Raw genomic sequence first — 209,832 nt, forward strand, 5'->3', positions numbered from 1 at the left:
CCCTGCTTTCTGTAGCAATTAATTAGAGAGAAAACTGATATAAGATGGCTAAACGGAGGCATTTGACAACATGGAAAATTTATAAAATATATAAGGTTGAAAATAAATATTAAATATGTCAGGAGGCAAAGGGCACTTATATATGTGTGTGTGTGTGTGTGTGTGTGTGTGTGTGTTTGTGTGTGTGGTGCAAATGTATGAAAGAAACAAAGCTGGTGATAACTATAATTGAGTTTTTCCAGTTAAAAGTAGAATCCAAACTGTTGTTATGCTTATAGAATTATGTGAAAACTGTTATTTCATTGGAGATATAAGAACCAGCTGTATATATAAGCACAAATGCAATAATTTTGGAAGTGTAATCAAAAACATAGTAGAACAAAAGTAGGAAATGTTTGGATCAGTTTGAAATTGTTAAGCTTACAGGCTTTCAAAGTACACAAAAGAAATAGACAGTGGTGTTAGCTAGGCATTAACCTGTGATGCAGCATATAAGAAATGAACTTGGTATAAATGATACGGATGTAGCTTTTATGAAATTATATCATGAAAAGCTTGAATCTATTGGGCCAGTCCAAAAGTGTTGGTCGGAATTTATTTTGTAAGCAGTGAACTATGTAATTTGTATGTTTTAATGTTTGTTTTATAATGACTGAATGCTGCATTGTGGAAATGGAATTCCGTTCATGCAACAGGACATCCACCAGGATGCCTTCAGAATCTGTTCTGGGGAATCCCCAACACTCTGAAGCAGATTTTGAGGGAACACAGGCAGCTGTAGAAGGGAGGCGAGGATGGTGAAGTCCTATTATATGAGCAGAGGTTCACTCTGCTTTCGCATGGACAGCATGGTCTAGATGACCCTTGTGGTCCCTTCCAATTATACAATTCTATCATTATATTATTCTAACCCTATATAGTCTATTATCATGCTCTGTTATGTATTTACAGAATTAAAATAATGTATTTCTTTAAATAAAATAAAGGCTATAACCCACAGACTCCACAATCACTCAAAATCTTAGCTCAACACAAAGGAAAGTTGATTCACCACCGTATCAAAGTCGCTCGTTTGCATCCATCCCTTTCAGAATCCAAAACGGCACTCTCTGTATAAGCATATATTTTCTGCTTCAGTTACAGCAACTGGGTCTGCATCCCTTGATTCCAGAAATCAGCCTCCTCAAGCGAGCTATCTCAGTGGTCTTATGGCTACCCATGTGACAGTGCTGGGGCTGCAGGGTCCTTTGAGATGTAGAATTACAAATTGAGACTGTTGACCCAAGACCATTAAACAATGAGATGGAGAAGAGAAAGGAAATAATGTTTTATCACATGATACTGTGGAGAATTTGGGGGTATCCAATAGCTTTTGAAGAGCCATTCTGATGCTTCAGGTTCTCTACTTAAAAGATGGGCACCCACTCCCTCCAATATTCCACTATGTGAAAGTGTCTCAGCCATGTCATTTGATCCGACTATATTGCCTAATCCCAAATGTCTCCCTGGCAAATATTCCCACAGCCAGACCCTGATTCTCCTCTGTTTGAGATGAAGTAGGAAGCCCCATCATGAATATTTGTATATCATGAAGACCACTCTCTAGAGACATTGTTCTAGCATGAACCATAGATAATTTTAAAATACTTAGTTCGTAAGCTTAGCCTCAACACAAAGGAAAGGGAGCTGTGTCAGCAGTGCCTCCCCCACCTGAAAAATCACTTTACTACAATAGCCACATTAGAAATTCCTACGTTTTACACGACCCAAATACTTGACGTGTCCAGAGGGAGGGTGAGGTGAGGAGGAAGGGCCAAAAATTGCACGTCTTTGTATGGCAGTGTGAGAAGGATGGAATGCTTCTCCCACATTTGACAACAGTGGCGGCATGTCACCACACACATATACACCATACACTCCATAGTCTGCAAGTGATTTTTGTGCACCCACCCAAGCCTATGCCCTCAGCCAAACTCAGTTTCACCAATCCCTAGGTATGCTTCTGTGTATCTGCTATATTGAACCCACTCCTTTGCAACCATCCCTTTCAAGATCCAAAACTCTCCTCTCTTTGTAACCATGTTTCTTTGTCCCAGTTCCAAAATCCAGTCCACATCCCTTGATTCCAGAAATCAGCCTCTTCCAATAAGCAATCTCAATATGAACAGAGGAGTTTCGGGGACCCTGGAAACAGATACAGTTATCAAAGATGCTTCAGGATACAGTTGATCTGAAATTGTTGAGCTCCTCTCAGATGAAGGAGAAAAGTGGGAATGTTTTACTGAATGATACTGTGGATAGTTTGGGTCATCCAATGGATTTTGAAGACCCGAGTTAATGTTATAGGTTCTCTACCTAGAAGATAAGCAAGCACACTCAAAATATTTCTATATGTGAAAGTGTATCTTTCTCTGATTCAACCATTATGCCCAGCAGACAACAATTCTCCAGCAATTGTTCCTTCACAAACCACCCTCCCACCTTTGTATGGGATGAAGCAGGAAGCCCACCAGGAAAATTTATATTCTGTGACTATCTGTGGCTGCAGCCAGTCTTCCAGCATGAATCATGGAGAATTGAGAAGAATAAGAAAATCTCCAAGAGTGAAAATGAACAAGAGGAGGACACGGGGCTGCAGAACCCCATTACCATCTTCAAAACAGGACGACTTCTGCAAGAACCATTTCTTGCTGGTGTGGAACAACCTTGTAGAGAACAAACAAAGAAAGGATGCAAATCAAAAGCTGGGCACATCCCCAGAATCAGAAAAATGATGTCTGCTGTGCTATTTTGAGCTGAAGCCTGGGAAATGAAAACTCAGCCTGTCATGTGGGTTTTTCCCCCTCCGTTCACCTCTCTGCCTGAGATTCACACACTACTTTAAAAATGAGTGGGGCCACGGATGCCATGTTGCTGATTGCAGGGTTGGGTTTCATCTTTCACTTGATCATAGGCTGCACCCAGTCACCCACAGTATCTACAGCAGGATGTCACCAATCTAAAAAGCTGAAGCATGCAAAGAACAATGTACAGGGCGAGCTGATTGCATGAGGTTTTAACAGCTTTGGTACAAGCCATTACTTGTGCTGCTAGGCTTAGTGTAGAGACCAGACTCTGGCAAGCGGTGAATGGTGGCGAAGCCTGTTCCACCCCTATTCCAATCTGTACTATTACAAAGTATGCTTGGCATGTTATGGACCCAATGGGTGCTGCATAGGGAGGAAGAGAACTGTCCTTTCCCAACCATTATACTATATCTAAGCAAGGTCGAGGGAAATTACTGTCTGGTGAGACCCGTTGACATCAGTGGTCCCCAAGCAGACTTTGTGAGTGGCAAGGATGACAGTGCTGTGATCTGTGGTGGCAGCTGCTTTTGAGGGTCCAGAATGGTGTAGCATTCTGGGAAAGAAAAGACTTTAGCAAAGAAGCAGTAAGGAGCTGGTGAGCTTTGTGTGCTTGCTCTCAAAACAGGTGCCTGAGCCTCGCTACCCGCAAAAAGGGATGCGAGCTAAAATGGCCCTCCACTTTCGCGGTTTGCAAATTGGGCTGCAAAACTGGCTGGAGGGGAGAGCAATTTTTCTAAGTTCTACTACTTGCCAGTCACTTGCCAGGTTGATCTGGCACACCCCTTCTGTCGCTGAAAGCTCAGAAGCTGCAACACCTATAGTTTCAGGTAGGCTACAGTTTCAGGTCATGAGATTCTCAGTGGATGCTGCCCTGTTGTTAATAGCTAATGGCCAGCAAAGGCATATTTGGGAGCCAAACACTATTGCACAATGCCATGTATAGAATTGCCAAGTTAAAAATACCAGTTCAGTGAGTGGAACTTAACATGAGCAGGTGGGTGGAGCAGAGGCTGGGTTCTGGCAAGTTAGAAATGAAGGCCGCCCCTGCTGCTTGCTTCTTTTTTAAAGGCAAGGAGGGGCCTGGTGGGTCAAGGGGCAATCTGAAAAATCAGGCAAGGTACTGTATGTGGTGAATGTGGAGGCGGGGAATTTAATTCCCCTCAGTTTATTTAATAAAATACCTAGGTTATTTATCAGAATGCCAGATACTAAGCCAGAGGCAAAAATAATAAACAGAAGATTGGTTGTCAAGCCTTAATAGTGAATTAAAGTAAGAGCCAAGGGATGAAGCTGAAACAACTGTTTTTTGACACCTACTTACAAAATGGCTGGATGTTCTCCACTTTAGAGAAAGGGATGGGGGTGGAGGAAGAAAACTGGACAACCTCTGAAGAATTTTTAAAATAGAAAATACATTTTTAAAAGACTAAAAGATGAAATAATAAAATAGTGGAAAATAAAAATGTAAAGCTTCACAAAATTGCAGAATTGTTATCTCTTATCACTAAGTACATCACAAAAAATGTCAGTGGCGATTGTGACACCTGCACAGTCACATGCCACAAAGGAATCATAGTAAGAATGGTTGCAGAATCTAGGGGAGAATCACATTCTCCCAGGCATAAAATACTGCAATTTGTTGTGGGGAAATACGATATCTCTGCAGAAGTAATGCAACCTTTAGGACTACTGGAAAGAATAATTCTGCTCCCTAAGCGGAACCATACGGCAGATGGCAGTGCCTTGGACTGGCCTTAGGGGAGAGCCTGTTGCATTCCTGACGGTGTAGAAGTAATATCTAAAGCTTTATTTTGACCCCTGTGGTTAATGTTGGATTAGGGGATCAGCTGAACCTGCACTTGATTTTAGGTCAGCAGGGCGAAGAAACTAAACAACAGATAAGTGGGCACAAGAACAATCGCCACAGCTGTTGTTGCCATGTTGCTCTACTGTCACCCACCCTGACTGCCTCCAAAACCCGTGGGGAATGGCTAAAGAGGAAGGACATATATGTGCATTGCAGTCTCTAAAGCCGCTTCCAGACTTCCACTATTTTGCAGGTGGGATTCAATTACATAGTAGCAAAGCCAGGTGGATTTAATTTGCAATTAAAGTTGATTTCAGGCTCTTGTACAACCCCTGCATTAGACTTTTTGCAGTAAGGAAAGTGATGGGGAAATGGACTGGAAAGTGTGGGATAGCAATTGCTTGGTGCAACATCAAACAAACTAGAACGAACACTCCATAACCAAGGCATCTGGTAGTGTCCACAGCAGCATGTGGGTGGCCATCTGTCACAAATGCTTTAGCTAAGATTCCTGCATTGCAGGGGGTTGGACTAGATGACCCTTGGGGTCCCTTCCAACCAATTCTATGATTCTATGGTGTGAAATGATGTGCTGAAACAGATCAACACCCTCAATTCTTACTGCATTAGTGCTACACAAAGCAGATCAAACATGCACACTAAGTGAAAATTAGGATGCTTTTACCAAAAACAAAGAAGCAAACAAGCCAGCATTTTTTTAAAAAAAAACAAAACAAGCTCCAACATTTTTTGTACAAAAGAACTTGGCAATTGGCCCACCAGGAAAATAAAGCAACCAGGCATTTCCTTCCAGGCTATTTGGCAAACTTGAAGAAGATGTAAGCATTGTGCACAATGCATGAGAAATGCAAACATGTTGTGCTAAAAACTGTATGTAGGGAAAGTTAACCAAAACATCAGTGCAAAACATATTGACTTGAATATGAATGCTGAATTGAAACCAGTAGCATTTACTACTGAATCAGAGAGCTGAGCTGTAGCACTACAAATGCAATTAAATTACTCAATTCATGTCAATTCCTCCTTTTTTCTTTTGTAATAGACAGAATCTAGACAATGTGATGCCTTGGAGAATACCAAGGTGGATTTACAGGAATATACTTAAAAATACACATTTGAGAACTCTTTCCCTATTTGCATAAAACTTGCCACAGAGAACTCCCTAGAATTCACTATAAATAAGCTAAAGGGGCTTTCCACACCTCATTCAGCTTTTACAGTTTCTAGCTTAATTTGTCTACTTGCAACTGCTGTAGTGTGTAGAATATGAATGGGCAGATCATGGACAACTAGTTGATTTCTGGTGGATAACTTAGGGTTCACTGGTTGCTGGGATACTTGCAAAGAATGCTGAATCGGTTAGATTTTGATCTGATCCTTCGCCACACTTCTTATGTTATTTAAGTGTTTTCTAAGTGTGCAATTAGGAACATATAAACAAAGATTGGTGTTATGTCTCAATTGAGAAGAGATGCTTTACAACAAATACAGCTATGCACAAATGGCCTCTTTAAATTCTCCCGAGTAGTGGGTGGTTGATGGGGGTGCGGGGAGGAAACAACATTTCACTGAATTTCCAGGGAAAGGAGAAATTATCCAACAGCAGTAAGTAGCACCATGTCAGCAACTATATTGGCTTGACAACTATATTGGCTTGACCATTTTGTATTCCCCACAATATTCTGGGCATAATGTCATTCTGGAACTGTGAGAGAAATATGGTGGCCAGCACACACACACACACACACACACACACACACACAAAATGGTGGAGAATATGGGGGGGGGGAATATGGGGTGGGTCCTGCCAAACATCTTCCTTTGTCTGGGGGTGGGGTAAGAAAAACTAACATCAGAAATTTTCTCAGAAAAATGTATTCTGAGAAATGTTGACACAGCTACTGGGATTCTAGTTTTTTAAAGGTAGACCCAGCAAGACTGAAGTCTGCCCGCTCCTGCTGCAGAGAAAACAAATAATAACCTATAGTTATGCTTTTCAAAAAGAGAGTCAGTTACATTTCTCAAGTTGTCTTTCTCACTCCAACAAATTGCTCTCACTGCAAATAAATATTGAGGATGGGGCATATTGATTGCTTCATCCGTACAACACCCCAAGCAAGATGTCACAATAGTGATGCAAGGATATTACATCACACCTCTGAAAGATCAGATGTACAATTTAGAGAAAGGAGTACACAGCCTTTTTTTAAAAAAAAAGGGAAGCAATATGTTCATAAAATAATACAGCATTGCTAGGGTGGTTGAGGGAAACTTACTGGTATTTGCTTCTTTTAATAAGAAGGTTAAATGTGCATTCTCACTTTTGAGGGATGCACTGAAGGAGCACTCACCCTCCAATAACAATGTAAAGTATTTTAAAATGCATTTTTAAAATGATAGTTGCTGTTTTATTCATGTACATTGCTTTGTGCAATCCCCTACATCCCTTGGGAAAGCAATATCAGTGGTACCTCGGATTAAGAACTTAATTCGTTCTGGAGGTCTGTTGTTAACCTGAAACTGTTCTTAACCTGAATCACTACTTTAGCTAATGGGGCCTCCTGCTGCCGCCGCACCGCTGCTGCGCGATTTCTGTTCTCATCCTGAAGCAAAGATCTTAACCCGAGGTACTATTTCAGGGTTAGCAGAGTCTGTAACTTGAAGCGTCTGTAACCCAAGGTACCAGTGTAAATGTGTTTTGTTGTTTTAAAAAAAATCATCTTATGTGTTCATTGGAGTCCTGTGTGCATGACTGTGTGTGCACTTCCTTTTTGCAGCGGAAAACCAGCCACCTTTCTGAGTACTTTTGTGAGTGAAGCTCACAAAATGATTGTGCCCCATCATTTTTTACTTTTTACTATTTTTTATGCCTTTCTGCTTTGGCAAAAATGTGAATAAATAAATGAATATACTTACTTTTGAAAGCCACAACATGGCTGTGGGTGTTCATAGGGCAGACAGAACTGTGTCAGTGTAATGGGCAAAGTTTGGCTATTGTCTAAGAATCACTTGCCACTGATGACGTCTCAGGCATGGGCTCAGACAAAGTAGGGGGACCCGCTGGATCAAGTTAAACAATAGAAATACTTAACTAGCTGACCAATCATGTTGGTTCTGCCCCCCCCCCCGCAAAAAGTCCTGCCCCCTCTAACAAAAATTCTGGCTACACCCACTATCTCAGGTGCAATACAATCAGTGTCCATCATGATAATGCATGGAGCTGCATTCCATGTTGCAATTGCATTACAGCAGCTAAGCTTAGGGATGGATCTCATGTTCCAAGGTACCAAATATCCTGCTTTAAATCCTGAGAATATGCAATCTCCCTTGACGCAAAATGACTGCAGCCTGCCAGGTAAATCAGTCACCTCTCTATCTGCAGACTTAGGAGTGGCTTAAAATGTTCTGCATGCTATGGCGTAACATATCAAAGCAGCCATTCAGACGAAAAGTGAAAATCAGCCACCAGAAGTGACCAAACCCTGCCCCCCAAGGCCATTTGCTCATATTTTTACATAGGTAACATCCTGTGGCCGTAGTGGTTGGTGTGATAGTGAGATGGCACTCACCTGACCCTCCTGAACCAGTTGAGCCACTGCTGCCAGGCAGCAGGGAGATTAGTGTGCTACAAATGTACAACCAGAGCTAATCCAGTGGATTGCAGCTATTTCCAAACACCAGCACTGGGAGTGCACTGGAGACAAAGTAAATGGTTGTGTGTACACAGCCAAAGGCTTCAATAACTAAATATAACAGGGGAAACATGATATAAGACAAAGGTAGCAGCAAACGTAGGTTTAGCAAAAATGGGTTGTAGAGGTTTTCTAGATGCACTGCAGTGGAAAGATATGTGGCAATGATGCCCTCTGCTCCATCTTTATTTGGATCGAGATCAATCTATGGGAAAGGAAGTTGGTCTCCGCTGAAGGCTGTCCTTCAGGTCAGTTCACCACCTTGCAGTCCTTTAAGCTTCTTGGAAGCCAGCCTGTTTGCAGCTCAAAGCAAGACCCCCTCCCCACAAGGGGATGAACACAGCCTCCTCACCACTTAAAGGAGCTCATCCATACAGCTGTTTAATATGGCTAGGAAGCTTCCTTTACCTCCATTAATTCTCTAAGATGTTCTTCTCCAAATGACTGCCTTTCCACATTTTCCACTCCCTCAACCTGGATTTTATTTTACTCCATTTCAGAGTATTCCTGGTATGGGAATATCTGGATTGAGGGAACAGAACGTGTGGGAAGGCAGAGGAGAACGTCATATGGACAACAGATAATTAATGGAGGTAAGGAAAGCTTACTAGCTACATTAAATAAGAATACAGTTGCGCACATGAATTCTTTGAGGGTGAGAACTAGCACATGTTCTTTGATTCATTCCCACCACGCTAAATCCTAACCTTTTTTTTTTCCCATGTAAGCTGCTTGGGGAGCCTTAAACAACTGAGTTGCAACTGTTCTCTGCTGTCCGCACCATTTTGGAGGCACAGTTGTACTCTGCCATCACCCCTGCATGTTGGCCAATTTCTTTAAGATGAGCATCACAAACACCAGGGTCAGCCAAATACGTTTTGCTGCCTGAGGCAGAGCAGCAAATGGTATCCATTGTCCCCAAGGTGAGGTCAAATTATGTTGGCAGCTGAGGCAGAAAACCATGCAAGCACTTTCCCCCACCCTTGGCATAAATAATAGTGGTAATAAATGTACTAACAAGAAGCTGCCCTTCTAAGATACACTAAATCAGTTGCCTGAATAACTCTGCTTAGCCAGAACCATGGCTGGGGGCAGGGAAGGAAGGTGTGAGAGGCAAATTAGCAGAGGAAAGTAGTAGATGGGGGCACTGCTGCCAGCTGCAATTTGTCCCCCTGTTGCTGTTTTGCAAAGAAGAATCAATTGACAGAGTTTCAAGACACCAGGTGGCGACAGAATGTGTAGCTACACCCTTAAGGTGCAACCCTGAATGTACTTGCTAGGACCTGAGTCACCTGTCTAAGTAAATACGTTTTAGGATCCATCTGTCACTAAGTTGAAAGCAACAGGAAAAAGTATGAGGAATTACTTTTTTTATATAACTAGGGTAGAAGACTTTTGCTTTTAATCATCAGCTGGGAGTAAAACTTCCTGACCTCAGTTTTCAATAAAACAAGCATAGGCATAGATATGTTAGCTTTGCCCTTCTGAGACAGCTGGGAAGTTCAGATCAGACTTTTGTAGAGACAGCTACTTTTAGATGAGTGATCACCTGTGTGATCTCTTTGTGAAAATTTGTGGATTTACACAAATACAGACTGATGAGGAACGGTGATAAAGAAGACAGTAGATGGAGGATTCAGAGTCTTGAGAAGTTCCAGGCACACTAGCCTGCCTCAGTCAATAGAAATATCCATGGGATCAGCGCTGTCCCTAGACATTTTGCTGTCTGAAGCAGAGCCCCAATTGGCACCCCTCCCCCTGCCGCCCCAAATCAAGGGCAAAGGATCCAAGACTGGGCAAGATATTTTGGCACCGGGGGTGGGGATCCCACAAGCACACCCCCTTCCTTGGCGGTAAAAATACAATAAACTAAATAAGTAACAATTTGCCATCTTTTGATAATACTCAGAATCTGACTGCTCCACTCTCTCTAATGGAAGGGGGAGCCAGGAAGGGAGCCATGTGGTACAGTTCTTGCTAGTATGTACTACCTGCAGACTTCAGGGGAAGGGCTTGCAAATTTAATAAACAAGTAAATAACAAGCAGCCCACAGAAAATTAGAATGCCAAGCAGAGAATTCCAACATAACCATCCTTAATAGCAGTTTATACAAGCCATATACAACTTATCCCCCATCCCTCCACCCTGCACTTGGATGCAGTTCCAGGAATTACTTGAGAAAAAACTGCATGCAACTTCCACATCACCAGATAGCTCAAATTCCAGACAGTAGAATTTATTAATGAAGTGGAGGGTCCCACTCTGCTTGGGGAAATGTCATTTTATTTTCCTCCCCATCAAAATATTTATTTAACTGGAATGGGGTGTTGAGATAAATTGATCTCTGTAAACATTTTGTGATCCTGTGCCCAAAGTGGAAAATTATAAATAATATTACAAAACTACCTTTCTTTTTAAGAGTCATCTGGGGTATTTCCGACCCTAGTCTTCATAATATGATGATGATATGTGTGGGCTAGGTTTTCATGTTGATATATTAAGAAGTTTCATTATGATATTGTTAATGATGTTTTAGTCATGCTTATAACAGGGAAGGATGAACAGAATGTGGACTCTGAGAACTTCATGAAGAGATGTCATGAGGCAGATTTCCTAATGGACATGGCTGTCATTTAAAGCCAGTGTCATTTAAACACAGAGAGCCAGTGTGGTGTCAGAGAGCCAGTGTGGTGTCAGAGAGCCAGTGTGGTGTAGTGGTTAAGAGCGGTAGGTTCGTAATCTGGGGAACCGGGTTCGCGTCTCCGCTCTTCCACATGCAGCTGCTGGGTGACCTTGGGCTAGTCACACTTCTCTGAAGTCTCTCAGCCTCACTCACCTCACAGTGTGTTTGTTGTGGGGGAGGAAGGGAAAGGAGATTGTTAGCCGCTTTGAGACTCCTTAGGGTAGCGATAAAGCGGGATAGCAAATCCAAACTCCTCCTCCTCCTCCTCCTCCTCCTCCTCCTCTTCTTCTTCTTCTTCTTCTTCTTCTAAATTCCAAGATAGGGTTCAGAGTACAGTAGTCAACAGTCAAGAAAGCATTATTTCTTCTTGTTGATGTAATAGATGGAGTTTTACACCTATACTATAGAGCAAAGGTTTTCTTGCTTTGGTCCAGTGACAACTGGTTGAACTGCCTAGTTTGGGGAAGTTTTATTATAACCATCTGGCAGTGGGGGGAAAAAACTGTTCCTTCTCAGTCATGGATGCCCCTAGCTCTCTCCCCAGACCCCGACTTGATCTTAGCCAAAGGACAAAAAGTTGTGTTTATATACCGGTATGTCTGTACACAAAATGCTATGGCTGGAGGCAGATGCTGAAATGTCTGTCTATTTTTTTCCTTTTCGGTACAGACCGACTTTGTCACCAACGACTCATAGCCAATGCAGTATGTGTGGGACCACACAGCAGCATACCCTTAACGAGGGAGCAGGGATCCTTGTTCATTGCCAGGCTCTGTGTGTGTTGCTTAGTGCAGGCACACAGGAATGGAATGGAATCTGAAACTTCTTTTTTGCAGCACAAATAGCTGGAATTTATCCTGTAGACAAAAAAAGCAAAGAAAAGAAAAAGTAGAGATCATTTTTCTAATCCAGATCATCAGTGAGGACTATGCTTGCAGAATAGGCCACTGTATTTGATACCTGAATGTTGAGAAGAAAGACCATTTTAACACTTGGGCTGTGTACACATTACCATCTTAAAATGCAGCTATAGATCAGTATAGATCTTAGTATAGATCAAAGCTGGTCCGGGGCAAAGAGCATCAAAATGCAGTATTTCATAAGAAATGACAGGATAGATGTGAATTGTGCCTAGCGTCATATGTTCACTGCTTCCCATACCAGCAGTGGGGGTACACTGAACATAAATGGGAATGTGCGTAAACAGCCTTGTGCTAATTCAAACCATGTTAGATAGTTAGGAGTTGCGTTGCTCACTGTTTGATTAGTTGCTGATATGAATGATACATCTGTGATTACCTTCCTCCACAAAGCGGGGTTTGATTGTGAAATTTCTTGCAACTTGTAGGTGTAGGGGCCTCTGGCAATAATGAATCATAGTTCTTTCTGCTATATTCTTCAGATACTCCATACATTCTTCAGATACTCCATACATTGTTTTTATTGTAGGGTGAATAACTTGGTTCTTTCTACAATTGGGGTTACATTTATTAGGATCTCCATCTAATTGCTCAATTTTACAAAACAAAAAGGCCCACAGGACTGAACACTCCTCAGCATTTTGGGGTTCATCTCTGTGCAGCATTTAGACTCTGACAGAAGAGAAAAGATAATCCCATTGGGGGGGGGAAATCTCTAGTTTTGCCACATCCCTAATTATTGTAAATCATCATAATTATACACATAAACAGGTTGATTTACATTAATTGTGCATTCTACTTAAGAGGCAGTCAGCATCCTCCTGACAGATTGCTAAAGCCGGCCACTTCAATTGCTTGAGATCTGTCACCCTTAGTTAAGCTGGCTATTATTCTTCCAACATCCACATACCAAAAAAATTTGATAATTCTCTGTGATTCATCAAAGAAAAACATAGCTGTTATATTGGAAGCCCAGAAACCCCCAGTGCCATTTTAAAAAAATCTACAAGAATTTCCTTTTCTGATTGCCAAGTTCTGCGCCAGGAAAGCCAGGAAGTTGTCCATCCTTAGTCAACAATGAACAAACTCTTGTTTCCCTAACCTCCTCTCCCTTCCTTCCAAATAGCCATTCAATGGGCTTTTCAGGGTTGCTGCAGTCTATAATTTGCCATCTTGGCCTGATACTGTGGCTTTGGGTGCCCTGGTTTTGCCAAGTCATCATCTGGAGGGAACACTTGGTCTATTTTGCAACAACCTTATTTTTTTCCTCCTCCTTACTGTTCTCCTAAGTGTTGCTAGCTTTTGCTTCAGAATATTCCATGCTGAGTTGGAGCCAACCCTGGATAAAGCCAGGGATGACTGTGTTTAGTGTGTGGCCTGGCTCTTCAGTTTCAAAATACATGATCCAGAAAACCTAAGGAACGAGAATCCAGTGCTCTGGTTTCCCAATGTTTGGCAAAGAATACAGGCTCTGCCTTTTTTCACTGAATATGTAGAACTTGATGCCTTTGTGCAAACCAAGCAATGTCGGCCAAAAAAGTGGAATGGTAGGTAACCATCGTTTAAATTCAGCTGACTGGCCTGCACTGGTGAACACAGATATTTGGCTCATGGATTCTTCAAATATTTAATGGCCACAGAGACTGGAAGATTTTATGCAATCCAAGCATAAGCTATTAAAGATGGATTTATGAGTGTGATATCACCTTCTGAAATTCTTTTGACACAGCACTTGCTAATGGAGTATTTTTATTTGTTTGTATTTGTGTTCATATTACTTTGGGTTTTCTTTATTATTATTCCATGCTTTTGTTACTTGTTAATTACTAAGTTTTCCAGAGAAGCTTCATGAGTAAAGTTTTGTCATCATCACAGTAATTTCAATCTAGACCAGACTTTGACCAGCTGCCATCCCCCATCTCAGTTTTTAGCTCTGAAGTTATCATTGAGAACTGCTATCAAATTTAAGACTTGAGTCCTAATTATTATTTATATCCTTCTCAACCTGACCTGGAATACATATTATTGTTGCACCAAGAAATATGCAGGGGGGTGAGGCTTCACATGACAAATTATTCCCATTCTGGCCATAATATAGAGAACTGCTTATTGCACAAATCTCTCCCCATAAGCATCTCCATGCTTTTGGTCATCAGCAGTCAATGAACTGGGGCAGGGGCAGAAAGACTAATAATGTGGTCCATGTGGTAAATATTTAAATGTGTTATGGCAGGATTCCTTGCCAAAGGGAGATGAGTTTAACAGTTTGGCAATTTTTATTTATGCTTCATCCCTGCATATCTCCTTAAGAACTGTGAGAGTGACTTGGGAGACAGTATCCCCAAGTATCTTAGGCTATGCACACACTCCTATTTGTTGTTGTTGTTTAGTCGCTTAGTCGTGTCTGACTCTTCGTGACCCCATGGACCAGAGCATACCAGGCACTCCTGTCTTCCACTGCCTCCCGCAGTTTGGTCAAACTCATGTTCGTAGCTTCAAGAACACTGTCCAACCATCTGTCGTCCCCTTCTCCTTGTGCCCTCAATCTTTCCCAACATCAGGGTCTCTTCCAGGGAGTATGGGAGCCTCTGTCCTTCCAGTGAGCACTCAGGGCTCATTTCCTTAAGAATGGATAGGTAAAATCAGCCCTGAGTGCTCCCTGGAAGGACAGATCGTGAAGCTGAGGCTCCAATACTCCTATTGATATTAAATGTTGTTTTTGTTGTTGTTAGTACCACGTCCATCTGACTGGGTTGCCCCAGCCACTCTGGACAGCTTCCAACAAATGTACTCCCACTGCTGGCTTGGGAAATGGTGTATATACACACTAGCTAGTCCATTTCTATCCTGCATCTATCCTGTTGTTTCTAATGAAACACTGTGTTTTGATGTGTTTCCCCCACAAACCAGCTTTGATTTGAATTGAGAAAAAGAATGACCTAGGTGTGTTTTAAGCAGGTAATGAGTCAACAAGCTGAGTTTCCAATGAAATGCTTTCCTTTGTGACCATTAAATTCTCTGGAATTGCCATGCTTAGCCAACATAGAAGGGCATTGTTGACAGTGGCAGGGTGGGTGGGTGGGTGGGTGTATCAAACTATCTGAATAAGTCTTTGATTGCATGTTGTTTTTGTTTAGTCGTTTAGTCGTGTCCGACTCTTCGTGACCCCATGGACCAGAGCATGCCAGGCACTCCTGTCTTCCACTGCCTCCCGCAGTTTGCTCAGACTCATGTTTGTAGCTTCAAGAACACCGTCCAACCATCTCGTCCTCTGTCGTCCCCTTCTCCTTGTGCCCTCCATCTTTCCCAACATCAGGGTCTTTGATTTTGATTTGATTTTGATTTGATTGCATAGCAAATGTTATTAGGTCCAGAAGATGCTGCCAGTTGGCTTTATTCAGTACAAAGGTGGTTAGTTCTGTCCTAGAAACCTCCTCTCTCTCTCCTACAGCTATTCATATGTTTAGTGCTCTAGTATTCAAGGTCTGTTCAGTCTTCTAAACTTGTCCTCTTCATTTTCAAGAAATACTTTGTCTAAGGAAGCAGGCTAATGCATGTGAAAGCTAGTGCCACAGTAAAGCAATTCATTACATTGCATATGAAAGGTAGTGCCACAGGACAACTATTTGTTTCTTAGAAGTGATTGTCCTCTAAGGCAGGCAAATCCTTTTGCTGCTACAATGGTTGCTGTTCTGGAATTTGCCCCATAATTAGTGGGCCCTTCCTTAGTGGTAGAAATGAACAATGGGAGAGAAATAAAGAGCAATGTGTCAATGATCTGTGCTGAGGACTGGTGCTATTTAACATTTATAAATGATCTGGAGCTGGGGAAGCAGTCAAGTTTGCAGATGGTGAAAATCCAAGTAGACTGTGATCTACTTCAAAAGGATCTCTCCAATTTGGATAATGGGCAACAAAATGGCAAATAATGGCAGGTTTCATTATAATGTAGTGTATGCACATGGGGGAGCAACTTAAAATACAGTATAGGCTGATGGGATCAGAACAGGATGTGACTTCTCAGGAAAAAGACCTTGGGACATAGTCAATGAAAGCATCAACTCATTGGGCAGCAATTGTTAAACAGGCAAATTTTGTGTTAGAGATGCTTAGGGAAAGGGTTGAGAATAAAATGCTTAGTATCATAATGCCATTACAGAAAACTATAATATAATACCATAAGATTCTTTTCTGCTTTTGTTTCAAGAGATAGGTAACATGACTATATCTCTGGAAATTTAGAATCTTGTGTGCAGTACTGCACTGTGCAGAGATGGTTACCCTAACTAAAAAACAATTGTATTAGTGCTGAAAGGGTGCTTCATAAAATCTGCTGTAAGCAACCATGTATAAGCAATGGAAAGCAGTGTCCCAAACATAAATGCAAATAAGTCATGTTTATTTCATCACACTTGCTTCTGAATGAACTAGCTTCGAATGAACTATGCCATGCTTCTTAGACTGTGTATTACTCTGTATCCAGTGGAATCCCACTACTGGTTTGCAAGCAATGCACACATGACATTAGCCACACTCCATGTCTATCCTGTGTTCATCTTGTTTCTTATGAAATACTGACTATGTGCACACTAGCAGCTTCAAGCACAGCAAGGTAATTTCCATCTGCTGTGTTGCAAGTTACACATTTGCACATTGCTGTACATACCAGAGGAGCAGAGGTGGCGCTGCCCGGTATGCCTTACCTGTTTAGTTTCCCTGCACCTGCAAGCAAAAAAACACTACCACCCACTCTACAAACTCCTGTTCATCTGTGCACGCACAATGACTGTCTCAAATGTTCACACTTCAGCTTAACTGCAGTGATTATGGATTATGTTTTCAAATTGGAGGGAATCTGGTTTGAAGGGAAACACATCAAACAGCATTTGTTGATGAACTACAGGATATGGGCTATGGGTAGCATCACATATACATGACTTCAACACTAGCAGCAAGGGCTAGTGCAATGTGTATACATCCACTGTATTTTGATGCATTCCCCTCCAAACCAGCTTCAATCTGAATTGAGAAAATCAAAGACTTGTGCTTTAAGCTAGTAATGAGTACATAGCCATAGTAAGGTTACCAGTTTTTTTCCAATGAATCTGGGGACACTCTAAATAAATAAATAAATACTACACATTCGGGATGTTGATGCTGCAGTGATGGCAGTGGCAGAGGGGCGGCTGCCACCTTGACCTCAACCGCCACATTTCCCCTTCCTCCGAGGTTTCTATCTCCTTTCTCCATGAGCCGGGGCAGCCCCTGAGTTGTTGGTTCTTTGGCGGTGCACTGTGGATCAGGCATGGAAGGCTTGAGGAGGGCCAAGAGCGGCAGCGGTGAGGCTCGGGCAGCGCAATGCCTCCCTTCCCATCGGAGCAGCCCCAATCCCATTCCTACTTGTGTGCAAGCAGGAGGGGGTGGGGATCCCTCAGCTGGGAAGGGAGGCTTCCCATTGCCTGAGAGATCCCTGCCCCGCTCCTGCTTGCATGCAAGTAGGAGATGGGAGGCTGCTCCATAAGCAGCATGAAGCCTCCTTTCACAGCTGAGAGATCCCTGCCCCACTCCTGCTTGCATGCAAGTAGGAGTTGGGAGGCTGCTCCGATAGGCAGCATGAAGCCTCCCTTCACAGCTGAGTTGCTGGGGTCAGGGAAGGTGGAGGTAGCCCGGAAGCTGCATCTTAGAGCCCCCGCACCACCATCATATGGGGACTTCTGAGCAGCTCCTGAAGCCAGCCAGAGCCAACTGCTCTGATTTGCTGAGACTGCCCTGCTGCGTTTCCCAGGGACATTAGATGAAATCCGGGGACATTCCACAGATGGAATTTGTCTGTAGACTTATTCACAAATCCGGGGACTGTCCCCGGGAACATCTGGTAACCCACTTATTTGGACACCACATATAACCAGTGCTGGATTACCCAATAGGCAGACCCAGTTTGTGCGTAGGGAACCAGCAAAGCAGGGGTGCAAAATTGTGTGTGTGTGGGTGCACCTGTACAAGGAAATCAGATCCTGTCATATGCTGCAATAAATTTATGGGATTTTAAAACTTTCATTTCATTTCATTTTAGTTTAGATTTTATTTTGTATTACATATGGGGGGCACCGTAATATTTTCACAGTGGCGTAGCGTGGGGGGTGCAGGGGGTGCCAGCCGCACCGGGCGCAACATTTTGGGGGGCGCACTCGCAGCTCTCTGCCCCTACCTGGTTCACACACTCTCTCTCACAGTGCTGGCTGTGCGAATCCGAGCTGCCAGGTCGCCGCCCACTGTGCGGAGAGAGAGCGAGGGAGGGACTATCTGGGGGAGGGACAGTGCAGCAAGCTTCGGGCCACGCAGGGCTCTTCTGACGGCGCCGAGCCCTTCGCGGAGGCTGCGTCGCCCGTACTTCAGAAAGCGGTGCGTGAAGTTTCCCCGCAGCAGCCAGCCGGCCCCGGAGCACGTGCAGAGCGCCGATTCCACCTGGGCGATCCCGGCCGGCAGTCCAGTCAGCGACAGCGCCGACACCGCGCTCCTTCCTCCCCACGAGCGCCCCGTCGAGGGAGGCTGGTCCTCCGAGCCAGGCACGGCCGAGCGCGCCTGCCCGCCTCCTCCCGGCCATCGGGGGAGGGACCCAGGACGGGGAGCCACCCCGGGCGGAGGCGGAGTCGCGCAGGGGAAAGGCTGCCCGCCATCTCCGCGGCCCTCTGCACATGCTTGAGGGCGCCGCGGCCTCACTCCTCCAACGAAAACCAGATCCAGGGAAGGAAGCCCCGCGCAGCTGAGAAAGAGGCTCCGCGAGCATGTGCAGAGCTTTCAAACTGCTAGGTTGGCAGGAGCAGGGACCGACCAACGGGAGCTCACCCTGTCGCGGGGATTCGAACCACTGACCCTCTGATCGGCAAGTCCTAGGCCCTGTGGTTTAAGCCACAGCACCACCTGTGTCCCAGCAAGGAAATAGTGAGCAAATAAAGGATTCTGCTCCCCCCCCCCATGCCTCTGCTCCCGACATCACCACCACTCCACGAAATGCAGCTTTCCTGATCTGGAGGGGTCTGTTGGGTGCCTGAGTCATATTTGCTGTCTGAAATAAAGCTTGTCTTCTGGTTCTTATAGCCTGCATTTTGCAAGGCCATTTGTGTTCATTCTTAATCAGATGCACAGGGACATAAACATGAAACAGTTTATTATTCTACCCAAATATCAGTAAGACGGGCCAAAAATAAGTTATAAATGGTGTCAAATGAGAACAATAATCAAACAAATCTCAAGGTGGCATGAATGCAACCAGTGGCGTAGCGTGGGGGGTGCAGGGGGGCCGGCCGCAACATCTGGGGGTTAGGGTTAGGGGGCGCAAATCCACGGGTTAGGGGGCGCAAATCCACGGGTTAGGGGGCGCAAATCCACGGGTTAGGGGGCGCAAATCCACGGGTTAGGGGGCGCAAATCCACGGGTTAGGGGGCGCAAATTACTTGCCTTGCCCCGGGTGCTGACAACCCACGCTACGCCACTGTATTTTCAGTGCTTAGGGCCCCTAAAGGTCATAATCTGGCCCTACATATCTCTGAGAACAAGATCCCCTTCTCTGCATAGATTCTGCTTTTTGTTTCCCTAAACCAGCAAATTGGCTACATTGCTGATATAGATGCCAGAGGCTATCACAATATTTTCTGTTGTTTTTGCTTTTTGTAGTTGCAAACATTTAGCCATTGCACCACTACCAATTTACAGCCTCTTTTTTTCTCACAGCCTTGAAAAGAGGCAAAACAGCAGCTGCAGAATGCAATGGGAGTATTGCAAGATAGCATGGCAATGCGGAGCCTTTATCAGCTCCATTGAGAGATCTGGGATTCCACAGGGACGTAATCCTCTTCGTGGGAACCCCGTCTTTGGAACCAACAGCGGGCGGCGGGGCTATTGCAGCCAGAGCCGTCCTCAAGGCCCTTCCTTCCTTGGAAACGGATGTTGCGCCTTGCCATTCTGCAGGACGGCGCTTCCTCCATTCATATGGCAAAGCGATGCGCAACAATGCCTGGCGGCATTCCTCTCCCTGCCAAGCGCGCACTGCGTGATCCCTAGGAATAGAATATGCCCCTGGCTTGTCAGGAGGAAGCCGGAGCGTAAGGAGCAAGAGGTCATGAAATGACAATAGAGAAAGGGGGGGGGGGGGTTGCAGATCTGAAAGCCTCTGCTGCAAAGAACATTCTGGTAGGGGGGAAAGAAAGTTTGCAGGGGTGGAGTGGCAAGGAGGTCTCTCCTCCCCTATCATGGCAGCTGCCTCGCGTGGCCTGGAGGGAGGCATCAGTCAGCCTAGCAGACCAGACCTCCTCCTTCCACCTTCCCGAGGAGGAGGAGGATCCGGGCCCCGGCTCCGCCTCTCCGCAGCTCTCGCCGCCGCACATTCATTCGCCTCTCTGCAGCCGGGAGCCTGGAGGAGCCTAGCCAGGGGGAGGGGAGGCTGCTTTGCTGGGCTCGGTGCTGCCGCTGGGTGATCCAGCCTGCTCCCGGGCTGCGAGCGCGAGAGAGCCCTCCCCTCCCTCCCTCCGAGCTCCCTGCCTTGCAGCAGCCAGATTCCCCCACCGGCACTTCGGATCCTCTCCGCTCCTCCGTTCCTCCCATCCCCGGATCCGGACACATGGAACTGCTGTGCGTGGAGGGGGTGATCCGGGCCAAGCGGGATCCGCAGCTGCTAAGGGACCGCCGGGTCCTGCAGAACCTCCTGAGTCAGGAAGAGCGCTACAGCCCCCGGGTCTCCTATTTCCAGTGCGTGCAGAAGGAGATCCAGCCCTACATGCGGAAGATGTTGGCTTTTTGGATGTTGGAGGTCTGTGCCGGGATCCCGTCGCCCCCCCTCCCCCTCATGCCCTGCGTCGTCCCTTCCGCTGGCGGGATCAGATCCCGGCTCGCACGACACCCTTTCCCTTACTTCCCATTAAGGCCGGGTTTACTCTGGAGTAAGGCTCTCTGGATTGCCCTGGGCGAGGACGTCTAGGATCACAGCCCGATCCTGGGCGTGCTTACTCTGGAGTAAATCTCGTGCAGTTCAATGGAACTGGCGCCCCTAGGTGAAGTGCGCGTTGGATTGAGGCCTTGCGATCGGCTGGATCCGGCGGGAGAGCCAGGGTGGGGGATTCAACCTCTTCTGAAAACCGGGTGGGGGGACGTTTTGGAGCAGTAGGTGAGGGGTTCGAAGACGTATTATAACCGGAACCGATGCGTCTTAAAACAGGCGGGTGCGTGGGCCAGCTTGCCTGGATTGGAGAGAGACCGGTGGGTCGTGATGAGCGTGGATGGGAATGACTGAAGCAGAGCTCCAAGAGGCCTGTGTGTCCCCCTCCGGTTCTGTCTTTCGGTGCAGGGGCAGTTCAAAAGCACCCTGGCATGCACCTTTCCTCCGCAGTGTGCAACGTGACCTCTAGGGGTCGCCAGTCGCTCGCCCGGTTCGTGCGCAAGATCATGGGGTTGATTAATCTCCCCGCAGTTAAAATCTACAAATTGACAAAACGAGGGCCAGGATGAAGAGGCAGCGGCAAGGGAGGCAGCGAGTATAGGGTGACACAAATACTAAGATCATCTCCACCTTTGGGGGGGGTGCTATTTTAAACGTATTACATCAAAAGTAAAAGTCGGGTAAAGGTTTGCTCCGCATGTCAGGCAAATAAATGTTGTGGGTTAGTATCAGAAATGGAACTGGGGTAGGTTCGCTGCCTTTATTCAGGTTGCACGGCTTTGCAGCAGGTAGAAGTTCAACAGGCAAAGCTTTCCCAGACTTGGAAATGGAGAGAGCAGCACTTGTTGAAGAGCCTGTGAGAAACAGGGCTGTTATGCTTGCCTTGCAATTGGTTTCTTTAAGAGACAAAGTGCTGGAGGATGCATATTTCCCCTCCCCTCCTCCCTGCAAACGATTGCTTTTGAAAAGTATTCAGAATAAATTGTCATTTGTCCTGTGTGTCAGGAAGTTAATAAATTCAGGCTTGTAAAAAGTAGCTTTCCCAATTGCCTGTGGCAGGTAAGAGTGGCCTCCATAGAAAGTAATTGATTCCCCAAAGCACATTTTTAGGCAGTCCTTGTAGGCAGGTAGACTAATAAAGAGTTTTTGGTTTTTGAAGTGTGAAATTTTGTTGGTTTATTTGTAGGGCTGGGCTATTTTTTTTTAATTTCATAGGTATTTAAAACGGATGACTGAGGTTAATATCAAAATCTTAGAAAGTTCCTCCTTTATTGCACCCATTTTACAGAAGTGTAAATTGCTTCAGTGTCACTTAAAGAAAAATGATGAAGCAAAAATGGCAGCAAATCCATACAAAAAGTGCCTCATAGGATATAGGAAAACTGCCAGCAAAGAAAAATGGGCTTCTGCAAAAGGAGAAACCTCAGTGTTTCATTTACTAAGCTGACTTAATTCAGTGTGGGCAGCGCCTTGGTAACAGTCTAGCCAGTGGTCGGAATAAGGGACTGGAAGTCAGAAGTTTTTTTGGTTTGCATTTGAGGAGAAAGGTCTTAGTTAATACAGTCCTGTCTTCATCTGATGGCTTCCTTTGGGCAAGCACCAGTCAAATCAATGGCACAAGTCTTAAGAGGTTGAAGGTTGGGCTCATATTGTTTTGCAGCCAGAGGAATTTGGGATAAGATGGGTCTGAATGATTGGGCTCTTACTCATTGTGTGTGAGATGCTATCATCATTTTCAAACCCCAATTCCTCACTCTTATATTCAAAATCTGAAACATTTGGACTTCTGTACTCCGTACATGAAACTTGAATCTGAGGGTGCTCAATGCCTCTGCTAAGTAAATGCTCCAGGAATTGTTCTGTTGTTGTTTTTATTAATGTTGTTAGTTCCCTTGACTTTGTTTGGTGGAAAGGTGAGGTTATGATTAATAAAAAGAGAGGCTTACTATGTTGGTTTGTTAATATGCCTATTTTGCAGAGCAGTAAATTGCCTCACTGTCTCTTCAAGAAAAATAAAGAGGTAAAATATAAATCAATAAATCAGAGTGCTGCAACAGCATGGTTTAAGTAGTTAATATAATAAAATCACCATATGACATGGATATTTTCTGTTAGAAAATGCTATGAATCCTTCTCTAAAGAACTGAAAATTACAGTACCTGTGTGTCTTGATTGTGTCAACTTTTATGTGTTTTTACAGGTTCTTATGGAGAAGGGAACTATTCCCATTTTACAGAAAAGATAGTATGGCTCAGTGAAGTCACTAAGTTTGTCTTGCTTTATCTTTGCACTTGGATAGCAACTATTTTTGAAACCTTCATACACAGTGGATGACTGTTTTATTTATAAACCCTCTCTTTTGTTGTTTTTGTCAGGTTTGTGAGGAACAGAAGTGCGAAGAAGAGGTTTTCCCCTTGGCCATGAATTACGTGGACCGTTACCTGTCCTGTGTCCCCACCCGCAAAAACCACTTGCAGCTTCTTGGGGCTGTGTGTATGCTCCTGGCCTCCAAGCTGCGAGAAACCATGCCTTTAACAGTGGAGAAACTCTGCATTTACACAGACAATTCCATTACCCCGCGTGAAGTTTTGGTAAGCTGTTTCTTCCTCTTCATTTACAAGATTCCTTCTCCCTGTTTCCACAGGCCTACTTTCGCTGCCACTGAATCATGGATTGGCACTCTAGTTGCTGTTTTCCATGCATCCTATATGTTTCCTTTCTCCTGCCTACACCCAAGTAGACATGATGCTTTTCCATGCCTGTGGGAACCACCATTTTTCTATTCTTGATTATGTCCCCATCGTAATAACTCAGCTGTTGATTATTTTGTATGCACAGTTCACCTGAGATTTCACTCATCCCATTTAACCAGGTTTGTTTCCAATGCACAATTTATATTTGAAAGAAGCCTGTGCCCCTCTCATATTCCCTTGCAATGAGCAAGGAATCGTGCAGGATGCAGTGTTTGAGGAGGACACACTAGCTAACCAATTCTATTTGGGACAGAACACGCTACTCTGAATCCAGTAACTGTTTGCACTGTCCCTTTGATGTTGGCTGCCCTGGAATGTTTGGGACAAACACTGAATTTTGCAGAGGTAGCAAAATCTGATTTACTGAACTGAACGGTCATTGTTGAAGTGCAGACATTATAGCAGTATTGCCATTCCCAGTAGCAGGTCTAGTTGTGAATCAGTAGCATGATGAACAGGCGTAAATGTATCCTATGGATAATGGTACTTCTTCAGTAGAGCTTCCATAAGTATGGGCAGGATGCTCTGTTCTCAAGGTATGGCCATATTCTCTGGTGCTGATCTGATGGCAAATGGTTTCTCTACCAACAGGTAGGTCATCAGTTGTTAGACTAAGGCTACAGTTCTGTACCCACTTACCTGGATGTAAGCACCATTCAACTCAATGGGTCATACTTCTGAGAAGACATGCATGGGATTCTGCTGTGGGCGCTAATCTAAATTTTTAGCCAATGATGGGTGCACTGGTTAATAACCTGACAGTTCTTTCAAACTGCGGACTTCATGTTAATGCAATGCATGTTTTGAAAATGTTAAAAAAGGAGTCCAAAGATTCTCTGCTGCTGAGTTTTCATTGGGTCTTCTGACTGAATCTTTTGGATTGAATGTGGCGTGGACTTCTAGAGACCAAAAGCTTCTATTGGGAGGCACATTAAATTCAAGCATGAGTTGCATTGTTACTTACAGTGCTATCTTATGCATGTTTGCTAAGAGGTAAGTCCTGCTGTATACAGAAGGCCTTCCTAATAATTGCATTTAGGATTGAGAGCGTAATTAGGGGTGAAAGATTGGCTGGTGGGTCAGGGCAGTGAAGAGCTCTTACTATTTAGAACAAATCCCCTTGGGAAAGGGAAGTTGTGTCTTCTCTTTGAGGGACTAATGCAGGACTGTACTTCTTTAACAGACTGCAATCCGTTGACATCAGCAGGATGGATTGATTTAAGTCAGGGACGTTTAAACCACCAGAGCAAAGGGACTAAACAACTGATTTAAACCAATTTTTCCAACTTCCTAATTCATATATTTCCTGAACATATAAACATTCTACTTGGTTGCTTTTAAGCATTAAAACATAACCAGTTTGCCACTAAATAGGGCTTCTATACATAATACAGCATCTCTAGTCTTGCTTTTATAATCTTTAGGACAGCATTTTTCTGTTTAGCTTCATAAACATGTAAACAAAATCATTCACATAATACAAAATCTCTGGTTTCCCATTTTCCACTGCAGAATTTATTTTAGGTATGATTTCTGTTTTGCTGTCCTTATGCACATGTAAGGAACCTAAGCAATATTGTTTACTTGAAGACTACGTAACCAGGATTTTGCTTAAGCAAGGGCTGGAAATTATGCTTGAAAGGCTGGGGGTAAATATTCACAATTTGCATAATAATAAATGTAATGCATGGCCCATTGGGTCATGTTTAAACTTTTGATTTCCAAAGTACAGTGTTTTGTTCTTGGGTCATTCTTAATAGAGACGTAGGTTAATAATATTCTTGATAAAGTGTGGTGGATTTACTTTTAAAAGATGATGAGTGTAGCCTTTTAATGTGTTTGTTTGTATTCCATTCAGATACCATTTTATATTGTGTGTGTGTGTGTGTGTTTTAGATGATACTTAATGTAACTGAAATCCAGGCAGAACAATCCTAAGCCTAAATTGGAAATGTGGGGGGCCACCACATCCAAAGCTCTGCTGCTTCTGCTGACCAGGGCAAAAGGAGGAGGCTGTCTTTCATTTTTTGCTGCACCATCTCTAGACTCGCACAATTGAGGGCCCCATGCCAGGCCCCTTTCATGAGAATGGAATTGCTTGGGATCCGGCCTTATCCCACCCCTGTAACGCTCAGTTTCAGGACCCTACCCTGGCTCCCGCTAGCAGAGTAGCATTCAGTCTGCCATGTTTTGTGCAACAGTGGCAGCTACATCTCAACCCACAGGTTGTGGGGCTAGGCTTATGCAGTTAATTTTTTGCAATCTGATTTTAAAATCTGGCTTTATATATACAGCCACTTTTTGACTGCAGTGCATGTCACTCAGTGTGCCAGATGTTCTTTCAGAAAGGTTGCCTATAGAGGCGAACATTGGTAATCGCCACCTGGTTGGAATTTTCTGAAAGGAGGCTGAGATGATCTGTGAATGACCCTGTCTGACAAATTAGAATGTGTGGGTAGAGAAGAACAGAGATATGATGTCAGAGCAGTTAGGATTTTTCTTAATGCAGATGCAAGCAGGGGAATCCCCATGGCTTCCATGGGCCTTCCTTTTTGGTACAGGCTAGGTGGTTACAGGTTTGCTTGTACAGAAAGCATTTCTGGGTTTTAATAGGCCGGGGCTAGTCAATGTAGTGCCCTCCAGATGTTTTGCCCCAGCCAGAAGGCTGATGAACAGGGATGATGGGTGTTGTAGTACAGAACATCTGGAGGGCACCATGTTGGCTACCACTGTACTACCTGTTCATGGGGGTGGGGAGGTTCTGCCCCGTTAGTGTTCAAAAGTTTCTCTAGCAAGGTATCTAGGTCTGCTGTGAATTTAAATTTCATACTTGTCTGTACCTTTGCTCCTAATCTTGTAGGATGGGCCATTAAAGCAGTTCCTGTTCACTCACGAATGCCTCTAATTCATCTTGATATCTGACTGGTTAATAATAACAATAACAGCAGCAATAATAATAATATGCCACCCATCTGGCTGGGTTGCCCCAGCTACTCCGGGCTGTTAATACTCCTTTGAACCTGTAAAGATGGGGGATGTTGTGGAAGCAACAGATAGCCGAGTACAACCATTGCTGCTAAGACAAAGATTCTGCTCATTGGGTACTATAGAGCAAGAAAATAGTTGTAAGAAGAATGAGAAGGTTCCTCTTGACTCAGCTTCCTCCCACTTCAGTTAGGAGTCCAGACTAGGCAATGTTCTTAGGCCAAGCTTTCAATGTTTTGAGACTGGCCACCTTTGCCCATTGGAAAAGTATGTATTGTGGCCATATTTCTGGTTGTGAGCTACAGCTGCCTGTCTCCAGGAGTAAGAAGAAAAGGTGGGTTTCTCTATTTAAAGGCATCACATATGCTAGGAAGTGGATCTTTAACACAAGATGAACCCAGAGTCGCTGCGCATTGCCTAGTGCAGAAACAAAATAGAAAATTTCTGTTATTAGAAGCCAGTGGGTGAACAACCAGCAGACCAGGTTGCGATGGGAATTTGTCCCTTGATCCCAGACCTGCACTTGAAACCCTCTCTGGTCTTCAGCAAGGGACTCTCAGGTGACTGAGGGTCAGTGGCTCCCTTGGGTGGCATCTGCCCCTGGGACTGAGAGTGTTAATGCTTCACTTACACAACCGCAGAGATCTGCTACTTCCCTCCTGTGTGCTAATAATGTCCCGTGCTTCTCTACTTTCACAACGGGGCAGTGAGAGTGATCCAGGGATAGGAAGGAGAAAGCGTCTTCATCAAGGTTTGGACAATGGCTACATCCTGGTGCCTTATCAGGATGTAGCATCAAGCCTGCTCCTCAGCCGCTCCTGGAAGGAAAGCCGCCTCACTTTCCCAGTAGGTCAATTTCCTCTTGCAGAAGAGGAGGATGCCTGCTTGACAGCAGCTCAGCATTCAAGATCATGATGAAGTTATTCTTAGCAGAAGGAAATGATGCAACAAGGAATTTATCCACTTGAAGGAAGCTGGGTTTCCGTCCACGGGTATTATCTAAGTTGCCTTGCACTTCATTCATTCAGCCAATTTGCTGCGTGCACATTTAGCTGCAGAGATGGCCAGAGGAGCATTTCATGTCAACAGGTCACAAGGTCTTTGGCTTGATGGGATCTGCTTTCAAAGTTCATTCAATAACCATCTGGTCCGCCTAGCACTGCTCCATAGATATCAGAGACTGTTTCTTCCCAAAGATCATCACCATGGGGAGCAACAAAACTTGCCCAGTGTTTTAGAAATCTGTTGGGCATTGATTGGCTCTTTATGAACTTCCCTGGGCATGAAGTGGTAGAATGAACTGTTCCACTTCAGGTTACAAAGACTGTGTGCATGTCACATTTTTAACGCTCCCCAATATAAAACATTCCCTACAAATAGGGAACAAAGCCTAACAATAAGTGAGGGATAACTTAGGATCTTTCTCTCTGATACACTAGTATTTTTATTTATAAAGGCACCACATATATTCGAGCAGAATATTTGTGGTGAATATTTACATTAGAGAGCATTTTAAAAATGGCATCCCTCCGCCTGCAGCCTGATGGTCCAGCTGCTACTTCAGGATTCTATTGCTTCTTTCATCTGCCTGCAAAAACCAGGCAGCTTCTGTTTCTTAAGGCTACCCAGTACGCACACTTCTTTTTCAACTTGGTAATGTGGTTGTGGGTGCTGACTGTACCCTAAGCTATGAAGTGTCCTGCTTGAAGTTGTTTCAGTTTTCACCAAGGATTATAGCACCTTTAGCTTTCCTTTCTTGCAGAAGAGGCAACAGTGCACATTCAACTGAAGTTTCCTATTTGCACAATGGACTCCTTTCCTCCCTGTTTCACTATCTCTTGCTGAGTGGGTTGGGTGGCAAACTGCATCTGGGGTAGTTGTCCTTTTCTGCAGTTTTTTCTGCTAGTTTGATGTGTGGATATTATGTTTTTGATGTGAAGAGGGAATCTGTTCCATAAAGTAACGCATGGTGTAAAATTGCACTGTCAGAGTGCCTTTGGGACATCTTCAGAATCAGGATTTTAAACCCAAAGAATTTAAGAGGCGTCTCTGTGACGTAGCACTGTCCATATATCTGTGGCTCACGGTAGCTTCTGCTATCCCAGTCCTGGTCACCATGTCTTCCAAGTGGCTGATCATGCAGCTGTAGCATCGTAAGAAAACATGGTGGCTGGAGCTGGCCTAGTGGCTGCCACTGCAAGCTTTTGGAGAAAGGTGGGAGAGAGCAGTGGGTGGTGAAGGCAGGCAAGAACCAGAGAGCCAGTTGGAGATGCTTTAGAGGCCTGATGCAGCTCATCAGCTGCCTATTGAGAAATGTCTATAGAGGAAGTTGTGGTATTGAAAGTAAACTAAGGGTTCCATGGAAAAAATGTAGAAAAAAATCTTGATGAGAAAGCAAGGGCAGGCATGCGCAAAGTATATTCCAGAACGTTGTGTGTTTAGCGCTGTCCAAGATTCAGAAAGGGTCACGTGCAAATTCCACATAAGTTGTCCAGGTCTGTATTTTTCCCCTCTCCAGGGATTTTGATACAGAGGAAATGCAAAACTGCTCTTGAATCGCTCTGGGATTGATCCAGAGTAAATTAGTTGCCCTTGGGTCCCAGTAAAATCAACACGAGTTGTTAGTCATGGCTTAAAACTTTGTTCCCATTGAAGCAAATGGGATCTAACTGCAATGTACTCTGTTTGGATCCAGCTTTCTTGAGTTTGGAATGCAGTTTGGGCTTCAGGCACAAAATCTGCTGATTGGGCAAATTGGGAGGGGAGACACGTGCATGCAGAATGCCACAATTTCTCCCTTAAATAGTTTTTGTGTCAGATCTCTGCATAGCTTTTAAACTTAAGGAATTTAGCAGTTTGCGGTGTTGGAGCGGGGGCACCTCCTCAGGGAGAAACTGGGGTAAAGTGGGTGTTTGGGGTGGGGGCTTTCTGTTCACAGCTATGCAAGCATTCAGGTCCCCTGTCGCTTTCTGAAGAACTGCAGTGGTAGTTATGTAACATCACTGCTGTCCGGCATGCTCAGTTTTCTGTTCTGTGTTGGTGGTTGTTTTCTTTTAAGTGACCCAAACTGAGCCGGTGAAGTGTCAGGGGAAAGTTCAGGAAAAGGATGTTTGCTGTTTCGAGCAAAGCGCTGCAGCTCCTCTGTTCCCTTTCCATTTGCCAAGCTTGCTTCTTCCTACAACTAAAGCAGTTTGGAAACTGCCATGAACTGGCATTGCTACAAGTGGAAGGAGGCGATAAAAATGGGATACAATTTTAAGCAAAAGAGGAAGGCAGCTTCCTTGCTGCTGACCCAAAAAGCACCTGAACGTCTGAAGTGTTGGGTCTTAATAATAATTAAAATAATAATTGTAAAATACATATGCACACCTTGCATCATGGAGTTTCTGTAGGCATCATTGACTGGTGAATGTTAGCCTAGAATGCAGTTTGCTCTTCACAGGGCTAGTGCACCAGTCCACTTTGATGTGTCTAATTGACTGTATTCTGTGCTTAGATGGCAAATCATTGGTGGGTTTGGATGTTGTATAGCTCTGCTTTCCACTTAAACCTGTAAATTCATTCCTTAGGAGAGTAGAGGGGAAGAGTGGTCAACATATACCACGAGCAATAGCAGAAGGCATACTTGCCTGCAGTTCCAACTAAAGGACGGAAGAGGGCAGAGAGCAATTGGCCACATTCTCATGTCACACTCACTATAGTTCTGTATGACATGTTTGGAACAGAGTGAGCCTCATGTTTGGCCATTCTCCTGTCCTGCCAAGTGGCCAGGGGGAGTTCAGAAATGTTTGCCTCCACTCTTACTTAACTCCTGTTTGTTGTGTCATCCAGACAAGCAAACTGAGGTTTATACTAACTGCAGTTACTTTCAAACAAGCCAGCTACAAACCACGGTGGCTGAAGCTGGCTTGTTTAAACTAACCATAGTTCTGGGTCAGGACAACATGGCATTCTGTGGTTAATCAAGAGCAGAAGTTATGAAAGGAGTAGTGTACAAGCTGCAGTTCTTGGCTAATACATCAAGCCACTGTGTGATCTCTGTCTTGCAGCAGGTTTCAATATCTTCCTAGCTTTATGAATGCTAGCAGATTCCACATTATCTCTACAGGACTATCCCAACAAAGCAGGTCCCTTGCATCCCCGACCATTGGCTGTTGTAACCTTTTGTTGATATGTCTTACGAAATACATCATGTTTCTTTTGAACCACCGTTGTTTTGTAGTTTGAAGTTGGTCAAAAAGGCTCATTCTGTTTTAACACTCTCTTGTGTTTTCATTCAGGACTGGGAGTTTTTAGTCCTTGAGAAGTTAAAGTGGGACCTAGTGTCAGTGATAGCCAATGACTTCTTGGATCATATTCTCCAGCGGCTCTCACTTCCCCAGCAGAAGGTGGACTTGGTGAAGAAGCATGCACAGACGTTCATTGCATTGTGTGCTACAGGTATGTCCTGCAAAAGGTGACCTTCCCTGGAATGGTGGAGCATAGTTAAATTACAGGCTAAAATGAAACAGAACTTGATTTTTATCCCTAGCTATACTAAACAAATTATCAGTGGCCTCTTAGGATCTCATTTTTTAGAGAGACCCAGCTTTTTCCCATTGATACTAGAACCCTTGACCTCTTTGGTTTCTCATGACTGAAAGGCAAGGATGATGAATATTAGGCAAACTATTGTTTCTAAGGTTTCCTTGTTGAAATTTGTCACAAAATTTGTCACATATTAAAGACACATCCACCCCAGCACTCTGCTCTCAGAAGCATCTAGCATTTGGCTACTAAAATAATTGGCTCTCCCTTGATAGTCTTTTGGGCTGGGACAGTTTGTACAACAACATTGCAGAGTGCTGTCTTTGTTTGATTTAAATGAGAATGCAATGTGTAAGCCCACCAAATAGAATGGTAAAATCCATTTGTCCATCTGAAGTTAACACCTCAACACGGTGGGGGTGGGAGCTCCTCTCAACTCACTTTCTTCCTTCACATGAGAAATGCCTGAAGAGGACTTCAGTGTTCCTCCTGTCCATTGGCCACTCCTGGAAAACCTGCTCATAATATTCTATTGGCAAACTATTTCTGTAAGCTAATGGATTGCGTGCTTTTAAGATGCTGTAGCTGGATGGTGGGAAGTCCTAGGACCTCTCAGGGACAATAGGAAAGGCCTTAATGGTAATGTGTTTGTTTGTGGGGTGCTGTTATGACACCTTTGCTGGAAGCTGTAGTGAGCAAAGAATTTGTGTCATCCTTTCTCCTGACACCCTCTCTTCTTCCGCCTTGAATTTGTAGATTACACATTTGCTATGTATCCCCCATCCATGATTGCTACTGGAAGCATTGGAGCGGCAGTCCATGGCCTCTCTACCTCATCCGATGATTTTTCTGGCGAGGAGCTTACAGAACTGCTTGCTAGCATTACTGGCACAGAGGTGGTGAGTATGTGCTCAGTGGGGAACAGGGCTCTGGTTCTGGGGAGTTGGGATCCTACTTGCATTTTGCTGTTTGACTCAAGACAAGCTTACTCTGGCTTCATCTGCTCAAGTCCAGAGATCTTGCTTTCACTTATGAAGTGGCATTTGGCATCTCTCTGCAGAAACTATTGCATGTGCCTCACCTGCCGACCTCTTTGTTTTAGAGGCACACGACAGCCATGCAGTATTATGATGACAATTATTTCAATCCAACCTTTATGTTAATTAGATGTCCAAGGCAGCTAATAAGGCCAGGAAAACCTGCAGCAATAAAGCATATCACATCAATGAATACATTGTAAAAGTAGTAGCATTAAGTCCAGGAAGTGCCTGAGCTGCAGCCACCTTTTTAAGTGTACAAAGCACATGAGGAGACGTATGTTTGGAGAGAACCTCTGCTCCATTCATCTTGGTGGAGTAGCTGCTCTTTTGGGAAGAAAGGCTTCAGGACTGAAAGTTACTGTCTTATTTTATAACCTAAGTGCACACCTGTGAGGCAGGAAGGGTGCATTATAACAGAGAGAAATAAATGGGGAATGGGACAGACATACTGTACGCAAGATCAAGCAAGAGGGTCTGTGTCAAGGTAAGGCAATTTGGGGGCATATTTCCTTAATATATTCCGTGCCAGTGACTTAGTGTAATCCTATACAGAAGCTGGCCCTTCTGAGTTTATTGGCCTTGCTCTGCAGTAAGTGTGTCTTCGAACTGTACCTTTAACCAGCCCCCAGGGCCCCTTGCCATATAAAAATCATTTAATCTGAGAAGGGTGTTTTATTAGCAAAATTTATAATCCATCTGATTGTAAATAGAACCCCCTTGCAGTTTACCAAAAACAAAAACGTGGAAATTGTCGTTAAAATACAATGTTAAAACAGGTATTTAAGTATTTCGAATCGTAATTAAAGTTACTCTAAAACAAATTAAAATATATGTCAACAAAATTGGTTTCAGCAAATAGTCTATTTCTTTCCCACAGAAATTCACAGCTGTACATGTGGAGGACTCTTATTATTACATGCAGGCCCCAGAAGGGCATGGTCAGTGGGAAGAGGGCTAGCAGATGCAGTCCTCCTTTCATTCATTCACTCACTTAGTGCATGGAAGGGGGGTGAGAGATGCCTGACAAGCCCCTGTTGTACCATGTATTGTGGCATTTCCAGCCTGGGCCCCCTTTGTTTCTCTTACCCTGTGGGTCTGCTGATAGCGCCATCATATTGTAGGTTCAGAGAGGGTAGAGTCATAAGTATCTGCAGTACACTACCATCCTTTGAAATGATCCTTTGGACAAGGACAGTTCTTGTGGTTCGGTTTATCGTCCTGTTCATGCTGCCCCAAAATATTGTGCAAGGTGTCCTTCTGGAGTTCTGCAGCCTCTCCTTTCTGCGTTGGTCCCCCTTGGATGGATAGAGCATGAAAAGCTGCAGTGGAAGGAGAAATCTGGGCAGCCCAGGTGTGGCATGAGGGCAGTTCCATAACCTGTGTTATCCCATTAGACAGAGTGGGGAAACATTTTCAGCCAGAGGGCTGTGTTCCCTTTATGGACATCCTTTCAGGGGCCACATACAAGCTCTGGCCCTGGCCAGAGGCAAAATGGGTGGGGAACCAAATGTAAATTTCACTTTTGTACTGCAAGCTATATTCTACAAATGTTTGTAGCCCTCTTTATCCACTATGAGGACATGGGTGGCACTGTGGGTTAATCCACAGAGCCTAGGACTTGCCGATCAGAAGGTCGGCGGTTCGAATCCCCACGACGGGGTGAGCTCCCGTATCTCGGTCCCTGCTCCTGCCAACCTAGCAGTTCGAAAGTACATCAAAGTGCAAGTAGATAAATAGGTACCGCTCGGGCGGGAAGGTAAACGGTGTTTCCGTGTGCTGCTCTGGTTCGCCAGAAGCAGCTTAGTCATGCTGGCCACATGACCTGGAAGCTGTACACCGGCTCCCTCGGCCTATAGAGCGAGATGAGCGCCGCAACCCCAGAGTCGGTCACAACTGGACCTAAAGGTCAGGGGTCCCTTTACCTTTATCCTCCATACAGACAAGCAGGAGGCATTATTAGAGGATGCATTCCTGCAAATGCTCAAGATACAAAGCTGGCCCAGCTAGGGGTGTGGCCTGAGGAGACTCCTAAGGACCTGGCAGAGAGGTCTGCAGGGCTGCACTTCTTCCCCACCCCACCCCTGCTGCAAGAGCAGCCATCCCAGCTTGTGACGTCAAGGACAATGGACCTTTTTTCAGCAGCTTGGAGACTAATTACTTAATTTGGCACAAGATTCTGCACGGAACAGCTTATTTCATCATGTCCGGGTATCCATTGAGAAGAGCCCATTCTTTCTTAAACTCCCGTCTGATGCGGAAGGGCTTGCATCCTCCAAGAAACGGAAGACACCGTTGGCTTTCTTCGCCTACTCAATGCAAAGACTGCATGGTTGGCAGGCTTTCCTCTCTATCCTTCGCTTCCCTCCTGATTCCCAAGCTAGTGTTCGCTTCTTGGTCCAGAGCCAGCGCAGCAAGTGGCTGTGTCTCTTCCCTGGCCGGTGGGGGTTGACATGAATTTGGCTGTTTCTCTAAAGCCCAACCACGTTTCCCAAATGTGCCGTGCCAGCTCCTGGCCCGCTGCTGAATGGGTGATGGCTGCATGATGCAGGTGGCTCTCCCACTGATGGCTTGCATGAGGTCCCAGATCAGTTGCTCCTCTTTGTCCCGGGTACACAGGAGGCCTTTGAAAAACAGCCATTCACCTCAGCGGACAGGTGTTAGGGATTGGGCTGGCCGATGGGGCAGGGATAGAACCAGCTTAGCATCTGTTCATGTGGCGCGGTGTCAGAATCCTGTCAGGGGCAAGCATGGAGGCCAAAGAGGTTCATTTCAAGCAGAATTCCAGGGTGCTCCCTGGGTGCCAGAGGGGCATCAGAGAGGAGGGGGAAGCTGGGCTTTTTGTGTCTCCCACTACCTGGCAAAAGCTGAAAGGCAGAGCGAAGGCTCTGGGATTGGACCTCTCCCGCAGATCCAGCCATCGCTGCTTGACAGTCATGGAGCAGACACTTATCTCTTGCTGGGTTTTCTTTGGCCTCTTGCCCTAGTCTCTGAATTGCCCGCAGCCAGCTGCTTGCAAGCTGCTGCTGTGAAGGAGGCGGAGTTTGAATGCTGGTCCTCTGAGCACAGTTGATCGAAGACAGCAGAGAACAGGTGGGAGGTGGGGAGAGGATTACAAAAGTGACCCAGATTAGAAGCACTAAAAGTAGCCAAGGCTTGGTGCCACAAAGAAGCTTGGGCCTAGCTTACGTTGGAACGCTGAGCTTATCTTGCGGGCTGGGAGGGTCTTTCCCTTGCCCGGTTCCTTTTGGCTGCTCTTCAGCTCTTTGTGTCTTTTTGAAGTTAATTAGAAGACAAGCTCGGGGTGAAGATGCCTCTTTGTGGTGTCCCCTGCCATCTCATCTGCCACGCCTAACAGGCTTTTGCTGAAGGTTCAATGGGTAGGGGCTTCAAACTGTGGCTCTGTTCTCACTTGGTTGGCCCTCTTGAGGTGAAAATGCTACTTCATATTAAAGGAGCATACATCACTAAATTATATATCTGGGTAGGCTTTCTGGTATTTATATTAGGCCTGCCTCATTTTAATAGATGCTTCCATGATGTTTTGCCTACAAAGGTACCAGTCCAATTAAGATGATGTGCTTGGAGCCTACCAAGAAGTTTGGTTAATATCAGTCAAAGGGTTCATGGTTTGGTTTTTTTGGTTACCTCTTGAGCTGTTGGTTACTATGCAGGTTCCAGTGACCCAGATAGTACCTATTTTTTTCTCTGCCAGTTCATCTTCTGTAGTAAACATGCATCCTCAAGGCTAGATAACATATTCAGTCGTAATCAACCTTTGATTTCTGCTGCATTCCAGTTTTGCTTGATTTTTACTTGGGGTCAGGAGAACATGCTCTGTATCTACTTCAGAACATGAGTTTAGGCTGCTAGTCTGGGACTTTGTACATACTGCGATATTCTGTCCGTAGTTATTCAATCTTCCTGTTTTGGGTATCTGTCTGTTGCAAGCCACATCAGCTGGCACAACTTTTAAAATCCTGAGACTTGAGTTTTCGTTCTCATGTTTCTAGTCCTCACTGTCAAAGAAAGTTAAGTGTGAGACTGGGGTAGTGGAGACTGGCTCACAAACAAAAAGGATGTAGAATAGTATTTGTGTGATCTGAACCTACCTTATACCTCCTATTTCTTCCCCACACCTGCATTCTTTCCTTTCCTATCAATATTGTCAGTTTCATCCATTTAATTAATTGCTTCTCAGGGTTAGCTGAGGATAAACACATTTAGATACAAATTGCTTTTCACTGGTGTTACATCACATTAGCCAGCATGTTACTGCCCACCCTCCATCCCTGAGTTGCCCCATGTCTTGTGCTGGCATCTCTCTTGCCTACAACTCACTGGACACTTCCAGAAGCTCAGAAACATGCTTTGAAGGGTCAGTTTGAATCTTTATGGCTGGCAATAGGCCATGCTGTTCCTGTAGACATACAGCACTGGTTCATCATAGCCACATTGCAAGATCACAAGTTCTTTAGAAGGGTGCCTTCCATTGGTTCATCAGTGCTAACCCAATGGCACTCCAGATGTTTCTGGCCTTCAGCTCTTTCACATGGCCAGTGGTTAGGGATTATGGGGGTTGTATTTCAGCATTATCTGGAGCACCAAAGATATTAGCTGCCTTATTCTCCACTGAGCAGTAGCACCTCTCCAGGGTACAAGACCGCCCTGAAGAAACTGGAAATTCAACTTGGGGTTTTCTTCATGCAGCACATGCATTCTACCACTCTTAATAGTCCCTCGGTTTCTGAACAGTGCTGGAATCCCCTCTGCAAAACAGACTTGCAAGGTTCAATTCACAAAAAAGCAGCTTTTGGTTCCCATGCATAAACCCATACACGTGCTTCTGAATTCCTTTAATCAATCCTCCTCCTTTCATAGCGTTGCTTCCCGTTCCTTCCCCTGCACCCACAAACTGGCCAATCAATTTAGAATGGCCTTTGCTGAGCCCTGGCTTCTGTTGGGTGGAGGTTTTAGAGGCCACGGTTACTGGAACTGTCTTGGGGAAGGAGTGTTGGGTGTTGCTATTTTTACTTGCCACATCCTCTGTCAATTTCTAAGAACTAAATGTGGATTCTTTGTAAGATTATGTATGTGGCAGGATCCTGCAAATGGACCCAGCCTCGGGGAGCCGGCTGGGGATCCAATCAGAACCCCGTCGCTCTGCAGTACAAAATGTCAGTTTTCTTGTAAGCTGGGCCTTTAGAGGAGGAGGTGCAGCAGCAGCAGCGATGGGGTTCATTGGGGCTCACCACCGTGACTCATTGCAAAACGAGAGGGGTTTCCTCATCTCAAATCGTTGCTGCATGCGGCTCCTCCCAAGCGTAAGGTCAAGATTTCCCCTTGCATTCATGCAGTTGCCTTGGCAGTAGCATTCTCAGTCACATGCAGGCTAGTGCATTCAAAGTGGGGTGGGGTTCAGGGTACTGCTGAACACTTTCTAGTGCTATGACATAAAAGCAATTAGCCTTCAAAGAAAGTTCTAGAACAGTGCAGACCCCATGTTTCAAAAGCCATGCCATGGACACCCTACATTTGAAAATTTTGATATCTCTGTGGTAGTTTTTGTTCATTGGGGGGGGGGGCAGGGGACACATGTCTTCTGACCTACTTAAGAGCACTGCCCCCCCCCCACGGGATATCCTGGACAATTGACAAGTACATTCCACAGACCAACCAATTGAGAAGCACTGTTCATGGTCTTATATTCTAAGACAGGCTTATAGATTATAATGGAAGCTTTGCAGGGTTGGGGAGTGGGTGAATGGGGGGGGGGCTGAATATATTGCATGTGTGGAGTAGCTAGGGTTGAAACCCTACATCTTTCAGATACTTAATATAGCAATCAGTGGTTTGGGGAGGGAAATTTTTTGCAATGCCTTACTTGTCCATGGAAATGTTTCCATTTTCTAAATTCCTTAGTAACAAGGATGGGTGCCAGTTGCAAATAAGTAAGAGGCAAGCTTGGCAGTTTTGAAGTTATTAGCTTTGCATAATAAATACAAGTAAAATAAACACACTTAAATTAGATCACTCTCTAGGATAGGGTTGGGGAATTGGATCTGGCTGGTGGGCCAGATCTTTATCTCCATGCCAAGGCCCCCCCCCATGAGTGAAGTTTGACAGGTGGGTGGGATCACCCACTTGTCAATCAACTGATGTCACAGTGACACCTGGTGATTCCCTTTTTGCTTGCGCAGTTTGAAACCAAACCACAAAGGTAAAAAAGTGGACAGCATTTCCCTGTCACTGACTATCAGCTGATTATTGTTTCTTGGGAAGCACTGAATGCAGAGCTTGCAAATCCCCTTGCACAGGACTTCCCAAGTGCCAGCAATCAGCTGATTAACACAGCTTTGCAAACCCTGAGCAGAAAAAGCAATGATAAGGACTAGGGCAAATTCTGACTTCACATAAAAGTTTGTAAGGTGTGAAGTGTTAGTGACTGACCAGGAATGAGATTTTGGTCTGTTAGGTTGAATAAAATGTTAACCCAGTGTACAGCAGTTCTAAAAAGGGCAAAATCTGTATTAGGGAGCACTAGAAAAAACGGACTAACAATCAAACTGCCAAGATCATAAAAGTGTTACACAAACACATGTTGTCACCGCACTTGGACTGCAGTTTGCAGTTCTGGTGGCCACATCACAAAAAGGATATCATAGAGCTGGAGAATGTTAAGAAAAGGGCAACTCGCTAGTGAGGAAAAATTACAACATTTGAGGTCTTTTATGTTTAAGAACAAAGGCAAGTAAGGAGGAGCAGAGTGTAGAGAAACGAAACAGAGAAGTCTCCCCCCTCCTTTCATAATACCAGAACTAGAGGTCATTCAATGAAGCTGAACACGGGAAGGTTCAGGGCAGACAAAGGAAAGTATTTCTTCACACATAAACTGTGAAATTCGCCCCTACAGGATATAGAAATGGCTAGCAGCTTGGGTGATTTTGTACCGCCTCCATTCTCAGAGGTGGCATGTCTCTGAGTACCAGCTATGGTGTTGCTCTCCTGTCCTGCTTGCAGGCTTTCCAAAAGCACCATGTTGGCTACTGTGAGATCTAGATGAGCCTTTGGTCTGATCTAACGGGCATCGTAGTCCTGAGAACTGCAGACTGTGAGACTATTGCCATTGAATTTTTTAATGAGTATTTTCAAAAGGCTCCAAGGGAAAGACTCACAGAAGCCGCATTCAGACTCAGTATTTGCTAGATGTGTGGAGGCACAACTGTAGGGTAATTTAGCCTGCTGGAATTCATATTTGAAACACTTAATTTTTTTCAAGTAGAGGCAAAGTCTCCGCCGTCAGGTACTGGTCACCTATATAGAATGCTTGAGCCTGGTCTCAGGCTTAGGATACAGAACAAGGATAAGGTATTTCTAACCCTACTTCATAAGACCTTCCTGTTCATACATATCTAAGAATAATAGAATAATCAGAACTCTACTAGGATGCTCGTTGCCCCGCAAACCCCTTTGCATGATATTGAAGAAGAAATTTACTGTGAATGTGCTCCACTGGAGCAGAAAAGCCTATCCTCCGAACCAACCAAAGCATAGATGTTTGAAGGAGCTCTGTTATTGCTGCAGTGAAAATTTAAGTGGAAATGAACAGCACCCCCTTCTTCTCTCTTCTTTCCCAGGACTGCCTGAAAGCTTGTCAGGAGCAGATTGAGGTGGCCTTAGCAGAGAACCTGAAACAGACCTCACAGCCTCGGCAAGAGTACAGCCCCTCCAAGGACGCCGTTTACCCTGACAGCCAGGATGTCAGCCTGACCAGCACACCTACGGATGTCACAGACATCAACCTGTGACCAGCCCCTCCCTCCAATCACCCAGCTCCCAGCAAGTAGAACTTAACGCAGGAAAAGAAGCCTCCCGGAACATTCTGCCTATGCCATGTGATCACTGAAGAATAAGGGGAGTGGGAGAAAATGACCCCATGAGCATAACCTTTGTAATGAGACCGTGTGGGATTTGGGTCTTGGAGGAATGGCGTGGGAGGGACTCCAAAAGGGAATAGGGCCCCTTGCAGTTGGACTGTTTCTGCCTTGCTAGCCTGGTTTTTCCTATGATCAGGGGACCTTCCTGTGGTGTTTTGAGCCACGCTTGAACTCGGGAAAGATAGGAGAGCTTAGCGTCAGTTCAAAAGTTCTTCAGTTTGGGTTTGCTTCGTTGGAGGACGCGCTGCTGATCACTGCTGTTTTGTCCCAATCTTTGCTGCATGCCTGTTGCATGTGTGTCAAGAGAGAAAACGCACTTTTGTTATATAGACCGCCTTCACCTTAACATGAAGTTGAAACATGCACCTGAGACATCCTTGGCCGAAGCCGCTCTGCTCACCCAGCCATGTGTGGGCACCTGGTAGAGAGAGACCAGGCTATATTTAAAGTCCAGCACCGGAATCTCTTTACCAGTCCCAAGGAAGTCTTAGTTCTCCTTTGATTATTAATAGTATCACAATCCATTAACCCTTCAGAGTCTTTTAGCCTGTACAGGAGAAATAAGTGGGTTTTGGCTCGCTTTTTGTAGGTGCTTGTAAAGTGTTGCTTTCCATATAAAATATTGGGGGTTGGGGAGAATCCCCTCTTCACTAGAAACCCAAGGGGGAAATTTCTACTTGATGCACCAGTTGCCTTCTCTTACTCCTGTGAGGCCCGAGTTACTTTATTTATTGTGAGGATCAAACCTTACAAAGCCACAAAGCACGATCAGAAGCTCAGTAGGGTATGTTGTCCTGATTCATCCCTTTTGCCATATAACAGAGTGCCTTAATGTCCTTCCTCGTCCTCCTTCATACCTCTCTGGGCTGCTTACTTTGATAGAGTCAAGGTCATTCCCGATCAGAGTACACCCAACAAGTGCTGCTATACTTGTATGTACAAATCCCTCCTGTCTTCACTGCCAAAAAAGAAACAAAAAAGGGCAGGAGAGCTACATGCAAGGGATGGGTGATGGAGGAGAAGGAAGTCCAGCTATACAAATCTATTCTGAGCAAATAAAAAGGGGGTTAAGAGTGATCTCTTTCCCCTAAAGAGTTTACAATATAATGAGCTGCGACTGCACTGGACTAGAGAGTTGTATTGTTCTTGTGTGTTTTGTTCAGGAAAAAGGTGTGTATGTGTTTTTCCTAAATGCTGCTTTTATGAGAGACTTTAGAAACCTTTGGTGTGGGGGAACTGTAGCAATAGGAGCAAACTTTGTCTTTTGAATTCTAGTGGCATTTCATTATTCAACCCTCCAGCTGGAAAAAGAAACATGAACTGATGCTACCTAAAACACCACTGGAGACCTGTCACCTTGGCCAACAGGAAAAAGCCTCTCTCTTACTATGTTTTTGCCTTTCCTTTTCCCTCATTGTGCTTACGCCGATTAGTCAAAATTAATGTGCTATCAGCATTTCTGATAAGTAAGTCTATTGGAACAAGTTTGAAGACGAGAGGAATGTATTTTATAGATACATCCATCCAACTATATATTAGAGCTTTGAATAAAGTTTGTCAATATGATAGTCACTGTCACTCGAAACCCTCCTGTTAAGGAAATTATACCTTACTGATATTTTACCATACTGCAATAAAGCATTTTTTAAAATTGGCACTCTCTTGTCGTCTTTCCTGGGTGATGGAAATAAGACTGAAAAGAACCAAATGCATCTAAAATACAGCTTGCTTGACTTGTTCCTCTAAGAAATCGGCCTGTTGAGAATAAAAGACAAGAACGCTTTCTTGATTTCTGCCTTGCTAACGTAATCCACTTTTAACAATTCGATTCTGACAAGCTGATTTCAAAACACGGGAGGCCTCTTGGCTGTAGCAACTTTGGCTAGCTGTTCTAGATAGCTGGCTAGCTGTTCTATATAGGTTTATAGCAACCGGTATTCTTGTAAGACCTTTGTGTTATGCCTGTCTCTCTTCATGAGTCTTTCCCCCTCCTACCCTATTTACTTCATGATTTTTGCAAGGACACAGCTGCTTCTTCCTACAAGCAATACAAAAGAAGTGACCCAAGACACTGATGCAGTCAGCTTGCTGGCCATCCTTCTGCTCTACCCCAAGCCACTCGCTGCCGTGGCATACAGAAGAGCTTTCTCCTTAGCTTGACATCTTTCTCCAGTCCGAGACCCATCCTTGCAGGTTTGTCTTGGGCACTAGGCATGGGAGATCTCCAGCCGTACCAGCACTAGGCAGCTTCAGCAGGCTCATTTACCAGCTCTGCATGGAGTTAACAGCTTTCGCCTGTGACCGCTTCGGCTAAGTGATGCCAAGTAGATAGATGGGAGACGTGCAAATTGTTCTGTAATCTGCGCTCGGGGAAGAGGCTGTCCTAGGGGACATCTTCCCAGTGCAAACAAACTTACTGCACAGAGGAGCCACTCAACCAAATCTCCCCTGGAGCTAAAAGCTGTTCAAAACCAATTACTCTTCTCTACCCAGCTGCTGCTGGAACAGCACTGAGCGCGTCTGCTTTGTGAACATGGGCATCAACGCTCAGACATTTAATGTGGCCCTAGGGCTGCAAAGCACAGGAGGCCAGCAATAGGAGAGGGTTGCCCTCTGATATCCTCTCCTTGTTAACCAAGATTAGAAACGTGGCTGCAAGACCCCAAGCATCTAGATAGAGCAAGGATGGGCAGCCAGAGGGCAGCACAGAGCCTTCCTTCACTCCCCCAGTGGCCTGACAAGTCCCCAGAGAGCTGTGCCCACTTTCCCCCACTGCCTAGCTATCAAGCTGGGAAAAGATTGCCGTTCCCATGCTGCTAATAGGGGGAAGCCAGGGAAAATATACCGTGGAAAGAAGCCACTGTGGGAACAGGCTTGTTAAAGCACCACAAGTGATTGTTCACAGCTGTTTCTAGTTCTCAGGGGACGCCTCAAATTCAGCAGCACAAAAACCTAAATATTGCTGCAACTTGAATTTACCAGACCATTTTGGTAACGAGGGAGGAGGGAAGTGGTGGGTGGGGCGGGCACACACAAGTTGTAAAAGACTAGAGCCACTCTCTTTAGTCACCAAATGTGGTTGGTGTATTTAAGAAGCCTTTGATCACTTAACAAGGTGCCCTTGATTAACTGGGAAGTAATTGCATTTAATAGTGCAGGAAGAAAACACCATCTTTTGAAGAGGCACTTCTCTCCCACAGAAGAAGGAATAGGCAAGAGCTTGGAGCCACAAGCCTCCAGTGGAGATCCTTCACCTTGAACAGTTGCGTGACAGGCAAAAATGCAACATGCAAAACTCCTTGCACCTGGAGATGTGGTTGGAGAGCCATGTATGCTCTATATGTATTCTATACTGGAACATCCAGGGCTCTTTACACATATGTTCTGCCACAGCAATATGTGTATTGAGCATATTACACCAATCCTGGCCAGACCACTGGATGCCAATTAATTTCTGGGCCCAATTCAAGTGCTGGTTTTGACATACAGCGCCTTAAAACAGCTCAGGATTGCAATACCTCAAGGGCTGCCTCTCCCCACATGAACCAACCTGGGACTCTTGTGATCATCATCTGGGGCCCTTCATGTTTCCCCTCCATGAAAGATCCAGAAGGTGGCAGTACAAAAACAGGCCTTGTCTGTGGTGGCTCCCCATTTGTGGAATGCTGTCCCCATGGAGGTTCATCGGGTGTCTTCATTACATATTTTTAGGTGCCAGATCAAAACCTTCCTCTATAAACAGGCCTTTGTCTGATTAGCATTCCATGACCTTTTAAATGTGTTTGTGAGAGGAGGATTATTGGCCTGCTTTTGTTTTCTTATGTATTTTGTGTTCTCATTGTGTACTTTTCTGTTGTGAACTGCCCTGTGCTGTTCGGATGAAGGACAATATACGAATTTAATTAACAACTTTTCTGAAAAAAGGTTGCTGGTTACTCAGATATTTATTCTTGGCATTACGTGTAATTTCAAACTTATGCACCTCATTTGGGTTTATATACCAGCAGTATGGGCATTAACCAAGCTCTAGCATGCCTTTATTTTTAGACCTGTACTATGAATAGCCTAGCCTTAGAAACCCAGAAAGCCAAAAATCTAACCTTCAAATGTATAAATACCCAGCTGACAGATTTAGCTATGAACATCTACCTAGAGGGGACAGGGAAAGAGACAAGAATATGGGGTGCTCAGCTGCAGTAACCGGATGACATACATGATGGGGGCTGCTTATATGGGAAAACAATAGGAAGAGCATCAAATTAACCGAGGATGGGGTAGCAGGGACTCGGTGCATCTCAATTGGCAATGGCTAACTTGTTCCAGGGGTCCAAAGTCTTCTAGCTATGTGGGGGTTGAGCAACCCAACCCTAATGCCCGAGGTGACTTCATATCATCACATGCCTGGAGCATCTCTCTATTCCAGTGCTGGAGACCGCCCAGCTCAGAGGCAGCATACAAGCCTCAGGCAAGTTGTGCTGAGCTGGGTGTAAGATGGTTTCCCAAAGACTTGTTCAGAGAAACAGCTTAGGCCTAGCTCAAGGTTGGGGAGCCTATGGCTCTCTAGATGTAGCTGGACTACAACTCTCACCATACACGGCAATTTGCAACGCTGGCTGGAGCAAATGGGATGTGGGGATTCCAACAACATCTGGAGGGCCAGAGGCTTCCCACCCCAATGCAGTTTTCCCCAACTGACAACTAGGAAAGGCAAGTGGACGGCCAGTTTGGGAGTTTATGGCTCTCAGGCACAATGTGTGGTGCTTGGGCTGTGTCACCCTCAAAAGCAAAGCAGGCCACATTCATCACAGAAGTGCAACGGTCAACCCAACAGCCCCTGCGAGACCAGCACCAACATGCCAGACGCCACCTGTGAGCCAAACGGGCCAGAAAGGCTGGATACAGCTCACGGGCCACCAAGACTGGTCCCCCCTGCTGTAAAAGGGTAAGATTCTTGACTACCAATATTTCCATTGGAGGCCAGATCCTACAGAGCAATTACAACCCCCTGCAGTTGGTAGATGCTCTTTCCTCCCTACTAATCTGCAGCTCAACGGTATATCTCCCTGCTGTTGATCAGCAACTTGCATCCACCAGGACCTCAAACGGGGCAAGTAGTCACTGCAGCCCTTTAACAGCAGCTCTGTCGCAAAAAGGGGGACCCATTTCTCATGAGAGGGATGCTGGTTTCTAATCACCATGAATGCATGTCGAGTCAAAAGGGGGCAGAGGGCTTACAAATACTTTCAACCCTGCATAAATAAGGCTACTGTGGATCAAAGCAGTGAGGGTACAAACCCTATTTGTTCGACAGCGTGCTGTAGCTTCAAGTTCAAACCAGCAGCTGCCTTTGACTCAGAAGTTCTGCTGTGATCACAATCTGTGGAGTCCCCCTTCCCATCCTCCGTTCACTCCATTGCCACTGGCTGCATCCCCTCCACATCCCGGCACTTGGAGTTCACTAGCTCCCTGCGGATCTCTGGAGAGATCTGGGGGTGGCTGTGAAACTTGAGCAGCTCTAAGAGGGCTTCTTTCTGCTCTGAGGACAGGTCCTCTTTGTATCGCTGGGCAAAGGTCAGAAGGCACTGGTGCCAGAGGACAGGCAGGGTGCGTCGGTCCGTCCGGAAGGCGAGGAAGTGAAAGACCAGGGCATCCACCACGCGGAAAGGCAAGGCGTACTTCTTGTCAATGAGCAGGCGGAGAAAGATGCTATTGGCGCCACTGTACTCCATCTCAGCAATCTTTAGCATAGCAGCCCTGTGGGGGTGGAGGAGGGGAAGAAAAGGAGGAGGAGCAAATGAGGCTTTGTTGCAGGTCCACATCAATGGATGACCTCCATTCGTGAAAGCCAAGGGAAGAGAAAAAGTGACACAAGGAAATTGCCACAGTTTAGTTAAGTACTCTCTGGCAAGTTCCTTTGATAGTCACACTGCCCAGCTACAAGCGTGGCTTCAGAATACAATCTGTAATGGGGAAGCCCATGCAGGCTTAGGAAGACTTTCCCCAAGACAGCAAAGGTGTTTCTGACCCCCCCCCCCGTGGGGGGGGGGGGAGAGAGAGAGATGCATGGGAGAAAAGGCAGGAAAGTCTATCCAGTCCTACCATTCCAGAGTGGCTGGAGAAACACAGCCAGATGGGCGGGGTATAAATAATAAAATTATTTATTATTGTTATCATTAGTGCAATTTCCCTTCCACCTCGGAATTAGCCTAACTCTTCTTACCCGGAGTGAAGGACAGGGATGGAACACTTGGTGAGGATGCTGCCCACAATGATGGCTTCTCGCAGTGTGCATGTTCCTGACTCACATATGGGGAGGAGGATCCCTGGGGAGATGACGGGGGGAGGGGGAGAAAGGAGCATCATATAGTTATCTCTTATACAGACACAGAAAGTATTTCATCAAAGGCTAAAACTATTTTTTAAGGGGGGGGGGGGACCATTCAGTTCTTTCGCATCTAGAACCTTTCACATCTAAGAATATGCAACAAACACATACCACACTAACAACACCTCTGCACAATTCAGTATTATTTATCAATAAAATCAAGTTTAAGAATAATTCATCAAACTCAGAAGCAGCTTCCCCTTGAGGCTTTCCTCCTAGCCTGTCTTACTTCTGGGACTGGAGCCTGCCAGAGAGAAAACTGCCAACTTTTTTTTGGGGGGGGGGACAGGACTGAGCAGCAGGAATGAGCAATTTTCTTTCTTTCCACTTTGTGTCAGGTTGGTAATGATTTCACTCATAATTCCATTCTGTATTTGGGGTTTTGTTGTTGAAAAACAAACCCTCACAAAACAAACCATCACAAAACATGTGATAAATGCCTATTTATCAAGTGCATATTTTGATAATTTTCAACTACCGTGAATTGTGTTCCAGAGGCAGCAAAGCTTCCAAATGCCAGTTGCTGGAAACCGCAGGAGGGGAGAGAGCTCTTGTGTTCAGATTCTGCTTGGGGGTTTCTCTCAGGCCTCTGGGTAGCCACTGTGAGAACAGGATGCTGGACCAGATGGGTCGTCGGCCTGATCCAGGAGGCTCTGGTGTTATTATAGTGCAATATATGAACCCCTGGATAAACCTCATTTCCATGTATTTGTCCTCCAAGGTCAACTTTCCACTCACCTTTGAACCAGGCTCCAGGTTTGAACAAGGCCTTCTTCAATGCCATGTAAAGATGGAAGTTGAGGCGCTTATATTCAGCAATGTCATCTCTGACTCGCGGGAGAAGCACCAGATTGTAGAACCTCTGGGCCATCCTCTCTTTGAGGTTAGAGGAAAAGATCCTAGGGGAAAAAACAAAGGCATTTGGGGAGAGAGGGTGGAAATGGAGAAAAAGAGAAGCAACCTGAGTTAGGATAGTTGGAGAACTGGTCAACTTCCCTCCTTGTGCTTGCACTATGCAATACATGTATAACTGCAGCATTCCACATTGCCCCCGCCCCCCGCCCCATCTTGACTTTATACTTCAAGCTTTTGAGGCTGCGGAATCATTTTTATTTATCTACACATTTCTATGCTGCCTTTTCAACCTAACCCTTCAGAGTTTTGGTTCCTCTTTACCAAACGAAGTGGCAAATTACAACAGTATAAAATAAAAATACAATCCGAAACAAGGACAGCAGCACACACAAAAAGCCAGATCCTTAAATTATTTTGTTCTCATAAAAAAGAAAAGAGATGTCCATGCAAGATATATCAGAGTCAGGCAACTAGTCATGCACCACCAACACCAATTCCTAATGGTTTATGTGTAAGAGGAGATTCGTTTTAGGAATGGCCTGTGTCTTTCGCCAGAGCTGCACACTGCACTGTGTATCACCAAAGAGGAAGAGGAACCAAAGTTCTCTCTCCAAGAGAACACGGAACAAGCATCAGATGCATTTACACTTGTGGCTTCCTCCCAGGGCCCACTGTGCTGTATCTCAAGAGCTCTGGGTCCTAATGCTCTGTTTCAGGTCCTCCTGGCTGAAAGACATGGTGCTAGAAAGGTCTCTCCCCCCTACCATTTTAAATACTTTATTGAAATTCATAGGTAGCATACACAATATACCAAGATGAAAACAATCGTGTACTAATAATCTTATATATGTTTACAAAAATCAAATTTAAATTAAATTTATGCAATCTCTTTTTTCCTATCTTTTTGCTAACATAGAATAGACTTCCTATCATTTCCCGATGCACATAACCTTTCTGGTGATGAATGTACTTATCATTATTACCTTACTCTTTCTGTACTTTCTAATACTTTCTTACAACAATTCGTACCTTTTTGCTAATTTCTTAACAGTTCGTTTAAACAAGGGTCTTTGAAACGCTGCCATAGATAGAAAGGTCATTTTTTAATCAGACATTGCATATTCTCTTTGTTCCTGCTTGGATACGCTTTGTCAAATAACAGGTTTCTTTTTACAAGAGGAGCCTCATGAACTGCAATACTGGGCAGGAGTAGTTGAGTAGATGGGAGGAGGAGTGCTGGTGGTGAGATCAAAGCAACCTGACTGCCTACACACTGGGGAGTGGGGCAGGGGGCAGAATCTGATCTCATGCCCAGGAATATGATGGGGGGGTTCCACTTCTGAAAAGCAGCAAACTTAAGCGCAGGGTGATGTGTATGTGCATGCATTAAAAAGTGCAGTGTAGTGCTACGATCCCCAAATGAAAGAAAAGGAGCTATTGGAAATATAAACACGAACTGCTCTGTAATCACTCCACACATCCACACAATCCATTGATATTGCAGAAATAAGTATCAGTATTATTGAAACAAGGACTTTCATTTCTGTATGTCATTGAACATAAGGACTCATCTGCTGCATAGTGCTGTATTTTGGCTATTCGACCTACTGAAGGATGATCAGAGCAAAAAGCAAGAATCAAAGGAATTGTGGCAGCTCATGGGATGGGGCAAGATGAAACCTTCAAGACAACACATTATTCCCTGCAGTGTCACAGATGGAGTCCTACCTTGTTGCCTGGTACATGGCAGCTGCTGTCCACGTTTCAGGCTCTGTGATATACAGGATCTGCTCCCAGTTGGACAAGGCTGGGATGATCTTGAATGCCTTAGGCAGTTTCCCACTCCTATATTTTGACAGCACCTGAAAAAGAAATGGGGGGTGGGGGGAAAGAGAGATGAATTTAACACGGACAAGCAGACAAGGCTACTTTATTCCAGGGTTTATACCCATTGTTTAAGAGATCTTCAGTGAATGTATTTTAAGAAGCATTCAGATAGGATATTCTTAATTTTCCACATACTAGCAAAATATGTACCAGTCTATCAGCATGGAAACAAATTCTAGTTAATATTCATATGTATAATGCATCATCTTAACCTATAGTGCCAGTATGGAAACACAGCCATTAGCTGTTCCCCACCCACACCACTCATGCTATGGGTGTGTGAATCAGAGCAAGCAAAGAGTTGCCCAAAACTAAGATTTCTAAACGCTGCAGCAGCTGGACTAAGTCCAACCTGATGTGTGCAGAAGCACACACACCTATTTGCACAGAAGTAGCATTATTCTTACTTCTTTGACACCCTTGTAGACTTCCAGGACACGGGGATTAAGCTGTGGCATGGGCCGACCAGATATTTCAGACATCACAGTTTCCACCTCTGTCTGCTTCTCAGTGATCTTCTCCATGATAATGTCTGCCAAGGTGCGCCTAATGGGTATCCAGAGGAAACAATATGGATCAGGGAACTTAGAAAGCTCATTGGCAAATCAAAGCAGCAGAGGCAACAATAAGATTGATTCCCAGCCTAGTATTTAACAGGGGAGATGAAGTTTCCACATGTGATATCCCTTGCTCACATGGCTACCCACCTTTGCTAAGTGAACTGTCTGCCATACTGGTACTGTTCAGTGAAAATGGCTGCTGTGCAATACAAATAAGACTGAAGGTGGCAACAGGCATCTGCTGAGGAACAAGATCTTGGGGTTCTAGCTCAATGAAGATATTGACAACAAGAATAGGCAGCTCTCAAAAGTTTTAAAGGTTAAATTAAAATTTCAGTTCACAAAAATAACGTGATGCCAAAAGAGAGGTGTCAGTCCAAATCTATTTTGCATGAAGAAATTCTAACGTGGGTAAGTCATATGAGGGCCAGAGGTTCCTGCTCTGCATTCCAATCTTGGAGAACGGAAACTTGGTCATTACTGGGAATGCCAAACAGAATGGGCTGAAAATTGGGCTTCCTGCTACCCCTGCAGTATCAAAGACGGCATGCCTAAAATAATAACTAAAGCACCATCTGCTGGTTAAAACAAAAACAAGAACAGAATTGAAAAGTATACTTGGGTGCTAGCTTGCTTTACTTATTTGCTGAGAATCTGATGAAATCATGCCAGTTCCATAAGCAAAGCAGTGCCAGAATTCTTAGATGAGATATTCTGTTAAGGGTCAGTTCACACATAAAAGTATCACTGTAATAGTTAATGGCTTCTACTCAATTGTTCCCTTCTCTGCATACATTAGCAAAAATGTGCAGATAGTCCGATATAGAAAAACACAAGGTCCCTAGTGACCTGGGGGCCTAAAAAAATCAAATATTTTTCCTGTACACAGCTTGACAACAAGTTTTAATTCCCCTACATAAGACTGCAGTTGTTGCTGGGATGTCAGTGGCTTCAGAAAACAGCACCAAGATCTGCTGTGTGTACAGAGACTACCAACTTATGTGGGACTCTATCAGAGGTGGGCAACCTTTGCCCCTCCAGATATTGCTGAACTACAACTCCCATCATCCCTTGCCATTGGCCATGCTTTTTGGGGCTGATGGAAACTGCAGTACAGCAACTTCTGGAGAGTCAAGGTTTATCCACTCATGGACTATCTGCATGTACCACAGGCACATAAAACACCACAAATGATCATAAGGAAGGAAAACAGCCACTGTGAAACTCTCTCATATTCTCTTTCTTCACTCTGAACCCTCTCAAGTATAACCAATACAAAATAGGCACTTGCACCCAGGGCTCACTGAAGTGATGAAACTCAGGGTGGGGGTGGAGGTAAAACCATACAGCAGAAATAACTTAGTCACCTAGAAGCCTAACAATTTCAAATAGTTTTACAGTCCTGTACACAGTTCAACAAGCCTTAATCCCCTTCCAGAAAGGAAATAGCTCACAATTAATTTTACATTGGATAACTGTCATAGAAGAAGTAGAACATTACACATTCTTAAAAAACTACATAAATGAGAATGGACAAGGGCATAAGGGAAAGAGTATACATACATCTTCCCTATGAGATGGCTGTCCAACAACATAGCCTAATTCAAGCTCAATTCACTCACAGAGACAAAAACATTAACAGCTTTAGTTCGCATATGCTCACCCAGGCACTTTTACAAGTCCCACACAATGTTCATTCTGTGCTCGTAGGTACTTCTGTACTGAAAGTTTGGTTCCTTACACTATGGAACTCCCTACCCATTGACATTAAGCAAGTACTTTCTCTGTATAGTGTTGTAGGTAAAGGTAAAGGGACCCCTGACCATTAGGTCCAGTCGTGACCAACTTGGTTGCGGCGCTCATCTTGGTTTATTGGCCGAGAGAGCCGACATACACCTTCTGGGTCATGTGGCCAGCATAACTAAACCACTTCTGGTGAACCAGGGCAGCACACGGAGATGCCATTTACCTTCCCGCCGGAGCGGTACCTATTTATCTACTTGCACTTTGATGTGCTTTCAAACTGCTAGGTTGGCAGGAGCAGGGACCGAGCAACGGGAGCTCACCCCATCGCGGGGCTTCGAACCGCCGACCTTCTAATCGGCAAGACCTAGACTCTGTGGTTTAACCCACAGTGCCACCCGTGTCCCTCGTATAGTGTTTTAGCACCTGCTAAAAACATTTATGTTTAGGGAAGCCTATCCAGTCATGTAAAATCATAGCTGTCAACCGTCCCTTATTTGGCGGGAAAGTCCCTTATCCCAGCACCGTGTCCCGCTGCTGTCCCTTATTGATGATGTCCCTTAAATTTCCCGGGTTTCAAAGGAAGCAGCTCCTCTCCCTCCCTCCCTGCCGGCCAGGGTGGAGGGAGGCTCCAACTGTGTTGCTTGGCTGCGTTGCTCACCCAATAAGGAGTCTAAGAATGACTGGGGGATGGAGCTTGCATGCCTTGTGCCGATCAAATCAGCCACGTTGCCTGGGGACTCGCCTTTGCTCAGCGCTTCCCAGCGGAGAGGTGGTGGTGGTTTTCCTTGCTGCATCCCTTTTGCCGGGTTGCTGCGCTGTGAGAACCACCGCTTGAGGCTTTGTTTGGCTGCTGGCTGGGCTTTCTGCCTTTGGCTTGGAGGGGCTCAGAAGTTGAACATACATGTGCTCTGAAAATCCCTTATTTTGGCTGCTGATCCCTTATTTTCGAGGCTGCTGATCCCTTATTTTCAAATCTGTAAGCTGACAGCTATGTGTAAAGTTGACATGTATAATGTGTGTGTGTGTGTGTGTGTGTGTGTGTGTGTGTGTGTGTATAAAACTGCTGATTTGATTTATATTTTTGTTTGTCAACTTGCTTTTCATGTCTAACTTTTTACCACTAAGCAATCTATAAATACTGCAACATAAAAAATAAAGTCTAAGCAACTGCCAGGATTTGAGCACTCCAGTGTTTACCTCAGTGGTGGATTCTTGTTCATGAACATCTCAATGGCTTTTTCATCCTCTGGATTCACGGTTACCTCATCACAATACTCTCCCTTCCCCATGGCTGCAGCTTGCTCCAGTGTTGGCCACTCATCATCATCTGTATCTGAATCTCTGTCCTTTGAGGCAGGTCCTGGAAAGAGTAGAACAAATACAGGTTTGGATATTTAATCAGAATAAATAAATCCTGGCTCAGTGGTAGAGTGTCTGCCCTGGTTTGATATTTGGCATCACTAGATAAGGCTGGGAATGTCCCCTGTCAGAAACCCCAGACAGCCACTGCCAGTTGCTGTCGAAAACACTGAGCAAGATGGAACAATGGTCTGACTTAGCATAATGCAGCTTCCTATGCAGCTATTTCTTTCAGGTCTCGGAAACTTAACAAAAAAGAGTTATAACTATAACACATAGAACCTGCAACAAAGCACTGAAGTGTGAAATGCTCCTTCTTCAAATATCTAAAGGGCTGTCACACAGAAAATGGAGCAAGTTTGTTTTCTCCTGCTCTGGAGGGTAAACCTCAAACCAATGGATTCAAGTTACATGGATTCAAGAAAGGAGATTCCAACTAAACATCAGGAAGATCTTTCCGTTGGTAAGACCTCCGATAGCGGAATGGACTCCCTTGGAAAATGGTAGACTCTCTTTTTAAAGCAGAGGCTGGATGGCCATCTGTCAGGTATGCTTTAGTTGAAATTCCTGCAATGCAGGGGGTTGAACTAGATGACCCTCAGGGCCCCTTCCAACACTACTCCAAAAATTCTATGTTTCCCATTCTCTCGTCACTTTTTTCTGTTCCTCCCCCAACCAAGTGGGTTAGCATTCTCTGACCATTAAGCACTGCCTATTGGGTTTGTCCACAGGCCTCCCAGAGCTTTATAAGCTACAACTCCCACCAGCCCCACTTACGATAAATTAATAAATAATAATAATAATAATTTATTATTTGTATCCTGCCCATCTGGCTAGCTTTCCCCAGCCACTCTGGGCGGCTTCCAACAAAATATTAAAAATACAATTAAACACCAGATATTAAAAACTTCCCTAAATAGGGCTGCCTTCAGATGTCTTCTAAAAGTCAGATACAGTGGACGCTCGGGTTACAAATGTGATCCGTGTGGGATTCACGTTTGCAACCCGCAGCAGCGCATGTGCGCACGTGTGGGTTGCGATTTGGTGCTTTTGCGCATGTGCAAAGCGCGATTTAGCGCTTCTGTGCATGTGTGACTGCCGAAACCCAGAAGTAACCCGTTCTGGCACTTCCGGGTTTCGGCAGTCCGTAACCCGAAAAAAACGCCATCTGAAGTGTCTGTAACCTGAGGTATGACTGTAGTTGTTTATTTCCTTGACATCTGCTGCGAGGAAGTTCCACGGGGCCACTACGGAGAAAACCCTTTGCCTGGTTCCCTGCAACCTCGCTTCTCGCAGTGAGGGAACCAGCAGAGGACCCTGGGAGCTGGACATCAGTGTCCCGGTTGAACGATGGGGGTGGAGACGCTCCTTCAGGGATAGCATTAGCAAGAGCAGATGTTGCAGCCCAGCGACACCTGGAGGGAACCAAGCGGGGCTGGCGCTCAGAGAGGGGTCCTTCCCAGCCCCACCTGACGGTGCAGGGGGTTGGAGTCAAGCAAAGCAAGTGACACCCCACCCCCCACCCTGAGCTGCGGCCGAGCCTCCTCGCTGGCGAAGAGGAGACCCCGGCGAGCCCACGGGACGCTCACCCAGGACGGTGGTCTTCGCCTTCTCGGGCTCGCCTCCGCCCGCGGCGCCGTGCTCGGCCTCCAGCTCCTCTTGCTGGATCCGAGCCTGTTCCAGGATCCTCCGGGAGAGCCTCTCGTCCACGTACTCGTCTTCGCCCTCGCCGCCGCCATGCTTCCCCGCTTTGCCCCGGCGCTTCACCCTCGTCACGGGCTTCACGGAGTCGCCCTGGAGGATCTGCTCGGCCAGCGGAACGGACGCCGCCTTCGCCGCCCCGCCGGAGCCCCTCGAGCGCTTCACTTTCGGCATGGTGCCCCCCGCAGCTGAAGAGCCGGCACACGTGTGAGGAGGGGCAGTTGCAAAGCGCATGCGCGCTCGTGGAGAACCCTTCCGACTACAGAGCTATGAATGCAGAGAGACGCGTCGTTGCCTGGATAGACGATTTCCGGGCTCCTGTTGAAATCTACAGCAGAGATTATTGTGGCTATTGAGGCATAGTAAGCCTCACTGTTTATGGCGAAAGCTGACGGGCAAATAAATTGTGTTAGTCTCCTTTGGTGGTGAGAGAGGTTGGGGTTGGAACACAAGCGAATAGTAAAGAGAACTCGCACAAGCGACGCTGACACAAAAACCCACAAATACATTAAGTAGAATACGTGGAAGCATTGCCACCCGACCCCTACCTCACTCACCATGCCCCCCACTTCTTCCCCCCTTTTCTTCCTAAGGTAACACTAATGTCTCAACAAATGAAACTGATCTGTAGAAAATGTAACTTGAAAAAAGAGACATTGCACATACTTTTGCAAACCAAGAAATCTTTAATATAAAAATGTGTTTTTTTTAAAAAAAAATACAAATAAATAAATAGTGTTAGTCTTTAAGTGAGTCTTTGTGAGTTTGCCTGAGTGTGGGCCACCCTCTTGGTTTCTGCTCAGAGAAGCCATTTTAAAATGCCCCTCGGGGCCGGAAGTGACAGCTGCCCATAGCAATCAATGGAGGAATCCCAAAATCTCACGCTGGCGGCGCTGCGGTGTCTGCTATGGGGCAAATGGCCGCGGTAAAGTCGGGCGTGCTTTCCCTTGCCGAGGGAGTGCTTATTTCGTGTGAAGAAGCATCCCCCCCACCCTCAAAGGAAAACCCCCCTATGAATAGCTCTGCTTCCGTGACGATGCAGATCCGTGTTTCAAGCCGAGGCGGAGAAAAAACATGCCCCCCAACAGCTCTGTGGTGTTGACGTTGGGGGCTTGACAACAACCCTGCGGTGTAGGAATACTCTCAGTGTAGGTGGGGTGTGAAGCTGGAGCGCATGGCAGCAACACAACCCTGCAGTATCATCGCAGGTTAGAGCTGGCGCTGAGACTGGTTTGGCTTTGCAGACCAAAATCCCGCTCAATTCATACTACGGCTTATAGCTGTAGCGCTTATTTATTATATTTTTTAATTTTTAAAAAATCCCGCCTTTCTTCCACCGTGGGGGGTTTCCTTCTGCTCCCATTTCATCCAGGTACTGATCCAAACCCGGATCTCCATCGGGCAGGATGGCTTCATAGATGCCCATTGCTCCTCTCTGGACGATGCTTCTGCATTACTTGCTTGGAGCACCAGGTGGCTGGTTCTGGATGGGGCCTTTCTCAGCTCGGTTGCATCACTTCCTTTTGGCTTTCTTCTGTGAGAGCGTGGAAGGCGAGGCTGCTTCTTCGTCCCTGTTCCGGCAAGGAGGCTCCTGGGCAGACGCCCCGAAGACCATTCTTTGCACGCGTTTAAAAGGGCAGGAGGGAAGCGCCTTGGAGCCGCGATCGATCTTTTTTCTTTTCTTTTGCAAGGACTACCCCAGTCTCTCTTGGAGGCCGTCGGAAGCATGGGAGTCACCTGGTACGGCATTTTGACTCGGGTATTGATTCATTTGCAAAATGCTGCCGCAGAGTTTGTAGCAGGTTGGTGGTGCTTGGGAGACGATCAGTAGCCGAAAAGACTTCGAAAAGGAGTTGGGGAAGGATAGGTTTTAGAACTGTAACGTGTGAACACGCGAACGGCGGGTTTTGTAGTAGAATTGGGTTACCGGCGCTTTAAAGACAAGGCGAGTCAAGATGCTCGTGAAGCAGCAGCAGCAGCGGGAGGCAGGGTTGTTCAAATAGATGCAACTGCCGTTGAGACCGCTTCAGCAGCGGGGAGGGTGTAAGTAGGTGACCTGGCTGTGTGAACGAATTGCGTGTCCCCGCAAACGGGGAGTTGTTGCAATAACTGAGGCAGTTGCCTGATTATGAGAAAGGAGGAGATCGGTTTGTGTCATTCAGGCTGAGAAGATGAAGGACGCAAAGTGTCAGGATCCTTGGGTGGATGCATTTGACATTAGAGGCTGGATGTAGGCAAGTATGCGCTTGCTGGTACCACCACATCTTCACCGCACCCCTGCCCTGGATTCAATAATAATAATTAATACCCTGTCCATCTGACTAGGTTGCCCCATTAGTAACACATCCTCTAAACCTAGGTGGAAACTCAAGGCAGGAGATAAAAAGGGAGAAGACAATGGACAATGAGGTCTAACAAAGGGTCATCTGGGATCTGGTCAATTATTGCTGTTGACTTACCTTTAGATATATAAATTACAGATTTTTAGTATTTTATTGCAAGTCCACCTTTCTTCCAAGGTGGCAAGTGCTGTTTGTTAAAGTGATAAACACAGTTCTCTTTCCCCATTTTATCCCCATGGGAATCCAGAGAGTCCACTATTACAGGCATAGCAGTCCAAGCCTCCTTGAAGTTCTGGGGAAGGGCTGAGCTGGATCCCAAAACAGCTCCACTGCCATCACATGACAGAATTGAGCCTGACTGCTGTGCTAGCTCCAGGCTGCCACAGCAAGTTGCCCCCTTCTTTCCCCCACCAGCTTGAGGGGGACAGGCACTGGTTGTGGTTTGGATTGCACCCTAATTAATATAAAATAGTTAGCCTTTCCACACTAGTTTACAGGAGAATGATGTAAAAATATACACAACAATAAAAAATATTTTTATACTACAATTAAAATATGCATATTGAAGCAGCTAGTGCCACAACTGGGGGCTGCTGGGTTGTTGTTGATTCATTGCAGGGCCTTCTCAGTCGCAGCTCCTCACCTGTGAAATGCCCTCCCTCATTATTGACTTTTAGGAGGAATTTGAAAAGATTCCTCTTTACTGAGCCAATGGATGGCTGAAAGATACTGTTCCTGGAAATCCTGAAATCGTTAGCTGAGATAATGCTATTGTTTTTAAACTATTTTTAGAATGCTTATAAACTAGAACGTTTTTGACTTTTTAAAAATAATTTTTATGACAGTGTTTTCATAATACTGTTGCTGCACTGGGCTTCTTTTCATGTAAGGGCAGGACCACTGGAGAGTTACATTGCCAGATGTGGCTTTAGAGACCGATAAGGGAGAGACATGTTTTATCGCAGGTGGTAGATTTGCTGCTAAAGGGGCACCATGGTGTTTCTTCTCTCTGCGTTCCTCCCAGTGGTACATAAAGAAAAAACAAACCAATTGCAACACATCAGTCTCAAGAACTAGTAAATATAAACAACAAGAGCATCCTTATGCTATCTATGATGAAAGGCTCTTTCAAATAAAACAGTTTTACCTTTTGATCAACAGAGGTGTCAAGAAAATATTTCTTCCTCAGCCTAGGCATATGCCCATGAGAAGGTCTTGTCTACGCTTCAAAGTTAGGGCTCTCAGATAGGACCTTAGGTGATAATTTTAATAAATGGGCAGGTTCAAAACAAAGAAAAAACACTGTACCTTTTTTCTCTTCTAACAACCTGGACCAGCCGTACAACATTTTTAAAATGGTAAAAATCGTGTCTATGCTAAATGTATGTTTCTTCACTAGTACACCATTATGTGTGTGTGTGTGTGTGTGTGTGTATGTGTGTGTGTGTGTGTGTATGTCTACCAGCCTTGACAACCAACTGAATAAATTATTATCAATGTGTTTAGTTTTGCGCCTCATTGCCAGTGATACCCAGTGCATGGCACATTCAAGGTGTGTAGGAAAACATCTGAAACAAGCAGATTTTGTCTGGTCTACCTCACTCTCAGTCTCATTCAAATGCTTTATACAGCCTTGCAAATAACATCATAAAAATTATCAGGCTATAAATGTTTACTCACACACTTGTAGTACCTCAGTTACTTGCGGCATATCAACACAGCCAGTGGGAGAACAGCAACTCTCTTCTAGTTTCCAGTCTGTCTTCCTAGTTGTAACTATTGCAAGTAACTATTAATAAGTCTATATTTGTAGTTACAGAATGCTCTTGGTTATAAAGCAGATTCCACACAGTATGAGAATTTTTGTGGCTTGAGTTAACACTCAACATTCTTCCATGTCAGTTTAGCCTATATACATAACTTCCCATTTATTAATTATTTGAGTTTTTGAAAGTGGCTTTAAATAAATTATGTGATATTCTACAAAAACCAGGTATGTCTCCCATGCTATTGAAACTTAGATGGTAAGCTTCTCGGGACAGACAATTTTTTGTGTTTATTTACTTGTTGATCACTGCCAATGAAACATCCCAAATAATAATAATTTATCATTTGTACCCCACCCATCTGGCTGGGTTTCCCCAGCCACTCTGGACGGCTTCCATAGAAACCAAAAATACACTAAAATATCACACATTAAAAACTTCCTGAAGCAGTTAGCAATTAAAAATAGATATACAGTGGTACCTCGGGTTAAGAACTTAATTCGTTCTTGAAGTCTGTTCTTATCCTGAAACTGTTCTTAACCTGAAGCACCACTTTAGCTAATGGGGCCTCCTGCTGCCGCTGCGCCACCGCTGCACAATTTCTGTTCCCATCCTGAAGCAAAGTTCTTAACCTGAAGCACTATTTCTGGGTTAGCAGAGTCTGTAACCTGAAGTGTTTGTAATCTTAAGCATATGTAACCCGAGGTACCACTGTAATAACAACTTAAATTTGTTTTTACTACAATCTACTTTGCAAAGGGGTCATATGCACTGGTAGTGCTATGTTAATATTGACAATAAAGATGTTACAAACATGGGCTTCCTTGGGTAGCATATAAAGAACTAAAGTACATAGTGGCTGTGATTTTGATGAATGAGGTTTGTTGTTGTTGAAATCCTTTCTCCTGTATTAGTGTTTCCCAGATGCCAGTGACGGAGGGGAAGAGTGTCCAGCAAACAGTTGAAATTTTAACAAGAAAGCTTGAGCTGCTTGGAGCAGAGAAACAGGGAACCTTTTGTGTAGACTGCGAAACGTACCACACTGCACCCTCCACAATGGGCAATCAAGGTAAGCATTTAATTTCCTACAATTTAAATCTACAGCAGGTCAAACTGCTCCTGTTCATTCTCTTTATTTACCAAAAAGGATTTGAGCCCTTAACATGTGTGTACCCATTTTAGTGTTTATGCAAGCAGCAACAACCCACCCTCAAAAATCTCCATATTTCCCCCCACCCCCAAGGATGGAAAAGCTTAATTAATTCTCCTCTCACATACCGTGTAGCTGGTACAGTGGCCTTAACTGCATTTTCCTAAATAAATACATAAATCCAACACATCCAGAGGCTGGCTAACAGTCCTGGACTATACTGCAGGGGTGTCATACATTACTCTTCCCTCCCCACCCACCCTGCAAAAAGAAAAAAAAGTATGGCAGCACAGGAGTACTTTGCAGGGCTGTAACTCATGCTTTCTCAAACACAGTATCTAGCCCCTGTAATATCGATATACGAATGATTGATTTTATTTGTATTTGCAGGGTATTTTTAAAAAATATATACACATACTCAGAAAAATACCAGTTTTGGCATTAAACTGAACCTGAGTCAGAAAGAACATGAACTCCTGTCTTTGCTGCTAACTTTTGCAACCATCTCTTCTCTACTAAGGAATCTTGAGAACATCACTTCCATATGAACCACTTTCTTCTCCATTGTAGGAATTTAGAGAGAAAAATTTAAAGTGGCCAAGGAAGTCCTAAAAAAGGCTTCAGAATGAACCAGGAAGTTCCTTCACTGGACAATGAAGGAAGGACTTCCTGGGTCATTTTGAAATCGTTTGGGGGTCTTCTCTTCAAGTTGTATGAATCTAAATTTCTCTCTAGCACTCAGTGATTACAGTGGGTTGATATCTCACAAAGCAATGGTTTTGAATGACACCCATACATTTTGCTTTATAATATTTGTTCTAAAAGGGATCAAGACTTACTTAAAAAACTAAAACCTCAGAGTGTACCCACCCTCCACTGGCTTTGGGCTGGTATAGATGTACCTCTTTGCACACACACACCCTTTTCAGCATCCTTGCTTGTTCCATTGACTGCAGTGGAAACAAAGTTCAGTGGACCTTTGCATCATTAGTCAGGATCCAACCCGCTAGCATCAAGCACTTTTAGCATAATCAGATAAACCCTGCAAATAAGTCTTTGAAAGAAACTTTTACACAAAAACTTGTTGACAAATGAACATTTCAGCAATGTTTGTGTCTTCCAAATGACATTTGATTGATTCAAGGTCCCATTAATCTAAGCAAAACATATTTTACAAGCTATGTGATGCTTGTTAGACCTGAATTAAATTCATCTGGAAGATAATTAGCAGAGCTGAGGTTTTACAGAGCCAGATTTCCTGAAGGAACTTGGAAACGTTCAGTGTATTCCTCATCACCCTGGAATATGGCTCAGGGAGTTTGCCGTTCTGGATTGCCAGCAAATGTTCTTTGCCACTTTCTCATAAGTTAATTATTTTTCCCTCTAGATGTCAGCAGTGTGCTTGGGCGACCATCCTTTTGCCTCAGGTTCATAAACATGGCTGGATCTATGGTTGCTAGCATGGAGATACATATATTTCTGCAGTTCCTCAGTAGGGCTTGAATCAATGCCCTACTGCTGGCTTTCACTAAGAACATTAAAACCGTGGAGGAAAAACAGCAAAACACCACTAGAGCTGTACTGTAAGCATATCTGGGAGTAAGCCCTATTAAACCCAGTGACAGTGAGCATCTGAATTAAAAATAGATCGGATTAGGCTGTCTGTATAACTACTAGTTTAATCTGGAGAGAAACCCTGCAGTGATTTTTTAAAGAGGTATTTCTAAAGCCTCATTTAGATTAGTTATAAAGATGCATCTTATTTGGAATCCTAAAACAGTTGCAGCACAGGGGACTGTTGCATCAGTTGCTAACACGTCATTGTACTTGCCTTAAAAAAACAATAACAACCCAGACCAACTTACATTACAGACATTAAAATCAGATATAAAAAAACAGAACAGAATGAAGTCTAAAATCACATCCATTCCAAACATATATAAAAGACAGGTCTAATACAACCCACACCACTCAAAACTGGAAAGAAATAGGCCGCAAATATACCCCAAATCCTGCAAATTAGGGACCAAAAGCATCGTTTTTGCCTGGTACAATTCCCACTGGTACAGTAGGACCGACGTTTGCTATTACCGAATTAATCCATTGATCAAATCAGCTTAATCCCTTCATTTTAAGGGGGATTGGCAAACTTTCTCTGGAGTGTAACAGAGATGCAGATCTTGGTGCTAATGTCTACTTGGGCATGGCTACAATGCAGGGCTGGCTAGCCTATGGTCTGGATCCAGCCTAGCAAGACGCAGGAAGTGGCTTGCCAGCCCCTACAACTTTGCCTTTGTCTCCCGATCTCAGTGCTGAGTTGGGGAGACAAAACATTCTATGTGTTAGAGGTGACGTTGAGGGCAGCATTTCCCCCACCCCTAACACTGGAGTGGGAGGGGAAGGAGTGGAAGCACTGTACGTATTTTGTTCCTTACTGAAGTACCTCTGAGTTCTAAAAGGCAGCATTTTCCGCAGCCTTCCCTGACCTATCAGAGGTGGACAGGGAAGAGCGGCCTCTCCTGGTGCAGGACTTCTTCCTGTCCTCCTGCCCTAGGCCTAGGGCTGCCATACGTCTGGATCTTCCCTGGGTGTGTCCAAAAAAAGTACAACTTTCAGGGTGTCCTGGTTTTTACTTTTTGAAATGTGGCAACCCTATCCTGTCCCCAACCCTCTGGAGCTGACTTTGAAGGTGCATGGGGAGCCAGAGATTATAGAAGAGGAGACGGAAGAGGAAGCTCTATTGTGTGTGCAGAAGTCCATTGTGCCAATAGAGCTGCAACACTGGATACAATCCCAGGTCTGGTGTTCATTGTGCTCTGCATAGTACTGTGCCACAATAGATTCATTAGGCTTCTGAAGATTTTTGCTATGACTGTTGTAGTTCAAATTATAGTCGAACCCCTCTTTTCTCTATCATGCAAAATAATGTTGTTGAGCGTACTTTTGTAAGGAGGTTAAGCGGATGTGTATCTGAAGTATATACTCTAGAAAGAACAAATGCTCATTTATCTCAAGGTCATGGTTCTTTAAGTAAAATAACATTGATTGCGTTTTGCTAGCCTGGAAAAGCCATTCAGCGACCCGCGCGACGTAGAGATTCTGTAACAGCCCCAGTGGTTGTCAAGCAGCAAAGAGACAAAGGAAAATGTAACAGATGCTTCATTTTAAAGCATCTTAAGAGGGAAGGAATAACAACATTGAAGTGAAAGTAATGCTGCTCTTGTTTCAGGGCAGGCTGCCAAGCTGATGTATGTGATGCACAATTCCGAATATCCCCTCAGCTGCTTCGCTCTCTTTGAAAATGGCCCTTGCCTCATAGCGGATGCCAACTTTGACGTGCTTATGGTGAAGCTGAAAGGCTTCTTTCAGAATGCCAAAGGGAACAAGATAGAGAGCCGTGGAACCCGGTACCAGTACTGCGATTTCTTGGTGAAGATTGGCACTGTTACCATGGGGCCCAGCGCCCGTGGTATATCTGTGGAGGTAAGGATGCTCCTCAAGCGGGGGGGAAGTCAGCATATGAGGTAATATATTACATGGCTCCAGCTCAGGACAGGTATAGCAAACACTTTACTGAATCAGGAAACATAAGATATGTATATAGTATATAGGAGGTGAGACGGTCTTTGTGGGCCTTTGAGGTGGTGTGGACTGCATGCTAACTGGGGCTCTTTGGAGCTGGAGTCAAACAACATCTGGAGTGCCATAGGTTCCCCAGGCCTTCCATAGGACATAACAGTACCTGGTTTCTCCCCTCAGAGCCTAAAGCTGGGCACCAGGGTGGTCCAGGGTTCATGAAACCTACACAAACCCTTGCAATATCCCTGTCCAGACCCCCACCCCACTGTGGTTAATTGGTAGTAAAGTGGTACCTCGGGTTACATACGCAGCAGGTTACAGACTCCGCTAACCCAGAAATAGTGCTTCAGGTTAAGAACTTTGCTTCAGGATGAGAACAGACATCGTGATCCGGCGGCACAGTGGCAGCAGAAGGCCCCATTAGCTAAAGTGGTGCTTCAGGTTAAGTACAGTTTCAGGTTAAGAATTAAGTACTTAACCCAAGGTACCACTGTATCTCAAAAAGGGAGTTGCTATGTTGTACTCATTTTTTCTCCACACATGCTGAGAAGCCTGTCTTTCCCTTCATGATCTTTTATCTCTGTGCAAAGCCGTGACTATTTCTACCTGAGGGTCCACAAGTTGGTTGATTTGCTTGGCACACAGGCTTTAAAAGAAGTGATCCCGTTACAACGAGCTTACTAAGCACCATTTGTAGCACATTAGCTGTGTAACTGTTCTCCATAGAGTGTTTTATAGGCATTGTATAACATGAGCTTTTTAGGGGGCGAATATATGCCTAGTTCATGAAAAATGAAAACTGGATGGATGGATGGATGGGCAATTCTTGGCGGAGCAGATTCAGATAGCTGACAGCTCGAGGTCACTGAGCTGTTTCAGTTGAGGGAAAGCCTGGTGTCAGTGGGGTGACATCCTTGGGCAGTTGTCAGTGCCCCAGCAGAGTCCACTGCTGCTTTTCCTCAAGACGTTTTAAAAAGCTAATGCATACCAGTGCTATCGTGGAGTTTATGGCAGTGCCCCAGAAGTTGAGTAGCCTTGGAGCAGTGTAATGGTGTGTGTGTGTGTGTGTGTTGGTGGCTGTTTTTACACTGCTAATTTTTGCCATTTCTATCTCTGATGCCATTAGGGGCTATCACTGAGGCAAATGGAGCAAGGTGCCATCAATATGCCGGTGACACTCAGCTCTCGTTGTCCATAGCCTAGTTGTCCATTAAAAGCAAGAGGCAGTGAAGATCCTGGACCAGTGTCTGGATGCAATGGTGGCTGAATGAGACTGAATCCTGGCAAGAAAGAGGCTCTGTGGGCGAGTGGTTTTTGTGTCTGAGAAACTGGTCCATTGCCTGCTATAGATGGGGTTGCGCTCCCTCTGAAGGAGCAGGTATGTAACCTTGTCCTTGGTGGCAAAGAGGGCAGACAGCTGCAACCATTCCTGCACTGAGTCATCTTGGTAACTTCAAGGCTACACTACTTGAATACACTCTACATGGGGCTTCCCTTGTGCTTGGTCCAGAAACTGCCATTAACGCAGAATGCTACAACAGAATTGTTGACAGGAGAGTCTCTTGGCATATTACACCTGTGCTCAAAGTGTAAACCATTTGTTAGAATGGAGGTTATGTTACTAATTGAACTTTGGCTCAGCAATCCAGACAGTTAGGTCTTTCATTTCAACAATTTAAAAAAAGTATTATCAAAGACCTAATCCTGTTTACAGATGAAACGTTTTCCTGTGAACAGGATGTGCTATCTTTGGTTCTGAACTAACCAAAATGCATTTGAGAGGGTGTGATTCACAAATTAAATTTGAGTTGTTTATGCCGATTTATGGGCATGGTTTTGATTTTTAAACAAGGCTAGTCCAATGCCTTTGGAGAACTGACTGCGTAGTGGTTAGCAAGCTCTGAACATAGACATACATACACAAACCTACACAAAGCTTTTCTTTTGGATTTGTAGCGTTAAACCTTTGTTGTGCAATGAATGCCAATTAAAACAAATGACAAGGTGGCCTTGTTGGTCTCAGCCAAAGACATAATCCAATGATCAGAACCAAAGGCATACGCTTGAAAAGCTGAGACTTTCATATTGCTACGGTACCTAGTACTTATTTGCTGTGTCACTTTGTCAATTACCTAGGCATTGTAGCTATGCTGTATAAATACTTCCACCTCTGGGTTCAGTAATTGTCTCTAATCAGCTGAGAGCTGTGTCTCCATCTGCTGAGGATGAACAGTAAAATCCTAGAGGGAGGTAACTTGACTGGCAATTCCTCAGCTTTGGAACCATTTCTCCCCACCCCCGAGAGGTTTGCCAAAGCCTGGATTTGATCAGAATCCAGAATTAATACAACATTTGTGACATGAGCAAACGTTTTGTGACTTTGGCTAATTTTAGTCTTACGCTTATTTTTAATTTAAATTTTTTTTTGCTATGAGTCAGAAAGAAGGGGGTTGCTTTATAATATTCATACTTCCAGTATTCTGGACTCCACCCCAAAAAGGCACTGAATTTGCCCTTGCTTTTGGCATTTGTTCTAATCTTGCGGTGATAAGCCCATGCAAGCTTAAGGGTTGTAGCCAGTGCTGCATGACCAGAGTTCTGTTTGCACAGTAGGAGTTCCCCTTCCTCACACTATGCGATTCCAAAATCTATTCTGGAGCGCCCTGCTACCATATGGAGCAGATTTTGAGGGTACACGGGTGGGGGCTGCAACAGAGAGGAAATTTCCACAGTACAAATGGAAATCTGCTGCTTGAACGAAACAGCAGTGTTTTGATACAACCCTAAATAGAGCTAGAACCTGAGAGTGTCTGCTTGAAAGTTCCCAAGCGCCTCAGGATTTTCACGATCTCCATTAACCCCTAGCAATCTTTCTTGCAAAGAACGGGTGAGCCTCTCCACTGCTACTAAACATGATGCTTTTTGAGAGGTTGGGATGGAATCGTAACTGCCCGCTGGAGAGTTCTTGTTGGCTGCTGGCTGCTTCAGAGCTTTTGTTTCTGTTGCCAGGTGGAATACTGTCCCTGTGTGGTAGCCAACGACTGCTGGAACCTGTTAATGGAGTTCATGCAAAGCTTCATGGGAAGTCACGCTCCCGGAATCCCTTCTGTGTTTGGCAATAAGCACGACAGCATCTACAGCTCGGCTGAGACAATGGTCCAGTACATGGAACTCTTCAACAAGATTCGCAAGCAGCAGCAGGGGCCTGTCGCAGGAATCAGATGAGGAAAGCTTCGTAAGGCCTTATTTCACGGAAGCAATCATTTTGCTGAATAGTCGGTTGAAATTGCAGTTCCATCCCCGTAGTCCAGATCGCAATTGTTTCCCATTAAATCAATGCAGTCTGTCTCCCTAAGAGAGGTAGAATTAATTCTGTCTCATCTCAAACCTCCAAGGATATGCCTCTCTTATAATAATGGCATACTTTGCCTTAGACTGCTATCTCAGAGATCTGCCTCCCGCTCTTGAAGCAAGATTCCTGCCCCTGAGTGGTAACTAGAGGAAAACAATCATCTTGAAGGAGCACAGGTTGAAATAGCATAGAAATAGGAGAATGGGCTTTGGGGGTCCTTAATTTCCTTGACTGGCTACGAGTGAACATGACATTTCTATGAGAGTGAAAATATGTTAATATGGCTTTTATTAAAGGAACTTTAATTTTGCATATTAATTTTGTAGATGTTATCTATTTTATAGATTTTATCCTATAATTTGTGGGAGATTTATATTTTGGGTTGAAACGTAATATCTCGTTGAAGCAAGCAAGATAAATTATCTGTTGGCTTATCTGTGTTTAAGTTATTGGCATCTTACTATCTTCAAAAAGCATTTGAGAGGAATAAAATGTTTGGGCTTTAGGTTCATTTCACTGAAGTCTTAGGGCTTAATTCCTCTGCCTTCTTGACTAATGTTTTCTGCTGGAACAGATAAAAGCCCTGACAGTGCAAAACTTGTACAGAGCAAGATTTCAGTCAAAATCACTAAGGCATCATTATCTTTTGAAGACGATATCAAAAAAATGCACAACATTTTCACCTTATTGTATTTGCTTGTGTTTTAAAACTTGTTATGTTTTGTTACTTCTACAGTTTGTTGTGTTTACTGCATTTAAAGCTTCTCAAATTAAAAACAAACAAACACAAAACTAATCTAGGACCCTCTCTTCTTTATTAACGGAGTCCAAATCTTGATAAAGAATTTGGACTGGCTGTGTAAACCTCCCCCCCCCCCAGCCTTACAATTGCCTCCCCCTTCACCCTGACCTATTTGTGTATGAGCCTGGTATTGTGCTATTCTGTGCAGTAGCAACAGGCTGTAGGCTTCAGCCCCAGGATCCTTGTAATAGTGTGCAGGTAAGGAAACTCTGTACCTGTGCTCCAGTAATGGAAATTTGTGCCACCATTGTGCTGAGATAACAATACATTTGGTACTGTTGGGCTGGTGCTGTTGAAACCACTACACAGTGTATGACGATTGTGCATGGCACTTGAGGGGGGAGCAGAAGGCAGAGGTAGGAATTATTTGTGGCAAATAAGTGGTTATCATAAGGACTATGGGAGCATTTCTGCCCATTAACATTGACATGCTTGCCCTGAAATGTGTTGAAGGGGAAGTGGAGTATTTTTTTGGGGGGGATATTTTGCTTTAATCTTTGTAGGGTGCATAGAGCCAGTCAGAGTACCAACCACTCTTGGTGATCCAAAACACATTTTGATGAAAAAGGGATGTGCCTTGTGTGAGTGCAGGCAGTTTTGGTTCACAGATCACACTAAGCCCAAACATGGCTTAGTGCAAATATGTACGTAGGCTCCCAGAGAGGAGGCGACAGCCACTTTGCCTTAGTTTAGTGTGGCATGGAAGTAAAAAATACTTGAGGAGAAGCAAAGTCTGGCTTAGTGTGTTTTCTGTACCTGGGGCCATGGTTTAGCTCTCTGCCCAACTAGCTACAATCTGTAAACCTAGAACAAACCTTGGATAGAGCTCTTGATTAGTGAGGAGAATCCTTTACTACAAGCTTGAGTTCAGATGATGCAGTAAGTCAAACCTTGGTCTAACTCGGTGCAGCTTGAGAGTAAAAGAGACGGGAGGAGAAAAGCAGCTATGAGGTCCTAATAATAATAATAATTTATTATTTATACCCCTCCCACTCTGGGAGGCTCCCAACAGAATATTAAAAACACAATAAAGCATCAAACATTAAAAACTTCCCTAAATAAGCCATACATTCCCTGATAAGCCATATTTTGGTTTACTATGACATGCAAATCAGGCTGCTGTGTGCATAATGTGGCATATGGCACAAAGGGGGGCGGGGAGAGAGAGGGAGGGAGGGAGGGAGGGAGGGAGGGAGGGAGAGAGAGAGAGAAGTCCAGAATGTGATTTGCCATAGTGATTCCTTGTTTTTCAATACAGCACTGGAAAAATCAAACACTTCTCTTTCCTTCGCCCCAACTTAACTGAGTGAAGAGTGCATGGTAGCAACTGCTTTTCATTTCTGCCCATATATGGATTCTGCTGCAAGTTCAAAATGTAAACTCTGAAAATGTAGTGCCTTTACTGCATGTGAGGCAGAATGTTTAATTTACAGGATTGGAAGGGGACTTTTTTGGAGAGTCAGAGAGGGAAATTCTGTATTCCTGCTCTGAACAAAATGCAAATAGTACTTTTTGGATCCAGGTGCATTGAAATGTATGTTAACCTTTCTCACAACTTACGTGCAGATTGATCATTTAAAAGAAAGCTATTGGTAATCAGAATTTGCATTTGGGCAAAGTTGTAAAAACTATATAAAACATCTATTCTGAAAAAAGAAAGCTATAGGTTTGACTGGAGAATATTTACTTTGACTTGCAGCACTAATTATATTTGATCCATTGACTTCCGGCTGCTAGGAAACATTAGAACTATACAAATAATAAGGAAATACAATGATCACTGTTATTCACTGCCTACAAAGAAATTCTGCCAAAGCTATTAATTACATATGATTTTTATTGGTAGGCAATCATTTCTTAAGCCTGCATATCTAAACATTAAGGCACTTAGAAAAGCTTCTTGGTATTTTCAATCCTATCCATTGGCTATGAGCCCAGAAAGATCTGACAAGTTGATTCATAACATGTGCGGAAAATGGTTTGTACTGCAAGTAAATTTAACATATTAATAACCAAATTGAACCTGATCTATGAACTATACTTCATTTGACTTTAATAAGTTTTGATTCCCGTGCTTACTGATTAACTGCAGTGGGTAAGTGCTCAAGGCTCAGACCTTTGGCTTGTTGATGTTGTGCCTTTTAAAGGAGTTAACATAAGCCTCTGTTCTAAAATGTGTTTGCGTGGGGAGGAGAAACATTAGCTTCTGTGAGATGGGCTTGGGCGATGTATATTGCCCAGGACCAGTATGAGGAGCAGACTGCGATGTTGGTTTCACTCAGTGGTATATCTCTGCTAGCAGCGCAACTTCATCCAGGGGGTGCCGCTAGCAGAGGGACTCAGAAGAGCGGTGGTTTCACCAGCGATATACCACTGAGTGAAAAAGACATTGCAGTCTGCCCTCATATGGGGCAGAGGGAGAGACAAGCTGCATTTAACGGAGCCCCCAGTCCGGCGCTGGCTTGCCAAAGCCGGCAGTGGGGTGGGGGCTCTGTGAAACCGTCCCCCCCATCAGAGCAACCACGACGCTTCATCATATTGCTCAGCTGGGGGGGGGCTTTTTCTACACAACAGCTGCGCGAAGCCTGATGCTACTGTGGTGTTGCATCGCTCAGATGGGTGGAAGAAGCCTCCCCCCACCCCATCTGAGCAATCTGATGCTGTTGAGGCATCAGGGCTTGCTCAGCTGGGGGGTGAGTAGCGGCCTGGACCAGCTGCATTGGCCCTAGCCTGCGAGGCACTGGGGTGAAAGGGCCTCAGCTCTGGTGGCGAAAGGTGCGGCACTTTCACCCTGCGTCTACCTGGCTGGGGCCAACGCAGCTTGTTTCAACATTGTGGTATATCACCAAACCGCAATGTGGCTGGTGCTACATCACGATGTTCAACATCTAACACCGCCCAGCAGTACTATAAGAGTTATGAATAAGCCGGAATGTGTAGGGTTGGGACCTTACTTGGCAAAAATCAAGCTTTCTCACCAAGCTGGTTTTTGTAAATAAACACCAAGGGACACATTCAACTACATCAGAGTTTGGAAGTGTCTGAAGAAAGCAGATTTATATACCCACCTGTATTTATTTAAAAGCATTTCTAAACCACTTCATGTTTTAAAAATCTCGTTAAGTGTACACTGTGAGGGGACCTGATAGCAAATCTTCAAATACCTGAAGGGCTGTCACATAGGAGAGGGTGAAGGTGTGGTCTCTGCTATGCTAGAACACAGCACAATATCTAATGGGGCTTCAGCTAGAGGAGGATGGCTTACCTAAGTGCTTTTCTACTCTTAAGATTCTGCTTCTACCCAGACTTCCAGCCATATTTAAATGAATGCTTAAATAAATAAATAAATAAATAAATAAATAAATAAATAAGCAAGCAAGCTTTTTATAAGAAATATAGCAAACTCGCAGACCATCCAAGTGCCCCTATCTTCCAGGGACAGTCTTGGATTTGATCCTGGAATGTTCTGTTTTTCCTTAGGATGTCCCTGTTCTGAGAAATGTTGGAAGGTATGGTAGGAGGTCCCTATTTTCACTGGAAAAATGTTGGAGGATATGGAGTTATCCGATACCTGAGCCATTTGAAGGCAGTCCTGCATAGGGAAGGTTTTTTTAAAAGTTTAATGTTTTATTATGTTTTTATATATATTGGAAGCCACCCAGAGTGGCAGGGTATAAATAAAATTATTGTTGTTGTTATTGTTATTATTATTATTATAGAATAGGCCATTGCTATTTTCATTGGAGAAACGTTGGAGGGTATGAAATTGCCAGATGATCTTTGTGAGGCTGTATAATCAGCACAGGAAGAGTGAAACTGTATTTTATTCAAGCCCTTGACCTGAGCTGGTAACCAAGTTTACAGCTAGCATTATTTTGGTAGATTTCAGGCAAGGGTTACTAATTAATGTGCATATCCAAGCAGCTAATGTCCCAATACTTTCCCCTTGAGAAGTATAATGAGATGTGTGGAACTGGCCTCCATTTTTCAGATATAGCACCGACTAGCCTTGCTCAGTTGAAAAATCTGTTACTGTCAGGTACACTGAAGGAAGCCATCAGTGTAGAGATATTCTGGTAAAACTTCTCACGTACTTCAAGGCCCTAGGAAAAGCCATTTAACTGCCACTAAAACTGTCACAACTCATAAATTACACCCTCTCAGCCCTTCCCCTTGGATAAAACATTATGCAAATAAGTCTGGGAGTTTCTTAAGTTCGTTTGTTTTGCCTGTGACCACATACAGTAGTAAAATTTGCTTTATTTAAACTATTGATAACATTCTCCCAAATGGTATAAATGCAAAATTATGTCACTAAATTGTATTTTAAAAATACAAAAGTAAGCAGTGTTACTTTAAAATCAGCCTTTACAGTTTTTCAGCAGCATGTCTAATGAAAACACGCAAATAAAAAGACACTTGAGAGGGTTTTTAAAAGCCTTTTTGAATGTTCTGCATATAACTGGATTTTCTTGCCTTCATCCTTTGATGGCACTGCATCAAACTAAGCGCTGGTGGGTTCTGCAAGCATTCCTTTACCACAAGGGAAGATGCTACTATTGAATAAGTCTGACATCCAAGGCAGAAGAGGGGGATATTTGAAAGCAATTGGCACATATAGCATTCTAGAAATGGAAGAAAACATGGGACAGCTACTCTCAACTGTTCACTGCAAAAGCAGGCTGCAGGTCTCCCCCCCCCATTCAGTCCTCAGTTGGGGGGGGGGTTCTAATTTAGAGATCTACACTTAGTCTTGCCACGTTTTTATTTCAAAAATACCAGACCCTGGGTTAGAACTTTGATATATGGGAGGAAGAGAGCCGGACTGTTCCCAAAGTGGAGCTACCACAAAGCATGCCATGGCATGATGGAAGCTGGCAGGTCAGTGGTAGAAACTGACCAATTGTGGAATCTAAGCTGGTCTGGTGAGGGTCTAAATCAAAACCCTTTGTTGGGCCAGAACAGCAAAGCAATGGTGTTTGTGTGTGTATGAGAGAGTGTTTAATGTAACAAGTGAAATAGCCTACTGCAGGCACCTATAATTAGCCAGATCATAGTAGGGGAAAACTACCCCAGATCAGATCACTTCTGTGCATCCTTTTGCATATCGTGTATTGCACACTATATGAATCTTTGTGTGAACAAACCCTTAGATGAGCTATCGGCTTTGGGTGCGAGGAGAGAGTTCGGCTGCCTTACAGAAATAGAGGCAGATGTTAGAATCAGCTTTTGTAATGTAATTAAAATTAATACACACACAACCCCTCCCCCCAAAAAAACCTTCCCCGATACTTTTAAAAAAATGAACGGGCTAGAAAGGCTGTCTGCTTTTCATCTCCTGTTATAGAAACAGAAACTAAATCATGCCGCCTCGTGTACAATGGTGACTGAATTAAAAAAAAATCCCTTAAATTTCCACAAAGGACAAATCTCCGGCAGTCGGTTCTCCCCCCCCCTGCCCCGCCTTCCTGTCCATAATTTTGGTCGTTGCCGTGGCAGCCGAGAATAAGGGGCGGAGCCAGGCCTGAAGAAGGCGGCGAAACTCCGCCCTTCGCCTCCAGTCTACAAGTACCCATTGAGAAGGGGGACGAGGCCCCAGGAATGCGTCCACCTTGCCGGACCAGTCATTCTTAGATCTTTGGGAGTGAGGGCGGAATCCCCCGCCCTAGAAATGTTAAGAGTTGCAGATGATCGCCGTCCTTCTTGCCATTGCCGATTAAGGACTGAGCTAGCTTTCCCACTCTTAACGGCCAATACAAATCGTTAGGGTTTTTCACAAAGACCGCAGAGGTTCTTCTTCCACCTCCTTTCGCTCCGTTGTCCCTTTGAGAAGCAGGCGACTTCTTTGCTCCCTCTCAGCCTTTGGAGTTTAGTCAGAGTGACATGCTTTCTTCCCTCAAGTGTTTTTTTGGGGGGGGAACCAGCTTATTCGCTTGTTGTTATCTTATATTAAACATTTCCACTACTGCTCCAGAGCAAAAAGGGTTTGTATCCGGCATTTTTTTAAAAAAAGTTTTAAAAATACATAGAGTGTTTAAAAAGCAAAACATGTAAACAGCAGGCCAAGTGAATGCCCAGTAAACACAAGTCAGAGAGTGCACCCTAAAACTTTGCAGGTTACAGGGTGCATTTCTTGCTGGGCAACTTGAGAACAACAGCAACTGCCTGGAAATTGGAACATACGTGCGCACACACACCCCTTTGGGGCAGGGGCGGGCCTTTAAAAGTTACGTTTCTTATGGCTCATAAACTGTTACCAAGGATCTGGAAAATGCTCAGTAAAATCCACAGTGTGCTTACAAACATGCTCAAAATCAAAAAGGTACTCATCAATCCTACCATTCCTGGTTATGGAACATTTATCTGATTCTTATTAGTTTGTGATTCCATGCACGTATTATATGCTTTCCGTTAATGAATTTTGATATAGTGTTATAAAAATATTGTCAGTATATTATTAGCCGTGTTGCTTGTCGTTCAAAATCAAAGAGGTGACTGACAATGCCCTGGGGTAGTCAGTCACCTCTTTGAGTCACCTCTTCATTGTCACCTCTTCATTGGCCATTCCCTGGGCCATTGGCCCAGGGAATGGCCAATGAAGGTCATGCTGTAGTCTTTTGCTGCAGGCCCTGTCTGAAAACAAGCTTGCATCCAATGTAGCGCTAAGTAACTGTCCTGCCTGGGAAAAGAATTTATGCTTGTGTGATAAGACTTCTCCTCGCTTGAGTACTCTGTATGCTCCCCAGATATAATAATAATAATAATAATAATAATAATAATAATAATAATAATAATAATAATAATAAGTTTTATTTATATCCCGCCCTCCCCAGCCGAAGCCGGGCTCAGGGCGGCTAACAACATTAAAACAGTACAACATTATAACACATTATAAAAATGAATTAAAATCAAAATTGATGGCAACCATAAACTAAAGTTTTGTAAAGATTGCCAAAGGAGGGAGTCAGGCTGCGCCCTGACCAAAGGCCAGGTGGAACAGCTCTGTCTTGCAGGCCCTGCGGAAAGATGTCAAGTCCTGGAGGGCCCTTGTCTCTTGTGACAGAGCGTTCCACCAGGTTGGAGCCGCAGCCGAAAAAGCCCTGGCTCTAGTTGAGGCCATCCTAACCTCTCTGTGGCTTGGGACCTTCAAGGTGTTTTTATTTGAGGACCGTAGGTTCCTCTGTGGGGCATACCAAGAGAGGCGCTCCAAAGAACCTAAAGAACCCCCAGAACTGTTTTAGGGGGACCAGTCAGGGTAGGGGAGAAAGTCCTGTTGCACAACTGTAGGTCCTTGCACTGACAGCTGTACTGGATACATTACATTTTAATACTCTGCTAATATGGCAGAAGAATGCCATGTGGGTGGAATTCCAACCACCTGTTACCTTAATTTTCCATAAGCACCAATGCATATGCAAAATGTACACCATTTTGGGTCATGAATCTGTGGCTGGAGTCCCCGCATCCTTGTTACTTCACATGGTTCTTGTGAGTTTTGGGTTCACTGGAGATACCACCACTTTATCATGAGGGACTTTGGTCCTGTGCATGCAAAGAGTAAAGTTTATCCATTTGATGACGGGCAATCATGCCTATCTTTTCTTGCTTTGAGGCTTCAGACAATGTAGGGCATATTGACACATTCCATGTGTCATATCTCGATCCTGAGCTGTTTGTTTTAAATGGCAGAATAATGCTTTGGTGTTATGAAGTGTCTCCTCCAAATGAAAACCAGTTCCTTTAATTTCTGATCTATTCTGTCAAATTATTCACCTCTGTGTAAAACTGTGGCACTTTGATAGCATGAGAAGCAGTTGTGTTCCCCAGCTGTATCACCTCACTCTGAGTTTTCTGCTTAAGGTGACCCCCCACACACACACATCTTTTGTCTTTTGTATCTGCTGAGGCAATTCATGCCGCACACACATACACACACACACCACACAAAAGTTTATGTAAAACAGCTGCTTTCTCCTGTTTCCTGGTTAGCTTATTTTTAGAAACCAGCATTCTTAAGACTAAATAAACATGCTGTTTAATAAGCGTTATTTTTAATAAGAAGTTAAACCAAGCACTTTTATCTTGATGAAAAAGCAATCCCCGGGGGGCTGATCCTGAACATGCCCATAATTTGCGGTGGGGTGGATTTGATCTCTGTTTCCTGTTGACACCCCTCTCCCACTTTGCCAGCAAAGGTTCAGTTTACTGCCAGTGTTTGCCATTGAAGTGCTTTATTAAACTAATCACGTTTTAACAAATCTTCCATTCCTACTTCAGTACTTCTCCAAGAGGATTCTCTCGGCCTCCTGGGAGCAGGATCACAGATTTCATCACTACCTGCCATTGTGTTAAAAAGTTGAAACTGCTCTAAAACTGTGATATTTTAAAAATGTTCTCTGCATATCTGAGAAAACATTTTTAAAGAGGAGCAAAGACTTAAATGGGACACAGGTGGTGCTGTGGTCTAAACCACAGAGCCTAGGCATGCCGTTCAGAAGGTTGGCGGTTCGAATCCCTAGCAGTTCGAAAGCGCATCAAAGTGTGAGTAGATAAATAGGTACTGCGCTGGCGGGAAGGTAAATGGCGTTTCTGTTTGCTGCTCTGGTTCACCAGAAGTGGCTTAGTCATGCTGGCCACATGACCCGGAAGCTGTCTGCGGACAAACGCCGGCTCCCTCGGCCTATAGAGCGAGATGAGCGCCGCAACCCCAGAGCCGTCCACGACTGGACGTAACGGTCAGGGGTCTCTTTACCTTTACCCTTTAAAGACTGAAATAACAGATTTGAAACTGCCCTCTGGCTAACACAGTTTTTTTTGTGGAACACACCTAGGAATTCAAATTTTTTACTTCCATGCCCTTGGATTTATTTTATCAGCCAACTGAAAGTACCAGAGTGAGCAGAAAGTTTATGATTTTTATTCAGGGTGATCTGTGCCCTGAACACCTCAATTCATTAGCCTGTCAATAGTCCTTTCTTCTGCAATCGATCCACAAGTGGGTGTGCAAACCCTCCTTGCATGAATTTCAGCCAAAAAGGAATGCACACCTAGATGCTATCAAACACTGGCAAAATTTATTTTGGGGTCAAGAAAAGCCCCAAGGAATTTAGACAAGCAAAGCAATAGTATAGTAACTCAGATGTTACAGAACAAATAAGATATGTCTGGGATATTAAACCTTAATCATTGCTGTAGCTAACCAATTAACATAAAATAAAATGAAAATCAGACAGTACACAGAGAAAAAAGCAAGATGTTTCATAGCCTTGATTATTGCTATTGCAGCTGTAGTGCTCAGCTGGCAACCTTCATCGCAGATGGTGGACTATGACAGGAATCTTCACTTCAGTGCCTTGTTTGTGGATGGCGGCATCTCTTATAATCCCTAACTAAGATCTTCTCACAGGGCCATTAGGCAGCTTCTTTTCAGGTTTCAGATAGATCTCTCCCAACACAACACTCCCCCCCAAGTTGGCCTAGCCCCACCCCCTTGCCCCTCTAGTTCACATGGCAACCAGCAATCAGAAGTATAATCAGCCTACCATTCACCCTGGGTTAACTTTCAGTTGGCCAATCTTCACACAAGGTTCATTACACTACTTCTCATACCCCTTGGAGAGGGAGTGGAAAGTAAAAGTATGATCTAGTTGAATTAAAGGATCCCGCTGAATTTGCATTATTTTTGTACACACACGACTGTTCAAATCACAGTTCACATTCTTCCCCATAACAACCATGGATCTAGCAGTTTGCTGTGGTGCAAAAACATGGACCTGGAGCTCATCAGAATGGTTTCTCAATAGAAATGGTCCAAATCCAAATTATGAGTCACATCCGTATTCACAAAATGTGCTGCCAAAATCACAGACCCATGACTTCATGTCTCCATCAGAGTGCTAAACCAAGGATCCTAGACCCCCATGGTTTCTCCCTGAAGGCTTCCCAAATCAACCATCACTATACATGGATCTAGTCCTTATGTTACCATCACAAAACAAGAATGTAGATCCAGGGCAATTCCTCTTTCTTTCTTATTTTAAAATTGTTACACCACAAAAGTGTACCATCTATTCATAGCTCAAGCCCATCCACACAGATTTCACTGTAAAAATTACAGCTCCATCACAGTGTCGTCCGGGCAGCCCTGGACCACCTCCATACACACTGCCCAGGCTTGTGCCCCAGGGAGGTTTGACTTCATCCCAGAGGCACACTCTCAAGACAGAAGGATGACAACAATACAACAAGCACAGTGATACAATCACATGTATCTGAGACATGGCTCTCCCATAAATGATCGGAGCTCATATCTATGTGCACAGACTGAAGACTAAATTTCAGGATCAAGAAGTAAATCAGGACCAGATGACAAAACTGTAGGAAGAAACATCAAAATCAATAATCAAACATACAGGAACAAACCAGAGCTCAGGAAGACCTTGTTGCTCAACAAGATTCAATTGCAACAGAAGGTTATAACTCACTCCTTCCCTGGATGATCCAATGGGAAGCATGGGTGGATGAAGTAAGTCCAGTGCTAGAAGGTTTTTAATTAAGAAGGTTGCAATAATTGCAACATGCAGTTTAGTGATCCACCACATGGGTCAAAGGAACAAGAGCATTCAGGCAACAACACCAGCTGCAGAAGATCAGCCTAGACTGAACAGGATATAGCTCTTCACTTTGTTCTGACATTGAACTAATCTCCTTCCTACTCCCTTTACTTCCATTTACCTTGTGTGTTCTTTTAGTTTCTAGTCCTGATAACAGCTCTACCTCTTTTTAAAATTGATGTCAGCCACTTTGGGTGACAATAACAGTCTAAAAAGTTGCATAAAACAACAAATATATCAATACGGGACACCTGCATACAAGTCTTGCAGCATCTGATATGCTGATGCCATCATCAAGTAAACAGCCTGCTTTTCCACAATGGGGAGTGGTGCAGCAGGTAAGTTCAGGTGCACTGGTCAGAACTCTGCTCAGTGCTGTTGCTATAGGCAGCCATCCCACAAACAAGCTGGTCCCCACTAAGTATGCAAGGTGCCCATTGAGAGCAGCTTGCCTAAAGTTTCCCCAAACCTGGAGTAGGGACTAATAACCTATGAATCTGGTTCATACTTTTGCATCACACCACAAGTTTATAATGCACTTCATATACATGAATGTGATTTGTGATTTGATGGCAGATAGGGCAGAATTCTATTGGGGGAGGAATAAGGATCAATACGGGTCTGTGCCTTTGACCTTTGTTATCTACAACAATGCTAGATCTACAAAAAGTAAAGGAATCTGTCTTAGTTCATTACAATAATTCCAAAATCCAGTCAGGTAATACCTGGTTGGGACTGGCCCAAATATCAGAATTACCAGGCTGGATATTAAGGAAATCTAGAGCTGTGGTTTTTATTTTGGAGTCCATGGAAATGGATGCAAGCAGTGATTTGATAGTGGCTTTGGGAGCATTCCATGTTTTATGCTATTGTGGCCATGAAGTGCTGAATCCCTTATTTTTTGCAGTATAGTTTGTGGATGAATGCAAGCTGTGATTTAACAACAAATTTGGCATTTGGGGAACCTCTGCATGTTAACTTTAATAATGAAGATCCATGCTTTTATGTCACAGTAGCATCACAAAGCACTGGATTTCTATACTGCAGTCAACTGATATAGATGTGAGCTGTAATCTGGTAGTAGATTTGCGGGGAGGGCTTTCACACAAAAATGCTAAGGTCTGATCGATATAAATCTTGCATTTCTCCCCCCTGAAAGTGCACATTACCACATGCTTTTCCCCCCAGAAAGAAAGATTCATTGAAAGAGGATTTTTCTGAATAAATTTGCCGACACCTCTGCTGCAAAGTTATTCTGTACGATACGTTAATTTCTCCCATTATACATACAAGCATACAAGGAGATTCAAAACGGCCGCAACGGAGCCTGCTTTTCTTTCCCTGCAGTCTCTGCCTGCCTCAGATTATTCACCTGCTGCCATGTCATTAGTTCCTTCCTGACGATAAAACGAGGCAAAAAAAAAAAAAAAGAAGCCACATAATATCTGTTTAAATTATATATACTTTAAAAAGCGGCAAGTTTCACATTTTGACGCCGTGTGGGTTCCTTAGCCCAGTTTCTATTGCGGCGCTTGGAGCAACCCGCGAAGCAAAAGGCGCTCCAGCCGGACCTGCGACTGGAGAGGGGAACGGGGCGCAGGATTCGGCCGCTGCTCCGCGCGGCGCCCGCCAGGCAGTGACCCTGCGGGGCCGCGCGCACGCTGCGCGTGTGTATATACACGTGTGTTTGCACATTGGGCCATGTGAACGTGCCAGCTGCTGCCCCTTCCCTTGTCTCGGGAGGCCGTCGCGGAGCAGCGACATTCGGGAGGCTTCTCTTCCCCGTCCCTTGCGAGCCCTCAGCTCCCCGGCCAGGCCCTCCGCGACGCTCCGGAGAGACAGGCGGGCGACCGACGAAATGGGGTCCTGCGTCTTTAAGAGCCCCTTTGTCTCTGAAACATCCTTATTTACCCTCCTGTGATTCAACCAAACTTAACCCCCCCCCTCTTCCTCCCCCCGCGATTCACAAAGCCCACGGATGTCACAGCTCCGGGGGCGGAGCTAACGTATTCCCCGGACCCTCCTTCCCAGACTCCGCTTCTGGTTTTTATAGGATTTGGTTAGCTTCCGCAAGTGCCGTAAACTAGCAGTTCGGGGGAACAAGAGACGGCAAACGCGTCTGCTTTAGCTGCCACGCCGTTAGGGACGAACCGTTCCGAAGAATCTTCGGATTCTCGGGAAAACTAAAAACAACAACAACCACCCCACACAATCTGACGCGTCACTAGCGTAAATCAGTGAGAGGGTTCCCGCTCTTTCGTGTTACGTAGATGACGCCGAGAAGAAAAGGAACCGTCCAAGAAAACTCTCGGGAGCCCCCTTGCGCAGGTAGCGTAAACGTGCTCGCTGAATGGCGACTCGTCGTAGGGCGGCCGAAGCAGGGGGTGGGAAGGAAATGGTGTCTGACGGGCGGTTCAGCCAACGGCAGCGCGGGGCGGGGCGAGCTCGGCGGCCAATGGCGGCCGGGGGGGCGTGTCAGGTACCGGTTGGGGTGTCTCGCGCTTGGTGACAGCTCGCGCGTGCTGATGATGGCGGTAAATAAAGGGGCCGGAGGGGGGGAGGGGGCTTTACCCCCTTGGGGGCTCAAACCCTAAATGTGGGGGAAGTGAAAGACCCACAGCTGGGGTGGAGAGGGGTGCTTCATGTGCGGCCCAGGGAGGCTGAGGGTAGAGGGGGGGCTTGACCCCCGATTTGGGGTGGGAGGTTTGAGGGGGCTCCACCCCTTTGGGGCTCAAATTCCATATTGGGGGTGGGGGTTGTGCTGCTTCAAGCCCCTCCTTCCTGTTTGGAGGGAATTTCGCCTCCTTGCCTGGCCAGGCCGACGAGGGGAAGAGGTCTTGACCCCTAAGCAGGAGAGGGGCTGGAGGAGGAATTCCCCCCCGCCAGATGGGAGGTTGCGCGCACCGAAGGGGAGGCGGGCATGGACCTCCTCTTGGGGAAAGAGGTCCAGGGAGCTTGCCCTGCGTGAGGGCAGAAAAGGGCACCAACCTCACCAACTGGGGGGGGGGGGAGCGGCTATGACAGGATTTGCCGCCTGTGGCTGAACAGGCAAAGGCAGCAGCCAACTAACTGGTTTTTTAAATGCTCAAGGCAGACTACCTCGGTTGGAGAGACACAGGGTTCTTGTACAATCTGAGCGCCAGGGGTATATCAAGCCCTTGTTGGACAGGGGGAACCTGAAGGCTCAGGCAGAGAAACAAAAGCGAAAAGAAACCCGAGGGCTGGGAGGACCGAGTCAGGAACAATTTAGAAATTAAAGTTGTAGGGACCCTTAAAGGAGGCATTGGAAGGGGAGAGAGGAAATTAAGGGCTGGTGTGTATGGTATAGCTGCTGAGATCTAAGACAAGAAGCTCCCCATCTTAATGCTTGTGAAATGAATAGGGCCCTTAATGGCTAGAAAGCAGCAGCAGCAAGAGAGTTAGAAGTTTGAGGATGCCAGACTTGGAACAAGGATTGTAGTGAGGAATATTACATTGTTGTGGGTGCTAGCACAGGCAGCGTGGAAGAGAGCTAAAATAACGATGGGCAAGCAGGGTGGTGCACGTTGGTATTGCTAAGCTGTGTGCAGTTCTTTGTTTGCTGGAAGATGCTTAGGTGGTTCACTTGAAGTGTGATGTTTCTAACTTCTTTTTTCAGAGCATTGTGCTCTGACTCGCACTGATCTATTATCACTTAATCCCACAGCGTTTCCTTCCCTCTGCTCCAAGTTAAGAACATTAGTATGAAATCGGTTTGAGAGAAAGCATTGTACTAAAGTACTTTTGAACACATTTCTGTTGTTGGTTTGATTATATGTGTAGCAGTGCTGAGAAAGTTGTTCCAAGGATGGAACCATATGATGGAACTTGGGTGTCCCTGGAGTTAATGCAAATGAGAACACTTAGCCTTACAGGATGCTTCCAGCTTTCGTAATAACTCATTTGCAAACGCTGTTTGTCACACAGCAACTATGCTATTGAAGTCAGTGCTGTTATGCTGCCCTTGTATGAAAAAAGAAAGGGATTCTGAAGATAATGATTTTCGTGTAGTGCTGTTCTCTCCCCTTTTACAAATAAATTGTATATATTACCACATTAAAGTTAAAGGAAGGTTTTACATGCTTTAAAAAGCATTTTTATTGAACGCATCAGAACATGTGGAAGAATGTTAAAAGTCTGTTTTATGTTACATTAACTAGTTTTTTTGCCAGATGAGCATGATCTTGTAGGGGGAAAGCAACTAGTGAGGAGCTGTGTGTTTCATGCATACTTAAAGCTTGCAGTGTTAAGCTGTTTCAGAATGTGTTGGTTCTTTGATCTTTGAGAGAAGGAAGTAAGACTTTTTGTTTACTTCATCAAAGTTTTCCATTTTTCTACCCCCCCCTTGTTAGTGGAAAAGGGGTGGAGCTAAGCATTAACTTTAAACTAGGTGGTTTGTTAAATGATGTCAAAAAAATAAGAGACGTCAAATCAGGCATCTTTAGTTCCTTTCAATGTTCCTAAGCCTTTTGAGAAGCCTTGTGTTTTTCTTTGGTTGTGTTAAGCCCAATTTTATTGTGAAGAAACAAGTTTTATCCCTCCCCCAATAAAGCAAGTTTTAATTTCATGCTAAAATACTAGAAAATTTAAACACACACACCAAATTAGTAATATTTGTCAACAAAATTTTTAATTCCTGTTTGAAATCTATTTTCTCCAGTTTATTTAGAACTGAAACATTTGTAGGATATAGGCAGGAAAATGTTTTATTTCTAAATAAAGTGCAGAATATGAATGCACCATGTTTTTAATTATACATGTTTCTTCCTTGCCCCTTTACTAATCTGTAAAAAAATAAATAAATCAGGATTTCATGTTATGTTCGTATCTATTCAAAATATATAGAAAAATAAGAGATATCAAACATCATGATTTTACATGGTTCATTTTTAGATAGTCTTTTAAAAGGCGATAACAGCAAATACATTTTAATATAATTTCAACTTAATCAAATTTAAGTTTAGTTCTATCCCTTACCTCATATCAACTCATTTAAAATCTAAAACTTTTCTTATATAAATCTCCATACCACCTTATACAGATATAAAGGAGTCAAATTAAAACATAGAATATGGACTAAAAAAAAAAAGTTTTGTAAATTTACAAAAAAAATAAATCTCCAACTGTTTATCATTGGATAAACTTCTGTGACATAAAAAAACCACCCCATTGAAGAGCAGATAAGAGGTTGGCTGATAGAGGAAGTTAAGCACTCAAGGAAAAGAAGTGAAAACAGAAGAATCTGGGTTTTAGTGTTATCAGGGATATGTAAGAAGGAATTGGCAGGAAGTAATATCTGGCAGCACAGAGCCCCCCCCCCAATAATTTGACAGTCCTATTAATTTTAAAATAACTTAAATAAAATAACTGTCTGACTATATATCACCCAAACATTTGTTGAGCAGTTGTACCCCATAATATTTTAGAAGAAAAACCTAATATAGCCTAACAAACAGAAGGAACTGGATGCTGTTGATGGGAAGAAGCAAGCAGAGCTGCATTTGCAATGTACTCCTGAGTTTCCCCAAGGGTGTTCTGTCATCTTTTGATAGCTGGTATTATTGTTAGAAAACTGAAGAAAATGCTTCAACATCTGCACATGTGCTCTTGTTGGGAAGGGATGTGGAGAAGACTGAATTTAGATTAAACCAATAAGACTAAATGTTTCTTTCATGCTTTTTGGCTTCTATTTTAAATACGGTATATTAAAACCTTCAGAAAACAGCCTGCTATCTAGAACTGAATTAATATTGCCAGTTTTAGGTGCCCATGTGACTAGGCCTCTAGGATTATTTAAGCCCTACCTTCATGATTAAAAGCTGGTTCAGTGTATTTCCTTGCTTCCTGAATAACCAGGTTAGGGCACTGGGAAATTTCTATAAAAGCATGGACTAACAGCACCAAAAGCCCATGATAGACAAGATGTGGAAGATCTCTCCACTTCTTCTCCTTAAACAGTCATAGAGAGATTTTAATTCTTCCCAAAAATGCCATTTTCATGGATTTAATTATATCCCCAACCAAAAAGTGCTGTTTGCCCACTGGGGAGAACATGCAGGTGTGTTTTTCCCAGTGGGGCAGTAGCAGCTTTGTGTGTGTGACAATTTGAGTTTGCGAAAACAGTATGAGGGGTTAAAACCTCCTTCAATGCTGTGGCCCTTATCAAATGCTGCCAGCACCCCCCCTCCAGTTGCTTTTAATCAAAAAGGCAATGGCAGGGGATGTGAGTACAGATATCACATCTCATCTACTTTAGTCCTGCAAGCACATGTACATGTATTGTGTTGCCTTCTGTCTATATAAAAATTGACATTATCAAAGGATCATATCATTAAATTTTAGACATAGTTCTTATATTTTAGATATTAAGGCAAAATTTGCTAACCTGGTATCTTCAAGATGTTTTGGACTACAACATTTATTAGCTTCAGCCAGCAAAGCTGTGCTGACTAGGGTTGATGGGAGTTGTAGTCCAAGACATTTGAGCGTACCCAGGTTGGGGAAGAATCTGTTGAGGAGCCCAGCTGTTGAAAGCCTCTTGCAAGAAAACCAGCATCTTGAACTGCACTGTGAAAACAACAGGCAGGCATTGTTCTTCACATTGTTCCAGTTACAGATAGGTAGCCGTGTTGGTCTGCCATAGTCAAAACAAAAAAAATTCCTTCCAGTAGCACCTTTAGTTGGTCTTTAAGGTGCTACTGGAAGGAATTTTTTTTGTCTTCACATTGTTATAAGCAGTACCTACATGAGGACACTCTGCGGGCTCTTGGGTACCCCATAAGAGAAAAGGAGCAGTTTTCCCCCCTTATAACAACATGTTGATGCAGCAGGTGTCTAATGACTCTTCCACATCAAGACGAAGGCTGTCATATTCCATTCCAGCTGTAACTTCTAAATAGCCTTTCATAATAATGATTCATCATACACTTAATTAAATCACTTCAATAACCTTGTGTGGTTATATGTTAATAGTTACTAGCTATAAAATGGAGACAAAGCATTTCAGTTTTGTGCCCATGAGTGTGATTGGTGAAAAGTCTTCAAGGCTGCCACAGGAACCTAAAGATTTAGCAGCACCCAAAAAAAACCCACACATGAGTTACTAAGGGAGGACAAAGACTATCAATAATGGTTGTGCCCTGGGACTTCTTGAATGGGGTAGGGGCCTTGCCAATCAGTAGTTAGATTTCTTACTTGGATTTCACTTCTATCTGTCCATCTTTTCCCAGTCCTCACTAGCAATCAGATGCTATATAAGAATCATGATTGCAACATCATTTTAAGCCCAAGTCTTGGGCAACCTCGGATGGTTTGAAAGCTCAGAGTACATAACCACAAAATAATAATAAATAACAATGATAGGGAACCAGGACTGGCACACTCACTGAGCAAGCAAGTAGATGCCCTTTCCATTCCTCAACCTGACTGTTGTTCCTCCACATAGTAAATCCATGTTGTTAACCACCACTTAATACAGTGGTACCTCGGTTTACAAACTTAATCCATTCCGGAAGTCCGTTCTTAAACAGAAACCATTCTTAAACCGAGGCACACTTTTCCTAATAAGGCCTCCCGCCGCTGGTGCCCTTCCACCGTTCAGCTTCCGTTCTTAGGCCAAGGTAAAGTTCACAAACCGGGACACTACTTCTGGTTTTGTGAAGTTCGCAAACCAAATAGTTCGTAAACAGAGCTGTTCTTAAACCAAGGTACCACTGCATAGGATGGATTTGCAGTACACATTTAATGAAGGAGCTACCTGTGCAGTATTACAATTCCAACCTCTAAATACGAAGCTGCAGTGGAGGAGAGATGAAGAATTCTCAACCTCCCCCTTTCTATTTTCTGGTGGTACACTCCATTTCACTTTAGCTTAACTGTAAATATAGACTGTCTGTTGCCTATCAGTCTACAAGCTTCCATAGCTACTGGCTGAACCGCTGTGATGTTACAGTAGCCTGGAGGAGAACTGGATAGGCATGGAGAGTAGTGGAGACGGAAAGGTTGAAAGGAAGTACCAGGTCCTAAATATAATGGATTTGGGGACAAAGGGGGGGGCAGTGAAAACAGCAGAAAGCAGAAGGCATAAAAAAGAAATGTTGGAAGCAGGGGGACTAAGAGAACGATGATGAGAGCAGGCAATATGCTTAGGGAAGTGGGGACTGAGGAAATTTTACTAAAAGGTCAGTGGGTGGAATCCTCCCTACCCCCACCCCATTGTGGATTCAGTTGCTATGATAACACAATATTCTGGTGGAAGCTATTTCACATGGAGAAAGGCACAGAAAGAATTATGTTCTTTGGATGGAAATGGATATTTGGAAAGGCAAAGAGGACTGTGGAGACACCCATATTTCTTAGTAGCTAGCTGTGGATGAATTAGCCCCAAATTTAGAAGAGTTCCAAAAATCTCAATTATAGCATTAACTTCTCTAACCTTCGTTTGCCTGGGAAATGAGTGTATGTGAGTTTTCGATGTGCTGTACTAGAGGCAAATCTGAAGAGTTCCAGGTGAGGAAGTAGAATTGAGATGGTTCAATATATAATTTTGCGGCAAGAGTGAAGCTGGACGCAGTGAGAGTAAAACGGACTGTGTACTGCACATGCACATGCAATTCTTTTAAAGCAGCTGACACAGGAGGAAAACAAATTTCACTAATCACTGACCAAGCGCCAACTTGACAATGCAGGTTCTTGGGAAGAGTACTGTTGTAGGCTGTGTATATACATATCCAGACGGTAAGCAGAAGCTGATGCCTGACCAAAAAGAGAGAAAAAAAGCATAGAGGCCTGGAGGAGGCAGAGCCCCAGCAGCCCATTCTCAGTGAAAGCATTCCTTCCAATGTTTCGTGGGCTTCAACTAATACTACTTGTGAAATGTTTAGCAAATACGTAGTAAATGATCATGTACTACACTGTTAGGTTGTCTGTTGCCCAGGTTTCTGGAGGTTGATAAACATACTTTTGACAGGTGGCCTAACTTTTTTGAAGCGTTAGCTGGATGTTTTTAATAATTGGTAGAAGGAATTGTCTTATGCTTTATGCGACCTAGTGTCCCGTTAGCAAGGCTTGCTGGGGCTTGGCTTGAATGGCATTTGCAACTGATGTAGCTGCTTTGAGGGTCCTGCTTTGAGAAAAATGGGATCTATTTACATACCAAATCCTTCATTTGATCATTTGAAATTTCTTTAGCATTTCCTTCTTGACCCTACCAGGGTTTTACTGCTTTTTCTTTTTAATTAGGTGTTCACTGAACACCTCTTCATACAATAATCTAGGCACATTGTCAGCTCTTCTAAAGGTTGTGCATGCACACTCAAGTACTAGAGAAAGTATGAAACCCAGAATGTGCTGAAAGTCAAACCTTGTTTTGGTAGTTAGAGACAAGTTTCTGACCAAGAATTTGGGGCGAAGCAGGGGGGACCACACAAGCCTTTCAGGCTGCTACAATATACCTAGGTGGTTATGTGAACAAAGATCCTTAACCATTTAAGAATGGTTTAAAATAAATAAATTGGCTGGGATAGCCTAAATGGGCCTTTTTTTTTGCTTGATTTTAAAATGTAGACGCAGATAATAGTTTTCAAAATATCTTTAACTATGTACCGTAAGGACTTCTGTGATAAGATCATAATTCTCTTAGAAGTGGTTGATCTTATTCAGCAAACAAGGTGGAATGGTATTATTGCTGCTGCAGCTGAATCAGAGGTTGAGCTGCCAATAGATAAACTCCAAGTTGCATCTAGTTCTCAGCCTGCAGCCATACTGTGCATACCCAATATGCTTCTGCCTGCATTGCAAACAAACAAGAGTAGCAATCAGAAGTTACTTAAGTGTATGCAGTTACTATGATTGTTTCTGCCAAAGAATGCAGAAGACTAGGAACATTACAGATGGAAACATGCTCTAAAACTGTGCCATTATCTTGAAATATTTGCCTTCATTGATCATTGCAGTGGTGTATCTGTTGTTTCACATAATTTCAGCTAAAATTGTACTGTTCAGTGACAGCTTTTGCTACTTGCTGAATTAATCTAAGTCTCTATTTTAATAATTCATACCGATTGTATGGTTTTGCATTTAGGAATGTTCCCCTCCCCCCCACTTCCTATAGTATCACATTTAATGGTTTCATTGTATAAGTATCCTGTGGACAATGTAATTAGGTTTTTATGGAATCAGATTTTGCTGCTTCCTTTCACTTTTGCAGACTCTTTGGGCAGGAAAAGCTTTGACTGCTAGAGAATTGTGCATCGCAGTTTAAATTAAGTCTAGCCTCCTCTATTCTTTCTGAAATATGATCATGAAGTCTTAAGATAACTGTTGTAATTTTTGCTTTGTGAATGGGTAAAAACTTTACATGTTTGTTCTGTGTTCTCTGGTAGCTAGTATTTCAAACCACACAGAATGTTCTAAAGTCTTGGATAGATAATAACTGCTCTCATAATCTGACATGCCTGCTTATTTAGTGAACAACAGTATAAAGGTTCTAAATTTTAACTCAATTTATAAATATTACATATGGGATTAACATATCTGAAACTTTCGATTGCATGAATTTTGTTTCCAAAAAGTGTATTTGAAGACCACTACTTTTGTACAAACTACCTTCTTTTTGAGAGTCAATCAATGTAGTCCCTTACTGTTGAAAGAGGTATACAGTACTAAAACTATATTTCATTGCCAAGCTTAGAGAATTTTAGTAAAGAGGTCTAACCTGTTTTAGCAGGTTTTGTCACACTTTCTGATGGAAAAGGAAGAAAAAAGTAGACAACGCATATCAATTTGCAGCTGAGCTGTTGGCACACAACAAAATTAACAGTTCAGGACTCCAAACCCTTGTCCTTGATTAGCAGGCTGTTAATGTGCTTTTCTCCCTTACTCCCAGTCCCACCCCATGGTCTTATAGTTGCATGGTGAGGTGCTAAAATAAACTTTAAAAAAAATACTGTTATGAAACTGTCGCAAAATGCTATATACAAAACATGCTTGAAATTGGTAGCTTTTAAAAATAGGATTAAAAAGGTTAGGGTTAACTGAGAAAGTTGAATTCTACTTCAGTGTTTATTATATCTATATGTTCTGAATGATACTTCTACCCAACTTTTAAAGATCAAAAACTGTGCTTTTAGATAGCCCCTGGCAAGCTGAAAAAAAAAAAAATATTGGTTCTTTGTAGTCTGATACAGAACTCCATTGTTTAATCTCACACCTGGCAATGTTAGCATTGCTATGAAGGCTGAACAGTTTCATTGTTGTGGTTTAATCACTTTGGGTTGTATTCAATACTAGTCCTACTTGGAGTTGACCAATTGAAATTAAGGAACCTAAGTCATGCCCATTAACCTCAGTGAGTCTGTTGTGGGGTATGGATACTTTTCTGATGAGATAACATATCATTACCTCTTCAACCCCAGATAGGCCAAATTTAGCAGGTGTTTAAGGCTGCCCTTACACTATGACATCAGGTGATGCTGTGCTTTGAAGTCCCAGAACATTCAGTTTTGCTGTTTGCAGAGGGCTTTCAAGACAGTTCATGTGCACCTGTTTGAGCCTCTGAAGGCGCAAATAAGAGTATGGTGGTAGTGGTGGCAGCGCTGCCTGAAAGCCTTTTGCAAAAGCAACTGTTTTTGTGTACTCCCTATCTACTGTTCGGGGCAGGGGCAGCCAGCTGCCTTTTGGGAGTATCAGCTGCCCACAGGAGAAAGTCCTATGCACAGCCTATCTTTCCAAAAGACAGCTTCTTCCAAAAGGGGTTGCTTTCTTTGGCTGTGCATGCCTTTTCCCCAAGAGGGAACAGGCACGCACAGCCAAAATGAGCCCTTTACAAGTTGCTCCATGCTGCTCCTTTCAGTTTCTGATTTTGAAAGTTGAAAGGAGCTTCTTCAAAGAGCACCACTGGGAGGAGGAAGAAGTGGTTTCCCTTCTTGAGGAAGGCAGGCTCCTACTGCCCCACAGCTGAAGGGCAGGTGGGAATGCCCTTGCTGCAGCAAATGAACGACGGAGCCCATTTTAAGCCCAGGTAGCTAGAAGCAGCTTTGGCCAGCTATAACTGTTCCTAGGCCAGAGGACATTGACCACAGTAGTGTAGGTATTGGTGCCTTGAAGACTGGATTGCTGCAATGCACTCAATGTGGGGCATCATTTGCGCTTGACCTGGAAAGTCCAGTTATTGCAGAATGCTCTGGCATAGTTGCAGACAGCAATTCAAGACCCTGTCTGTATAAAACAATTTTCCAGGCGGCCCAGCCTGGAGTTAGAATAACAAAAAAAAGACACCAACTTTCTCCTCCTTTAAAACCTGCTGCTGTGCTCAGCAGAGTTTCATACACCTTGCCACTCCGTTCTGCCTCACTCCTCCATGACCAGAAATACATTTGCTCTATAAATCTAATTAAAGGATTTTAATGCTGATAGCATTTCTGTATTCAGGCAAAGGTGTGCAATTTCCCAAAAAACACCAAAGGTGTGCAATTTCCCAAAAGGTGTGCAATTTCCCAAAAAACTGGTTGCTTGACCAGTTTCATGTATGTTTTTTCTTTTCTTTTAGAGAACTGCATCTTTATATAGTAAATTCCTATGCAATAAAGTTGATATGTATTCTAAATCTGAAGTTGCTTCTGTTGCTTAATAAAAAGTTGGGTTCTTCACAGATCACCCATTTTTGCTAAAAGAAGTTTCTTTTCATTGTATCTGATTTCCATGTTGAGTGTTTTCTGCTTATTGCATCAGTTTTTCAGTACTGCTTATCTCTCTTGGTTGCCAACCATTTTAGTACCTCTGCTTTTGTAATTTTAAAAGCCATCTGATAAGTGGAAAATAATCAGGTGGTAGAGATAAGGTAACAGCAAAAGCTTTTCCTATTTAAGTTTTGTGCGCTAGGCTGCTGCTAAGGCACAGGGTCAGTTAAAAAAGGTGGCAACTCTACTGTCCATGCCCAGATCTGCTTAGGGGCAGCAGTGTATGTATCTTCATAGTATTTTCTGTAGTGTCCTGGTTTGCAAACTTTACCTCGGTCTAAGAACTGAATTTGAACGGTGGAAGAGCACCAGTGGCAGAACGCCTCATTAGGGAAAGCGCACCTCGGTTTAAGAATGGTTTTGGTTTAAGAACGGACATCTGGAACAGATTAAGTTCGTAAACCGAGGTACCACTGTAAATCATTTTTAGCTTACCAAACATGTGGTCTTTTTCTATGCTAGGGGAAGAGGAAAACTTTGCAAGGAACTTGGAAGGGGATATTTTAAAGGTCTAACAGCCTATATTTGCATGTTTTACTTTGCTGCATATTTTGTGATTTTAGATCTCTGCTGGTGTTCTCTCATCAAAGAGTACTTGCCCGAAACTTGGACCTTGGCATCTAGGAATTCTCCTCACATACCTGCTTTTTGCTTGAACCAAGACCTCAGACCTTGTTAGAATGCCCTTAAGGCCAGCACAACTGTGGGGATGAGCCCTTGCCCTCTTCCCAAGCTTACCAGAGGGGAAACTTGCCATGGTAGGTGCATGTGTGGAGCCATGTATAGCGCTGAAGGGCTAGGTAACAGCCTGTTACTTTTAGGTAGGTGTCCATAACTTTTATGTTGAAAAGTAGCAATGGCAGAATCTATGCAAGTATTTCAAAACTAAACTCTCCCCTTTTGGCAGAGGTGCTTGTCGTTCTCATTATAACTATTTTCATATTCAATAATAAAATTGAAATATATGAATATTAACAGCTGCATTCATGTTAACATAATCAATTTTGTTAAGTAGTTTGTCTGTGAATATCTCAGACAGTGCTTCTCCCAGTATGTCACCCTGCCCTCTCCCACATTTCAGGTTCAGTTGAAGAGTTCCCTTTTTGTTAAGCACATACCGTATGTGAATACTGAAGCAGAGCTTTCCCTTAGGCTTTTATTAATGAGCTTCATTAATCATCTTAGGAAGTGTGTAACTTCTGTATTGACATACATTTTAAAATCAGGATTACGTAATACTATGTGTTCTCTCTAGACGATGCTGTTCAGTTGAAGTTATATGTGGATATCCTGTAGAGCATGGGTAGGCAAACTAAGGGCTGGATCTGGCCCAATCTCCTCCTAAATCTGGGCTGTGAATCAGCGTGTTTTTACATGAGTAGAATGTGTCCTTTTATTTAAAATGCACCTCAGGGTTATTTGTGGGGCCTGCCTGGTGTTTTTACATGAGTAGAATGTGTCCTTTTATTTAAAATGCATCTCTGGGTTATTTGTGGGGCATAGGAATTCGTTCATTATTATTTTTTTCAAAATATAGTTCGCCCCCCCACAAGGTCTGAAGGACAGTGAACCGGCCCCCTGCTGAAAGTTTGCTGACCCTTGCTGTAGAGTAAATCATCTTGTCTCTTCTACACTACAAAGAAACATATTGTTGTATTGTTTTGCGACTCATGGATATAGTTGTAGTCTACTCTGTATATTGTTTAATATACTGTTCACCACATTTACAAACCTTTGGGCTGAAAAGGAGTATATAAATAAATTGTAATTGTTTGACATGGCTAGAGATATGCAGTAAATGGGAAAAGTTGTTCCCAATCTTATATTGCTTGCATTACTAAACAGTGTATGTGCTAATGTAGCATTCTCTTTTTAAAAAAGAGGGAACCCATATTCCTGTTCTAATCTCCCTCTTTTATGCCTACTCAGAGGAAGTGCCAACAACCATTTATGAAGCAGTAATTTAAGATTGCTACCCAATCTTTATGGTTTTGCCAGGTTTTGAGGATAACTTTAATACTCCATTGCTTCCCCAGAGTTCTGATCAGGTACCTGGCAAAACTCTCTTTCCCTCATTGCCTGGAAACATATACAAATGATTTACCAAGTGGTTATATGTAGCAGGCTACCACTGTGTAATGGTCACCTGTATTATCACCATCATTATCATCATTGTTCCATAAATGTATATTCCCTTTTGGTATGGAAGATATAGGAGTTAAGTATTAAGGGTAGACACTTCATTTGTTAAATTGAAGTAAGGGCCAAACTAGATGTTATGTGGGGTGAGGAATTCAACATTGTAAGGTGAGTTTTTCCCTGGCTTAATCCTGTGCAATTTTCCCAGTTAAAATGATCTCCTCTCAATACTTCTGGTTTTGAGACTGGTGCCATAACAGGGCTAAAGTAAGAGCTGTTGTTATTATTATTAGTGCTTTTAATGGTAAGCAGCATTTGAGAACTTTTGTGAGTTGTAAATCTCTTGTAAGTTACTATATATACTTGCTTATGGCAATGTAAGAAAAGTCTTCAGATTGGTATAGTTTTTAGAACAGCTTATTCTATGGCAATTGTTTTCATATTCGACAGATCTTTCCCATATTGTCGTCTTTGCTGTGGAAATTTTCAATACAGCCAAGGTTCCAGGGGCATGTTATAGGACAGCCTTTTTAAATATATGGAACCCCAGATGTTGTTGGACTACAATTACCATCATCCTTTGTCAATGACTTGGGATGATGGGGCTGTAGTCCAACAACATCTTGGGGACCCAAGTTGAATAATTTTTTCTAGTGTCAAAGTTCAATGCAGGGCACTTTTGTGACCCTTGTTGTCTCCACCATTGTACTTCCTAGACTGAATGTCTGCCTTAGGAGGTGGGCTCAGTGATAGAGCACATGTTTTTCATGCAGACGTTCTGAGGTTAGATCCCCAGCATCCCCAGGCAGGGCTAGGAATGTCCCCAATCAGAAACCTTGGAGTCACAGGAGTTGGTGTAAACAATACAGTCAAACCTCAGCTCCCGAACGCCTCTGTTTTGGAACGTTTCGGCTCCGAAACGCTGAGAACCTGGAAGTAAATGCTCTGGGTTTCGAACGTTTTTCAGAAGCTGAATGTCTGACACAGCTTCCGATCGAGTGCAGAAAGCTCCTGCAACCAATCAGAAGCCACGGTTTGGTTGTCGAACATTTCGGACGCCAGTTGTTTGACAGCCAAGGTTCTATTGTACTGAGTAAAATGAACCAATAATCTGACTATATAAAACAGCTTCCTATGTTCCTTAGAATACAACCAGCACTCTGTTGCACATTGCAATAGGCATGTTTTCTTTCAGGGATGTTTATAATCCATTGATGATCTTCTCAGTCCCTAATAAGCTTCTAAAACAAACAAGGACTCCCCAGAATCCTGTTCTGTGGGGATAAACGGTATTCGGATAATGATGTGAGGACCTGAGAAATTCATCATTTTCATAAAAAGTGACACACAGCCTTAATCAGTAAAAGTTGTTAGGTATTGAACAGCTGATCATGGAAAATAAAACAAAATGTTACCATGGCAGATCAGTCTGGTTACTACTGTGCATGAAAGAGGGGATGGACATACGTAGTAAGACTCCCTGCATTTGTATTATTTCTATCCATTCTGTGAAAGCTCAGATCAAGAAATGTGGGCCACAGCTGTGTGCCTGCTTATATGACTGCCATCGGATAGCAGCTGAGCAATTTTAACAAATAGTGAATATGGCTATTTTTCCTTGTTCTGTATGCTTTTCTGTGAAGTGCTGCACTGCATTCATAATCTCCGAGTTCATTTCAGTGGGTGGCGTTAGACCCAATTGAGAAATGCTGTCCTACAGCTGAATTTACTCTCTCTCACACAGAGAGACAAGTCTTGCTATAAAAAGAAAACCACACAAGATACGTTTGAATGTGTTTTTATTATTATTGATTTTAAAAAGTCAGAGGGTGGAAAGCTTTCCTATGGAACCTCTTGAGCATTCAGATGACTTAAGAAGTGACGTGTGATCAGAAATGTTAAATGAATAATTTGAGAAAGGAATCTGGTTTGCATTTCTGTTTCACTAGTGCTTTGTTCCCCAGGCTTCTTCAAAAGATCAGCAGCTGTGACCCCAAATAGTCTTTATTCCAGTTCCAAAATAATCTCAAAACAGTCCTTCATTTAAAAAAAGGAACTAGATTAAAGCATTCCGTCTTGGCATAAATGTGGTATGAATGGGTTTGACACTTGCTCTGGTACTATGTGTATTTAAATAAGGGGTGGATTTTAAAGCAACAGAGTTAAGACATTGGCGTTATGGTTCTAGAGACTAATCAAGTTGTACACTGAACATGCACTGTCATAAGGCAATTTATACAGAATTTGTAGATAACATACGGACATTTCTGTCTGATTGTGGAACAGCAATTTGAAAGTATTTATTCATTCATATGTTGCCTTTCTACAAGCTGGTCATTTTTTTAAATAGGTCAATAAAGCCAGATGAATTCTGGCACTTTACATATTTAGCAAGTGAGATTTGAAATGGAACAACCAGATTTTTAGCATTATTTGATGGTGCACTTTAGAGCTTGTTCTGTTTCCATTCATTGAAGTTAACTGTTCTACCACCAAGTGTGTTATCCTATTTAATACAATCTGAAGCATAAAAATGATCAGGACAGAGCTTTTAGTATCTTTTTTAATTTCTTCAGGTTCTTGCATGCTTAATGAGGAAATTATTCTCTGGGACAATTGCTCACTTTATATAACAGTTTCCCCCCAATTAATTATTACAAAGAAAGATGAGAAATGTGAAGAAAATTGCTTCACTCCAAACTGGTTTCGGAACTATTAAAAGGAGAGGGTCTGTCCCATACTAGAAGTTATCCATCCATCCAACAGGGTCAAAGTTTCTGGGATAGAAGCTGTATATGTGTGTGCGCGAGCATGTGCATGCGCTTTCCTCTTCTGACGGGGAGGAAATCGCATGAACATGCTCGCGCGCACACACATTATCTTGCTAGCTTATAACCTGTCCCAGGTGCTAATTACATTACATATTTCATCACTGTCCCATTTTAACTGGGAAATTATATAGCAGCTTGGTACTCTTTTCATTGTTCCTCTCACTTTGCAGCAGTATATGCATGGCTTCTCTCAGAGGTCTTGCACTACTGGCTTCCTGACAACCTTCCACTTTATATTGAAGTCCTTGAAATTCCATGCTTTCCAACTGTTAACGACACTACTTGAATTCAGAATTCATTGCCTGTGAAGGTTTGACATGGCCTGTCTACTTCTATTTTAAAAAACTAGACCTGGATACATTCTATGTACTGAGCCTTGACAGATCTGTATTTTTCCATGGACTTTTCTTTTGAACTATGGCACATAATTGTGCTTAGCTGTAAACTAGAAAGGCTTACTAATTGATTTACAATAAAGGATCATTATATGGCACAATTCCACTAGATCAGAAGTGTACACAAATATTTATTTATTTATTTATTTATTTATTTATTTTAAAAACTGGCATACCACCAACATTAAGGAAAAATATAGTGCTGAATAGCATGAAATCAGCAATAAAATTACATTCATAAAACATGTACAAAATATATCACAAACAATTAGATCAGATTAATACATCACTATAGCTGGATCACCCCCTCAGAGAAAGACTGGGTGAACAGTTGAGTTTTAAGCAGGCACCTAAATGCCAGGGGGCGTAAATGCACCGGGGAGGCACCTAAATGCACCAGGGATGCGGGTGGCGCTGTGGGTTAAACCACAGAGCCTAGGACTTGCCGATCAGAAGGTCGGCGGTTCAAATCCCCACGACAGGGTGAGCTCCCTTTGCTCAGTCCCTGCTGCTGCCAACCTAGCAGTTCGAAAGCACCTCAAAGTACAAGTAGATAAATAGGTACCACTCTGGTGGGAAGGTAAGGGCAGCTTCTGCCAAATGAAAGATTCTGGTCTTAGTGGACATAAGACAAATTTCTGGAGCATAAAGCACTACTAAAAACCTCTCTCTTGAGGATTGAAGTGTCTAGGCAGGGGTATAACGAGGACAGGCGTTCCTGGGGGTAACTGGTCCCAAGTTCAGGACTTTATTTGCCAGCGGCAAGATCTTAAACGTGCCCCAGTAGCATATTGGAAGTCAGTACAGCTCTTTCAACACAGGTTTTATGTGGTGTTAATAGGGCACACCCTTCAACCGCCTTCTTGCAGCATTCTACACTAGATGCAGTTTCTGAACAACCCTTAATGTTATCCATGCCTAGGTTACCATAACTAAACTATCCCAATATTTCACCAGCTGAAGCTAGCAGAAAGCAGTCCTAGCCACTTGGGCCCCCAGTGAGAAGCATGGATCGAGGAGCACCTGCAAGCTATGTATCTTCCCCTCAAAGGAAGTGCAGCCCATCCAGAACGGGCAACAGGCAACTAACTGATCTGTTTCCCAGACTTGGGAACTACTCATCCACAGAGCTTCTACTGTATCTTACTAGGATTCAAGCTCAGTTTATTGGCCCTCGTCCAGTCCACAACTGCATACTGGGCCAGTTTCTGCACAGCCTCACCTAATTAAGAGGCTATGGAGAAATAGAGTTTCATTGGCGTATTGTTGACAATGTGCTCCAAATCCTTTAATGATCTCTTCCAACAGCTTCATGTAGATGTTAAATAGCACTGCAGATAAAATCATACCCTGCAAAATAGTGCTGTCCTCAAGAACTGAACCTGGAAATAGAAGTGGAATCACTGTAATACGGTGCCCCCAATACCTATCCCACATAGATGGTTCAGGAGGGCACCATGGTCAGTGGTATCAAAAGCACAGAGAGATGAAAGAGATAAAGCAAAGTCACACTCCTGTTGTCTTATTCAGCTCTGGGAAGATCTCGCATGGACTCTAGAGGCATCACGAGATCTCGGATGGCACCATGAGATCTCACAAAGGCCTCTAGAGGCCAGTTAGCAATGCAGAGAGCTTAACAGCACTTTCCACACCAGATGAGCTTTTAAACTCTCTGCCTTGTGTGATTGCGTACAGGTCGGTGGCCAAGCATGTAAAGCCAGCATAGTGTAGTGTGGTGATGGTGAACATTTGAGAGACCGAGTGTCCAAACAGCAACCCAAAACCGCTTTTTGATCACCAAGTGCCAATGTGGCAATTTAACTGGAATACAGTGGTACCTCGGGTTAAGTACTTAATTCATTCCGGAGGTCCGTTCTTAAGCTGAAACTGTTCTTAACCTGAAGCACCACTTTAGCTAATGAGGCCTCATATGTGCCAGCCAATCAACACTTTGCAATCTAGGCCTAATGAGCGGAGTCTGTGACCTGAAGCGTATGTAACCTGAGGTACCACTGTATTGAGGTTTCAGTTTAGAAAAAACAATCGCTACAACGCTAGGATATGCCTTGCAGGTTTCCCGATGGCTTGTAAGATGGTGTGCAAATGTTGTGGAATTTTCTAAATGCATTTTTTCAATTTGGAAAATATTTCAGCTGTCCAAGGTCTCTTTCAAAAACCTGCAGTTTTCTCTGCAAGGTTTTGCTATCGCAAAACATCCTTTCTGCCGTTTCCCCTACATCTTGTGGTTGTCTGTTCAGTAATTTTATCCTTATTTGGGAAATCATGAAAAAGGGAATTACTCCCAGACAACATAGCCGTTTTGATAAAGAGAGTTGCAAAAACTTAAAATACTGGGAATGGTATTTCCTCTGTTTCCCTTTGAGAAACTCTTTTGTTTCAGTTTCACCAAGCTGGGCAATGCTTTTGTGGTTGGTGTCAAAGTGCCGTCTGACACTTGATGTGTGACACACAACACTTTCATTGCACAGAAGACAGAACGCTTTCCTATTGCATTCAACGATCTTCCACTCTCTGTTCTTTCTTTTTTTCTTTCTTTTTTGCTGTATTCCTTTTTAGGTGTTCCTGACTTGGAGTCTACAAAAATTTTGAACATAGAATATAAAGCATGCTGCATGAGAAAATCATAAGAAAGATTACAATTCTGAGCAAAATAATAAAGCACCCAATACAAATCTATCTATCCCTGTGTTTGCGTCACGATGGCGAGCCTTGATTCCTGGCTTTCTAGTAAAGAACTCTGTGCTGGGGCAACTGCACATGTGCCCACAGAGAGGGTTCTGAGTGCCTCCTCTGGCACATATGCCATAGGTTCGCCACCACTGGTGTAGTGTTTAGAGTGATGGACTAGGACCTGGGAGACCAGGGTTGACTGTTATTTTAAGCGTAGTGAACTGCCTATACAGTATTTAAGTTCTGTTTGTTTTTCATTGAAACTTATCCCCCTCACCACAAACCCTTCTGCTTCTTCCTAACAAAAAAACCTAAGCTTTGTGTGTGTGTGTAAGAAACTTACTTCTGAGTGTATACACTTACCATTTTACTGTAAGTTAACTATTCAGAGGGCATGCCTAAGTCTCTTTGCAAAGTTTTCACATTTTCATTTACCATGGAGGGGGGCTGGTTGTGTGTTTAACATCCATTCGCATTTATCGTGCGGTAGCATTCATAGAAAGTACCATAACTTCTAGACAAGGGAGCATCAGATCTCAGATGAATCAAGCATAGGAACACTGTATCCTGGTGGCTAGAAAGGAAGGAAGGGCAAAGGGGGAAATCTATAGTCAGTCTTTAGAACTAGTACATTGACACCAAGGATTAGAAAACTATAGTAGGCGGGAAATGTGCACTAAATGGGAGAGGTAAATAGTAGCTCTCTAGGCCTCCAGAAATTTCTAAGGCCTTGCATCTAAACCATGGGTAGGCGTAAGACCCAGGGACCGGATCTAGCCCAATCGCATTCTCAATTTGGGTCGCGGACGGTCCAGGAATCAGTGTGTTTTTACATGAGAAGAATGTGTGCTTTGATTTAAAATGCATCTCTGGGTTATTTGTGGGGCATAGGAATTCGTTCATTTCTTCCTCTTCTTCAACTTATAGTCTGGCCCCCCACAAGGTCTGAGGGACAGTGGACTGGGCCCCTGCTGAAAAAGTTTGCTGACCCTGATCTAAACAATGCATTCATCAATCAAGTTCTGACCTCACTCATTAGTTAAAAACACTGAGAGGTGGTAGTAGCCAGACTGACTTATCTCAAAGAAATCACTTAGAAGGTGCTTGCAGATTTTGCCTCATAATTTCCCATCTCTGAGGACTAGAGACTGGCTTTCTTTTTTTTATTTATTTAAGTACATAATCTGGGCCCGCCTTGCAGGCCATTCTAATCCATTCATGCCTGTGAGAGTCTGAAAGGCATTTTTGCTGTGTGCAGTGTGCACAGCAGACACCACATTGTTTTTCCTCCTGCATAGAGCTCTTTCTCTGTGTCAATCTAATTGACAGGTATACTTACCAGCAATTCTAATGCTAACTGAGTAATCGGTGTTGCCCATTTCTCCATGCTTTAGAAGAGCTGTTGGACTGCATGTACATTTCATTGACTGAACTTCCTATATGGTTGTCTTAAATTGCAAAATTGCCCTGGGGAGGAGGGATTGTGACGTCATATGTGCCAGCCAATCAACACTTTGCAATCTAGCTTGTACTACAACCTGGCAGAGCCAGTTTTCCCTGAGTTTGATCCTTGAGGGAGTAGTAGGTATGTTTTTGAGAATGTGTGGCATGTTCTTCCAGAATGGCTCAGCTCTCCTAGTAATGCAAAATTTTATGCAATCTTGATTAGTTTTTCCTAAATGGATCACAGCAGAAAATGTTCAGTTCAGGAAAGCACAGTGGAAGAATAATTTATTTGAGATAAGTTTACTCACTGACACCCGGGTTGTATCAGTCAGTGAAAACATAACATTTTTTTAAACTTAATTTATAAGTAATGCAAGAAAATTGAATGTTTTCTTCTTTGTTTGAATCCTTATCTAATCCTCATGGCTATTGGTATTAAAAGCAATAGATAATGTATACATTCATATTTTATCAGTGAATTAAAAGCAATAGATAATGTATACATTCATATTTTATCAGTGAATATATTTCTTTAAAAGATAAAAATGGCTTTCATTGAGAAATGATTTGTTCCTATTTCTTAATGTAATAACTTAACTGTAACGTTTCTTTTTACAAAAAGCTTTGCCAACCAATCAAACACTTACTAATTTTGAGTGTCCAGTGAGGACTTGTTATTGGTGCCGCCACTAGGAGCTGCTCGGTTGGCAGTGGCCTGTGCCAGGGCCTTTTCAGTGATGGTTCCCCATTTTTGGAATTCCCTCCATAGTGAGGTGCACCTGTCTCCTTCATATTGACTTTCAGGATAACTTTAAAAACATTATTATTATAATATTTATTTATATCTCAACTTTTTCTCAGTCCGAGACTCAGGGTGGCTTACACAGATAAAATAGAAAAAGCTAAAAACCTAGAAAAGAAAATAATTGAAATGTAATTAAACACTTAATAGGATTAAGATAGTATAAAAAGATCCATTAAAAATGCAGATATTAAAAAATCACAGTACCAGCCCTTTCCTCAAAAACAGTCAGTTCTAAATGGCCTATTGGAACAGAAAGGTCTTCACCTGCCAGTAGAGGACAGACAGTAGGGATGGAGTCAGTGGCGAAGCTGCATGCTCTGGCACCGTGGACGGAGAGCAGGCAGGGGCGTGGCTGGCGTGTGTCCTGGGGGCGTGTTGCACCTCCCTCGGGGGTTGGCGTGTGTCCTGGGGGCGGGGGGCGCCGCCCACGGGGGTGTGGCGCCTGGTGCAGTGGGGGTGCGCGACGTATGTCCGGGGACGACCGTGATGGTACCCCCCTCTCCGATGGTGCCAGGGGTGGTGTGCTCCCCCGTTCCTCCGCCAGTGGATGGAGCCAGTCTAACTTCTCTAGGAAGGGAGTTCCAAAGTCTGGGAGCAACTACCAAGACCTGCATCCCCATTCCTGTTTACCTAGGCACTGAATGGATGAAATACACTGTTTCTGGCAACCCTGAGATCACCTTTTCATATTTATTTTCAAAAACATTTTAAACTTTCTTTTTATTATTGAGCTCTTTCAGGAGGAAGGACAGGATATAAACAGAAATAATAATATGATGGTGATGATAATAATTGAGTTCAGAGAAGCTTGCTTCGACTCACCTGCACTGTGCTGTTAACACATTATCGGGTTGACAGTAGCAGCTTGTGTGGTGTGGAGCAGCAGAGCCGCATTCTGACATTGGCGTTGCTGCAGTTTACCTGGACAGGGCAGGGCACAGTGCCAGTGAGCTTAGGACTGCATGGGTGCACTGGCAAGGCCTGCACAGCCCTGACCTCACCACTACTCTGTCGCTCCCAGCCCCTTTTTCCAGCCTGAACTCCTCAGAACTCAGTTCCAACACATTTCAGGTGGGCTCCATTGCCATTATAAGAGAACAAGAGAGGTGAGTTCTGGCACCTCTTTTTCTAGGAAAATAGCACTGCTGAGGAGTGTTTAGCTTCTTTATAGTAGCCTAGAGTGTTTGCCAGCATTGTATTCTAAATACACTTATGTGCATAATAAGTCCTTTTTAATTTCAGTGGAATTTCAGTCCAAAGCATGTGTTCCTAAATTTGCAGCCTGTGCTGTGAACTGACAGTGTAAGCAGCATAGTAAGGAAAAAGTGAGATCCATAGATGTTTGTGGATATATTGATCCTCTCTCATTTATTATTTTGTAGTATTATTCTGAGTATTTTCCTTTGAAATGTAGCCAAATTCTTTGAAATTTAAAATGTTGGGGAAACTGGTGCCATAAAGAAGTTTATGCTCTCTGTTTTACATAATGCTGAAATATGAAGAGATCTTCTAAAATACTGTTTGTAAAATGCCAAAAAAAACTACCACTCTTAATAGACAACATTACACATTTTCTAAATAACAGAAATTATTTAGGTTTAAAGGTTTTATAGGTTTAAAGGTTTTTCTGTCCATTTTATCTGAAGATGCCCAATCCTTACTAGTTTCACATTTGCACCGAACTCTTTAAAATGTGAGCATCCTAGTCCCCTGCTGAGGAGTACTGACATGGGCTTAAAGGTATCAACACAAATACAATTAACTATTTTTAAGAACAATAAAGCTATTCAGAATGTAACTCTAAAGGAACAATAATAAAAAGCAAGGACATTTAGGAATACACACACACTGTATGTATATGTATATATTGCACTTGCCTGTAAAAGTGGAACATTAAAACTACTGATTTAAACTCTGCATTTGAAAAGCCATCTGCTAAATGCACGTTGAAGGCATATCTGTTCAGGGGGGGAAATGTAGACAAGACATTAGGGAACTTATCACAAGTTTAATACAGTAATGTTAAGACTATTCCCCCAAATTCATCTTCTTCATCTTCTTTGGGTTTATTTTATTTACCTTCGGCATTTGTATGCCGCCCATTCAACAATTTTTCTTTGGAATTCAATGGAATTCAATCTTGTCTAACTCTGTACACAGATAATCCAGTCAGGTAAAATAAACATGGTGTCCTAAATAATTAAAACATTTGGGTGTTGACACAGAAAGCAAATGTAGGATGTTGGACTTAAACCTGTATTTGAATCTGTAAATCTCAGTTGGTGACTTTGGGTCAACATCTTTCTTGGAGAAATCTATCACGTAGGATTATTTATGAGGCTAACATAGGATTATCTCCCATATACACTGCCCTGAGCAATTGGAGGAAGGGTGAGACATAAATATGTTAATGATATAGTATCCTTGGTATGGCGGTACTACAGCGTGGAAGATAAGGGAGTCCATTTTGTTCTGCCTTGCTATCCTTTCTGTCATGCTATGTTAACTTAGCCACTTCTCTCTAATCAAACCACATGGATTCTACAGAACTGGCACACTGCTTCTCTGGCAGGATGCTGATTCTGATTGGCACCCATGTGATGTGCCCCTTCCCACGTGGCTGGGTTACTTAATTATTTTTTTCAAAGGTTCTGGCTTTAAGCCATTACAAAAAAATTATTCATATTGATAAAACCATGTAAGATAGATTTGGTACTATATATAATCTTACGGAAATACACATGCAAAAATAATTTCTGGAAGAGCAACCATCTTGGTCTTTTTCAAGAAAAACAGCAAAGAGTATTATGACACCTTAAAGTTGATTTCTTTTATGGCATAGTATTTCACGGACTACAGCCAACAATTCTAGTAGAGCCTAAATGAGTGCAAAATGATTCTTCAACCACAGCACTAAAGGCACAATTAGCATTGCTAAGTGACAGTACAATTAGAGATTAGATGCATGCAAAATGAGCACAGTGACCCTTAACAACAGTGGTGACTGGCAATAATAGAATTATCTTTGCATCCACTATTAAATTAACTTCTGTAATAGAACAAGAAACCATTATGTCTGTTCAGCCCCAAATGAAGGAAGTTAAACTTTTTCATAAATTGCAATTCAGCTGATTTATGCTGGAGTTTCCTTTTGAAGTTTATTTGTTCTTCTCATACTGCTGAATTTTTCCTTTTATGGTGCCAGATTTGTATACATTTATTCATTTGTGTAGAGATGGGCCTGCTTGACCTATGTATATGCAAAAGGGCATTGCTGGAAGGTGATAGCATATATCACACTGTAAGATGAGCTGTGAGTGAGCCCATGACGTTGTGGCTGACATTATTAGGTTCTGTAATAGTGCTGCCAAAGTAGATAGGGGGGCAGCGTTGGCATCAGCTGGTCGCTTTGTTTGTGTCTCTGTTATATGTCCTATTGTACCTAGTGACTAGCTGTTTTAAGTTGTGGTGGATGGGGATACTGCCTGTAAGCAAGACATCAGAAAGGACAATATTCAGAAACCAGTAGGAGTACATTTCAACTTCTGAGGGCATACGCTCTGTTGACCTTAAAACTGTTGAACAAAGGAGTTTCAGAGGAGATACTACTGTGAAACTTCTGAATTATAACTTACAAAGAAGTTTAGTTCTATCCCCTGTGATCTGAATTCAGATAACAGTTTTTTAAATCCTACTAGCGGAGTTAATTTACCAATTGCACAAATGCTCACTGTATTTATTTTTCATATACATTTAAGCAATTGTGAAATTATCACAGGCTACATTATTTTCTATTTCACTTCCCTCTGTTTAAATGTCTTCCTTTTCTTTTCATTTTACTTTATGTGCACAGGTGTATATATACCTGCCAACTTACGATAGCACTTCATGAGTCAGATGAAGTGGACTGCGGTCCACAAAAACGTATGCTGCAGTAAGCTTGTTAGACTAAGGTGCCACAAGGTTCTGCTTTCAAAACAGAAAATATATCAGAAGTACATAGACTGGAGCAGATACTTAAAACTGACTGCAGTACAGTTAAGCACATGTGATTCCATATTAAGCTTTGGCTAAAGGCAGTGAAACCCACCACTCATGGAAATATCTTTTTCATTGCTATTTACAAGCAGGAGGTCAATTTTCTATGATATTGATCAAGACTTTGGGGCTTTCAACAACTCTGACAGAGGGTAAGTGTTACTCCTAGCTGTGCAGGACCCACCCCCAGAGAAGTGTCTCATGTGTGGCTAGGGGAAAGGGCCCCTTGGTTATTACAAATTGTGTCCTCTACTATGTGGCTGCCAAGATATGGGATAGAAAAACAAAACAGCTTACTAGGAACCATCAAATGGTGGTTAAGTCTGATGGAATTTATGCATGGCTTTACTGATGATGGTGTAGTGATAGCTTGGACAGTATGGTGGCATAGTGTCATACAGCTAGGGTGTTTTTGTGTGTAATTCTGACAGGCTTTCTAGATAACTCCCATGAACTTTAGCCAGTATGCCTGAAAGCCAGGGATGATGGGAGTTGTACTCCAGCAACATCTGCAGGACCACATTGTTGGCATGGTGTTAAGTAAATTGCCAACTGCAGTTGGAGCTGTTATAGAATCATGACGATCAGATCAATAAAGATTTTTGTTTTTTAATTTGAGTTTTATACTTTACATTTTTGGCCCCCAATTGAGTGATGTTATGATGATCTGGTTTTCTATTAGAGGATTTCTTCAAGTCCTTGGCAAAACTCTTGTTTCCTTCGGTGTGGTTTGCATATATTACTCTTGTCTTAATTTTTACAGTTTCCAATATCTGAATGAAACACTCTGGCTTCATTCCCATCCAGGCAACATTATGCAGCCATTATAATTGCAGCTGGCTGCTTTTCTTGGCTCTGGAAACACTTTCAAGGGGAAAATGCTAAAAACAAAACACACAAAATTGGCAGTGGTTTGTGTGTATGTTGTTATCAACAAGCATGCTGGTTGGAACATAGTTTCAAACCTATACGGTATAAATCTGAGTATATACTGGTATATAGAAGCCGTCTTGGGAAACGTAATGGTTATAGAGCTGGATCAGCGTTGTTCTGCAAAATAGTGTGAGCTAATTACAGATAGTGAACCGTGAAGAATGAGTACTAATTTATTTTTCTCAACCAAACGATGTGAGAATTTTAAAAAAAGAAAGACCATGCTGTCTGACGATTCAGGAGGTTTCTAGAGGCTTCTAACTTGTAAGAAGAGGACAGTGTTCCTATTCCTCATGTGACATGTCAAGCTTGTGACTTCGTTTGGACACACTCTATTAAAGGGGCAGAGAAAACAGATCATGCCAACTAACTGCCTCACGTCTGTGTGTTCGTGGCTGGTCTTGTTTAAGGCATCAGGAGAGGTCAGATGTGGTGATGGGGACTTTTGATGAGGAGACAGCTACAGGACTCACTCAATTTATTCCATCTGTTGAACAAGTCTGTTCAGATAGATTGCTCCCCTGCTCCCATTTCCTTATGTTTTGGGGTGAGAGAATGGGATTTCAAGCTGTAATGTGCCTGGTCATCATTATAATAATGCAAGCCTATATGGTGCAGCATCTGGAATATTAGCCTTGGACCCATGGGTGTAGCCAAGATTTATGTTGGGGGGGGGGCAGAACCTCAGTTAAGTATTTTTATTTATTTACTTGATTTAGGGGGCACAGCCCCCCCCCCTGGTTTCCCTTGGCTGCACCCATGCTTGGACCTTGCCTCAGATCCCTCCTGTGCTACTAGCCTTCCTATGTTTTACTGGGGAGTTCTTAATTTGCTATAAGCAAATTAGACACTCTCAGTCTAACCTACCTAACATGGCTGTTGAGAAGCTAAAGAGATTCACTCTGAGCTCCTTGGAAAAAGGACACAATATAAAGTAATAAGCTGAGATATCTTGTATCGTTGCAGAAAAAGTAAAACTGAGTGGGGAAGGATACACATCTGTTTTTAATTCACCTCTCTTATCAATTAATAGTTCTTTTTGATGCTCTTCCCTCCAATCAATAATACTAAACCTTTCTGTTAACAGTTCACAGATTTTGTATTTGCACTGTTTACAGGTTAACTACAGTACTTTACCACATGCTCTTGGGATTCTTAATGAGTTAAACAACAGTGCATACAGGGGATGTCTGTTGTTTTAGATCCATCCCTGTGAAATACTTTTTTTTAAAAAAACTGGTTCCTGGTCTGTGTGAGGATTAAAAAATACTAGTGATTTACATGCATAGTCAAATAATGGTGTAGTTTCATACCACTGTTGACACTATGATGGTTACAACTCTGTGCATATGAACCTTTTGGAAAGTGATTTTAATAAAAACTGCCTCAAACCTCCATGTACAGTAAATCATGTGGCTCATACCACATGTTTATTGATGCCTTACAGTTACTGTAGTTTATACAATATTTCTTGTGAATGATTTTTCTTTTAGAACTAGATTTTTTGTGGTTAATCTCAATATTGTTTGTACTATGTTGCTTAAAAGCCAGGCTTACTCTGCTGTAGGTTTTGGGATTGTTTGTATAGTGCCATCAATATATCTGAAACGTGACATAGCAAAATAAGTGAAACAAAACAGGTCCCTGTTGTGAGGAGCTTGCAATCCAGATGTTAACAGTGGGGAATAGAAGAAGGTGTGTGTTGGGAGAGGGGGATGACTTCAAGGTAGTTGTAAGGTATGTGTTTGCATGTGCCTAGATTTTGTTTCAGCTTGGAATGATAACTAAAGAGTTAAGTTAATGGACTGAATTTAGTTGGTTGACTTATTCCTAGTTCTCTAGTTCACAGCAAGTTCTTACCACATTTATCTTAGGTCTGCTTATCTTCACCTCTTGCATGTCTCAGGTTTCTGTTGAATAAATTTCCACTCATGACGAAATAAGACACTTCTCCTTGTCTTAGATAATCTTAGTGGGGAGTTCCTTATTGTACTCCCTTCTGCCTCTTCCACCCCACCCCCTTTCTTGCCCCCAAATCCCATGTGACTCCTTTGTTGTTTGCTAAAATTCACAGAAAGTTCTCCAGATTGGCACCCCTGGCCAACCCCATCTCAGCATACCTATTGAAATCTCCTTAGTGGGAGGCCAAAGACATGCAAATAGAGAGATCCCCATGGGGCTAGATGTCAGAGGATAAATTGGATTGCTTCTAAGGACAAAAGGATCCTCCAGGAAAAGCTAGCCTGCCCTGGTTGTGAGCACAGAACAGTGTGAGGAATGATTTACTGTGTACCCACAGATGTTTTTGGTGTGTGAGGAATCTTTTTATCAGCAAGTAGTCGGACACGACTAAACGACTAAACAACAACAACACTGTAGTATCATAAGCATCACTGTAAGGTTGTGTCTTGTGTAGGGATGATGAAACTATGCATTCTGTCCATATTGTTAATGTGCTGCATTCAGACTTTTGCTGCATCCAGACAAGTTAGTTTTCCCTTGTAAATTGCCCTCCTTAAACTCAATATTTGTTCCTCTTGTTAACTAGGTTTTTTGTCTCTGTTTGGAGTAGGGGGAGGCACTTAATCCATATTATATTTGCATTGTACATGCACAGATAGATATGTTCTAAAATCCTGTGTGAATCAGAGTTGAATGGATGGTAGAATTTCCCTACAAAAAGCTGTTTTCTCGGCCAGCCAAATCAAAGTGAACCAATATGTGTGTATTTTTAGCTGGCCTTTCCTTTTTAGATTTTGCTTTGCAAATATGTAGGTAGTTGATTAGTAGTAATAGACTGAATCAACTGTATATGAGTAGCAGACTTCTATAAAGCTAAAGCTCTGAAACAAAGGAAATCCAGAGTGCCTTTTTCCTTTTGACATTTCTTCATCAATGGCTGTGCTATAATTGTGCCATCTAGTTAGTTTTTTGTCCATCATTAAAAATATATTCTCTGCAGTAGGTCTTCCACTAGAGGAATGATTCATGTTCTAAAGCTGCACAGCCTATTTCTTGTTTATATATGTTTCACAGGAATACTGTACTTTCTCTTTAGGGCTATAACACTGCATTGCCTGTTTCTGATGAAGATCTAAGTTATAACTAAATTCCTGAAGAACAGTTGAAGTTCCTATTGACTGCAATGGGGATGTTCCAGCCTCTGATCGTTGAGTTGCGGGAATATTTAAATATGAATCGGTGAGTATTGTATTCTGTTTTAAACTTGTTTTTATGTCTGGCCTGTATTTTTTCTCTTTCGCATGCGTGCATGTACGCATGCTGTAATTCAGCAAATTGAGCAAACAAGAGTGCTTGTTGTATCAGCACCTGCGGAGGAAAGAAACCCATGTGCTTATGACCTGGAGCTAATACAGTGGTACCTCTGGATACGAACGGGATCCGTTCTGGAGCCCCGTTCGCATCCTGAAGTAAACATAACACACGACTGCGCGTGTGCACGGGTTGTGTTTTGCCGCTTCCGCGTGACGTCATTTTGAGCGTCTGCGCATGCGCGAGTGGCGAAACCCAGAAGTAACACGCTGCGTTACTTACAGGTCACCGCGGAGTGTAACCCGAAAATACTTAACCTGAAGCTACTTCAACCCGAGGTATGACTGTATACCCTCTGTGTATGTGGGGCTCCTTTTATTGTGGCCATTTTCTTGTATTCCTGCTATTACTGAAGAGTATTAAAGGAATAATGAACCCCATGGTTTTAGACAAGTCTGCAAAGTGAATTGCATAAGGTACCACTTTCTATTGTGAGCACACGTGCTGAACCCCTCTTTTCCTTGGCCTTTGTCCCACCCCCAGCCGGCCGTCCATTGTCCTCCTAGGCTGGGGGCGGGACGATGGCCACCCTGACCCAGGTGGGAGGCACCAGACCAGGTAAACCTGCTCGGTGTCGCAAACCCTGCCCACCTGTTGGGAAGGGAGGGCAGAAATTGTTTTGTAGGAGGATTTTGCTTAACACCTTTGTTTAATAGGATAAAAAGTTTAAAATCTGCTAGCAAGTATCTAAGTAAACTTTTTGCTATTGCCATTTTAAAAGAAGAAACTAAGATTATCAGCACTTTTCCATTAATGCTGCAGGTACAAGCATAGTTTAATGACAGTGTAACTTTGTTTTATGTAAGAACTCAGTAGCTTCCATTTATACTGTAAGTTAAAAGGCCAACTTTCTGCTTACAAATAGCCCTGACAAAGTTGCTAGACTTTTAAAAGAAATGTTACAAATTAATGCAATACAATACAAGCTTTATCATTTATTTATAAATTCTGCCATAAGTGTACATTGTACATTTATTCTGTGTGTCCTAAAAATGTTGGCAAGACCGTTTTTTTCATTTATTTTATTTATTGGTGTCATGTTTGTCAATGTGAATAGGTATACCAACTCCCCCCCCCCCATAAAAGTGTGTATTTTCCATTATGTTTATTTTGAATTTTTTTGTGTCGCCAAGTATTCTTGGAGCAATTTACAGAATAGAAATAAAACGGATGTAATGGAAACATTAACAAACTGAAGTAGAAGTCAGCAGCTAAAAACTGGCAGCAATAAAGTCATCACTGTTTCACAGTTAGAAACCTGGGACAACTAAAAGATCTCTACCTGGTGCTGAAAAGATAACAAAGTAGGCACAAGGTGAGGATTTCATTAATTGGGCAGCAGAACGAGAAAACCTGCAGCTACGGCTGCCTCATTTGTGATGGCTTCATGTAGATCCATAGTGGGGAACCTCTGCTAATTAAGTCACGGGGCCATATTCCTCAAACCACACCCACTTGTGACATCAGGTGTCGGAAAGGAGAAAAAATGGCTGTAAAGGAATAATTGAGAGCTTTAACATTTGCTTTCAACTTTTCCTTGGCCAGCAGAGCCCACCCCGTCCCGCCTCAGCTGCATCCTGCAGTTCACAATCAGAGCTCCCAAGCATAGTTGATCTCTGCCGAAATGGAGCATTGCAGGCGTGCTGACCAGCTGATTGGCACTGACTGCAACACCTACGGGGACCTGCTTCAGGGATCTTACTTTGCAATTTGCTCGAGTTCAAGTAAGTCTGCAAAGGAACTTTTTTTTCTGCAAAGGGAAGCAATGTACCTGACATCATGGATCCCGCCCACCTATCAAACTGGTCTGCAAGGGTGAGGGATTTCAGGAGCCAGTCCACTGGCCATATCTGTTTCTCCATCCCCAGGGAGGAAGTTAAGAAGCATGGAGGATAGGATGGAACCTTGCGGGATGGCAACAAAACAAAACATATTATTTATTATTTGTTTATTGCATTTATATCCCGCCTTTTTCTCTGAGGAGCTCAAGGTTGCATACAGGGTTCTCCCTCTTCTCATTTAATTCCCATAACAACCCACTGAGGTAGGTTAGGCTGAGAGGCAGGGACTGGCCCAGTTTCACCCAGTGAGCTTCATGTCCAAGTGGGGATTTGAGGCCTGGTCATCATCCGACACCGCAGTGTCATTGGACTGAGCAGAAACCTCTCAGCACCACATTCTTGAATCAGCTAACCAGCTTGCAGCACAACCACTGCAACATGGTACCTGCAAGCACTAATCTAGAGAAGTCCATCCAAGGTCATATTTTGGTTTGTAAGCATGCTTTAAACTTCATTTCCGTGGTTCAGACATCACAGAAAACTGGCTTATGAAGAGAGGGAAGGGGAAGTGTTCATGCACAAGGCTCATTCTCAGTCTGATATAACAGGGGCATATTGGACTGGAACCATGATGTGTGAATCTGGCTTTGGCGTTATTTATAATACTTAGCCCCAAGTCAGATATGTTTTCCCTAGTTTTGTTTTTTAAATATAAAGGTTGCATTTAATTCGGTAATAGATAGAATGCCATGTTTTGGTTTTAAGAGCATTAAATGTAGGTTTAAATATATTTGTTGGTATTATATTCAGTTTTTAAAAAGGTTTTTTAATTTTTAAAAAGAAAAGCATTACTATGTATGAAACATTTGAAAAATCAGATTTAAAATTCTATTTTTAATTAACTCTTGATGTTTATTAACTCTGCCTCAAAGAGAATTCCTGGGCCAATGTTGTTGCATAAGGATGGGTAGGATGCCTCTGCAATTGTCTGTGGCTCACAAGAGGTCTGGTTATACTTGTAAGCCTATTCATTCTGGAGACTTTCAAGGCTAAGTGAGCTTACTATGTAATGTTAATTACAGTTTCTGGAAGAAGTGTTCTATTCTGTTTTCTTCCTATCACGAATGATAGTGGTTCCCTACCGGTTGATGTAGATTCCTGAGAAATTTCAAAACAATGGGAAACAAAAATAAATTTTAAATATTAGTTCAGAATTAAGTTGAAACAAATATGTAGATGTGGACATATTGGCCATGTTTGCATGTAACACTAAGCTAGACCACGGTTTAGCATGAAAGTGCTGCCTCCCAGGGAGGTGACAGCTGCTTTGTTGCTCTACTAGGCCAAGGTTTTTCTTACCTGGGATCATGGTTAAACACTCTGTTTTTTAACCAGAATCTGTAGCAAATGTTTGGTTTTTGCTACAGCTCAGGATTGCTGCAGCTCTATATAATTCATAACTTAGTTTGTTCTTGAAGAGCTAAGCCTTGAAAAATAGCATGATAAAAAGTCTAGTAAAACAGCATAATATGATTTAGTAATATTATTTCTAGTGAATAAATGTTTTCTGTGCAGTAATGTGCCTTTCCTGGGATAGAATTCAGGTTGCGTACAAATGAGACCTTATTTGTTTAACCTTATTTGTATGTAGTGCTAAACTATGGTTTAGCAATATGTGAACAAGTCTTGGGCCTGTGAGCTGACCTGTACATGACTGCTGCCATGAGGAAATTTGGAAGTGCAGCCACACTGGATGAAGAGAGGAGAAAAGGGAGAAGAACACAAGCCCAAGACTTTACTGTGGCTTACCCTTGTAATGCTAAACCATACTTAAGCTTAAGTCAGGCCATTGTGTGTTTAGAGATTGTGCAGTCCAATTTTAATTTTATTTATACAACATACGGCCAAGGAGTAAACCCTACACAAATCTGGAGTCCCTAAGATGGTTGGATGGCGCCTTGTACGTCTCCTTCCAGCAACTCCTGCAGCCAAGCTGGTGCCAAATGTATGGCTCTGCTTTCCTTTGGACCACATCAGCAAGGCCAAGGGGTGGTGATCTTGTTGTCTGGCAGCCCAGGACCTCCATACACACTGCCCAGGCTTTTGGGGTGGTTTTTAAAAAGAATATATGACTGTATTTTTTAATGTGTGCAGTTACTTAAGTAATTTTCTGTCTCCTTTGCAAGGTTAAAGCAGTGGAGCTTTATGTGAGACATGGATAGATGCAAACATGTTGGGCGGCTACGACTTGCCCAGGACCATTCTATTCTGAACCCCCAGAAGTGGCACTGCATGGACTGCAACACCACGGAATCTGTTTGGGCCTGCCTGAAATGCTCCCATGTGGCTTGTGGAAGATATATTGAGGACCATGCACTTAAGCATTTCGAAGAGACCAGGCATCCTTTGGCCATGGAAGTTAACGACCTGTACGTGTTTTGTTACCTTTGCGAAGACTATGTGTTGAACGATAATCCCGAGGGTGACCTGAAATTGCTTAGAAGTTCTCTATCTGCAATTAAAAGCCAGAAGCATGATCCGTCTGCTAAAAGTGGTAGGACGCTACGGTCAATGGCTTTGGGGGAGGATGTTTGCAGTCATCAGAGGGCCCCTCAGGGAAAGCCTCAGATGCTTACAGCTCTCTGGTACAGACGGCAGTCATTGCTAGCAAAAGCACTACGGACCTGGTTTGATAAGAGTTCTAGAGGCCAGCGAAAACTAGAACAAAAGAAACAATTAGAAGAGCTGGAGAGGAAGAAGGAAGTGGCCAGGCAGAGGCGTCAAGAAATGAAGCGGAGATTGCTGGAGGAATTGGCAAACACGCCTCCAAGAAAAAGTGCCCGGCTTTTGTCGCACATCCGCAGAGAGAATCTCATTCCTCGGAAATTCAGAGATATGGAAGCAAGTTCCCCTACCTCAAGACGAGTGCAGAATAGCAAATTCAAACAATTCTATTCCATCCGGCGTAAGCCTCAAATGACTCCTGGTGTGACTGGACTAAAGAATCTAGGAAACACATGCTATATGAACTCAATCCTTCAAGTTTTAAGTCACCTCCAAAAGTTTAGAGAATGTTTCTTGACGCTGGATCTTTGTGAAACTGAAGAACTCTTAGCTAAGACCGTGAATGGAAAGTCTAGAATGTCTGGAAAGCTGGTCAATGGGCCTGCTCCAACCGATTCAGGGAGGAATGATCAACTGGGTTCATATGGCAGGCAGAGCCTGCCAGCTGGCTTAAATGGCGGGTCCTCAATAAGCAAAAGTTTAGAACTTACACAGCCCAAGGAGCCAAGTTCAAAGCACATCTCTCTCTGTCACGAACTGCACACGCTCTTCAGAGTCATGTGGTCTGGGAAGTGGGCCTCGGTCTCTCCTTTTGCCATGCTGCACTCTGTGTGGAGTTTGATTCCAGCGTTTCGAGGTTATGACCAGCAAGATGCTCAGGAATTTCTTTGTGAATTGTTGGACAAAGTGCAGCAGGAGTTGGAATCTGAAGGAACAAAACGCAGGATCCTCATCCCTTTTTCACAGAGGAAGCTCACCAAGCAGGTCCTGAAGGTGGTGAACACCATCTTTCATGGGCAGCTGCTCAGTCAGGTATGCATGTTAGCCAAATTTATATTTATCAAAGCTAGAGACACTTTTTGGTGACAGTATTTATGAATAACCAAATATTAATGCTTGTATCTGGCAAAAGGAGAATTTTTAATATACCGTAAGTGAAATTTGTCATTTTCAGCATATTTTTCTAATGGAACAAAATTATAGTAGTAGTAGTAGTAGTAGTAGTAGTAGTAGTAGTAGTAGGTGGGGGGATTAATTTCCCTTTTCAGCAACTCATGCTGCTAACAGAACAATGTTAGAGTCTTTGCTATAGTTTATACTTACTATTCCAAATATGGCTGGGGAGAGATAGGGTTTGTTTATATAATGGGTGTGGGGTTTTGTTGTTGTTTTTTTTGCAAAGCATGACTGTGGCACTATTTTTTCTGTCCTCCTAGTTAGGTGCTTTTGGCTGCTTCCACTTAGGTTTTGCAAACTACATTGTTAACCCATCAGAATCTTTTGGGAGAATGAGGCAGAGTTTTCTCCTCCACTCACACTTTTGTTTTCATTTTTGCAAAATATCATAATATTATGTTCCTCATTCAGAAGCTCCCAGCTATATAATACTCTAAGTCAGGCATCCCCAACCTTCGGCCCTCCAGATGTTTTGGACTACAATTCCCATCATCCCTGACCACTGGTCCTGTTAGCTGAGGATCATGGGAGTTGTAGGCCAAAACATCTGGAGGGCCACAGGTTGGGGATGCCTGGTCTAAGTAGACATTATAGGTAGTTCTCATGTAACACCATGCTGTGGTGGCTTGACATTACATGAGTGAATCTTGGACATTCAAGATTCCTTTCCTCACAAGCTCTGACCCCATCCCACTTTCTGGATCATCTCATTACATCCAGATTAACAAACTTTGCTTTCATTACAACTGGAAGTCAGGGAGGAAATCAGTGCATATAATGCTATTGGTTTTAGGTATAAATTGGAGCTATGTTGCAGTATGCATCTTTTCACAGGTTTGGTCTAGCAAACTGGGTAAAATACATCATTTCTTCTTGGTGAAGCAATTAACAAAAACAAACCTGTTACCCACTAAACAGCAATATTGGTAACATATAACATAAAATCCTCTTGAGCATACCAGTAAACTGAAGAAATATATTCTGCAACTCATTATAGCGATGAAGAAAAGTAAATAGATATGGGCATTTATCAATAAATCAAGTTAGAGGAATTACTTAAAGGAGTTGAATTTTAGCCATAGATTTCAGTAGGACTGATTTCATTCTTACACTAGAGAGTTGTACAAAGGCAGTATAATCAAACAATAGAAATTATTCTGAAGGTGCCTCTCTGTCCGTATCTGGGAATTTTCAAGCACAACCTCTCTCTTACAGATTGTTACAGACTTACTTAGAGCACAGAATAAACCATATTTTCTTGGCTGCTAAGCCTCACTCACTGGCCTCACAGTGTCTTATGAGACGGTATCTGTATAAATGTATGTCTTAATAAATAAACCTTTTCTTGCTAGGTCACCTGTATAACATGTAACTATAAATCTAATACTGTGGAACCTTTCTGGGATCTTTCCCTGGAATTTCCTGAACGGTATCACTCCATCAACAAAGGGATTGTGCCTGTTAATCAGACGGAGTGCATGCTGACTGAAATGTTGGCCAAATTCACAGAAACAGAAGCTTTGGAAGGAAGGATTTATGCATGTGACCAGTGCAACAGTAAGTGAAAGACGGTTGTGTTACTTACAGATTTAATTTTCCATTGTGCCTGGTGACACTATAACAGGTGCTTCCACAATTCTTGACCTTCCATTCAACAGTTCCGAATACTGTAAAAAGTTGTTAATAATAAATAATGCTTTATAGTGCCATCAGCAATATTGATGTTGAACATCACAGAATGTAAAAGGGCTTAACTGCACTTAAAACTATACTGAAATGTTACTGAAAGTAATGGGAAGAAGTCCTATATTATTATTATTATTATTATTATTATTATTATTATTATTATTATTTGCCAGATTGCTAAAACAAAAAAGTTCTCCTAATCGAATAGGATAGAGACACGGGAATAGGAAGAACCTGTTCTTTTTAGGGTCTTTTATGTTCTGAAAAACAGAAAGGAAAGCTCATTGAGGAAAAGCAGTAATGTCTCCAGAAGAATAACAACTACAGTGATTCCATTATCCAATGCTAATGTTATTCATGTTTATGGTGAAAATGCAGGCAGGCTGGAACTGTGTTGTTTGCTTTTTAAAAGAAACTGATAACAATAAAGCAGGGTTCAACAATTGAAATTAATTATAGAAATTAGGTAAGTCTGCATACCCAATTGATCTGATGAACTTACAGAGCCATTCCATTCTTTCTGTATTGGAGAGAACTGTTCCCTCCCACCCTTCTTGGTGACAGCTTCTGGCACAGGTGACAGGCTTCTGTCTGGTTTAAGGAAGTATCAATTGCAGATTAAAAGTTGCTTGGATTGGTTTTGGCAGAAATTGGGTTGGTTTTTTGTTTTGTTTCAGGATGCTATTAAAAATGGGAATAGAATTTGACAGACTTAGGTAAAGAGTTCTTCACTACAGGAAACGCCATACTTCACTGTCGTAGCCTTCCTCAAGTGTTTAGCTACACACATTTTCATGTGTTCTTTTTTGTGTATTCGTGAAGACAAAGAATGGCCTGTTTTTAACATTGACATGGAGGATTTCTTGCATTTGAAGCTTTGCTTTGAATTTGTCAGTACGATAGTACCTTGGAAACACATTAATACACCCATGCTTGCATATTATCTTCAATTTTATTTGTGGATTGCTGTCCTAGGATTGGGGTACATAACTATAATTTTTTGCCAAGCACACCAAATTCAAGATATGTTATCATTCCTCCTTTGTTTCCTTTTTGATAATTATTCAAAGTTGCCATGACGTCTCAAAAATAGTGTGTATTGAGGTTGCAGAGATAAAACCTTGGGATACTATTTGAGATAATTAATAAGGGAACTATGACTTTTATAATAGGATATAAATCATAAATAATCAAGGAGAAACTATAGATGTCAGCCATAATGTATAGCAGGAAATTTGTTTTTATTCAGACTTTCTATATCAAAATAGGTTCAGGTGAGTATTTGTCATTTATTTTTAAATAGGTTTTCTAGGGATTGGTATTACAGTAGAGTGGGCAGCTGTGGAAAATACTTTGATGACATATGTTTATTCTTGAGATATAAACAAAAGAGTCTTCTGGCATCTTAAAAGACTTAAGTGTAGTTTTGGAAGTAATACTTCCAGTCCTCCAAACCATTGTTTCTATGATTAGTCCTGCGTTTGCACATACTCCTCCTCTTACACACTCATCTGAATGAGTAATTTCCTGCTTTAATCAAACCATGGTTTGCTGTTTGCATCTGAAACGACAATGTGCAAAGTGTATTTACATAGTTGTGTTTTTAGAAGCTTTGAATTACTCTGAAATGTTAAAGCGTAGAAATTACTAACCGTTAACCTACTAATCTTCTCAGAAATTGTTCTGGTGCTATGTAATGTGTGTGTATGTTTTAGTAGAGTTTACTTTAAAAAACTAGTTTGAGAAAATGTCTTCATCATTCCTAACCTGGTGGCTCCATCAGTCTCTCTCCTCTGCAGACGTTGTCATTAAGCAAGGGAATTTATCCTATAGAACTTCATGGGACTTGGATCTAAGTAAAAGTGCTTACCATTGTGCTGAAAATAATTTTCATATAAGCAGCATGAAACCATAAGCAGATGATTGAAAAATGACTTGCAAGAGGAAATAAAGCATGTTTCAAATTTCCAGCAAATTCATGTGGTTCAAACTTCACATACTGATAGAGTTGCTGAGAGAGACCTGAGGAGAAGTTCCCATAGCATTCACACTTTGCAGCTTTATTGTTAGTTTCCGGCTGCTGAAAGTGGCAAGGTAGAAGACTTGCTGTTGGTAATTTTTTCTTTCAGAGACAGGAAGCTGTAACTTGCCCTCTTTTGTCCTTTCTTAATTATTACGTAGGCAAACGGCGGAAATCTTCTCCCAAACCTCTTATTCTAAGTGAAGCTAAAAAGCAGTTAATGATCTACAGACTACCTCAGGTCCTCCGGCTGCACCTTAAACGATTCAGGTGAATTGGAGGTGGGCGGGGGAATAAAGGATCGCCTTTGTATCTGAAGCAATGGTGTGGATATAATTTTTATATTATTACTGGATGTTTTATTAAATGGAACCCTTACATACCTTTTACTTTTGAAGAGAAATGCAAGAATGTTTCATGTCCCTTTTTGATTCTCTGTCAGAACAGAGCACAGATGAAGCACCCATTTGTAAAAAAGATCCGATGCACACAGTAAGAGGCTCCTTGTTTGTTTTAGAACCATTCTAGCACAATATTATCCACTGTATTGCAATGTGCATTTGTGCCTCTGAATTCACTTCCCTGCTTCTTTCCAAGCGCTATGCTTGAACTCCTGTTGATTGTTCTTCCGATATTGTAAATGGATTCAAGTTATTGCAAGTTGGAATTCTTCCAAGTATTGTAGTCATGAATCTGCAGGGCAGTGAAGAGATTTGTCTTTCAAAGTGGCATTAAAGGCAGCTGATGTCCTCCCGGGAGGGTAGATGTGGGAGGAATTGACTCAGCCTTTTGACTACCATAGGAGCACCAGTGGAGTAAGTTTGAATAGACAGATCTGTGGAAAGAAGTGACAACACAACTGCTGCAGTTCGTGGGTTTGCAGACACAATATGTTATAATGAAAGCATAATCAAAGACGCTTGTGTGTTGTAACTGTAGAACTTCCTCTAACATATCTGATGCTGACATCTGTTAAACAGGTGAAATTGTAACCAAATGAGTAAGTTTATCCTTTCCACCTAAAAATGAGAATTCTGAATCCAATATTAGCTTGTTTTAAATGTCATCACTATTTACTGTTAGTGGGTATCCCATAGCAGGTTGTGATTGTAAATAATTGTACAATTCTGCTGAAATTTATGTTAAAGAGGATCTCTATTTTGGCCACCTCCAGGGCTGAGATTTTTCACAAAGTGTGTTTTGTTCGTTGTATCCATTTTTTGCAGATATTTAAAACCTCAGAACAAGATTCTTTAATTAGACTGATCAGTATAACATGCCTGTCTTTTAGCAGGAAAACCCCTTTTGTAATATTTATGCCTAAGAATGGGAGTTCTTTTATTGGGCCAACTTACATCCACTAAATAGTACTGACTTACCCATCTTACATTTCTAAGAAAGCAAGAAGGCAGAAAATATTCTTCCCAATTTGGAGATGTATTTTTATTTCTAATTGGTAATGTAATTATTTTTGAGTTTACTAAAATGTAATTGCTAATGACCTAGGAAGCTACTTTGAATCACTACTAAGCCTTTACTAAATAATGGTTTATTGATCATCAGTTTCAGAAAAGAATAAAAGTAGTTTGAAAATAAAAGCAGAACAGTTTTCAAAATGTATTGCATGGAATAATATTGTTGAAGAAATATGTTTTACAAAAGCATGTAGAAAGGCCTGTATTTCATATTGTTAAACAGACTATATTAAGTGCAGTAAATTAGGACCATTCAGCTGAAATTTTTCATCAAGTACACTATCCAGAATATCATAATTCTTTGAAATCTTGTTATAGCTTTGCTACAGCTGTCAGCGCCCCTGCCATTTTTTTAAAAAGCCCTTTTGATTGCATGCCTTTGTATTGCAGGTGGTCTGGGCGTAATCACCGTGAGAAGATTGGGGTCCATGTCCTCTTTGACCAGGTATTAAACATGGAACCTTACTGCTGCAGGGACACTCTCTCTTCTCTTGACAAAGAGACCTTTGTCTATGACCTCTCGGCTGTGGTGATGCATCACGGGAAAGGGTTTGGCTCAGGACATTACACGGCATATTGCTACAACACAGAGGGAGGTGCGTGTGCCTTGTTATAGGGAGAATTTTTTTAACTGATTGCATTTTGTAGAATTACCACTTCTTAAAAATGTATTTGTTTCCTGCAATATTATAGCTGTTTCCACAGTATACAGCTCGTAGTATATCTGCTGGTAACACTAGGAATTAAACTGCTTTTCTTCTTGCTTGTAGTCATTCAGAATAGATTATATTGCTTGCTCTTGCTCTAAAAAAGAAAAGTCATATTCTATTTTTCTTTTACTTAATATCCACATTGAATTAAACTATTTTGCTTGCTCAGTGAATTGCTATTTCTCTTGCTCCAAACTATAAGCAGACTTGTTCAGATGATAAATTCACACTGAATGGAGAACATCCACACTTCCTTATTGTCTTGCATCTCCCTTCAAAATGTTAATACAGCATATTTCCCCAGCCATCTGGAGAAAAGCAGAATTACAGTTATCTTTTCTTGAATTTTATCCAGGATAACACTATAAAATGGGGAAGCTTAGATAACATAGCAGTATATTTGGCTGAGACCCAGAAAGCCCCTTCTAGGAGCAGCCATATGTTTGGGATTGCTTGTTGGAATTGTTGACTTGTATTCCTTGAACAGCAGCAGAACCATAGTATGTCAAAAACTGCTTCGGAAAGTCCCCTTGAGTTTCAAAAATGGCTTGCTTTTGAGCACATGGGGCTGCTGTTCAATACAAATGTCCCTTTGGGCACATTACATTGTGGTTCTCTCTGTAGCTTCTGTAGAAGTGCTACAGAAGCTCAAGGGGTCATCTGTCTATGAACCAGTTTTTTTAAAAAATTATTTGTCAGAATAAATCCCTGCCATTAATAAATTGTTTTTCCTCTCCTTTTTAGGGTTTTGGGTCCACTGCAATGACTCCAAACTGAATGTATGTAGTGTGGAGGAGGTATGCAAAACCCAGGCCTACATTCTTTTTTATACTCAAAGAACCGTGCAGGGCAAAGCAAGTATCTCAGAAACACAACTTCAAGCTCAGGTGCCGTCCAAACACAATGATAAAGATAGAAGACTGACACTCCCCTGAAAGGAAACATCAACTGGCTTATTTTTATTTTATTTTTTTAAAAGCCTTTTGGAGTTCACTCATCTTGGCGGGAACAAATACTGCTGCAGGAATTATTTGGATCCACAGTCTGGAAAAGTGGGCCTCCTACTATGTGCAACTGTTCTATGAGATTGTAGCAGAACATCTATTTTTTTTAAGGACAGATGTATTTGTAAAACCCTTCGTCCTCTAAACAAAACAAAGAGTAACAGCCTCCAATGTCTAGGACTATTTATCTTCTTTCAAAGAGAAATCATTATGGCATGGAAAAGTAGGTGCATTCAAATTTCTGTGTACAACCAGGATATAAAGCCATCAAACTGACCATAAATATAACAATTCCTCCAGAAAAAGAATGAATCAACACAGCTGACTTAATCCTTGATCTCTTGATGTGGTGAACTGCTGTTGTTGCACCTCTTGGTGTAAATAACGTAGCCAGTTATTATTATACAGTGTATAATATAGTCACCATCCATCTTTCTAACCCAGCGTAATTTGGGTAGATGGTGTTGTACTGTACTAAAACACATGCTAAGATCTTTTACACTAGGAAAATGTGTTCATCAACCCTTGTTTATTATTTTTGTAATGGGCATTTAATCTTTTGTCCCCTGAAGTAATTCCAGTTTCTTGGAATGAACAAAAGCTGAAATTATACAGAACGCTGAATATGTCACATATTTTGAGTATGTACTAAAAATTAGAGAAACTATTTCCCCCCCCTCTATTTTCCACATCTTCTAATAAGACAAAAACTTAGACTGAATTTACAGTCTACATTTTCCTCTGTAATGATTGCAGTTGTTCTGGGTTGGCCTTGGCTTTTGGGGCTTTCCTTATGTATTGGCTATAACATGATGATCACCATATGAATTGGTCACGCGACTCCACCCAGTTTCACAGTTGAGGATTAGATTTCCAGTACTAATTACTCGTTTTCTTTTTCTTCTGCTGCTATTCGAACATATCAACTCTTGCCCTAAGTGCATAGCAACTTTTCAGATGCAAAGAAGAACGGACAGGGAAGTAGCAGCCATCACACAGATAAAGCAAGAAGAGGCCCTAATAGTGTCCTGAATTTTGTCATATGCCTCCCTTTCGTAGTGTTTTTTGGGGCAATAGGAAGGGTATCCATCCTCATTCTCTTCTCTAACCCCCAGAAAACTAGCTCCAAACTGTGAGTGTTTGTCATCACAGTATGCTTAGTCACATGCACATGACCAACAAGATATAACAATTCATTAGTGTGCTATCCTATGTTGAGTTACCATTAAGAGCTCTTGCCACTGTTTCATCTCTGTAGAAAGGACATACTTGGAAAGCACAGGACTCTGTGTGGCTAAACAAACAACTTGTTGCTTTGGAACTTGGAAATACGATAGCATAAAAACCCCACAATTGTGTATTAACAAAGATATAGATAACTTTTCTTGGGTTTGTAACTAGGCTTTCGGGGCTCTTTTTTGCCATCAGTTGTATCAAGAAATCATACCCCTAACTGCTCATTAGAAATAGGCCAGTTAAATTGTGACAGAAATCAGTGCAGCCTCATTGTAAATCAGGTGAAGTTTGACTCTGATATGGATGGTGAGCTTCACAAAATTTGAGAAATCTAATCCTGCAATTGTAATGATTAAATATCAGTGTTTATCTGCTGCAGGGTTCCTCTGTTAGAGCAGAAAGTCCATTGATAGCCTCCTGATATTAGTAAATGGCAAGTTTACTAAAATGACAGAAATCTAAGCGTTTACCCCTTCTTGCATTGGAAGTAGGGAGAAAGTAGCAGGGGTTTGTTACACACAGCCATGATTTGGGACTGTGCAGCACACACTGATTCCAGTAGACATTGGTCTGCTGTTTGGACTGGTAGTAAAAAGTTCAGGTGTACTGGATCAGCATGTCTGATACTCCAGAAAGTTCTACCGGCAAGCATCCTTAGTAAGAAATTCAGTTAATGAAGCTCAGCTTGTACTCGTTGTCTTGAGAGCAGACACAACAGTGTTTTTAAATATAGAAAGCTGAATCCCTACAAATCATGATGCAGCACTGCAGTAGCAGATGGGGCTGCATTGCTATTCTGGCTTCCAAAGACTGCATTGCTGCCATTTACCACGGGGAGGCAGCAAAACAACAGGGCATGGCAACAGGGCTCCTGTGCACAGTGCTGAGCTCCCCACTGCCTTGCCGCTTCCCCTCCCAGTATGTGGCATCACTGCTGTATTTGGCATCACTGCTGTATTTGGGAGCCAGGAAAGCAATGCAACCCCACCTGCAACACCCACTACTGAATGCAGCTCTGAAACCAGATTTCTCAGTAGTATGGCTGCCAACTGACCACAGCCTAACTGATCATTACTGGCAAATTGATGTGCAGACAATAGATGTGGAGCTTTTCACAGCATGAAGATAAACACTATCACCTACTGTTGCCTCCACATCAAGCTGCTGTTAAAGGTATAGCTAGAGTTTGATGGCGGAGCTGGCAAGCCTACTGTTAATACTCATCTTTTGACTGGGTATTTCAAACATCTTTTAAGTTTTTGAGTAGGTGCAGCTGATGCCTAAATTAGATGCATAGTGTAGTTGGGAGGGTTGTATGGGTACCATGAATGCTTTGTGTTTCCTAAGCAGATTTGGACAGTACTTGCCTCTCATGTGATTAATGGGGTGGCACGAGATGTGGAAATGAGTGCAATTGAAAGTTACCTGGATAGGGAAAGAAGGAACTGTGCTTTTGAATTGTGCTTGCTGTTTCCAACACTGTGAGGTTTCTGTAATAATTAGCTTTTATTTGGAAGCGATAGCGTATAGCATTTTTTATGCTGTTTCTTTTATATCTGTCCACCGCTAGCAGTGCTCTTGCTATGCTGTACACTGTTTTAAAGTGTCCTGGTTGACAGAAAATGTGATAACAATTGGCATTCTTGATAGTTCCATATCTTACCATTACAAAGAAGCCTAACAGAATAACCAATCAGTTAACCTTCCCGTGTTAATTTTCCTAGCATTCAGCTCCTTTGTTGCATATGTGTTAAACCCTGAAAAACATTTAGCACTGAAAGGTGCTTCACTTCTCCCAAGAGCCACCGTGTACTTGTAGGATATGACCAAAAGCACATCCACATTTGCTAACCCATGGAAATCATTCAATTTACTTTAACATTTATGCTCCTAAACATGCCCGTTAGGAAGCAAGCCCATTTAACTCAGTGAGCAGTGAGACTTATTTCTGAGTAAACATGTTTAGGATCCGGCTATAAGAGTATACATACAGGAATAAGTTGGGTATAACAAGTGTTCCCGTTATCAACAGAGCAAAACTAGTTGTGTGTCTATAGCTAAAACTAGCTACAAAAAAAAATTAAGAATAATGGAGCAATTCAGTACATCAAGTTTTGAAAATTAGTCTTTATTAGGCTAGCTAAGGGTTTTATTAGCTTGATGTAAGATTTCTGGGTCTTAGAAGTCTGTGGAAGGGCAAGCAGGCAGTGATCTGAACTAAAACGCTTTGAAATAGGAACTAATGGTCTTCATCAAATTTGGACCACTTGAATTACTGCCCACTTCCTCTCACTGAAGGCAGATTTAGACATTGCCCTTGACAAAAATGGTGTCCCCAGGTCAAATATTCCCCCTATCACTACATTTCGGCACACAACCTATGGTGTGACAGCACAGTTTCCTTGGCCCAGCAATGGGGGGACGGGGACGTACAATGATGTCATGAGGATGGGTGTGCCTAAATGTTACTGAGGGGTATGGGAGAATACTCCACAAGGGATTGCTATTTTCAGTGACAGGTCCATATTAAGTATAAGAATGGGTTCCCCCTTGTATCTCTGCAACCCCAAAATAAAGGCAGAGGAGGACAGAGGCCGATTTATTCACTTGTTCCTTCATATTTTAAATATAAAATTTCAACCAACTAACTTGTTCTTTAAATTTGTGCAGAAAGGGGAAATATTAATGGAATCCTTTTATATCAGAAGTTTCCTACAGGCACTGGGGAAATAGTCCTAACATTACAAAGCGAACAAGTTGAAGAGCATCCTAGCAAACGACTCACTATTATACTGCAAAGTTGAACTGTGCAGATGCTTATTTTTATTTGCTTTTGAACTATAGAGGTGATATCCAGTGGCAAGTCATCCTTGGAGCAGTGGGTCTTCTCCAGGTATGACAAGCATTAGATATTGCCCTAGGTGTGTGCGTGCACTTCAGGGAAACTATAACATGCCTATCAGTTAAACCTTACAAAAAAATTGGTGTTAAATGTGTCCTATGGACTCACAAGGAGAACTTTAAAAACATACATGTTGTCTCTTTCTGATTGTAAAGATCCATTTTACTAATATGCTTTGTGTGCCAGGTATGTGTGATAGGAGAAAATGAGTTTTGAATGTCAGCAAATTATCCCCAACACAAACTGCAGCCACATTTAAACAGTATTGCTGACTGAAAATTTGTATGAATGGGGTGAAAGTTGTGGGATTAGTTTTGCCTACCGATAAAGCTTTGTGAACAATTTTTTTAAGATAAAAAATTGGTGCCTTGTATCTAATTACATTTTGCATGGGACACAAGTTTAATTTTCTCCCCCTCCCAAATTTGTGTCTTTACAATACTTTAGTAGTATTGGCTTTTTTACATTTCATATCTGTATGTGAATGGGAAAAATGGTTCCTACCAGCAACTTGATGTATTTTACTGTATGTGTCTAAAGACTGTATTTCTAATAATGCAAATGATTTGCTCAAAAGTAGATCATAATTTTGGTTTTTGTGTTAAATCTTTGTCAGTAAAAAGTTTTTTCAAATTAGGATTATTCCTCTTGAAGCAAGTACGTCATAATTTTGGTGTGAAAGGTTAAGAATGCCTGGAGCAATCTGTTGACAAAGCAGTTTGGAAAAGGCTATGAAATTGCTGACTGGTGCCTTGCAAAGACATCCGTTCTCTTCTACCATGGTACTGCTTCTTTCCATTTCCAGTTCCTGGGAGGACAAACAGTCCTATCTTTATACAGATAGTATATGATACGTATGAGTGCTTGAAGCTAAACATCTATATGTAAAGGTGCTTAATAGAATCCAGTGAACATTGTTTCATGATATCATGCCTAGCATCTAGTTTAACTAGCAATATCCGTTATCCTTAAATACAGCACCTCAAGTAAGATAAAGGCATATGGTCACTGCTGCATTGTCAAGCACATCTTCAATCAGTCTAAGTCTGACAAGACTACTTGCAGTGCAGAATGCATTGGAACTATGTAGGTGTAAGCATAACCGTGGCCTCCAAATTCAGTTCAGGTCATGTGGATGTCAGAAAAGGAGAAATGCTAAACATAGCAATGATGATACTGTACATTGGATTGCAGAAAAATTATGCTTTCTTTTCATAGAAAATATTGGCTGTATGCAAGTAGCATCAACTGAAATTAAAATCAAACTAGGATTGCCATGTTTTAAGTGCACTGATATAGAGTGGAAGTAGCCTCACCTTCCCATTTCACACACACACACACACACACACACACACACACACACACACTCTCCTTGTATCCATCCTCCCACTGCCTATATAGTTAGGTGTCCTGTTCGCTACTGCACAAAACAGGTGTGAAAGCCTCAGCTTTCAATGTACAATTCTCATCTTTATGGTTGCAACCAAGCACCTTTGTGTGTCTTTCAGCTTCTATTTTCTTTTGACTTCATTCAGTCCAAAATAACTAATACTCCAAACCATGTCTATGAAACAAGACTTAGGGAAAAAATTGTGCTTAGAACTAAACACAGAGCTTGTTAGCTGTTCAAGGAAAGCACCATCTTGTAATCAAACTTGCAAAACTTAACATGAAAAGGCTTTTAGATCCCATTGACAGTTTCTGATATCATAGATGTGTGATGTAATGTATGGTGTATCATGTCCACTGGGGGAAAGGGACTTGGCAGCCTTAGCAGCAGAGGGCATGTGAGCTGGAGATCAGCATTGTGCAGGCACACAGCACTGAGCTAGTAGCCTCCACCACCCACTGGTAAGGGCATCTGGTCCCATTTCCCATCAGTCAGTACTGTCAGCCTCTTATTTAACCACCAGTGGCAGAGATGGTCCTGACCAGAAGCATGGTTGACTATAGCATATTTGGCAAAGAAATTTTATGTTACCGCATCGCATAATTTTAGGCGTTTTTGCTTGGTCCAGCTTTCAAAGGCAAAAGTAGATTACTATAACTAAATCTTGAATTAAAAGAAACTCTGCTACGCTTTAGTTCACTTATAACAAGTGCAGTGCACAATGGGCACTGGTTGCACCTCAAAATGTAAACTGAATCACATGTACAAGTTCCACTGAAGATGAGTGTGTAAGTCTAGCCAGAAAACGAGAACAAATTTCTGCCACTACTTTTAAAAATGGTCACCACAAAACGTTTTTAAAACAAGTGTTCTGAAAATTCTTAGATTAGATTTCAGAATTTTAACATGCACAAAATCAGATCTCTGAAATAGCACCTTACAGTAGTATAATCTCTACTTCACAAAGGTTCTTTACATAGGTACTTAAATTTGCCGCAGCTCCCCAAAGCCATACACTTCTGATTACATTATTTTAGCAGTAATTTAAGGTATAGTAAAAAAAGTCTATACAGTTTTGTCTTAATGCAGATTTATGGCTACTAGTATTTTGCAGGGGAGCTTTAAGGCAATGCTGACTGCAGTTATACTTGTAGCTACTGATTGTTTGGTGTTGATCACGTAGCTGCACTCAGGCAATGGTTAAGACTGCCTCAGCTCCAAAGGGGTTGGAGGTAGGTAGTGATGGAGGACAGATCGATATATGAGCAACTGATTTTACCCACTCACTGCATAAATGTTACTGAAACACAGCTACTCATCTTTTACATTTTGTATTGAACTGGGTTTAATAGTTTATAAATAAAAAGGATCAAGAGGTGTGTTATAAACAGGTACAAACCTGTAAGTTGGAATTTTTGCTAAATATACTGAATAATATGTTCTTTCTACTCAAGAATATGTGTCATAGGACTTGGGCAGACACCATCCCCACAGGGCCAATGGTTTCATTCCCCCTTGGTGGCAACTGAAGTCTCATTATCTCCATTTGGGAAGGAGGAATGGGTGGCTCTAATGAACAAACACAAATCTATTGTTAAAGGGAACTTTAAAGAGACACATTGTAATGATGATGACGTTCTTCTAAAAGACCAACAGCGTTCCAGCCCATATGATTAAAAAAAAAAATAACAAGTCGTTTCCCGTAACCTCAGAGGCATTATAGAGCAGTCCAAGACACCAAGATGCTATGCAACACCAAACAGTTCCTTTTCCACATACAATAGACCATCATAATAACAATACCACGCAACTCTTTATGCTGGCTGAAAATTGTTCATAAGTAAAGGGTCACCTAGGCCTTTAAAAAATGTATTTTCCCTTTGAATAGTTAACATGTCCTACTTAAAAACACAGGACTGGGGCTTGTTACTTCTTTAAGTGTGAAATATGAATCATGTTTTTATGATTTTTGTAAATCTTTACTCTTTTTACCTTGTTTTTGTAAGCTGAAATTTCCTATTAAAATGAAAAAGTCCAATGCATTGGCATGTCTTTATTTCACACTTCAGAATCTGTTAAACTCTTGGTACATAAGTTGATTCCATCTGCAAAAGAACTTATATTTTCTGGCAAAAATAGAACAGAAGGTACTACATTAATTGGACTCAATAGTGCTCCCAAGCAAGTGAAGTGAACATGATAAAAAGAAATGTACAGGTAAATTGTTGCCTCGGTGTTTTCTCTAGTCCTTCACTCACGATGCTGATGCCTCCAATTGCTTCAATAGAAGCTGCATTGCAGATAACATCCCATGTAAATCAACGCAGTGATGAATCAATTCATTTGGTCATAAAGCAAGAGGGAAACTCAGACTTCACGCAGATCTACTTCATTCATCTCTGTAAGGGAAAGTTGGAGGTCTAAGATGATAGGCTACTACACAAGTGAACAACATAGCTTTTCCAATAAGTGGACAGGGCCCCATAAACTATTAATACCTTGTGCAACACAGCTGTCATTTCAAACTAGCTTTGTGGCAGAGGGAACATAAAACAAATCTGAAGAGTGATACCGGTCTAAAGCATACTGAAAATAGATAGGCCTATCAAATCAAGGGACTTAAGTTCATTTATTTCAATAGGTCTATTCTCACTGTGATTATTACCCTCTGTATCCAAAGGCAACATAAACACCCAAATTTGCTTTAACAATTCCATATCAAATCACAACATGCTAAGTTTGAACTGGAACTGTATGGGTAAAAAAAATGAAAACTCTGTGCACTTGGTCTTTCAAGAAATCACACCTTGCAGGGAAATTTGGCAGATACAGCTCAAGTCCACTTATTTTAAGGAAAGATGCAACATAGTTTGATGTACATTGTAATAAAAAAGTTGATACAGAAGTTATCCAAATACTAACAATAATTTACAAACACAAAACCTCAGGAAGTATTTAATATATTTCCCCTCAAACTCAGGCAGGTGAAACATAAAATAAAACAAAGCTTAGAGAAATATAAACAGAGTTTTCATAGTTCAACCTAAGGTGCAACAAGTTTTCAGAATAGTTTGGGAACTGCTAATTTATGTAACAGAAGTCTAAACATATTCAACAGTTTCAGCCATCCAGCTCTTGGCTACAAAATTATCTGATAGAAATTTCTTTCAATTTATTCTCCTTGCTTGAAAATGACTGACTATAAAGGTAACTAAAAATATCACGCTTTGAATTGTTTAAAGCAAATTACACAGGGAACCCTATGTCATATTAACTCTATCGAAATACAAACATTTGTGGAAATGTCCATGAAGTTTGGAATGCTTAAAATAATAGCAATCACAAGTTTCAAGACTATGAAAGTTCTAGATCAGGCATAGGCAAACTCCAGCCCTCCAGATGTTTGGGACTACAATTCCCATCATCCCTGACCACTGGTCCTGTTACCTAGGGATGATGGGAATTGTAGCCCCAAACATCTGGAGGGCCAGAGTTTGCCTATGCCTGTTCTAGATCTTTTCTGGGGGTAATATTACATTCTAGAGTGGGGGACCTCCACCCTGTGTGTTGAGCTTGGCCCACCAGTACATTTTGTGCACGCCCCACCCACACGCCCTACCCTTGATGACAATTGGGTAAAGGTGGCTTTCCCAAAGCCACTTTGTGAAGCTCCCAAAGGGCTTGACAAACTGCTGGTTGTCCAGAGCCTTTGAAGCAATGCACAAAGTGGGGACCCAATTTGAAGAAGGAGAGCTCTCCCTACACATCAGCCAATGCAAAGGGAGAGCAATCCTGCTGAGTATGGGCCTGTCAGACAACTCCTTACGGGAAGCTCTTGGGTATGCCCAACCTCAACAAGAAGCAAGATCACCCCCTCCCCCATCAGGAGAGGAGCTGATTCTGCTGATCACTGGGCCTAAGAGAGCAATCAGGCACTCTGAAGCAGTTTCTGCCACCTTTTTAAATATCACCCCAGGGTGCTGCAAGAGTGCTCAGCTCTTGCTCTCGCACTCAGTCCCCACAATCCCATCCGAGTACAGGAGAGTAGGGACTGACTTAAAAGAGGAGGAGAAAATCCCTGTAAAGAGCGCTCAGCCACCCCCACCCCCAATCATGCTCAGATGGGATCACAGGGAGTGCAAGTGATTTTGATGTGGGAGAGGCAACCCACCTGACAATCATGTGGCATGGCCTGCCTGTCCACCTGTCAAAGCTGGTCCATAGGGTGGAGCCAAAAAGGCTCCTCAACCCTGTTCTAGAACAGGAATGTGATTTTTGGATAAAGAAGTTGACATGACAGTTTCCTGTAGCTCTTTCCATTTTGATGTTTTTCAACTTTCAGTAGCAAGTTCTCACTCCAACTTTAGATTAGGACAGACATAGGTAAACTCAGCCCTCCGGATGTTTTGGGACTACAACTCCCATGATCCCTAGCTAGCAGGACCAGTGTTCAGGGATGATGGGAATTGTAGTCCCAAAACATCTGGAGGGCCGAGTTTGCCTATGCCTGTATTAGGAAAATATTTTCCTTTCATCCAGAATGAAAGGGTGACCCTCATGAGGCCTGAGTTTGCACAGAAAAGCAGGGTCCTATTTATTCAACCCTTCACTTAACTATTGATCTGATTGCGATGAGACAAATTAAAGAGGATATATACAATCTGCACGATTTCCACAATCCTGGCTACTCACCGTTTCTGCTATGCAGGAGGCTGTGGTGCCATCAAATCGATGTCTGTTAAGTTTCTAGCTACCCAAACTCCCACTGCAAAGAGACCCAGGTTAACTATGAGGTTCCTGAAACAAATACAGAGTAGGGTTAAGAGTGTGAAAACTGGTAGCTAATATCAAAATTTATGCACAATTCTGGTGGATTTCTGGCCTAGAGACGCTAATACCAGATATGAATATATGTGACATTCTTACTGCAATCATTTCACTGAACTCGGTGGGACTGACATCTGACAAAACATCAACAGAACTGCACTTTATTTAGCAGCATGAAGGGCCAGCCATGTTACTAACAGAACGTCCTATTCAAAACTGCCTGCCTTAACCAAAGTGCAGTAGAAGTGCTTCCTCACTACACAAGTTTCTCTGGAGGTGAGGATGCATTTAGCTAGTGTAATCCAGAACTCAGGGTTGAGTTTTCCTATGGGTACTACATACTAATATTTCTCAAGCTAAATTGCTTCAATTATGCTCAGAATGGATTCAAAACTCGCAGAGCCAGAGGACATAAAAAGTGCTGTCTGAGAAAAATTGCAAATGCAATTTCTGGAAAAATGAGGATAAGCAGAAGGGCAAGGGATCCTGGGAGTAGATTTAGTATGGGCAGAGAACCTAAAGAGATGTTTTGGCTTTTTGTTTAATGCTCGTTTGTTCCTTAGTTCCTGTTTATTGGGGGAAGCCTTTTCAACACTGAAAATGCTATGTTTTTTAAGGGTGCGAAGGGGGTGATGTTATTCCACTTTATTTTGCAAAAAAAAAAAATTGTTGTTTTAAAAAAATTAAAAGCCCTGAAAAGACGAAGCTGTGAAACAGAAAACGAAATGTGTTGAGGCGAGTCGGAACCCTTCAGACACACCTAATCTGTTTTTTACTTGGCCAGCTACAGGACCCCTCACGAGGCCCTTTTAAAACCGTGAACGTCAAGCCGCGCATTAACTTTGGAGTGACCTGTACATCCGTACAGTACGCGAGGCCCCCCGTGCTTCACGGCAGGCCAAGCGAGACACCGCACAGCCCGGGGCGGCTCTCCCTGCTCCGGCTGCCTCCTCCCTCCCCGACCCACCGCCCTGGAAGGAGTCTAAAGCTCCTTCGTATCAATACTCCTCCCACCTGCGAAAGTCACTGCGGTCTGTGGCGAAGCGGTAGGCGCCCCGGATCCAGCCCCGCAGCCCCTCGGGCGTCACCGCGCTGGAACTGCTTCCGCCGCCCGCTGCTTGCCCACCCGGCGCCATCGTCGCTGCTTCGGAACCTCCTCAGCGACGCACGAGGGCTCTTCTCCAGCCCAGGAACATCCAACCTCGGCTGGCGCTGACGTAATGCATCACTTCCTGCGCGACCGCTTGCGACTCTGACCATAGAGCCGTGATAGGACTGCGTCTCCTTTAAGCCCCGGCTAGGCAGGACGTCATAGCCAAGAATGATGGGAGTTGTAGTCCGGAAACGTCTCGAGAGGAACAGCTTTGGGAAAGCGGCTCAGTGGCAACCGAACTGCCGAGAGAAGCGCCGGACTCCGGAAACCGAGAAGACAAACTCACTGAATTATCAAATTAACGGGCAGCCCTGTGTCAGTTTGTCGTAGCAAAAGAAAGAAGTGGCTTGTGACGGCACCCATCATAAAGTCCCTTGGACTTCAGTCCACTTCCACCTTCTGATGAAGCGGAGCGTGTTCCAACGAAATCTCTTGGGAATCATAGACTCGTAGAGTTGGGAACCCTAGGGTCATCTAGTCCAACCCCATGTAATGTAGGAATCTCAAGATTGCAGTACCAAATCCAATTTGAAACCATAGCAGGCACTGCTTAGCTTTGCAAATGTGCTAGCAGTTTTACTACCGCGCTAGGACTAGGAGAGCATTATAAAGTTGTTCACCTTTATTAGACAAACTAAGACAACCATGGCAGAAACCAAATTAGTGAGCATGGATAAGCAAGCAATCCCCTGCATTGAAATTCTGTTACAAGGTAGACACAGGGTTGGCATGGGTTTTGAGTCTCCCCAAACTTCCATTTGTGTACTAAACTCTATTTTAGTGCAAGGGTCCAACGAGTTTTAGAAATGGGTTGCACCCCAGCCCCATATAATTATCCCAATCCCCCTGAGTGTATGGAAATGTAGGCAAGGCAAGGCCCATCATGGACACGTGAAACAAAATGGTGTCCTTCAGCACCATGATGGACTCTCCTATTAGTCAAGGATTGTGGCCGATTCATGCCTTATATTCCTTTTTTAAAAATCTCAAAGCAATCTCACAATAAACACCCGGAGAGTTGTACAGATACACACACAGATTGTGGAAACACATGAAGTCACACACATAACATGCGCTCCTGCTGGCATCCAGCTTTGCATCTGTGTCTGTCTGTGTCACGTTACATCTTCCTGATCCTCCCTGCTTAAAGCGACAGCAGGGGCTAAGCCAGAAAATGACTGTAATAGTGGAAAACTGTCTGTTAAGTAGTTTCTGTTAGAATTCCTAATCCATGATTGCAGTCATGGGATTTTTGTCTATCACATGACGGTCTATGTTTTGACTCCACAGAGTGAGAAGTGACGGAGACAGGATGTTTGTGTTACTGTGTTCCGTGAAGTGGGACTATTGTCCTTTGTCCTTTCACTTTTTTGCTGTCTGATGCTAGAGAGAGAGGGAGCCATGTTGCAGTGCTCCGCGTGTGTTTATATGTAAATAAAGTAGATTAGCCAAAATGCTGAATTGCTGGGGTCTGTTACGCAAACTGTGAACGATCTGCGGATCCCTAAGTGTGCTGGTGTCTGCTGGCATCGGTCGCTGTGATGTTTGGGCAGAAGAAAGCTTTTGAAGCTCCCGAACGAACGACCAGGAGGGAGAGAACATGCCAGTCAGGCATGTGTTTCTGCCAGGGTCCTACTCGAGTGTAGGACGAGCTCCTGACAATTTCATGGCCAGAACTGCTTGGAGGAAGGAGGGAACAAAGTGTACCCTGTAAACTTATCCCATCTCTTCACAGTCCTTCTAGGCAGCAGAGGGCAGGGACAGGGGCCTCAGGCTCCCCCTTCCCATCAGGAACAGGGGGTATTTAAACCAGCCTTTGCCAGCCCAGGGCCCTCCAGATGCAGCCCTCAGAGCACCGTCCATGCTGCCTGGGGCTGAAGGAGTAGCAGTGCAAACCACCTGGAGGACCCAAGTTGGTGAAGGCTGTTTAAAGTATTTCACATAGCACAAGCTTCTGGTAGACACAGAAAGTCCTTGTTGCCCGTGACACCCTTTTGTGCAGTGTGTTCTCACAGCGTCCCTGCTGAGCGCTGTATTGGAAGTGCTAAAGTGGACAGCGATGGTTTGTGACTCCATGCAGAGAGCAAAGCTGTTTTGTAATTGTTTAAAAACTAAGTTTCCACACAAAAATCAAGACCTGCTAGTGTAGACTATGCTGGGGTTGCCATATTTCAAAAAGTAAAGACCAGGACACCTTGAAAGTTGTTGAAGGGTTCTAAAGAATTAGGAAACTGGGCAATTAGAAGGTTAACACTGAGACTACGACAACTGTAATATGCTGCCTGGCGAAACCTATTAGCCAAACAGGCGGTTTCGGGCTGCTGAATGGGAGGGGTGGGGAGAGCCGCGCTCCTCTGCCGGCAGCCTCGGCTTCCCCCTGCAGCCCCAGGAATCTTTGGAGCAGCGGGAGGGATGTGCGCCCATGCCCCACGCTCCTGGGCTGCTGAATGGGGGTGGGGGGGTGCTACAGCCTGCCCTTCCCCTCAAGGTTTGGAGCAGCGGGCAGGCTGTTCGCTGAGAGAGGGGAGGAAGAGGACGGAGAGGAGGGGGACCAAGAAGCTGGGTGAAAGGAGAGGAGGTACCATAGGTTGCCATGAGTGGAGAGTCATGGTAGAGGGCAAAGGAGAGGGAGGAGCGAAGGGGAGAAATTGCAGGCGTCACCTGAGGAGTTTGGGTGAAAGGGATGGAGAGGAGGAGGCTGGAAAAGGGGACTATGCTGCTTGGGGAGGGGGAGAAAAAAGTGGGGAGAAGGAAAGCCTCCCAAGCCTGCCGCTGAGAGGCTCTGCTCAGCTGTTTCTTGACTGTAATTCAAGTAAAGGGAATGTTTGCGAGCAGCGGGCAGGCTGTTCGCTGAGAGAGTGGAGGAAGAGTACTGAGAGGAAAAATGTGGCATTAGCAATGCTTCGGATGGAAACGAAGATGGTATTTTACATGAAGATAGCGAAGAAAGTGATGTCTGATTGTGAGCAACTGAGCTTCATAAATTCTGACTCTAGCAGTGATGAGTTCTTGGGGCTCACAGAAGACTAGAAGAGTACTCAAACCTTAAAGTCTCTCTTCATTTCATAATGACAGTGATGATGGTTCTTAATGCCATTGTTGACTGCTGTTCACTTTACATGGCTGTAATATGATTCTGATATACCGGTTGTTTATTCAATACAGTAGTTTATACAACATTTGATTCACAATATTTTTTTTATTGTTTTCCTCCTCTAAAAACTAGGTGCGTCCTTTGGTTGGGTGCGTCCTATAGAACGAAAAATACGGTATACTTTATGTCTGGAAACTTTCAAATACGCACAGGTCTTGCTGATGTGTCCTGTAAACCTCACCCACATGGGACAACAAGTGCCATGACCCTAGAACAGAATTCCTCATCTTCAGGACAGTGTGGTGGGTGTCTAAATGAGGAATTTAGGGTCAGGGCATGGTGTTTTGTGCTAAAGGATCAAGTCTGCTTATCGAACAGAAGCAGCAAGACAAGGAACTGGGTGAGGAGTTATCACAGGAATAGACAAAGATCTGAGGTGCTTCTCAGAAACAGACACTCCTGGGGTGATAATGGTTGATGGAGGGACCCTGGGTGGGAGGCAGGGAAATATTGGCCTCTTTGGGTGAGAGGCTGGGAGGAGAATGGAAAGAGCTGGCAGGGGCTGTGGGTGGCATGGGTTAAGAACTACATTTAAGAGAGGACTCCATAGTCTACTTATTCTATTTGAATTTTTGTTGGTTTTTTTTAATTTACATTAATTTTCTATATGTTATTGTATTATGAAAAACGTTAATAAAAGTGTTTTTAAAAAGAAATAAACACTCCTGATTGGATGGAGATAGGGAAAGGCGAGCAAGGGTTATTTCAGATAGATAAAAGTGGTAGGGAGACAGGATAAGATCTGGAATGGGGGAGAAGCAGAAGACAAGCAAGAAACACTTGGTCTTTGTATGTGTTCTTTATTCCTTTGTGTTATTTCTTATTCTATAAATTGTGTTGTAGTTGTAGCTTTAAAAACCTTTCAAATTATTTGAACATGCCTACTTTTTCAATACTTGATTCAGATGGTGGAAAGACCAATGCATTCCAGGTTTGCATTCTTAATCGGAGTAGTAGGATCCCTGTTGAGGAGTGTTGGGGTCACAGTATAAAATATCTCATAAACATAAAATAAAATTCGCACAAAAGCATGGTAATAATAGAAGTTTACATTAGTATAAGTACAGTGGCTGGAAATAGCCAAAAGGAGAACTTAAGAGGATGCACAAAAACAAACAGGGCAGAAAAATAACAGCGCAAGAGTCAAACATCAGGCTGGAATTTAAGTAAAACGAGTGATGTCGAAATTAGGGCACTAGATTTCGATTTCTAAGGCGACTAGAAAATTCCATGTTACGTCAAATCATCAGAGCAAATTTAACCAATCACTGACCACAACGTGGCATTGGGTGGGTGGGGCTAAATAAACAGCATATAAAACGAGCTGCATTCGCTAACTTTCTTTCTGCTTCGAGAGACCTGAACAGTCAACAGCTGAGAGATTTGAAGAGTACTCTGCTTTAAAATAGCCATAAAAATACTGAAGATGAATTCAATCAAAATGTTTTCTGTCAATACAAGAGGTTTAAATGGTTCTGAGAAACGAAAAAGAATTTTCGAGAATCTATGTAAAGAAAAGGCTGATGTAATCATGCTTCAGGAAACGCACATTGGAAAGTACGATGAAGATTTATTATGTGATATAAGATTGGGCAAATGTATTGCTTCAGCTAGCACTTCAGACTCAGCAGGAACAGCAATGTATATAAATGAAAATAAAATTGAAATACAGAAGATATATGAAGAAACAGAGGAAAAGTATAAAGGCAGAGTCATGATGATTCAAGTCTGGGTAAACAAAAAAGTGCTAAACATAGCTAATATATATGCTCCAAACAATAATAGAACTGAATTTTTCAGTTACTTATACAGAATCATGACAAGTTTTGACAAGAGAGCGAAATGGATTATTGGAGGAGATATGAATTTTGTAATGTCAGAAGCTAAAGATAGATCAACGGATCCCAAAAACAACAGATCAACCTTATGCAAAGCAATGGAAAATTTGATTCATAATTTTGACCTGGTAGATGTGTGGAGATTTCATCATGTTGATACACGAGAATATACGTTCTACTCTCATCGGCATAAAACTTCATCCAGGATAGATTTTTTTTTTGTCTCCGAACCCTTATCAAGATATGTAAAAAAGGCAGAAATAATACGAACTATTGGCATTGGCATGGATATCAACAAAGCTAAATATGCAGATCATAATCCAATTGTACTGGAATTAGAAATGAATACTGGTACATTGTGTCAAACCAATTTATTTTGTGATCTATAAAAATATACACTGCATTTTTTTTCAAAATCAGTCAATTTTTTTTTCAGTTATACAGTTAATCAAATAATTCTGCAATAAATTCTGCAATAGATCCTTCTGTATTCTTTATGCATGTGTTCATCTTAAATAAATATTGTATTATTATCTCTTAAAATGTCTTTGCTGTTCTTTTCAAAGAAAGCCACTTCCGCAATAAAGAAAAAGAGGTTGGGTTGCGGGCATCATGCCCCTTCCCCACTTTCGCGGGGGCTGAGAAAAGGGAGGGGAAGGAGGTTTGGAGAAGAAAAGGGGGGGATGAGGTTTGGAGAGAAAAGGGGGGAAAGGAGGTTTGGAGAAAAAAGGGGGGAAAGGAGGTTTGGTGAGAAAAGGGAGGGAGAAGCCGATGCTGCTGGCAGAGGAGCGCGGCTCTCCCCACCGCCCCATTCAGCAGCCCCAAACCACCTGTTTCCTGTAGCCAAGCCTGTTTGGCTAATATGTTTCACCAGTCAGTAGTAGCACAAGGGTGGAGGCCGAAGACTACTTCCCTTCCCTTGGTGAAGCACAGTATATGTGATTTAGCTTGACAATTACATTATTGGAAAGAGTTTTATCTAAGTGAGTTCAGTGCTGATCTTAGGTAGTTGCAATTCTTTGGAAATTATGTCCTGCTGCTTCCCATGTGTCCCAGGCCCTTTTCAAACATATTTCAGCTTAGTTTTGTATAGAATATACTGTTTTTCCAGTCTTCCAACAAGGTGAACTATACACTCATGTTTGGCAGCTAACCCTTGCAAGTAACCCATTTTTAAGGCAGGGAGAGGGAGATGGGGTTGGGTGGAGGCAAGCACACACTTTTAGGCATAAGTCGTCCTTCCCCCTCCCTGATTTTATGTGTGGGAATGAGCATAAGTGTGTGCAAAATGGGGTTCCTTATGATCAGCTACCTACCAAACATCTTTTTTACCTTTCCAGGCTAGAAAGTGTCAGGGAAGGCAAGTGGGGAAGTAACACATGAGTTAATACCTTCCTTTCTTACACCTGCCCCCTAAGGATGCCATAAACACACACCTGCCTTTTTTTACTTGTCAACACTGAAAGGCTAGGTAGAAGCAGGTATACTTTTCTGTGTGTTCCTAGGCCTAAAATGACTCGTGGGGAGATGGAAGAGGCCAAGCAATAGAACTCATTTTTTGTCTTCCTCTGCCCAGGAGTGAACTGGCATATGGGCAACCAGTTGCCATACTCTATTAATATTTTCTTGGTTATTCTCATTTTCAGAAATTGGAATAAAAAATGTATAAATACCCATCTGCAGTTAAGAGATTAAGTAGAAGGGAGAAAACAGCAAATGTATGCTTTTGCATCTCACATTTTTTATTTCTGCTGCTAGTAATAACCCACATACCACAAGGATATTTTTAAAAAATTATTACGTGGTAATTTTAAGTGCAATAAGGACCAAAACTATACATCCATGCCCTTTCAATGAATGTATCTGGATTCAGTTCAACGTATTGGGTGGAAATGCACTGTTTAAACAAGGAGAGGCGAAAGCTCCTTTGGTTTTTGAACTGCTGCAAAGTAAAGTCAAACAGCTATCGGTCCATGAAGATTCTATAAAGTGGAAATACAAAATAAATAAATAAATAAATTACACCTATCAGACTGCAGTTTACACCCCTTTGCACAGCTAACATTTTAGATTTCAGAGATCCTACCTTTCAAAATTCCCGATCGTGTGGAGAGGGTACAAAGTGTAGTTGTTAATTGAAAAGAGAATCAATTTTGCACAGCAATTGTCTTATTCCATTCCCCCAACACCCACTGGAAGAGGATGTAAGAAAACCGCCTGTTTCCTGTAGCCAAGCCTGCTTGGCTAATAGGTTTCGCCAGTCAGCATATTACAGTTGTCGTAGTCTCAATGTTAACCTTCTAATTGCCCAGCTTTCTAATTCTTTAGAACCTTTCAACAACTTTCAAGGTGTCCTGGTCTTTACTTTTTGAAATATGGCAACCCCAGCATAGTCTTCAGTAGCAAGTCTTGATTTTTGTGCGGAAACTAGTTTTTAAACAATTACAAAACAGCTTTGCTCTCTGCATGGAGTCACAAACCATCGCTGTCCACTTTAGCACTTTCAATACAGCGCTCAGCAGGGACGCTGTGAGAACACACTGCACAAAAGTGTGTCACAGGCAACAAGGACTTTCTGTGTCTACCAGAAGCTTGTGCTATGTGAAATACTTTAAACAGCCATCACCAACTTGGGTCCTCCAGGTGCTTTGCACTGCTACTCCTTCAGCCCCAGGCAGCATGGACGGTGCTCTGAGGGCTGCATCTGGGTGGTTTAAATACCCCCTGTGGATAATTGTTCCTGATGGGAAGGGGGAGCCTGAGGCCCCTGTCCCTGCCCTCTGCTGCCTAGAAGGACTGTGAAGAGATGGGATAAGTTTACAGGGTACACTTTGTTCCCTCCTTCCTCCAAGCAGTTGTGGCCATGAAACTGTCAGGAGCTCATCCTACACTCGAGTAGGACACTGGCAGAAACACATGCCCGACTGGCATGTTCTCTCCCTCCTGGTCGTTCGTTCGGGAGCTTCAAAAGCTTTCTTCTGCCCAAACATCACAGCGACCGATGCCAGCAGACACCAGCACACTTAGGGATCCGCAGATCGTTCACAGTTTGCGTAACAGACCCCAGCAATTCAGCATTTTGGCTAATCTACTTTATTTACATATAAACACACGCGGAGCACTGCAACATGGCTCCCTCTCTCTCTAGCATCAGACAGCAAAAAAGTGAAAGGACAAAGGACAATAGTCCCACTTCACGGAACACAGTAACACAAACATCCTGTCTCCGTCACTTCTCACTCTGTGGAGTCAAAACATAGACCATCATGTGATAGACAAAAATCCCATGACTGCAATCATGGATTAGGAATTCTAACAGAAACTACTTAACAGACAGTTGTCCACTATTACAGTCATTTTCTGGCTTAGCCCCTGCTGTCGCTTAAACAGGGAGGATCAGGAAGATGTAATGTGACACAGACAGACACAGATGCAAAGCTGGATGCCAGCAGGAGCGCATGTTATGTCTGTGACTTCATGTGTTTCCACAATGTGCGTGTGTATCTGTACAACTCTCCGGGTGTTTATTGTGAGATTGCTTTGAGATTTTTAAAAAAAGGAATATAAGGCATGAATCCGCCACCATCCTTGACTAATAGGAGAGTCCATCATGGTGCTGAAGGACACCATTTTGTTTCACGTGTCCATGATGGGCCTTGCCTTGCCTACATTTCCATACACTCAGGGGGATTGGGATAATTATATGGGGCTGGGGTGCAACCCATTTCTAAAACTCGTTGGACCCTTGCACTAAAATAGAGTTTAGTACACAAATGGAAGTTTGGGGAGACTCAAAACCCATACCAATCCTGTGTCTACCTTATAACAGAATTTCAGTGCAGGGGATTGCCTCACTAATTTGGTTTCTGCCATGCTCACTAATTTGGTTTCTGCCATGGTTGTCTCCGTTTGAGTTACAATAGTTTAATACAGCTCCAAAGCAATATCTGTCTCTAGGCATAATGAGGCATAATTGTTTTCTCAATTAGCTGGTCTCTAATTGTTTAATCTGCCAAAGTTACACGAACCTATTAAATCCTTCAAAGCAGCAATATATTGAAGTTTAAATTCTCAACATTTCTGTTGTTGTTGTTGTTGTTGTTGTTCTCAACATTTTTGATTGCACTGATGAAATTTGTGGCAATTAACTACCCACATTCACTTTGGGCACAAAAGCCATGCAGGTAGTCTCATATTTATCATCTGTAAGAGGAAGCATGAAGAGGAGTAGAGAAAGGCAGAATATAAATTAAATAATAAATTAACCATCCTCTCTGTGGCCAGATTACTCCCCCCCCCCTTCACAGATCAAACTATATTGATAGGACATAGGTTAACTCACTGGGATTGTGAGCCAGAATAAAAAACCTGGGCTCAGGATCTACCAAGTTTTTCTGGATCTAGGTTCAGTCAGCTTACCCACATTCAGTAAGGTCCTGTACCTGTTGAGATATGAGCCTCAAGTCCAGGGGCTTCTCCGACTCAATGATTAATTAGCAGAGTAGCAGCTGCTTGCATTGCAAAAACAACACTGGACACCCAGAAAAATAATTAATAGTAGTTTACTTGAAAAATATTATCTTTACCAGAGCCCTAACAATATGCAACTTGGAGGGGAGGGGCGACTTCAGTACAGCGTATAAAAACTGAAAAAAAATAGTTCAGAGCAAAAAAATAAAACCCAGACAGAGAGAAGTGAAAGTACAGATGAGGCTGCTCGCTGGGCTCCCAATGGCCTTGAAAGAGATAAACTACACAATATGAAAACAACATTGGCCTGCTTCTAGTAGAAATGGAAAATTACTGACCAGCTAGAATTTTCTAGCATATTCCATCTTGAGCTGGAGTCTCGGTACATACATAAAACTTTAAAACCTCAATAGTACCTGCCACTTAGCCATAGGCGCCGACTCCATGGGGCCTGAGGGGGCCCGAGCCCCCTCAAAAATTCGTTTGGGGGGGCTCTGCCCCCCCAATAATTTAAAAAAATTATTAGTTATAGTATGCTTTGTAAAATCCCAAAATTATGTTGGTATTTTTTATTTTCCTTGTTTGACGATAGTTACCTTTTAAAATACATTCAGTAATGAGTTAAAACAAAGCCACTCCCGATCTAGAGAGGGGGTGGGGTTGCGGGCTCTCGACCCATCAACAATCTCGCGGGGCTGGCGTCAGCCCAGCGAGAAGCGGGGATTCCCCCTAGCTCATTAATATTCACCACCCACGGCGGCAGCCAATCGGCTGCCGCAAAGGGCCGGCCCTCACAGGTTCACTTAAGGTCGGGGCAGCCCGGGGCTCGCCCCTTTCGTTTCCCCAGCAGCAGCGGTTTGGAGGTCTTGGCCCCCCCCCATATTTTTTATAAGTCGGTATGGGCCCCGCCCCTGCAATATTTTTTATAAGTCGGCGCCCCTGCACTTAGCTCTCTACTCTACCCTGAATGCATTTATTCTACCCATGTCTATTGCCAGACACAAAAATTTAACAATGCTACAGTATCTCAGCAGCATATAACTAAGAGGTAGAACTGATTGTCACCAGAACACTGATGTGACCAAATCTCATGCTTTAATTCCCCCCCTACCTAGATGCCCCATGTAGGGTTGAGGGAGACGACCACCCTTTGGGCACCGCAGTTAAGAATGGAGGGAGCAAAAAAACAATACTTGCCCAAGGCTGCAATCATTCACCTGGGAACAAACTCCACAAAACAAGCACAGTGGTATCAGTGTGAAAGGAAGCATGTCCAGGATTGTGCTAATGACAGAAAAACTACAGCAGCATAGTTGCAGCTCAGACACCAAGGACATTGCAATGGCTGTTAAAGTCACACGAAGAGCACTTCTAAAGATGCATATACCTCAATCCCAAGATTCCCAGTGAGTTTTGCACTCAGATAAATTCTTATCCCAAGGAAAAGCTTAAAAAGCAAACAAACACTTCTATAAACACATTCTCAGTTACCAAGATCGACCATAGAATTAAATTCAACTCAACTGATTTAAATGCTTAGAGTTAGAATTACTGCCTTACTTGTTTTTTAAAAGGTAATGTGAAGATCTTCATATTTTTATTAATTCAAAATGTTTTTGTAATCTCTCCCTCCTCCCTCTTGCTCCATCCATTCCTCCATCATAGCTTAAATAAAAGTTTACAAGTACAGTTTCAGTCCTGCCAGATGTTTGTGGCAACTGCCCTTATGAAATAAGGTTAATTCCAATGATATCCACCTATAACAGACAGCACATAGCTCAGTTGATAAAGCATGAGACCCTTAATCCCAGGGTTGTGGATTTTAGTCTAGTGGCAAAAAAATTCTGCATTGTAGGGGGTTGGATTAGGACATAGGTGGTCTTCATAGTCCCTCCCAACTCTACAATTCTATGAGGGTATGATTTTTAACAGTAAGAGTGACTGAAAGCTCTTTTAATTCGATTTTAGCTGTTTTAGTGGTACTTTTTTTACTGCTCTTACATCCTATTTTGTGTTGTTTTGCATCTTCTTCTTTTTTAGCTGTAATGGTTCTAGGGGTTGCTCGCGCGTAAGCCGGTGCCTATCTCCCCGGCTGGGTGCAAACACCTGGCTGGGTTGCCAAAGTGAACCTTTTCTGTCTGGACAGCCACTCACCTATGGCTGACTCAATCGCTGGCAGAATCCATCAGTGGGCGTTTCTTCTTCTTCTTCTTCAAGCAAATAAGCTATTTGACGCCTAGTCTCCTCCTACTCTCTCTGCGCGAAAGCCTTCTGCGCAAGGAGGGCGTGGGCAACGGAGGCCCCCTACTCTCCCCGCTGGTCCCAGGCAAGGAGTCATGGGACCGCCTCGCCGCTTCCCCCATCTGCCCCCCTTCTCCACTGGTGCTACGCTGATTCTCTTCCCCAGAAGATGGGCTGCTTCTCTCGATCCCTGGACGCTCTCTGGAATCCCTCTGGCTTTTGCTCTCTCCCTCCGGCACTGATGGCAGTTCCCTGACAACTACTTTGAGCATTTGGTTATAAGGCAGATACAAATACTTTTAACAAACAAATCTTGGCTAAGCATTGCAGCATTATGAGGAAGGCTAGCTTCCAATTCTAAAGCCATGGAAGTGGCCTGGGAGAAGGTTCTGCCCAGAGTTCATGGTGATGTCCCCAAGAGGGCCTGTAAGACCTTCCCCCAAAGGAGAGTGAAAACACATACTAGATCACTGTAGCACTTAGGTTTTTGTTAAGCTTTCCTCCCTACTCCCAGCTATGTCAATTTATTTTATATTATTTACTTACAACATTTATAGACTAAAACAGTTTTCAGGGTGGCACATAACAAAAAATTAAACGTTTAAAATTCAATAAATAATAAAATCAACTGAAGAAAGGTTCTCAATTCTCTCTGTATTAATTTTCTTTAATGACCACAGTGTTAGCTAATCAGATTGTTGATTACCAGTTATTGTTTTGTTTTTCTAAGATGGTTAGAATGCCTGCTTGTTATTCAGTTACCACTCACTATTAATACGCCAATAATAATAATAATAATAATAATAATAATAATAATAATAATAAAGTAGTGGGTTGACAAAGCAGACGACACACAGATTTCTCTAAGTGGTTCTTTATAGTAAGCTGGAACTGAACTGAAGTGAACTGAACAGCTCAGCCGGCCTGCTTTTATAGGCGGCCGGATGTCAACATTGTAACAACCACACCCCAGGGTTTCCCGCGTAAATTAACTGACGTGGACCTGAGTGAAAACTATATACAGTATACACAATACCCCTGGTGGCCAGGGTGAGCACTTCAATATATAACAACAACAACAACAAATTTTTAATAGTCTGCCATTCCTGGTACGTGTTGGGTAAGGGAAAGGCATTGTCTCTTCATGTATAAGATCTTCCTGGAACTTGGTCCATTCTTGGGTCTGAAGATAGTGTGGTAAGACAACTTGGGATTTTAAATGGAAGAAGCTGCTTGGAATAGGCATTGGTCCAGCAAGCCCATAAAGTCCATATCAGCTAGCATCAAAGCAACTTCACTAAAAGTATTTGATTGATAAAGTTAGGTCGCATTTACTTCCTTGGTCAGAATATGGACAGGATGTAAGGCTAAGGGCATACACCGCCATCTTTGATGGGAATGCCCCTGCATATGCAACTTTTAGTAAAAAGTATGCCAGGAATTAGTATCACCAGGCCCTCCACTTTACACCTGAGCTTTTCCTGCTATCAATCTTTAGAGGCTGAACAAGGATGTTTTAGCAAAGGAGTTGTTGTAATTTCTGTTGATGGCTGCCAGAGAAACCATTGTCCAAATGTGGAAAACCCTGGACAATTTGGACTTACCTGCCCATGGACAATTTGGACTTACCTGCCCATGCAATAGGAATGCCTGTTGGGTGGCTGTAACAGGAAAAAATAATCACACATAATTTTCAAGGAAAGGAACAACCACAGACTTTCTATGCCACCTAGTGGCCCTTAATTACATATAGTTCTAACAAAAACCTGCAAATATATAAAATAGCCACTATTATATGCATTTTGACCATATGATTTCACTGTGACCTTACTTGGGACTTCACTATTATTGATCTTGATTTCCTGTATGACTGTAAAACAGGTGGCATTGATTAGTTACTATTGTCACAGGTCATCAATGTGGCAATCACAGACATACATACACAGATTAAGAGAACAAAGGAAAGGTGATGGGCCATTAAGAAAGCAGGGAGAAGGCAGATGGGAAGGCCCCGCACCAAACTGCAGGATTGCATGAGGCTCTGAATCTCAGAGTCACAGGTTCAAGCCCCACACTGGGCAAAAAGATTCCTGCATTGCAGGAAGTTGGACCAGATGACCCTTGTGGTTCCTTCAAACTCTACAATTCTAAAGTGAGACTGAAATAAACGCCTCCCCTGAAGATCTCCAAACCTGGGCACGTTCAGTCCTTTTCATGAGTGGTACCTCTCAACTTACTTAGGCCATCTACGTTCATATCACGAGATATAGCTACTTACAATACAATCCTATGCACATCTACTCAGAAGGAAGACCTGTTGAGGTGAGTGGGCATGGGACTGCAACCTCTGAGGACTAGCTCTTCTCTTCATAGAACTTCAGGGTCATGTAGTTGAACCTCCTGCAATGCAGGAATCTTTTGAACCCACAACCTTGAGATTAAGAGTCTCATGCTCTATCGACTGAGTGAAACCAGCACCTGCCAGTCTTAGTGGTGATTTGTGAACATAAGAAACTAAGAAGAGCCAGCTGGATCAGGCCAATGGCTCTATCTAGTTGCCGACCAGATGCCTTCAGGAAACTCACAAGCAAGATACGGGCACAAGAGCACTTTCCACTTCTGCAGTTTCCAGCAACTGGCATTCAGAAGCAGTGCTGCTCCAAACACTGGAACCAGAGCACAGTCATCATGAATTTGAATAAACCTATTTTAAAGCCATCTAGGTCAGTGGCCATTATTGCGTCCACAGCTTAACTATGTGCTGGTTGAAGCAGTGCTTTCTTTTAGTCTTCCAACATTCGGCTTCACTGGATATCCAGGAGACCTAGTGTTGAGATGGAGAGCATTTCTCTACCCGTTTTTCTCCATGCCATGCATAAATTTATACACTTCTATCCCGTTAATTCTCGCTCACCTTTTCCATATACAGTGGTACCTAGGGTTACAGACACTTCCGGTTACAGACGCTTCAGGTTACAGACGCCGCTAACCCAGAAATAGTACCTCAGGTTAAGAACTTTGCTTCAGGATAAGAACAGAAATCATGTGGCGGCAGCGGGAAGCCCCATTAGCTAAAGTGGTACCTCAGGTTAAGAACGGTTTCAGGTTAAGAACGGACCTCCAGAACAAATTAAGTTCTTAACCTGAGGTACCACCGTACTGAAAAGTCTCAAACGCTGCAACTTTTCTTCATAGGGAAATCACTCCATCCTCTTGATCATTTTGGTTGCACCCCTTTCCTGAACCTTTTTTCCTTTATTCTTTTTGAGCTGAGGCGGCCAGAATTGCACTGACACCATAGATTTGCACTAACGGCATTATGATACTGCATTGGCAGTTTTCTTTTCAGTTCTTTTCCTAATAGTCCCTAACATGGAATTTGCCTTTTTCACAGCCTCCACACATGGGTTCGACACCTACCACGACCCCAAGGTCTTGTCACCGCCATTTCTGACCCCACAAGGGCAATATGTGAAATTAAGATTGGAACCATGGTCTCTCAGGTCCTAGTTCAAACACAAATTACTACACTGCAATTTAATGCACTTAGCCTTCATTTAAAAACAACAGGATAAGTACTTTGAATGTGTAGTATGCAGAAGATTTTTACTGCCTCTTATTCAGTGCTCCCTCCAACCGGGGCTAGGACAGGGCTGGATTTAGGTTTGATGAGGCCCTATGCTACTGAAGGTAATGGGGCCCTTTATATGTCCAGCTGTAGGTTTTATTTTGTTTTTTATCTTAAAATTTTGAAAATGTACATTCAGGTGTTTTTTTCTTTAATTTTTTTGGGGGGCCCCCAACAGAATGGGGCCCTAAGCTATAGCTTGTTTAGCTTATACCTAAATCGGGCATTGGGCGAGGAAATGGAGCGGTGCAGTTGCAAGTTTAGATTCACAACCCACGTCAGGGCGGGAACTCGGCGAACAGCTTGCAAGCCGTCATCTCCCTCAGCCTTCCATCTTCCTTCCTAAGTAGCTGAAATGCTGAGATAACGACACAGCCTTAACTAGTTAATGGAATGGAGAAGAAAGTACCCGCGCAATGCGCCATTTGACCAACTAAGCCTTATCAATCGCCTCGTGCAATTCTCTTTCCCCCCCTCCCATGCAGAAGAGGCCTGCAGCGATCTCTAAAGAAATCACACCCATATAGATTTTATGCCCGTTTGGCAGCCCCAGGGAGACGCAATCGCTTTCCCGACAGCCTTTCGCAGCTGAGGGGGATTCTCAAAAGCGGGCCTTCTCCTTCTCTGACTTTCGGTTTCAGCGCGCGCGCTTTCGCCGGCTCACTTCTCCCATCTGCCTGCAGGGGAGAGCAGAGCCCGCGCCAAGGTTACTGGGGGTGACAATCGTACACAGGCAGAAGCAGCAGCGGCGTTGATTTGGAGCGCCTTTGGGCGCCTCTTCCTCTTTTCGGCAGCCGAGGCGCTGAGAGCCACTTTTCTCCTCGCTTTCTCTTTCAATGGGCTGCACTCGTCTTTTCGCAACACCGAAAAGCTTCAGCCAGGTTCGATTTGGTGCGGACCGCGCAGCGCGCAGCTCTCCTCCCAACCACGTTTCTTCCAGCAACGGAGAAACAGCGATTGGAGCTCAAAGGTAAAGACTTTTGCAGGATCCTGCTGGTAGAGGCTATAATATGCTGCTGACGGACCTCTGGGAAATGAAGTTCATTAATGTAACTGCCCCCACCCCCAAACAAAAGCCGATACTATGGAAATGCATCCCTGTTCCTTGAAACAGCGATTGTATGAAGGGCGGGGCGGAGAGCGACCAGTTGGGTTTGTGCTGCGTTGAGGAAGATGCTTTCCTTAAGGAAGAGGCCTTCTTGTTGGGAAGGAGAAGGCTTTCCCTTTTTAAAAACTACCCGCGCAGAAGGGCAAAACTAGTTTCCTAAATATTGCACATGGGCACAGCCAGAACTTTTGTTGGGGGGCAGAACCGACGTGATTGGTCAGTTAAGTATTTCTACTGTTTTACTTGACCTGGGGCTATGCCCTTGTAGCTGCACAAGTTTTTAGTCTAGGGCTAGTCGTTTCAGAGGTATTGTTCCCCTCTCCTTCAGTGCTAACCGTTTAAGTTATACTGCTACAGAATTTTAACTTTCGTGGTTTCAAGGGAGTTGTAGCTGTTTTGGGTCATAGCCAGGAGTTATTTTGGGGGTGGGCAGAACCGAGTTATCTTGGACGCAATTGGTCAGTTTAAGTATTTTTATTTATTTACTTGATTTAGGGGGCGCAGCTGCACCCCCTGGCTACGCCCATGCCTCAGGCCCTCTGATTTTGTATGTGGTGTTATAAGAAAAACTGCTCCCTTTCCCTTATGGGGTATTCCGGAGCCTGTATAGAGTCCTTAAGTGGGTTCCCTATGGGTGGGTGAAAATAACAGGCCAACCAGAGTACCGCCTTTTTCTGTGTATAAGACACCTCCATGTATTTTTGGGGACTCAAATTTTTAAAAATGGGGGGAGATGGCACAGAGTTGTTGAGCTTTTTTTTGCGGAGGATTGCCCAGAGTTAAGAGTTATGTTCTTCATCTCACCCTTTATTCACTGTGATTTGCAGCAACTGGTGTTCAGATTGCTTACTGCCTCCGATACCCAAATAGTATGCAGCCATTGTGGTTGGTAGCCTTATGCGCCATGAATTTGTCTAATCTTTAAAACCATCCAAGTTGGTGGCCTCATGTAGAAGCAAATACCATAATTTAACTATGTGCTGCGTTGTTACCCTTTGAAAGGAAGGTCTGAAAATACGCCTCGTCCTTCTTCCCAGTTCCAGACAAAAGGTGTGGTGGAAAGAGCAGCTTTATTACTTACTGCAGCAAGAAAGAAAGGTGCCCCAGTGGATAATTCCAAAAGCTGAGGCCTCAATACAAGAATTCAAGGCATCTATATGGCATTCTAAATACATGAAGCCCTCATGCCTGTATCATCTCTGCAATATTATTGGTTACAGCAACATCTGAACAGCTCATGGTTCTTTACCTGGCCTTTAAGTTAGACACCCCATATTTGGAGTTGTTTTCTACCTAAAACTCCCTGTATCTTATGAAGGTCTCTTCCTCAATCGGAGGGGTTGGGCTATATGATGCCCAGGGTCTCTTCCCACCAGGATGGATAAAAATCAATGATTATTTTTTTTAAAAATCAGATTTTTAATATTTAAATCGGATTTTTCAAAAATAAAATGCTTTTGGAGGAAACATCTTTCTAAAGAGAGTTTTCTGTTTAAGTTACATTATAGTCCAAAGGCTATTCATCAGGAAATAAGGATTTGTTTTTCATGTGTGCTAAACTCAGTCTAAGTTTTTGTTTTAAATTGTTTAGCCACATCGGTTTACAAACATGGATACATATGCTATAATGTTATTGTTTTAGTTAAATTGTTTAAATTGTGATTAAGGAAGTGATTATTTTTCTCCTTCCAATAAAGTACAGCAGAAAAGTTGTCCAAATATAAGCAGTTAACTTATTAAACCTCACAATAATTTATAATTATTGGTCTATGTATTTCTAATTGTATAACCAAATCGGTAATTTTTGATATAAATGTAAAAACGACACTGAAAATTTATTATTCCAAAAATGAAATCTTCAACTGGTTGTAAATATTAAGATTATACCAGCAAGAATTAGTCTTTCTGTAAAAAAATGATTTAAATCAAGCCTTTACTGACTAGTGACTTAAATCATGATTTAAATCAACAGTTCTTTGATCTTCCAGCTGGCTCTGGTCAGTGTAATTGACTCTGTACCAGCCTTTCCTTTACACTAGTATGCATACCTAAACCCTGTTAACTGGGCAGGGGGCCCTACAAGTGCTACATGCTCTCCCCACTTGCAAATAATGGTACAGCTTTGGTAAACTGAAAAGAATAACAAGAATACAGAAATACAGAGAGAAGCATACAATACAGAAAGGCACATTCTAAATTGGGCGGAGGGGCTACCTATGTGGCTATTTGGCTACAGTGTGAAGATGTACATTCTTTTGTCTGTCCTAAATATTTCAACGTTCAGCTTGTTTGGATGACCCTGCATTCTAGTACAATGAGTAAGGGAGAAAAAACCCCTCTCTATCCACTTTCTCCACACCATGCAAAATCCTATAAACTTCTGTCATGTCCTCGCTATTCATATTTTAATAAACTGAAAATATTGAAATCTTTCCTCATAGAGGAGTTGCTCCTACCTTTGGATCATTTTGTAGCTCAAACCATTCCAGATCTAGAGCAGACAGCATGACAAAGTTTGGCAGTAGGAAGATGGATAGAAGACAGAGGAGAAGAACTGGGTTTAGCCAGTGTGGCAGACTGTTAGCTCCACATGCTCCCACAGGTCAATGGACAATGATACCAGCTGAACTCTTTTCGTGACGGCAAAAATATATATGTGTGTGTGGATCTTGGTGAGCACCATGCAAGGACTTTGCAGGCACCATTTATCATTTCATGATTACTCTAAATGGCATCTTGTTGCTTTGCTCTGGGCAGGATTCAGCTACTGAGCCCTTGCAGTGGAAGTCTTGTGCAATGACTTCCGCTTGCACAATGCAGACCCCCCTTCCCCCCACATGGGAGAGTTGGGAGAACCCCAAAACAGTGTGCTGGGTGGGGGGTTGGGAGCATCATCACCTCACAAGCTGAAATGCCTATGCAGATGGAACAAACAGTCATCATAGCACAAGACTGATTTCCACCATACATAGCTAAAGCACATTTATACCACTTTCAGAATCATGGCTTCCCCCGAAGGATCCTGGCAACTTTTGTTTACTCCTAGTAGAGCTACAGTTCCCCTAGCAGCAAACTACAGTTCCCAGGATTCTTTGGAGGAAGCCATGTTAATGTTGTATAAGAGTGCTTTAAATGTATGATGTGGATGCAACCTTTCTCACACCTAAAGTCTGCCCACTTCTGATCTATATAGCAACGAAGTGAGAAGCTATGGGCAACTCTTGAGTTCAGTTATAAACTAGAAATACCATGCTTTGTTTTAAAAACAATTCTGTCATCTTCGCTTGAGTACCTTTGTGCATAAGCAGAGTACAGTGGTAGGGACGTGGATGGCGCTGTGGGTAAAACCTCAGAGCCTAGGGCTTGCCGATTGCGTGGTCGGCGGTTCGAATCCCCGCGGCGGGGTGAGCTCCCGTCTTTCAGTCCCAGCTCCTGCCCACCTAGCAGTTCGAAAACACCCCTAAGTGCAAGTAGATAAATAGGTACCGCTTTATAGCAGGATGGTAAACGGCGTTTCCATGTGCTGCGCTGGTGCTGGTTCTCCAGAGCAGCTTCGTCACGCTGGCCACGTGACCCAGAAGTGCCTCCGGACAGCGCTGGCCCCTGGCCTCTTAAGTGGGTTGGGCGCACAACCCTAGAGTCGGACACGACTGGCCCATACGGGCAGGGGTACCTTTACCTTTTTTTAGAGTACAGTGGTACTGTACCTCGGTTTAGTTTATTTTGGAGGTCTGTTCTTAACCTGAAACCGTTCTTAACCTGAGACGCGCTTTTGCTAATGGGGCCTCCCACTGCTGGCGCGCAATTTCCGTTCTCATCCTGGTACCTCGGGTTAAGTACTTAATTCGTTCTGAAGGTCTGTTCTTAACCTGAAACTGTTCTTAACCTGAAGCACCACTTTAGCTAATGGGGCCTCCTGCTACCACCGCGCTGCCGGAGCACAATTTCTGTTCTCATCCTGAAGCAAAGTTCTCAACCCGAGGTACTACTTCCAGGTTAGCAGAGTTTGTAACCTAAAGTGTTTGTAACCCGAAGCGTTTGTAACCTGAGGCACCACTGTAACTTTCTGTTTTAAAGCAGATACAGTGGTACCTTGGGTTACATATGCTTCAAGTTACAGACTCCGCTAACCCAGAAATATTACCTTGGGTTAAGAACTTTGCTTCAGGATGAGAACAGAAATTGTGCTCCGGCAGCGCGGCGGTAGCAGGAGGCCCCATTAGCTAAAGTGGTGCTTCAGGTTAAGAACAGTTTCTGGTTAAGAACGGACCTCCAGAACGAATTAAGTACTTAACCCGAGGTACCACTGTACTCCCTCCACTTTCTGGGCATGCCCTAGATCAGGTGTGTGGACGCTTTACTCCTTCAGATGTTGTTGAACTATGAGTCCCATAGTTCTGGTCATTACCAGTGTATGTTGGGACTGATTGAAGTTGTAGTTTAGCAACAGCTAGAGGGCCAAATGTTTCCCAGCCTTGCCCTAGAACCTGGAATTGATGCTTTTATCTCAGTCTGATTCCCTAGGGCAGAGCCTAGGTCAACTGGCTGAATGTGACCTAAGAGGACAGGCAGCTGTTCAACTGAGGAAGGAAGAGGCTTGGCCTGTACTCTGAATTGCCTGGTTCATTTGCACAGTAGTGGCTGAAAAGCTGAAAGTATCCTGAAATGTCTTTTTTTACCTCCTTCCACAGGGCTTGAAATATGGAGAGGGGTTACCCCATGTTCTGGGGTAGGCAACAGTATGGACCTGGGTTTTATGCAGCCGTAAGTTGCTGTTGCTGATTTTGCTTAAGTCTTTTTTACTTTCCCCAACACAGTCTTGATCTTTGGTTGACTCAAGTAGTTTTAGCATATATTGATGCTGTAAAAGAAACAGAATATCTATTACTGAAAGCTGGAGCAAACTAGAATGGCTTTTGTCCCTAAGGAATGAAGATAACATGCAGGGAGCTTGATCATTTTCTGCAGAAAAAGAGCTTTAACAAAAACTTTTCTACCGTTGTTTTTTGCTCAATAATATTTTCCAATTCTAAAAATGAGTTGTTTCATAAAATTAATTGGAAACACAATAAATATACAGTGGTACCTCGGGTTAAGAACTTAATTCGTTCTGGAGGTCCGTTCTTAACCTAAAACTGCTCTTAACCTGAGGTACCACTTTAGCTAATGGGGCCTCCCACTGCCACTGCACCACTGCCGCCCGATTTCTGTTCTCATCCTGAAGCAAAGTTCTTAACCCGAGGTAGTATTTCTGGCTTAGCAGAGTCTGTAACCTGAGCCACCACTGTATATAATACTAGTCAAATTGTAGTTTTAAAGTTTTAATTAACAGTGCCTTCCTATAAAGATGTTGTGGAGTTCAGTATACCCAAAGTATCATTTTTTGCTGAATCAGTCTGAGTTTTAAATCTAAAGAAAAATATGGATTCTAAAGCAAATTCAATTGTTTAGACTGTACAGCATATTCTAACTCCCTGTTCCAATGCTTCCAGTAAGCTAGCAGAATCTTAGGAGTCAGCACTCACAATACTCTACCTTGAACACCATTCATTATGATGGGGAAAAGGGACCTATGGCTCTCCAGGCAGTGTTGGACTATAACTTCCAATATCCTTTGGGTAGAAATGGTTCAGAATAACATCTGACATGGCATGGGGACAAAGGAGGAAGGAAAGAAGCAGAGCTGGCAGCATTGACCAATTAATAATCTAAACAAGAATCATCAAGTAAGTTACAAAAGAGGGAAACTGGGGTTGCTACATTGCTTCTGGTACCTGAGATTTGGAGGTGAGCTATCCACTGTTAGTAAGTTGCAGTTCTTGCATTTGCAAAACTGTTCTTTCCCTTTTCCTGTTTTGACCAGTTAGTCTAGTTGTGGGTTAGTAACAGTGTGAAATGTTTTCCCCTGCCCAGAATTCGCAAAATGAAAACTATTGGAGGGGCTCTTGGGATTGGCAGCAGGACAGCTACTGCCCAGATACACCACCCGCATGGTAAGTGACTTCTGCATTTTATTTTTATTCATATTATATATGCATGTACACATATTTGTCCCCACTTTTTCAAAGTGTAATATAAATTAATGACAAAATTAAGTTAATAAACAAACTAAAAACTAATAAAAAGATGCTAAACTTTAAACTTTCTAAGAACATGAATATGTTCATCCCACACTTTTAACAAAATGTATTTTCATAGTAGCTTATGAATTAAAATTAAGTTATGAAGCGACGTAAAAACTAATAAGATGTTAAAATTAACATTTCTAAAAAAGCAGCTCAGTAGGCTGTTGGTCCTTCTAGAAAGTAAAAACTACAAAACATCTATTGGTCATGCTGGCTAGGAGTGATGGGAGCTGAAGTTGTACCACATATGGGTGGCTACAGATCCCCATCCCTGGGGCTATGCTGAGCTGAATCTACTAAGGTGACTTGGCCAACTCTGGTTTACAGCTCATGATTGATGGCAGTAAAGGCAACTTATGCAGAATACTGTGTTTGTGTTTCTTCAGGGTACATCGTGGCAAACCTCACAACTACAACGTTGCTTACCGAGGCCGTGGTTGGAATCACTCTCAAGGATATTTCAGTGGGGCACATTCCAGCCGAGGCCATCATAGAGGAGCTAAAAGTAGTGCTAAATATTTGGGAGCAACAACCAAAAACAGAGGCAAGGCTGAAAATATATATGTGGGATTGAATATTGGACCATCTCCTCCTCTGATCCTCTACCCATTTCACAGCTATGTGGTGGACAGTGCCCCCGTAAAATCTTACTCATCCATGCTATGTTTGTGGTTGAAGGAGCACAGTTTTATTTGTGATAGATTGTTTTGTTTTTATCTTGTTTTTATCTTTTAGGAAATTGTTGGGTTGAAATAAACGACAGACGAATGACAAGTGTCATATGGGAGGCATCTCCCGAGCATGTCTCGAGGAGTCCCTTTTATTGAATATTACAGCATTGCCACGTATGTGCTTGTTGCTGATTGGTTAACACAAATACAATGCAAAGGTTGCATATAAGCATTAATCATCAATAGATTAAAGGTTGGGAAAGGGAACACAGAATTGGACAGGCGTGAAAACCTCTTTATTAAACTGTTACTAGTGATTGATGTAGCAAGACTTAAACTATTACTAGTGATTGATATAGCATTCATAGATGTGGTCAACCATGCATTAAGAACAGGTCAGGATGCAATGTTTCATGAACTCAATGTGAACTGAACATTCTAGGGTGGATGAAGAAGGAATGCTTCAGCTGAGAACGGTTTGCCAGAGTCATGTGCAGAAGCAAAACTTCCCATCAGGAAATGTTACTGAATGCCACTTTTAAATGATTTTTAGATTTTTATTAAGTGGTACAAACATGAACAAAATAATAACAATGTAGCGAAATGTACACGCTATCTTCTTAGTTGTACTAGTTCACTTCTCCCAATATCAAAAGCTTGCTTTTCACTAGAACCAGCCTCCCTGGTTGAGAGAATGGCCCAGCTAGGCTGACCTGTTTGGCTCATTGAGCTTCCAAAATCTAGGATCTGCAGTTGAAGCCCGAAGCAGCTAAATAAAAAAGGAGAGGTTCTGGGGCTCAATTCTGCTAGGAGTGCCTGCTCCAGATGTGTGGCAGGGACAGCTTTGTGGTTAGAGAAAAGACACTGGCATTTAGCATGTACTCAAAAGTAGTGTTCGTTAATATTGCTTCAAATATCCCAAAGTGGAGATCTAGAGCTTGTCCATACTTGACTTTTGCCCTGTGCTTTCTAGGCACAGGTCTGCAGTTTCCCAGTCCTTGTCTGAGGGCTTTTTCCCCCTCTTGCCTTACACTTTCCTCAGGAGAATCTGATCTTTACCACTGAATTGAGTAAATTGCCATTTGCTTCAATTCAGCGGTAAAGCGTAGGTTTTCATGGGGAAAGCAGTGTGGCAAAAAATCATGTTTGGACACAAACCTGGAAAGCTTGGAGCTGTCCTTAGAATTGTAGAGTAAAGCTCAGGTTGGTGAGCCCCGAATGAAGACTGGCTCAAATTAAAAGCTTGTCATAGATTTCCCGCTCTGTAGATAAATACAGTGGTACCTCGGGTTAAGTACTTAATCCGTTCCGCAGGTCCGTTCTTAGCCTGAAAGTGTTCTTAACCTGAAGCACCACTTTAGCTAATGGGGCCTCCCGCTGCTGCTGTGCTGCCGGAGCACGATTTCTGTTCTCATCCTGAAGCAAAGTTGTTAACCCGAGGTACTATTTCTGGGTTAGCAGAGTCTGTAACCTGAAGTGTTTGTAACCTGAAGCGTATGTAACCCATGGTACCACTGTACAATAAATAACAGCAGGAGTTTTCAGCAATATGTCGTAGGAAACTGCATTCTACCTAGTCACACTATAGCTGGCAATGGCTCTCCAAAGCTTCCAGTAGAAACTTTTTCTAGCTCTACCTGAAGATGCTAGGATTTGAAAGTGGCACCCTTGTGAGTGCAAAGCATTTGCTCTATCCACTGAGAGAGTCTCTCCCCTCTTTTACCTGATCTTTGGAATAGCATGTCATCTATCTGTAACTGAAACTCCAGTACTCATCCATTTGCCCTGAAAAGACTTAACAAAGCAAAGTTGTCCCACACATCCAAACTTTCAGGTTGTGGCAGAGGCATTGCATGCTGAGTTTGTTTCTCTATTTGCAGGAAAAGGTCGTTCTAAAAACTCATCCCGTTCCTCGTGCTTAATCAATATGACGGTAAGCGATGAACCTATGCTGTGGCTAGTTCCTACAGGGAGGGTGTCTCTTACACGTGTGGCAGAGATCAAGGGATGGTGTGATGTGGGGTAAAGTTTGGGAAGAAGATTTCTCATGACTATGTGCCTGGTCTGTATGGTTGAAGAAGTAGCTAACTAATTCAGACGGCCTCTGAGATACACAAGCAAAATTTGCCATTTTGCCTCTTTTTGACACCCCACTGTTCAGGGTTTGTCAACATTATTTTCCAACGGGGCTCTTGTGTCTTGAACAGCTGTCTAATATGGGGGGAATAGCTAGAGAAGCTTTTCCCATCACTTCATGACAACACCGAAGTCAGGGGCGGGGGAAAGCTTCACCTGCTACACTTTTGTTTGTAAAGGTGCTGAAGCTCTGTCAAAACAAGCTAGAGTTCACAGCACTGGACTCATCTTTCTATTCCTGTGCTACAGCCAAATAGAAAGGGAAATAATTCTGAAAAATCTGGAGGACCATCAGCAACACCAGAATCTAAACAAGGGCAGAAGAATTCAACAAGTTTGAGGAAAGAAACTGACACATCCAAGGTAATTGTAGGAGAAGTCTGGGCCACCTTGCAACAGGTAGTTCCTGAGGAAGGTGGTGAGTTCTCGATCTGTGAAGGGACCTTTTTCCTGTGGTTTCTCAGAGCAGGAAGAACTTGTAACATTTTGAAGAGTAACATGGCTTTACCTGGTTGCTGAGAGAATAAAGGTTTATGCATTAACTGAATGGAAATGTAGATACAAATCCTGGAAATGTGTTCTGATGTTTGTCAAAATGTGGCTTATTTAACAAAACCTGCATACTGCTTGATTGAAAGGAAACCTCTAAGTAGTGTTGCAGCACTCTGTGGGAGCTCATTTCTCTCTCATCCCCCCTCCCCACAATCAATGAGAGTTATTTTTCTTCCTCCTTCCCTTTCTCCCATGATTCCATCTAGATCTACCTCCTGTCTTTCTGTTTCACCCCTCCCTGCCTCTGCTGTGGGGGTTCTCTAGCGCAACAGACCCCAGCAGAAAGTGTTGCTTGAAGTCAGTGCTTATTGCTTGTAACTTCAATCCTCACTTAACTGGGCCAAAATCCCCACCTCCCCAGGTGCTACAAAGGGAAAATGGATCACTTGATGTTGTAGTGTTATCAGGCGATTGATGGATGAGCCAGCCTGCCCACCTTTCAAAATGACCCACTGAGGGTGGGGGAAACACAGCATCTGACCCACCAGCTGGCTCTGTTCTCCAGGCCCTGATCTGTCCGAACATTGTTTCTTATTCTGACTGGCAGTGGCTCTCCAGTAGCAGACCCTTTAAAAATGAAATAACCTTGCAATCCTTCTCATAGTTCTATAATTCCCAAGATTCCTTGGGATCGAAAGCAGGTTTTCAGTGAGTCTTTCCAGAGCTGTGTTGGATCCTAAAGCAAACACAGCACTGGCAGCAGTAATATAAGTGTCTCTTATTTGCACCTTTCCCCCTTCCTGCTTGGCATTTCTTTAGGTGGATCAGAAGTCCAGCAAAACCATCATGTCTGCAAAGGATTTCAGTTTTCATTTGCCCTCTGTTTCCTCAACATGCCCACAGAGCAAACAGGAAGTGCCATCAAAGGAAAAAGAGGAAACTGAGGTAAACAGCTCCCTACACATTACTAAGAGCAGATGTAGCAGGGATATGGGATATGGGTGGAAGAGGGCATCCCTAGTGACCTCCTTGTCTCTATTAAAGGTCACAGTACATCACACTTTCGCTACATGAGAATACTTGTGTGTAGGCACCTCGTTAGAAGCTTTCGTCCATTTAGCAGTGTTTCTGGAAGCAGTGATCAGCAATTGAAGCTACACTTTGAGAAAAAAACACTCACAGGCCTTGTACAACTTACTGAAGTGATTTATTGCTTGACTGATCATAAATGCATCATGGTAACACTATTTACAATCATAATAGCAATAGCTGTAACGGCATACTTAGGTTTCAGTCCTTTCTCTTTAGCAACGACGTAGGCAGACAGTCGTGATGCAGCAGTTTGCAGACAGCATTTGTTGGTCAGTCATCTGTGAGTGTTTCATCTCAGTGTAACTTCAATTGCTGACCACTGCTTCCAGAAACTTCTAAATGGACGAAAGTAGCCCTCCTTCCCCACCCCCACCCCCAGCTATCACCTATTGATAGCTGGGCACCATAACCCTGAAGCGAGCATATCACGTACATAGCTGTCCGGTCTGCTGAGTTGCTGAGCCTGCATAATGATGTTCCCACAGTCTCCCCCACAAGGCTGGTTATGCCCAACCTGAGATAAGGGAAGGCCAGGGACGTATCTTGAACTAAAATGTAGCAACCTGAGGCTCCCAAAAAATATTATCACAATAAAACCCCATTAAAATTGGTATCAGCTGGATGTAGGTATTCTAAATAATAAAAAACCCTCACACCTTAGCAGTAATATTTTATTAGGATACAAGGCCATTTTTGTTCAAGTATCGTCTCTCAACACTGGTTAGGTTAAGTTCAACTCTCCACTGACAAAGCAGTCCTTATCATCCTCATCATTCCGGCATTGCAGGGGGTGGGACTCGATGACCCTGGGGGTCCCTTCCAACTCTATAATTCTGTGATCATCATCCTCTTAACGAATCTCTGCAGGTCAAGTTGGAAGACAGTCAGACCTCTGAAGACCCTCCCAGTGAGACTGCTCCTTTGTCACCTGTGCATGCTCCATCCAAGACAGCAGCAGAAGGTCTTCCAGCCACAGTAAAGGAAGAACCTGTGGTGGGATGAAAAACCTTTTTCATTTGCATAGGGGTGTGGATTCTTTGGCTTCAGTTTCACTGCTGTTAGTATTTTGCTTGTGCAGCCTGCCAGTGTACAAGTGTGCCCATGTGTTGGAGTAGTCCTGAGCAGGAGTGAGTAGTGGGGATTTGTGACTTGTTTTTCTCTGGGCTGGGACTTGTTCCTCCTCTTCAGTTGAACCATGTGCACCTCTTGAGACTGGGGAGCCCAACCCTTGCTCAGGAAGTGTGAAAAGGGAGCTGTTCCGTTAGCTACCTTTTTCATTCTCTCTTTGTGTGTGGTTATGTACATACACATGAAGGAGAAAGCTCAAATTTTATTGAATCCATTTTTGTAGCATAGCATAAGGATGTGAGTTGTAGCTAACCCATCTTCAGTAGTAGAGTGTTCATAATCACTATAGAAACTTGAATTGCAACACGCACTGAATCAGTAATGTCACTTAATCATAAGTCAGTTTGGAACAATGGAATCAGCCATTGAGACTGGCTATATTTAATCAAAGGTTAATGAATGAAGACAACTACTTAATAATTAGTTAATGTTAAGATTTGCCACAGTGGGTTGTGATTGCGACAGGATGCCTTGATGTAACTATATGATTGGCTGACTGTAGACACATGTGTAACAGAGAACTCTATGCAAATGCTATTTATTCTTACCAAGTTGGTGTTGTCATACAATTAGTGACAGGAGATTCTTTTAGATCAGAGCATTTTCAAGAAAAACAAAACGACCCAAATCTTCCTAGAAATAATTTTATTGATTAACAGGTAATAACTAATAAGAACTCATTCTCTCCTCTCATTCATATCAGATGGGTGGACCCACTAAAAGAATTTATCAGTTTCTTTTATAAGTCTTTGGGCGGCCACCTCAGCGGCAGGATAGCAACGCCTTGTGCCGGGGACTTTCCAGCCTTTATATAGTTTCAGGTTCAATCCCTGTATGGGACAACTACACCTTCTTGTATTGCAGGGGGTTGGACTAGGTCATGCTGATTCCCCCTATTATCTTCATGAATAGGTATTTGTTTCAGCATGTCCTTTGAGAACAGTTACTTGTCTCAGCATGCTCTCTGACACATCCAAACGTCTGGTACATCCTGCTTGCCCATCCTGTTCATTACGTTACATTAGCTGGTTCAACCTTTTTCTTCTTCAGAATCTATTTCTATGTTCAGAATCAAACAATCTTTTTATCTTCAGAGTCACATGTCATCTGGCTTTACTCACTCATATCCATTCATACTCTGAGACCCTCACAGGCCTCACAGAGTCATCCTCTGAATTTTCATGGAAGCTTATTTTTTGCTATTTGCACATGCACCTTCTCCAGACTGGGGTAGTGTTGGATTAGGCAGAGACCTCCCTATGCCTGGTTAGAGGCTTGTGCTGGCAGGGTCACTACTGTGGAAAGATTGAAACTGAGGCTGAGGCAACCCGGGGCCCTGTATGTCCCCACCCCACCCCCTTTGCGGCCTTTTATACTTCCTCCACTATGTCTTCTGGTGCTGCCATTGTCAAACAAGAACTGCTGGTAATTTGGACTCCTCCTGCCACACTCCCCTTCACGAGATGTTTGTGTATAATCTCCAGTTGTGTTAAAGCCCATGGGCATACCAATTAAACTCTTTCCTCCTATAGCCTTGCTGCAGTGGTGTACTCAAGTTTATTCTCTAGAGGTTCCTCCTGTTTTTGTTTTTACTTCTCCTGAATTCTCTACAGGATTTCTTTCCTCTCTTCATGCCCACTGCTGCTTCATCTTTCTCTTCCCATGCCCTTACGTCAAATAAACTCTCTTAGAGGTCGCATCTTCAGCCCAGATTTGCAAACAGAATACAAGATTTACTTTGCAAAGGAGATGGGTAGCTAGGATGAGAAAGGTGAGGTATAAGTGCTTTGTTTTTTCATTTTGTATTGCTGTTGTATATTCCCTTAGTAGTGATTTCTACAGCCATATTATATGAGATGTGCCTTTTAATGAGCAGGGAGGCTGGGGTGTGAAAATGAATGAACTTGAGATGTCTGGGTCTGAAGGTTGGGAAATTATCATCTAACGGAAGGAGGAAGAGTTGGATATCATCCTGGAGTAAATACTTTAATAATCTTTTTATATATAAACTGACAGACAGAAAATCGAAAGCCCTTTTTATTTATTTCTTCTATTCTTACAATCTTCCTGCTTCTTCTTCTTTGTGGCTATGGTACTGTTTGGGTGTATCTACTTGTGGTTCAAAGAGAAGAGGGGACTCTCACTCTTAGTAGAGTCATACCTCGGGTTGAGCATTTTTGGGTTGCGCCCCGCGACAACCTGTTACTTCCGGGTTGCGCTGCTCGTGCATGTGCAGACGCTCAAAATGACGTCACGCGCATGTGCAGAAGCGGCAAATCGCAACCTGCGTAGACGCGGGTTGCGCTCGCTTCAAGATGCGAACGGGGCTCTGGAACGGATCCCGTTCGCATCCAGAGGTACCACTGTATTAAGACTGTAAAGATTGCTTGGGATATAGAGATACCCTTGTCTTGTTGAAGTCTTCTCTCTGAAGCTTGGGCTGAGTTCCACTCCCCTCTGGAACAACAGAATTTCTCCTTCCTTATACAACTTTGCAGGTGGAGTTGAAAGATAGGCAGGCAGCCGGACAACCTCCCAGCCAGGCCTTACCTTTTCCATCTGCTGAAGCATCTATAGAAGACCAGTCACCACTTGTGACCACAGAAGGCATTCATACTACAAAAAAGGAACTGCCTGTATTGGTATGGACCACTTTTTTTTTTCTTCCTTTGCAAGTCAACCATTTGGGTGAAGTAAGCTAGGATGAAATTGGTATCCTGCCTATTGTTTAGGAGATGAGGGCTTTATTCTCAATTAGTTAGCTGTCACCATTGAGTTGATTGCTAGAAAACTGCTGCCCATCTTCTGCTGAAAGTTCTGTGAATATCTGCCTAGGACATTCTTTGGCGCTAAGTTCTTAGTTTATTTGGAGCTGGTATTTTACAAAAGACTCTGCAGATGTGTAAGCCTTGTCATGTTTTGGAGTGGTCCTAAAAAGGGATAAGCAATGAGGCTGTTTGTGCTCCACAAGGTCTTGTTCAAATCTTGAGAAATTTGTTGTTGTTGCTTTAAAAAATGGATATTTCTAGCCCTTTAAAGTGTGGAGGCAAACTTGTGAATAAGATGACAATTGTTGGGAAGTTATGCACAAACTCTGCTAATGGTTTGGAGAATATTCTGGGTTCAGAAATAGCACGAAAACAAATAGTTTGTTTTAAATTCTGACCCTGCCACAGACAATGTTTGTTTTGGTCCTGACAAACCATGATCTCAAACAATGAGTTGGAGGTAATCAGCAAACTGGAGTTTGTATTAACTGTGATTTGCTCTTATTTCTGCATAACAGCAAACCAAGTGTTTGACATTTGGGTAGGATCCAATGAATTCATTGCATGAGTGGAATGGCTTTTGCTTGTGCAGTGGGGCTTTCCCACCTTTCAGGTGTAAGATCTTTTAAATATATATATATATATTTAAACTCAAATCACACAGCAAAACAAATGGGGGGTGGGCGGAATCCAGTTTTTAAAAACAAAAGGGACATGAGTTTTGTTTAAGGTTGCAGTGACTTTTGTGAGCTAAAGCTGTGGGAGGAATGGCAAAAGGAATGTTTGAACTTTGCAAAGCCACTGCAGTGGCTACAATTGCTTTTCATGCTTTTTGTTCAGTTTTCTGTTGGTGGCAATGGAAGCATGTTTATGAAGTACTTGAATTGCCCTTGCATGAAACGCTCAGGCATTATATTTTGTCACATTGATTGCAATTAGGATCTGATCCTTGCAAACCCACAGTTTCTTTCCTAACATCCTAATATTTCTTTCTCTCCTGAAGCTGGAAGCCATCCCACCCAAAGACGATTTCAGCCATGTTGGTTCACCTCCCGCTGTAGAAATACCATTCCTTTCTGAGACCACAAATGATAATCATTCAGAAGGAAAGGAAGACTTTGAACTGGTATTAAATTCCACTCTCCTTCTTACCCTGGAAGTAAACTGCTTTTGTAAGGATTCTAAAGTGAGAGTTGGTTAGCCTTTTTTAAAATATCAAGTACGCTAGGAGGAATAGGGAGGAGGGTAAATCAACATCTGTTGTATTGCTACAGAGCCAAACTGTCTTGTTTTAATTTTAAATCACACAGGATTAAGAGTGAGAATCAAGGAGGGGTGAAATTCCAGCATGCCTCACTGCTTTGGCCAAGTTTCCAGTCCAATATTTATAGCCTTAAAATGTTCTGCATCAGCTTGTTCTGTTACAAGTAACTGAGATAATGTGGGAGGAATTGGCAAAGAGGGATGGGGGAATGTGTGTCCTAGAAATGAGGAAACAATACTGATCAGGTATTTCATTTGTGTTTCACTAGCCAGTCGTTTACTCATCTCAGACTATTCTAACCCTGTTTTCACTTGAAACTGATACAGAACCAAATCACCAGCAGTCTTAAGGATGAAGACCTCCCAAGTACCCTGAGTGATGTTCATGTTGTGCCTGTGCTGGTGAGAGAGAAAAAATATGAAAAGGTAAGACTGCGGGAGCTTTTTCGTGTCTTTGATCCCTGAGAACATGGCAGGGCCTACTTAGTATATTCTGAATAATAATAATAATAATAATAATAATAATAATATTTATACCTTGCTCATCTGGCTGGGTTTTCCCAGCCAATCCATTTGTATCCAGTTCTGCAAGGTATGGTAGAAAATCCCAAAGAGGCAACTCAAATGGAACTTTTCAGGCATTATATTTGGTCATATTGATTGCAATTAGGATCTTATCCCTGCAAACCCACAATCCTTAATATTTATTTCTCTCCTGAAGCTGGAAGCCATCCCACTCACACCATTTCAGCCATAACAAAAAAATTCCTTCCAGTAACACCTTAAAGACCAACTAAGTTAGTTCTTGGTATGAGCTTTCGTGTGCATGCACACTTCTTCAGATTCTTCTATCTGAAGAAGTGTGCATGCACACGAAAGCTCATACCAAGAACTAACTTAGTTGGTCTTTAGGGTGCTACTGGAAGGAATTTTTTTGTTTTGACTATGGCAGACCAACACGGCTACTTATCTGTAACATTTCAGCCATGTTGGTGTTGGTGCTTCTGGGTGGGAGACGGCCTTCTTCCGGCACTGGTCCAAAACACATAGCACAGCATTCACTCCTCCAGACGTTCAAGCAAGCAGCAGAGCTTAAAAGAAGCTGATACTGAGGATATGTAGCATCTGGATTTAGTGATTTATTTACAGGATCAAAATAAAGAACAGAGCCATTATGGCATGTCTCTTCTCCTCTGAGAGAGGACAACAACAGAACAAAGAAGACGGAAGCGGTGTACAGTTCCTTCTGTTTGCACGGTTCCAAAGAATAGGATGTCAATACACAAAGCATGTGATCTAGTAGTCACACACTGCGGCACGAGAGAGAATGAAACTCCTGACAGTTGGCTCACCTCCTGCTGTAGAAATACTATTCCTACCTGAGACCACAAATGATTATCGTTCAGAGGGAAAGGAATACATTGAACTGGTATTAAATTACACTCTCCTTCTTTCCCTGGAAGTAAACTGCTTTTGTAAGGATTCTAAAGTCAGAGTTGGTTAGCCTTTTTCAAAATATCAAGTATGATAGGAGGAATAGGGAGGAGGGTAAATGAGGGTTCTTCTGCAACCTTCTAAAAGAGTTAAGAATTTCATCTTAAAGTTAATTTTGGGTTATGGCCAGTTTCTACTGATCTGTGGCTTACTGGGAAGCACATATTGTTCCACATTAATTTACATGATGGAGAATCCTGTATCTGGCAGGAGGAAAACCACTTGCTGAGCTGAGAGGATTACCTGTTGTAAAATATTGACCAGGCGAATCCTTTTCTCACCCCAGTGTTTCTCAACTCCTGTTATATTGCTACAGAGCCAACCTGTCTTGTTTTAATTTTAAGTCACATAGGAATCAGAGTGAGAATCAAGGAGGGGTGAAATTCCATCATACCTCACTGCTTTGGCTAAGTTTCCAGTTCAATATTTATAGCCTAAAAAATGGTCTGCATCAGATTGTTATGTTACAAGTAACAGAGATAATGTGGGAAGAATTGGCAAGAGAGATGGGAGAGGGTATGTCCTAGAAATGAGGAAACAAAACTTCATTTGTGTATCACTAGCCAGTCATTTACTCGTCTCAGACTATTCTAACCCTGTTTTCACTTGAAACTGATGCAGACCCAAATCACCAGCAGTCTTAAGGATGAAGACCTCTATCAGTCCTCTGCTGTGCTAGCTACTAGCTCCTCCAACCTTCCAAGTACCCTGAGTGATGTTCGTGTTGTGCCTGTGCTGGTGAGAGAGAAAAAATATGAAAAGGTAAGACTGAGAGGGACTTCCGGTTTGGTGTCATGGAGGAGGCTGGAATTCCATCGCAGACGTTCGCACGGGTAATTAGAGGCTGAGATTGGAGTAATCGGCCTCCCAACTCCCCCAGGGTCAGGGGTGGCAGTCTCATCCTCATTTGCCCAACACCTGGCCCCAAATCCAGAAGGAATGAGGGGGCAGGGGCCGCTGGATGGAAAGCGCCGTGCGTTTCTTGGCAACTCTCCAAAGTCGCCTCCATGAGCAACAAACTTCAATTTCTTAAGATTAAAAATCGAATTTAAGTCATGGACATGCTCTGAGTGAGGGGGGAGAAATTACCCTGCTAATTAATTCAGCCACTGAAGTGCTAAAGTGGAAGAAGGATTATCATCTGTGTGGAGCTGGTGTGTCGGAACGGAAGGGGTGGTGGTGAGCATTCTTTGTTTCACTTCGATACTTCGTTTTGCTATGTTACCTGGCAAAATCTCCTCTGGAAGGACTGACTACCGGATTATTTATGCAAGCAAGCGAGACTGGAGAATATTGCATTTACTGATGTAATATGGTTCTAGCAATTATTAACTGTGTGGAAATGGCTTTGCAAGCGAAAAATCAAGGCTGTTGGCATTAATTGCTTGGACGAGAAAAGGTGGAGAAACTTTTGACATATGCCTGGTACAACTGGCAGAAAGTCAGATCTCCTCCATATTGGAATGTCACAGGCAACTATAAAAATCAGAAAGTGAAAGGTGAATGCCATAGCTGGATTGGAAGCACAAAGAAAGAAAGAAAGAAAGAAAGAAAGAAAGAAAGAAAGAAAGAAAGAAAGAAAGACATAAGAACCCACACAGAAACACACTGTTTTGATTTATCTCGCTTGCTGGATGAACTCAGAGGCTGTTGAAAACAATGAAGGATTAACATCAGAATGACTTATGGGAACTATCGGAAATGACTACAAAAAGCAGCAGAAATTGTTGAATGGTTTCTTTAAATATTAAGGTTCATTATTGTTTCACAAGATGTGTATCTCTTTAAAGGCCAGAGCAAATAACATGACCTAGTTTTACAGCTGCGAAGCAGTATAGCAGGTGCTGTTAACTTGTGGTAATTAAGCAGTGTCAATTGGGTATAGTATATAAAGAGCAGCATGTAACTCTCTCAGTACCCTGGTGAATGGGTCATACTCATACCTTCTGCAGCACAACTAATCTGCAAAATAACCAACAGAAATATGAGATGATTAGAACCCCCCCCCCCGACCTCAGAGCATGGGAAGTCTGCCCAAAAAATTATAATTTGGTATTACATTTGGATTGTTTGATTATTGGATAATTTGTATAATTTGGAATGTTTAATGTGGTTTGATTGGATTGTTAAAATGGAAAATTTAATAAATATCATTTACAGAAAAGAAAAAGAAAAGGTAAGACTGTGGGAACTTCTTTGTGTCTTTGATCCCTGAGAACATAGCTGGGCCTACTTAGTAAATTCTGAATAATAATAATAAATAATTTTATTACTTATACCCTGCCTATTTGGCTGGGTTTCCCTAGCCAATCCATTTGTAACCAGTTCTGCAAGGTGGGATAGAAAATCCCAAAGGGGCAACTCAAATGGAACTTTTAATTCGGCTTCTAGTGCTTAATTAACAAGGGCTGCTTCAACACTATGCATTTTACTGGGCACAAAATACCACAACAAACATAATGAACAAAATGTTCCCCTTTCATATTTTCATTTTTTAGCTTGTCCTCTTCTGCCTGCTGCCATCTCAGAACCTTCAGAGTCATTTCCTTCCTATTTCCACGTGACCCTTCTCTCAGCTGTAGTGGTTTTTATTCTCTCCCTCCCACCCCCCACCCCCAGTGGGCATAAGGAAGATGTCTCTTCTTTCACTAGGCCCTGCCTTCCCCAAGCATGGCAACAATTCAGAAGCTCCTTGGTTTGGTTGCAGTACACTGCTTCCTGTGGGGTAGAAATGGTGGTAACAATAAGGGGCAGGATCTTACAAGTGGGATGTTCTTTTATTACCTAGAAGAATATTGCTTATCCTTATATTTCATTGCTGTCCTTGTTCTCCAATCTGGCATCGTTAATCTTCCTACCCTTATTCCTGGGAAACTGCTTCTTTCCAGACTGAAAATGTATGGGCACCTGAAGACCGTCAGGCGCCACCCTGCAACGTGAATGAAGCTGGAAAATGTCACAGAGTCTCTGAACTCGACAGTGACTTGGTAAGTTGAAAAATGATGAAAATTGTTTTTATGGAGGGGGGGTGTAGGGGGAGAAAGAATAGAATCAAGAAGGCAGGCAAGGGGTGGAAGGAAAATAGCTGGCAAGAGAGGAGCAAGAAAAGCAACTCTCTATCTAACCTCTGGCTTTCCAGAAGTTGTTAGACTAAAACTCCCATCATCCTTTATCATTAGCCACACTGGCTGGGGCTGATGGGAATTGTAGTCCAGCAACCTCTGGAGAGCCCAAGGTTCCCTACTATTGCTCTAAAGGACATGAAGGGGAATGTTAAAAAGAAAATGGGAAAAGAGGGACACTCTCACTACTCTTTTGGTCACAAATAAAAACGCGGCTTTCAGGGCATCCTAAAAGCATGACTGTGGTTTTAATCATTGTTTGTAAGGATTCTGGGATAATCAAACTAAGAGCACTAATGATCGGGCTCTACAAGGAAAGGATGGGAGACTCAAAACTGAGACAAGGAAAGGGTCCTCGGAAGAAAGCTAGAGAGGGATAGAGAAAAAGGAGACAGCTTGTAGCACCAGGCAGCAATGAGTCCATGAGTCCAAAGTCCTAGCCCAGATCAGGAAAAGTTTAGCTGTGTCTGCTTAGCATTTGGGTTCTCCTGAGTTCTCACTGAAAGCAGTAAGATATTTAGGAAGAGGGGAGACTTGTTTTATATTAACTTATATAAACTTTTTAGAGATTTTTGGCAATTAAATAAATATTGTCAAATGAACAAAATTGCTGTTGTACCTTATTTGATCACCCTGCTCTTTTGCCAGGTGCTCTCACAGTCCCCACCTCACAGCCTCATTTCCTGTGATCAAAAAAGTGATACAGAAAGATGGCTGGAATACTGTTCTAGTTCACCAAAGAACCAACACAGCAGTGATTTGAGGCATTCTAGCGCAAATAGGACCTCAAGACAGTTGCATATTCAGCGTTCAAGATCCCCTCACAGACGAGAGCGATCCCGTGGAAGCAGCGACCGGTCCCCTCGTTCACAAAAGGGCCAATACAGCAGTGATTCACAGCATTCTAGAGCAAGTCATGCCTCAAGGGAACTGCATATTCGCCGTTCAAGATCTCCTCACAGACGAGAACGATCCCGTGGAAGCAGCAACTTGTCCCCTTGCAGGCAAGAACATAACCTGAGATTCCCTCAAAGCTAGAGGGCAGGGCCAGCACATCCGTAAGGTGGAATGAGGCTGCTACCTCAGGCGGCAGAAGCATCAGTGCTTGTGGGTACCCCTCTGCCAGTGGCAGCAGCATCAGTGCTGATTTTGGCCAAGATCTCATGCAATTTCAGGCGAAATCTCACTCAAAATCAGTGCCGGTGACAGTGCTTCTTCTCTGCCAGCAGTGGAGGTAGCAGGGCAGACAGCACAAGTGACGGCAGGGTGGCCGGGCTCAGCAGAGTGGCACTTCCCATTTTGCCTCAAGCAGCAAAATGGGACGAGCCGGCCCTGCAAGAAGGCTACAGTTCTTGGAACTCAGTGGGGGAACACCAGGGTAGCGGGCTTCTGTTTTAGAAACTGGGTAGTTTTGAATCATATAAAATGATATTGATGCCAGGCATAGAGAAGAAAGGAGTCTGAGACAACTAGGATAATTTGGAGCCTTCTTGGTGGTGCTTATGCATAGAAAGAAATGAGCCATGGGAAATGGGGAGTTCAGTTGCAAAATAGGATAGATTGAAAGGATTCCGAATTGAATGGGTTTCAGGCTGAACTCAATGGCTACATTTGTACTGCAACCTGAAATGAAACTGGCTTAGCTATCTGGCTTCCCTTGGTGAATCATGGGGACTGTAGTTTTGTGCAAATTAGTCTTAGCCACCCACCTTACCAGTTGGCCTGTTCCCAGAATTTTGGGATGCAGGGAAGCAGCAACAGTCAGGCTCTTGATGATGTGTTCAAAATGCAGGCGGGCGCAGCTTTTCAAGTGAGTCATGTGCTTCTTTTCACAGGAGAGAGCACTCCAGCTTCTGTCACTGTGGATATTGCTACAATCCACACCGAAAGAATTTATATGAGAGAGATTCCCCTCCCTCTTACTTGGTTCAGAAAAGAAGTCATCGGTATTCCCCAGAAGGTTTGTTTTTATTGGGCAGTTCAGAATGGGAATCTTCATGTTCCAGCTGAAGGGACAAAGATATTAGTGTTTACAATATTGTCTCCTTGGCATGAAAGGGTCCTCTCCAAGCTGTGTAGCCTTTTGGATCAACGTTTGATGCTTCCATTGTGCCAGTTGCATTTTGCCACTGGCAAGCAACCTTTTGTGACTGTATGGAGATGTCTAGGAGCTATGGGTGCGCCTAGGATCTGCACCCCTGCTCGGCTCCAGTCTGCTGGTCTGCCAGACACAGCGGGAGCAAAAGATGCACGCCTTTTGCTGCTGCTCTAGCCCGCAAAACACCTGATTTGCCCAGCAGAGCAGTAGCAAAAGACATGTCTTCATGGAAACAGGACTTCATGGAAACAGGAATCACAGTGAAAGAAAGCAGTATTTCAAATGCAGTTGCAGAGATGACTGGCTATTCTCTCGGAGACTTCAGGAATGTGTAAAAGACCCCTTGTCGGATAACTGTGTGAAAGAGCAGGTTTCCCAGCATATCAAGTCTATCTGACTGTCACATAACTTAGGGGCTTTGTTATCCAAGCGTTTGGTACAATCACTTCGTCTGAACCAGTTTGGACCCCGGTGTACTGAAAAAAAGGGAGGATAGAAGGGAGAAACCTTGAAACACAACTTGGTTCGTAAGCAGCCACAGTTCTCTTTCAGCTTAAAGATCAGAGACACTCATTCCTGGCACTGGAATGTGAGCCAGAGAGATTTTGGTGCCAAGAAAGGAACTAGATAAGATCCTCCTCTCAGCAGATGGTGCCTCTGTAAACTTTATGGTTTGGGTCTTGACAGTTTCCTCAATTAAGATGATACAACAAAGAAAATGGTTGTCTTTTGGCAGTGAGGGATTGATGTTACAAAGTATCCTGGCTTGGCCGTTCGTAAGTGCAAATGTGGTTCTTTAATTGGGGTGCATATGGGTGAGATGCCGAAAAAGTTGCAGTGTTGACAGGGGAAGAAAATGATATATGTGAGGAAGGGGAAAGAGTTTCTTTCTTTCTTGAGGCCCTTTGTTTTTTGCTCTTTCCCTGAACTGAGTATTTCATAGATTGTCTTCACATGTTGTTTTCACAGTTATAATTACATACATTTCCTCATTTCCCTTTTTTCTATTAACATGCTTTCTTAGTGTTCAGTTCTTTTTATATTACATTTTATAATTGTTGTTTTTCTGAGTAAATTCTTATTTCCCAAATTTGGCATTATATATATTTTTTGTTGATCTTCAATTTATATCTTTTTCATAAACTATTTCTTTCAAATTATTCAACGTTTACAGCAGGATTCCCCTTAAGTTTTATCCATCAGCTCCATGTTTGCTTGGTAGCTATGAATACATTTTTAAATATTCTTTAGCCTAGTTCTTTTTAGACTTCTTGTTGAATTAATTTTAATCTATAATAGGAGGAATATAGCAGCTTAACAGAGGATATTTTGAAGCAATGTTAATAGAACTCTATATAACCTTATTCTCTTGCCATTTTATGCACTTTCTATATAATTATTCCATGGATATAACTCTCTTTTCAATATTCCTACACATTTTATTGTTGATCTTAGAGTTTCAACATTTGTATGCTGCAATAGCAGTAAAGCTCTGAAGTCCATTTTATACATAATCTGGCACTTGGGTCCATTTCCAGTTGCACTTCTTAGGTCACTAGAGCCAAAAAAAGAACTTGGTCTTTAATCACCATTAGCATTCTTTTATCCCCAGAGTTAGGAAGTCATGCCTCCCCACCCACAAATCAAAATGCTGTCTAACATCTCTGTTTTGCAGCAAGAAGTGAATTGTATGAAGCACCACATTCCTACAATCGTGAGAGCCCCAGAGAGGTAAGAGAAGATGCCTATATCTTAGTGGCTTAAGTTGGCATATGCTTGATAATTGTTGGCATCCATCTGTCTCAAAAGACAATGGAGTGCACCTCTGGAGGTGAGGTCAAACCATTGGAGAATCACAGCACCTGCAGTGGCTGCAGAGACTGGTAACTCATAACAGCTGCCTTCCTTGTTCTTGCTGTGCTAGCAGCACCAAAGTGACCTCTTTAGGATGCAAGCCTGGGCAATGTGTATGGAGATCCTGGGCTGCCCAGGCAACAAGACACCCACCCCACCCCCTTGGCTTTGCTGATGTGGTCCAAAAGAAAGCAGAGCACTACATATGGCACCAGTTTGGCTGCAGGAGTTGCCAGAAGGAAGTGCAGAAGGCACCATCCAGCCATTTTAGGGACTCCACTCTGGATTTGTGTAGAGTTTACTCCTTAGCCTTTTCTTCTCCACAAGGCAGCATGTTATGCTTCATTAAGCTATGAATAGATCTCTGACAATATCAGTGGAGGAGTTTGAAAGAGAGCTGAAATGAGATTCCTGTTCTCCCTGTCTCTCGAAATGAGACCTTGAGCATGTACAGTTCATGTGCCACTACAGTGGTACCTTGGTTATCAGACATCTCTGATGCCGAACGTTTCGGTTTTCGAACGCCGAAAACCCAGAAGTAAATGCTTCTGTTTTCGAATGCACCTTGGAAGTTGGAACGGCTTCTGCTGCATGTATCTTGTTGTTTTCCACAATTGTCTCTATTGAATAGGCAGACCGCCTTTTGTGCCTCAGTTTTCGAACCTTTCGGAATTCGAACGGTCTTCCAGAACAGATTACATTTGAAAACCGAGGTACCACTGTATAATGATTCCTCCACTTAAATGCCAAGATAACCTCTGCCTGGGATAGGGAACCTTTGGTCATGCAGATCTTGTTAGACTACAGCTCTCATCATTCCTCTCCATTGGCTATGCTGGCTAGGACTGATGCGAGTTGGCATTCAGCAACAAATAGAAGGCCACAGGTTTCCTGTTCCTTATCTAAGCAAACACTGCTTTTGGTCTGACATGGTGCACTAATTTTACAAAGGTGGGCATTTATCCAACAAATCTCTGGTGGTGGCTTATTTCAGACTCCCTTTTATTTATTTATTTCTTCCTCCTGGCCTGTAAAATGAAATCCAATTCACAGAAGTTAAAGGAAAAAATATCATCCTCTCGGAAAACTGAAAAGAAGAAGGCGGCAACAGCAATTTCAGAGACAACAAGAAAATCTACCAAGGTAGCTGAAGAAATGTATGGGTGTCTTAATATGATGATGTGTATGATCTCATGTCCTGCTTCTAGCCTTCCCTTAGGCAGTTGGTCGACCAGCACAGGAAACTGTATACTGGACTAGATGAGCTTTCTATCTGATCCAGCAGGGTTTTTGTGTACATAACCCAAGTCAAGCCAGTGAAATGAGTATAAAACCTGCATGGTCCCAATGATAGCATGAACTCTCAGTAATAGAGGTTCTCCAGTACAGAGCTGTCTTCTTAGTGGAAGGTGGTGGTAGTGGTGGTTGTCATATCATCATCATACCTTGGCAGGTGTCTTTCCAGCATTTTCTTTAGCTGAACAAATGTGCTTCCCTTACACCTCTTACCCTTGTGGTACCATGTAAATGCAGGCAAGTTGAGGTGGCAGTGATTGCCTATTAATAAGTGGAGTTTTCCAAGCGGTATCAGTTCACTAGATCATACCTTTTCTAACATAAGGCACTTCAGAATGCTCCAACTGGTTTAGCAGCATGAAAAGATCTACCCCTCAGTTTTGGAAACTAGTCATGAAACTAGTGGGTATACTCTGTTGACAGGATAGTCAACATCCTTGGGAGTTCACGGTGGGATTTTTAGTCCACAGAGTAAATGGTAAGAACAAATGCATTGGTGTCCTTAGGTGTCTTGGAGTTATTTTACTCTGATGCTCAGATTAGTACCTACCCTTCCTCTACAGAGCTCAGGATGACATACATGGATGTGGATTATACCACTACCTTTGAAATAACCCTTTCACATAGGCTGGAGAGTGGCTGCTCTTAGTAAGTTTCATTATGTGAGTGGAGATTTTAACTGATCTCCCAGCCATTCTGGCCCTCCATCCATTTGCTCATCTTTTGTTTTCATCGGTACCAGCTCTGCTGGAAAGCTAGGTCTATGTCACAACCTTTCCTCAAAGAATTCAAGGTGGGGTATATGGCAAAGGTTTTGTTTTTTGATATCCTGCCAAGGTTGGTGCAATCCTTTGCATCCTCCTTGGGTTGTTGGCAAACGAATCCAGTTGTAGCAACCAGTATGCACTACAAAGTTTCCTGCTTGGGTAACAGTGTTAATTTTTGGCACGAACAAAGCCTTGCTTTGTTAGTGAGCAGATCCAATTAGGTCCTTTTCTTTTCGGTTTCTACAGACTAAGAAGAAAACCAAAGGGGACCAAGCTGGTGGTGCACCAATCTCATCAGAGACTGCACAAAAGTTACAGCCAGTGGAAACAGAATTGCCTGACCCGGTAGGAAGGAGGATTCAATCTTGCAATGGCTGGTCTTCAGCCTGGACTAAGCAAGAGTCTTTCCCCTTGGCCCTCTCTTCACTGATTTCCACATGTTGGTATTTGTAACTGATGCATTTATTTCTGAGTTCTGCTGGCTGTACAAGTCATTTGCTGCAGAACAGGGACTGGGAACAGTTTTCAGCTTGGGTGCCACATTCCCTTCTGCATAACCTTTGGAGAGTCACATGCCAAGGTTGGAGGGGCAGAGGCCAGAGTGGGTGGAGCAACGAATGTGCTTCCCCCCTCTTAGTTTCTATACACACTCAAATGCCCCTCTCTATCCTCCATCCAGACAAGTGAGAGGGGAGTCATCAGAGCTCAATGACATGTTCAAAAAGGAGTAGGAGGCATTCCACAGGCAAAAGCGCTTGGTTTTGTGGAAAGAATGTTGGAAAGTTTCCTGTGTAGTTTTTGATTAATTTTTAACTTTCTGTTTAATGTCACTGAGTAGAGGTTGCTAGCTTGTATTGTACGCAATCAAGTACTTTGTGGCACATACACAATTGAAGGCCAGACATCAGGAGAGGGATATTATGTAACAAGTACAAAGAGAACTGATGTGTGCATGTCCCTTGCTTTATTTTGCCAGTTATGGAAATGTATAAAAGCTGTAAAAACCCTTTGCTCAGTGACGTTCCCTTCAGACTTGCTCTGGGGGTGCTGTCCTGCAGCAATAAATAAAGCGGATACCTATTGAGTGCCTTGCTTGATATCCTGCACGTTGTCTATTATTTAAACTGATTCCTACCTGGGGACAAACTGGGGAGTGGCCTCCCTTAACTATGGGGGTGCAGAGCAGTGAGGAAGTGTGGCCTGGAAAGGGTTCTGACCACCAGATAGACAGGCCTAGAGGATTGCATTCAACCCTCAGACCTGAGGTCCCTGTCCCTTCCACTGTAAAGGCCAAGATGCAAAAAGTTATGGAATCATTTCCACAGCCCATAGAAGCATCTGGCTTAATGAAACATCATTGTGCGATACCTAGATCTTAGTTGTGACACCTGAAAGCAGCCCCCCCCCACACACCTGGGTTTCACTCTAGGTCTACTGTCAGCAGCCTCACCAGAAAAATACTTCATTCTGTTGTGAGCCAGTGATCTTGCCTTCCTTTTGCAAGAGCAAAAACTATCTTTGACACACCCCTAGTTTTGTTTTAGGCCATGTTAACACCTTATCCCATTGGGAAAATCTCTATAGATCCAGGCAGCAACCTGCAGTGAGGATGCAGACCCCACTCATCCCCTGTGTGCCGGAGAGAAAGATGGCTTTTCATCACCCTCAAGGACTTCTGAGGACCGTTCTGCAGCTGTACTAGCAAGAAAGGAAGAGATAGAGCAGGTAACTGAGCCTCTTCGGCATGTCAGTATGAACTGGGAGATCTGAAGCACGATTATTGTGAAGGTCACATGCTATTTTCGCTCCTGTATCAGACACAAAAGGCTTGTGCGAGGCCAAGCATAAAGGGGTCTGTCGCAGACTAAGAGGAGTTGTAGTCCAAAACATCTGGAGGCAACCAGGTTGACAAAGGCTGTTTTAGGGGAGTAGTCCTATCCTCCAGCCATATTTGCTGGAGGGTCCCAGTGGGGCGCCTATAAACAAACATGGTCCCAAGACTCAAAAAAGGTTCACACCTCTGACAGCAAGTTTGCGAAGTGTATACATACTGCTTTGCGACATCTCAAATTGTCTTGACTGACATTTAAAATTAAACAAAGCAGCAAATACTTTGCAAGCACATGTCTTGGTCCTCATACACAGGGCAACACCATAGGAAGCTGCTTTATACTTGGTCAGATCATTAGCCCATTTATCTCAGTGTTATCTACACCGTCAGCAGCTTTCCAGAGTTTCAAGCAGGGCATTCCCAGCCCTACCAGGAGACGCTAGGGATTGAACCCAGGATATTCTGCAGGCAAAGCAGATGCTGTACCACTGAGCTACAGCCTATCTCCCCACTATAGCATTAAATAAATAATTCCTTAGAAAAATTATTTTCTTGCAATCTGGGTTTTTGGTGTGCTAGGACTCTGGACTGAATGTGACCAGCCCAGTAGATAAGTGAGGTAGAACTGTGTAGAGTGGCAGTCTTCAGATCGCTGGCGATTTTGCCTGACAGACACTTTGCCCTTTCCTACAGGCCTATCAGCGAGTCCTCCTCAACTTTGCAGTGGTGACTGCCATGCTGTTGGAAACAAAGCCATGCATGGAGGAGGCGATGGAAGCAGCCTTGCGGGCCAACTTGAGAAGGATCGGGAACTACTATGAATGCATGCTGAAGGACTTCATTGACAGTTATGACTTGGCCAATGCCATCTAATAGGATGATCTGACTAGTCTTAAGGCATGTTACACAACAGAGTGAATGGGATGGGAAGCTGCATGATTTGGTAGCTGAGGCACTGAGGTTAGCTTCCTCTTGGTGGAAGATGAGAAACTCCGAGGGGTTTGACTGAAGCAGCAAGGGTAAGGCTTGAAAGTATTGTGCAGATGCTTAAGAGTATGGGAGAAAAAGAACACCACCTCATAAGGACTTTTTTTCAGAAGTAGATTGTTTGGAGAAGTGTTGACTCACCCCAGGGACTTCTGAAGGTGTCAGAAGGAGTAAGTTGAATGGGAGTGGTAACCTGGTTTTGGCATACTACCCTGTTAGGGTTAGCTATTGGAAAGGTTTGCCTTTTAATCTTGCATCAAGATTTCCAAGTAGGATGGCTAATTTACATTTTTTATATCTCTCTAACCACGGCTCTCCTGCTATTATAGGCAGAGAGAAAAATGGAGGATTCCTGCCAGTGCAGAAGCTTTAGTAGCTCCCCACCCACAAAACTCTTGTGAAATGCTTTTTAGATTTGTTTCTCGAGAACTTAAAAACATCTTTTTAAATAAAAATGACTGATGAAGACAACACATCTCTTGGAGCTGCCTTTATTTGCTGAGTGTGGCTTCCCTGAACTATCACTGTTCAGACAACTATAGATAGAACTGTATAACTTTTTTTAGCATCCTGCTTACAGTTGCCAAGTCAAGCATTCAATGATTAAGGCAGGGTTAACCTATTTATTCTTCACACTGCACCTTTTGAAAACACAGAAATTGGAAGGATGAGCTGGTAGGGAGCCAGAAGGATCTTGGAACTTGTGCAAAATGTGTGCAGGTGGTGAACAAAGGGGTACAGGCTTGTTTCACACGCTCTACACTACAGCATGTGCTGGCCAGTGAGCTTCTTTAAGTATTCATCCTGTAGTAGAGAGTTTAGAAGCTGAGAGTGTCCTGCCCACAAGGTGCTGCTGAATTATACTAATCTTTACATGTTTCTTCCCTGTGTAACTAGGAAAAAAGGGGAAGGGGGAGCTGCAGGCCTTTGAGGAGGAAAATGCCAGTTCTAAAGCCTCTGAAAATGCACAATGTGACCAAATTGGCAATGCAAACCTCTGTATATGTGAAAGTCTGGCTTCTCACTCAAGTCTGCTTATTCGCAGTTCTTCCTCAGCTTTGCACTTGTAGGGAGATGATTTTTCACTTTTCAGCACGCACACCCATCAACTGCATTGCTACATAAGATGTCTGCTTGTGACACTATTTCCACCTCCCCCCCCCCCGCAAAACACTTTTCGGGTATCCAAGAACTACGTTCCCTTTCTCTTCTCCCTCCTCCCCACCAGCCCAAACTAACATATACTGCAGTGTTTGTTGCTCGAACGTGCTCTGGCTGCCCACCCTATGCCTTTGCCAAGTGTCTCTTGCTCCATATCGGGTAGAACAATCCGCCTGGCCCCAGGCTTTGGGATGGGCTTTCCGAAAAAGAAGCCATCTGGCTCAGAGTCAGAATCTGAAGAGGACGAGCAAGTAGGGCACCAAGCATCGTCTTGTTCCACCACAGCTTCCTGCTTGCCCGTGCTGTCCTCGGGTGGCATTTGCGAGAAGTCCCTGTTCCACACTGATGTATGTGGGGCTTCGTAGGTGCTGCCCCTAAAGGGATCGTCTCCAACTTGCTGCTGAGGTGTTAGTGGGAAAGTGGACCCTGGCAGTTGGTTCTCCGTTAAACTGACAGTGCTGTGAACTACCTCTAGCCTAGAGGTTTCCCGCTCTGCTTGAGGAGAATCAGTCAGAAGTTCAGTTTTATCAAACTGCTGGGAAGCTATTCTCTTTCGGAAAATAGTGCTTGCTTCTTCTTGGCTCCTGAACTCAGGACACAGTGATGAATCCCCAGATGTGTGAAGTGTTTCCATTGCTGGTAATAAGAAGAACAAGCATATATTAGAGAACTGGTCTTCAACTGGTGGGTCATGCCTTAATCCAAGGTGGGTTGCAACAGGAGCAGCCGCACCGCCATGCAAATATATGGTAAAGTATTAAGAAATGGATCCCCAAATGCAGGTTTGCTTTAATAGTGGGTCTTGGGTCTGAAAAGACAGAAGTCACCTGTATGACGACCCTAAACTCCCAAGTCTGACTGCTGAATAAAGTCTATAAGGCAAGGGCGGGGGAGGCTGTGTGGCTTCTCCTCCAGCTGTTGGTCTTACCCAGCATGACAAACTAATTGGGGATGAAGAAAGGTGCAGTCCAGCAACATCTAGAGAAGGGCAGTCCAATTTTATATACCAAGAGTACTTTGACATGGGACCCGCAGGCTGCACACTGCTTTGTCACCAAAGGGCGAGTGGGAGCAAGGCCAAAATTTTACACACAACTGCTGGCTAAGCAAGGTGCCGGGCTTTGGGAAAGGGATGCAAGGACCCTCATGCCTCCTTCCCAAAGCCCAGCATCTTGCTTACCCAGCTTTGGGAAGCTAGTGTGAGGGCTGGCAGGGTGTGTGTGTGTCAATATTGCTGAGGACCATCCTGATCTAGAGAGCAACAGGCTCCCCTTCTCCATTGTAGATAATCTTATCAGGACAGACATGTAAGAAGCATAAACATCAACCTTTTCTATTATCGGGCAGAGATGCTATCTGGAATCAGAATCTGGCATCTAGTGAAGCCCAAACCTCACCAGGGCTGAGCCCTGTGGCCTCTTTTTGAGCCTTGACAAGGGAGGAGCAAGCAAGCGTCTCTTGCCCCTTCTGTGTAACAGTGTGGATTGGGCCTCATGGCAAGCAAATGTGCTGTGGTTACGGCAGCAAACTCACTCAGTAAGGGCAGCTAACTAAGTCACTCAAGAGACCTTTCCCCCCCCCACCACTATTAAAAAAAATCTGGAATCAACACTACATTAGGAGTAGAATAAGGTAGGACTGGGGAGCCTTCTATATCATTATCCCTGCCGCTGAAGGCTGATCACCACAGACATCTTACCATCTGAATCTGCTGTTTCCTCACAGGCATTAGGGTTGGTTCTTGCAGCTGCAGAGGAACAGCCTGGGCTGCTGTATCTAATTCTAGAGATGGGTGTTGAGTCAGGGGATGGAACAGAGATGAAAGCGGAGTCAGAGGAATCTGAGCCAGTGGAAGACAAGGCCGATTCCTTCTCTAAGTTGCAGGCCTCAGAGCAGAAGAGAAGCCCATTTTGAGTAGTGACCAGCTGGCCTTGCAGTGCTTTTTTGCAAATGCTGCAGCAGAAGCAGCAGGATTTGGCGTGCCAGTGCTGACCTTGGAGGGTGGCTTGCTCACTGTCAACACCTGCAAGAGCAGAACAAAGCACACTAGTTTAACTATAGGCAATTTCAATGCAGAACTTCGTTTGCATTTATTGCTGATGTGGCCTCCTTGCGCCCCCCTCCCCGGTTAAATAGGGGATATGTCCAGGTACATTTCAGACCCCAAATGAGAAAGTAAAAGGAAAACTGGCTTTCATACTGCTATGACAGTATGATGATGAGATAATACAGGCTGAAAATTAATTTGGCCACTTCACCCAGCCAGCCTATGGTTTATCACATTCTCCACCAGGAGCCCCTGCATGATACAAGCTAAACTTTTACTATCTATCTGCTTGATCAAAAAGAGAGTTAAGTTGTAGTGCCAATGGTGCTACAGAGTCATACCGATGTTTCTTCATCATTTACCAGATTGCCTCTAGTTTGAAGAGGGTGTGACTGGATTTTTGTAAGGCTTTTACATTTACCAGTTTTGTGAATAATATTAACTGAAAGGTTTAGAATCTGTCTATTATACGATTGCTTTAAATGCTTATACCAAGGGGAAAGCTTTCTAAAACCATACTATGAATGATTAAACCAATTACTGCAAATAATATTTTAGAAGGCTTGGGATTAGTGAAATGCATGGAGAATAATAGTGCAGTGCAATACCTTACTCAGAAGATCCATCGGCTCATCTTGCATGCTACAGTAACATAAGCCATAGCTTAGTCAGTGTGCAGACTTCTGGGCCACTAGAGAGGAGATCACAGCCACTTTGCTCCTTCTCCAGTCCTACTGCTGTGAGCCAATCCATTATTTGGATCTGAACCCGGGTTCATGGTTTGTTACATTTCAGACAAACCATGAGCCATAACCAAGGTCTGTTATGATTTGCGGTTTGGCTGGAGTGAGACGTGTGAAAAGCATGGAAGTCAAACCACGGCTCAGTACGCAGCAGTACTAGAGGAAGAGCAAAGCAGCTGTGATATCCTAGCCTCCCAGCTTCATGCAAAGGCATGGTTTAGCTTTGTATTACATGAGCAACAGGTTATCGAGTTCACTGGAGTTCACTCAGTATAGGACTGCAGTTACAACAGAAAAGGTCCATCTGTCACTGAGCAGCCAGACACTACTGCATTCTATGCAAGACCACAGAAATGCTCAGCACCTACCAATGATCTCTCCACAGGCTTGGCAGACATCTGCGTACAGACTCTCAAAGCAAGCACAGCAGCAGGGCTGGCCACCCTTCATGACATAGCGCCGTGCCCCCAGGGGCAAGTCACACTCGAGGCAGCAAAAGTGCTCTTCATGCCAGCGCATGCCTTCTGCCTCCATGCACTCCGAGGTGAAGATCAGCTAAAGAGGCAAAGAGAATGCCAGATATCAAGCATGCAGTGTGCTGAGGGGTGCATTTTCGCTCCTAATTCTTTGAGGTAGTTTTGTCATTGTAGACCAAGAAAATAAAGCTTTCTGCACCAAAGCTTTACTACATTCAGCAAAATTGGCAGCATAGTTATTGTACCTAAAAGCAAGGCTGTGCGTAAAGATAAAGGTAAAGGGACCCCTGACCATTAGGTCCAGTCGTGGCCGACTCTGGGGTTGCGGTGCTCATCTTGCTTTATTGGCTGAGGGAGCCGGCGTACAGCTTCCGGGTCATGTGGCCAGCATGACTAAGCCACTTCTGGTGAACCAGAGCAGCGCATGGAAATGGCGTTTACCTTCCCACCAGAGCGGTACCTATTTACCTACTTGCACTTTGATGTGCTTTCGAACTGCTAGGTTGGCAGGAGCAGAGACTGAGCAACGGGAGCTCACCCCGTTGTGGGGATTCGAACCGCCGACCTTCTGATCGGCAAGTCCTAGGCTTTGTGGTTTAATCCACAGCGCCACCCGCGTCCCTACTCTGTCCCAAAATAAAATTCTCTGAACTGAACACATTGTGGAAACATCATATATTTATTCACGTATTGTTTTATTTTGATTTTCCCCTTAATGGGAACTGTGCCGCAACATTATTTCCTGGATACTGGAATTTAAGGCTTGAAGGTTTCACCAAATCCAGCCTACGTAATTTCTAACTTATCTTCGCAAATACAGAAATTTAAACACCAACTCTCATAAAAACAGAACAGATTTTCAAACTTGGGTATTCTTTTTTGTGTGGAAATGCAGAATGCATAGCACTAGCCTCAAGCCTAGTATATACACACAGACCTAGTTTTGTTGCACTTCACTTTGTTGCACTTTGCAGATATTGCTTCTTACAAAGATGCAGCTGCAGCTGCAGGCAGCCTGGCCACTTCCTGCGGAAGGAAGCCCCGCACCTCTACAGCAATGGAGCTGGCTAGGGCTGGAGCTGGGTTTCCCCCCTCCTACATCCGCAGCTGGGGGGGGCAGGCTTAATAGAGTGCAATATAGTGTAAATATAACTTTTATATGCACCGGGAAACACCCCAAAAATAGTGTGTCTCGCTTTATTACTCTATTTCCTTTATTATGGGGGTCAGGAACTGAACCCACAATATCTCCAAGATATGCCTATATTTACTTAGCATGGAAATAAGTTTTGTGCCTTTAGCAGGTCATACCACAGTGAACCAGTGGGCCTGCTTTAAGATACCACTGTAGCACTTTTCATATTAAATTTGGGAGGGCTCCTCCACGGTATCTGGATGCCTTCATGGGATAGTCAAAGAACACACAAGGTGGATGAAACTTCATTCCCCTGTATAACTACAAACCTCATCTCCCTGCTTACAATATAACATCATTTTAATTGATACTTCTCACTACAGAGAAAGGTAAAAGGGATGCAGGTGGCGCTGTGGTCTAAACCACTGAGCTTCTTGGGCTTGCTGATCAGAAGGTTGGCAGTTTGAATCTGCACGGCGGGGCAAGATGCCATTGCTCTGTCCCAGCTTCTGCCAACCCAGCAGTTTGAAAGCACACCAGTGCAAGTAGATAAATAGGTACCGCTGTGGCGGGAAGCTAAATGGTGTTTCCGTGCTTTGGCACTTGTCACGATGTCCCGTTGTGCCAGAAACAGTTTAGCCATGCTGGCTACATGACCCGGAAAACTGGACAAGCGCCAGCTCCCTCAGCCTGAAGTGAGATGAGCGCCACAACTCCATAGTCACCCTTGACTGGACTTAACTGTCCAGGGGTCCTTTACCTTACTACAGAAAGAAAAGTTTGGTCTTTTGGAGACGGCAAATAACCACCTCATTGTGGATAGGTGGAGATTATAAATAAGGTAACTGCTGATCTCTAGAAAGAAATCTTGCAATCCCTATGAAGTTTTCAATCTTTCATTGCAAGTCCTAACCAGATTGAAGGTGGTAGATTAAGATCAATAGTTTCAAGCAGAGATTAGGAATTGACACAAGACCCCAAGTGTTTTTATATGTGTATACCTACTTGATCACATGAAGCACAGCGTGGGCGGAAGAATTCTGCGTGGTGCCGGCCACAATAGATCTTCCCATCTCGCTGGAAGTAGATGAGATCTACTAGGGGCTGGTGGCAGGTGTGACAGACAAAACAGGCAGGATGCCAGTAGCTCTGGTCTCCCAGCTTAGGTGCATAAACACCTTTTTCACCTCTGATCAACCTCTTACCACACTGCAAATCAAGCAGAAAGGACCTTTTTATCTATGGTGCATCTTTATCTGCTCTTCCTGCAATACATTATTGCTGGCTACCCACAACCCAGGTTGTGATCTTCATGGACATGTGATATCCTCTTATTAGCTTTTTTTTTGGGGGGGGGAGAGGGAAATCAACTTTTTCGTTTCAACAATTTTTTGTGAAAAAGGATTTCATTAAATATTGTGTCTTTCTGCCTCACAACAGGCTTCCAAGGTTCCTGACGTCAGTGAAAATTAATACATAATAGAAGGCTTATTCACAGTTACCTTTCCTGGCACAGTCCGCACTTTAAAGCTCTGCATCCAAGAGCCCCCCTTTGCATAATAATAATAATTAATAATTTTATTATTTATACCCCTCTCATCTGGTTGGGTTTCCTCAGCCATTCTGGGTGGTATACAGCATTTCTGGGCAGCTTACAGCTTTGGACCTTTCCCCACTAAAACCCACTCAGCTCAACTCAAGCAAATGGCAATCCATAGAAAACGTGTGTGTAGCATCAATCTTCTCTAGTTCTTATGCATAGCCAGGGGAAAGCAAACCCAGATCTTAGGCATCTCAGCCATGAGAACACTAGTGTCCAGTTTTAAAGAAAGGATGGCTCACCTTTTTACAAAAGCACCCGTGAATTGTGGGGGGCACCAGGCATGTGACTCCCTGTCCCAGGGATTCCTGCCGTCGCTGTGAAGCAAATATCCGTAGCCGCTCCCTTTCCTCCTCACCAATGGATGGGCAATATCTTGCCTTAAATAAAAGCACAAGATTGTGTCAAGACCCAAAAGAGCATTCAGATTTTCTCCAGGCAGACAGCTGCTATGAAACAATCCACAATTGATTTCAGAAGAACTGGACATCAAATATGTTAAGCTGTTGGTGAACATATCAGACGACACAGCAATTCTTCAAACAGCTCTTGTTTATTCACAGGCCAGAACAGAACTGAACTGAAGGGTTCAGCCAGCCTGCTTAGATAGAGCTCCACTAGAATACAACAGTAACCATTCTCTGTAACTATCCAATCATTGAACGTCACTTTTGATCCCTTATTTGCATATGTGGACCTGAGTGAAAACTATCTACAGTATCCCCCTGCTGGCCCAGGGTGAGAACTTCAGCACATAACAAAATAAATTCTACTTTATTTCTAATAGTAAATCCTGATACCGTAGACAACTGTCACCCAACTCTTAACACATGCAATGCTGCACGTGTCTATTCAGCAAGCCCCACTGTGCTCAATGGGACTGACTTCTAACAAGTATGTTGAATATGACTGCAGGCTAACTGACTTTCCTTAGTGCCTTGGAATGTTTTTGTCCATCACATACATCTTTACACTAAGATTTTAAAAGAACAAAGGCATTGCACTATTGGGTTTAATTGAGCCAGTCTTTCAAACAGAGTGCAAGGAGAACTTATTTGTGTGGACAGTGTCACTGCATGGTCCAGTCACTAGGTGGCAGCAGACTCTGACAGGTGGAGTCAGGATTTTCCTGTAGCTGTTCTGTCTAGCTTCCTAATTGGTGTGTCTTATAAAGCCTTCCATTAGTACAGTATTTATAGCAAACTCTGGCTCACTGGTCCTAGTATGTCATCAGAGCTACAAAACTTTTGAGGCAACAAAGAATTTGTGATAGGATTATGTATGTTACCCAAGGGGATCAGCAAGTGCAGAAACAAGTACACAGTCTCTAAATTTCTGAATGCTAAATTTTGGGAACAAATAGCAAGGGCTAAATAAGTCAATCTTCGTTTCCTGTTCTTCCTTCCCAGTAGCACCCTCTACCTGTCTTATTCCATTAGAGCAGTGTTTCCCAACCTTGGGCCTCCAGATGTTTTTGGCCTACAACTCCCATCATCCCTAGCTAGCAAGACCAGTGGTCAGGGATGATGGGAATTGTAGTTCAAAAACAGCTGGAGGCCCAAGGTTGGGAAACACTGCATTAGAGGAAGGAAATGAAGGTAGAAGATTTGAACTGAACCAATGTTACACTTTTACCTTCACTTATAAAGGGGCTTCTTTTGCAGTACTTCCATAGAATAAGTATGAAGCTATGTGGTTAAGACTTTAATTAGAATTACAGTGTGCTTCCAAGACTATAAATAAGAGCACAAATCTGTCCCAAATCACTTTAGAGGCACTGGCTGTGTTGACATTTATTAGTGCATAAAATGAGTACCCAACTATTTGTGGTCTGGAAAAGAGTAGAGTTTTAATCAGTTTTTCCAAGCAAGGCAAGATTGCCTAATGAAGACAGAATGTAAGAATGGGAATCTTACATCGCAGTCTTGCGGGGGCAGCTGCTGAAGGAGAGTTTTGATGCGGAGCTGGTTCTGGGTGGCAACAGGGACTGCATCTGATGAGTGAGAGTCAAAGTTTGGTGACACCTGCAAAAGCAAACAAGATTGAGAAGCAGAGATGGAGTTGTGTTTTCCCTATGAGTTTAGGGAACAATGCCTGCTTGCACCGCTGTCTTCCCTCACAACCCTCCCCCTGGCAGAGTTGGCTGGAGATCTGAGATGTTTCCCGTGGGAAAGGGTAAAGCCCAATGGAACTGGGTCTCCTGCTGAAGGACTAATGAAAAGGAACTGGCAGAATAAGGAGAGGAGAGCTGGCTTAGCATTCGTCTGCATTAGCATGCATTTACAGCATAGAAACCTATCCCCCAAAAGGCTGTGTTTCTCAAAAGCTAACCTTTCTCTGCTGCATTTGTACTTGGGCAAGCAGCAATACACAGCCAAATTTGCTCTGCTGTTTTTGACTGCCCTGCCCACAACTCTTCTTCTTTCCATGGAATCAGAAGCCAGAAAAGGTAGGGTATGCCACAGCACTGATGGAACAGATCTGGGGGTACTTCCAAGCTGTTGCTGCTTTGGAGTGGAGCTGAATCACATACCATCAAATTCAGATTGCACCATTAGAGTTGATTGGGAGTTTTGTGCAACCTAACCAAAAGAATGGACTTTTAGTAACAAGGGAATGAGGAAAGGTGATGAGGACAGGCAGTGGAAAGTGTGGAACAACAACTTGTTTTGACGCAATGTCATCTAACCTCCCCACAGACATATAAGAAGGAATTCACTCATTAAATAGACAACATTGTCTAATCCAGGGGTAGGCAACCTAAAGCCCGGGGGCCAGATCCAGCCCAATCACCTTCTAAATCCGGCCCGCAGAATCAGCATGTTTTTACATGAGTAGAATGTGTCCTTTTATTTAAAATGCATCTCTGGGTTATTTGTGGGGCATAGGAATTCATTCATTCCCCCCCCCTTCAAAATATAGTCCGGCCCACCACATGGTCTGAGGGACGGTGGACCGGCCCATGGCTGAAAAGTGTTGCTGACCCCTGGTCTAATCTACCTGCAAACAAATCAAGATGAATGCTCAATAAAAAAGGTTGTCTGGAATTGCCCTGGGTGCTTTTGGTTTCTAACCCCAGAGGGAAGTAAAATAATAATCAACAGCAGCCTTGCCATTGTCAGCAATTAGAAGTGATGAAAATGGAGAAAAGGCAAACTTGCCATGAGATTTCCAGGAAAAACTATTGCAACATTTAGAACAGTCTTCCACATAAATATATCATCAAGTTCTGCCTTACCTCTGCTGGGGGAATTTCTGTGACAGGCCCCGAGTAATCTTCCAGGGCGCAGCCAGAATCACTGTCTGAAGATGAAGCAGGTAGTAGGTATGCCAGTGTTCCACCGCATGGAGCCTTCTCTCTCTGGGACCAAGTAGGGCTTGGTTGAGACATCAGCAGAATGGAAGTGCTGGAAAAGAAGTGCCTGTGTGAAGTGACTGGGCCCCTCTTGGATAGACTCCCCAAATGCACATAGCAAAGTCACCAATAACTGTGATCATCTCGGTCATCCATCTGTTCAATGGGAAGCATCACTGAGAACTTTAGGAGCATTAAAACTATAGCAGGATCATTTGGTGTACAGTAAGAGGCAGGGAGTTAATGGAGTACAAAAATAAGAGCACAGCCAAAATATTGCTATATCCAGAAGAACACTGTGCTGCATGGGCTCCTGGAACCGGGATCCTCCCAAGTGCTGCACAAAAATTTGGAGATTTGCTTCCATAACTAGCCAGGGGTTAGAGTTCAGGTGCTGTTGTCATTTTTGTATCACCTGTTGGACTTGGTCATGTGTGCTGTAAGAATGCTAACTGGGGGGAAATGAAGGCAACAAGTCATACACAGATTTTCAAAATAAAAAGACCAATATGACCGAGCTGCATTTTACCACCTTAAGCAGTGTCTTGGGTTTTATCTACTTGAGTAGTGTTGAGACCCTGAGATGAATGCTAAAAAAAGATGCAGAAAACATGTTCAGAGAAAGAGTGCAAGTCCCTACAGAGCATCTATGGTCTTTGGGTAGCTCCAAGGAGAAAAGGCAACTAAGAAAATACTTCACACATTTATAGGAAGTTGAGACCTATTTCCTTAAAAAGAATGTGGTATGAGCCAGCAGTGAATTGTGACAGGACTGGGCAGAGGCAGTAGCATCTTTCCTGCAGTAGTTCTGTTACATTTGTTGAGATGGCGATGGAGCAGGATGAGGTGGCTGTGACATGGGGAGGGGGACGGACGGACTCTGGAGTAGTGGTGGCCACCAGCAAAGACCCAACTGCCTATGCCTCCCTTCCTCACAAGCAACCACTGGTGTGAACCAATAGAGAAAGAAGCTCTCTGTCTCTGATGTCATTGGTATAAGTAGCCAATCAGAAAGATGCGGGTTCCATTTTCTTAATAGCTCTGAACTTCCATTACAGAACAACTAGCCAGTGTAGACCAGCTGAGATGTTGTATGAAAAGCATTTCACTAGAAAGATGTACTGTATTGGAAATAAAATCCATGATATTGGTCCATTTCGGAATTCCTTGCAGGGGGTTCTAAAGAGGGTTACCAGGTGAACTTTAACAGTTGTGTAGAAGACAGAATTCCAGCAGAGGTGGCTTGTCAGTTTTCCCCAGCTGTTACAAGGTGTAGAAGCCCCTGTCCTTTTCCCCATCTGCTACCTTAGTTTGAAACCCCAGACACTCTAGATGGCACTGTTACATCAAAATATAAGGGTTCTGTTTTTCTGAACAAGGAACCTCAGAATTGGAAAACAGAGATGCTGTATGTACTTTTGTAATCCAAGATTTTTTTTAAAAAAAGAATTATTTAAAAAGAAAAAAGGGTGTTAAAAACTGCTGAAAGTTTGGCACAAACCTTGATAACTTTTCTTTATGAGAAGTGTTAAAACCTCTCCCCTACCCCCTTGATCTAAAGCCAAACAGTTTACACAAGCAACCAGTGAACTGCAAAACTATAGCAGACCTGTAGCACTTCAGATTGTGGAAAGGAAATTGGATGGTTGAATGCTTTTCTGTTTTGGGGGTTGGGATGTGAGAGAAGGCTAAGCTGGAATTTGTCTCTCCGGCATCCCCTGCCTGCAGTCTGAAATGGTAAAGTCCAGGAACATTTGTTGCTTTTGTTAACTAGGCCGAATGCTTTGCAAAGCCTGCCATTTTAGGCAAGCCTTTGGAAATCTAGCTGCGGTTTTAATTTTGCTACTTTAGGGTTTCAATACCGCCAATTTGCTGCAATTATTTTTATTTGGTCTTTAAGCCTCCTCAGGGATTTGAGAGGCGGGATAGAAATTTCAATCAACACACTTTTAATGTTCGTGTTGTGACTGGTTGCCTTCATATGCTTGGCACATGCCCAGATCACCAGCATAATCCATTACTATTGTGTGCAAAATGTTATACAGTTGCTGATATGTATGCTGGCATCTGGGTGTGTAGCAAACCTATCAACACTGTGACTGTGCTAATTCAGATGAGGCTGCCATAGAATCTTCTCAAAAAGGTTGTGTGAGTCAGAGCGAACTCTGCTGTATTTTCTCTAGTGCTGCCATAACTGCAAGCCAAGTATGTTGCTGCTGCCCATAAATTCATTTTCGGGAGACAGGCACACTTTGACTTCGGGCATTAGGATGAGCTGTAATCTATTCTTCCCCTCTGTGGCGGCGGGGGGGGGGGGGATATTTTTCCCCTCCACACCCTTACAAACCTGCAGCGTTAATCATTCCCTGAAGCTTGAGGCACTGGGGGCTTACACTGGGTAGCTTTCCTGGTTAATGGTTACACCATGGAAAGAAGTGGACTCATCTCCCAGTTCTCTTTTCCAGAACTTGCTCATTTCCTTCCTCCCGTGTATCTGTTTCCAAAACAAAAGAGAGATTGCAGTTTGATGGCTCAGTTCAACTGCTGTGATTACTTGGATGTCTTCCCAGAGTCTAACACTCTCCAGCTAGATTTCCTGTCCCAGCTCCAAATGAAGGAGAGAGAGAAAAGAGATGATTCTGGATGGGGGCTGGGGAAGAGTTAGTTAGATGCAACAGAGTCATGATGAATGATCAGCAGCTATGCTTTTAGGAAAAGAGTGGAAGGAGGTGACAAGATCATATATACAACAACAAGGATACTGTTTCAGCATGCAGGGATGTGAAAGCTCCTTCTGTCTAACTAGCACAAAATTCCTTGTTCAGTCAGAAAGACAGACACACAGGAGTTCTGTCTGATATAAAGACAGCCTTCCACAGCCTGCGGCCCTCCAGATGAATGTTGGGACTCCCAATTCTCATCAGCCCCAGCCAGCATGGCCAATGGTCAAGAAGGATGGAAACTGTAGGCAACAAACTTCTGGAGGGCTTGTTTCACGCAGAAGGTTATTTAAAGGACATTTCACTGAGCCACACACAAAGGGGTTCTAGAAAGTCTATTTTATAGTTTAACCACCCACCCAAGTGCTTTGTACTTTAATAAAAAATATTCCCTGACCTCTTTTGTTAGCTTACATAAGACTGAAAACAACTTTGCACAAATTCACCTTTACAGTCCTGTTAGTTATACCATTACTCTTGCTTTTTTCAACACTATTCACAGAAGCACACTGGGCAACTAGGCACCTGAAGGAGCAAACTGCAGCTTAGAGAATGGAAGAGCCAAGCTGCAAACTTTCAGCTTCAGCCTCAAACTGAAATCCCTTGGCCTAATAAGCAGGCTGTTATTTTTCTCGGGTCTAGCCACACATGCCTGTCGTTGGCTCAGAGCTGCCTCTTCCAATGTAATTAGTGCAGAAAGCTCGGGTTATGCTGCTGTGCACTTGGGTCAATAATTAACTCAGCAAATTAGCTAGCAAACAGGAGGGAAAACAAAAAGTTCAGATTCTGCTGGTTCCCATCACCTTACTTCCCAGAATCCAGTAGTAGCACAGATAACTTAGAAGTTTCCAGAAGGGTAGTCATGTTAGGCTGCGTATACACACATCCCCTAAACAATCCTGGGAACTGTTTGCCCCACCAGAGCTACAACTGCAGCACCCTTAAGCTACAGTTCCCAGGATTCTTGGGGACGGGGAATATGTTTTAGATGTATGACATTTTCATAGCCAAAGTCTGTTGTAGAAAAAACAGCAGTCTTGTGGCACCATAAAGACCCAACATATCTATTACAGTAGATTTGTTCGTGAACCACAGTCTGCTCCACCAGACTGCATGAAGCAAAAGCCTAAAATGTAATCCCACCAGGGCACTTTCTAAGATGGCCATATTGAATAAAGGAACTTTGAAGGGAAGGGAAACTTCAGCAGGAAACCACTGAAATACATTTTATCAGACAATTAAATTCTATCAGCTGTGGCTGTAATCAAGACTGGGGGTTTATCACCATGCTGTTTTTGTTAACTAGCTAACCAATGCCAGCATCACCAATAGTGCTTTGTTGACAGATGACCCTAAGAATTTTGCTTTCAGGTAATTTCTATGTCTGTTCTTTTTGTGTTTAATTCCCCTCTGATCTCACTCCTCTACATCCCCCCTCCACTTGCTAATTTAGGATTACACTTCATTCATCTGATGAAAAAAACACACAGATTACGTCATAATACAGTTGTTAATCTTTAAAGTGCTAGCTAAGGAATAAAAGGCATGGGAGACTGCTCTTTCTCTGGATTCCAAGAAACAACCATGTTAAGGTTTGTCTAGCTGTATATCACATCTCTCTCCAAGTCCAGTACATTTTAACATGTAAAAACGAAGCCCGGCTTGATTTCACCAGGAGGGCATTATCATGCAAAGAAGGTGGTGTAATCATGCAGGTGAGAAGAACCTTGCACCACAAAATGCATATTCAACAGGCATTCAAGAGATGCAATCTTGTTCAGCAAATTGTTGAGAGATTTGAATAGAATAAAAACCTCACTTATCTCCCTACATCTGTTTTGCTTCAAAGCTTTTTCAGTTATGAATTCAGGACACTACAGCACATAACGCCCATTTTCTCTGGAAGTAGATTTCTGCAGGATGGGGCCTTGGATCAAAACTAAAAGCTCCATAGACCTTGACCACCCATAAAACATGAAGGCAACTGTTGACTTAGTACAATTGTCACATGACAGTCACTTGAGACAGCTTTCAGTTGACAGCTTTTTTTACGCAGCATCTGTAATGCGTACAACAGGTTGCCAGGTGGATCACTGCCATTGTGCGAAGAGAGTCCATGTCGTGAGCAAGGGGGATCCACACTTGAAACAGCTTGCACATTGTAATCATAACATACGGGCAAGACCAGCCTTGCTACCCTGGGTCCTCACCTATAAATACCATCATGGGTCCAAAGGCAAAAATACAAATTAAAAGAACAATTTTAAACAGCTTGTGCTTTCCCCCACTATAGTTTATGGTATTTGAATAGCCGGAAGGGGAAATAATTAATCTCTAATAGTTCTAGAACACCATTAGTGGATAATTCCTAGCTGGGAGGACCATCCCTATTGTAACACCCCATGACAGGATACTAGACAAAGGATGCTTTACTGGACTGGAGCTCAGCCAGCACTGGACTGGGATTCAGCGGGTCACATATATGATGAATTATTACACCTGTTTTAAGCACACCCCATCCATTCTCTCATGACAAAGTAGGTTGACTGAGCAATGGAAAAACCCAAGCTTTCCCATCTTCCACCTGGTCAGAAGTGGCAATGACATCTGCACTACCTGCTTTGCTTATGGCTGGGGTCTCCAGCAGCGCCATAAACTAGAAAGCTTTAGTAAGGTAAAGGTAAAGGGACCCCTGACCATTAGGTCCAGTCGTGACTGACACTGGGGTTGCTCATCTCACTTTATTGGCTGAGGGAGCCGGCGTACAGCTTCCGGGTAATGTGGCCAGCATGACTAAGCCGCTTCTGGCAAACCAGAGCAGCGCACGGAAACGCCATTTACCTTCCCGCCAGAGCAGTACCTATTTATCTACTTGCACTTTGATGTGCTTTCGAACTGCTAGGTTGGCAGGAGCAGGGACCAAGGAACGGGAGCTCACCCCATCGCAGGGATTCGAACCGCTGACCTTCTGATCGGCAAGTCCTAGGCTCTGTGGTTTAACCCACAGTGCCACCTGCATCCCAATAAAGCTTTAGTAGCACTCGTTAAAAACAGGCATTCTGAAAACTGTGTGCTATGGTGATGAGAGAACGAGATGCTGAGAGAAATAAATCAGTCAAAACAAGGGGTCTCGAGAGACCCAAGTACCCACCCAAGAGGTTATCAGTTTCCTGTCTGTATTGTTTATTGCTGGGGCCTGGTCTTTTTCCAAGCAGCTTGTGCTGGGGCATGGTGATTCAGCCATGACTCTACCATCAGGTGTACCTGCTCATTCACTCACACATGATGCAGGCACATAGCAGATTAATCCAGCCTCAGAGAAGATGGCCCTATATCATTGTTCTTTGAGTCAAAAGTAATGCCTACCACAGGAACTCATACAGAAACAATGCTGAGGGTGGATAACCTTTATTCTTATACAGGCACGACCATTTTAGGTAAAGGTAAAGGTACCCCTGCCCGTAAGGGCCAGTCTTGACAGACTCTGGGGTTGTGCGCCCATCTCACTTAAGAGGCCAGGGGCCAGCGCTGTCCGGAGACACTTCCGGGTCACATGGCCAGCGTGACATCGCTGCTCTGGCAAGCCAGAGCTGCACACGGAAACGCCGTTTACCTTCCCGCTAGTAAGCGGTCCCTATTTATCTACTTTCACCCGGGGGTGCTTTCGAACTGCTAGGTTGGCAGGCGCTGGGACTGAGCAACGGGAGCGCACCCCGCCGCGGGGATTCGAACCGCTGACCTTTCGATCGGCAAGCCCTAGGCGCTGAGGCTTTTACCCACAGCGCCACCCACATCCCACGACCATTTTAGATGCATCCAATTGACGAGTAATTGCAGACACACGGGTTGGACCCGAAGGAAGGAAGAACGGGGGCAAAATGGGATGGGGAGGGCATTTATACAAGCTATGCCGATGCACACAGGGTACAGGAACTCCTGCACAGAATGGTTGTCGCCTGTATAATCTAAAATAAATCTTCTGCAATGTAAGGGTGAAATGTGCCTTCAATTTTAATTCAGGGGTGGCTGGGGAGAAAGTGTAACTCATCAAAAATGTTGTGAACCCACAACATGAAGCTGAAAAAATAAACAAAACTGTGTTACCATCTGGCTTAATCTGGCAACTATCCTTCCGTGAGAATTAATCCTTTCATGTGCTTCTAACTCAATGGTTTTATGTGACTAATCAATCAGACCGGCTGTTGGCTGTTGACAATTCTTTGTAATCAGTCCTGGTAATTAGTAAATTCCATCCTGCCTACCAGCTCAAAGGGAATGGCTTCCTTTACTAAACTTACTCCTTTCCCCACTTTACATCTCATCTTCCTTTCAAAATGAAAACCCAAAGCAGCCACCACCACCAAAAGTACATTAAAAAAACAAACAAACCATATGAACAGTATAAAGAGAAATTGTTACTTTATGGAAGTAATTAGCACATGTCTTCTTTCACCATGTCCTCCCACTCCACTTCCAAATTACTTCCACCCCCATCACCAAATTTAATATCCATGTATAGGATTTTCCAGGACAGCCTATGCTCAGAGGAAACAATGCTGAAGACAATGAACTTAGTAAAAATAAGTCTGATTAGAAACGTGTAGGCAAACACTGGAATAACAGGAGTGGAGCAGCAAGCAGAGGCAGTGCTGCTCCAAGACACAAGACACAAGACAGAACAATCTTGGCCACCATTCAAGACACCCCAAAGTGCCAGAGCACACTGGTTGTAAACCACTGTCTTAAAAAGCTATTACACAAATCTATGGCACGACTGCATTTGAAATACTGTATACATTTCTGGTTACCTCACCCAGAAAGCATCTTTATAGAGTTGGAAAGGTTCAGAAAATAGCAACCAAACTGATCAAGGAGATGGAGAAACTCTATCAGGAAAGGTTGCCCACCATATGGAGATTTTTAGTTAAAGCCAGTATGAGGTGATATGAAACAAGTGTAGAACATTAGGCACAGCACAGAGAAAGTGGACAGAAATTTTTTTTTCTTCTCCTCTCCTAACACTGGAACTCGTGGACATCCAATGAAACTGAACATTGGCCGATTCAAGTCAGAAAAGAATGTACTTCTTCACTCCCACAGGAGGCAGCGATGACCACCAACTTGGGACAGCTTTGAAAGAGGTAAAGGCTTTCAAGGGCTACCAACACAATGGCTATCTTCACGTTGAAGGCAGTATCCTTCTGACTGCAAGTGCCAGGTGTTGGAAAATGCAGGAGGGAAGAGTGCTCTTGCACTCAGGTCACACTTGTGGGCTTCCCATAGACATCAGGTTGGCCACTGTGAGAAGAGAATTGCTGGGCTGGGTGGTCCATTGGCCTGACCCAGAAAGCTCTTTTTACGACTTCATGAGTGGTGAACCTCTTAACTCATAGGCCAGGTCCAGTCCCAAAGGCACTCCAAACCAAAGCAACAGTGTGAATAACACCGCAGCACCAGGTTGAGAGGAGAGGTTTAAACCTTTTCTGCCTGGCTCATTTCTGCAATGGGAAGGAAAACTGCACCCTCTGTTCTTCAAGTGATCTATCTAAAAGATCTTCTGTAATGATATTCCCCTCTAGTGCAGCCCTGGGCCAGGCAAGGGAAGTTTCAACAATGGTGAGGAAAATAACCCACCACACCTGCATTGCCCTTATTATAGAAGTATAACATGAAAATCCATTCTGTAGATTATCCATGCAAAATGGCGATAATGTTCTTAAAAATATTTTTTTATTGATTTTCCAATATCATTCCAACAGCAGCCTCATTATAACAACACCAATTTTATCCGATTAATACAATTATTCATGTCTTCCTTCACCATGTCCGCCTACTCCGCTTCCAAATTACTTCCACTCCCATCACCAGTGATAACTCAGAAGTTGAACGGAATCCATTCTGGAAGTCTGTTTGACTTTCAAAACGTTCGGAAACCAAGTTCTTGTAACCAATCAGAAGCCGTGGAAGCCCCGTCAGATGTTTGGGTTCCAAAGAACGTTTGCAAACCGGAACACTCACTTCCGGGTTTGCGACATTCAGGAGCCAAAACGTTCAACTTGCAAGGCGTTCGGGATCCAAGGTACTACTGTATACAATTTAATTAAACTGCCCCCTCACATGCTAGAGTTGATGGCAAGAATGTTCTACTTTACTGTTTTGTAGCCTCCAATAATAAAGCCTAACTCTAAATAAACCTCTGATGTACATCATACTATTCCTGCCTACTCGAATACACAGGTATACCTGCCTCCCAGACCACAATGTGATTGGTCTTCTCTTGACAAGCAGCATATGCAGCAAAAAATGACAATTGTCATCACATGAATCCTTGGTACCTGGGGTAGACCTGGATTCACTGAATCAGAAGGAAGGAGGGATGGGAAAGAAGAGTAGAAACTGTGAGAAGTATCCCTGTACAAAACACATGGCAGGTGTTATTTCATATCTACTATCCCTAACAGCACAAACATCCAGAATGCATCACCAGAGGAAATTGTGCTCATGCTCACAATCTGACTCCCACCTAGTGCTATGAACCGAAGGCTGTGCTTCTGGCCCCCACTGTGTGGAAAGGAAAGGTTAATTTCCATCCTGACCTGCATTTGACTTTCGGAGCTGCAATGTGGCATGCAGCACCCCCCATGGCCGAAACATCATCCTGAAAACAATGTTTTCAGTTTACAGCTGTAATCAGCCTGGGTGTGGTATCAGCGTGGTCTTATCTCATGCCAAACTGTATCTCTTCAAAGAGGAACAAATTTTCCCCAAAGCAAACAGAACAGATTTGTATAAATCCGAAACAATAATGTTCTGCAATAAAAAAAATAAAAAAGAGAATTGTAGCTGAGATGGGGAAGCAGAGAGAATGCCAACTGGGGAACGGCTGTAAATCTTTTCATGATGAACCACAACTGACACCACACCTATCAGGAAGAGGCTGAGGCTGCAAGGTAGACAAACCCTAACGCACCTCTGTGATGGGATAGCATAATAAGGAAACTGTGGGTAAGAAACAGCATAAGGGGGGAAACAACATGACATTCAAAATTACCATGAGACCTTGAAGTTGCAACACAACAGTAATAACCTCAAAAGCACTTTCTTATCTATACAACCAGTTATCCAGGGATAACTGCTGCTGTGGCTGTTGTGGGGGAGACTGCCATCTTCCCCACCCAGAGACTCCTGTTGTTGTTGTGGTGGCGGCAGCTGTTGGGGAGACTGCTGTCTCCCCCACTTGGAGGATTGCTGCTGCTACTACAGAAGTGAAGAGGACTGCAGAGAGGACTGCAGAGACCAGGTCCCTGGGCAGGCAAGCAAAGTGGGAACAGTTGCTGCCCCAGCTGGGCCTGGTCCAGCTGCTGGGACAACGCTATAAAGCCTGCTTAGAGACATCTAGTTTGGTTGTCCTGGGGATTTTAACATCCATACCAAGGGGCCTTACAAGGGGCCACTCAGGACTTCATGGAAAGCATGGCCTCCATGGGGCTGTCCCTGAATAAGTGTGGCCCAACTCATAGCCATGGACATGCCTTACACCTGGCGTTCACCTCTATGGACATGGGTGATCTGACACTAAGTAAAAGTGAAACAAAAGAAGTGCCATTGTCGGATCACTTCCTGGTGCAACTGGACTTCTCTGTGACCCTTACCCTCTGCAGGGAGGTGGGACCAATTCGGATGGTCCACCCCCGCCACTTAATGGATCCAAATGGTTTCCAAAGAGTGGTAAGGGATGTTTATTGCATGTTGATGGCCTTTCAGCTGATTCCCTGGTGGTCTGCTGGAATGCGGAGTTAACCAGGGCTATCAACTGTCTGGCTCCAAAGCATCTTCTCCGATTACATAGAGCCTGGACGGGCCCGTGGCTTTCCCCAGAGCTGAGGGAGAGGAAACAATTGCTGAGATGGCTAAAGCGCTGGTGAAGGAAAACTCATTCTGAATCAGACCAAACACAGGTTAGAGCTCAACGTCAAGCCTACCAAGTGACGATAGCGACAGCGAAGAAGACCTCCTTTGCCACCTCTATTGCATCTGCAGAAGACAGCAGCAGGAGACTCTTTCAGGTGGTCCACAATCTACTGGAACCAACTTCACCACTGGGGTCTAGTGAGGACCCCAAGATCTCCTGCAATGATTTTGCAAAGTGTTTTACAGATAAAGTTGCTCAGATTTGGAAAGAGGTACCGTAGATTTCACTGTGGTAGTGGGGCCAGGGCAGGAGAGTGCTAGAGTCCTGTCTGGTCAAGTTGTGTGGGATCAATTCCAATCTGTTACCTCCAAGGATGTGGACAGGCTTCTTGGACAAGTGAAACCGACCACCTGTCTCCTTGATCCTTGCCCATCTTGGCTCATAAAAAGGAAGGGCTGGGCGATGAGCTCCACAGGGTGGTGAATGCCTCCCTCTGTGATGGTGTCTTCCCAGACCTGCTTAAAGAAGCGGTTATTAAACCACTTCTTAAAAAACATCTTTGGACCTGGCCAATATGGCCAACCATCACCCAGTCTCAAATCTTCCATTCTTGGGCAAGATGATTGAGCGGGTGGTCACTGAACAACCCCAGGCATGCCTGGAGCATGTGGACTGCTTGAATCCCTTCCAATCGGGACTAAAACTGCCTTGGTTTAGCTGGCCGATGATCTCCAGCGCGCCAGGGACTGAGGTGGAAGCTGTTTCCTGGTCCTGCTGGATCTCTCAACGGTTTTTGACACCATTCATCCTTCTGGACCATCTAGAGGAGTTGGGAGCTGGGGGCACCGCTCCTTCCTCCTGGGCCGTGTCCAGAAATTGGTATTGGGGGATGAGTGTTCAGACCCCTGGGCTCTCACTTGTGGGGTGCCTCAGTGCTCCGTCCTCCCCCCAATGCTTTTAACATCTATATGAAGCTGCTAGGAGAGAGAATCAGGGGGGTTGGGCTGGGCGTTCACCAGTATGCAGATGATACCCAGCTCTACCTCTCCTTCAAATCTGAACCAGTGAAGGTCCTATGTGAGTGTCTGGTGGCAGTTGGAGGATGCATGGCGGCTAACAGATTGAGGTTGAATTCTGAAAGTACTGCATTTGAGGGCCAGGGCAGGAAGGTGTGGAGGACTCCCTGGTCCTGAATGGGGTAACTGTGCCCCTGAAGGACCCGGTGTGCAGCCTGGGAGTCATTTTGGATTCACAGCTATCCATAGAGGCACAGATCAGTTCTGTGTCCAAGGCAGCTGTCTGCCAGCTACACTTGGTACTCCGGCTGAGACCTTACCTCCCTGCAGACGGTCTCACCTGTTTGGACTACTGCAATGTGATATACGTGGGGCTACCTTTGAAGGTGACCCGGAAACGACAACTAATCCAGAATGCAGCAGCTAGACTTGTGACTGGGAGTGGCCGACAGGATCATGTAACACTGATCCTAAAGGATCTTCATTGGCTCCCAGTGCATTTCCAAGCACAATTCAAAGTTTTGGTGCTGACCTTTAACGCCCTAAATGGCATTGGCCCAGTATTCCTGAATGAGCATCTCTACCCCCATCGTTCAGCCTGGGAACTGAGCTCCAGTCCCGAGGGCCTTCTGGCAGTTCCTTCATTGCAAGAAGCAAGGTTACAGGGAACCAGGCAGAAGACCTTCACAGTAGTGGTGCCCTCTCTGGAACACCCTCACTTCAGGTGTCAAGGAAATAAACAAGTATCTGACTTTTAGAAGACATCTCAAGGCAGCCCTGTATCAGGAAGTTTTTAATGTTTGATGTTTTAGTATGTTCTCATATATGCAGTGAGCTGCCCAAAGTGGCTGGGGAAACCCAGCCAGATGGGCGGGGTATAAATAATAAAATTATTATTATTATTACAACTACTACAATAAATCAGCTGAAACATTTTGACAAAGAGCAACCACTCCCAACAATACAAAAAACTTTGGACTCACTTATTTTTCATGTTGTATTTTTCACTAAAAAAATAAGGTGGGATTATTTCTTTGGGTGCCCCAAACTTAACCACTGATATTTAGAATACTCAGTGGACAGCAAAGGGGTACGGCTAGAATAGTCTGGAATTATTTGCTTGTGTGGATGGAAAATAGTATTCAGGATAACTACCTTGTGATAACAACCTCTGAATCTTGAATTTGTGAATTACCTACAGTGAACAATCATACACCTGCTACTGTTGATTGCAATGTCTGAAGAAACAATTACCATGTCTACTCAGAATAGGACTTATTTCTGAGTAGGCATGGGATTGTATCTAAAGTGGTGATACCTGATTCACTCCATAAACAAAATGATTTCTGCTTCAACAATGAAACCCACTCCTTTTACACTGCCTAACACCCTAATCTGTTCTTGAGATTTCCTTAACACCCCAGAGCAGATTTGGGGAAGGCATGGGGTACTCATGGCAGAAGGAGGGAGGGAAGTGCTGTTGCACACACGTAAATACTTGCAGTCATGGAATGATTAGGACTGCACTATTAGTGGCTGATCTATATCATATAGTAGTACAGTATCCTCTTAGAGATGTACTGCTGATGGCTACATGTAAGGGATTGTATTTTTGAATGCTTTCCCATGTAACCTCCTCGAATGAAGAAAATAAGCACATCAGGCAGAGGGTTAGACGAGAGCTTTTTCCTTTGGAAGATGAATTTGCAGGGAGCTTTGAAGAACACTTAAACTCCATGCACACATCCTATCTGCAGCCTAAAGATTGCCTCTAGCATTTAAAAGGCTTAATGCAGACTGATTCTAAACAGGTTTACTCAGAAATAAGTCTCACCTAGTTACTCGTGACCAACATGGAATTAAGTGTGCTTTGGATTGTGGGCTTCCCCTTTACACCAGCATCCTACAGGGGGGAAAAGCCTCAATAGTTCTGAATTAGGGTTGTTAAATTTTAGCCTGGGCACTGACTTTTTAATTTTGGGAAAATTTGTTTATTGGCTGCTCCCCCTGCAAATAATAGCACAAATCTCAGTTAGGAACTATCTGGCTGTGGGGAAGGGATTGACCTCGACGTTACAGAATTAACTGAGGAGCCTGATGTTAGTCCACTCTCCAACAGAAATCTCCCTAAAATATAACTGGCATAGGTAATGTATACATTAGTAGATCCAAAGCAGTGGGACACATTATGCCCAGGCTTAACCCGAGAAGGTGACCAGCAGGGTTTACATCAGAAGTGGAGAATCTTTTCCAGCAAAAGAGCCACAAGCCAGTAGTGGGTGGTGCTGGTAGTAGGTGGGGCCAGAAGCAAAAGATGGTGGAGCAATGAATGCAAATTAAATCTTTATACAATCCTTTCTGCTCTTTATCCAGGCAAGCAAGCAAGCAGCATGATCATACTTCCAAGAACATAGTCCTGCCAGACAAAAATGTTTAAGGAGGATGCAAAGCAGAGCCAGCAAGGGCTGGGGGAGTTTAGGGAGGGTGTGTGGCCTGCAGAGTCCCCAAGGCCAGAGAGAGAGGTTTGGGGGGCACACTTCACCCCCAGGTCTGATGTTCCCCACCCTAGTTTAGAATCTAAACTTGTTTCATTGACAGGGCCCATTCTGGGAATATGTGATGAATCTGAGAACACCCCCCTGAGCATGTGCAGAATGCAGTTAAAAGGGAAGTCGGAGTAAGCAGAGCCAGCCTTGCTTCCCTTATCTGAATTGAAGGGAAAGATTTCCAGGTTTTAAAAGTTCAGGCAAGTTTAAACTAAAGCCCTGACAGCTCCTGTTTCCTTAAAGGAAGTATTAACCGTACTTCTCAAGTTATCAGACTTCTTTTTGGAGCAATACTGAAAAACCTGGCGGACACACCAATCTCGACATTATTTCAGGTCCCCTATCAGTGCTGCACCGGTAGATGCACCTGTCAATAATGTAGATTGCCCAGGACAGGTCACAATGCACCTGAATACAATTAGATTCAGCACTGTAGTCACAAATCTCAGCAGACCAAATACTCAAAACAACTACCTAACATTTACATACACCTGTCAATCTATTCATTATCTTTTCCAGATTTCATTTTAAACTCTGTAACAGAAAGAAAGTAGTTTCTAGGTCAACCTTGATAATCTAGTGCCCTCTATATATTTTGGACTGCAACTCCCATCATCCCCAGCCTAGGACTCATGAGAGTTGTAGTCCAAGACATCTGGAGGGCACAAGGTTGGCAAAGGCTGCTTTAGGAATAAAAGGCTACAGGCTCACCTTTTGAAAGGGGCATATTTCACAAATGCACAAATCCTACATGGGTATATCCTCTGTACTGAAACTCACATGTACCTTATGTGTGTTCCAAGGCTGCAATATTCTGAAGTTACCAACCAGACAATATGCAATCTATTTTTTTAAAAAAGTACCCCAGCATCTTTGACTTTGCTGCAATGCACCCTGGGTCATACCTTTCAGATTGTGTGCTGCTGTCACACTAACTAACTTGACTTATACTGATTTTATGCATACACAAGTTTTGCTCCATGCGCATGCTAGAGGAGGTTCCAGCTGGCAACATGTTCCTGTATATGCAATAAAACAGACATGGGTGCAGCCACATGTTAATAATGTAACTTGTACCCTATGGAGCCACAAAGAGGGGAAAGATTTTGCATGTACTGTTATTTCTGTCCACAGGTGAGGGATAACGAAGAAATATTTCTTTCTCATCCAAATTATCACCATCTGGTTCTGTTTTCAGTAACTATCAAGGCAGGAAACATTTTTACGGGCCGCCTGTACACAGGTACACACTCACTTGCAACAAAAGATTTAGAAGAGGACTAAAGATGCAACCTATAATCCCAAGTAAACGAAATGTGATATTTGTGACCAATTAGGATCGAAACGTTATTCTTACTTACCAGGGTGGAAGTTCCATTGAGCTCCAAGGGAGCTCTTACTCCTATGTAAGGGTTGCAGCTTTACTGTAAATAGTTTGCAACAACAATCTGGGAAAAATAAACATCAGCAGATGTCCCTTATATTAAAAGGATTATCCCTTATCCCAGACTATCTGTTTCTCTCTCTCTCTCTCTCTCTCTCTCTCCAGACACAAGACCTCCAGGATGCTGTTGGTGCAATCCAGAGTCTGTCCAACAATTGCCCTGGCTTTAACAGAGCCTCATTACCCCCTTGTTACAGCACTTTGGTAAACCTGCACAGGACTGAACCACTTCGTGCCCAGCCTCAAACCACGGCTCCCTCTAGCTCAGTACTGCCTACACTGACCGGCAGCTGTTCTCAACGGGGGGTCACCCCCGGCGTCACCTACCTGGTGACGCCGGGGATTGAGCCAACCAACCCCCAGGCCCCTTCTGCCAGCAGAGCAGGTGCTCCTCCAGCTAAGGAAGACTAACAAGCTTTCAGGTCGCAGGCGGCGTCTCCCGTCTCTTTCCTCTACCAGGAAACCAGCAGCCCAGCCCGCTGCTTCCCCCTCCCCACACTCTCCAAGCTTCCCGGGGGGGGGGGCCGAGAGTGGCCCCTCAGGAAACCGCCCGCCTCCTCAGCGGAAAGACGCCCCGGACACCTTCATTACCTGCTGCCGCCCTGGATTCCCCCTCGGCTCCTTCCTGAGGGAACGCAAGAGGCGGACGCAGCGGCAGGAGCCAGTCGCGCCCTCGACGCTGCTTTTTTTCTGGGGCGGAGGCGGCGAGGAGCTCTTTCCCCGCGCGCTCCACCTGCCTTGGCAACAGGAGTCTTCCCGGCTCAGCCCTCAGCGGTGGGAACTTTGAATGCCGGGGAGAGAAACGAAACCAGGGAAACGAGGGGTGTCCGGACTCCCCCCCCTCCCGCTCCTTTCCCTTTGCTGCGTCTTTTCCTCGCCCAGGAGGCGGGCTCCTCTTCTGTGTCCGCCAGCGGGGTCCTAATTACAGAGCTTTCTGTGCAGCCTCAACAACCGGCGGAGGGAGCCAATGGCAGAGAAAGCCGAGCAGAAGGCAGAGCGCCTGTCCCTCCCTCTCCTCCCTTTGCTTTTATTTATGTTAGTTGCTTCCCCCAGTCGCCTTCCGAGGCTTGAACGCCTTCTCGAGATGGCTTCCGCTTGACAGCGAAAAGACAGTCCCACCAAGAAATAAATAAACAGGGAAGCTGCAAGACGCCGTTCGGATTGCAACAAAGCAGCGGGTTTAAGCAAGCCCTGAAGTCCCAAGTAGCAGAAACTGACACCCGGCAAACGCTTCTTGCAGAAGCATGTACAATAATAAACACTTCAGTTAAAAGCCAGGGGAAGCAGAGATCTTGGCTTTGTTTTTTTAAAAAAACATTTATCCAGAACAGTGGCTCTCAAAGGGTGTGCCAGGAGAGGGTGGCAGGAAGGTTCAAGGGCAATCAAAGGAACATTTAAATATTTCAGTGTACTATAATAGAGTATCAAGATATTATTTTTATTTCCAGAATATGGATAGATATCTTTTCAAAATGAGAGCAAGAGCATCAAATCATACTGAGGATGATCCTAGTTGCGCTTTCCAATGTATTTCTTATCAATAAAAAAATTCAGTGTAGGAACCACGGATCTAGAACTTGGAAGTGTTGTAGTCAGCTGTGTATCTCTTGGAAGGGAGTTCCATGGGATAGAAGCCACCAATGGGAAGGTCCCGTCTCTATGGCTGTGGTAGCTGCTGCAGTGTGACTATAATTTGAGGATTCAGGATGCATCTTATTCCTATAACTGTAATGTTAGAAGGGCTTGTGAGAAATCACATAAATAATAATAGTCCTGTGTGATAGGCCACGCTAAGTAAATATTTATTGTATACATAAGCAGCAGTTCTTGCCCATAGATTGTTGCAGGAGGGGACACCCATATACAATATGGTGTGCCCAAGTAATCCTGGTGGCATCCCTTTTTCATTCTGCAATATATCATCTGTCCCCTGTTTGCTAGTAATTAAAGGAACATGTACAGGGGCTCTATAGAATCCAAAAGTCCTGCATATTTTCTCAAGAATGTTGAGGCAGGCATTATAAAGATACAGTTCCCACGAAGCCCTTGCTTGCTAAAGAGTAATCTGCTATTTGGGTTCACTGAGGTTGGAAACTCAGCCTCGTTATCTCAGTTGCCCTCTCTTCTGGACTTTGTTCCATTACCCTGGTGGGCCTCTTTCCCCTTTGTGTATTCTTGGTATGATTAGTATTTCCCTCCAGCATTTCTTTGTTCAATAAGTTAAATGGCATTGTGTGAGAGAGACAAAGCTGAGAGTAAGTACCGTATTCAACAGTGCAATCCTATGCATATGCACTCAGAAGTCCCATTGAATTCAATGAGGTTTACACCTAAGAATGAGGGTTAGCAGTCTTTTGCAGCAAAAACAAATCTTCCTTGCAACTAGTCCACAAAAGCTTATGGCTAATGAAATTTGCTTCTCTTCCAAGTGCCACAAGGCTCTCTGTTGTTCACCTAATGTGACCTGCACCACATCTGGCAAGCATTGGGAAGCGGATGAGCTCAAAGAGCTGCTCTTCCTGGGGAAGATGGCCCCATACCTTGGTGGGACAACATGGTAGGTTGTGTGTGAAGCTGCTGGGACTCAGTGCACCTGAACTTCAGGTTGCACCATCTGTCTATGCAGGCCTTGGACTGACTCCATGCACCCAGTTTACCACTGGATCCTCCCAAATGGGAAGAGGTACAAGGAGGGCTTCCTAGCTCAGTCAGATGGGCTGGACACAGTATTCCCAAGCTTTAATATGTTCCTGGATCCTTTGGTCACCTCCACACCAGACATTTAAAGAACATGACTTCCCCAAAGAATCCTGGGAACTGTAATGCTCCTACCAGAATTTCCAGCACCCTTCACAAACTACAGCTCCCAGGATTCGGGGGGGGGGAGCTGTGTGCTTTTTACACATGTGGTGTGGATGTAAAAAGAGATTGTCCTCCATTCCTGGCTTGTTGCATGCTCCTGGCTTGCCCTATGGTTCTGAGTACTGGCTTTGCTCCTCAACCCATGGCTCCCGACTTCTGGCTCATCTCCTACCACTCCCTATGGCTCAGCCCTGACAGGTGGAGAGGCTTTCTAAGCCCAGATGCTTCAAAATGAGAGGAGGATGTCTGTCTGGGAAGGCTACTGCTTAAGCTTCCTAAGAGCTAAATTAACCCACATAATCCAGACCACAGTGCGCTGTAAGCAAAGAGCAAGAATGAACAAGGTACCTACCCCAAAGTTAGTTTTTGTGCACAATGCAGAGCTCTACATGCTTCTAGCAGCTGGACTATTGATTGCTGGTCAAAGAGAGGATTACTACCCCTTTGATCCGAGTAAGAATTCCTCCATGTATTTTGATCTACTTAAACCTGAGGGTAGAGGGGTCTCTCCAACATTATTTTTTCATTGGGGTAGAAGCCAGTCAACACTCAGCATTTTATCAGGAGCTCTGGCAATCCCTGATGCTTCCCAGGAAGGAGGCCCTTTGCCCCCCCCCCAATAACTAAGAGTTGGGCAAAACATGACTGAGAGACAAAAATAAGACCCCATACAATATATGTCATAAGTGTATCCAGATTTGTCTTGGAACCATTGAGTGTCTTTTCTTTCATGATACCTGACCTAATTCTACAGATAGTTCCTGCTAGCCTCTGTTTTTCTTTGCCCATAGTATTTTGTCTTAAGAACTTTGTTCCAAACATATATTTAAGGACACAGCATAATAAGCATATCTTCTGTAGTGGGTTAGGGCTAAAAATGCAGCAACACTTTCACTTCAGAGGAAAATGTAATTCTTTTGCAAAGTCTGACTCATAAAAGTTTAAAAAAAAAAGACGACTGCATTGATCTTCAAAACCTGGTGCATGTAAAGCACTGGAGGATGTCTCTGTGGAACTGTGATCTAAACAGACATTATTCTGTGTAATCTGTCTAGGCGCTTACTGTGGTACGTGGGTGTAACATATTGTACATTACTATTTTATAATGTTAATTAAAGCTACTGAGGCACTACTAGTGCTTTCTGGCATGCGTCAGTAGATGTACTTGACAGTTATAAACAGACATATGGAGCAGGAAAAACAGGGGCACACCTTTTTTAAAAAACAGCATTCCATGCCATGGGTATTTTTTTTTTTTTTGAGGGAAAACTAAATATTTTGCCAGCACAAACTGTTTTGAGTGAAGGCCCCATGTAGCAGTTGGCAAGAGAGAGTAGAAAGAGAATTATCCATGTTGTGGTTTTTTTTTGTGGTGTTCCATCTGTGCTGGAAGAATGCATGTGAGTTGTTTGACAACTGTTGTGGCATGAGCTGGGTGCAGAGTGTTGCGGTGTGCACCCTAGCTGTGCCTCCAAATGTCTTTTCTTGTCTTCACATGCAAAAGGTCTAAAGCTAAGCTATTGTTCACAACCTTTGGGTGGGGATAGAAGGAAGGTCTTTTACCCAGAGGGTGTTTCCAAGGTTTCCTCACAACACTGCCTGTCTCAGGGGTGGGCGGACTTCATGGCAGAGGGATCTTCTTTGTTTTTTTTACTAGAATCCTGAGATCCATCAATTGGAACAAAGTACAAGAGGCGTACAAGGAACCTTGAGCCCATTAACT

At 43.3% G+C, this 209,832-nt stretch overlaps 7 protein-coding genes and 1 long non-coding RNA gene across 18 annotated transcripts; 4 read left to right on the forward strand and 4 right to left on the reverse strand.

Annotated features, from left to right (window-relative positions):
- The first annotated feature begins 20,342 nt into the window (after positions 1–20,342).
- On the forward strand, positions 20,343–41,798 carry CCND3 (cyclin D3). The gene is made up of 5 exons (XM_081914595.1): positions 20,343–20,776; positions 23,278–23,493; positions 30,921–31,080; positions 31,924–32,066; positions 39,842–41,798. Exons 1-5 carry the CDS (start codon positions 20,588–20,590, stop codon positions 40,010–40,012), a joined length of 879 nt encoding a protein of 292 aa, XP_081770721.1. The 5' UTR covers positions 20,343–20,587; the 3' UTR covers positions 40,013–41,798.
- A 2,268-nt stretch (positions 41,799–44,066) lies between these two features.
- BYSL (bystin like) lies at positions 44,067–54,883 on the reverse strand. Its single transcript, XM_081914594.1, has 7 exons — positions 54,523–54,883; positions 52,772–52,934; positions 49,676–49,814; positions 49,110–49,243; positions 47,265–47,425; positions 46,362–46,464; positions 44,067–45,895 (listed from the first exon to the last, which is right to left on the reverse strand). Exons 1-7 carry the CDS (start codon positions 54,866–54,868, stop codon positions 45,547–45,549), a joined length of 1,395 nt encoding a protein of 464 aa, XP_081770720.1. The 5' UTR covers positions 54,869–54,883; the 3' UTR covers positions 44,067–45,546.
- An 805-nt stretch (positions 54,884–55,688) lies between these two features.
- On the forward strand, positions 55,689–67,619 carry MED20 (mediator complex subunit 20). 3 transcript variants are annotated; one of them, XM_081915515.1, is made up of 4 exons: positions 55,689–56,374; positions 59,657–59,811; positions 63,122–63,375; positions 66,481–67,619. In XM_081915515.1, the coding sequence occupies exons 1-4, from the start codon at positions 56,361–56,363 to the stop codon at positions 66,694–66,696; spliced, it is 639 nt and encodes a 212-aa protein (XP_081771641.1). In that variant the 5' UTR covers positions 55,689–56,360; the 3' UTR covers positions 66,697–67,619. The 3 variants fall into 3 exon arrangements, with proteins under 3 accessions (XP_081771641.1, XP_081771640.1, XP_081771642.1); XM_081915514.1 differs by lacking the exon at positions 55,689–56,374 and adding an exon at positions 56,400–56,868; XM_081915516.1 differs by lacking the exon at positions 55,689–56,374 and having other exon boundaries at positions 59,675–59,811; positions 63,127–63,375.
- A 9,508-nt stretch (positions 67,620–77,127) lies between these two features.
- USP49 (ubiquitin specific peptidase 49) lies at positions 77,128–122,337 on the forward strand. Of its 5 annotated transcripts, none has more exons than XM_081915937.1 (8): positions 80,677–80,772; positions 109,330–109,472; positions 111,150–111,328; positions 113,572–114,982; positions 116,479–116,683; positions 118,994–119,102; positions 120,698–120,903; positions 121,762–122,337. In XM_081915937.1, exons 4-8 carry the CDS (start codon positions 113,600–113,602, stop codon positions 121,950–121,952), a joined length of 2,094 nt encoding a protein of 697 aa, XP_081772063.1. In that variant the 5' UTR covers positions 80,677–80,772; positions 109,330–109,472; positions 111,150–111,328; positions 113,572–113,599; the 3' UTR covers positions 121,953–122,337. The 5 variants fall into 5 exon arrangements, with proteins under 5 accessions (XP_081772061.1, XP_081772063.1, XP_081772062.1 ...); XM_081915936.1 differs by having other exon boundaries at positions 111,153–111,328; XM_081915935.1 differs by lacking the exons at positions 80,677–80,772; positions 111,150–111,328 and adding an exon at positions 77,128–80,566.
- A 7,250-nt stretch (positions 122,338–129,587) lies between these two features.
- On the reverse strand, positions 129,588–133,608 carry TOMM6 (translocase of outer mitochondrial membrane 6). The gene is made up of 3 exons (XM_081915941.1): positions 133,391–133,608; positions 132,242–132,346; positions 129,588–129,948 (listed from the first exon to the last, which is right to left on the reverse strand). The coding sequence occupies exons 1-2, from the start codon at positions 133,510–133,512 to the stop codon at positions 132,250–132,252; spliced, it is 219 nt and encodes a 72-aa protein (XP_081772067.1). The 5' UTR covers positions 133,513–133,608; the 3' UTR covers positions 129,588–129,948; positions 132,242–132,249.
- Positions 133,609–149,672: 16,064 nt separating this feature from the next.
- On the forward strand, positions 149,673–179,653 carry LOC309372222 (uncharacterized protein). Of its 3 annotated transcripts, none has more exons than XM_081915565.1 (20): positions 149,673–149,830; positions 154,660–154,732; positions 155,882–155,961; positions 156,480–156,637; positions 158,645–158,697; positions 159,150–159,263; positions 160,212–160,337; positions 161,352–161,479; positions 164,110–164,254; positions 165,384–165,506; positions 165,971–166,069; positions 167,759–167,899; positions 170,026–170,124; positions 170,908–171,263; positions 172,095–172,219; positions 174,033–174,088; positions 175,265–175,354; positions 176,521–176,619; positions 177,859–177,999; positions 178,799–179,653. In XM_081915565.1, exons 2-20 carry the CDS (start codon positions 154,670–154,672, stop codon positions 178,976–178,978), a joined length of 2,376 nt encoding a protein of 791 aa, XP_081771691.1. In that variant the 5' UTR covers positions 149,673–149,830; positions 154,660–154,669; the 3' UTR covers positions 178,979–179,653. The 3 variants fall into 3 exon arrangements, with proteins under 3 accessions (XP_081771691.1, XP_081771693.1, XP_081771692.1); XM_081915566.1 differs by lacking the exon at positions 149,673–149,830 and adding an exon at positions 150,162–150,184; XM_081915567.1 differs by lacking the exon at positions 164,110–164,254 and having other exon boundaries at positions 165,383–165,506.
- On the reverse strand, positions 169,896–170,943 carry LOC309372262. Its single transcript, XR_014169437.1, has 2 exons — positions 170,879–170,943; positions 169,896–170,066 (listed from the first exon to the last, which is right to left on the reverse strand). It is a non-coding gene; the product is annotated as an uncharacterized lncRNA (long non-coding RNA).
- Positions 179,568–206,245, reverse strand: PRICKLE4 (prickle planar cell polarity protein 4). 3 transcript variants are annotated; one of them, XM_081915588.1, is made up of 8 exons: positions 205,830–206,245; positions 189,493–189,661; positions 188,171–188,278; positions 186,497–186,634; positions 185,660–185,863; positions 183,412–183,598; positions 181,953–182,276; positions 179,568–180,889 (listed from the first exon to the last, which is right to left on the reverse strand). In XM_081915588.1, the coding sequence occupies exons 2-8, from the start codon at positions 189,643–189,645 to the stop codon at positions 180,327–180,329; spliced, it is 1,677 nt and encodes a 558-aa protein (XP_081771714.1). In that variant the 5' UTR covers positions 189,646–189,661; positions 205,830–206,245; the 3' UTR covers positions 179,568–180,326. The 3 variants fall into 3 exon arrangements, with proteins under 3 accessions (XP_081771714.1, XP_081771715.1, XP_081771713.1); XM_081915589.1 differs by lacking the exon at positions 205,830–206,245 and adding an exon at positions 205,575–205,657; XM_081915587.1 differs by lacking the exon at positions 205,830–206,245 and adding an exon at positions 205,165–205,196.
- Positions 206,246–209,832: the final 3,587 nt, after the last annotated feature.

The sequence above is a fragment of the Podarcis melisellensis genome, assembly GCF_964234715.1.
Source record: "Podarcis melisellensis genome assembly, chromosome: 6".
Classification (NCBI taxonomy): Eukaryota; Metazoa; Chordata; class Lepidosauria; order Squamata; family Lacertidae; genus Podarcis; species Podarcis melisellensis.

Bases quoted from the DNA above. Each gene is read 5' to 3' on its own strand.
- LOC309372222 (XM_081915565.1), top strand. From the start codon at position 154,670: ATGGAGAGGGGTTACCCCATGTTCTGGGGTAGGCAACAGTATGGACCT. The intron at 165,507-165,970 runs GTATTAAATTCC...AAACTGATACAG, and splicing joins GAAAGGAAGACTTTGAACTG to AACCAAATCACCAGCAGTCT. The intron at 167,900-170,025 runs GTAAGACTGAGA...GCTTCTTTCCAG, and splicing joins GAGAGAAAAAATATGAAAAG to ACTGAAAATGTATGGGCACC.
- CCND3 (XM_081914595.1), top strand. From the start codon at position 20,588: ATGGAACTGCTGTGCGTGGAGGGGGTGATCCGGGCCAAGCGGGATCCG. The intron at 20,777-23,277 runs GTCTGTGCCGGG...TGTTTTTGTCAG, and splicing joins TGGCTTTTTGGATGTTGGAG to GTTTGTGAGGAACAGAAGTG. The intron at 23,494-30,920 runs GTAAGCTGTTTC...GTTTTCATTCAG, and splicing joins TTACCCCGCGTGAAGTTTTG to GACTGGGAGTTTTTAGTCCT.
- BYSL (XM_081914594.1), bottom strand. From the start codon at position 54,868: ATGCGCTTTGCAACTGCCCCTCCTCACACGTGTGCCGGCTCTTCAGCT. The intron at 49,244-49,675 runs GTAAGAATAATG...TTTCTTTTTCAG, and splicing joins TCTACAAGGGTGTCAAAGAA to GTGCTGTCAAAATATAGGAG. The intron at 45,896-46,361 runs GTAAGAAGAGTT...CCACCCCCACAG, and splicing joins ATCCCTGTCCTTCACTCCGG to GGCTGCTATGCTAAAGATTG.
- PRICKLE4 (XM_081915587.1), bottom strand. The intron at 183,599-185,659 runs GTAGGTATACAC...TTGCCTCTTTAG, and splicing joins GCTGTGCTTCATGTGATCAA to CTGATCTTCACCTCGGAGTG. The intron at 182,277-183,411 runs GTAGGTGCTGAG...CTGCTCTTGCAG, and splicing joins AGCCTGTGGAGAGATCATTG to GTGTTGACAGTGAGCAAGCC.
- USP49 (XM_081915935.1), top strand. From the start codon at position 113,600: ATGGATAGATGCAAACATGTTGGGCGGCTACGACTTGCCCAGGACCAT. The intron at 116,684-118,993 runs GTAAGTGAAAGA...ATTATTACGTAG, and splicing joins TGCATGTGACCAGTGCAACA to GCAAACGGCGGAAATCTTCT. The intron at 120,904-121,761 runs GTGCGTGTGCCT...TCTCCTTTTTAG, and splicing joins TTGCTACAACACAGAGGGAG to GGTTTTGGGTCCACTGCAAT.
- TOMM6 (XM_081915941.1), bottom strand. From the start codon at position 133,512: ATGGCGCCGGGTGGGCAAGCAGCGGGCGGCGGAAGCAGTTCCAGCGCG. The intron at 132,347-133,390 runs GTGGGAGGAGTA...TATTTGTTTCAG, and splicing joins GACCGCAGTGACTTTCGCAG to GAACCTCATAGTTAACCTGG.
- MED20 (XM_081915514.1), top strand. From the start codon at position 56,840: ATGCATTTGACATTAGAGGCTGGATGTAG. The intron at 56,869-59,656 runs GCAAGTATGCGC...CTCCTGTATTAG, and splicing joins ACATTAGAGGCTGGATGTAG to TGTTTCCCAGATGCCAGTGA. The intron at 63,376-66,480 runs GTAAGGATGCTC...TTCTGTTGCCAG, and splicing joins CCCGTGGTATATCTGTGGAG to GTGGAATACTGTCCCTGTGT.